The 288,358-nt window shown below is 37.5% G+C and overlaps 1 protein-coding gene across 1 annotated transcript; it reads left to right on the forward strand.

The window, feature by feature from the left end:
* Positions 1-115,785: 115,785 nt before the first annotated feature.
* On the forward strand, positions 115,786-116,169 carry LOC101614120 (iron-sulfur cluster assembly 1 homolog, mitochondrial-like). Its single transcript, XM_045146257.1, is given in 1 exon segment — positions 115,786-116,169. A coding segment is annotated over 1 exon segment (384 nt).
* Positions 116,170-288,358: the final 172,189 nt, after the last annotated feature.

A 288,358-nucleotide genomic window follows, 5' to 3' on the forward strand; every position in this document is an offset into this window, starting at 1 on the left:
ATACTTGTCAAAAGCAATTCTGATGTCAACTAAAAACACTGGGAAAAAATAGACTAATATAACACTAAATGATTGACAGGAAGACCCAAAGTAGGCAAATAGTTTGCAAAAGAAGGTGGAATCTTATCACTATAGTGATTATACCATGTCTGAGCATTCCATAAAACAAAATTTTCAAACATTAAGAAATCAATAAGAAAAATTATTGTCAAGGTAAAGAGAAAAAAAAAGTACTAGCACATAGAATATGAGGAAGAACTATTGTACTACAAATGTCTTAACAACCAGAATAGAGTCTACTGGAAAAGGGATTTTAATAACATCATCAAAAAATATTATTCCTCTCCTTACTTTAGGAGAATTTTATCAGCTGTTCACTGTAATAGACAGAGAGGACACGCACCATTTCCCCACCTTCTCCAGAACATTTACCATGCATACTTCTCCCCTGCAGGAAAGAGTACTGGAGGTGGAGGGCACCATATACGTACGGGAGGATAACCCCTCTCCAACACCAAGGACAAGCTTGGGCTTCATCACCTACATCACCTCAATCCATGTCCTTCCACTACCACAATTTCACTTAAAACTTTTTGGAGAGAGTTGCTATGAATTATAATTCACCTGGGCCCATTAATACATAAAGAGCAAATGTCCAATTACTGAAAAGCCTCCAGCAGACTTATAAGGCCCTCACCTGCAGCATTCTAGGTCACTCCCTATAAAAGATTTTACCCTACAAAATCATTTTCCTTCACTATAGGAGGTGCAGTTTGAATAACGTTCATCCTCCTGTTGTCCACGCCTTTGATAAGTTGTTGTTCAGGCTTGAGAGCATTTCAGACACTTGAAAACACAGCATTTGACATTTTGTCATTTTTACCCCTAGGAACTGCAGCTGACACAACTCTTGCCACATTTGCTTTGGAAGTGATCCAGACATAACTCCTTTTCAGTTTTCCTTTACAAGTGATGGACATAAGAAATGGCAAGTCAGGGGCACTGGCAAGATAGCTCAGTGGTGAAAAGAAATAGATTGTAAGGCCTGGGTACATTTCCCCAACAATCAGGTGAAGCTGTCCATAATGTAATGCATGTGTTTGTGATTCCAGCAACCTATGCCAGTGAAAGCTACAGTCAGGAGAATGTAAAATTTAGAGCCAGAATTATTTGTAAAAGCAAGAGATTCTATCTCAATGAAATGTGATGTGAAAATAACTCCTCTAACCACCCATGCATGATGTGCCACATTTGTGCCCACACACACACACACACACAGGGAGAGAGAGGGAGAGTGTCAGAAACAAATAAAATTTATATACAAAGAAATGACAAGTAAGTACCCCCATTTCATTATCTGTCTTATCTTTTTCTAACCAATGTAAAGATTAACATGGAGGATACTATTTGCCTGCCCTTTTTCCATTGAATTTCAGTTAAGTAGAAGCTTTCCTTCTGGATAGACACCTTTGCCCCAGCATCACATATCACATTAAGAAGACAGTCATCCAGGGATTTCTGTGTGGTCAACTCACCTCCACTCATCTTTGATTTTAAGGTCCCTGTTTATGTGACGAGTACTATCATGTTTCTTGGGGAAATATAATGAAACATCTATTCACTCAAGATGTGAAGGGCATTACAGAGTCAAAGGAAGGATTGTGCCCACATTAAGCTTGGTGAATTAGTGAGTTTACTGGTATTACTTATAGAAACATGGGTGTCTCAAAGGCATCAACATTATCAGGAAGTCTCCTAGACAAAGTATGAATTGTTCACAAAAAAAAATCTTCACCACTAATCAGTGTCCCATTAAGTGGTATGGGGACCACTATGAGATATTGAATAATACTTTTGGGAAAGAATTGGCCTCCACAAGGAAATTTGTAAGAGGCTCATTCTCACAGAGGTCTGGTATAGTTGATCACTGCTGCTTTTTCAAAGCAGTGAGGATGCTCATATATACCCTGAGAGAATTCAAAACACCGCATCATTATAAAGACAGGACATTCCACATATAGAAAGCAAGAGAAACTTTGGCTATTATCAGTAAAGTTTAGCATAGTCTTCTAAAATGTGATTGACTGTGGGGTGGATATCTGACCACTGTCACTGATGAGGTCCATTGTATCTTTAATGAACTCTAGATGCATGATTTATGAGTGAATGAATAGGCTAAAAGTGATCAACTAGCTGTCTAATTTCATTCATTTATTAAATGACAGAGCTAGACTCTGTGCCTCTTATTTCCTCTATTTCAAAAATACTTAGAAGTTACCTGGTTCCTTTCATCAACTTCACCTACTGATTCCATTTCCTTATTATTTATAATGTTATAGTGGATTTAAGAAGAAACTTATCAGTTTATGTGAAAATGTGACTACATTCAGCTTTTTAACTTCAATAGTTTTACTTCAACAAAACTATATATTATAAACATATAATGTCACAACTGTAAACTTCTCCAAAGTTATCTTATTCTGCTAAAGTCTTAACCATGGCCTACCTTCTGTGCAAAGATAGTGAGATAGACTCTTGATATTATATTATGTGGAAGCTGTAACTTGTATGCTCCATGTTGTATTATGGAAAAGGAGAGTCTTACCAATAGATAGTCACAACTTCCATCCATTTTCATACCTTCTTCAGAGGAGAGGAAAAAACATGGCCATTTATTAGCTCATGATGGCCTCCATTTTTAAGAAGTCAAACTTAAAATGATGCAGGAAGTCTTTAAAACTTTTTAAATCTGTAATTTTAAGTTGTTGAATTAATTTGTATCACTTTTTATATAGAATCATCAATTCTGAATGATTAGCTGGCTGTTCTGAGAAATGTAGGTAGTAGAGCTTCAGATACAATTATCTCATTTTCAATATTTGCACCATGTAATATTTAGCCTTTGTTTTCCATTTTAAATTGGAATAATCGAGTAAAACAACAATTTCTCAAGGGCATGTTATCCATGTAGAATATTTATTTAGACCTTTTATAATTTCATCAAGTAGAGTATGGTCTTAATTAAATGTCATATGTGGGGGAAGTATTTCAGATGCAGCAAACCTTCACAATTTACATGAGATACAAGCTTCACCGTTAATTCATTATGAAGACAAAATCATTCTGTTAAGAATAAGATAATTTTGGTAAATTATGGTAACTTCACATACCCAGCTGTTTGATGATTTAGTATACCAAATAAAAGGTAGTGGATTTTGGTTCATTATCTCTTGGATTTCATATTATTTTCCCAATCTTTATCAAATGTAAATATCACCACATAAAGACTCTTAACCACACAAAATGTTAATATGAAAATGACAGGTAATTATTGCCTTAATTTATGTGCTCACGCGCTAATGGATTATTGACAGTTACTGATATCTTTATAATAGACCACCAGGAAAAATGATTCATAAGTGCTGTATTTGGCTGTGCTGAGATATGCAATTTCCTCTCAGGATGAAATATATCATTGTCATGATAGCCTTTCAGAATTTGTAGCCAGGGACTGGAACATATTAAGAGGAAGTTGAGGAATAACACCTCCATTTGGAATTAGTATACTGTCTCTATATGCTGAGAGAATCAAACTAGGAAGTTTATTGATGAAATATTATCATCTATGTGTCCACATCTACTTAAGCTATGACTCTCTTCATAGTTACTGATCCATGCTCTTATATTTACTTTATGTCATATGATGTTGGTGAATGCAAATTCAACAGACATGAATCTGCATACATCCATAAAGGAAGTAGAAGTAAATGTAAAAATATTCACTCACCATTCTGCAGTTTGCTGAGTTACCCTCTATTAATCTTTTCTATACTTTGTTCATACCAGCTTCAAGTACTCAATCCTAAATTCATAATTTTTAGGGTCAGTTGGTAGGAGTCACTTAATAATTTTCTGTCTCATTTGTAATAAGTAGATATTTCTTATTTTTTTTTTCTTTCATGACTGGATTTTTTTTTCTAATTTTCCTTTCCAATTAGTTCTTCCTTAAGGAAAAGTATTACACATAAGAAAGCAGAGACTTGGCTGAGCAATAGTGACGTATGCTTGACATCCAACTGCCAGCCTGGCACTGCACTTTGTTCAGAGCCACTGCAGGTAGGTAGACTTAATTAGAGGAGATTTGGAGTAGGCATTATTAAATAGGGGTTTGGCCAAAGATGCTAATTACATATCTGATGAGTGAGCACATGTGTTCCAAGAGAAGAAATCTAGAAAGATATTTAGCCAAAATTAAAAATCCACAGATAAAACTGATAGTAATATCCTATTACACTATAACATGACCTCAGAACCTCATGGATTTAAACAATTTCATGGTATTCAGTGTTTATGTTAATTATCAATTTGACAAGGTATAGTGCACCAACTTTTCTCTGTTTCAAAAGCTTTTCAAAGGGATAGAGAGACATATCAGTAGGTAAGAGAGCTTGCTGTACAAGCATGAATATCTTAATACCAAAGTCAAATGCCAGACGTGATTGTGCACATCTTGTACCCAGAATGTTGAGTGGGGCAGAAACAGGATGATCATTGGGACTTCCTAGTTAGCTGATTTAACAATAACAAAATGGAAAGAATTCATAGTCATCCTCAGTCCTTGAGACACCCACACCATGGTGTATAGTTTGACTGTAGGCTCCCTGGCTGGAAGAGTTGTCACTGAGATGGACACTGGTTTCTAGCCCTAAGGTTGTTTGGACACAGATCTAATTTCCATCCTAAAGGTATATAGACAGGTTTGAGGTCTGCATGGACTCCTAGTTACTCCAGGCTCATGCATGCTGGTTTTGCTGTGTGGGTGCTGGTGCTGGTATTTTGCCTGCTATAGATTTTCCTCTCTGCTTAGATGTATGGATACAGAAGCCTCAGCCACTGATGAAATGGATGCCACTGGTGGATTTGTAAGCTTTTAGTAAACCCCTTCCTTGAATAAACTGTGTCTGGTTTGGACGTTTGTCCAAAATCATGAAGCTGCCTATAGCCCATGCCCCTTACCTCTCTTTCTTCATTATGATCATGGATTCCTTTTTAAATCTGTACAGTGCAAACTACTGAAAGAAAATAACAAGTATGATATCAGCATTTTGAATATTATACTTCCTGCTAAAGTGATAGGATAGGCTCCCAATAATTAGTTATAAAAGGAGAAAATATTTTTTGCCTAATATATAGAAAATCAAGAAATGGTTTGTAAACTGTCCTGAGTTTTTTTTTTTTTTTTTTTTTTTGATTTTCGAGGTAGAGTCTCACTCTAGTCCAGGCTGACCTGGAATTAACTATGTAGTCTCAGGGTGGCCTCGAACTCTCGGCAATCCTCCTACCTCTGCCTCCCGAGTGCTGGGATTAAAGGCGTGTGCCACCACGCCTGGCTATCCTGAGTATTTTAAGAGGTCTCTCCAATAACTCTTTATCTTGAAAACCAGTATCATACATATCCCAAATACACATTGTAATCACAGTGATCATAAATAAATGGGAATTAGAAAGGCTGAATATAATTCTCTGCCAGATATTCCTCTAACAAGTTCATTTTTTATTAAGAATGATGTTTCTTACTTATTCCTTGAAGTGGTGGGATAACCATTACTTTACCAGGACTTATTATTTCAAAGACTTACTACTCAGTTTAAAGGCATGATATCAAGAAAACTCAGACTCTCAAAGGTTAGATTTTCTTTACTTTACTGTGTTATTAATCTAGACAGCAAATAAAGTCTAATTCTTAAATATTGGGTTTTGGCTTAGAGTAATATTCTATGAACTTTATCTTACCTTAATATAATTAGTTCATTTAATCAATGCTTTATTAACCTGTGCACATCAGGAAAAAGCAAACAAAAAAAACTTTATGAGACATAATTTAGCCAAATAAAAATCATTGGATATATGTATTTGTCCTGGATCATTAGATAAAATGATATAAATTAGGATTGGGCATATTTTCACTACTCCATTTTACAAAAATGGGACACATTACTTATGTGCTTCAATATAGCATTTATTCACTCTGATATGAAAGCATCTTCCTTATAACAGCTAGCAACTTAATTCTGGTCATTCAATCACCACTGGTAATTGCAATGGACAGATTAACATGTCTTTTGAAAGAAATGTATATGGAATTTTAACACCAGTTGCAATTGTCAAAGGAACATTATAATTTTAAAAAACAGAAAGGACATATACTCCCATGAGCAGTAGAAAAAGCATGTAACATTACATATTCAGAAAGAAGGACTACCCAGACAGAAGGATGAATCCATTACTGCTGCACTGTCAAGGCCAGTTTAGAAGTAACACTTGGATGAGCACTTGCATAAACAGGAGAAGACAGCATCAAAGGATAAGAAGCCACACAATGACCCAGGTCCATCATGAATTCTACTGAGACTGCAAATGGTTATGAAGGAAAAAGAGTCTAGTTGAGATTTCTGGAAGCAAGGTGCGAGGCCTGACTCTATTCACCCCCCAAGTTCATGAGTTATTAAATGTTGGCCAACCTGAATAGTGGTTAAGAAAGACCATTAGTGCAATGGACTTGATCAGATGAATCAATTTGAGAAGGGGACTAAATATCTGAAGGTTGTCTCCTGGCAACATTGCCAGCATGTAGTCAGAATTTATTTCTTCTGGAGTGTTCTTGGATGTGTGCTATGTACACCAGTATCAACCACACCTAATGAACAGCATGGAGGAATTCCATCACTATATCCCTGACAATACAGTCTCAGGCACAAATAAAAATTACTATGTTTTCATTTACATGATATATAGATAATAATCACCAGTACTAGGTATTTAAGAAGGTTTTACTGCTGAAGTTGGGCACACAGACTATATTATAGATAACATACTCTTTTCTAGTCCAGAGGCTAGATGCATGGGTATATTCTAGTTAGTATGAAAACAATATGTCAGATATATATCAAAAATGAGTGAAACTTTCTAAAGAAAATTAAGGAGCCCATTCAATAAGGAAACAAGATAGTATACATTTAAAAAAAAAACAAAAAACTGAAGGTTGATCAAGGCATAAACTAATAATTGGCTGTCTGTCGACTATGTGTGTGGGAGTATGCATTCAAGGTGAGAAGTATATTTCTTGTATCTTCATTTTTCATTGACAGCATATTTTATTTTATTTTTTAATTTTTTATTTATTTATTTGAGAGCAACAAACACAGAGAGAAAGACAGATAGAGGGAGAGAGAGAGAATGGGCGCACCAGGGCTTCCAGCCTCTGCAAACGAACTCCAGACGCATGCGCCCCCTTGTGCATCTGGCTAACGTGGGACCTGGGGAACCGAGCCTTGAACCGGTCCTTAGGCTTCATAGGGAAGCGCTTAACCGCTAAGCCATCTCTCCAGCCCGACAGCATATTTTAAATTAATACTTCCTGCATTTTCCTTGCTTACATGCAGCCACAGCAGGTTGCTTTGTCATGAAAATTTGGTTGCTTTCTAAAGTAGGCCAATATCATAACTCTTAAAAGATGCAAATTATGATGAGATCTGTTTCTAATTGAAAATGCTATCTCCAAACTTTTGAAATCATTCATCATTTAAATCCCACCTAGAAGTAGATATGTAAATGAGGGACTCTTTTACTTTGAGCTGTAAATACAATTCCATATTTACTTTCATGCAGTGAAGAAATCCTGCGTTTGTCTAATTTTACATGTATGTATATGTGTGTGTGTGTGTGTGTGTGTATCATAGTGTATATATACTAGAGGGATAAACATGAATTTGTTTAGAATTTCTGAAGTAGAGAAGCTCTTATTTCAAAAATACTAGTAGATAGCTTAAGAGATAATTAACATACCATCAAAAATTTTAAACTGAGGTTCACTGACCCTTAAAAGAAAAAGGAGGGCCTGGACAGATGGCTTAGCAGTTAAGGCATGTGCCTGCAAAGCAAAAGGACCTCGGTTCAATTCTCCAGGACCCATATAAGCTAGATGCATAAGGTGGTGCATGTGTCTCTGTGTCTCAAACAAAATAAAATATTTTTCAAAAAGGAAAATAAGGTCATTAGGCTATCTGTGTTTAGATCAAAATATACATTAACGCTGTAGAGTTTGTGACTTTATACAAACACTTCAGCAATCCAGGTTATGTGCTTTTTTTTTTTTTTTTTTTTTTTTTTTTTTTGCTTTTTTTCTCAGCTGAAACAGCCACATGTGCAAAACAATTAAATACACTGAAGAAAATTTGATCAAGTAGAAGTTTTATAAAGCCACAGTAGGTCCACATCTTAAATCATACTATTGGTATATTTTTTTTTTGTCTGCCACTTATCTAATTCCAAAATGGTCACCCCAGATGCTACTGTTTAGATATGTCTGCAACCCAGTCATGCTTACATTTCATATCTTGTTCACTTTCAACTAATATAAATCCTGTTGACTCACCAGTCTGTCACAAACACCCACAGTGATGGTTTCAAATGAAAGTAAATTCTTAGTTCCCACAAAGAAACTTTCAAAATCTTTCCAAATTCCATACTGTAGGTAGACACAGTTATTTCATTGATGTCAGCTCATAGTATGTCACATTTCAGCCAACATTACCTTCAGGAATTGAGTATATATTTGATAAGTGTCATGTTAGAGAACAACTATTTTCTTCCCAATGTAAAAGTAGAATGTGTTTTTCTTTTTCCTCAATTTTGTGTGTGTGTGTGTGTGTGTGTGTACACACACACACATGCAGGTGTATGAGTGCCACCGCACTGGTGCTGAGGTGAGAAAGCGACTTTCTGTTCAGTTGTCATTCTCCACTTCATTTAAGGCAGAGTCTCTTATTAGTCTTGTTTTTCAAGAGCTTCTGAGAGAGTCTCCTGTCTACTTCCAAGCCACACTGTGGATACCTTGGAATTGTACCAGCCTATTCCATCTTTTACAGGATCAGCTGTTTTAGGGCATCTGATCCAGATACTCAGAATTGTCTTGCAGGTACTTTATCCACAGAGCCATTTCCCAAGCCATTAAATGTGACATAGTGTGAGCAGGGATGTTTGGATACATTTTTATCTTAGGGTAATGTATTTTATGACTATTTGCTAATTATATTTTTACTGCTTTTAAAACTCTCACTGTGTGTCCCACATTGTGTGGTTCTTGGATCAATGAAGAGGAATAAGGACTTGCTTGTCAACTTGAAAAAATACCTTACACATGTGACAAAGAAAAAGGTGAGGGCTAATGATCTGCTTTTGGTAAGCATCGGTAGGTTTGTGGTATTTGGTAGTGGTCATTGACAAGTAAAGCTATGATAAAGTTGTGAGTTCACTGAAATCATTATAAGATACAGTATGGAAGTGTCTCCAAAACAATAATTATTTTTTTTTAAAAAAATGAGTGTTAAAAAAGAACAAAGGAAAGAGAGAGAGAGATAGGCTGGACTTGGAGAGAAAATGAGAGTGAGGGAAGTCACAATAAAGGGAAACCATGATGCAAAATATTTGTTTTCATTCAGCATTTTCCTTAAGAAAAGTTGTCTAACTTACAATATTGGCTCCGTGTCAAAATATCATTCTAAATTCCTTCTCTTGAATAAGTTGTATTTCTTCCAGTTGCTGGAAAATTACATTCTTCAGCTTTCTTTCTCTGGTATTGACAAATGGTTAAATGGAAAGGGAGGTCAGAAAAAAAAATCAATGTGATTGTACGATCCTCATTACTAGGTCAGCCATGTCTTGGCCGTGCATACTCAAGCTACTTTGCTGCTCTGGGTAAGACTTTGAAAAGGTTGCTTGCTGGCTAAACTGTCAGCTTTAGGGAAGAAAAATTAGTTTTCAAAATTTATCTACACTACAAAAAAAAAAAAAAAAACTAAAGGAAAAACTGTGCATCACATCTATAATTCTACTGTTGATTATTATTCTAGAAATAAACAAAGCAGAGGTTATTTGTCAGCAATTTCACTTATAATAAAACTACATTTGTATGCATAATTTTTGCCCAGATCTTTGGGGGATCATCTATGTTACATATCATTTCATATTTTACTTTATAAAAATGAAAATTTTGCAATGAGGAGTCAACTTGTTTTCAATTTAAGCTGAAGGACTGAGCCTCAGTATGGTCCCAGTAGCAAGTGTTCAGGATGTAAGGCATTTGAATCTTTAGAGCAAGGGTACATCTTTTAGTATGGAATATAATTTATTCTAACTTTGAAACAAGTCTTTCTGTCTTAAAGTTTCCATATGACTATATCATTAAATTTATCGATTTGTGGATACCTCTATAGTTAGATGTGTATTTGGGAGATAGTTTCTGTTTTTAATCTAAAATTTATATTACGTAGTAGGCATAGCAGATTGTTTTCAGCCAAAACCACTAGTTCATTTGAAAGAAAAAAAAAAAAGGAGCTGGGGAGAAGGCTTAGCTATTAATGGTCCTTGCATGCAAGCCTGCCACCAGAATTTGATTCACCAGCACTCATGTAAAGCCAAGCAGATACACATTGGTATATGCATCTGTAATGCCAGTGTTTCTAAGGCAATGGAGACACAGTCAGGAGAATCTTGATGTTCATAGGCCAGGTAGGCATGTACACATATATAAGCAAAATAAAAAGAAAGACTCTGACTCCAGCAAGGTGGAAAGAGGATACAAAACCCTCAGGTTGTCCTCAGACCTCTACATATATACTGTAGCATGCATGTGCCCATATACACACATCATATATACATACATACATACACACACACACACACACACACACACACACACAATGTATACATTAAAAATATCAACGCCCTTCTCCTCAGTGGTTTTAACTTAATTCATTTGGGATGACCATGTTGCATCTACAAATTTAGAATTATTTTGGAAATTTTCATGTCAAATCAGGGTGAAGTATTCCTACTCTGCCAGGATCATACTCAGAATTTACTTTCTCTTTAAGATTTTCATCTATGATATAGTTTTACTACTAATATCATATAATTTGATTGTATAGATAAGTATTCACAACCTCATGTGGAATACCAGCAACCCTACCAAGAATGGCCCTCAGTTGAATGGGGACAGGAAGAAGGGAAATGATGGTAACTACACATGATGTGCCCATAGAACGTATATCAACAATAAAAATGATAAAATATAAAAGAAAGTTAAAAAGAAGAAATAAATGTTATTTTATTATGATTAAATAATAAACACTTGCTAAGAAAAAAAAAAAATAAATGTGACAGGAAAACAACATTAATCAAATTTTGGAATTGAGACCATTGTTTATATTAAAGTCTTATCCTGAAGTCAGCTTTAGTGCTATATTTATAGATAAGCACATGCCAGCAATAGGCTAAGTGCCGTCACATGATCCCAAGCTGTTGTTCCTCATAACACAAAGAAGAGGACTGACTAATCAGCTGGAAGGACACAGTTTTGTAAAAATGTAAGCCTCTTACAGATTATATATATACACATATATGCATATATATATATATATATCACTTACCACCAGTGGCAAAAGGATCATAGTAAAAGTCAGGCTTCAACCTCGAGGAGGAAACAGATTTAGGATTTGATTTGGAGTCTGCAAGAATACCAAGGCATTGACCTTGGGTCTTGGCCTTCATTGTTGCCCTCAGTAGTGCTGTAGTTCAACTTCTACTGCACATCTTAGTGACTTCTCCTTTAGATCTGACTCCTGAGGTTGGTTGCTTCTCCTTTTGTGAGGAACCCATGACAAATATAGGACACAGCATATCTATTCTTCTTGCTCTTTGATTCCTTTAGCTCCCAAAATATAACCAATTAGTCTAGTCATGTATATGTAAGTTGAGTATATATGAATAATTGTAGGCAGGATTTGAACCTAAGAAATGAGGTCAGATGACTGAAACATTTCAATAAACTAGAGCATGAGTAAGAATACATTTCACTGGAGGTTTATGTATATCTTAAAAGGGAACCTAATAAATCTATCAAAATGTTTCAAAGTGGGAAATGGCAAATTGGTTTAACCAAGTCAAGTCAGCCACAACAGAGAGGTGCATGTTTTATACACACACACACACACACACACACACACACACACACACTCACCCCCACATCACATTATTGTTCTTTAGTGAAATGTTGTGTTTGGAGAGCTTCCACCAGTCTTATTGTGTCCAAATCTGTCTTCTTGGGGTGGTGAGCAATGAGCTTTGGAGGCACATCAACTCACATTTTTGGTTGTCTGTTTTTGTTTATGCTTTCTTTTTTTTTTCTGCTAATTTTCCCTTCATTTCTCACTCTACTCTATTCTGAACTTTTGTTCCATTAGTTTTTTAGATTTTCTCTCCTGTTCAATAAATAATAATTTATGACTTTCTATTTATATTTGAGAAGACATTTTTAGTGTCAACTCCAAACCCTCTGTTTATCTTCTATTTAAACTACCAAGTTCACACCCTTTAAGTCCTTTCCCCACTGTCCTGTTGGGAGATCCGTCTCATCTCAGGTTCTGTTCTAACAGTCAGAAAGTTGCCTATGTGTATAAGACTTATTTTTACCCTTTAGAAAATGACAGCTAAAGAACATTTGAGGAAAACTCTTACTTAGAATGGTGGCTATATGACTGCATTGACTTTATTACCTTTTCATACATCTTATCAGAATGAATCCAGCAGATTCCTCTATTCAACATACTTAGATTAACATACCTCACAAGGACACACATGTAAATCAATTTTAAGGAAAGGTTTATTCTCATAGTTAGCAAGGGATTGATCTGCTCCTTGGAGCTCTGACTTTCATCCTTAGTTGTGTATTCTCACCAAATGAATGTACTGCGTAATCCTGCTCTCTCTCTCTCTCTCTCTCTCTCTCTCTCTCTCTCTCCTCTCTCTCTCTCTCTCTCTCTCTCTCTCTCTCTCTCTCTCACACACACACACACACACACACACACACCTATCTATCTCTGCCTGTCATAATGTTTTTGGCACTATATATTATCATCCTAAGAATAAATTAAAATTTTAAGTTATTAGGAAAAAATAAGCAACACTGTCAAGAGTTTATAAACAATTATATCCCATGATACATGTATATTCTGCATCCTGGAAGTATTTTGTACCTATTATTATTTACAAAGGAGTTTGTCATTCTTCGTTTTTTCTTTCCAGCACTTGAAAGTAATGCATGGATTGTTCTTTGCATAACCTGTGATATTGTTATAGAATCTTAAGGAAGTTTGGATGCATTAGGCACAAATAACATTTTCTGTGAATGTTGAAATTCTATGATCTAGTTCGATCATTCCTCCTTTCTTCAGGGGCTGCTAGTAATTAGTCCTTTGCCTGCTTTGCAAAACAGCAAAACTTCATTTAGTTCTAATGAATTTTCCCTTGTTGTCCAATAGTCCTGAATGAACATATCATCTTATCACCCCAAAACACACATCCTGATTGAAACCCAGACATACTCAATATTTGATAATTCATTCTTCAAGCCTCAATTTAAATATTTCTTGGAGAGCCAGGACAATAACCCTTTTTCTCAATCAGAAAAAAATAATCAGAATAGTAGCTTAATATGAGGGAATATCAGTCTCTGTCAGTGTCATAACATCTTCTGAAGAAGTGGTGTTTTAAATATATTTTGGAAGTGTGGAAAACTAAGCATATTGCGAAAAAATGTCCACTCTACCAAAGTAGCACATCATATTATACTATAAAGTCTATAATGTTTTCTTAAAACACACATGCACATGGATACATTAAAAAAACAGGCTTTTCTCACCACCAAGTCAACTATACTCAGAACAGAATATGACTTAGGGAGACAAAGCATGTCTTTATAAGTATCCACAGTCCCATATTTCCAAAATGTAAAAATCAAGTCCTTTCAATGCTTATATGGTAGGTAAAATTGTTTTCAATTATATTAGGTGTTTTACATGGGTATGATCATTTAATAATTAATGGACATATATATGTATATATCTGCATATATATATATATATATATATATATATATATATGTATATATAATATATACTTATGTACATACATGAATACATATATTACATACATATATATTACTTTATTACAAACCATTCATGATAACAAACCATTTGAGAAATTTTGCTAACAGTAGCCCCCTCTATAAGGTTGGGGAGATGATTCGGCAAATAAAGATGCCTTGCTGCAAAGTCTGATGGTCATGGTTCAATTTCCAGTACCTATGTAACGCCAGACACACAAAATGCTGCATGTGTCTTAAGTTTTTTTTTTGTGTGTGTGTGATGGCAGGAGGCCCAGATATGTCTATACTTCCTCTTTATCTCTATGTTTCTCAAGAATAAATAATTTTTTAAAGGAATGAGTATACAGTAGCTGTGATATAATTTAGTTGCATCTTCTAGGCCTTCATTTCATCTGAGGGTAGAGGGTAGCATGTTTGAAGTGATTCTGGCAATCATGTATTAAAGGGAAGACCATGGTTAGTACCTGAATTTCCTCAGATTATATGGTGGTTTGAATCACATGTTCCCCATAAATTCATATGTTTTGAATGCTTGGTCCCCAACTGGTGGCATTTTTGGAGGTAGAGCTTTGCTGAAGGAGGTGTGTTGCTGGGGAAAGACTTAAGGCTGTTACAGTCAGCCCTGCCTTGCCAGAATGTAGCTGATTCTTTCCTTGCCACTATCTGCAGCATAGAGTTGATGCCCAGCCTCTAGTTATGTCATCATGAAGCTTCCCATCAAGACTGTAAACCAAAATATAACTGTTTCTTTTCATCAGTTGGTTTTGGTCAGGTGTTTTATCCCAGCAATGTGAAGGTACTACAATAGACTACTTCAGGTGATAAATTCTGTTTCTTGTGTCTGGGAAAAAAAAAAGGAAATAGACATATTCACTACTAAAATAAGAAAAAGAAAAAAAAAAAACAAACAGTGAAAGCACTTGAAAATATTTTTTTTACATATAAAGGAAAGAAAAGCACAGGAGCTATCTGAAAAGGATGTGATGATGCTCTTTGCATAAAATACAGTGTTGCAATTATGTAAAAGTATTTTCACTAGGAGAAAGGTTTATGACATGCAGCAAAACAGTTCTATTTTTTGTTTGTTTCTTTTAAAGAAATTGAACCATTAATGCTGTGTCCTCTTTCTCCTTGCCGTCTGCTTCTGAGTCCCCTTTATCCTCTCCTGATAGACAGACATAAATTCAATTACCAAACCAAAAAATGTTTTTTTTTTTTTCCACCTAGACCCCAATATACTCTCCTCAAACACTGCTTCTCTACTGCCATCTTGTGGGCAGGATGCCATCATGCAGTTCCTTTTTCTGACCAGTATTAGGTATAAAGCTGGTATCTTCCCAGAAGTCAAAATTAGAAATTGTATCAACAGATACTCAAAAGAAACTCCACAGCTCACAGCTTCTTACATTCTATGTAGTTACATCCTGTGATCTATACATAAACATTTTATTTTTATAAACAAGTATTTACTGTTATTACGAAATAGCATTTGCAGTAAGTTCCCATGTATAGCATAGCTATTATATGCACCCTGATATACTACGAAGTTAAATAGTATGATACATTTAATAATCTAGAGACCACATTCTCAAATATCACTGGTGATGGCAATAAGATTAACAACATTGGGTATTTTTCATCCTATATCTTATTGACCCTTTCTCCTATTCACCTTCTCTGTATTTGTTTACTTCTCCTTCAGTCCCTATTCATTATGAGTATAAATCAGGCAATTTAAACTTAACTACCAATTTCACATGTAATTCTTGTTGTATTTTTTTTTAATATGGTGTGTGTGGGGAGAGGTGTTTAATGTGGTGGCTTGCATCTATGATGGGGATGTGTGTGTGTGTGAGAGAGAGAGAGGGAGGGAGAGAAAGACCATGGTTAAGTCAAGGCAAGTATGTGGAAGTCAGAAGACAACCTTAAGTTTCTGGTTTTCTCCTTCCACTTTGTTTGAGATAGGATCCATCTTGTCAATTGTTGTCTTGCCGAGAAGGACAGAATAGCTGGTTCCCAAAATGGGGATCCCCCCCTTACTGTAAATACATGGGAATTACATGCACTTGTGACATTTTTATATCTAGACACATATGAGTCCAAAGTATAGTTCGCAGACTTGTGGCACACATGCCTTTGACCACTGAGTCAGCTTCCCATTCCCAGCTGAAGGTGCTTTTGGGAGGAAGAGGCAATTTGGGAGGTTGGGCCTAGTTGAAGGAAAATTCTCTCGTAGTATTTTCATGAGGCATATGCAGGGAACCTGGGCTGTCCTCTACTGCTTTCTTTCTTTTTTCTTTTATTTATTTATTCATTTATTTATTTTTCTTTATGGACATGTGAGGATCAGTTTCCCTCTACCAGGTTATTGAACAAGGATGAACTACCTCATAGGAGGCTGGAAAGCAACTAGGAACCAAACAGTGTGAAAATCTGAGCTGAAATAAATATTTCCTTTGGTTTATTGAAAAAATAAATAAATGAATGAATGAAAAAATATGAGGTATGATATCTTAGAACTTTAAATACTGCAGATTTTCCTTCTGACTATTATACCTGGGATGCCCATCACTCATGTTATACACTAGAGTCAAGTTTTTCTGCAACACTATAGGGAAGTAAGTATTTGTTAAGATTGCCTAAGAATAACTGGGGAAACAATCAAAAGTGCTGTTTTCTTGGTAAACTTGGTACCAGCACAGCAGTGAAGGAGAAAGAATAATCAACTTCTTCCAAACCAGATATCCAGAGACATAGAGGCTCCCAAGGCCTCATCACTGAAGTAGACCTAAAATGAATCCAATATAGCTCAGGGAAATTTGCAGAAGAAGGGGCGGAAAGAATGTCAGAGCCACACGTTGGGTCAGGATACACAGAGACATTGCCTCCTGTTCATAACTAAGGGCTAACACCACAAAGCATGACACATTTTCTACAACAAGGAGAGTCCTTGCAGAGGGGGCGGTCGGGGAGGAGGCTAACAATACCAACTTGACTACATTCACTGAGTACAAAACTATTTTTTAAAAATAAATCACAAAATAAAATTAAAAAAAAGATTGGCATGATATGACCTTTGCACCAGAAGGTGTTAAAGAACACCCTCTGCTTCTACCCAGTGGGTCCCATTCACACTCCCCCCACCCCCTTAGTAAGGCAACAGAAATGTCACCATGCCTTGCCATATGCCTTAGGGGATGTGGTGTTGTGGGGCAGTGTTTTGCTGCTCTTTCACCAGAATTATGTTTGTAATATGTCCTGTTCTGTACTTATTTTCCCAAATTGTCCTTGATTCTATTCACCTTTTTCCCTCACCTTCATTGCACAGACACTTCAAAAATGAGGAGATTCATAAATAGCACTCTTTTGTTTAACATACTGAAATTTGTATTTATATATTAGACAATAACTTTCTAATGACTCCATTCCACAAAACAATGCTTTTCTTCCAAAACATAATTTCCCAGGGTATATTCTGTGGAGTACTGACATGATTTGAAATTTGTAAATTTAAATTGTATATCTGTGTTTACCAGTACATGTATGTATGATTTTTTTTTTTTTATAGTCAAGGATGGAAAAGTGGCAAGCCATATGCCAAGGAGGAACCAGTACAAGGTATATTTACATACCAGACACTGAAGAAACTTTTAATAATTAACAGGTATTTTGCTTTTCTGAAATATATTTGATTTTTACTATGAATAAAATGATTAAACAACTCTGTTACATTAATGTGTACTTGCTTTCCATTTTTTAGGATTTTTAAAAGTCAGAAGGGCATTTCACTGGGCTGAGGAACTCCTGTGGGGTGAATGCAATGTGCTACTGCTCAAAGGGACATCTACATCTCAGTTGGTCACTGACTGTACAATGAGCATTGAGCTGTGACCCCAGTAAGGGATTCCAGAGTGAGCAGTGAAGTGAAGAAAGTGAAGATGTGAAAATGAAATGAAAGAAGCACCTGGCTTTAACCACACTGTGAAAAAGATGAAATATCAATTTGACATCATAGTGTGGGATTGGATGTTCAGATAGATTGTACACCCCTGGCTAAAGTGAGTTTGCTTTGGGGAGAAATATTATTCTTTGGAAGAATGGCATGAAGAGATGGAATGGTTAAGCCAAAGTTTTCAGAATTTTTACATTGCTTGAAAACAGATTGAATGATGTCAACTTAGAGATGGGAAAACAGTCTACTCGTTTTTTTTTTCATATTTTCTGAATTTGTGAAGACCTGCATGTGTCTTATTGATGCTTTTTAAGAGGTAACTAAATTAAATTAAGTCAATGGCTCTTGTGTGTACATGTTAGAGACATATTATAGTTTGCGGATACAGGGAACATAGAGAGGTGTAGAATTTACAGATACTGAATTAATTGTGAATTTGAACAAACCCATAAGGTAGATACTATTATCTTCCATGATTCTGAATCTCCACTTCTTACAAAAAATTAATAGATATATTTGGCAAATACTAAAGGTACTGTAAAAGGTGACATCTTAAGGCAAGATTTATGCTGGAAGTTTTAAGCTTTGAGAGAGTATCATTTTTCATGGACTCTCAGAGTAAAGCAGAAAACATTTTTTGATGTAGGAGAATTCTGTTTACCTGCTCAGATCAGGAGTTCCAGCACAAGTATGGAACTTGTGTGTTTGCTCCACTTGTTTAGAATGCAATGCTTATTGCTATTTCTACCCAGAGATTTAAAAAAGTAGGACACAATCCATCTATGGTGTCACATGCAATTATTACACTGGTGAATTGCTAATGAGGCAAATCTAAGTCCAAAGTGGTATTTTAAATAAAGCCCAGGAATACATGCATGCACAAGCAAACATAGATGGCAAGGCATTCTATTAAAGCACTGAGCAGCCATGCTCTACAAGCTAGCATGGGTGCCAAGGATGAGAGGCAAGCAGGAAGTCCCATGATTCTTGTAGTCACAGGAACTATTAGTGTCTGGGAAGAAGATATTGAGAAAGGAGAAAACATACTGCATGATAGAAAGACAATCCTAGATTGGGTCATAAAGATAGAATTGTGGGTAATCAATTTTCACCAGCTACCTTTCTGTTGAAGGATAACCAGGATTTTTCAGAGAACAAAGAACAGGGATATCTCAGGGAGGAAAGGAGCTGGAATTAAAGTGCATGGAAAGAAGATAGAGGGAAGGAGGGCTGCTCTCAATGTTCAGAAGCTGGCAGAAGGCATTTTATAGAACGAGGGGACAGTTAGTTTTCCCATACTATTTGTGTTACTTCTGCATCATCATTGTGGACAAATAGCTGGCAGAAATAACTCAGTGAGAAACTATTTACTTTGCCTCATAGTTTCAAGGAGATTTCAGTTGGTCCCAGCAGCGAAAGTATGTTGACACGAGTGGCTCTGGCCCTGCAGTGTAGAGTGTATGGCCAGATAGGGTGGCTTCTACCATGCAGACTAGACAGCAGAGCAATCAGGTGGGAAGGAGGAGTAAGTAACTATCAATGTAAAAGTTCCTTGCAACCTACTTCTCCCTACCAGGCCCCCTTCTTAAAGACTCTATAGCCTTCTACATAGTAAGGGGACATTTCACCTTCAAACCACAACAAAAGTATTTGACACAATGCTTGTAAATGAATAAAAGTGAAGTCCATGGACATTGATAAACAATTATAAATAGAGATCTGTTATTGAACCAGCTAATGAGCAGGTGAGGAAATCCATATTTCATACTAATGTTGAGAATATCTTTCAATTGTGTTTTGTTTTGTAACTACAACAAATTCCGTGGCTAAGGAACATTCAGACCAGTGCAATACATAGAATAAACTCGGGAGGAAGATTCTAGAAGACTATTCACAGTAGGAATATAATTCAGAAAAAAAAATGGTGCCATATACATAATTTATAATTTTATAGTAGCTGTATTATAATAATTAATATTTTGACAGGAGAAATAAAATTAAAAATATGCTTGTCTCAATAAACAAACCACATCTTTATCCATTAAAATATAGTTGTTGAGATTCTTTAGTCCTTTGTCCACAGTATGTTATTACATACAGTGTGCTTTTTTTTTTTTTTTTTTTTTTACTAATACTAGGCCAGATGTGAAGTACTTACGTTTCAAACAATCATCTTTTGTAACCCATTGGTGTCTTCCAAAATCCATAGGTGCTCAAGTCTCTTGTATAAAATAGCATATTTTATTTGCATATAGCTTATGTACATGCTCCCAAATTCTTTAATTTTTCCTTATGTGATTTAAAATACCTAGTATAATGCAACTGTAATTCAAATATTATGTAGTAATGACATAAAGTCAGTACATGCTCAGTAGAGACAGGATTCTTTTTATTACTAATCTTCTATTATTATTATTGTTTTAATTTAGAGAAAGAGAGAGAAATAGAATTGGTGTGCCAGATGCTTGTGGCTAGCTAGTGAGCTTGCCTCACCTTTGTGTGTTTGTCTTATGTGGGATATGGAGAGTTGAACATGGGTTTTAGGCTTCACAGGCAAGGGTCTTATTTGCTAGGCAATCTCTCTAGTCCTTTCTGACTCTTTAAAAAAAAAAAAACAAAACACATGAATGTATTCTCTTACAAGTCTAGAAATAACTTATTGTCTAACCTAATTAGCAACAAATAATCTGACTCTTTTTGATTAGAGATTGGTATATTCCAAAGATGTGTGACCTGCAAATAAATAAAGCCAATGGCCCTCAGTAGGTGCATATGGTTATTGATTACCACTCATCCCTAAATTCCAGATTCTCAGGTTTTGGTCTCAGAAATTATTGTGGGAAGACCTGTCAGATTGTAAAAATCTTGGGTCATATCTCAATACTACTGAATTATAAATATACCGTTGGGATAAGGAAGCCTAGCAATTTTACTTTAACCAGAGATCCTGATCATGCTGACACATGTTAAATTTTGGGGCACATTACTGGAGAGACCTGTTATAGGAAGTGCAGCCACAGACTGTCAAAGTCAGCATCATGTACTAACATTGCAGAAGTGAAATTTTAAAACCTAAATCAAGAAATTACAATGCATATTCTCTAATAATTGTAGGAGAGTTATGTATACACAGAGATTTAAGTCAAGTCTCTAATCCAGTAAAGAATTTTTATAATCTGAGAAACATTAAAAGTATAACACAACCTGATCAGAGGGGGCATGGGACAGTTTTCCATTTCTGTTATAGTGTTTACTATTTTAGTTATTCTATCAGTTTATAACTCACAAAATGCATGATGATTTGTAACTTATAAATTCTGTTGATGAATATTAAAAATTTAGAAACTTTTTCTTCTACAATTACTATTGGCCCCAAATTAAAAATATCAAGTAACCAGTCTTAAGAAAACTTTCAGGCTGGAGAGATGGCTTAGTGGTTAAGCTCTTGCCTGTGAAGCCTAAGGACCCCGGTTCAAGGCTCGGTTCCCCAGGTCCCACGTTAGCCAGATGCACAAGGGGGCGCACACGTCTGGAGTTCGTTTGCAGAGGCTGGAAGCCCTGGCATGCCCATTCTCTCTCTCTCCCTCTATCTGTCTTTCTGTCTGTGTCTGTCGCTCTCAAATAAATAAATAAAAAATGAACAAAAAAAATATTAAAAGAAAACTTTCAAGTATGTGGAAAAGTTAGAAAACTTTCAGTGAGAACTTGTGCACTTATCATTTATATTCTATGAAAATTATTCTTGCATTATCATATGCTAACTGCTATTCTTCACATATATTCACAAATTTTGCTTGTAATCCTTTTACAATTAAATTAAATGTCTGTATACTTATCAGTGAATTATGAAAGAAATTTATCACACTCTATCGAAATCCATTTCACTTTTTTTTTTTTTTATTCAGGAGGAATTTTGTATGAGTATATCATGGGTTGGTGCCATCATTATCCTCCTCTCTGCCCTAATTCCATTGAAAGCCTTCCTCAAGGGAATTGTTGATATTCACCATGGGGTTGTGGATTATGAGAGGTGAGCACAACAGTCAGTCATTTTGATAGGGAGGTAATACCTGTGAACATTCCCTTCTATACTGCACCTCCTACAATCTTTCTGCACCCTCTAGACAAAATTCACTGAGCTGTTATGCATGTGTTTTAAGTCTAATTTAGCGTTAATGTCTCAGAAGTTTCTGGATTTCTGCTTTGTTATGTTTTGAGTATCCTCAGTATTTGTATCCATGACCCTGGATCAGTTTGTCAGGCTTACCATGGAAGCAGTGCTCTTGCTCATCTAAGCAGTGCCTCTGTGGTTTCAAGTGAGCCCTAGCTGATAAGTGAGGGGTAATTCAAAGTCTTTCAATTCATTTTCTGATACATTTTCTGAAGAAACTATTGACTTAGATGAAGTCATAGTTTTCATTGAAAACACCATGATCAGAGCAATTTGGGCCCAAAAGAAAAAAGTGGCATGTCTCTAAAGGTGAAAATGCATTATAATTCATGTTCTACAAAAATTTTATTTATATAATGTAGTCACTCAAATAAGATTTTATATGAGGTGAAATTTACTTTTCCATAGTTTGTCTTTATCTTCCATATTGTAATTCACTGGATAAACAGAAACATTTCTTTTGAATTACTTAAATGCCTTCATGAAACAGTAATTAACTATGGTTGGCATATTTCTAGACATTATCTTATGGCTGTGATTTGAATTGTCTTGTGAAAATAATATCACATGTTGATTATACAAAAACATTTTATTTTAGTCATGAGATGATAAATTTAAATAATATTACTTCAATCATTTAAAAACATTTTTGCTAATCTAGATTTTTTAAATTTCTATGTAAATTGTTTCACAAAACAAATTTGTGGAACATTTATTGTGACTGTGTTTATTATCTCACATATAAGTAAGGAAGTTTGATATCTTAATAATACTGAGTCTTTTAAACCTGGATAATGGCATGTAACAATTTATTTTAAGTTCTGTAATTTTTTTTATGACTAAGAGAGAGGGAGAGAAAGAGTGACAGAGAGAGAGAGAGAGAGAGAGAGAGAAAGAGAGAGAGAGAGAGAGATCATTGGTGTGCTAGGGTCTCCAGCCACACTGCAATCAAACTCCACACATGTGTGCCACCTTGTTTGCATGTGAGACCTTATATGCTTCTGTCACCTTGTGTCTGGCTTTCCTGGGATCTGGAGAGTAAAACATGGTTCCTTAGGCTTTACAGGCAAATGCCTTAATCCCTGAACCATTTCTCCAACCCAATTTCTTCAAAGTTTTAATTACTAAGTTCCTGTTTTGTGTATAGCTATCTAGTGTTATGTGATTGTTTGTATGTACCTATGTATTTTTATGATGTAGTGTTGTAGGTTTATATGTAAATTAAATTTTATCATGATCCTGCATTGTGAAGCCTTGCCAAACACATTTTAATATTCATTTTGCATTGTATTAGATATTTAGGATCATAGACACATGCTGTAGATAAATGAGTTAGTTTTGTTCCTTTCAAAGTCTTTCCTTTTGCATTATTGGAATGGCAAATTTTCAGTACAATGCTAACCAGTAATGTGGAAAAATAGCCTTACCTTGATCCAACCAGAGACAATGTACAGTCAGCAATGAAGAGAAAGTAATCAAATTCCACTGTTCCTCATGATATTGGCTATATTAGCTGTTTCTCTTTGTATGTTTTGAAATGGAAAAAAAAAACAGTCCTCTATTATTCTACTCTACTTCACTCCATCCCATTTTTAGTTTGCAAGAAGTTTTATCAGTGAGTTTTGCTTTTCTTCTATACAATGTGTTCCCTCCTTCATTGTCTCCTCACAAAACTTCACTGAGACCACATCTAAATGACATATTGATCTTTGAAATCAGTGTCTAGACATTTGGTAGAACTATTTGAAATGTAGGATTCTATGTTTGCACAAATAAACTTATTTACTTAAAATCAGTTACAGGACTGCAAAGATGGCAAAGATGGCTTGTCAGTTAAGTCCTTGCCTTTGAAGCCTAAAGACCCCAGTTTGAGGCTTGATTCCCCAGGACCCACATTAGCCAGATGCATAAGGGGGCACACACATTTGGACTTCATTTGCAGTGGCTGGAGGCCCTGGTGCACCCATTCTCTCCCTCCCTCTCCCTCCCTCTCTCTCTCTCTCTCTCTCTCTCTCTCTCTCTCTCTCTCTCTCTTTCTCTCTCTCTCTCTCTTTCTCTCTCTCTCTCTTCCTCATTCTCTCTCTGTCTGTCTCTCTCAAATAAATAAATAAAAATGAACAAAAAATTAAAAACAAATTCAGAACAAGGAGATAGTTCATGTGCAAAATTCTTGCCATGAAAGATTTAGAATCTGAGGTTAAGATACAGTATCATTCCTAAAAGCTGGGTCATGTCGGGGCATATGGTTATAATCCAAGTACAAAGAATATGGAGATAGATAGTTCTGTGGGGCTCACTGGCACCCCATTTGGTGGATGCTAGGCCACAGTAACCCACTGTCTCAAATTGATAGTGGTCAAAGAACAATTCCTGAGAAGACCCTCTGCCTTCCACATAGACCCACTCTCAGGTCTGCACCTGAACAGACACATAAACACACACACACATACACGCGCGCTCGCACACACACACACACACACACACACACACACACACGAGAGAGAGAGAGAGAGAGAGAGAGAGAGAGAGAGAGAGAGAAATAGATCATTTAGTCAAAATAATTACTAGTTGTAGAACGAGGCTATTAAGATGATCATTTTGTATTGGCATGTTAGATCAAAGTACTATCATATTTATGGTACTCTTGTGCCATTCTTTTGAAGGCCTTTCATTTGGAGATTTTACTCTACAAAACATAGCCATAGCAGGGACATCATATTCTCACTTTAATTCTCATAGAAAGCAACCTTTTTTGAGATTATCCACCAGTATCCATGGCCTTCATCACCTTGGATCAGGCCCATCAAGGGCTATATTGCAATGACACTAAAACCAATCACTATCTAATTAATCTGTCTTTGTGAGGCATCAAAGCAACACACACACACACACACACACACACACACACACACACACACACACACCATCTTAATTGCAACCACTTAACACCCACTGGGGAACACAAGCAGAGAATAAGCAGACACTCATGCCCCCTGCAACTCCTGTGTTAGCATCATTTACCGAAAGATTAATGAAAGAAGCTGAGGCAGCCAGAAGTGGAGCAGAAAACTATAGGTCTGGGTGTTAGCAAACTTTCCAGGCCACTTAAATAGAACAGATTTTTTTAAACTATTATTATCAGCATCTTTTGGATAATATTGTTTTATTTATCGTTAATTTATTTCTTTAGACATAATGCTGACTTTCAAAAAGCTTTTGTAAGTTTGAAATATGCTATAAATAAAGTTTAATGAGAAACTTGAAACTATATTTTTACAACACAATGTTATGAAATGCAATAAAATAAATCATATTATTTTATTTAGGATATAATTTATTAATTTTAGAGTATCAGATGTAGTGATTCTTAAATACAGGTTGATATTTTACATATATCAACAGTTATTAATAAAAATGGCACTGCAAAGAATAAAAATTCAAAAATAATAAAAATGGTTATGTAAGTAATTAAGTATCAAAAAGTTTTTTAAAAACAGCAAAATCCATGAGTATTTTATTTTGAATTCATGATTCTTGAATTTGAAGTGGTATCATGTTAACATTCCAGTTTTAAGATGTATGTATAGTATCGTATATCCAAAAAAAAATCAAATTTAAATGTTTCTTTTATTATAATTATCAAAAAAGAGATGTGTGTACTACTGCCAAAAGATTTAACAGCCTGTAGTGGGAAACGGTTTGCCTGGGGAGATGTAAACACAAGTCTGTTCATCCTAAATTGAGCTCAGATGATATATCAAAATACACTTGCACCAAAACCAGGTTTGAAGCTGGAGAGGTGGCTTAGTGGTTAATGCCCTTGCCTGTGAAGCCTAAGGACCCAGGTTTAGTTTTCCAGAACCCACATAAGCCTGATGTAGTTGGTGGCAAATGCATCTGGAGTTTTCAGTGGTTGGAGGCCCTGGTTTGCCCATTCTCATTATATTCTCTCTCTCTCTCTCTCTCTCTCTCTTTACAAATAAATAAATAGTTCTTTTACTATAGCAAGTTGTAATTTTGGGCCCCTAAGTGTAGTCATCTGTACTGGAGTTCCATTCATCATGTTGAAACATTGGGTACAGAAGAACCAATCCATTCTATTTCCATCCCTTTTGCTCTTGGGAGTTACATAACCGGGCTGGTTTTAAGTGGCGGAGCTTTCCTAACCTATAGATGGATTTAGTTTATTAATCAAAGTACAGGTCAGTAAAACTCCCCAAGCCAGGGCATCTCTAGATTTTCTTACCATCCACAATTCTTTTTTTTTAATTTTTTGTTTTTTATCTATTTATTTGAGAGCGACAGACACAGAGAGAAAAAGGCACATAGATAGATAGAGAATGGGCACTCCAGGGTTTCTAGCCACTGCAAAGGACCTCTAGACACATGCACCCCCTTGTGCATCTGGCTAACGTGGGTCCTGGGGAATCAAGCCTCGAACTGGGGTCCTTAGACTTGACAGGCAAGCACTTAACCACCAAGCCATCTCTCCAGCCCTCACAATTCTTACTATCTGTCCACAAAATGGGGCTGTTTTACTCTTAAACCCTATCATTAGGACTAAATGACAAAGTAATTTCACACCACTGGGCTACTCACACAGGTCCTGATGCATTATTGAAAAAAAGAGACTAACAAGGATTGAATAATCTTAGTTTATAAATTAGCTGAAATGTTTGTAGCAATAAATTTTAAGATGCTTATCATTTTATTATACACTCATAATTATTTCATTTCTCTCTCTCTAAGGAATATAAATGATTTGCATCTCATATCATAAGAGCAAGACAGCCAGCAATCAGATGCAATGGAGTGTAAAAACTTTGGTGATGAAGTACAAACTGGAAATGAATGGAAACTCTGATAAAGAAAATGATATCCTATTAGGAAAAAGTTTACATTATTTGACATATATGTATACACACGCCCCCCCCACACACACACATCAGCAAACCCTCATATACCCAAACAGAATTTATAGTGAACAAAACAAAGTTGAACATTATGTAAAATATGATACTAATAAAGAACACAAAAGATGGTCTAAAATAATAACAGAAAAACTAAAGTCCACTGAGTTTTAATGGTTCTAACAGAGAAGCACTAAGGAAAGAAAGACCAAGTTTTAATGGATAAATGTTAATGATGAAGATTGAAAACTGATGGTATGTTTTAGAAAGGATGATGGAAATGATATGTCAGGAATGAAGGGATGGAAAATACAGGACTGGTAGTTTCAGTATAAAGATGGAAAAGATCTTTTATGATAGTATAAATGATTGTTATTCAACTTAGCAATCAAAATAAGGCATTAAAGATTTCATTCCAAGTATTGGCTTTCTAATATCATATTATTAATTCTTTACTTGCTGCTAGAACTAAACCCCTTCCAATAAACAACTCATGCGAGAAATGGCTAATTGTGACTATTTGATGGTACAGTCCACTCTGGCAGGAAAGAAAGAGTGGCAGAAGCTTTGCTTATCTTTGGTGGCTGGGACATGAGTATGCTTTATCAAGTCCACATGTATCATGAAGCAGAGACAGCACAGGATGTGAGGCCAAGCTATACACTCCACCAGTCACACCCACACTCATTTCTTCCTGCTAAATAAACTACCACCTAAATGTTCTATAACCTTATAAACAATGTCCCCATGTGTGCTTTGTGAGACATTTCACATTTAAAATATGACACCCCAAAAGCCAAATACCTTTAGTCTAAATCCAAAAGGTCTTACAGTCTTACAATTACAACAGAAAAAAAAAAAGTTTCTTCCAAGGAATATTTTTGCTGTGGGCTCTTGTATAATCACAATCAAGTAAGATACTTACAACATGAAATGGCACAGAAGAGACATTCCTATTACAAAAATAGAAGGATGAAACATAGCAAGAAACTATCAGAGCAAACAACATTGAAAACCAGTGTGACAAATACCAAGGACTGCATCTTCCTATCTGGAGAATCAGCAGCATTTTGGCATCTTGGTGGCATTACCTGAGCTCCAGTGGGTTTGGGTAATGCTACCCCTCCAGCCCTGTTGCCTGTAGGACAAGTGGGTTCTCAGTACCTTCTGTCTTCCTGGGTGAACAGCCAACATTTAGAGCATCTTCAATTCATGGAATCGCCATGTTAACTTAGGGATCACCTTTAGACAGCATATGCAGGAGTTTCATATGATACATTCATATGCCATTACCCATTTCCTGGCCTTAAAACTTTCAGGAATGTTCATGCAAACCTCTATAACACCCTCATAACTGAATTCTGCATGCCTGTTAAAGTAGCATCACATGCTTGATGCCAGTTTCTTCTACAAGCTTGAGATATAGCCTACCCCTAGAATCAGAGCTGAGGTGACCTCTGTGTGCCTTCTTAGATGAACCAGGAAAACACTTAGCTAAGAAGCTGCTTTGCAGTGGAGTACTTTGAAGTCTGTATGCTCTCAAGCACTCTCCTATCAAATGAATTTATACCGTCATTCTCAAAAACTCTAAATGGATGGGGCTTTGCCTTCAAACCACCCTAGTGAAAAGTTGGAGATGGTTCTTAAATAATTTCAGGCAATGTCCTCAACTTCTTCACAGTTCTCAATTTTAACCTCATTTCTTCATCAAATTATATGCTGGGCTACCTTTCTGCTCCCCTTCATTATAAATTTGACTAATAGCCATGTGCCATAACAATGTACAACAAGTTATAGTGTCTTAATTTTTTCTCTACTGAAGAACTCAATCCATTACTTTTGAGTTCAGACTCATTCAAAAGTAAAACACACATACAACAGATAGAATCCATGATGTTATGAACAGAGGCTTTATACTCTGCTTTTCTATTGGCCATTAACCTCCCAGCTCCCATCAGAGTTGCTCATTTAGCTCTGTTTACAGCATCTTAAGCTTTCTCTAGGAATCACCTCCAAACTTCCCCTTGTCAATGCCTCAAACTAGCTCCAAGGTTTATAAACCACCTCAAAACTTTGTACCAAGTGTCCATGTTACTTTCTTCATAGCTGTGACCAATGACCTGACAATAAGCAACAAAATGAGGAAGGACTTATTTTAGATTACAGGTCACATCTATCGTGGTGGGGAAGGTATGGTGGCATGAGCAAATCTTGGCTGCAGACTTAGATAAATGGAGCTACTTGCCTACGTCCATGCAGGCTGCTGCAGTATCTGGAACATAGAGCTGCTTGCCCACATCTAGACAGGTCAGAAGGTGAGATGGGACAGGATGCAGGGACAAGCCTTCAAACTTGAGGACTTCGCTCCTATATACCATTTCTCTCAGGTAGATTTCACTTCCTATAAGGTCTGTAGCTCCCCAAACCAGTGCATTCAATGGGGACCATGGAGTCTATTTGAGACATCTCACATTCAATCCACAATAATCATTTTCACCAGAAATGTGAAGAATAACAGGTGCTCATAGGAGGAAGGTGTGCATTTCAATTATTTAAGTAAGTAATGATGTTTCTTAAACCAAATTCATATAGCTGGATTGGGGGTAAAAAGCATTACATAAAAATGACTCAGAAAAAAAAAAAAACTAATACACAATGATACCACATTTGATTGTAGATATATAATGTATTTTGAGAATCCCTGATTAAAAATTTCTTCAAAACATACATGTTCTCTGTGAATCACACAACAGATTTCATAAAAATCCTGAACACAAGTGTATTATTGCCCAGGGTGGTAGTTCACACCTTTAATCCCAGCACTCTGGAGGCAGAGGCAGGAAGATCTCTGTAAGTTTGAGGCCAACCTGGAACTTCTGAATGAGTTCCAAGTCAGCCTGGGCTAGAGGGAGACCCTACTTCAAACAAACAAACAAATAAACAAACAGAAATATAGTATCAGCTTGCCCAGGAGGGGGATTCCCAATATTATAATTATAGCCTTCAAGGCTGTTTGTTTGAAAATTACTATTACCCTCTAAAAAATAATCAGTAAATGATGACCAATCTGCAAAGAAAGAATTGGGTTTCTTATTTTTCTTTTATTTGTAACAAATACACCATATTCTAAGCATCATCATCAACAACAAAAATGTATGCCCCACATAAAGTGGGTGTTCTGAGAATATAGTCATGTTAGAGTAATTGTAATAAAAAAAAATTGTCACTAAAGTTCTCAACTTATGCCTCTAATATTGTGTGAATACATTTTATTTCCTAACATTATGAAACAGCCAAGAGTATAATAAATTACTTACCTAAGCCCTTTGAGGATTTTTGCATAATTTACCAAAACAAATTGATTTTAGCGGAAAAGCTGCTAATTTACATGGGTAGGAAGTGTTTTCCTTGGTGTGATGAATTTAATTTCAATTTCCCTGTTTACATGAATTCACTCCAGCAATTCATCACCGTTAGATTAAACTACAACTATGTTTTACTTGAGTAGGCCCTAACATTCAATATATATGAATGAAAACAAATTACCTTCATGGTATGGCTGTATATTATATACAATACATGATTGTGAAGGTATCCTTAATAGAGTAAATTATTTTTAAAATGGAAAAAAATACAATGGAATATGAGAATTTAAAATATGAACAAAGTGGTTTCCTGCTCTTATTCAATTAATTTGTGAGAGTTTTGATTCTTTCCTTATGATTTTTAAAAGAAAGAGAAATCTATTTATAGGGCACTGAATTTGTAACAGTGCAGGCCTGTGTGCCTATGTTACTTTACATGTATTTTCCTAGTTTGCCTTTGCATAACTTTTCTCATATTTATTGCTACAGAAAAGTAAATACCGCAATGCTAGGAATTTGAAACAACTGCGGTCCATCTCATACATAATGTGAGGCTTGGAATATAAACATAGCTCTTTGAGTTTCTCTCATACAGGGTCTCCCCAGACGTCATAGTGGGGCTGTTGCCTAGAGCAGAACCATCACAGGGCCTTCGGGAACTGGAGAATCAGCTGACAAGCTCACTCCCGTGACATGAGTAAGTCCCCATTCTTTGGTGGCTTTTGGCTGCAGAGGTGTGTCCCTTGCTTTGCAAGCATCCCCCAAAGCAGTGTCCTCATACACAGCAATTTGGATAGGTAATAGATACAGAGAGAAAGAAAACAAAGAGAATAGGCTATCAAGGAAAGAATCAGACAAGAAGAAACTGTAGGCTTTCATACACTAGCCTCAGAAGTATCCAGATATCACTTCTGCTTTTTGTTACAGTTCACACTACTCAACATGGTATCCTGTGGGAGGAAGCTGCATAGGTATGAATCATGGAAGGCAGAGAGACTGACAACAATTTCTAGGTACATTCATTTCTACAGCAATAGTACAATGCCAAAGATGCTTAAAGAACAGATTTTATAAGGAAAACCTGTCCTTCCAAAATGCTCAATATATCCAGTATGCCACAAGTCTAGCATGGTTCTGAGTCCATCAATATTGTGACAAGGAGGATGGAGGAGGACAAAAAATGATAAAAATATGACAATGGAGGGAATATCTTGAAAAAGGAGGGTGCTTGAGGGCTGAGGGGTAAAGAAAGGGGACCACAATGCATAAACGGATGGGAACACTATATATATTATATTATATATATATTATATATAGTGTGTGTATCAAGAAAGGAATAAAGAATTTATTAATGTCTACAACTGAAAGTTAATAGTTTAAATAAGTGTTTGGATGAAAAGGAAATAAGTATTTTGAAGCACTAAGAAAATATAACAGACAAGATACAAATTTATTTTCACAATTTTTTAGATCAGGACAGTAACCAAAATGCCCTAACCTAAACTTGTGATGATACATTATGTTAACATATTGTCAAATGTATGACACGGTGTTATTTGATAAAGTCCCTCACACTAAAAGTTTTTAGTCTTCCATAGCATATGTTTGAAACTTTTATGAAATGTGGTAAAAAATTTGGTGAATAGAGAACATTTTATATAATTCTCTTTGTAAAAGGACTTAGCTATTGGATCAGTTCTACCAGTCCACAGGTAAGAATGCATTGGATTTCAGCTAACATAAACATTGATTGTAACAGTTTCTAGATAAAGGGAAAAGAGATGATGATGATTAGTATTCAGCAGAAACCCTATGTCAAATTCTGAGAATACTGAATTTCGCTAGTTTCGTACTTTTATGGCCATTCTGTGTTCTATCAACAGAGATAATTTCCAGGCTCACTGTATCTATAAAATGCCACAAAGTGCCAGTCACAAATTATTTTATTACTAATAATATATTTCTTAAATATATAGTTGACATTTGATTCTGTCTCCTCTGCTACTATTCACAACAAACGTGGAAAGAGTGGCTTATTATATGCTGGGTATTAGCTAAAGTACTTTGGATAAAATATAGCATTTGATTATATAGCTTAATGTGACCATACATCTTAGATATTTGTGTTATCACTATTCAACAGCAAGAACTGATACCCAGTGAACTTTTTTTTTTTTTTTTTTTTTGGCCCGGAATCATAGAGGTAGTGAGTGGAAGAAATAAAATTTAAATTTAAAACTTGGGGTGCAAAGATGGCTTAGTTATTAAGATGCATGCCTTCAAAGCAAAATTACCCTGGTTTGATTCCCTAATACCCACATAAAGCCAGATACACAAGGTAGCACAAATGTCTGGAGTTCATTTACTGTGGCTGGAGGTCCGGTGTGTCCATTCTTTCTCTATCTGCCTCTTCCTCTCTCAATAAATAAATAAAAATATTTGAAAATCAAGGTCTTTCCCCTGCAAAGACTATAAGAATCTATAGTCATAGAAGGTGCATCTCAACCATTCTGGCTAAAAGAAGTCTGTATGTGTGTGAATCCTTTAGGCAGGCATAATAACATGCATGGCGGGGTGGCCGTACTGTAAAGCACACTACTCCTTTAAGGGGAAGAAACACAGGTGTATTGAAGACTGTAAATTAAGTTTTCTAAACAATATTGTCTGCCACACTAGATTGCCTGCAATATTGGCCCTGTTCTCATATAATAACCTAAATATATAAACTTGTAAATAATACTTTAAGTTATGAAGAAGGTCATCCTTAACTTGTTTTCATCATATTATTATTTTTATTTTATTTTCAGTTAGCCAAAGGCCACACAATCATATTTTAATTACATTAATGAACACAATGTATTCTAAGGTGATATTACTTTAAAAAATAGTATATGAGTATAATTTCTTAATCACTTGGCAAAACGAATGCACTTAGGATTATATTTATTTTACTTTTATGGTTCTTTTTGAGTGAGGTAAGGTCTAGCTGTAGCCCAGGTTGACCTAGAATTCACTATGTAGTCACATCTGGCTTCAAACTCATAGCAGTCTTCCTATAGCTGCCTCTCACGAGCTGAGATCAAAAGCATGCATCACCATGCCCAGCTGTATTTTACTTTTATATCCACTAAAATTATATGTTTCCTTTAATGTTTCTCTGAATGTCTCTCCTCTCTAGAATCAAGCATGTTGGTGTCCACCTGAAAGTCGACGTACATATTAGCTTGTCAAAATTATTTCTCTCCAAAAGACTATTATGTCAGATGACCACAACTGCCCAACTACTTGCTTGCTGAGTTGTCATTATTCCCAGTAGAAGAAAGCCATCCCCTAAGCTTACAAAGCAAGGCCAACCTCATTACTTCTCCTTAAGGATTCACTTGGAGGCATTTTCATTGCCCTCCAAATACTGAATGGAAGGCTTTTGTTCATCACACTATTGTTATTGAGTAAAACATAAATTGTATGGGTGAGTGTTTATAACAGAAACTACTATAGTGGTTTGAATGCCAAAAGTCCTTAATAGACTTATGTGTTTGAAGTAAATGGACTCTTTAGGAAGTGGAGCCTTGCTGGAAGAAGTGGGCCACTTGGGGTTCATCTTCAGTATTTATTGTCTAGGTGCACTGAGTGCTCTTGAGATTTTTACTTACTGCATGCTAATGTGAAAACACTATTTCTGCTTTCTGCTGCTGCCATGCCTTCACTGCATGGGAGAAACTTCCCTTCAGAACCCTCAGTGAATGTAGACTCTTTCCTTCTGTAAACTGATTCTGTCCAAGAATACTGCCCCAAGAACAAGAAAGTAACTGCTATAACTACACTTTGAGAGATGTAGTTGTATATGGTTCCATGGGCACCACACTTTTTATAACATTTAGCACTGATGATGAACAGAGCTGATGTATTCAGTTTCAGTAGTGATCATACAAAGAGATTCATTCATACATAAAAACAATGGCACATGTCTACTTCACCAGCTGTTCCTCTCATGTGTATACATTGTGGCACACAGACATACTCATAGTGTCCTTCAAATAATCATAGGGCATAGAGATATCTAATTTAAGGCAGGATGCAGATTCGAGATAAAATAGAAAATCTGTTTCTAATTTTAAACAGACTAATATTTGAAGAATTGTAAATGACACTAATATAAAATTTCTTTGGTGATCTACCCAGTATGTAGTACATTCCCCAGGTCTAGAAGAACAAATTACAAGAAAATACAATTCCTTTTCTGTAAAAAAAAAAAAAAGAAAGAAAGAAAGAAAGAAAGAAAGAAAGAAAAGTGTTCTGACTCTAATACACACACATGCAGCACGAATCAGTCCTTCCTGAACTCACCCTTGACATCTCGTGCAGCATCTTGACTGACTCCTCATGGTCATGCACCACACAAGTCAGAGAGCAGATATAAAATGATAGAAAATATGCCATTAGAATCAGCCTGTTTGTTCCACAGAGTATTGTATCTTAGGCTGAAGAGATGGCTTGGCAGTTAAGCTCTGGCCTGTGAAGCCTAAGGACACCAGTTGAAGGCTCAATTCCCCAGGACTCACCAAAGCCATATGCACAAGGTGGCACACGTACCTGGAGTTTGTTTGCAGTGGCTGGAGTCCCTGGAGCACCCATTCTCTCTCTCTCTTTCTCTATCTGCCTCTTTCTCTCTCTCTGTCTGTTGCTCTCAAATAAGTCAAAATTAAAATAAAGAATTGTGTCTTGATATAGAAAATAATCTAGTATGTTTTGATACACAGCTTTCATATGAAAATGGAGGAACCAACATTTTAGGCAAAAATACTCACCTAACATTCCTTAATCTAACTAACACTTCTGCATGGATATATGGGATGTATACTTGTAGAATGCTATGTTTATTTAGCTTTGACCATATAAAGAAACAATCATTTGCATATTTCCCACAATTAAGTATTATACTGACATACTTAATTAAAACTATAAAGGGCACTGAAAATATTTCATTCTCTTAATCAATGAGGGAACATATCATATGTTTCAGAATGTCTCCATTTAATTTTTGTGACTTTTTCACTGCTTAAACTCTGCTCCTTCTATGAATGCTGTCAATTAGGATGAAAAGATAGAAAATTAAATTTGCTCTTGAAAATGCACTTGTGTTCGTTTGTAGAATCTACACACATTCATAATGTTGTAATGTGCATATTTTATGTGTAATTAAACCAGGAAAAGTGAACAATAGAAAAGCTAGGACACTCTTCCCCTCTTGCTAGCATCTTTTCTTTCATTATTGGAGATTACTATCTAAAGACAGGGTCTCTTCAAAAATGCTAGAACATTTGTTCTCATAAAGACACTGTAGGGATTATTTTAATTTTTATGAGTACACATTTAAATATAACTAAGGGCACAAATAATGTGACAGTGCTGGAATATGAGTATTGATATAAGCATGGTGCAACCAAATACATTTATAACTTGGACTCTGGAAATATTAGTTTACATAACAGCTCTTCCATTATATTCACAAAAAGTTTCTATGAGACACTGTTACACAATCAATAAATTTAAATAATGTCACATATTCCATTGACTGTAACAGCAAATAAAAACCGTCAAACACTTGTACATGAGAGTACTTTGTAAACTATGATATGTCTAGAAAAGATAATCGTATTTTATGAGATTGTAATATCCTTAAAGGCAAGAAGAAAAAAACTAATGACCATTGTCCAAAAAGCTCATACAAATCTATTAAAAGAGACAAATGCATAAGCCACTATATTTCAAATAGAATGGGATATGTAATCTGTTGGAGACATAAAGCTAGTGCATAAATATAACAAATCTACAAATGGTTCATTTTGTCTCTTTGAGTGGACTTCTTGAAATGAGGCTATTGGGAACAGATTAAGGCCAGAGGAAATAAAAATTCATTTCTAGCCTCTGAACTGGCTTTCTTTTATGGAGTTAACATTTCAATCCAACAGTAAATGGAAATTTAAAATTTAATATTTCAAGAAAAAAACCACATTTCTGAGATATATTACTAGATTTTACATGCAGCAAGTTTGTCCATAACTTGCTTCTGGTTTTATTTCAACTCCTTTCTAAATGAGAATATATGTTCAACCACAAATGTTCAATGAGCTCTACCAGGAAGGCCATACTTAGGGATCTATATCTTTTTCTTCCTCCTCAACCTCTAAACTTCTGCTAGTTTATTTGTATGTGTTAAACACACATGTACACCATCTAAAAACTATATTTTATAGCTTAAGAGATAGGTTAATCAGAAAAGTGCTTGACTTACAAGCATGACGGCCCGAGTTTTTCCCTAATACACATGATAGCAGACATGGCAGTTCACATCTGTAATAGAATGTATAAAAACAAAATGATCTCCTCATGCCAGTTGGACTGGTCTAATTTGTTATATCATTGTTTCAAAAAATGTTGGATGGGCCAGGTGTGGTGGCACACACCTTTAATTAATTGAAGCACTCAGAAAGCAGAGGTAGGAAGATCTCTGTGAGTTTGAGGCCACCATGAGACTACATAGTGAATTCCAGGTCAGCCTGAGCTAGATTGAAACTGTACCTCAAAAATCCAAATATACATACACACACACACACACACACACACACACACACACACAAATATATATATATATGTTGGACAGCATTTCTATGGATTTGACCAAAGGTTGTTTTCTGAACTTGGTGTGTGTGCATGTGCCTGCACATATGCAAACACACATACACACATACTTTATATCTTTATATTCCATAGCATATTAAAGTTTACAACTCAATTAAGAAGATAGATTTAGTGGGAACACCTGAGTCACCAGGCACTAGAGAGGGTATGATGAAGACTGACCTTAATCTCCTACAACCCCTCTCTCTCTCTCTCTCTCTTTCTTCTTCTTCTTCTTCTTCTTATCTCTGACTCTATTATTACTTATCTTTTTCTTCCTTCTCTTTATGGGCATTGACCTGTAACTCCTAGTACCAGCAGGTGGCTATCATCCACAATGAGCTTTTGATTAGAGAGACCTACAAGGTTTTCTAAAAGAATGACAAATTTCTGTCAGAGTACTTGATGACCCACCAAAGGTTAGTGGTAAAACCCTATTGCAGAAGACACCATATGTGGTATAACATGGAGTAACATGTCTGGAAGCTGGAAGAAATTCAGTCCCCAGAGAGTCAACACATCTAATGCCAGAAGGTGCTACCTGGGTGACTGGGGAAAATGACCAATATCTGTCCAAGCAACTCATGGTCTAACGTACTTAGCAGCAAATAACCTGTTGTGGTGCTCACACAAGTGCAATAGCGGCACATAGTCATGGTGGGAAACCAACTGCTCTTGATTTGGCTAAATGATCCACTCAGTGGTATGGGACCCATAGCTGGAGCTGAAAACAAGTCACAACCATATCCAAACATGAGCCCACTCTCCATTATCAAGCTACCACCAATTGTGGGCTACAAGAGTGCTTACATCTATTAAATTCTTTAAAAAAATATATAGGGTTATCTCATTTTTTTCTGGTGCTAACTTTAGTCTCCATTTGAGGATCTACTTCTCTTTTTCAGATAAACACAGATCCTAAGGAAGGAACCACCACATCATACCTCAAATGGACCCCAGCTGAAACTAAGAATAATGGTGAAACAAGCAAGGATGCTGTTTTCTTGGTGAACCTGGTACCAGCACAAGGGTGAAGGAGATTGACACAGAGAACAATCAACTCCTACCAAATCAGATATCCAGAGACACAGAGGCTCCCAAGACCTCATCACTGATGCATACCTAACATGAACCCAACATGGCTCAGGAAAATTTTGCAGAAGTATGGAAAGAATGTCAGAGCCACATGTTGGGTCATGATATGCAGAGACATTTCCTCCTACCCATAACTGAGGGCTAACTCCACAATGCATGACCCATTATACCTCAACAAGGAGGGGCCAAGAGGAGTGGGGAGGACAGGGAGGTAGCTAACAATGGTACCAACTTGACTATAGTCACTGAGTACAAAACTAATTAATAAAAAAATAAAAAGATTATAGATTTGTCTAGCCTGATACATATTAAGTCTTCTCCATTATCAATGCCACTCACACATTTGGTATATTTTTGATAATTGTTGGTCCTATACTGATACATCATTTTTATCAAGCCCACTATTTACAATAGAATTTACTCTTGGTGGTGTATGTTTACTGGGTTTGATCAAATGTATAATGGCATAGTCTCATCATTTGTATTATCAAACAGAACAGTTTTACTATCCTAAAATCAAATCATCCACACTCTTCTACACATTCCATACTCTCTCATGGTGCCAGAAAAAAAAAAAAAAACTTATCTTTTTATTATTGCCATGATTTTATCTTTTTCTTTTTTTTTTTTTTTTTTTTATTTTTTGAATATTTTTTTGAATGATGCTTTGACCACATATCAACAACAGACATCAACAATATCAGACTCACACATTTTCTCCTGCACTACTACCATTTTCACAGTTCTGTGTTTCATAGTTTGGTTTGTGATCGATGTTGAGTAAATGTATGTGAAAGGTACATGTGCATTACCTAGATTTGGTTTATAAACTTCGACTAAGTATCCCAGCACCATTTGTTTATAAGTTATTCTTTCTCTGTCGTTCCATGGTGTTACTATTGTTGCCTTGTGAAATACTAGTTGACTTACTTCCAGGTTCTGTTATGCTTGCTCCTCATCTCCATGTCTATACTTTCACCAATGTTACATATTATGGTTTAAATATGAACTGTTCTCCATAACCACTTGTGTTGAACATTTGTTCTTCAGCCTCTAATACTATTTGGAGAAGTTTTGGAAACTTTGGGAAGTAGGGCATAGCTGGAGGAAGTGGACCAGTAGTGGGAGACCTTCAAGAACATATCTTAACCAGGTCCCATTCTGTTGTCTTGGGCTCAGTGCCTGTAATTAAGCAACCAACCTCTTTCTCTACATTCCCCCAGTGTCATCCCCTCACCCAAAAAGTAACTCATAACCCTGGAAATTTAAGAGATAAGTGACCATAGGGTGGTTCCTTCCTCTAAATCTGTGAGGCAAAATAAATTATTCCCCCTTATAAAGTGTTTTTATTCAAGTATTTTTCACACCTATGCAAACATCACTAACATATCACACTATGTCAACTACTGCTGTTCTGTAGAAAGTCTTCAAATGTGTACTGTCGGCCCTATCACTTTGTCACACTCATTGACTGTCTTGGTTGCTCCTCTGCATCTTTTGACCTACCATATAATCCTAGAGTCAATATCCACAGAAAAACTGCTAAAATATTGATTTAGAATCCATAGATTCTGTAGATCTAGTCTGTCCAGGAACTCAGTGACAAGGTCATTATTAAGAACAAGTATTTAAAAATCAATGTGAGCTACCAAATCTTGTCTCTCAAACCTGGTAGGTATGTTTCATAAGGTTGCGAAATTTTTGGTAGTTTGCAACTACATGAAGTTAACCAAGTGAGAGGTTTATTAAGCCTCATTCTATTCTGCTTAACATTGCCTCTTCTACATCACTGAGTTAGCATAATTTAAAAGTTTATTTTGAACCAATCTTAAAATATTTTATTTTCCAATTCTGTGACCAAGCTATTCTAGATTTGGAACCAGCCTAATCTAAGCACCAAGAATATGTATGCCACTTCTGACCTGTAACAACTTCCCCTTTATTTTTTATTTAAGAGTAATACAAAATCAGAGGACAAGCCTAAAACATGATGACATTATTGGATAAACTGTAAATTGAATTGAACTTCTCATAGCCTCATGATCTCATTTTCAACAACAGCAGTCTAAAAGCCACTAAGCAATGATTATGAGACAAGGACTATGAAAAGTGAAAAATATTCTAAGTGAATTTCTCACTAAATATTCTCTGGAAATATACAAATGAGAATATAATACTCTCACTGTATACACAAGCAAATTCAGACTTTGAAATATCCTCCTACTCTCAAATAACTAAGTCCTCATTCAAAATGTTATGATCTACAGAAGAGTCTTCAGTCTCAATTTTATTTAGTTAATAATTTATTTGTTATTTCCATAAGGAAGAAAGGATTTAACCCCAAAATATGGATGTGCTCTGTTAGGACACAGTCTTTGCAATTGCTTCATATTTTCTATCTCAATCATTAATTAGTTGAACTTTATTAATTTGGTAAGCTGTCACCTCCCTCATTTGGCTACAATGTCACCCAAGGCTTACATAACAAAGCATACCTGGGCATGTAATTGTACTTTCACAGTTTCATGTAAAACAACAACATGTTTAAAAGACATTGCTGAAATCATGAACCTTAAATTCACAGATTTTCATAAATAATCCTATATTGATTTGATGTAATCTCTACCCAAAAGGTCTTGTCAATCATTTCCAAATAGGAAATGAGAAAGGTGAAACTCAGTTGAGCTTCAAAGTTCGTAAATTATACTTTGCGTAAGAGCTACCTATAACTCACTAGCAACTGTGTTTAGTTAAAGATGAAGCCAAATGTTATATTTTCCTTCAAATTATATGCATTAAAATTACTAGTACAAATTTGTACACAAGTATTTCTTAGTTATTTGAATTGATTCTTACAAGGATTTGAACTTTGTCTTATTCTTTTTTGGTTTTTGGTCTTTCAAGGTAGGGTCTCACTCTGGCTCAGGCTGACCTGGAATTCACTATGTAGTCTCAAGGTAGCCTCGAACTCTTGACGATCCTCCTACCTCTGCCTCCCGTGTGCTGAGATTAAAGGTGTGTGCCACCATGCTCAGCTTGTCTTATTCTTTTGTCACAAAGAATCTGTGAAAAAAATTCTGAGTGAAGAGACCTGAAACAGACAAAGTTTGGGATCATGCAAATGACCTGATTTCTAAGATTTCTGGGCTTTATTTGTAAAGCTGTAACCATGTACATTTGTCATAGTGACTTTAGACTCAAATACAAGTGACAAGATAATCAAACAGGATGTGGCACACCTCCTAAGTAGAGTGTTGCATAAGCTTGGGCCAGAAGTAAGTAGGGCAGGACCACTACCAAATTTCTATTTGTGCTCACTTTCTTTTATATTCATTTATTTTATTATTATTATTATTAAGCACTGAAGTTTATGAACTCAGTTTCAGTTTCCATATACTCAAACATATGAAACTGTTAAAGAAGAATGAGTGTATTTATGCTTTACCCAAACTGGTGGAAGAGAAAAAAATATGAATTCATCCCCACTTTGCTTGTGGCTATTAATATTTATAGGAAGCTATGAGAGAAAGACTAGAACATATGCAGATGGTCTCAGAATATGTTTAGTTTATATTTATGTCCTGGTTTCAGTATCATTGTGTGTGTGTGTGTGTGTGTGTGTGTGTGTGTGTTTGTGTGTGTGTGCGTGTTTAGTCCTTTCAAATAAAGTAGTTGTTTTAGTCACTTAAGCACACACCTTGAAAGTATTCTCAAAGAAGAACCTAAAGTAGAGATGCATGACTCTACAGGGCTTCAAACCCTTCCCTGTTTGTTGGACTGGACTTACCTATCTCACCATTACCCCAATCCTTGTGATCTCTGTTGAAAGAATTCAGAAGAAACACAGCATATATGCAGACTAGAATACCAGTAGAATTTATTCCAGAGCACAGCACAATCTTGCGGGTACGAATTAATCACTGGCCCGAAGTACATTTTAGCCAGACTTTATATTCATTTTAAATTCTCTCACACAAGTAAATTTTCCTGAGGAACTTTGTTCTGGTCCAAGCAGTTAATGGATGTATTTGGATTGATTCTTCTTTTCTGATATATTTTTTTTATTAAGTATACATTTTGTATGGGCATATGATGTTTTGGTAATATCATTTCCCTACTCCCTGCCCCCTTTCCAAAAGAGGCTTCCTCAGTGGAATTCATGCTATTCTCCACGGTATTGTGAGTTATGAGTTGTGAGAGGATCAATCAGTCATTTTTTGAGTGGGGGAGGGGAAATACCTGTAGATATTTCCTCCCAAGCTATTGTTCTTACATTTTTTTTTCTACCCCCACTTACACAAAATTCCCTGAGCTATGGTAGATGTGTTTAAAGTTTACTTCAATGTTGAGCTCTCAGGAGCTTCTGGGTGTCTGCTTTATGTGTGGAGTATCCTTAGTGTCTGTTGCCCTCTCTCTGACACAGCTTGTCAGGCTCTCCATGGAAACGGCGCTCTTGCTCATCTCTCCACTTCCTGTGCTGTCACATGAGCCATGGCTGGTGTGTTAGGGGTGTTTATGTGTCAGATTTTCATTGCCTTCAGAAAACAAAACAAAACAACAACAACAAAAGATTCTCCAAGGTGAATGAGGTCTGCAGAGGCTAAATGGGATAAGTATTGTTAATTTAGAGAGATTTTAATGGATGTAGCCCCACTTTTGGCCAGTGACTAGTGGGAACTTGTCATTGATGACCATATTCTTTGTCTCCATAGAATTCTGACCTGCTTCCCAATTCCAACTATGGGTTCCTTTCCATTGAGCAGATCTCGAAGTTAATCAGAAAGCCACTGGTTACCTACCAAGGTTGGGTTGCCACCATGGCACAGGTGTGTATGTATTATCAGACTGGCTGCTTTTGAACAGCAGTGTCCCTTGCTTGCTCACAACCTTGTTGGGCAATTTTCCCCAACAGCTTATGTAGCACTTTTCAGCACTAAACAGACTAACCATCTTGGAACAGCTCCTTTCAGGTTTTCAGCTTGATTTCCTGATGTCTGTATCTTCCACAGTGAGGTCTTATCTTTTACCTCAGGCAGGTAATCAAGTGTTTTGACAGAAGCCTGTCTTGTTTTGGGGATCTTGTAAGTCTCTCTGATCAACAGCTTAATGTGTGTAGCAACTGACTTCTGGTACTGGGATTTCCAGGCCAGAGCCAAATATTTTAAGGTTAGGCTTTATCTCTTCTTACCAGAAGGTCCTCCCATACTCCTATTAAGAGTTATATATTTTAGTCTACTTTGCAGGGGAAAGATTTCTATTGTACCAATTCATTTTGGGTTTAGTTTACTGTGTATCTTCTGCCAACCTCCCATACCTCTCCCCTACCCCTCAAACTCTTCCATCCCTATTGTCTGGCCCTCAAGTTGCCCATCAGGTTTGCCTGCAACTCATATCATTCCAGGTTATGAACCACAGATGGAGGAGAACATGTGCCATTTGTCTTTAAGTGTTTGTGTGAGTTCACTGAGTATTATCATTTCCATATCTTCCTATTTAGCTACAAATTATATCGTTTTTTTCCTTACTGCTGAGTAGAATTCCACTGTGTACATGTATAAGGGGATAATCACATTATAGTTAATTTTTAATCAGAAAGCTCTTTGCTGCATAATAGTCTTCTAAGGTGGTTTAGGGCTCTTGATTCTAGATGTAGTTATCAATTTAGTGGGCTTTTCAGCATCAGAGTCTGTCATCTCTTTCCAGGACTATCAATATTACATACTTCCTATATTTTTGACCAGTAAACAGAGTTCTACACTTTTAATGATTGGTTTTATATATCATGAGAGAGAGACCCATCTTAAATGTCTTCCAAGTCTCTATAATATCTAACAAGCTACCTAACAATTTTGGCTTTCAATTATCATTACTGTCCCAGTTTTAAAACTTGCAAAGTTATATGTATTATCTCTGTCACATTTTTTTCCAGTTACAATTATTAGATAACTCAAGCTAAGGCCATGTCACTGCCTACTTGATTCAACAAAGGAATTCAATCATCAAGTCATTAAAATTGATAGTCATTAAACTATAGAGCCTGAAAGTATTAGAGAAGCAAAAGATTTTATATATTTAAAGATGCACTGTTTTATCAGACCTTGAGATCTTTTCTAAAGCATCCACAGTCTTTTGGACATATTGACAAATTTCAGTAATACCAAACTGACTGCATTTCTCAGATAACTCCTTTTCAGTTTGTTTACAATATTTACAATGCAGTTGCTATTTGATTACTTGGTTTTAAATTAGTAAATTCGACATTCAAGTAAATGTTTCCTCATATTATTCTTTGCTCTTTTAGCTTTGCCAGTATAAGAATCAGAACAAGAAAACACCTGGGCATTTGGAGTTATGGTTTCACATCAAATTCCACTGTAAGAAATCTAAGTATGCTGTTGTATCTGATGCTCATGTCTGTCTTACAAAATAAATGTGACTATTCCTATTTTACGAAATTCAATACTGAGACTAGAGTTGATAAATGTGTGGTGTTTCATAAGGGGAACATTTACAATTTGTATTTATATCTGATTTCTACTGATTATTTGAAAATGGGCATAAAATGTGAGCCTTTTGGAGAGTCATTACAAAGTTACATGTTGCAGCAATAATAAAATGCTTATACAGGATTTCTAATAATCAGCTCCATATGATAAATTAGCTCATTCATTAACAGGGTTTGGTCTGTTACTCAGGGCAAAGGAAAGAGACTGTGCTCCTCATCCATCTCTCCCACTGAGCACCTGCTCACAGAGCCATCCCACTGACTTCTGAGCCTGGAACACACAGAGCATTAAAAGACAACCATCTGATCTTGTTTTACCCCCTGTTGTGCTAATCTGAACTCCCTGGAAGCTCCTGTGAATTCACTATGAGCTCAGAGCTCAGTGCACTGCTCTAAGAGAAAGAATGTATTGAGAATTCAGATCCCTATCAGTGGTGCTCTCTGTGTGTCTTTCCAGCACAGTTCATCCACTTAAAAGTTCCAAGTCTATGTTTTTGAGGTTGAACTCCTCACTCATCAGTCAATATCTCTCTTCTCCTTTCAATAAAACACCCTTCTGTACTAGTCTGCTATGACCATAACATTTCCCCCATTTTTTTTCATAACTCTGTTTAATGATCTTGGCTTAAAAATAAGCACTAGGGCTAGAGAGATGGCTTAGCTGATAAGAAGCTTACATACAAAGCCTAAGGACCCAGGTTGGATTTCCTAGTACCCATGCAAGCCTGTTGCACAAGTTGGCGCATGCATCTGAGGTTCTTTTGTACTAGCTAGAGGCCCAGACATGCCCATTCTTTCCATCTCTCTAATCAATAAATTCAACTTATAAAAGATTTAAAAAAAATAAGTTCTGATGACAACCAATGGTATTTTACTTTTGACATTTTAGTATCATTATCATAGTATCATAGCATCAGACATCTCAACTGTGTCCCATCTCCCAAATGATAATGACAGTTCTTACTACAGACTCAATTGTCATTTTATATTTTTTGAGCTGATTTCTTGTGAGCTGTCACCAATACATTCAGTGTTGAAAGTTCATTCTTTCTATTGTTCATTCCATTGTCATTTTTGCGTAAACTTGATGCTTTAGTAAGTATTCAAAAGACACACACAATCTTAGTGATCATTTAAAAGACAATTGATCTTTCTTTTTGATGGCATGTCTCTGACAGTGTTTCTCTCTCAGATTGTACTTTAAAAAAAATACTTTTTCTACTTGGTTTGGATTCTGAAGGACAATAAGAAAAATAAGGCTAGTTTATTCCAAGATTAGCACATGCTTATCACATGAGGTGTCCGCTTTATATACATGCACATGTCATGATTCATGTAATGCTGACTACTGTTTATTTGAATCACAAATCTACTCTTCCCCAAACATAGTAGGTACACTGCTTTAAATTAATCACCAAGTGAAATGAAATGTTATTATTGCACAAATGCCAAGGAGGACAAAATAGCCTTAATTTTAAACAAAAAGTCTCGAACTTCCTACCTCAACATTAAAAAATTATATATGCAAAAATTATCAATAGGATTTTGAAGAAAATAATTCTATCAAAATTATTATTATGTATTAGGCTTTTTAAAAGATATTTTTATTCAGATTTGTTCAATGAGACTACTAGTTCATTGTGAAAGTAAGGGAATCATAAAGAAAATAATCATAGAATATGGACTTGTGGAGACAATATGAATCCATTTTCAATTGCCATAAGAAAATACTTGAGACTTGTAATTGGAAAGAAAGAGAGAGAGAGAGAAAGGAAGGAAGGAAGGAAGGAAGGAAGGAAGGAAGGAAGGAAGGAAGGAAGGAAGGAAGGAAGGAAGGAAAGAAAGAAGGAAGAAAGAAAGAAAGAAAGAAAGAAAGAAAGAAAGAAAGAAAGAAAGAAAGAAAAAGAGAGAGGGAGGGAAAAGGAAGAGAAGGGAGAGGAAAGGAAAAGAAAGGAAAGGAGAGGGGAGGGGAAGGGAGAGGAAGGAAGGAAGGAAGGAAGGAAGGAAGGAAGGAAGGAAGGAAGGAAGGAAGGAAGGAAGGAAGGAAGGAAGGAAGGAAGAAAGGAAGGGGAAGGGAAGGGAAGGGAGGGGAGGGGAGGGGAGGGGAGGGAAAGAAAAGAAAAAGGGAAGGAGGATATTTGCCTTCTAATAGTGGACATTGAATAGTGCTAGTTATTGCTTGGTTCTGGTGGGGACTTCATGTAAGGCACTGGAAGATGGTTCATATGATTAAACAGGAAGTCAGAGTGATATCAGAAATTAGGGACATACTTTGAAAACCAATTGAGTCTTTGAGGGAGGCTTGAACTCAGTTTGTGAAATTGAAGATGTGGTGGCTTGATTCAGGTGTTCCCCATAAACTTAGGTGTTTGGAATGCTAGGTTCCTGGATGATGGAGATTTGGGAATTAATGCCTAATGGAGGCAGCTTATTGTTGGGGGAGGGCTTATGAGCATTATAGCCAATTTCCCCATGTCCGTGTTTGGCACACTCTCCTGTTACTATTGTCCACCTTATGTTGGCCAGAGGATGATGTCCATCCTTTGCTTATGCCATCATTTTTCCTTGCAATCATGGAACTTCTCCTCAAGTCTATAAGCCAAAATAAACCTCTTTTTACCACAAGCTGCTCTTGGTTTTGTGATTTCTACCAGCAGTGCGAACCTCACTGCAACAGAAGGCTATCTAATTTTTTCAGGCCCAGGCTGGAACTGACACTGTAGACTAGGCTGACCTATAGCTCATAGTAATTCTCCTACCTCAGCTTCCCAAGTGCTGGGATTAAAAGCATGTGCCACTATGCCTAGCTTTGGTTAATGTTATTTAAAATGACACCATCTAGTTATTTCCATACAATTGAAATGATAGGATTGCATTCTTTGTATGGCAAAACAATATTCATTGATACATGTTTATGTATCACATCGTCTTGATCCCTTATCTTTCAATGATAATGGGTTGGTTACATAATTGGCACAATACAGTCACAACATTAATGATAGTTTAACTATACCTATATTTGATATTTAATGATTTTTAGGCTATTGTTTGTTGTTTGTCTTTAAATGATGGACCATTTAGAATCCAAGAAATACATTAATAGACAAGCATCACATACTAGATTAGAAGCTTATCATTGCCATATGACATGAGTGACTTGGTTTCTTTACATCCTCAGCTTGTATTGTTTCTCTTCATATAATAATTTTTGATAACAATGTTAGGTGAAAATTGGGAATGAAAAATGGGAGATGTGTATTTCATAATCAAGGCATCAAAAAGTTTATGGTGAACTCAGACAGTATTAATTTACTGTAACTTGTTTTGAGAAATAAGGGGGATCCTAGTAGATGATGGATCAGACATAGTGTTGATGAAGTAGTATAAATTTAGTGTCTTGAAGTTCATGTGTATTTGGTTGACAAAACCAAATAATGTTACTAATTACTTTAAGGGTATGTAAGTAATTCAAATGTTTTTAATACTTCAAAATTTTTCATACATAGTAAGAGGAGGGAGGCTGGTAATGAAGATAATTTTTTTTCCATTATGTAAAAAGTAAAGAAATAAAAAGCCAGATGTGGTTGTGTACACCTTTTATCCCAGCACTCGGGAGGCAGAGACAGGAGGTTCACTGTGAGTTCAAGGACACCTTGAGACTCCATAAATGATTCCAGGTCAGCCTGGGATAGAGTGAGACTATACCTCGAAAAAAAAATTAAAAAAGGACAGACCTAGAAGCTAGGTCAACCTCTATTGCCTACAAAGCCTTAGAACCCAGGTTTGGTTCTCCACTACCCACGTGCACAGTAGCACATACATTTGGAGTTTGTCTGTAGTGTCTAGAGGTCTTGGTGTACCCACTCTTCCATTTCTCTCTCTTCTCTCTCACACACACCTACTCTCTTTCTTTACTGATAAATAAATCAATAAATAGCATTTTTTAAATTACAGAAATATAATGAAATAAAGAGTAGAGAATATTGTGCCCTGACATAAGTGATTTTACCATTGATTCTCAGAATGGTCCCAACCTGCTAGTACATTCAATTATTTTAAATCTTTTCAATCATAATAGTTTCCAGCAGGTTCAACATCCGGACCCAAACGGCAATGGTACCATAAAATTCTACTTCCTAAAAGACAGACCAAATGGCTGAACCTTCACTAGACACCTACAGGAAACACCTGAACCACAAGACACTGGAGAGGGTAGGATCAAAACTGACCTAAATCTCCTACATTTTCCCTCCCTCCCTCTCCCCCTCTCCCCTCTATCTCTCTCCTCTATAACTCTTGTATATTAGTTATCTTTTTCCTCAATTTCTTAGTGGACACTGACCTGTAACCCCCACTTCCAGCTTGGGCCTACCATCCACAATGAGCTTTTGATCAGAGAAACCTACAAGGTTTCCCAAAACAATGACAGACTTCTGTCAGAGTACTTGATGGCCCACCAAAGGCCAGTGGTAAGACCCTATTGCTGAAGACTCCATACGCAGCTGACGCATAAAATGGAATGACATGGCTGGAAGCCAGGAGAGAGTCAGTCCCCAGACAGTCAGTGTGTCTAGTGCCAGAAGGTGCTACATAGGCGACTGGGGGAAATGACCAAGATCTGTCCAAGCAACACATTGTTTAACCTTATTAGCAACAAATAACCGATGTGATGCCCACACAAGTACAATAGTGGTACACAGCCATGGTGAGGAATCAATTGCTCTTGATTTGGCTAACTGATCCACTCAGTGGTACTAGACCCATAACTGGAGCTGGGAAACAAGTCAGAATCATACCCAAACACAAGCCCACTCTACAATATCAAGCTACCATCAATCACGGGGTATAAGAGGGCCTAAACCTATCATACTGTCTATCAAAAAAGTAAGTGTTATCTCAATTTTCCAGGTGCTAACTTACTCTCCGTTGGAGAATCTGCTTCTCTTTTCCAGATACATGCAGATCCTAAGAAGAGAGCTGCCCCAACATACCTCAAAAGGGGCCCAACTGAAACTAAGGACATCTGGCGAAATAAGCAAGGGTGATGTTTTCCTGTGAACCGGATACCAGCACAAAGGGGAAGGAGATCAACGCAGAGAAAAATAAACTCCTACCAAATCAGAGAGCCAGAACCTCAGAGGCCCCCAACACCTCAGCACTGAAGCAGACCAAAAGTGAACCCAACATGGCTCAGGGAAATTTTGCGGAAGAGAGGGCGGAAAGAATGTCAGAGTCACATGTTGGGTCATGATTTGCAGAGACATTTATCATACCAATAACTGGGGGCTAACTCCACAATACACGACCCATTTTCATTAACAAGGAGGGTCTAATAGGAGGGGGTAGATCACAGATGAGCCTAAATAATGGTACAAACTGCCTGTATTTACTGAAAAGAAAACTAATAAATTAAATTTAAAAAAAGAAAATTCTATACTTGTATTTTTTTTGTTATTGTTGTTCATTTTAATTTATTTATTTGAGAGCAACAGAGAGATAAAGAGGCAGATAAAGACAGAGAGAATGGGCGCGCCAGGGCCTCCAGCCACTGCAGATGAAGTCCAGATGTGTGCGCCCCCCTGTGCATCTGGCTAATGTGGGTCTTGGGGAATCGAGCCTCTAACTGGGGTCCTTAGGCTTCACAGACAAGCACTTAAACCACTAAGCCATCTCTCCGGCCCTATATTTGTTTTTATATGTCATTAGTTTTCTATCAGCCTCATACTTTTCCTTACCTAAATCCAATCAGAATACCATAAAGCAATTACTGAGATATTAAATACCAACAATATATCAATGGAATGTGAAATTAATGCATTGGCCCTTATTCAACATGATAACTTACTTTAAATCACAACAACTAAGATTTTAGTTCCAAATTATTTGTAAAAGTTATAAGCAAATACATATGAATTTTAGATAATACCAAATAGTTTAAATGTATATTTATTAATAACTGGTGTGAACAATTAAAGTTTGTTCTTCAGTAGAAATACTTCTTTGAACAGTCAATCTCACAGTGCCCAGAATGAAGTGATATAAGACACCAGTTCCACAAACTTTACTCATGATACAATCCCCACAAATCAGAGCTTAACATGGGGTTGGGTTTAAATTTGTGGCTATTAAGGCATATCTCTATATGAGGGTTTTAATTTAGTATTACCACTGAGGAAAACTGATTTGCATTTTAATGGGAAAATCACTATGCAAACTTGTGAAACATTTCACTTATAAATTGAAGCAAAGTCAAAGAAGTGAGTTCATAACTTTAATTTTTTTGTTCATTTTTATTTATTTATTTGAGAGTAAAAGAGATAGAGAAAGAGGCAGAGAGAGAGAGAAAGAAAAAGAGAGAAAATGGGTGTGCCAGGGCCTCCAGCCACTGCGAATAAACTCTAGATGCATGTGCCGCCTTGTGCATCTGGCTAATGTGGTCCTGGGGAACCGAGCCTCGAACTGGGGTCCTTAGGCTTCAGAGGCAAGCGCTTAACTGCTAAGCCATCTCTCCATCCTGAGTACATAACTTTAAAATAAAGTTAAAGCTGTATAAACTGGCACTATATTCACTTCCAAATAAGATATGCTACTCTGAAAAGAAAAAAAAACAAAACCTCTATTTTCTAAGTTCTCGAAGTGTAGTTAGTAATAAATATAGTACACTTGCTTTTCAAAATATGGTGGATGGTCATGTTTTTACTCAAATCAAGATTCATGCATTTGCCATATATGAAACAAGAATCTCATAGATGGTCTTTGTTAATATTGCAAACTGCCAATAACTCATTTTGTCTCTTATCACTATAAATGTGTTTTTAAATAAGTTGTTCTAAGTAGTTACACATGTGTCTAGTTTCTAACCTATATGTAATACATAGAGTTTTGATTGTGAAGTAAACATTTAGCTAGAGAAGTCATTTTCATTATATATAAGAGTATAACATTTAGAAAAAAATAAGAAACATAATAAAGGATTTACAAAGGAGCTAAATACAATACTGTAAGCCAAATTTCTAACACTACATGAAAAATATGTTTTATTATTTATTAGAAGACCAATAGTCACCAACTTGTGCCTATTAGATAAAAATTCATTTAAATACCTAAAGTAACAAAATTTCAACCAACTTTAGGTGCTGGGGTCCGTGTTTATATTTTCTGAGTGGAGATATATTTTCAACATCTGCATGTTAGTTATAAATGTCATTTAGACAAAGATGTGTAAGGTCACTAATGTCCTTGTCACTTCCCATTTGACTAAGTTCACATTTCCCTCCTAGTATGCCTGTTTCTTATGAGATTTTTGTACATACTGCATGATGTCTTGATCCTCTCTCTGCTTCATAACTGTGGACAGGAAGTGACCTGCTATTTTGTGATCCTGCTGTCATGATCTTTCCTGTCATGGTGGACTGTATCCCTTCATATTGCAAGAAAAAAAATCAACTCTTCTTCTGTAGGTTTACTTGTCAGCCATTTTGTCACAGTAATGTGAAGTAACTACCGGAAAATTGGTACTAAGAAGAGTGGTCATTGCTATGATAAACCCGAGGGTGTGTTTTGTAGGTTTTTGTAACTAGTTTGTGCTAGGACTGTGAAAGTTTGAAACTTTGGTCCAGAAGGTGAAGGGGTGCATATGGGGAGAGTGGGGGGAGGACATAGTTTGGGGAAATGAGGGAAGATGTGAATCAACTAAAATATGTGGCATCTGAAAATAATAGAATATGCATAGATCTGTCTGCTAACCAAAATATAGTCCTAGAAAGCTGTAACGGGAGCTAAATGGATTCCTCTGGTGAAGTTTGGGGGCCCTGAATGAAACAGAAATCAAAGACAGTGGAGAAGGGGCTCATGTTGTTACAGAGAGAAACAGCAATCTATTTGGAAGAGAGCTTTGAGGTCATTCTTGTGATAGTATGACAAAGAATATGGGCATTTTATGCTTATGTCCTGAGAACTTGAGAGAGGTTAAACTTAAAGGTATTTTGTTTGACAGAGGAAATTACCAAGCAGAGTAATATTCCAGCTCTGTCATGTCTCTTGCTCTCCATTCTATCCCAGGTCACAATGAAACAGGGCAACAGGTGGAAATAGGCAAAAAATGCATATTGCCAAAGAAAAGAGTTAAGCAAATTTAAGGTTGCAGCCAAGTCCTGTGCTAAAACATAATTTTGAATTATTAAAGATGAACCTCTTATCTTCATGTATAAAACTGTCCTGATGAGAAGACCCCACCAACTACAGGCTTTAAAATGTGAGAATGCAAGTATTTTTGGAAATATTTTGTTTTTATGTATTTAGTTATTTGCAAACAGAGAGAGATAGAGAGAAGAGAAAGAAAACAGGCATGTCAGGCCTCCAGCTTCTATAAACAAACTCCAGATGCATGCACTATTTTGGCTTCCTGTGGGTACTGGGGAATCAAACCTGGGTCCTAGGCTTTACAAGAAAGTGCCTTAACCACTGAATCATCTCTCCAGCCCCAGGAATATAAGTATTTTTGAAAGGAGAGAGCCTGAGTATAAGAGTGTGGCACAAGAGGGGATCTTTGCTCAGAAACAATTATCTAGGAAAGAATTTTCAAAGACTCAGCAACTTGGTCTGTCAGGCATATAACAGTGAGAAAGTCTGTAGTGTGTGTATGTGTGTGTGTGTGTGTGTGTGTGTGTGTGTGTGTACCAAAAGACAACTATGGTATCCACCTGAGGAATGCTGTCAAAATGCTCTGCAGCAGAGTCATTCATGTGCCAGGAGCTCATGAATTAGGCTAGCTCACCCTGTGCTTAGATTATAGCATGTGCCATCATGCCAAGCATTTGTATATGAGTTCTGGAAGTCGAAGTCAGGTCCGCATGCTCAAGAGGCAAAAGACTTTATCAATGTAAATGTCTTCCCAGCCATACTTTATCAATGTTGGTGGTGAATTAATCCACATGCCATAAAAGCTCCTATCAGTTGTTCTTGTGTTTTTGTCATTCTAATGTTCATTTCATGTCATATGTTTCTGGGGGGTGGGCAATATTAAGTATCCTAAGCTCACTTTGCATTTTACTTACCCTATGAATTTAATTAGCTATGTCACTAGGATTTCTGGGTCATTCTATCCATGAGAGAATTTTAGAAGTCAAGCTCTCAATACTGCATAGGTTTACTATTGCTAGAATCAATATGACTTTATGGGCTATTTCAATGGAAAGAAAAATAAATAAATGCATGCTTGCATACATACATAAGGCAAACAGTTCTATATAATACAAACATATACAGAATTTGTGACTATGTTGAGCTTTCAGCAACAGAACATCTACTCCATATAAACTTCATTTAAATAAATTTAAGAAATTTTATTCCCATAATACTAAAAATATTTAGTATACAAGGAAATGGTTCCCTTTCAATGATTTCATTTCTACTGAGTAAATAATTTTAGCCTTTTTTCTCTTATCTTACAAATAAATTAACATATATATGATATACTCTTCTGATCACTTTGTTTTCTTAACTTGAATTGTTTTAGAAATTTCAGATTAACTAATAGGCAGCCTTATTTTCAAAGGAGTACTCTGTATAAACTTATTTGTACAAGGGATTTTTCTAGATTGGGAATTTAGGTAATTTTTTATAGGCTGCATTTCCTTGTGATGTTGCAAAGAATGCCCTTTTCCTATTTCTGTTTTTGTTGACCAGGTAACTTCCGGAAAAATTCCTAGTTATCTGATTGTTTTATGAAAAGATAGATAGATACACATGGGCTTTGTTAGACAATGAATGGTTCTGCCTATTGGGTTTTATTCATCTGACATGTAGACTTCTAGCTGTAGTGTTTCTCTGTTGGGATAAACATTAACAGGTAATGAAAGAATTCACCCATCACACCAGAGTCAGATGCTTTACTGAGTACAGTGTGTCAGAGTAGTGGGAAAAGTACTATTGAAGAAGGGCTCGCAGTGCATGATGGGTTGTGATTGTTAATATTTCAGGGCTTTCCATTTTGATCTCTGTTCCCATCATTCAATTCTTGCTATCCAAATGAGGGCAGTCCTGAATGGTTGATAAGGACACTTGGCCCTAGGCCTAGTTTCCATGGAGACAGCTCTGTGGTGTCCCAGGGTGGTTAGTTTTCACTGCCCATGCTCAGTCACACTGCATTTGTAGTGCCCTACAGTCTTGGAGGGACTTGAAGCTTTAGTTAGTCTGGAAACTTCTCATGTATTAGACTGAAAGGAATGTACTTTAGTTGTTTGTTTTTCTTTTTTGATTGTATAGAGCAGTAGTTTCAAAACTTTTGATGTTTCTGAGCCACAATGGGTGAAGAAGTTTTGTGGACAACACATTAAATGTTCAAACACTAAGGAAAATTGATGAGAAAACAAAACAAAAACTGTTCATACTTTTTGCAATAAGGACTATAGATAAGCACAATAAACCTATGAAATAATCCTAATTATGTGATACCCCATCCTTTCTGAGTCTTCTATAATTGTCACTCTTCATGCATTCCTCAATATATATATGATTCCAATAAGTGGTTTTGACATTTTTTCTATTAAAAATGCTACCACATAACTAGCTTTTACAAAATCATAAAGAATAATTGTTGACAACATAAGCATTTTTTCAGTCTTACTAGTTTGTCTATAAGACACAACCCTTGGTAGTATATATTTGCATGTAATGCCTTCTCATATTACAATGTTTGGAAGCTTGGGCACAAATTAAGTAGAGTGTTTTACTGCTTGCCTGAACAAAAATGTAGCCATCGGAACACTTTTTACTGAACAATCTTCCTTCAATGACATTTTTACTTTCAGAGGACATTCTATTTACTTTTGAAATGTAATAGAAGCCATGCTGAGATTATGATAATAATAATAGTTAAGGAGATATACATATACATTTTTTTAAACTTTTTATTGAAAACTCCCCTGATTATAGAGACAACCATGATCATAATCTCACTCCATGGCTCCAATTCCCCCTCCCAAGCCCCTCCTCCACTGAACCCCTTCTTCTTTACAATTTGACTGTAGTCTATTTTGACATCATTGTTATGCCTGTCTCATGTACATAGCTTCAGCTAATATGAGGTCATGAATATCAAGACCACTTTTGGTCTGAATATATTTAGTTGCATTATGTAAATTAATTTTCAGTAAAAAAGGAAGCAAGGTATGGGTCCTGTCACATCTCAGCTACTCATACTGTAAGAATAAGAGGCTGGTTTGAAAGCATGGAAGGCAATATATGAGATGTGTTTGAAATATGACAGTGTTCTTGGTAATCAAATAAGAATCCTTACCTATCTTTCACATATCATTACTTATCATAGTCTTCAAAGGCAGGCTAGTACCATATTGATAACCAGGGGGTTTTGCTTGCACATTTTATCATGCACACTTGCAATACCTGATGAGGTCAGTTTCACCCTATGTACTTAGATGCTAACACCCTGGAAGCTGTATGCCATTGTGAAATTGAAGCCATGCGTGTGAAGAAATACAGAAAGCTTATGTCCACTTAACATTGCACTGCCATGGCACTCCCATTTATAAGCTCATACTCAAAATACGCAAACAAGCTATGAAGAAAAGTGCAAAACAAAAGTCATGTTTTAACTGATTTCATGATTCTGCATTAGACTTCATTCACTGCTGTCTTGGGCTTCATGTTCCTGTGGGCCATGGGTTGTCACTTGTTTTATTTTTTTGTTTGTTTGTTTGTTTTATTTATTTGAGAGCAATAGACAGAGAGAGAGAAAGAGGCACACAGAGAGAGAGAATGAGCGTGCCAGGGCTTCCAGCCTCTGCAAACGAACTCTAGACGCATGCGCCCCCTTGTGCATCTGGCTAACGTGGGACCTGGGGAAGCGAGCCTCGAACCGGGGTCCTTAGGCTTCACAGGCAAACACTTAACCGCTAAGCCATCTCTCCAGCCCTCACTTGTATTTTTAATGTACTTATCTATTTATTTTAAAGACAGACAGACAGAGAGTAAGAATTGGTATACCAGGGCCTCAGCCAGATCAAATGCCAGATGCTTGCACCATCTAGTGAGCATGTGTGACCTTGTGCTTGCCTCACCTTGGTGCATCTGGCTTATGTGGGATCTGGTGAGTTGAACATGTGTCCTTAGGCTTCGCAGGCAAGCACCTTAAGAGTAAAGCCATCTCTCCAGCCCTGTCCCTTGTTTTGATAGGAGATAGAAATTGGCTATACAATTTAGAGACAGGACCCCAAAGTGAATATTTTTCTCTTGGCTAAGTGCAATAATTGTAATTGGGCTTGTAGGGGAAAATATAGGTCATTTCACTTTACTATGTGTCAGAGTGATCTGGCCTATCTTTATTCCTGCCCTGTTAAGGTGTCCTTTCACTCGCTTCTGAGGAGGTCCTTCCTAAAGGAACTACGATTCTGAGAAGATTGTTCATTCTAGAGACCCTGACTTCATACAAATATCATAAGGAATAAACTGACTAAACCAGCTTCCCATCCACAGGGCTGGCATAAAAATTCCAACTGCATCTAGAGGTGAGCTTCTCAATTCCCTATTGCCTCCCAAGGAAAGAGCTATTTCTTCTTGTCATATATGCTGGGCTTCTGAAACCACTTCTTGCCTCCCTGGGCAAGGGTTCCACCATGTTTCCTTCTCTCATGTTCTGGTCTTAAGACCTTTCTGTTCTTCTTCCTAAAGTTTTAAGCTAAAATAAAACCTTTCTGGACCTTATTCTCTGCTCAGTGAATTTCATTCTTCAAATTCATACAACAAACATCCAAGAACACCCCCCAAAATTTGATGCATTGCAATATATTGATACATTGGCAGAGGAATTTCAAAACTCTTGTATCAGTTTTGGACAGTATTTTTTCTATGTAGCCCCAGTGGGAACAGAACTCTTTCTGTAGACTAGGTTGGCCTACGAACTGGAACAATCCTCTTGTCTCTAATTCCAGTTTCTAGGATGACAGTTGCTAAAAGTCCTGTGTATGTGGTAATGTTAGGAAAGTGTCCCTAGTCAGGCTTGCATTGTGGAATGGCCCTATAGGGACCTGTCCCTATTTTGCTTTCTTGGTGGTGCCCTTCTTTTCACATGTAGAGGGCCATAACCTAACCAATCAGATGAGCAAGATAGAGAATATCAGCTTTTCTTTTACTGCTTTATTTCCAATTATATGCAGCATTTTATCATCTTTTTATATGCTCAATATCCACTCAAACAGTTTCTTTTTTTTAATCTATTTTGATGCTTCTTTGAATTAACTCATGAGTGCATTTTTTTTTTTAAACTTGGCAAGTGTCTTCCTTTTACTTCACTAACTTTCTTCATCTTTTTATGGGTTGAAAAGGAAGTTCTATCTTACTCCTCTACCCCTTCATTCCTTTCCTTCTCCAAGATGCCCAATTCAGTTAAACTTTATCACTGTGTGTGGTGTGAGCAGATCAAATGTAGCAACTGTGATCACTCTTGTGTAGCTTGTATAGTGCCACTCAGTTTTGAAAGTCTGAATCTGTTGCAATGTTTTGATAAATTTAATGTATGCTAAATATTGAAGACAATTATAGATTCTTTTGAAGTCTATTCTACTTAACTTGATAAGGGGAAAATCTGAGCTGTCTCAAATTTAATTACAGAGATGAAGGAAGATATGAGTTAATAAACTACCAGCCAAAAGAACTGTGTGTGTTAGAATGCATGCTAAGGCATTAACTCAACTCTTATCATAGCCTTCTGGACCACTGTATCCTCCTTACTACCCCAACCATTCCCACAAAAAAGAAAATTACTCATTTCTCTATATGCATGTCCTACTAGCCCAAAACCAACCTCACTCACTCCATTTAATCCTCTCTTTCACATCAAAAGCGAATATAGGTTCAATGAAAACAACCCACATTTTCAGCCTAAAAATATTCAGTAGAAAACAGTCCTTTTAGGACTTGTTAGGAAAAGCAGCGTATTTTTATCTGCTATGTTGTTTTGATTCTCAGGGCTTTAGAAAATTGTTCTATCCCAGTTTGTTGTTGTTGTTGTTGCTATTGTTGTTTGCAAGTTATCATTTATAATGTCACCATAGCTCTTTTATTTAAGTGATCTTTCAATTTTAATGGCTTTATTTTAGTCATTCTATTTCCTTACATGATAATGCACTTTATTTTTTCCCATTGCTTTGAACAAACTATAGGGCGTGTATAACACGTGATATGATATTCCACCCACATATTATTTTATATAGCATTCTTAGCCATGATTTTTTTCATTCTTTTGATATTTTATGTTTTTGTATGTGATGTGCATGTGTGCATATGCATTTCACATGCATGTAGTTTCACAGGTATATGCAGGTACACATGCACATGTAGGCTAGAAGTCAATAGCAGGTGATTTCTACCTAGTTTTATATTTTGAGATAGGGTCTCTCAAGAAACTAAGACCTCACTGACTTACCTAGACTAGAGATCAACCCCTAGGGAACCTCCTGCCTCTGGTTTCCCAGCTCTGGGACTGAAGGCGTGCATTCAGCTGTTTGGCATTTTACAAGAGTGCTAGGGCTCAAACTCATTCCCTCATGTTCGAAAGGCAAGAGCTTTACGCATTTAGCCAGCTCCTCAGCCATTGCTTATTTCTATAAGTGTTTTTAATATCATCTTTCCCAGCTCTAAAGAATTTTCTTAAATCTTTTGACTTTTTTTTAAAGTTGTGCTCATAAACCCACTCCTCCTGTCCCAGTTCTGCTGAAGGTCTCGGGTGGGGTTATTGGTGTTCCTTGGGGGAACCAAGAGGCCTCAGTCTGTCTCTGCAGGGATGGGGAAAACATGGTTTCTCAGGCTCTTACTTACATCCCACCCCCACTTCTGTGATTTTCCCTGAGCATTGGTAGGCAAGATAAGATCTAATCTAGTGTTGCTTTCTATGTAGACTCTGGATCTCTGTTTTATGAGGAAACTGGTTTTCAGGGTAGCAATGACAAAAGTATTTGTGTCACAACTTCTCCTGTAAAGACTTCTGAGCCAGGGCAGATGAGGTGGAAGAGACCCATCTGGTGGACAGCCCACTTTCTCCTGTATTGATTTCTCCTATATGATCTCATTGTATTGATATATCTTATTTGTATTTTTTGGAATAAAAAATAAATTTACAAATTGAAGTAAGTTAGTGAGAAATAAAATTGTAATACTTTAGATACTGTAGTTCAAGCAAGGGACATGCATTTCAACTTTCTTGAGTCTATTTTTGCATCCTTGGAGATGGTGTAATACTCTATGTAAACACCCATTGTGTATTCATACACAACTACGTGCACATGCATACTATGTAGCTGGAATTTATGCACAAAATTCCTTCACCTTTCTCTTACCTACAGCATGTAGGTATTTCCATTTCATGCATTTTTTTTCTAATGAATAGCACATAGACTGAGTCTCTTGAAAGTGTATGATGTTGACACTATATCTAACTCCATTTTGTATGATATAGACAATATATCTAACTCCATTCAATTGTGATCAGCCTAAAGGCCACAGGTGTCCTAATATAGCTCTAAATGTAGCCATACACACTTTCAGATCACAATGTGATAACTCAATGCCTACAATTTGTTCTTCTCCTCTATTCTACAACATAAAAAAAAAAAGATGTTGTTGCATCTTTTAAATCTTTTAAATTATCTTTTAAATTATCTTTTAAATTATCCCAGCTATACTTCTCTGTATGCTTTGAGATAAATCATTTCTAGAATTAAGCTATGGTATTGGGTAATCTGAGAGATGATTTTGAGACAGAGGTCAGTGAACTGTTCTCTGATTTAAAAAAAAAAAAAAAGTTCTTTAGCATTATGATTACAAGTCACATTCCCTTCAGTTTTTCATTAGCTTAATTTCTTAGACTCTTGACTGACAGGCATACAATGTTTGGATGATAATTTATATAAATGTTGACAATTATGCTATTGAAGTTAGTGCTTAGCATTGGAAGTGTATGTTTTTGTTTAATTTACTAAGATGAATGGTAATTTTCTCAATTTTATTAAGATAGCCTGTGGGGAAAGAGCTAATTACCCTAAATTTATTTAAAATCTCCCAAAAGGAAATATAGGAAACTCTATTTCAATTGAGTCTGTAAGAACAGCTTAAAAGTCCTTTGATAAACTCTGGGTATATCACAATGGTGGGATTTATTAGGACCTTTTATGTTTGTGCTTCACAATGAAGGAGCAGTATTAGCCCATGCGGAAGCCTGTAACTGCAAGGGGGAGAGACCATTTAAATGCAAATCTTCTAATCCACAGATTCACTCTCTAAATAGAAGTGAGTTTTCAGGGTGACTCATGAAATTAGCAGTATATGACCATTCTTCTGGGGCTACTTATTTTAGGAAATCTAATAACCTGCTTTATTATGTGTGCATGCTACATCCTATACGTATCCCTAGACTTTTAACAGTTACTATTTCTTATAAACTTGTGGGCTTCTTGGTTATTAAAGGTTTCAGTGGCTCCTTCAGTTATAAATCAGGTGCCAGAAGCCCTCCAATTCAAGCTATTGGGTTAAATTTTCGATAGTAATTGTATAGTATGTTTTCTCCAGTTGCAATTATTGGGAAAGTAAAGATTATTATGGTAAAAAGATAAACTGATATAAACAGTTGGTGGGATATAAGCATGCATAAGAACAGTACTAAAATATCCACATCTTTGAGCTCTCTTTCCATAATTTACATTTGAATATATATTTAGTCCTTACCTGTAATTTATGAAGTTAACTGTTTGTAAACTATGCACATTTATTGCCATTCAGTTGTTGTGACAACAAACAAAAAAGTCACCTTAAAACAGAAAAAGGTTTATAGGTGCTTATACTTTTAAAGATTTTTTTTTAATTTATTTATTTATTTATTTATTTATTTATTTATTTATTTATTTATTTATTTTGTCCAGGATCTCTTGGCTCCATTGCTTCCAGGCCCATGATAATGCAGAATATAACATGAAAAGAAGCAAACCATTTCACACATGGGGGACAAAAAAGAAAGAAAGAACAAGAAAAACCACAATCAACTTCCAATACTCTGCTAGAGCCTACCTCCCGTTTCTGTTACCTCCAAATAGCCCATTCAATTATTAACTTTTCACTGGATCAGTACATTAATAATGTCAAAGTCCTCATGAATCAGTTACTTTCCAAAACTGTATTACATTGAGATTCTAGTCCTCAGATCACTGGACTTTGTGGGACATTCCACACCAATAGGTTGCTAAGGCTGATATACAAAGGCAGTGTTCCAGTGACCATGAAATAGGAATTTGGGGTTCTTTGCCAATACGTCAATCTGGCAGTGCAACAATAATTTGGGGGTGTCCCCAGATTCTTGTTTTATGAATTTGATGAATAAAATCCACAGAACATGGGATAAGGTTCTGATAGATTTTAAAACAGCTTAAAGTTTCTAAGATCTCACCAGTTGTCATTGAGCTTTTGTTTCCTCCTATATTTATTTATTTTATGTGTGTGTGTGAGAGAGAGAGAGAGAAAAAAAAAAGAGAGAGAGAGAGAGAATTGATGTGCCAGGACCTCCAGCCACTGAAATCAAACTCCAAATGAGTGAGTCTTTGTGTGTATGTGTGACCTTGCACATTTGTACATATATCTTAAATGGGACCAGGAGAATTATACATGATTCCTTAGGCTTCACAGACAAATGCCATAACTGCTGAGCCATCTCTCCAGCCTCATTTGAACTTGTTTGTGATTAATATGAACTTCTAAGTTTCATCTTTTCTTGAATATCCATAGTAAAGTTGACCAGAGTGTTGTACATTCACCAGAAAATGTAGGCCTATTTGATTTCATCTTATGTAGAATACTATTGTGACTCATGCATGTTCTCTCAAAAATTTTAATTAGTCTCACAAAACTCAGTTTGGTTATTTGACTTAACTGAAAGGGAAACAAAGTATTACAAATCTGGCTATAAAGCAATAGGATATCATTTCGACCTAAACAACTTATCTAATACAAATCTAAACTACTTTTTCTAACAAGAATTAGCTACTTTTAGAAAATAAATATTTACAATATAGTCAATAAAGGCTCTATTTCCAGTGCTATTTCAACTACTTAAATATTTTTTACCACAGATTTTTGACTATACTTAATATGTACATATTTACTTATTGACCTAAGAAATTGTATAATTATCTTATTCAAGCAAGAGGAGGTAAGAATATAGGGTCGTCAGTATAGACTCTAGAATCAAATTCATTAAATCCAAATCTGAGCACTCCTTACTGTGCTATATTATCATGGACACATTCTGTCAGCACTAATCTAATGTACATATGAACGCATATGTGGATGCATGCTGTGTTAATGTATAGATTAAACAATGCTCTGCAGATGAACAATGTAGAAATAGTGATTAACACAATAAGCCATCATTATAACTATCATAGAAATGAGTAGTCCTTTTGGATTGTTTTTCCATCTAAGTATGGCCAAAAATATTTGTACTGAGCTTCTGAGATGGAAGAAGTTCACATAAGTTCTGAATGGTATGCCTGTGAGTTTTGCTGTTGTCTGTTTTTAGTTATTTTTAGGTTCTTTTAAAATCTTAAATTCTGGAATTTCTGTGAGATGTTACATGTTTAGTATTCTATCCTTGCTCCTAGAACACAAAATGTTCCAGCATTTCAGTTCTAGATTTGGTATTTATTTGTGACAAAAATCACAAATATTTCTTTGTCTATTTACTGAGGGTTTTAGACTAAGTCGTATAAGGAATCTGATCCTAAAGGGTGATGTGAGTCTTCGAAGCTCCCTCATTGTATTCCATAGATCTTGTGCTGCTGAAAATTACAATAATAATGTCACACTTCCCTAATTCAATCATATTTTTAATCAGCAATATTTTGTAGCTAATCATAAAAAATGAAGACTTAAAATGTTAAATTTTAAATTAACTCATATTAATTTGATGTAATTGGTTTAATAAAGTTTAGGAAATATTAACAAGGAAGGATGAAAAATGATAGTGGTGGGGACAGGAAGGAGGCAGAGAAAATGTGAAAAAGATTAGAATAGAAAGACTATGCATGAGCATATGTAGACATGCCATGACATAGTAGAGGGTATATTTGTATTAAATACAATGCTAAAGCATTAAATCTACTTATACTATATTGTAATATATTTCTAAACTTAGAAAAAAGCAGAATAAAACTTATTCTCCATAGTGTATAAAATGACTAGATGGTATATATGTAATCAGAACATGATATTTGGAAAACATAATGAACAATCACAATTTAACAATGATAAAACCAATTTAATTAAAATGAGAGTAAAGGACTTGGATATTTCACTCATGAATATTTGCATATGGAAAACAATAATTTGAAAATATGTTCAGCTTCATTAAATCACAAGAGCAACAACAATCATGCAAATAAAACCACAGAAAGCTATCAGTTCGTAGCTGTTAGGATGTCTACTATAAAATACCAAATGTGACAAGAAGAGCAAACAGAACATGACAAGTATTGTATGAATGGAGAGAAATTGTCAGTAATGTAATGAAGGTAGGGATGTAAAAGGGATATCCCTTACTGAAAACAATGTGGCCTGCATGATAGGGGATGTCCAACCATGGCTGACTGCATGTTGTAGAGCTGAGACTGGGAAGCTGCACCGTCCGTGAAGGTGGATGTTTCAACAGTCTCAATCTGCTGCTGGAAACTTCGGTAGTTCATGGAGAGAAGCTGGTATTAGTCAATGTTGGAAAGCCAAAGAACCTGGGTTTCAAGGTCAGCAAAGTGTAACACTATTGGCAGTAGTCACCATGAGATGGAGATACCCACCAGCATGACCGAAAAGTGTGCCAGCAAGAGGAAGCTCTGCTTTTTCTTCAGGCTTCTGTACATCTCAGGAATGCCAGGAAGATGCTGCTCACAATGAGGAGAGGCCTCCCTCCTTTCTCAGTGAGCCCTTCATGGACATGCTCTCACAGCCCTGCTCAGAGGTGTTTTAGTTGATTCCAGATCCAATCAAGGTCAGAACTAAATTTCATCATCCCAGTAAATCATCCCAAAGGTTCATGTTTGTGTATCTATCAAAAGACTTGAAAACAGAATTTCATTTGTGTTCCCAGAGTCACTCCAGTGTCACTAATAATAGGTAATAGAGAGAAGAAATCTAAATAACAAAATAATAAGGAAAACGTTATATATATTATATGAAACAAAACTTAGCATTAGGAAGAAATAAATATTGATGAATTTGGAGAAAATTATTTAAAAAATAGGGCAGTCATTTGTGTGAATCTTCTGGCATGTGATATTTAAAGTAGGCAGACTCTGAGAAACAGCAATCATGTTTCAATTTTCAAGGTAAAAATGTTCCCAATCTCTATGGTAAATAAATGCATATATTGACTACATCAATCTGTATAGTTTAAAATGATCAATGTGGTAAAATAAATATTATCACAAACATAAAAAATAAAATTTATAAGTATTGCTAAAATTGATTCTTAGATAAACATTCATTTATCAACCAGTGTATAAGACTAAAAATACATATTTCAACCAAGTAATACACAAATATATTAAAATAAATATACATAATTCATAATGCAATTTGTATGTATGATTTATAAATTCACTAAATCATAATGGAACATAGATACAACAATAAAGTATTCCAAAGCAAACCATACTTTTCAATATTTCAGGCTTCACAATCCATGTTTTGCAGCCTCTCCAATATGTAGATATAATACATAGTAAGGAGAACAGATAAGAATACCCTTTTATTCATAAGAAACACAATTTGAATTATTTTTTTTTTATCTTTTCCCCACTACTTATGGATGTTCAGAAGTCCAAACTGCCTACATTTGTCTGAAAAGCCAAATACAAGACTGTTACAGTAATATATCTTTTACTCTATACACTTTTATAGAAGTCTTGGTAATCTAGTTATTTTTTGTTGATCATTATTTCCATCAGGAAAGTGTGTAAACAGAAGTAGTGCACACATATTGTCTTCTGGGTGGATTGCTTAATTGTCTTTAGAGCAGAAGACTTACCTTCTGAAGCCCCAAAGCAAGTTGTGGGGTTTTATGATAAAACAAATGAGGTAGAAAAGACCACTTGCTAAGTGCTGATACTGATTGTTGCCAGACCCATTCTTTTCTTGTTCAATAGAGTGAAAACTCCTAAGCATGCTACTCCCTCAGAGGAGGAATTAGGCGAGAAGGTGCTACATGGGCGACTGGGGGAAAATGACCAATATCTGTCCAAGCAACTCATGGTCTAACCTACTTAGCAGCAAATAACCAGTTGTGATGCCCACACAAGTGCAATAGTGGCACACAGCCATGGTGGGAAACCAACTGCTCTTGATTTGGCTAACTGATCCCCTCAATGGTACGGGACCCATAGCTGGAGCTGAGAAACAAGTCAGAACCATATACAAACATAAGCCCACTTTCCATTATCAAGCTACCATCAATTGTGGGCTACAAGAGGGGCTATTCCTATTAAACTCTCTATAAAAAAAAGTAAGGGTTATCTCATTTGTGCTGGTGCTAACTTACTCTCCGTTGGGGAATCTGCTTCTCTTTTTCAGATAGATGTTAATCCTAAGGAGAGAGCCACCCTATCATACCTCAAAAGGACCCTGGCTGAAACTAACAACAATTGGCAAAACAAGCAAGGGTGCTGTTTTCCTGGTGAACTGGGTACCAGCGCAAGGGTGAAGGAGATCAGCACAGGAAAAATCAACTCCTACCAAATCAGAAAGCCAGAGGTGCAGAGTTCCCCAGCACCTCATCACTGAAGCAGACCAAAACTGAACCCAACATGGCTCAGGGGAATTTTGTGGAAGAGGGGCGGAAAGAATGTCAGGGCCACATGTTGGGTCATGATATGCAGAGACATTTATTGTACCAATCACTGTGAGCTAGCTCCACAGTGCCAGACCCATATACCTCAACAAGTGGGGGTCAAGGCAAGGGGGTAGGTCATGGATGAGCCTAATAATGGTACCAAACTGACTGTATTTGCTGAATACAAAACTAATTAATAAAAAATTTTAAAAAATTTTAAAAAAGAGATAAAGTAGAGGCTGCCCTTGGAAACCTTACCACATAGCTGAATTCAATGAAACTGCATAAATAATGGCTTTTGCAACACTCCCTCCACTTGTCTGCTCTCCCTGCCTTGCTAGTATGGGATCCACCTTGCTGCTATGGAATCCACCTTGCTGCTGGATTATAAAATGAAAATGTAAATTGAGGTCAGGATCAACTTTCTTTGGGAATGATCATGGCTTCAGTCCCCACATAAATAAATTCCTCTCTTCCTCACTATGAAGGAGTAAATCATTCCAGAGAAATTCCCACTACATCTCTGGAGGGTTCAGTGATATTGTCCTTTGCCATGACCTTCATTGGTCAGGGGTGTGTTTCCACTCTCAAGTCTCTCAACCAACCAAATGTCCCAGGAACTGGGAAGTGCAAGCCTCTCATGTGAGTCCAGGGTGCCTTTTCAGTTAGCCAATAGGACTGTGAAACCCAGAACTGGAGTCCCTGAGTGGAAGATAAGACCAGGATAGATGTCCAGACCCCTCCCCCGAGGGGAATTAAACAGATGGAGTTAGTGCAGGCTTGATCACCCTGCTGGAAATTGCATCTGAAAGCTTATTGTGATTCTTAGGGGATACTAGTCTCCTGGAGATTGCATTTGAAGCTTTGACGTCATTCCGAGGTGGCACTAATCTCTAGGGGAAAAGTAGATTGTAGATTGGTCTCTGGTGTAGTAGATAGGATAGAAATTGAAAATGGGAATGCATAACTTTGAATGAATGGTGAATGAATGTGTGAATAATTGTAATGGTCCCTCAATCCTGTGGCTATGAGATCTGATTGGGCTCTAAACTATAATTTTGCTGGAAGCCATTTTCACTTAGTGGGCACTGGCCCCTCAATTAAAGAGGGGATGATCAGGTGCAGGGTATATACATGTGGCCCTAGGACAAGGCTTCCTTAAATCCTCTTTAGGGGACTGGACAGGTAAGCACCTGCTTGAGGAAGAAACTGAGCTTCTCCACCACTCTCTATGCATCACACAGGATTAGGCACACATATACTCCCCAAACTCCTGGATAGGGAACCCCTTCCATTATGGGGTTTACACAGTCCTGGTATAAGATCTGCACAGTCCTGCAAACCTTGCTTAATAACTTCAGATGAGGATTCAATGCTAACTGCAGAATAAAGATGAAGCCCTCCTAAATAAGCAACATCTGTGAAATTGATCATCCCTCCTTTGATATTGGCTTCGTACCTGAAGGGACCCTAGATTTGACTTTGATAACCAGGGTCGGAGAGGTATGCATGGGAATGTCTGGCTAACAGATCAGTTTTTATGTATTGACTCATGGCCCACAACCTCACAAGATGGTTTTGCTGCCAGATACCTGGACCTTTGCAGCCCCAGACCATATTGGCTGTCAAGCCCAAAAAACACCAAGGAGACACCCTCATTAACTTCCCCAGAGGATGAAATTTTGTCAATGATACTGCCTCCCTACTGGCCCCAATTGCCAGTGCCACAGGTGTCCAGGCTGCTGTCAATCCATGTAATCCAGTTCCTCCAGTGGCACCCACTCCAACACAGCACTCACTAACCTCATCAGGCCATCCAGCTCTGCCATACTGAATAACTATATGGGGATGCTTGCCACTGGCCAGCTGCTGTCTAGAAATTAGGCCATTCCAATATGTCTACTGAGCAATGCCAGGTCCTACCTTTCACCAAGCAGAGGGTGGATATGGCAACAGGTCACCAACTCTCATCTATGAGCCCTTAATTGCTACTGATCTTTTGAAATGATGACAGCACACCCCACCTTATTCTGAGAAAGCCTAGGCCATGATAGACTTGTTGTCTTCCATCATGGAGATCCACAGGCTAGCGGGAGATGAGTGATGTCAACTCCTTGTCATGATCTTTAACTATGAATAAAGTCAATAAGTCCTCCAGGCAGTGAAAACATGTCTAACTATGCAGGCTTCAGATAGAACAATGAACAAGGAGGACTTTGCAGACAGCATCCTGCCTAATGCCTGGCTTAACTGGGAGGGACCCAAATGCAGATTTGCAGGCCCAATTTCTCAACCAAATGAGACAAGTCATCCTTCATGGAGCGAAGGCAGGATCCAGAAGAGCCACCAATTTGGCACTTGTAAGTGAGGTGGTTCAAGATGAAAAGGAGTCCCCAAGCCACTTTTATGAGAGACTAGTGATGACTATCACAGATATACTCCATTTAACCCCGAGGGACCCACAGATTTATAAGTGGTCAACACACCTTTTGTTACCCAGTTGACCTATGAAATACATCACAAGTTACAATGTTTAGAAGGTTTTACTGGGAAGAACATGAGTGAGGTTTTTGAAATATCATCCAAGATAGTTTCCAACCAAAGAGTCACTGCAGAGAAAGAAAAGGATATACATGGTGAGAGAAAAGCCCACATGCTAATAGTTGCCATGAATGAGGGCACAAAACCAGTTCTGCCTAGATTCAGAGGAAGAGAAAGAGGGATAAAAATGCCCTGGGTAAAGATCAATGTGCTTATTGACAAATCACACACACACACACACACACACACACACACACACACACACACACAAGTACATTGGGTACTGGAAGAATGAATTTCCAGAGCTGAGAAAAGAAACAGGTGCACCCATGTTGAAGCCCAAGAAATGGGAAGAATTCAATTGTTGCAGCCTCTAAGCAGAAGGAAAAGATACACTCAGGTTTTAATGTTGGGGATTCTCATTGGGGTTCTGAATCAGATTGAGGATGAATTGTACCAGGGACGGCAAGCAGGCCACTTCAGGATCACGAGGCATCGAGCGCTGAAGAGCTGCATGACACAGTTCCAGCCCAGCTGTCTCTTCCTTAAAGTCCAGTGTGGCCCCTCTACAGAAACATCTTTGGCTCTCTGTACTACAGATATCTATGGTTTTCTGTATAATGTTTGTCTTTTTCTGTCTTTCACTTGGTGCACCAATCTGTAAGTTTACTGTTCCAGCAAAAATTGGTGTTAGTGAAGTGTTGGTCAATGTATCTGAAAGAAGCTCTGGCACAGAATGGGAAAAATAAGAAAATGGGCCAGAAATAATTGTTTGCCTTAAGGCCTCAAAGAAAGTCAGGCATGGAGTACAGTACTGAGGAGGAAACAATGAACCTCCTGGAACAATGTACAAATTGTTCTATGACTAATTTTTCTGATTGGTGGCAATTGCAGCTATGACTCTTTACCAAGAATCCTTACAGGAAAAACAACCAAGGTCAGAAAGAGTTCAATTGGGGAGACCAAAGTTTAAGTATTGGAAAGGCATGAAAAGGAAAATTCAAATGAAATGGTTGGGGGATAAATGGGTTTATTGGGTCCATGGTGGGAACCCCCATTTTTGTGGTTGTTCTGTCTCCCACTTTTAATATAGTAATTGGAAGTAGGAGCTCAGGAAACTGCAAGTGCTTGACGACACATACATGGGGAAAATGTGAAAATAGTTAATCATTATAGAGGCCTGATGACTGTACTTGAGGTAAATAATTATGGGATTCTTTGATGTAAAAAAAATAGCAAAAAGTTCCTATGAATTGTGTGGAACTCTTCCTTTCTTGAAGTTTGTTCTTGCATGACATGATCAGAAAATAAAAGACTGAGATTAAGAGCTGTGGCAACAGAGAAAAGCAGAGAAGCAGAAAAGCAGAGAAAAAGAGAAAAAGAAAAAAAAAAGAGATAAAGGGAAAAGCAGAGCAGAGAGAAAGAGATGGAGAAACTAAGCTGCCTTCAGCATTAGCCTGTCAGCTTGCACCAGAACTTTGACTTTGAGTCGTTATTGCAGCACTCCCTTTCACACCTCTCTTCGGACACCTTCCTTCAAGCTAGGGCTGGACCCTGGCAGACTAGATTCAATTAGAACAGACCCCCAGGAACCCACAGCCCAAGTTGATCTAGGGTGGAAACAAACATGGGCTTCATATTAAATGCCAGGGCAGCCATTTCATCAGTAACAACCCCAACTGGAAGACTTACTCCAAACTCTGTCACTAAAATAGGGGCAATAGGCTACAGTAGAAAATACCAATTCCGTGAGACAAGAGACTGGGAGATAGGAGACCACTGAGTTTGCTATCTATTTCTGTATGTGCCTCTAGCCCCAAGCCCCTTTTAGGAAGAGACTTGTCTATTAGTCAGAATTCTCTAGAGCAGCACAACTAATAGAATAAATTGTATTAAAAGGGAATTTATTGGATTAGCTTAGGATAGTCCAACAATAGCAGACTGCAGGCCTGAGAGTGAAGGAACCTGGTAGCTGCTCAGTCTGCAAGGCTGGATGCCTCAGCAGTCCCAATCTGGCACTGAAGACCTGGAGGTGTCCTGGAGAGATGCTGCTCTTCAGTCCACACTGTTCTTCAGTCCATATGGGAAAGCACCAAGCAGCAAGTAACACTGGCAGCAGGTGGGAGGAGGGGATACTTTACTTCTCAGAGCTTCTTTAAATAAAGACCCACCCCCTCTGAGAGGCACCACCCACTATGGGAGAAGAGCTCACACTGGGGGAAGGATTCTCCTTTAGTTAATCCTTCCTGGAAGCAACCTCAACGACCCACTTATGAGGAATGTCTGTGGATTCCTAAACAGATCAAGTAGACACAAATCATCACAACTTGTGAGCCACTTTGGGCGCTACACAAACCATAGACACAGATCCTACAGATTCTGAAAGGTGCTCAGACTCCCTGCAGATATTGCCAGTAACGGTCCACCCATAACTAGAACGGCAACCCCAATGAAAGGGAGAAACTCAAGTCATCACCCATATTGGCAAATACCTAGAAATGTTCCTTGGGTCTGGGATGCCCAGGGAGAAATTGGACTTGCTCACCCATCAATGGTGGTGACATTAAAAGCTGGTACTATTCTATTAAGACAGCGACAATATCTGATTTCCCTAGAAGCTAAATTTACCCTCCCTTCTCATGCTTCAGGGCCCCATACATCCCTGGCACCCAGAAGAGGGTTTGAGTAAAAGTCCCAGTAAGCGGGAGCCTAGACTCAAAATCAGAAGTACTTTATCATGTTATCCTTTCCCACTCCCTCAGCTCTTAAAGGTTGCATGTGATAAGCCATGCATTTCTCTTTTCCACACGAAGGCTGCCTCCTGTCTGGACCAGTCCTAGACATAGATAGAAAATACCTTAAGTATTCTTTGCAACTAAGAACCTCCAGAAGGAAAAGTCAAGATAAGGAGCAGGCTCCATTCCCTTATGACCACAATGCTGGGCTTGGTGATGATGGTGTTCCCAGAGACAACTAACACATGCATGGTCTTCAAGGCTACACTTACTGAAGATTTTGGGGGAGGGGCTCTCTGGTTCAGTCAACTTTTTTTGAAGACCCAAAGGACAAATGTCACACTTTCCCTTTTAGATAGTGTATGAATTATGGTTCTCCACTTGCAGTGGATCCAAACAAAAGGTGAAAAAAAGGAACACGGCTCCTGGAAGGACTTTTATAGGTGCTCATATGTTGTCAGTCATGGGCATGTGGCCCACCAAGAATTTTGGAGTGGATTATTGGGCCCATCTAAAGTTATGGTCCTGTGTTAATTTTGCTAGCAGCTCTATCACTAGGACATTCTGCTGTGCATGGGGTAAACAGGATAAGAAGCCTTCTCAGGGATTACAAAGAAGACAAATACAGCTGTTTGAATGCTTCAATTACATGGGTCAATCACATTCTTCTTGCACTGGGAATGTATACCAGACATGTAGCACAATCTCCAACCATGAACCTCCAGCTATAAGTCACCAAACAGGTTTATAATTTTTTTCCTTCCAGTGAGCAAAGTTAACATATTAGACAGCCTCTAAGCACCTGAACCAGTCCCTGATTAAGACAAAGCCAACAAATTTGTTTCCAGTGTTCCCCTCCTCAAAATGTGGGATTTGGTAAACGCTAGCCATGATATTCTTAATCTAACAGAGCTATCCCTGGTAAAAGATTGCTGGATATGTTTACATGTCAGGTCACCCATTCAGGAATCAGAATGACTAATCAAAGCTTAACTAACAACATTATAGAGACTTGGGTAACTGGACCACCTGTTCAGGTCATAGGAAAAGCCCAATATGTGGGAAGTGAAAAGGGTTGTTCTACGGTAATTGAAAGGGCTATGGCACATACTTTGCCTGCCCTAAAGGTATTTATATCTGCTACACAGGAGAAAATTACAGACTAGTCTTCCTGGCTTATGATTTAGATGTACTTTCTGGAGACGAGGTCCAATAATACTTGCACACCCCAAGAGGTCAAGGAGAAAAAGGACTCCTCTACTGTTACCAGGCATGCTAGGAGTAGCCCTGACAGGAATGGTCCAAAAAGTTCAGCATAACCAGTTCTCTACACAGATCAAGAAATAATTTTAAACTATTGTTCAAGAGAGTATGGTTAATCTTCAGGATCAGGTAGACTCATCAGAGGCAATGGACCTCCAAAACCATAGGGGATTGGAATTGATTAGTGCTGAAAAGGGGGGGGGGGCATTATGTATGTTTCTAAACGATGAATGCTGCTTTTGTGCTAATCAATCAGAGGTGGTGTAAGGAAATGCTAAAAGGTTGTTAGAAAGAATTAAGCAGGGAAGTACAATTGAGGCAAATTGAGTACAATGTGGACTACATGGGACCCTAATGGCTCTTTTAGTGGGGCCCCTTATAATGATAATGTTGGGGGTTCTATTAGGACCATGAAACCTAAATATCCTATCCAGGTTCATCCATACTAGGATGGAAGCAATAGAGGTACAGGTGATACACCAGGAATACCAAACAATCTCTCCAAGATAAGATGCTGAGGTATTATGAAAGTGAAGAGGAGGGAATGAGGTAGAAAAGACCACTTGCTAACTGCTGAATTGTAGTAGATACTATTGTTGCCAGCCCCAACTTCTTGCTCAATGGAGTGAAAAGTCCTAGACAAGCCCTCCCCCAAGTGGTCAGAAGGAGGAACTGGAAAAGACAAAAGGGAAGGTATCCTTGTCAAGCTTACCACACAGCTGACTGTCACAGAAACACGTAGTTAAATGCCATGTATGTTTTTGGAAAACCCCTGCTGGCTTGCTTGTCCCACCTTGCTGCTAGAGTATGAAATGAATGTCCAGGTTGACCTCAGGACACAAAACTCTTTATGAGTGATGCTGGCTTCAGTCTTTGGGTAAATACACTCCTCTCTTCCACTCCCATTGGTGCTGGAGTAATAATTCCAGAGGAAATTCCTACTACCCAATCCTGCTCATTCCTCACCTGACCATGCCTCTCTTAGATTTCCCATTTATCTAACTGACACAATACTTCCTGATTTTATCACATAGTGGTTAACTTGGGATTATGGTTCAGGGTGCACAGTCAGGAATTTCAACAGGATGTTGTAATAATTTCATAAGTGCTTTTTAGCAATGAATGATAAGTTACTGCAAAAGAGGTTGTCCAAATATCTTACATGTCCAGGTAAGATGTAAAGAGACCTGTTAAAGAAGGCAAAATGCTTGGAAAACTATTTCCTCTCACCTTTCATACTATACTTCATAGCTTACCTTACCTTTGGTAAGAACAAGTTTTTTTTTCACAGAAGATCAAATGACTTCTTTATAAAAAGAAACAAGAGGAAAAAAAGCAGACATAAAATTGTAATGTAATATGCCCTAATTGAAAAGTATTTTTTCTTATGTACACATGTCCTATATCTCACCATTAATATCTTAACTTCACTGTAATTAGGTAGACTTTGTATTTGTTTGATGAGTATGTTTGAGTATGTGCAGATATTTCTTAATGTGTATGCATGCAAATGTGGAAGGCAGAGGAAGACTATGGATATCATCCTCAGAAACCAAATCCATCTTTACTATTTTTCTCCTCCTGGAGCTCACCAAGTAGCATAGCCTGGCTGGCAAGTGACACAAGGGACCTACCTGACTCTATCTATTTCCAGTGGAGATTGCAGGTATCCACCACCACACCCAGGTTTTTATGTCCATTCTGAGGACTGAACTCAGGTTCTCTTGTTTACAAGGCAAGCACTTTAAATCCTCAGCCATCTCTCCAGGCCTGTGTGTCCTACAATTACTTAATTTTATTCAATCATTTTAATCCTACCACGTGCTTATTATTGACTCTACCAACACCATCCATATTTCATTATGTGAACTTGATCAAACTTTCAAATTGCTTCACAAAGAGGTGGAGCTTGAACTTCCTTAAGATTACCTTATAAACTTCACTCACATACCAACACCAAGTCAATGACTTAAAATGCAAATTTAAATTGCAGGAAATTGTACATACAATAGGAATCATACATCTGCCCCTGATGCAGAGAATGCAGACAATTATCTTGTCTTTACAAACTGGTGTCATGCATTACACTCAAACACCTAAAGGTCTACACTAGTTAGTTTTTGTTGCAATGGCAAACCACTCAACCAAAAGCAGCTTACTAAGAGGACAGAGTTTATTTTAATTATATGTATTCAAAGGGGAGTTTCAGCATACCTGTGTTGGCAGTTGGGACGTCCTGTTCCATGCATTAGTGGCAGGGTGAGAGAGTAGACAGTATGCTAGCCTCAAGGTCTGTCCAGTGACACTTGTCTTTCAGCAAGACTCTGCCTCCAAAAGCTTCCGCCAGCTGGATTCTAGTAGAAAGCCCAACCACAAACATGTGTGAGCCTGTGGGAAACAATATATTTAAACCACCACAAGGTCATTTCACAAAAATATCCTCTAATGGAAGTACTAACAATTCTGTTCTGTCTATATCTCAAACAGCAAACTTCTCAGATTTTCTACAGTAAATGTGGTTAGAGTTAGTCTATGTTTTGCATATATATTTCATGATATGGCGCTCATGAATGTTTTTTTTTTTTTATTTTCCTCCGTTTAAGCAGGATGGACTCTTTAGCAGGCTCTTTTATTCTGCTTGTCCAGCCAAGCCTTCTCTCAGCATCTGTGATTATTTCAACATCTGGAAGAGCAGATGATCTGCTGCAGTTGAAACATGGCAGTCAGCAACTTTTTCCAGGAAACTCCACTTGTCACTTCTGCAAAGCATCCATCTTCTGCCAGCTTTTGACTTCCTTTCCCCAGGCCAAACGTGAACACTAGGCCTCTACGCTTGTAAGGCGGCAGTGGCATACTAATGTAGCTACAGAAGTAAAAAAAAAAAAAAAAAAAAAAAAAAGCATGGCACAGGGTGGAAAGATCATGATTAATTCAGATTAATTTCTAGAACAGCAGGACCTCATCTAGATATGATCTAAAGATTTAATCTTCATTTGACATCATCATACCCATTACACATGACTCCCTTCTTAAAGAAACATTGAACACAGCTTCCTCTTTTCCCTTGGCAATTGCTGATACAGTTATTGTCCTTTTTTTGAGTTGAAGGCAAGGTCATATTTTGTAGATTAACCAGAAAACTTATAGTTGCTAATTTGTAGTATGATATGAAATAAATTCACAGGGAAATCCTTGGAGGGCCATAAATATGTCTGTTACACATGCTGTGAAGGGAAATAGCCCTATGTCAAGCAGAGATGTTCTGATTCTATTCATTCTTATGAGAATTTTCAGAGAGAAATAGACTGGATACAACTAGCCTAGAAACCTGGAAATATTTCATCATGATGAGTAGCTTACCTTTGAACTTCATTACCACCTCATAATTATTAAGGTGCCAGAATGAATGCCAATTACTGAAAATTGAAGACATTTTCTATGTATCTCAGAAAAATATAATAGTCACTGTGTTGTCTAAGCTGGTGTAAAATGTGCAGTTCTCGGGCTGGGGAGATGGTTTGTCCCGTCCCGCGGGACCTAGTTACTCATGGGGGCGAGGAGGACCCTAGCCTGAAATAAGATGGGCGAGAGAGAGGAAAAGACTCAAGCAAATGTACACTTGTCAAGAGTCCCATTTTATTGAGCCACAGTGGCCTTTTTAAGGGTCAGGGTTAGGGTTAGGGTTTTGGGTGAGGCGGGGGGGGGGGCTGGAGGAGGCAGGTGGTGGAAAGTTACAGAATCTTCTTGGCCTTTGGCCTAGGACAGTTTGCGGTTATTCCAAAAATTCACGGTACAGTTCTCACGTCTCTGCAGTTGCCAGGCAGGGTGTTAATTAGTTAGGTGTGGTGGAGTGGGGGGATGGAATCAGTTAGGTGTGGCAGGGTGGGGGGGGGATGAGGAAAGGTCAGAAGTTGCTCAGGGCAGAAATTGCTCAGGACAGAGGTTATCTCAGGGCAAAGGTCTGTTCAGGGCTCATCTCGTCTCCAACATCTCCCCGTCTTCTGTATACAAGGACCAGGATAGGGAGGTTACCGCGACCCCTTAATGATGTCCCAAAGAAGGGCTTGTTTTGGTGGCCGATTATTTTTCAGAGTAGAAATGGATCCAGAGGAGCAACCTGACAGCAACCTGACATCAGAGAGGCGAGCGAGCATTCCCCAAGGTAGGTTGAGCGCTGGTACTCATAGGTCATTGATTTCGATAAAATCATTTGGATTGACTTTAGAACAAGGGGCACAAATGGGGTCTGAGCCTGTTAGAAGAGCAGTGCTGGACCCTTACCCGTCATTGGATCGGCCTCCTCTCGGCAAGATCATCCTGTCTTAGTCGGGTCGAGACTTAGCCACCCGTTCTGTCGCTGACTTACCAGACCACTCACTTTGTGGAAATGTAATGCATTTTGCTCTCAACAAGACCGTCAAAGCCCCATAAGGATCCTGGAGGAAATATGTTTGGTAGCCAATTAGTATGAGGGGTCGCGGAGACCTGAGTTATTATTCAGAGGGGCAGGACCAAAATTTCCACCCCAGGGTGGATCTTTGCAGGGAGGTAAAGTCTAAGGGTCGAGATGGGGGGTTGCCTTGTTCTTTTGGCGGGTCAGCGGCAGATGTTTCTTCTGTGGTGAGGCGATGGTAGTGGACTTCCACCGGCTTGATTGTAGAATCTACCTGACTCTTAACAAAACTTGTTAATTGTTTAAAGGCCCAGGGACCAAAAGAGAGAAGTAAAAGGAAACCTACAAAAGGTCCTAGCAGACTGGGAAGCAGAGTGGTTAGCCATGGAGATGTGGAAAACCAATTTTTGTACCATGACTCTTGTTGTTCTCGAGTCCTTTTTCTATCCTCTAGATTTCTTTTAACTTTATCAAGGCTATTTTGTACTAGCCCAGTCTTATCTGAGTAGAAACAGCATTCTTCTTTGAGGGCTACCCAGAGTCCCCCTTCTTTAAGGAAGACTAGATCTAATCCTCTCCAATTTTGAAGAACTACCTCAGAAAGGGAAGCTAATGAATCCTTAAGATCTTGTATTCCCTCCTGTATGAGGCTGAGATCTCTATCCACTAAGGCACTGAGATGTGAAAAATGTTGTTGGGAGGTAACCATTGAGGCAATACCTGTCCCGGCCCCTGCAGCACTAAGCCCCAGGAGCACAGTCAGGGTAATAGCAGTTAAAGGCTCTCTTTTTTGTCTGATGGAGATACCCTGATCCAGAGTGGATAAAAATTCTTCTGGATTATGGACAAGGAATCACGGTAGCACAATAACTACAACACAGTAATCTTTATTATTAATAAAATCCTTATTGACTATAAAAGGAGTCAGACCCGAGGAGCAAGCAAAGTAGGTATTATTAGGGGCTTTAGTATAGGTGGAAGTTTCATTGACAATAGCAATCTGATTACAGACCGATATGAGTGAATGGGGGGGGCAACATTTTAGGGCCAACAAGACAGAGTCCAATACCTGAAATGGAACTAAGAGTAAGGCCTCCATCTGGGGCAGCATGCCAGGATAGGCCATCTGTATCATTGGTGAATATAGGGGCCATAAGCATCGCAACACCCTCATAAAAGGGAGGTGTAGGAGAAAAGCAAATCCAGCATTCCTGATAATCGGGATTGCTAGTATTATGAATAGCTTCTAGGGAGGCGTTTACTAAAGAAACAATGAGATCAGCCGAACTTGGGGGTCCCTCAGGGATGGTGGGTTGGAAAAAGGTATATTTTTGAGATAACTGAGTGACAATAGGGGGTGTGGTAGACCCAATAGTTAATTTGGGTCTGGCTGGCTTAAGTAAGATGGGGTTTGGTCCCATGGCTGCAGAATTTTTATTGGGAATAGACTTAAGTAATCTGATTCTAAAAGTAAGTCCAATATCTTTTCCTTCTTGAATAGACTCTGAGCCCCCATTCAAATCCCTGACCGGTCCAATCTTGTTGTTTGGCCTGAGGGGTGAATTGAATTAACAGGGGGTTGCATCATCCACCTGTAGAGGAGTGGGCAGTATTACAGAGTCATCTTACATCCTGGGGGGAATGGTTAGGTGTCGCCTGAGGATGTTTCCACTTTCGTTTGACAGTAATGTAGTCCCAGGAGGAAGAAGGCTTCCAATAGGCGTCTCCAGTAGTTTCGCAACCCCAGGAGGCACAAAAATAGTCATTAGCCCACCCGCACTTATAATTGAGGGATTTATCTCGGTGGGCTCCCGGGCAGACATAAAAACCCTGCAGGCCGTGAAGGAGACTTTTTTCGACATCATTTCTACAGCCTACAGCCAGCGAAACTGGGGTTGCGTGCAGGAAGTTCAGGTGCTAAACCTTTGGGCCGAGGCCAGAATACTTCCTCAAGACCCCAATCAGGGTGTGCTCCAAGGGCAAGGGCACAGAGATCTATTTCTAGATCAGGCCATTGGGGCTGGGGTCCGACCAAAGAGCTAGAGTTAACAATATCTCCGGCCTGGTTTTCAATGATCCAAGTGTAGTTATAAATTTGATAAGGGGAGGGGGCACTTACCACCAGCCGGGTTACAAGTAGAAATGAGAGAATGGCAAGGCCAAGCATCTTTCTGTAATTAAGCACAATTAAACTCTTTCTCAGGGATTTCCCTGGGAGAATTAATCAATTTTATTAGCCTCTCTGGGAGCCATATAGCATTTTGTTCTTTAGAGTCATATATGCAAGCATGTCCTTTCCCCCAGATTAACACAGGATCTGGGCCAGACCAGTTGTGAGTTATTGGGTCCTTCCATAGAGCTTGAGCATAATTATTTGATGTAGAGGGGTGCCAGAACCTATCTGCTGCTGCTTTGCCTTCTTTATCTAAAGTTAAGAAATTTAAGACAAGCAGGGCATGGTTTAATAATGTTTTCGGGTTTCTTGCTGGGCAGTATAATATTCCCCCAGAATGTTGCAACTTAAAGAGCATGTTTTTAAGAGTTTGATGTGCTCTTTCTACTATACCTTGTCCCTGTGGATTATAGGGAATACCAGTAAGATGTTTTATTTTTAATTGAGCACAGAATTGTTTAAAGCTAGTGCTGGTATACACAGGGCCATTGTCTGTTTTGATGACTTTTGGCAATGACATAAAGGCAGAGCAAGCAAATATATGATTAATAACATTTTTAGTAGCTTCTCCCGTCTGAAGGGAAGCACAAATAAATCCACTAAAGGTATCTATAGACACATGAATATATTTTAATTTGCCAAAAGGCAAATAATGGGTAACATCCATTTGCCATAATTCCCCTGGTGTAAGACCACGAGGATTAACTCCCAAGTGTGGCTCAGGCAAAAATATTATACAGCCCTGGCACTGGCGGACTATCTGTCGGGCCTGTTCTCGGGTGATAGAAAACATCTGTCAGAGAGTTTGGGCATTAAGATGGTGTAAACGATGTGTCTCTTGTGCCTGGGATATGGGGTCAGGTGGGGCGACCATGTCAGTTAGGACAACAGAACTATCTTGAGTTGCCTGATCCACAAGGTTATTTCCTTTACTTAAGGGTCCAGGAAGACCAGAATGTGCTCGAATATGTCTTACAAAGAAGGAATGAGTTCTGGCCAGGATTAGTTGTTGAAGTTTAGCAAAAAGAGAGGAAGCATTGGTAGGGGGACGGATGTAAGGGACCATCTCAAGCAAAGGGACTGAGCTGGCTACATAGGCACTGTCAGTATAAAGGTTAAATGGGTGATTGGAGAGAGTCTCAAACACCTGTATAACAGCAACCAATTCCACAAGCTGTGCCGAAGAAAGTTTAGTTTGGACTTTGGAGATTTTTCCATTGATGTTAAAGGCTGCAATTCCAGATGCAGAACCATCAGTAAAAACTAACATGGCTCCAGGAATGGGAGAGCTTTTAGTCTGTTTTGGGAAAACAATGGACTGTCTATAAAGGGTTTAAGTTCTCCAGTAGTTAATTTTAAATAAGGTCGTAACCAATTAATGTCCCCCAAGAGCCGCTGGAAATTGTTAAGTGTTTTTAAAGAATCTTTTCTTAACTGGATTTTTTGAGATAGGATTTTATTGGAGTGTAATTCAAATCCAAGGAAAAGGTAGGGAGGATGGATTTGAATCTTCTCTGGGGCTATTTGTAGTCCAAATTTTTGGAGTATAAGGATTAATTCTTGTCCCACCTCATGTAATTTTGTTGTCTCTGGTCCTGCTAATAAAATATCATCCATGTAATGAATGATATATAAATTAGGATATTTAAGCCGAAAGGGATCTACTGCTTGGGTGACAAATTTTTGACAGAGGGTAGGGCTATTGGCAATCCCCTGCGGCAAAACTTTCCATTGGAAGCGGGGAGATGGACCGATGCAATTAACAATAGGGAGGCTGAAGGCAAAACGTTTGCAATCCTCTGGGTGGAGGGGAATGTATAAGAAGCAATCTTTAAGATCTATGACTAATTTAGTATAGCCCTTAGGAATGGATACTGGTGATGGGAGGCCAGGCTGAAGGGCCCCCATTGGAACCATGGTCTTGTTAATTTCTCTTAGATCTTGGAGTAATCTCCATTTTCCCCCCTTTTTTTGTATAACAAAGATGGGTGTATTCCAGGGGGAGGTGGAGGGTTCAATATGACCAGCCACTAATTGTTCCTGCACCAACTGTATGGCTGCTGTTAATTTATGTTGAGGAAGGGGCCATTGATCTACCCAGACAGGGGAATTATTTTTCCAGGTTATTTTATCTGCCTGTTGTGCAGGAGTTGCAATGGCCCTTAGGAAAAATGTGAGTCATAGCCAAGACCTGTCCGTGTTGTTTTTGGAGTAACTGAGACAGGGTCTGGTATTCCTTGGTTGTTTTTTCCAAGGCCTCTGCCTGGGATAAAACCCTGGGTAAGCATTTGTTGAGTAACTGCCTCAGAAGGGCTGAACATAAGGACTCCCATCTGGGATAAGATGTCTCTTCCCCAGAGGTTGACCGGAAGGCCAGGGACTACAAATGGCCGGACATGTCCAGTATTTCTCTTAGGGTCCTCCCAAGTCAGGAGCTGGGAGCTCTGAAGGGTGTTAGTAGATTGGCCAATACCTTGAAGATGAGTCAATGAGGGCTGGAGGGCCCAGGAGGGGGGCCAAGCATTTTGTGAAATTATGGTGGAATCCGCCCCTGAGTCTAAGATGCCCTCAAAAATTTTACCATTGATTTTAAGTTTTAGGCTAGGACGTTCTTGGGTCATTTTTTGAATCCAATAAATGTCTGAAGACCCAGGCCTGGAGGCTCCTCTATGGGGACCTATTGAAGGAGCCGTTGAATCCAAGGGCAGGGGGAGGGCCTGTGCTAAACGTTGTCCTTGTATGATAGGAAGAGGCCCTTGTGTACTGGTGGCCAAAATTTTTATTTCTCCTGTATAGTCATTATCAACTACTGAGGGAAAAATGGTGATGCCCTTTAAAGTACTAGATGCCCTTCCCAGAATTAGATAATAGGTTTGTGGCGGGGGTGGGCCAAAAACTCCTGTAGGAATTATTTGGACTCCCTCTTCAGGTTTTAATATTGAGTCGGTGGAGGCACACAGGTCCACCCCTGCACTTCCAGGAGTGGCTCTGTGGAGGCAGGCAGTTGATTGGGTGTCTGGCTGTTGTCTGTCTGGCTGTTTCCCGAGGCCGGCAGGAAGGCTATCGGTTGAGGGGCCCGGGGCTGGCCCCTCATTCCGTTTCCCAGTAGGGGAGGGAGAGGATTGCCAGAAATGTCTGTTTTAGACCAGCAAGTATTAGCCCAATGTTTACCACGATGGCAGCGAGGGCAGACTGTGGTAGGTGGGGGGCGAGCCCCTCCAAGTTGACCAGGAAGTTGTGGCTGACCAATGGACTGTTCCACAGTTCCTTGGGGGCATTGCCGTGCAAAATGGCCTGTTTTTCCTCATTTGAAGCAAGTATGTTTAGAACCGTTGGGTTGAACAACTGCTCCAATGGCCAGATTGATTGCCTGAGAAACCTTATGGGTAAACAGATCTACGTCTTTGCATATGCGCATCATGTCATGAAGATCCTGTCTCTATATTTGCCGCATAGGGCGGCTCTGCAGGCCGAATTGGCGTTTTCATAGGCAAGTTGTTTAAGAAGTTTATTTTTGTTTTGACCAGGTCCCAGAGACCTTTCGGCAGCCTCTAAGAGATGACTGACAAAGTCACTAAATTCTTCATGATTGCCCTGGATGATTCTTGTCAAGGGCGAGAGAACAGATCCCTTAGAGGGAATTGCACGCCAAGCTGCCATAGCGGCATTAGCAGTCTGCGCCAACAGGCCTAGAGGAAAGTTTTGTTGTCGTTGGTTAGAGGAATATTTTCTTTGTCCTGTAAGTTTTTTAAGTGTCCAGTCAGCAGAGGGCGTTCTAGGTTTTTTAGCGTTATTGTTAGCCAGAGTTCTACAGTAATCGACCCAATCAGCCTGCCATGAAAGGAATTGTCCTCTAGTTAAGACCGACTGTACAACGGTGAGCCACTCATTAGGAGTCAGATAACCTCCCCCGCCAAGGCTTTCTAATAGGGAAAGGGTAAAAGGGGCATTAGGTCCATAGTCTCTAACTGCTGAGTTAAGCTTTTCTAGGTTTTTAAAGCGGAGTCGGCGATAAACAGTCTCCTCACCTTGACTATCTTGGGCTGTGGTGGGCATATTGTGGCGTGGTATACTCTGACTTTCTTCCTACTCATTTTCATTTTCACTTTGAGAATCATCCTCATCAGAGGAAGGCAAGGGAACAGAGACTGCGGGGAGATGGCATGAAGAGGATGGGGCATCACGATTAAGGACAGAGGAGGAAGGCCCGAGGGGGTCAGACCCAGATCTCCGATCGGGAGCATGTCTAGTTTGTGAGCGGAGAACAGGAAAAGCCAAACAAGGAGAAGACGAGGGGTGAAGGGGCTGGGGTAGGGGAGGGGGGAGTTCGGCAGAACAGCGAGCAGAGAGACGAGAAAGTTGTTGTTGAAGTTGGAGAATTTCAGTGAGATCTCGATCTTGAGATGAGAGGCGAACCTTGGTCTTATTAAGGGAATTAGGTGGAACAATAGGAAAAGAGGGCAAGATCAAAAGAGGAGCAGAGGGGAGAGTTTGGGGGGAAAGAGTTGGGGCAGCGGGGGCGAGGGGTGGCCGATCAAGATTGTGACAATGGGCGGCCTCACCTTCTAAGGTGGTTGCATCGCCAGGATCGAGAGGGTTATCTTGAGGGGAGGAAGAGGATGAGGGACCAGTAGTAGGAGGTTGAGGTTTAGTGGTAGGTTGCTTCTTTAGAACAGGATTGATTAGGTGAGGCGATCGGTTATGGGGGGGGTTTAGAAATGTCAATTGGGGGTAGTGGAGGGTAAAGTTGGGGAAGATTCGAAGGATCAGAAGTATGAGAGTGAGAAACATCAATGAGAGAAAAGGAGTCTGAAACTCGAGAGGGGGGACACGAAGGGCAGCGGGCGCCAGGCTGTGAAGACGAGAGACAATATTCGGCCACAGAGAGAAGGTGGCGTTTACCAGAGTCATTATTTGCTTCCTCGACAATGTCTCGAATTAAGCCCCAGAAAGAGAAAATAGTTGGGGACAGTGAGTCATTGCCTTCCTCAGTGAGCTTCTGATTTAATTCTCTACCTACTCTTTGCCACTTTTTGGGATGAATATTAGGTCCATCAATCATAAACCATGGACATGTCTTATCAACAAAATAAAAAACTGTATAAGATCCTTTTTCTTTACCCATATTCCTCGCTCTCTGAGAGAGGCTTTTAAATCCTTTATGAAAGAAGCCTCTTTAGACAATGAATGGCCCATCTCGATGGGACGGAATGAAGAGGGAAAACTTACCAGGTCTTACCATCCTCTTGGGCAGAGAAGTGGTGACCACTTAACAAATCCTCCGGAGGTCACTGAATTAGGGGTCTCCGTCCGGTAGGGGTCCGTGCCTCGAGCCCCCACGTTGGGGCCACGTGTCCCATCCCACGGGACCTAGTTATTCATGGGGGCGAGGAGGACCCTAACCTGAAATAAGATGGTCGAGAGAGAGGAAGAGACTCAAGCAAATGTACACTTGTCAAGAGTCCCATTTTACTGAGCCACAGCGGCCTTTTTAAGGGTCAGGGTTAGGGTTAGGGTTTTGGGTGAGGCAGGGGGGCTGGAGGAGGCAGGTGGTGGAAAGTTACAGAATCTTCTTGGCCTTTGGCCTAGGACAGTTTGCAGTTATTCCAAAAATTCACGGTACAGTTCTCACGTCTCTGCAGTTGCCAATCAGGGTGTTAATTAGTTAGGTGTGGTGGAGTGGGGGGATGGAATCAGTTAGGTGTGGCAGGGTGGGGGGGGATGAGGAAAGGTCAGAAGTTGCTCAGGGCAGAAATTGCTCAGGACAGAGGTTATCTCAGGGCAAAGGTCTGTTCAGGGCTCATCTCCTCGTCTCCAACAATGGTTCAGTGGACAAGTGTGCTTGGTACAGAGCATGATGTCTGAGAAGGCCCAAGGTGCTCTGTAATATCCAAGTTCAACCCTTACCATGTAAAACCCATGGAAAAATACCAGGAGCCCAAAACAGCCCCAGATGCAGACAGCCTTGTGACCCCCAGATGCAGACAGGCATGACCATAAACTCCGCCTAATGTACTATAGATAACCCTGTCAGGATGCTTCCGAGAAGAGAAAAAAAAAAAAAGAGGATCCCCACCGACTCCAAGTCTATTAATAAGTAACCAGTAACCAGTGCTGGGACTGAAATCATGCTTCTGCTTCTGTAAACCTGCTTCTGCTCTCCCTAACTCTATAAAAAGGGACCCTTCCCCTTGCCCGGCGCGCTCAGCCTCTCGAAGGACTGGAGTGCCCGCAGGCGCCTGTGTAAACAATAAAGCTGCCTCTTGCCTTTGCATCCAGTGGCTCGGTCTTGGTTCTTGGGCGCGGGTCTCCCACCACGGAAGATTCCCCCTCCCCCGGGAATCTTACTACCACTCACATATTAAGAACCTATGCTTGGCCATACCTGCCTGTGACCCCAGTCATGTGTAGAGCAGAGACAAAAGAATCACTGGGGCATGTTAACCAGTCACTGTGATGAAAACAGCAGTTCCAGGCTCAGTGACAGACCTTGTCTGAAGGAAACAGGCAGAAGGGCAGTAGAGGAGGACACCTGGCATTCTGTGCCTATGTGTGCATGGGGGACATCTCTAAGCACCTGTGTGTACAATAGGCACACACACACACAATAAATAAGTAAAATCTGTAATCCTACTGCCTCCAAATTATGAGTATTGAGTGTATATCATGCCTGATGAGGTATTTTATCCTATGTGAAAATAACGTATTAGAATCAGTTTTGATATATCATTACTATTGAAAAAGGATTGAAACTGTTAAATTAGTTCTTTTATCTGTTTCTTCTAAACCCATCCTTTCTAAGTTGTATTAAAATGCTTTATATCAAAGTTTTGAGTATAGTAATTTACTATTGTAGTGTAAATGACTTGTGTACTCCCCAAACCAATGAATGGCAAATATTTACCTCATTAGATAGAGGAGCATACATATATTTGTTTGTTTGGTTGGTTTCATTTAACTCAAAGTTATCTCTCAGAATTAAAAAAAAAAGTTTAATGAGGAATACATTTAAGAGGCTGGAATTTTTCTGTGATAATTACTGAATCATAGTATATTTCTATGTCAGAAATATTTTAATTGAAAAATCAACAATGAAACTGCTCTTGCTGTCTCCCTATCTTTATTGCTGGGTAAGGATCTGGTTTCTTCATATCTACTTCTTAATATTGGTTCATTCACATACAAGAGTTGTAAAAAATGGAAAAGAAATTGTGGATTGTTCAGTTAGAAAGATCAGTGGATACAACTTAACTCTACCAATTACTGGTGAGGGACAATTAGTGAACCTGTCTGAGCCAATGCTATCATCTCCAAGTTCAGGCCAAGACAGAACTGTTGGAGTTGGCGATAACAGAGGATAAGAGATCTAGATTATAAAAAGAAGTCAGTAATAACCTGAGGTTGATATGTTATTTTAAACTCTAAAATATCATATTCCATACTTTATACTTTCCATTTCCTGACTTCTACAAAGGATACTGAGGATTTCTTTACTAGTTCTTGCTGCTTTGGTATTGTTATAATATTATTTCACTAAGAGCATACTTCCTAAGGACTGTGTGTCTAACTGATTTACAAATTTTACTCATAGTGTACTTAGAATTATATTAGCCAGGTATTGAAATTGTCAGCTATAAATGTTATAGATGAGCACATTCAAAGGCAGTGAAATGAACAGACATGTTTCAGGGTAGGAAAGACAGCTCTGAGAAAGCAGGGCCTGAGCTGCAATTGTAACTCACTAAGAAGTTCTCTGTGGAACACACTCCTGTGGTGCATTTCAGAAACAGTTTTAATAAAGAAATAGTTACCACATTTTAATGTGGTGTATTTGATGATTGATGTGTGTTATGTTCTATGCAAGATAATATATACTGTGTGTTGCATATGTGTATAAATACACATATATGAAGCCAATCCTGCAGCACATATATACAAAATAACAATTTTGTTAATAGTCACATTTTAAAATTTATCTTGCTATTCTTAAAACAAAAAAAACATCAAAGTTTGATAAACTGAACAGCACATTTTGTAATATGTTTTTATTAATTTTTAAACACAAAGTCGTCCATGCTTTCTTAGTTTGCATGAAACAGGTGTTTTACTTGCAACAGTCCTGCAAACAACACCTAAAAGAATTTCCTTAAAATCAGGGCCCATGAAGAAACTGAAATTAATGAACATGTGAGGTATAGGTTGTAGTTGAAATAGATTCTAGATTAAAAGAGCTAAATGAGTACCTGAAAAAAATCTCACATTTTAGAGATCCTAACTAAAATAAAGACTAAGCCTTTCCAGTATCTAAAAAAAAAAAGAGTATTTATAATAGTGGCATTAATTATAATACCTTATATGTGTCATCTTATAATATGATATATAATGATGGTACTGACATTAACAATGATCATTGAAACTGTTAGGTCAGGACAGGATCCCCAAAATGGAGTCACTGAGGACAGCAGATGGTAACAGAGGACAGAGACTTGTCCACATTCCTCCAGAAACTGCCCAGCCATTATCTACTCCTTGCTTAATAATGTCCCCTCCCCCGCCAGGTCATGATTTCCTGCCCCCTTATCTCCTAAGTTGCTTGCACAGTGTTCTGGATGCACACCCTAGCTATGTGAAATGGCTAGTGTAAAGAACAAAGCTTTCCCTTCCATACCTCCCCCCAACTGAAGAGCCCTGTGAAGCACACTACCTGGAATCTCAGGTTGGCTGTGCTCCGCTTTTGAGAGTCAGTCCTGGCAGCTTGTGCTTTTCCCAAATAAAAGTTTCCATCTTTGCCTCAGAGTGGCTTTTTGTGGTCTTGAACACTACTGATCCTCACAGAAACCACCTATAATATTTAATTCCTATGTAATAATCACACAGCTAAAATAATATTATAAATTTTCATTTTTTACACATACCTTTTAACTTTGATGATATTATGATTTACATTTCATAAATATAGACAAACACCATGAAGGAAAGAGAATGCATTGGGAAAATTGTTGAATACATACATACATACATATATATATGTATAATTTATTTATTTATTTATTTATTTATTTATTTATTTATTTATTTATTTATTTATTGAGGTAGGGTTTCACTCTACCCCAAGCTGAAACTCACCGTGATCCACCTACCTCTGCCTCCCAAGTGCTGAGATTAAAGACGTATGCCACCTTGTCTGGAATGTTGAATATTTTTAAGTCCAAGAGATCACACATTGTAAGCATTTTCACATTTATTTAATATGATGTATGGAAATAAAAAGAATCTTACACTTTATAGTGAATGATTGAAATACATTCTTCCCATTATATTCAGTGAGGAGCACAAAGGCTTTCACTTTGGTGATGTACAATAGTCCTGTCAGTTTAGGAACATTGAATCAAATATCTACATATATCTTTTTTTCTGATAAGTATCTGGGTAATAAAAATGAATGTGTTCCAGTTCATATTTACTTGAGAAAGTATCACCTATGTATTTGATAAACATTTACTGGCTTTAAAGATATACATATGTATGTATGGGTTTATAACTGTCTACATGGTCATTTATAAGCATTTTCTCCTTAAACATTTTGAAATGAATATAAATCTTTATCACTTGACAACATTTTTAGAATGAATCTTCCAGAAATTGCCATTTAAATGATTTTATTTCCAACTTCCATGCTGTTATTAATAGGATAATCCTATGTGAAAATATTCAAAGAACTTTTATTTAAAAATAAATTATTATTCTCTTTTTTCCATGTATATGTTTTAGTTTGTCCAAAGAAATTAAGGACACATTTCTACAAAATGTATGTCATGTATAAACTGAAGAATTTAGTGAAACTATAATATCTACATTTTAAGACTTTTGCCACATGATGAAGTAGAAAGCTCAGAAAGACAAGTGCCCACTGCACTTGGCCGAGTACACACCGGCTGCAGCATAACAAAAACTCTGAAACCCTGTCAGGATAAGCTATTCACTTTGAACATTTCCTCTTTACAGAACCACAGGTAAAGGTGAAAAATGAAATAAAATATAATTTCCAAAAGGCAAGGCCCAAAGCAGACCACAACTTCCTGAAGTCAACAGGCCTCTTAGCCACTCTCCAAATGGTCTACTTTCTCTATACTGCATTTTAAACCAGCAAAATGATCGGTAAAAGATCTCTGGAACTGAGAGCAAGTTGTACTAATGAGTCTCCAGACGCTGCCCCAGTGATGGGTACAGGCACATCCCATCAATAAAACATTAAGTCAAAGTAAGCACGGCCCTTAAGGTAGAAACCAAATCTCATTCCAGGGAGTTGCATTTTGTGTCAATTAAAGAATACACTTCAAGAGATGAAATTCACTTTGCTCAGCCTTGTCGGACACCTCTGGCAAGCACTCGCACAACAATCACATATTTTCTCTACCTCTTAGGCCCATGTGCTCAGAGCATCTCTTTCCCTTCTTGGTGTACTGTTGTTCTAATTTACACACCCTCACTTGCTTTGAAGTCCCAACTGAGTGTATTGGACACTGAAATGTTATAACAATCACAAGCCATTTTCAAATCCGTATTTTTGATATAAATAGGTCTCTTTTTTCTCTCTTTCTTCCTCTTCACCTTATTTTTATTACCCCCATCAGAGAAGGTTTAAGAAAAATTCTGTAAAATAAGAAAAATAGGTTTTATTATTATTATTACTTATTAAACTAGTGCTTCTAGAAATAGGTCAGAATTCTCAGTGTGCCTGCTAGGGCATATTTTTTCCTAGATCTGGTTTTGAATTCTAGAATAAAACAGTGTGAGAGAAGTCATATTCATGTCAACTCATTCTTTCTTTATTTGTTACAGCAGCATAATGTAAATATTAAGATGCAATTTGCAATGAGCAACCTCTCCATTTTATCACATGTCAATTAACTGAAGGCTTTTGCTAGAAGGATGCTTTCTGTTGATTATAAAGTAGTTAGTATCATAAAATCCTGTGGATTTACATTTGGAAATCTCATTCACTTAATTTGCATTAAATTGTCATTTTTATGTCTTCAAAGAATAAACAAATTTACATTTCCCCATGTAACTTGCCTCATCTGAAAGATATTTGGGTATTCAGGTATATACAATTTGTCTTTGCTGTCACAGTATTGGATGCAATTTCCTCACCTTTTCTATAATATCTAAACTATACCCTGATTAAAGAATCATGAAGGTAGACAAATTGAACATTTTAGTCTTTCCAAGAGAACAGGCACACAAATGTTAGGAAATGTTTCTCTCCTACCCACCCTGCAGTGTGGCAGCCGACATAGCATCGGTGATGAGATCCCCCTCAGGCCTCCCCCCCAGAGCCCTGACTCTGCCCTGAGCAACCTCAGGAGCAGGAGGTCCTTCACCCCCACGCTTCCCCAGGCCCTGCCACCACCACCATGCCTGTGCTCTTGCCCTCCTGCTGGATTGTACTAGTGACAAAGCAATTCAAATCCTGGCAACTCTAGAAAAATAAATCAGAATCAGTTGCTTTATCACCACACCTCATTTTATGTTTGACAGAACTCAATTTTACCTAGGCATTAAAATGCAGCATAATGTACCAGAATTAAATCATCATTTGAGAGCAGAACTGGGTTTAGAAAACATTTTTCTAATTTGCTGTTTAGAGTGACTTTCAATATATAGTTTGACTGTTTTTGAAATTTGAAAGGAAAAGATCAGGTTGATGATATTTTTCTTAGCATATCTGAAGCACAAACAAGATGTGAATGGGTAATCATGAAGGAATATGAAGCATTTCAGAGCGAAGCTACTTCTTCATATATCAGATCAGACCCCCTAAAATGTCTGATAAAGTATGAGGAATCTCTCCCCTCTACACTCTCTACAGATAGCAGAATATATATGTATGTGTATATATATATACACACACACACACACACACACACACACACACATATATATATATACACACACACACACACATATATATATATGTATGTATGTATGTATATGTAATGTTGTCACCCTTTTTTTTTTATTGATTACCAAGGCTGAGCATGCATGTGACATACCATCTGTGGCAGACAGCTTCAGGTTTGCTGAGATACACTTCCAAACCAGACAAAGTTATGGAGGAAGGGATATTTATTGAAGCTTACACATCTAGGGGAAGTTCCATAATGGCAACAGCAGTTGGCCTGCTTTCACAGGACCAAACACAGTTAACAAAAGCCACAAGCCCAAAGCCACACGGCACAGCCCACTTCAGGAACTCCAGCTGGGCACACTTTGCATAACTTTACATTGGAGTATCAAGCCCACCACTACACCATAGGGCTGGACCCTAAGATCCACCCCTGACACCACCTCCAGCCAGGTGGCTCCATATGCAAACTACAAACTAATAAAACACTGAATATCTTGGGGGCCATCGATTCAAACTACCACATTATCAGAGGTATTCATGCCTACTTTGTGCTTTGCTGTAATATGCTGTGACATAAAGAAATAATTTGTCTACTCAAACTAGTTCTTGTATAGTAGAGATAAAGACTAAAGTTCTATGTATGTGTAAACGTGTAATTATAAATTATAGATATGATAAGCTTTATGGATTTCCATTTATTTATTTATTTATTTTCTGTGTGAGAGGAATTATCACCATTTGAAATGAGATAAATAGGATGCTACAGCAGATCCATGATCAAGGAATGCTCATTCTTGCCTAGCTGGGGGTTACAGGTATGTAATCCTTACATTCTGCAGTTGGAGTATAGAGGGTACCAAGTCTGAGGCCAGACTGGGCTACAAAATGAGTTTTTTTTCTCTCAAAAAGTCAGTGAATAGAAGCAGAAAAGTAATGAGAAATTAATTCAAGCTGAGAGAACTGCCAGTATAAAACTTGAAAGGTCACAGGGAGAGGACATAGCATCATGGAAGAATTATAAGGACTCAGAGATAAACTGAGAATTCCACGGGAGTAAATCATATCAGAAAATAGTGGTCATAATTGCAAAGGCTTGTCTGCCTAAATTCTTATTTCCATATGATGTTATTTTGGTCCTATGTTATAGAGAGGGCTTTAAATCAATATATCCCTTTTTTTTTATTATGGAACATGTCATAGAGGAAATTTTTATCTCAGAGGCACTTCACATATCCATGTGCCTCATATGCCAATCTGCTGCATTTCTTAAAAACTTTCATTCTGATTGTGTAATCAGAGCCATTGGTATATCAGCCAAGTAAGTAGAGTTGAGCAAATTAAACCACATTTCATCAGAATGTAATGTTCTCAGCCAACATACAATCCCTCATCATCAAACAGTTTGCAGTAAGCATATATTTTGCAAGTTTCACTATCTCAATCTGTATTTGCCCTGAATCCTTCCCCAGGCCTTGTCTCCATTGTCAAATAGGGGAGTTGAGCGATAACTCCAGGAAGGGCATTGATGGAGACAGTCCAGGTCAAATAAGTCCCTTTTTTCCCAGCTTCTACTGTATAATAACCTCATGTCTCCTCTTCAATTTGCCTGCATAAACAGAGCCTGAGGGCAATTGTGAGCTGAGCAGGTACACCAAATGTGCCTTAAATAATATTACAGAATTTAAGGTCTTGTCTACAAAGCATATTTGACCTGTAACATTTCAGAGCTCAAGGAGACTGAGAACAATTCTAGTCTAACTTCTTATAATTAAGGAAACTGAGGCTTAACATCAGTGCTCTTATGTGGTATAACAGAGACACTCTTTGGTGGAAGTTTAACTGCACACAAATATCCTCATCACTACAGCAGAATGACTCTGTTGATCTGAACACAATTATTGGGATCCATTTATTCCATTTTTTAGCAATGGCTTAATATTCATCTATCCTTGGAGGACTCATATGAGACAAATAACCATTGCTACCTGCAGCTAGCCTAGGATTTCCAAGCCCAGTAAACTATGCATGCAAATAGCATATACATATTTCTCTCTTGTTGCCTTTTGAAAACTTCCTCTTGCCCCAGATTCACTGAGCAACTCCATGGTTTGCTGCAAAATGTGTGTTTCCATTGCAGTGTTATTCCCAAATAAATTCTTTGGAGAACAACTTCCAGATGACTGTTTTGATTGACAGTGAGAACTAAGTACTGTGAGATCTTATTCAAGAACTGGCATAACTTTTAATTGCACTTTAAGTACAATTAAGTACTCGAGATTAACGGAAGGCATATAAAGTAGTGCTGCAGCTCATGCAATGATGCTTCGGGAAAGTTATCAAGATAACACTTGAAGAAAGAACTGACATCAAGCCTCAGTCTACTTCTGTTAGTACAACAAAATTAATGAGGATGCATGTTGTATACAGAGCAGAAATTGTCTTGTACGGTTGGGAATGTGGCTCAGTTTTTAGGGGACTTGCCACTTAAACATAAGGTCCTTTCTGGGATAAAGATCACCAAGATCAACTCCTCAGAGCCCACATAAATCCTTGGGGTGTGGAGCTATGGTTCATCACTTAAAGCAATTGCCTTCAAAACCTAGACCCATATTTGATTTCCCCAGTACCCATTGTAAAGCCATAGGTACAAAGTGGCACTTGCCACTCGGAAGGCAGAGGTAGGAGAATTGCTACAAATTGAATGCCACCCTGAGACTACATAGTGAATTCCAGGTCAGCATGAGCCAGAGTGAAACCCTTCCTCAAAAAACAAATTGGGACATGCATCTGGAGTTCAATTGCAACAGCTAAAGGAGTGCTCTGGTGGGACAATTCTCTCTTTCTCTCTCTCCCATGTCAATAAATAAATGAATAATTTAAAGGAAAAATATACCCGGGAAGTATAGAGACTTGATTATTGTCAGGGCTAATTGACAGATGGCACTTCTGTTTAGAGGGAAAGACAACCATATCTAATAAGGGAATGCACACATGAATGATATGTAAAGGCCACCCATCCTTCTTGTATGGCCTTTGCTAGCTGCCACATTGGATGCACATTCACACACACACATGTGCATAAACCACACATTACACATATGATGCACATATAAAAACTATTCTACACACACACACACACACACACACACACACACACACACACACCTCTTTCTTTATAATAATGGAAGTTGATAAGTGTAAGATCAAACCCAAGGTATGATTTCTGATGAGATCTCCATTTCCTGCTCTCTAAAAAGACACTTTACTGCTCTGTCCTCCAGAGTAACCTCAAACTATGCCCTTACACAGTAGAAGGGAAGACCGAGCACAAAGTACATCCATACAGTTTCTTAAGTCACTAACCAATTTATGAGAATACAGGACTCTTGACTTAATGAAATGGAAAAAGGCCACCTGGTAGTGGCAACACAGAGGGAAATAAGCTTCAGCATGAATTGTGAATGGGTCACATTCAAACCATGACTTGCACACATGTACTCTTCCCACACAAATACAAGAGAAGATTAGAAGAAGAAAAGTGGGTAAGAGATGATGGTTTGGAAAGAACTTAATGTGTATGAGGCATCAGCATGGTAAGATGAGCAATAAACCAAAATAACAAATGTTGAGAGGTGGGGCAGAAGAGAAACATAAAGTGTGGTAAAAACATTCAGGTCCCTTCAGACTGCTAAGGAGTTTTGTTTCTTCTGAAAAGTGCTGTGGGTTTATTGAAAGTTTCAGAAGGGAATTATCATGGCAGGACTTTTACAGTAATAAGAATATCCCGAACCAAGCATGATTATGATGATACCTGTCAGTAATCCCAGCACGGGGCTGGTTGAGACAAAAAGATCTTAAGTTCCAGGTGCATTTGGAATATATGGTTAAAAATGCTGTACAATACACCTAGGTTTCAGTGTAGCAATGAGATTAAAGATGAACAAGACTGAAAAATTCAAATGTTGTATTACAAACTTGGTAACAATTAAAGGAGGGCAAGTGGCTTTGCAGAAATTATCTTCCTTTAAATGTGGTAGAAAAAATGAGTCATACTCACTCTTGACACTGAAAAGAAGGAGAATTGAACCATTTTTCAAAATGTGTTGAAATAGAGAGAATTTGGTGAATTTCCAAGGAGACATATTTCAGTTCCACATAGGAAGTCATTATTATGATCATATAGTCAATGATATAGTAATCTTTTTTCCCAGGAGACATTATGCATTTCTACTTCATAGATATTATAAACTCTATGTCACAAAGGGACTTTGAGACTACATGTCTCCCTCCAAAGTTGCTTTGAATTCAAGATAACTTTGCACATCTGAATGGCAAACAGTAACTTGATGGTAGAGACAAAGTCATATAATATGTTTTTACCTTTAGTTTATATAAAATGGCCATATCTTAGTTACAAAATGAGGATCGCCTTACCCTCATGGATTTTCCACACAAAGGTTACAAATGCTTTGAATCAGCTGAGTCTATGGCTAGAGCTGGTAACCAACCCTAGACTTGCAAAAGAGCTTCCCCTTAAGAAATACATTTATTTCTGAGCCGGGCGTGGTGGCGCACACCTTTAATCCCAGCACTCGGGAGGCAGAGGTAGGAGGATTGCCATGAGTTCAAGGTCACCCTGAGATGACAGAGTTAATTCCAGGTCAGCCTGGACCAGAGTGAGACCTTACCTCGAAAAACCAAAAAAAAAAAAAAAAAAAAAAGAAAAAAAAGAAATACATTTATTTCTTATGTTCTGTCCCACCACTGATTATACAAATATAATGATCAAGAATATATTTTTGTTATTAAGTTAAAAGAACATTGTGCTAAAACAAATCCCATGTACTTCCCCTCCTATTTTGGCTGCAGTTTTCATGGCTTCCTAATTTTCTATCACAGATTTATCTGTTTTCTTTCTTTCTTTCTTTTTTTTTCTTCTTCAAAGTCTATATTTGTCTTTCAGGCACATGATTGTAAAGGTGATAGTTTTTGTTTTTTTTCTGTTTAACACATGAATGTTTTGTACATTCACATGCTCAGGATACACATTCATAATAAATTTAGTTCCATGAGGCATCAGTTATTTTCTCCTGGTTGGGACAAAGTACACAAACAGCTTCTGCTTAGGGATATAAAAAGCTATTTTAGCTTATATTTGGAAGCAAAATTTCACCATGGCGTGGAAGGCATGAAAAGCTAGATAGAAGCCAGCCTCTCACTGACATATTGGCAGACAGGAAGCAGGAAAATAATTCAACCTAAGGAGGTGAGCTGTAACACCTCTAGTACTCTTCCCAATGAGCCACTTCCTCCAGCAAGCCTCCACCTCCTAAAATCTACACAGCCTTCCCAAGTAGCACCAACAGCTGGAGAACAAGTATTAAAATACATGAACCTATAAGAGATCATTTTATACCAAAATCAGGACATTATACCCATGCCTCCTTTAGGCTCCGAGGCCATCTTATGCTGCAAAATGCATTCAGAACAACCTTAAAAGTCCTCATGGTCATTAACCAGTCCCAACATTTCAAAATTCCAAAGTCTCCTCTGAGAGTCAAAGCAGTCTCATTACTGTAAGCTCTGTAAAACCAAAATATTTACTCCATTCTTCTATCAAAGATGACACATAATAAACCTTCCCATTCCAAAAGGAAAAAGTGGGGGAAGAACAAGGAAAGATTGTACCAAAGAAAAACTGTAACTCAGCAAAGCAAAGGCCAAATTTTGCAGTTCTATGTTTAGAACCTGAAGCTACTAATGAAATCATATGGGCTCTGCAGGCTTAGGTGTAACTCCCATCCCTCAAGTTTTACTGTCTGCAGCCTTTATACTGGGCAGATCTGCCCTGAACAATTAGCTTGTCTTGGCCCACATCCATGATCCTAGCATCTCCAATATCCTGGAGTCCCCATAGCAATTTTCAATCCACCTTCACTGCATCATGACACTCAGGGCTTCCAGTGAGACCCTTGTTCACACTGTTTACCCCCAGTGGTTCTCTGGAATTGGGGTAAAATACTCCATGAATCCCCCCATCTCACATGTTTCATGCCTCCAAACCAGTATGTGTACAGCACCAAGTTCTGTTGTCAGATCAAAATGCAGCTGGACTCAGACTATAGCCAGTTCTGTTTGTTAACATGTAAGAACAGAGAATTATTCATTCTCCTTTCAGGCCTTTTCCTTTTAAAATAATTCACATTCTTACTACCTTGAGCTTTGAAATGATTGAAGCAAAAGTTCCTGACATACCCATATACATATGCACACATTCCTTCCCCCCTTTGTACATGTCTCTCTAACATGAAAATAAATAAAAATAAATTTAGAAATGTGAGCAGAATGCATCCAATATAACATGAATTATCAAGTTCCAAATGAATCCTTGTTCCCCTATGAAATTTCACAGTCCATGTTTCTCTCAACCATCTCTTGTCTTGCAAACTTCAACAGAAATGTCCCATTAAACTCTGCTTATAGTATTCTAAGCTTTCTCTATGCCAAAGATTAAAATGTTTCCATAGTCCTCCTACAAAATAAATTCCCCAAACCTACACATCACGTGGTCAAGATTGCAAAGTAATGGCTTCACTTCTTAGTACCAATTCCAGTCTCAGTTACTTTCCCACTGCTGGGACAAAATAATCCTCTGGATGCCACTTAGAAAAGGAAAGGGGTTAATTCAGGTAATATTCCAGAGGGTCAAGTCCATCATGGCAGAAGTGGCATGGCAGACTAGTATGGGAAACCAGAATGTTATATCACATCAAAGGATAGGAAGAAGAGAGAGTGACACACACACACACACACACACACACAGGCAACAGTATTTGGGTCCTAGATGGAATACCTAAAGGCCCATCCCCCAGTGGCACAAATCCTGAAGCAAGGAGCCAACTCCTAAAGTTTTTACAACTTCTCCATCATCACTACATGCTAGGAATCAAGAATTTAAGCACATGAGCCTGAGGCGAACACTTTACATTCAAACCACCACACATAGCTAACAATGTATTAGTGCATTTTAATATAAATTGCTATTTACAATTTTTCTCTAAAGTACCTGATCTGACATATATTCCTCCTTGGTCCTTATTAGATACTGGGAACTGCTTCTCTTTAAATTTTCAAACAAATGTAGCAATCATAAGTAGAAAGAGCTCAAGTAAGAAAGGCAGTAATTATTACTCACTAAATATGTATTTTAGATTAAACAGACAATCTCACTATGGTAGTTAGAATGGATCTCCCCTAATAGATTCGGGAGTTTACTAAAGCTTGTAACAGATTTCCAGCCCTGGCTGGAAGAGGTGTCATTGTGGTAGATCTTAGAGTCTAGTATTTGGGGGCAGATCTGGAATTCTATCATACAGAGTACTTGAGTCTCTGCCTGGCGGGGGGGGGGGGGGGGTCCTTGAATGTGCTTTTTTGTGGTGGTATTTCTCTCTGCATGGATCATTGAAATGGATCCAGCTTCTTCCACCATTATGGAAATTTCCCTGGGTCTGAAATCTTCAATAAATCCTGCACCTCCCATAAATTGTATTTGGTGGAAGTTCATCCCAGCAATGAGAAGTTGACTAGTACACTCCGTATCCATATTGTTGTTTTTTTTTATTATTATAGTCTTAGTTACAGTAAAAGCAATGCTTGTTGCTTGATGATTTCACACAAAATAAGTTAAATTATATCTCTGAATTTTCAGGTTTTTATTCATTTATTTAACACTTATCCAGTTATACTGATAATGAAAGGAAGAAGGGTGCAGTCCAAAACCAACCAACACAAAACAACATAAGCCAATAAAAATAAAACAAACTAGAAATCAAGAAAAAAGTAATGTCTCATTTTACATACATTTCTTTCAGTGATTCTTATTATAAAAACTTACAAAGGTATTATTCCATTGTATTCCTCTACCTTTCCCATTTTCCTTCCTCTTCTACAGACACAACAAATATAATTTACCATGGAAACATGATTAAACAAATTTCATCCATGTATGCCCCAAATGAACATTCAAATCTTCAGAGGTGCCAAACATTAATATGTCTGTTAAGGATGGTTGTAGCCTCCAGAATAGAAACGTGGAGCTTTAGTCCTGTTTTGATTCAGTCATTTATATTGTCAAGGCACTATAGCAGTTGGATTCAGTCTTTGAAGCATAGCCTCTGCCATCTGTATTCATTTTAATGTCATGCCATCGATGTGTCTCTTCACATGGAGAGCATTTCATTCTTAATATAGTCAGGTAGCCAAGAGTGCTTTTCACTCTGGGAAATGCAAGAAGTACAGAACTGGGAACCTTCTGAGTTGAGGAACAAAGTCCAAAGAAAACCCCTGGTGAGATTTTCAAAAGCAGAATGTTAGGAGATGTGAGAAGGTGCCACATATTATCCAAAAGAAGGAAGCATGATTGGCAAGGTCAGGCTATTTGTAGCGATAGCATTTGAGCCCAGTTCGATTGAAACTTGAAAGCTTACATAAGTCAAAGGGCAGTGAGAGAGGGAAAAGAAGAACAGGGGGAAAAAATCATGCTTTTCCTTATGGACAACTTAGAAAAACCTGCTTTATAGGAATTACATTAAATAGAAAGAGAATTGCAAACAGAATCTAGTGTATAGCTTATACAATATGATAAAAACACATGCAGCTTTATTAGGTCAACTAACAAACTAGGTGTGATTATGTGAGGGGCTTGGAAGAGAAGGGGAGATATTTTCAAAGTAACCCAAATGTATATAAGCCACTAATATTAACAGTTGTTTTTTTAAAGATCATAACAGGTGGCTCCTTCCTAACTGACAGCCTTGTACAGTTTTAATGAGGATAATCTGGGAAATTACCCCGGACATTTTTCTAGTGCAGCCAGCTTAGTTCTGGTAGGGTATGGCACTGTAGTGAAGCTTTATAGAAGGTGTTCAGGGGCATGGGCTATGCTTTCTTCCTTTGATTCAAGAGGAGATGTGTCTGACAAGCGATGACGTCTTCAGTGTGTCATGTGACTGCGCTCCTTTCTGCTGCAGCCTCAGGCTGACCTGCCCTGGCCGGTCACTGACAGACCTTCAGGACCTCACATGCCTTCCTCTCCCGCAATGTCGCACTTTGTTCTGTGACTGCAGTGCCTTCCAAACCTCCTTTCTCCCTTTACCTGACTGATTTGTGTTTTTGTGTAATTTTAGAGCCATTTTTTCAGAAATGTCTCTTAAAATATGTGTACCAGGAACAGTGAGGGCAGATTTCCCAACTGTTTGCACAGCAAATAATACGATGTAGTCTTCAGAAGCTGGCAAGAGCTCAGCATAGCCTGGGCTCCACTAACACATTTACACATGGTTCTCTCATGTGGGAAAGTGTGTGAGCGATATACTTGCTAGATAGCACATAATGACAGTATGCAGTTCCTAGAGAGGGAGCAAAAAAGAAAGCAGTTACATTAGAAGGGAACCCTCACATTGGGTGGTAAAGGCAGGATCTCTGCCAACAATGCTCCAAACAAATGGACGTCTATGCTGCGGAGTCAAGACCTAAATGTGCCTGCTGTCTGGCAGATGCCATTAGTTGGCTTCCTGTTATTCTATCTTTACATTCAATCATTTTAAAATTATATTTTATTTATTTATTTGAAAGCAGGGAGAGAGAGAATGATAATTGTCATTCATGCATCACTTTGTACAACTAGTTTTAAGTGGGTTCTGGGGAATCAAACCTGAGTTATTAGGCTTTCAATACCTTAGCTACTGAGCCATCTCTTTAGCCCTTTACATTCAGTCTTAATCTATCATGTTTCCACAGCACCAATAAATCTGCAGTCATTTGTAGAGCAATCTTTCCCAGTTGAGGAAATTTTAGCAGTCATTTTCTTTCCCTTTCTTTCTTTCTTTCTTTCTTTCTTTCTTTCTTTCTTTCTTTCTTTCTTTCTTTCTTTCTTTTTCCTTTCTTTCTTTTGGATATGTGTTTTGATTAACACTGGAGAAAATAGTCATTTGGCCCTTGATTTTCAGGCTAATTATATATATTAAGCTAATTAGTTATCTACTTAATGACACAGATTATAAAAGTCTGTCAAACTTTCATATGGATTGTAAACATCTCATGTTCCTATTATACTTTCCAGTAAGCATCCATCTCCATTTGCATGTGAGGAAATGCAATTTCCAGTAAGTAAAACTATTTTCCATAGACATATAAGTAATGTAGATATAAGACAGTCAAACTCACAGAGGCAGAAACTAAAATAGCAATTGGAGGCTTTGTAGGGGAGGGATGGAAATAAAATGGGAAGATAAAATGGGCAAAGGGTACAAAATTTCATTTACACAAAATGAATGAATTATTGAAAGCTGTTGGCTGCCTATAGTCAATTATCATGTATCTTGCTTTTAAAGATTGCTAAGAGTAGATTTTAAATAATCTTGCCACAAGAATAAGGATATAAGACAATGAGTACCATCCATGTGGTAATGCTTGTTAATCTATCTATCTATCTGTCTGTCTGTCTGTCTATATATCTATGTATCTATCTAAAACTGTTGATGATATCTTAATGTAACTGAGAAATATATAACCCCTTGATTTCACATCTATATAAGGTGATGCAAGGGGACACACTAATACCTATTATGAAATCTTTTTAGTTTTATTTTTCCAATAGTAGGGGTCGAAGCAGGGCCTCATATATATTTGACAAGGATTCTGCTACTGAGTATAACCTCAGTGTTTTTGTGTATTTATTTATGAGTCAGTTGCTTGATAAATTCAGCACAGAAACCTTGATTTCAATCTGTAATGTATGTACACCTTGAAATTGAGATCCTTTTGCCTTGGCTTCCAAAATGGCAGAAAATACAGGCCCATACCACCAGGCCCACTCAGCATATGGAATAAGTTTTAAGTTCCTTTCACCTTCAGACAAAGGGGAAGAAAAGAAGTTTCAGACTAGGAAATAATTGATGAATATAGATTTCTAGATGTCTGTATGGTTGTCTAAACAGAATTATATAAAATCTTGAAATCTATATATATATATTGATTTGACACATAAACATGCTATCCCTACAAGCTGTGAACATATTTCAGTTATTATCCTGGTTTCATTAACTTGGAATGGGGAAGAAAGTCACTAAAGATGTTCTGGGTAAATGATGCTTGTTTAATAGGTTTGGACAAACATTCCTTAAGTAATTAACATGGTGATCTGCAGAGTTGATAGGAAACAGTCTCATCCACAGAAAATGGCAAGGAGTGTGATACAGACTGAAGGCAGAGATGCCAAGTGTTTAACCTGTTGTCAAGATTCAATGGATGCTTGCACATGTTTAAGTGTTGGTGTTTTTAACAAAATGGCCTTTAAGTGCCTGAAGAGTAACCTAGAAATCTATTATCATAACAAAAATGAATGATATTCTCTTTAGCAAAGTCAGTGGAGAGTAGTAACATCGGTCTCATCAATGTGACCTCTAAGTTAGTAAGTTTATGGAATCTTCTTTGTAAAAATATATTGTTGGCACACAGATAATGGGTTCCATTATGGCATTTTTGATCATAGACATCATTGTAATCATTGTATGTACTCAAGTTCCTGTCCTCTCTTTCCCATGCCTCCAGTTCTCTCCTCCCAAGTAGCTATCCGTAAGCTTTCAGGTAAAACCCATTCATTAACTATAGCTTCCTCATACAAGAGAGCATAAGAAATCAGCTTCTGTATTTCATTACTCTGTTCTGTTTGCCATTTTTCCCACCCTTTAGACCTCTTAGCATTCCTTATGCTTTCATATCCCGCGCACGCGCGTGTGTGTGTGTGTGTGTGTGTGTGTGTGTGTGTGTGTATTTAGTCATTCTGCATGAGAGAAGATATGATGTGAGTCTGGCTTACTTCATTTAATATATTGATATCTGGTTTCATATATTTTCCTACAAATAATATAAAGCCAACAAAAGTACATTTCACTAAACTGAGGTGAAATTAGAGTGTTCATTCAAGTTTTGCTTCAGTATTAATAGCTCAATACTGAGCCGATGATATTTCAGTATCATATCCATGGACATACAAAACTGCATACTGAAGGATCCTTATCTATAGAAAGCAAATAGCATTACGTATTTTGGCATAACAACAGGAAAGTGACTGATACAAGCTATGCATATCAAGGCTTGACAGTGATTCAGTTTATCCTGACCATCTATTTTTTTTGTAAGTAAATTAGAATGTTATGTATTTTAATTTGTCATAACTACTACTCAAAGATTTTTTTTTTTTTTTTATGTTGAATGATGGTTTTCTTACTGTCAATTTGACAGGTCCTAAAATTAACTGTGGAGGATTATCTATACTAGGTTTGCCTCTAGGCATGTCTGTAAAGGATTATCTTAATTAGGTTAATGGAAGTAAGGAAAAGAGATGATCATGATAAAATTATCTGTATTTATGGAGTCTGTCAATAAAATGCTTTTTTAAAGAGCAAAGAAAGAAAATTACAAGTCAAATGATACAATAAAGTAACAGTATATAAAAAATCATTTTGGGGGCTGAAGAGATTGCTTCGTAGTTAAGGCACTTGCCTGTGAAGCCTAAGGACTCATGTTCAACTCTCCAGGTCCTACATAACCCAGACATACAAAGGTGATGCAAGCACACAAGGTGGCACATGCATCTGGAGTTTGAGTACAGTGGCTGGGGGCCTTAACATGCCAGTTCTCTCTCATTCTCTCAATCTATTGATCGATCTATGACTCTTGCTCTCACTCTGTCCCATGAGGGCTTGCCAAGCAAACAAACAAACAAACAAAAAAAAAAAAAAAAAAAAAAAAAGAAGAATGTCTTGTGGTTTGGGATATGGTTGAGTGGTAGAAAGCCTTCCTGAAATGTATAAGACCTAAGTCCAATTCTCAGCATTTCACATAACAATAATCTAACAAACATTATCTCAGTTACTTGAGAATTATTACTGCTCAGGTAAATAAAGTCAAACTGGAGCTTGCTAACCATATTTAAAAAGTAATTACTACATTTTTACTTGGAGGTATAAAGTTAAGTGCACTGTTTGCTTTTAGGAATTACATTTTAATGGTAGTATAGGACAGAATCATAAATTCTGTGGTTTGTAAGACTAGCAAAGCTAAAAATAATTTCTTATTTTTCATGTGATGTTGCATGCTGAAATGATGGTAGGGTTACAGTATTCTAAAACTCCTAGAGATGGACCCTATTACCCAGCTTTGGGAGTTAAGAATGCTGTTCCAGAGATCAGGTAGTGGCTGAGCCAAATTCCCTAGGCAGTGAGCACAAACCACATTCCAGTGGAATAAAGTTGTTACATCATGGAAGTGTCCAGGAGGTATTAGTTTTAGGAAATATGAAACTCAAGTAAAAGTGAGATTGTTGAATGAGGCATGAAGCTAAATCAAAGATGAAGGCTCTGGGTTTTGACTCTGTTCTTAAGTGGATGCAGATTTTGGGAGAGTTTATGCAAATTAAACCATCAAGCGATCAGTTTAGAAAGATCTTCCAGGTAGAGTATTGAAAGCAAATTTGGAGAATTTTTGAAAACAAAGACTATTAGGGTAATTCATGACTAAATAAGCTTGATTATACAACTGGATAGAAGGAAGATGTTTGCCATGAGAATGAAAGAAAGAAAGAAGAGGCTACATGAAGAATATACATTGTCAAGCATGTTTTACAATGGTTTGTTTCAAAAGGCTCATTTTTTTTTTTTTCCAGTTCCACTGATTTAGAGCTGGACATCTTTTAAAACAGAGACTGCTGAAAAGAGAGAGTGAAAGGTAAATTGCTTTAAATTTCGAAGGGAGAAAAATTAATGCCAATTTGCTCAAGTATAGTATGGAATTAAGTATTGAAATCCACTCAGGTTTCAAATTTTCATACTTCTTGTACCTTCACAGACCGATGGGTATGAATATGCTAACATGGCAGGTTCCTAGTTCAGTTAGTTAGCAAGGCAAGGTGTGCTCAAAAATAAAATGTAGGTGTATGTATTTGTAAACTGAAGGTTCTACATTTTAACTGAATTATAATTACAATTGTGTTTTGGGACTCTCTCTGTGTGTGTGTGTGTGTGTGTGTGTGTGTGTGTGTTATTGTGGTCTATGATGTTTGTACTGGGTATGTTGTGAAGTGTGTATACGTTGTGTTCTCTGTGTAAGTCGGGTGGTATGTGTATGGACATGTGTGTGTGGATTCATGTGAGGCACCTGGAAGAACGGAGGAGAAAGTCAGTGTCCTGTATTGGTAAAGTTTCCTAGAGCCCTTCTGCTTGTGTCCTTGAGACAGTCATTGAAGGTGGAGCTGCTCCTTTTGGTCTGCTGGGCTGATTAATGACTCTCCAGGAATTTTTTGCTCTCTGCCTCCCACAGAAATTCAGTTACCAGCATGTGTGACATGGGTGACAGTACCTAGCTATTGGCATTGGTGTTGGGGAATCACAATTCAGGTGATCAAGCCCTCCGAGGGCCTCATACTTGCGTTGCAAGCACTCTTACCTGTTGAGCCATCTCTTTGGCCCTTACGACTACTGAGTTAATTTTTTATTAGGTTGGGCCATTTATGACACCTAATGCATACCATGAATGTGGCTCTAAACATGACCTACTCTACAAATTGCACAGATGCAGACAAACAACTGGGGAAGTGTTCAAAACCAGATATTTCTAACTGGCAATCCAGGAATTATTATTTTGACTCAAAATTAGAATTGTTATTTCTCTCAAACATTTTTTTTCTTCAATTATGTAAGCCAGATAAATACATTTAAATATAGTGCTTTTTCTGGGCCATGCAACATATATTTAGGCTCACACCCTGGGACTCAGTATTATTGTCAAAATATACGAAGGAAATAATCTACACCAGAGTTTGATGACTCGTAGAACTCCTGTGACTCTCAGTTTACTGGAATCAATGATTTCATTCAATACATCCTGACGGTTCTCCACAGAACAAGTGTGTTTTGAAATGTATCAGCTTCTTTGAAACATTTCTCTTCTCACCACCGAGAAAATGCTTAAAAGGATAAGACACACTAAAAGTTCTGCATGTGGTTAGGTGAGGCTACCTGGGCTGGGGTACAGAGGGGAAGTCAGTAATATATTCTTGCCTGTGTCCCTAGAACGTGGCACAAAGGCTGAGGCATGGCAGGAATCCAGCACAAGGTGTGGAATGAATTAACTGATTTGAAAGTCAGCGAGTCTCCTCTCAGTAGGGAAGTAGGGAGGGAAGTTTCGGCTTCTTAAGTGAAGCCTTGAGAGCGCCCAGTAATGAACTCGGCAGTCGTCACTAAATGGGAATGGGTAGCAATTCCTTCACAGGCATTCTGTAAGGGGTTAGAGACTGAAAAACTGCTTTGCAATTGCTGAAATAGGCAGGCTTCCTTATTATTTTATTTTATTTTTTTCCTGGAAGCAGGACTGCCACGCACCTCTAGATGGTGCTGCTGGCTCACAGCAAAGCAGCCTAAAGCTCAAGTCCACAGCCAGGAAAAAAGACCCTTCTGAGTTACCCTTCCTATGGCTCTGCTTCTGACAAGTTGCTGGAAGCTGGATTTAAAAGCATCCGTTTGGCCAACTCTGACCGCCTTTCCTAACTACTCTCCTTCCATTATCATTGTTTTCAAACTAAGGATTCTGTACAAGAAATGCTTAATAGCATTTCTAATTATGTTTATGCTCTGTTTTATTTGTGGCGCACATGGCAGAAAGGTAGACAAAACTAATTCATATTAGTAACGCATACCTGTTTCCACCTAGAAATGTTCCATAAGGGACGCCATACATGAGGAGTTCAAAATGTATGTATTGCACATATGCCTTTGTTTAGGGTATTTGATCTTCTGAGTTAACTTTAGATATCTTTAAAAAAAAAAGCATCACACTAGTAATACAGCATTATGAAAATAGAAACACTGCAGAATGTAAACTCTGGTTTACGTACATTGACGTTCTGTTTGTTCATCTCGCAGAAGGCACACTTATTTTCTCATGGTTCTTTTCTAGTCAGCAAAATATGCAGTTAAAATCATTGGCTAGGTATGGTGGAATACACATTTTATCCCAGCACTTGGGAGGCTGAAGTAGGAGGATTGCTATAAGTTTGAGGCTGTGTCTGAGTCTGAGACATCAGCGTGAATTCCAGCCTCGGCTAGAGTGAGACCTAACCCTGAAAAAACTCAAAAATAAAAATAAAATTAAAAAGTCATTCCCAGCACAGAAATGATGGTGGATGAGTTGCATGCATATGCTTGAGACTTCATGAATCCAGTACTATGGTTTAGATGTCTTTGCAGTGTATTCTCCAAAGTTTCATGTGTTGGAAGGTTGGTTTTCAATGGTGTCATATCAAAAGGTATTTGAGCAAGCTCTGGTGGTGCATGCCTTTAATCCCAGCTCTTGGCTGGCAGATGTAGGAGGATCGCTCTGAGTTTGAGGCCACCTTGAGACTACATAGTGAATTCCAAGTCAGCCTAAGCTAAAGTGAGACCCTAACTAGAAAAAAATAAACAAACAACAACAACAAAAATATATGAACCTGAGAGGAGGTTATTAGGTCATGGAAACTACCCACAGAAGATATTAATTATCACTTTGGGGAACCCAGTTAGTTCTTGATAGAGAAATATGAATAGTGACAACAAGTCCCTCTTAAAATTATTGTGTGGCTCCCTGTTTTGTCATGTGATCTTGTACTCACACTCCAACCATTGTAATACAAGAGCTCCTATGAGATTCTCACCGGAGTGCAGCCATGTGAGCTTCCACAACTAGGACCTAAAAGATCAAGACTGGGGCATTGCATTCCAGCACCAAAATGCCCTACAATAATTCTGCCACTTCATGTTAATGTTTTGTGTCTAAAGAAGCTAGACGACTTGCCCATACATCCTCCTGGAGTGAGCAGCAAAAAGAAAAAGACAACCAACATGTTCTTAACTCATAAATACATATCCACTATGCCCATTAGGTATGTTTGATTTCTTTTATTCAAAGCCAAATTCCCAGAATCATCGCTACATGTGCTCATTCCACAGTTTCAATAAGATCAAAGTGATGCCAGATATTGTGGTGAAGGGATAAAAGCAACAGCCTTACCTTTAAATGATACCATTATTGCAGGAAGGAATAAGTCTACAAAGTGTTACTTCTTGAAATTGGGTCTCTCCTGTTAAAATTTTGATCAGGTTCAGAGGTATGGGTAAACTAGGAATATGCATCAGGAGCTCAATTAATACATTCATGGGAAACAAGCATACAACAAGCTCAGGTCATGATCGTGGCAGTTATAATATATGTTCTTGATCTCCAAGAATGAGTTGGAAGTTAGAAGAACTGGAGACTGATCAAGATGTGTAATTATGTGTTACAAACCATAAACAGAATAACAATAGCAGTGCACTTGTTTGGTTGTTACCATGCTATAAGTTTCTTGTTTAACTCTTTTACATTGCTAAGACAGCTCATGTGCACAACCGCTTTCCATTTCAATCATCAGAAAACTGACACTCAGAGACTTTTTTTAAAAAAAGTTTTTATTTACTTATTTGCAAGAGCAATGCTTAAGGGAGAGAGAGAGAATATGAATGTGTCAAGGCCTCTTGAAGCTACAGGATAAACCACACACACACACACAACTTTTACATCTGGCCTTATGTGAGGACTGGAGAATTGAGTCTGCACTAACAGGCTTTGGAAGTAAATGCCTTTAACCATGAACCATTTCCCCAGCCCCTTGGAGGCACTTGAGGAACTGAAGAGGTAATTTCAAAGTTCATGCCTAAAACTTCTATGTTCAATGGTCTTTCTGATTACATTTTGATGAGAATCAAATATAGGCTGGCAATATATAGCTTAGCATTATGACATGCCTGTACCAGTCAATAACTAATGTTCTATTTTAGTTTCATGATGCTGTTCTGCATCAAAGAACAGACAAAACTTTAGCTTGATAGAGGTAAAGAAGCCACAGGGCTTACAGTGACATTGACCTGTTTGGCACAGCAAGACTGGCATCCTCTAAAGTTTGAAAAGCAGATGATAGTTGGACATTGAAGTAAACCCACAGAGTCAGAACTAAGGCTCAGGTCCTAAAGCAAAATGATAAAAACAAAGTTGTGACTTGGTTGTGGGAAAGTCTGGAGCCTCAAACAGATGGGGACCCAGGTATGAAATGTTGAAATTTCTTAGAACCAATATTTTAAATCACTTTTATAATTTTGGGAAAAAATACTTGCACTTCTGCAACAGAATTGGCTTGAGTTGTATCTCAAGTAAGCAAACTATCAAATCACTGAAAACCTGTATGCTAGTCTGTGATCCTCTTGCATGAGGCAGCCAAGGAAAGTGAACTCGGAGGTGTTGAAAAATGGCCAAACTAAGGATGCTCTGTAGAAGTTTGGAGTATTCTGCGAGTGTTCTGAAGTCAGGCCAAAGTATTTCTTAACATATTTTAAACTTCTCATTTGGTACATGCCTGTGGAATTTAAAACTTTGCCTAAAACAATAAAAGGGTTTACTAAGGCAGCACTGAATATAATCCTCGCCACTGTGCACCGTTTTGTTCAGTAAACATGTGGTGTCTACCATTAGTGGGTAGCATACTTTGCAAGTCATCAGGCTTCATTAGGCTAAAGTATATATGAATGTATTCATAAAAAGACTAATCCACATGTAATAAATACTAAGTCAAAAACAATAGAGGGCTGGAGGGATAGCTTAGCAGTTAAAGCACTTACCTGCAAAAGCAAAGGACCCAGGTTTGATTCCTCAGGAACCACTGAAGCCAGATACACAAAATGGTGCATGAGTCTAGACTCCATTAGCAGTGGCTGAAGGCCCTGGTGTGCCTGTTCTCTCTCTCGCTCTCTCTCTCTTTCTTTCTGCCAAATAAATATATATTTTTTACATGAGTAGGAAGTCAAGTATGGAATGGATAACTAAGCACTGAACCATTTTCTTGAGCAATATTATTCACAGATTCCATGATTCCAAAAGAGTATAAAGGTCAAATGATTTGATTCACAATATTCTTTCACAGTAATTTTGCATTGCTCTGCCCCTCTTTAAGTTTGGCACTAAAGAATAAAAGAGTGCATTTACGCATGAATCTAAGTGTCTGCATGCTAAAGCACATAAACAAAAAACTGCCTCGCTGGCTAGAATGATGGGCCATCACTGCAATCAGTCCCTTCGCACCCAGCCACTCCATCTGTGTCGTGCCCCAAGGGATTCAGTAATATCACTGATGATTCATTCACAGACCTGCTCATCCCATCACCACCATAAGCTAGGCACAATTTTTCATTGTGCTTCGCTGATTAGAATGCCTTGATTTATAAATGGATGATGCAAAAGAGAAATAGACCAAGGCCATTACTTGTAGGCGGATTTTCTAGTTTCTAGATTCTGGGGTAATCAATCTTCCATGGACTATTTCCAGACCTCTTGCTGCTGGATTTTTAAGTGACACTCTGTCCTGGCAACTGTACCTAACTCCACATATGTCTAATTATTAAAGGCATCCTAAATATTACATTTTTCATGACAGTAAAAGTATCTAATTTACTCTAATACTATCTTTTATGTAAAAGCCAGCATGCTTGAGGCAAGGCTCTGAATTGACAGACTAAAAGGGCTGAGTAGGAAGCATGGGCATTAATATATCAAAATTGTCATTGTTAAAGTACTCATGATGGCATCCATCCCTTAATTGATGATGGGCAAAAGTTTAGGCAATTTAAGTACTATTGCATTTTATTATGTATGTGTACACTAGCTTCAAGAATTAAAACTACGTTTAATTATTTCCTGATGGAAGCATTTTCTGATGGAAGAGATAAAGGAAATGGATCAAAAGGAATAATGTGATACATGGCAAAAAAAAAAAAATTAAGAAAAGGAAGAAAAAAGATAACTAGTATGAAAGAGTTAGAGGGAAGAGAGACTGAAAGAGAAAGGGAGAGAAGCTGTAGAAGATTAAGGTCAGTCTTCCTCATACCCACCTGGTATCTTGTGGCTCAGGTGTTCTCTCTAAAGGGCCTGGTGAAGGTTCAACCATTTGTTCTGCCTTTTAGGATGTAGAATTTTATAGTACCATTGCCATTTGGGTCTAGATTTGTGTAACTCTTGTATATTAGTTATCTTTTTCTTCCTTTTCTTAGTGGGCACTGACCTATAACTCCCAGTATCAGTATGTGGCTATCATCAACAACAAGCTTTTGATCAGAGAGACCTACAAGGTTTCCTGAAAGAAAGACAGATTTGTGTCAGAGTACTTGATGTCCCACCAAAGGTTAGTGGTAAGACCCTATTGCTGAAGACACCATATGCGGTTGACATGTAAAATGGAGTGGCATGGCTGGAAGCTGGAAGCAAATCAGTCCCCAGATAGTCAGCGCATCTAGTGCCAGAAGGTGCTACATGGGCAGCTGGGGGAAAATGACCAATATCTTTCCAAGCAACTCATGGTCTAACCTACTTAGCAGCAAATAACCTGTTGTGATGCTCACACAAGTGCAATAGTGGTGCAAAGCCATGGTAGGAAACCAACTGCTCTTGATTTGGCTAACTGATCCCCTCAGTGGGACCCATAGCTGGAGCTGAGAAACAAGTCAAAACCATATCCAAACATGAGCTAACTCTCCATTATCAAACTATCACCAATCGTGGGCTACAAGCAGGCCTACACCTATTAAATTCTCTATAAAAGAAAATAAGGATTATCCCATTTGGCTAGTGCTAACTTTACTCTCCATTGGACAATCTGCTTCTCTTTTTCAGATAGACGCAGATCCTAAGGACAGAACCATCCCATCATAGCTGAAAAGGGCCCTGGCTGAAACTAAGAATAATTGTTGAAACAAGCAAGGGTGCTGTTCTCTTGGTGAACTGGGTACCAGCACAAGGGTAAAGGGGATTGACACAGAGAACAATCAAATCCTACCATATCAGAGATCCAGAGACTCAGAGGCCCCCAACACCTCAGCACTGAAGCAGACCAAAAATGAATCAACATAGGTCAGGGAAATTTTGTGGAACAGGGGGTGGAAAAAATGTCAGAGCCATATTTTGGGTCATGATATGGAGAGACATTAATGCTACCCATTACTATGGGCTAACTCCACATTGCACGGCTCATATACCTCAACTAGGAGGGGCCAGAGGGAGGGGGGTAGTACATGGATGATCCAAACAATGGTACCAACTTGACTGTATTCACTGAGTACAAAACTAATTAGTAAAATAATAATAATAATAATAATAATAATAATAATAAATTAAATTAAAAAAAATCGTGCACCACCACACGTGGCATATATATAGTGATATATTGCTTTTTTTGAGGTAGAGTCTCACTTGAGCCCAGGCTAGCCTGGAATTCACTATGTAATCTCAGGGTGGCCTCAAAGTCACAGTGAGTCTCCTACCTCTGTTTCCCAAGTGCTGCAATTAAAAGCATGCACCACCAAAAATATTTATTTTTATTTATTTATTAAAGATAGAAATATGGGGATAGAAAAAGAGTAAGAATGGGTGTGCCAGGGCCTCTAGCCACTGCAAACAAACTCCAGACCCATGCAACACCATGTGCATCTGCCTCACGTTGGACCTGGAGAATCAAACCTGGATTCTTAGGCTTCTCAGGCAAGTGCCTTAACCACTAAGCCATTTCTCCAGCCCAAACACAAAATGTGTTTATCTTCTCATCTACTCTGCGTTTTCCTCAAGCAATGTTCATGGGCTCCTTAATGGTGGCATTCTTCCTTCTTGACTCCTTGAAGTTATATAGTATGCAACATATTCTGCTGCAGGTACTCAAAAAAGCATTGGTAAATGTTTAAAACTGTTGTACGCTTCTGAAGGTTTAAGAATACATGGATGAATTTGACAAAGGCTATATAGATGTGAGAACGCAAGAGAAGCAAAAAGTTGCATTGATGATTATGAGTTTCTAATAACTAATTGTTCAAATTATGTGATATTAACAGCCCAACATTTATCCATGACTTGGGAGACAGATCTTGCTCAGTATATATGAACAACCATGGTCCTTATTTTCCTGTTCAGTGACAAAAAGGATTTTTTTTTTAATTGAAGATCATTTAAATTTTAAGGTGTGGGGGCTGGAGAGATGGCACAGCCATTCAAGTGCTTTCCTGGAAAACTCAAAGACCATAATTTGCACATGCATCTGGAGTTTATTTGAGGTGGCCAGAGACCTGGGCATGACCATTCTCTCTCTCCCTCTATTCATCTCCCTTTATCTCTCTCTGCTTGCAAATAAATAAATAAATAAATAAATAAATAAATAAATAAATAAATTCAATGATTTTTGAAATAAAAATAAATAAAAGCTATGTTGTGAAAACCTTTGTTTTAAATTTTTTATAATAATTAATATTCATTTTCTTCCATTTAAAAAATTAGAGCACATTTTCCTGTAATGCAAAGAGAGATTTGTGATATACACCTATATATCAACCTTGCTTGTAGTTATCAATACCTTCTTAGTTTTAAAAATCTGTTATGTTTACTTAATTTGCCTTTCACATTTTATTTAAAAATAAAAGGTAGAATGCAATTTTCCTCTATTACAGATCCATTGCTCAGGATCACAAACTGCACTGACTAGAGAGACCCCAAGTTAGAGACAGGAGCTACATATTGGGTTCTAGATCTCTTGGTCAACCTAATGACCACTACTGCCTGAAACAGGATTGGTCCTGGAAAAGACAATTAATGATTTGTTTGCAAACATACTGTAAAACAGAACCTGAAGAAAAATGGACTAAAGAGACTAGTAGGTTGTTGTAGGTTCTCTTTATACATCACTACTCTCAATTATACGTGGTTGATTTAAAATTAAAAGTTCACATTTAAAGATCAAAGAGCACTGTAAATTATCCTTAATATTAAAAAAATCTCTTTATTTTTAAGAGCAAAAGACAAAATGACAGGAAAAGCGACTATGGAAAAAGCAATCATTCTTTCAAATAATAACAGAGAAAGAAAAAATATCCAACTATTAACCTAAGTTTCAGATTACTTTCCTATATGCTAATCACTGATATTCATCATAATGACTTCAAGGCTAGCAAAAGCCCTAAGGATCACAGAGAGATTAAATTTCACTCATTACATGGTTGCTAACTAGGCAGAAGAATGTCTTGATGTATGTAACAATGATTTCCAATAACTTGCTCTGTGACCTTGGAAAACTCACTTAACTGTTCTGAACTTCAGTTTTGACATTTATCAAATGAAATGACTAAGGGGGAAAACCTTCAGTCTCTTGAATAATTAAAAGTCAATGATTTTCAGCATGTATTCAAAAAAATATCTTCAGTGCAAAATGTTCTTCCATCCAGAAAATTAAATTACTGAAGTACTTTTATTAGAAGCATTAATGGTTCCCTAAAGCCTGTTCAGATAGCCCCAAAGTATGGCTAGATGTATATATCATAACACCTATAGTAGCTTGAGGGAAGAATTCCCTGGAAGTTGGCCACGTAGACACCAGTAAAAATTTCCAAAATTTCCTACCCATCAGTCCTCTGCCCACTCAAATTACAGGTTAAACACTCCATTGAAAATTTTGATCTGGGTAATATAGAAAATGCATTAAGAACTATCATTAATAATCAATTGACAGGGCTGGGGAGATGGCTTAGCAGTTAAGCGCTTGCCTATGAAGCCTAAGGACCCCGGTTCGAGGCTCGTTCCCCAGGTCCCACGTTAGCCAGATGCACAAGGGGGCGCACGTGTCTGGAGTTCGTTTGCAGAGGCTGGAAGCCCTGGCACGCCCATTCTCTCTTTCTCCCTCTATCTGTCTTTCTCTCTGTGTCTGTCGCTCTCAAATAAATAAATAAATAAATAAATTAAAAAATAATAATAATCAATTGACAACCAGGAGTGGAAGGAGCTATCAAAAGGGAGGGGGCAGAACCACGCATGTAGTTTTATAAATTAATGAAAACATAATCTCCTGTTCACGGTGTTTCCTAAAAAGTTGCCAGCAAAAGAACAGTCCACAGTTTATCATTCATTTACTTGCTTGTTTATTTAAATAGCGTTTCATTGGGGGCCTGAGCACAGTGCACTAGAGCTTGTGGTGTCGAAGCGCCCGCAATGTCCACAGGGAGCAGTTGAGGGCTTGGAGCTCGGGCCTGGGCTCCAAGGGGCCGGGACCACAGAGATGTAGGCTTTGTTGGTTCGGGCCACTTGAACTGTGAGCAAGAGGAAACTGCAGCCCACCTGGGCGGCTCTCACCCTGACACCCTCAGCAGGAAACAAGATAAAACAACTTCTTATGGATAAGCCTGGACATGTAGGTGTCAAAGTGGGTGTTCAGACCAGAGGCTGTAATGGCCTTTCCTACACTCTGGACTATGCAAAGACAAAAGGAGATTCTGATGAAGGAGTTCAAGAGGGAGTCAGAGTGCTCATCGAGAAGAACGCAGAACCAACACTTTCAGGATCCGAAATGAACTATATTGAAAACACACTATCCAGTGCGTTTGTCTTCATCAACCCAAACATCAAAGGAACGTGTGGCTGTGGAGAAAGCTTTAACGTGTGAAACGTCAGGACCCTGCCTCCAAGCTGCAAGCTGCCCGCAGAGAGCTGAAGAGATCATGTGACTGCCTGTGCTCCAGGTTATGACCTGTGACCGCCTTATGGGGAAAATAAGGTGACTCCAGCAGATGTGATCTTTGTTTTCTCTGTGAGGAACAGATGAGAAGCCATTGCTCTCTCTGAATCGTTTTTTCTGTCCTGTACCAAGGTGGAAAAGGTCATCCACTCTGCACTTAACTTGCTGTGGCATCCTTTGTATTTAAACCAGATCATGGCCAGTGCTCTTCTGGGAGGAGGTCAAGGTAGGTTGACGGGTGAGCTCACAATCGATCCCTAGTGAACAGCTTCAGTGTGCCTCTCCCCAGGCATTTTTCTTGCCCATTTTTCTGGTTCCAAATTCCATATCAAGAAGTCCTTACTGTGGGTGACATGGAGTTGCCTTGTTTTACTGCCCAAACATACAATGGTCTTTTACATTTTATCAAAAAATGTGACTGTCAAGAATCCTCATTTGGGAATATGTCAACAATACCAGATGAATTATGTCCTTGAACTGTTGGTTACATGAGATCTGAGTATCAGAATGTGAGAGCCACCAGGCCCAGTTTAACTCCACTTCCTTTGGCCCTCTGTCTGCTTCAAGATGGAAGCTCAAGGTTTTCCCGGACCTTTCTTTATTGGATGCTTAACAGCCATCAAGCTTGGCTTCCTCATTTCTGTATGTGAAGAGACACAGACGCATGGAGGCCAAAGGACTTTGTCCACATAAGCCCCTGTGTGAGCTAGCGGGAGAGCGAGGACAAGCCACCCTTTCTCCTCACTTACAAGGGGCATAGCTGCTCAGCACTGATGCATAGTGGAGAAGGTAAATGGGAGGCTTCCTTACATATTGAAAAGTTTGTAATTTTTTAGGGAGTTTGCAGTATTTTATTTTGAATGGAAAATAAAATCTTATTTAAAACCTTTTTTGTAGCAATTGGCATCTTGTTCCTGGAGAACTTTGAAACAGTGGTTTGTATTTATAGGGAGATAAGCATCCCACAATCACTCTTGGAGCATGGTAGTATTTGTGGAACAGAACATGGAGTTCTTTGTGCAAAATGCTGAGTATGTATATCCTTTCTCATTCCTAAGTGTATAGTTAAATATTTTAACCTAAAACTCTATCACTGGCTTTTCTTTTGAGATTGGGACTTGTGGTGGTTTGATTCAGGTGTCCCCCATAAACTTAGGTGTTCTGAATGCTAGGTTTCCAGCTGATGGATATTTGGGAATTAATGCCTCCTGGAGGGAGTGTATTGTTGGAGGTGGGCTTATGGGCTTTATAGCCAGTTTCCCCATGCCAGTGTTTGGCACACCCTCCTGTTGATATGTTCCACCTTCTGTTGGCCAGGGGGTGATGTCCACCCTCTGCTCATGCCATCATCTTCCCCTGCCATCGTGGAGCTTCCCCCCGAGCCTGTAAGCCAAAATAAATCTCTTTTTCCCAGAAGCTGCTTTTGGTTGGGTGATTTCTAACAGCAATGCGAAACAGACTGCAACAATAAAGTGGTACCAAGGAGTGGGATTGCTGCTAGACATCTAACTATGTGGTTTCAGCCTTTTGGAGCTGACTTTCAAGAGGAATGTGGAAGGAGTTGAAACCTTGGCCTAAGAGATGCCTTGCAGTGCTGTAAGTACAGCTTGATGGACTATTCTGGTCTGAGCTGCAAGAACTGAATGCAGTAAGAACTATGGACTGTGAGGTTTGGTTTATGAGGGTGAGAAAGAGCTTTGCTTAGACTGGGCTAGCAGTTTGTGTGAGAAGCTTGTGTAATGCCTGTGTCCTGAGAAGTTGTGCAGGGTTGCTTTGAGTAGAAATGAACTGGTGTGTGCAGAGGGATATGGCACAGAAAGAAAAATCTTTGGGTGAACTGTTGCCCATTCAGCTGCAACTGAGAGATTACAACCTTTAAGACTGGGCTAGCTGACCTGCTCTGGAGCCATCAAGAAGAATGTAGACTCTTTTGAAAGGGCCTGAGTGCTCCAGGAGTGTCTTGTTCTTCAAAGTCTGCTTTATTCCCCTCCTGGATTAACAAGTTGGCACCCTACCTGGTATCATGGAGTATAAGAAATGCTGGAAAGAGGGTCATTGAGTTTGCAACACGGTCTTGTGTTTTGGAAATGGCCATGGGCAGTGTGAAGTGGGTTTGCTGGTTGCCTGCATGGAGACCCCATGGGGACATGAGGATGAACCGTGGCTTGCAGTGGAGACCCAGTGGAGATGCCGGGACCATAAGATGGCTGCCAAGGAGCTCCGGCCCCGATGAAGTTTCCCAGGACTGTGAGTAGCCTAACTGGAGGGGCGGAATTGGAATGCCAGAGACTTGTTGCTGGTTAGAATTATCAGACTTGAAGATTTGTCACTGGCTGGAGTTGCTGGACTTGAAGCTACAGAGTTTGATATTTGCCCTGGTTGTTTTAAATCTTGTATTGGTTGAATGTTTTTATGCTATGCCCAATGCCATCTATTGCAGTGTGAGTATTTATTCTGTGCCATTATGGGTTATTTTGAGGTTATATTTTGGTATTATGGCTCAGTTCAAAGATCTTGAACTATGGGGATGTATGAACATCATTGGAATTCATAAATACTATGTATGGATATCAGTTTATGGGGGCCAGGGGCGGAATGTGGTGGTTTGATTCAGGTGTCTCCCATAAACTTAGGTGTTCTGAATGCTAGCTCCCCAGCTGATGGATATTTGGGAATTAATGCCTCCTGGAGGGAGTGTATTGTTGGGGGTGGGCTTATGGGCTTTATAGCCAGTTTCCCCATGCCAGTTTTCGACACGCCCTCCTGTTTCTGTGTTCCACCTTCTGTTGACCAGGGGGTGATGTCCACCCTCTGCTCATGCCATCGTCTTCCCCTGCCATCGTGGAGCTTCCCCTCGAGCCTGTAAGCCCAAATAAATCTCTTTTTCCCAAAAGCTGCTTTTGGTTGGGTGATTTCTAACAGCAATGCAAACCAGACTGCAACAGGACTTGAGTAGCCTAAACTTAAATGTAGATTATGGGGTACAAGAGGGCCTACACCTATCAATCTGTCTACCAAAAAAGTAAGTGTTATTTCAATTTTCTGGGTGCTAACTTACTCTCCGGTGGAGAATCTGCTTCTCTTTTTCAGATAGATGCAGATCCTATGGAGAGAGCTGCCCCAACATACCTCAAAAGGGGCCCAACTGAAACTAAGGACAATTGGTGAAACAAGCAAGGGTGACGTTTTCCTGTGAACCAGATACCAGCACAAAGGGGAAGGAGACCAACACAGAGAAAAATCAACTCCTACCAAATCAGAGAGCCAGAGCCTCAGAGGCCCCCAACACCTCAGCACTGAAGCAGACCAAAAATGAACCCAACATGGCTCAGGGAAATTTTGCAGAAGAGGGGGTGGAAAGAATGTCAGAGTCACATGTTGGGTCATGATTTGCAGAGACATTTAGCATACCAATAACTGGGGACTTACTCCACAATGCACGACCCATTTACATCAACAAGGAGGGTCTAATAGGAGGGGGTAGATCATAGATGAGCCTAAACAATGGTACCAAACTGCCTGTATTTGATGAAAAGAAAACTAATAAGTCAAATTAAAAAAAAAAATGTAGGATCCCCATGTCTCAGCTTCCTGAGGACTGAAATTAGAGAGAAATGTGTGCTACCACCCTGGTTCCCTGTTATTCTGGTAAGGTAGTCCTTGTTTCGTTGATTCATGCCCCTTGGTTTTACGTTAGGTGATCTATGATGAGACAGACTGTTTCTGAAAGCTGATTCTCATGGAGTAGATAAGTGTTTAATAGTTGTGCTATTTACTAACGTACCTATCACAAAATTCACTAAAACCTAGATGAGTTTCATTCCAGTGGTGATGACCTGTATCATAAATAGAATTGTTGATATATTCTGAATTTGTGCAATGTTGTGTGTAGAAATTGCATTATCAATTAAAAACTATGGCCTCTTTGTGATCCCCAAAAACTAAATAGAGTTTTATGTAGACAAGACTGGCCTTCAACCCTTGATCCTCTTGTCTCCACCTTAACATAGAGATTGGTTAGTTGGTGTGAACAAGAAGTGAGAAGAGAATTTGGGTCTGAACTAATGTGTCCCTCTAACACTCAAAGTTGCCCCTTGTGGCCATCTGTCTCCTAGATAAGCACATGGCCAAAGGTTTCTCCAACAGAAGATGAAGTGTTCAGACAGATGAACTTCGAGGGACATCACACATTCATAACATAACAGCATGTCTTGAAAGATGCAAATAATTCATAATATACACTGAAATCTAAGTACTTAATCTTCTGTACTTCACATACTGGGCCCATTCTACTGATCAAACGTATAGGGTACTGTCAAGAAAATATCTTTACACATTTAGATACACACACAAATATATATCTATCTATACCTATGTACCTATATTTATGCACACACACTATTATAAACACCAAAGCACATGCAAAAATACAGAACTAATACGATAAGGTACCATTCTAAATGTATGACTTACTTAGCTATATATGATCTTCATACTCAAATTCATTAAAATCTATATTCATCTCTTCTTGACAGCTTTTATTGCATCACTTATGTAACCCTTGTACAGTGTAATGTTTTGATTAATGAATATATTGGGTAGTTATCATATAGGCTACTCAGCATACTCATCACCATAAATGTTAATTATTTCTTTATGATATGCATATTCAAAATTATCTGTTCTATTTGATAATAATCATTGTTTCATTGTTAATTATATACACTCTGTTGTGCCACAGAATATTAGGATTATATTTATAACTGTGACTGACATGATACCTAGTAACTAATCTCTTCCTATTCCTTTTGTATCCCAACACATCACATTGCAGTCTATGAATGCACTTTGGAGAATGATGCCTCTAAAATTTCATCAAATAAAAAAGCTTTGAAATGATTGTTATTTCTTATAATCAATATTCTTATTTTCTTCATAACTTAGAAAAATGTTCTGATAAGTTTGTAGCAAGATAAAGAGTAACACTTGAGTAAAAAAATCTAACATATCCTCCCTGGATAATGGGAGAGGAAAGAGTTACTCTTATTCTCAGACTAAAAGGTGTTAGTCTTAGATTGTCTCTTGTTTCATTTTTTAATGACTGTGCCACATTGCAGAATTAATTTCTGTCAAAACATATTCCCTCATCTGCAAAATAGTTTGATAAATTTCTACGCATTAAATAACAAAGGAATATATTAATAAACCGCCCCAAAGTAGCAAATGTGTGATGCAAGAATTACTGCATAAGTGTAGAAGCTGGCAGACTCTTCCCATTGGCATTGCTTCACTGGTTACCAGTGTCTGCTGAGCAAACATGCCTGCTGGAGTCCAAGGGAGTGTACACAGCATAACACTACCATATTTACACAGTCTGGGCGTTCTTTGTACTCATAAGAAACGTTCATAGCCCATTGCAAGACTCTCCAGAGGAGACAGGCTGAGGTAGACCATCAGGACATCTCAGTTCAGAAGGATGTCAGGGCATATCAGAAGCAGTAAGTGGGCCAATAAGTGTATTATGCACTACTAGCAAAAGTGTTTCAAAGATTGTGTTTTCCCAAATCAGTCTTAAAACACTTTGCTACACATCTTCAAATTAGTAAGAGTCGTTATAGAACAGATTGGGCAAAAAGGTTTCCAATATTTGAAAATTTACTTATTTCAAATGTGGCAGAATGTATCCAAAAATATTTATATCAGAAATGATTATTGTAGTAATATATTAAAATGGTTCTTGATATAAATTATTTCCTTATGATTTAGAAAATGACAACACATAATAAAAATAATAAAGTGAATCTATGCTTATGGAAAATGTTTAAAATGTTTTCATTAGATATTCTGAGGTAATTTTTGATGTGTAGATTTATCTACTTGCATATACATTTTGCAATATACATATATCAGATCAAGAGTTATTATATGGGCTGGAGAAATGGCTTACTGGTTAAGTGCTTGCCTGTGAAGCCTGAGGACCCTGGTTCAAGGCTGCATTCCCCAGGACCCACGTTAGCCAGATGCACAAGGGGGTACACACGTCTGGAGTTCGTTCCCAGTGGCTGGAGGCCTTGGTACGCCCATTCTTTCTCTCTATCTGCCTCTTTCTCTCTCTGTCTGTTGCTGTCAAATAAATAAATAAATAAAAGAGTTATTATATAAGAATACAAATGTTTATGTTCATAAACATACATGTGATAGTAATAGAAAGTATCCTTGTGAGCACAGCAATGTAAGTTTGAGGAATATATTAAAATCCTAAATTATATCTCCTTAAATTTGTTCAAATTTTACTGATATTAGTAAATTTCTTCTCAGACTATCATAGATAAATCTATCTTCTGCCACCCTGAATTTTTGTACTAAATTAAACTCATATGTCATGTGTGTGTGTGTGTGTGTGTGTGTGTGTGCATGTGTGTGTGTTTGTGTGTGTGTGTGCTATAAATGCTAAAATTCTATTACTCTTTTGTTCTCATAGAAACTTGGAAATCACACAATCTACTTTAGTATTCGTTAGTTTTTAACAAGTAACACTGGGAATTAAGGAATAATCAGTAATGGTTATCTGCCTTTTCCTATTTAAGAACAATAATGGTGCTCACTCATCCTGAACAAGGCTGTTAATTAATCATTGTAGCTATGCAGGTTAAAGTCCCAACATTATCACCATCGAAGCATAACAGTAATATCAATTTCTGCTTAAGTGCTTTTGTTCTGTGAAATAAATCTTTGCATTAGAACCATTCCTAATCATTTATTAAAAGTATAACAGTTAGCTCTTTGCATATTTGATTGTGGTGTTTTAAAGCCATTTTTTATTTGAAAACACAAATTTTATTTGCTGGGGGTTTAAAACATACATTGGGTTTCAGAGAAGGAAGCAAGGAAGTTCTGTAAAAAAATATTGTCTCCAAAATAAAAGTAACAATGGAAACCATAGATATAAAAAAATTAGCTACATGTCCAAAAATTGGTATCATAAAGGACATGTTGGATAGAATAAATGATACTGATGAACCATACCATAAAGAACTAAAAATACCAAAATCAACAGATTACTTCAAATAACACATCTTATTGAATTGAAAGGAATTTTTTTTACTCTAATTTGGAAATTGAGGTAATAGCCTAATTTGCTTAAAGGCTAGTTAATTAGTATCTGTGAATAATTCAAGAGAAATTACATTATAGTCTCATGAGAATTGGATTCCCTCAGGAAACAACTTTGTAAAGAGTTTAACCAGATATGAGCTTTTCTTTAACATTTATTTGAAACTCACAAAATCTAAATGAATAGGTTTGTTAGTACTTATAGGAAAATTTATTACTCAATATATGTGAGGAAAGAGACCTCCTGTCCTGTCCCCAAAGCAGCCTGAGAACAGAACATAATCAGTAAACCCTTCTCTAAGCATACATTAATTCCATGTCCTAATGAAGTGAAATATAGTTTATTAGGAAACATCCTCTTGTTAATTGCTAACTAAGATGACCAAAATTTAATATAGCCAAATGAGTATTTCTCAATACAAGCACCTGGAGAGGTTGAAAACTCAATATATTCCCAGATTATCCAAACCTTTCTTGATTTTCTTACTACCCTATTTCAGTAGTCCAACCATCAATCAGATCACAAAATTCTCTTTAGATATGGTAGAGACTTTTCAGAATCAGTGTTAGTTTGAGCTTTATTCAAGACTACATTCTGAAATCAGGCTGAATTGCTAACCAAACTTGCAGTAGATCAGCAATTCTGTCAGCTACATGGTGGAATGTATACTGGATTAAATTCGTGCATGGAAATTTTATCCTTAAACCAGAAAGTCTTCCCATGGCATTATCAATCTCCAATGTTAATATACTGAGGAAAATAAGAATGGATAATATCTTAAAAGAATAAATATATGAAGGTAATTCTACCACCAAATCCTTGTATTCTTTCCAGTATTAAAGCATATAATGATTACTTACTAACTGGCACTGTGTTATGCTGACTACAGACATTCCAATCTTCTCAAAATTCATGTTATAATAGAGAAGACAAACATGTGACCAGATTAGGTTGATTTGACTAGAGCAGTAAGACTGAAAAGCAAAAGATTTGTGTGAGTAGGTAGAAGTTAAGTTGGTGAAAGTCTCAAATGTTACGTAGAGATTTGTTTAAAATGGGGACCCGGGCTGCCTTTGAGATTCTGCCCTCATCTCCCACAGTGCTAAGATTATAAGCATGAGCCTTCATGCTCAGCAGCAGAGAACTATTTTCTTCTAAGTACCAACAAGACAGTAGTGTTTTAACAGATATGAACATAAAAATGGGCCTTCATCCTCATCCTCTTCTAATTAGGGCTTTTGTGTAACTCCATAAATCTATCAGTGAGATTTCTGACCCTAAAGAGTCTATGCATTAGTGCCAGCTACTGCATAATGGTAGTTTTGTCAAGTTTTCTAGTTGATACAAATGCTCAATAAATTTTATCTAACTTTAAAATTATAAATTTGCCTTTCATTACATTGGTCCTCCACTAAATATTCTGGAACTTGGCTTCCTGGTGAGAGTTTTGATGCCTCTTTTCTATTCATTTCATATTTCATTCCAGTGCTCTTAGGAATTATTAACAATTAAGATGGCTGTTGAATAGGAAAGCACCCAGAAGCATCCACTCGATTCTTTAGTGGTATTTGACTTCTAGCCAATGCTGAGAACTACTGACAAGAGCAAAGCAGCCTCTTGAAAAGCACAATTCCTCCTGATGTCAGCCCTCTGCATTGTGTGCCTCAAGGAATAAGCATGTTACTGCAATGATGACTGACCCATGGATGGAAGTAGAAGAGCAGTAAATTAACAAACTAACATTCCAAAGCATCATTGTGTTGAATCTCAAGAACAAGAGATGAACAACAAATCACTGCCTGTTAGCAAAGCAGTTCAGTTGCATCATCTGAACTCCAAAATGAGTGTAATTCTACCTATTTTCCTATGACAGACCTCAATAATCCAGAGTAAAATATATTTTTTTTATATTTTTTTTTGTTTATTTATTTGAGAGTGACAGACAGAGAGAGAAAGTCTGGGTGGGGGGAGAGAGAGAGAGAGAGAGAATGGGCGTGCCAAGGCTTCCAGCCACTGCAAACAAACTCCAGACACGTGCACCCACTTGTGCATCTGGCTAACATGGGTCCTGGGGAATTGAGCCTTGAACCAGGGTCCTTAGGCTTCACAGATAAGTGCTTAACCGCTAAGCAATCTCTCCAGCCCCAGGTTAAAATATTTTTATTATTAGATATGGACATATTTTGTATGTAAACATCACACGTTGGTACCATCCTTTCCCTCCTCCCTTCCCCTTTTCTGAAGAGGTCTTTCTCATTGGGGATACAAGTCAACCCCATAGGGATTGTGAGCCATGCATTTTGGGGGCAGCAATCAGTTATGGGAGAGATAATGTTTCTTTTCAAAATGTCCCAAGTTGTGGCTCTAACAATCTTTCCATCCCCTCTTCTGCAAAATCCCTGAGCAATGCTGGGAGCATTTTAAGTCTACTTCAGTAATGCATCTAGAAGCATCTAGATGTCTGGTTTCATTGGTGTTGAGTGTCCTCAGTATCTTTCTCTATCACCCTTGTGTTGATATCAGCTTAACTAAAAGAGCAGCATTCTTGCTCATTCCCCAGTTCCTCTGTGTTTTCAGTTGGGTCCATGGGTGGGAGATGTGCTCTGGGTCACTTACCTCCTCAAGTCCAGTTCCGTTCTGAAAAAGAGAAGTAGAGTTCTTTGTACAGATATTGGCCACATAGCACCTTCCAGCACTAAATGGGCTAATTATCTGAGGACTGGCTTTCCTCCAGATTCCAACCAGGTCTCCATGGTCTATGCCATGGTCTATACCTCTGGTGGGTAATCAAGTGTCTTATTTCTTTTGGGAGATCTACTAGGTCTCGCTGATCAACAGGTCATGTTAGATAACCACATCCTGGTGCAGGGAATTACAGGCCAGCACCAAGGGAAAAGAAAAAAGCCAAAAAAGAAAGAGAAACAGGTGAAATCTGAGGTTAGGTTTCATCTCAGTCTCTACAGGGCCCTTTGGTTCAGATGCTCCCCTTAAGGTCAATTTGGGGGTTCCATCTTTTAATAGGATTTCCAGGATATAGGATTCTGTCATACCAGTTTGATTTGGGTTCAGATCTAGATGAAATAATTTCAACTTGTTCTCATTCAACTGGTCTTTTTACAACATAGTGATTTAAGACATATTAATTAATTTAAATGCCCCTGTCTTTTGTTTTGCAAGATAGCATTTCTACTCAATGTATATAAATTGTATAGTCATATAATTTCCCAGATTCTTTTCACTTTCTCGATAAACTTCCCTTACTCTCAATCCTCATGAAATTCTCAATTGTAGTTGAAAAGTATGCTATTTGAAGGATTGGAAAAGTACAAAAAAAAGTTCATACCAGGGAACCAAATCTCAAACTTTTGCCTTTCACTTCCTTCAGAATCTTTTATCACCCTCATGGCTTAGGTAGAATTAGGTAATTAACTCTTGAATAACAAAAGACTACAATTTCTTTTATTTCTTAGAAGTTTTAAAAATATATACTTTCAACTCATTTTTTAGCAGGGTATTATATGTTTTAAGTATACACAAAATAAGTGTTAAATAAATGAGAGACAACAAAAGAAGATTAATACTGTATGGTAAATGATAGAATATCTTTACACATCCAGGAACTCTGTGGCTGTTTGTTTGGATACACCCACATACAGAGAGACAGAGACAGAGAGAGAGAGAGAGAGAGAGAGAGAGAGGGAGAAAGGCAATGATGTTAGAGAATTGTCTAACTATACATATAAGGTGTTTACTTATCTTATTAAAATTTAACTTTAAGATTGGTTTTTGTAACACAAAAGTATCCCTATTGAAAATTAGAACCATTTAATATTTTCTTTCATTCTGCAATGACTACAGACTGTAATGAGCAAATAACTCTTCTGTGATACTGCTTTTGAAAGTAAGTCACAAAATGAGTTAGGTATTCTGAACAGGTGGGTATCAAAGGCAGACTTCCCCCTGTTGCCATTAACCACATGAAAGCTTCTGGGAGTTATTCCTTTGCTCATTTTAGTGGTTTGTATAATGCGATCAGAAGACAGAAATTCTGGTAATTCTTGGGTCCATTTGTAGTTGCTAGACAAAGAGAGACACTCTGCAGAGGAATGATGATTGTATTTGAAACATCAAATGTCCAGATACCAGAAGTGGCTGATGATCACTGTATCTGCCATGGTTTGTCTAGTTATGATTCAGTGCTTTAATGCACAGGCAGGCTTTACTTTCACTATTTTTCCTTTTCAGTTTTATGACTAAAAAGTAGTCATCTCTATTTGCTTATTTGGGCCTGCTTGTAAACATTCTTGAAAGAAAAAAAATATATTTATGGACCTTAAAAAAGAGTGTAAGAAAAAAAAATACTAATCATATATATATATACCCACACACATACTCTAGCTACACAGAATGTAAGCAACTTCCAAACATTAAAAAGAATTCATGATAAATATCTGTGAGTTTCTGAGTGATTCCCAAGAGCTGACTTCTTCCATTCAGCTCCATCCTTACATTTTTTTCAGTTCCTCTTACCTGGTGTGTGTGTGTGTGTGTGTGTGTGTGTGTGTGTGTGTGTGTGATGGGACATAGGTGGAAGTTAGTGGACATCTATGGGTGTTGGTCCTCATCTCCCATCTTGTTTGAGGAAAGACTCTTTGGTAGTTTACCAATGTTTGTACCAGGCTAGCTAGCTCACAGATTCCAGAATTATTCTGCCTTCTCCCATCTCACCTTACACAGGCTATCATTATAAATATTCAATATTTTGTCTTACTCTTTTTTAAAATTATTTTTTAATTAGTTTTCTATTCAGCAAATCCAGGCAGTTTGGTAGCATTATTAGGTTCATCCGTGACCTATCCCTACCCGTTGGCCCCTCCTTGTTGAGGTGTATGGGTCATGCATTGTGGAGTTAGCCCACAGTTATTGGTATGATAAATGACTCTGCATATCTTGATCCAACATGTGGATCTGACATTCTTTCTGCCCCCTCTTCAGCAAAATTTCCCTGAGCCAAGTTGGGTTCATATTTGGCCTGCTTCAGTGATGAGGTGTTGGGGGCCTCTGAGGCTCTGGTTCTCGGATTTTGTAGGAGTTGACTTTTCTCTGTGTTGTTCTCCTTCCCCCTTGTGCTGGTATCTGGTTCATCAGGAAAACAGCACCCTTGCTTGTTTCGCCAATTTTCATTAATTTGAGCCAGGGCCCTTGAATGACTGTTTAAGATCATGAGCTACTGGGGTTTTGTTCAGGAAGTCTTTTTCCATTCCTATATCATGAAAAGTACTTCCTAAATTTACTTCCAGTAGTATTCGAGTTTCTGGTCTTATATTGACGTCTTTGATCCATTTGGATTTGAATGTAGTGCATGGTGAAATGTGTGGATCAAGTTTCAGTCTCCTGCATGTGGTTATCCAGTTTGTCTAGCACTATTTATTAAAGATGCTGTCTTTTTTCCAGCCTGTATTGTTGGGGCATTTGTCGAATATCAAGTAGCTATAGTTGCTTGACCCAAAGTGCAGGTCCTCAAGTCTATTCCATTGGTCTGTACTCCTGTTCTTATGCCAGTACCATGCTGTTTTTATTACTATGGATTTGTAATACAGCTTTAGATCAGGTATGGTGATGCCACCAGAGGTATTTCTTTTGCTGAGGATATGTTTGGATATGAAAGGCCTCCTGCCTTTCCATATGAACTTTGAAATCATTTTTTTCTATCTCTGTGAATAACACAGTAGGGATTTTAATTGGAATTGCATTAAATCTATATATTGCCTTTGGTAGGATTGTCATCTTCACAATGCTAATTCTGCCTATCCAGGAGCCTGGGAGGTCTTTCCATTTTCCCAAGTCCTCCTCAATTTCTTTTTTGAGTGTTTTTATGTTTTTGTTGTATAGATCTTTCATTTCCTTGGTTAATGTTATTCCAAGGTATTTTATTTATTTATTTATTTATTTTTTGTTGCTATTGAAAATGGGACTATGTCCCTTATTTCTTTCTCTGTATCGTTGTTATTTGCATATATAAATGCTACTGATATTTATGCATTGATTTTGTATCCTGCTACTTTGCTATAGGAGTTAATCACCTTCAGGAGTTTTGGATGGAGTCTCTCGGGTCTCTTACATATACAATCATGTCATCACTGAATAGAGCTAACTTAACTTCTTCCTTTCCAAATTGTATCCCTTTTATTTCTTTCTCCTGTCTTATTGCTTGAGCTAGGACTTCCAGTACTGTATTGAAAAGCAGAGTTGAGAGAGGTCAGCCCTGTCTTGTTCCTAATCTTAATGGAATTCCTCCTGTCTCTCTCCATTAAGTATTATTTGGGCTTCAGAGCTTTGTAAATTGCCCTTATTATGCTAAGATATGAACCAACCATGCCATTTCTCTCGAATGTTTTGATTATGAAGTGATGTTGTATCTTGTCAAAGGCCTTTGCTACATCTATCAAAATGATCATGTGACTTTTTTGCTTAATCTTGTTTATGTGGTGTATTACATTAACAGATTTCTGTATGTTGAACCACCCTTGTGTTCCTGGGATGAATCCCACTTGGTCAAGGTGGATAATGCTTTTGATGTGTTGTTGGATTCGGTTTGTAAGGATTTTGTTCAGATCTTTACATCTAAGTTCATTAGGGAAATAGGCCGGTAGTTTTCTTTTCTTGTTGCATCTCTGCCTGGTTTTGGAATTACGGTGATAATAGCTTCATAAAAGGAGTTGGGTAGCTTTCCCTGTTCTTCAATTGTGTGGCATAGTTTTAGGAAGATTAGTTTGAGTTCTTCCATGAATGTTTGATAAAATTCAGCTGAGAAGCCATCTGGTCCTGGACTCTTCTTTTTGGGGAGGTGTTTTATTGCTCTTTCAATCTCCATGAGTGTGTTGGGTTCATTGATGTGATTAATCTGCTCTGAGTTTAGCTTTGATAGGTGGTATGCATCCAGGAATTTATCCATCTCCTCCACATTATCCAGTTTTGTGGAGTAGAGGTTTTTGAAATAAGTCCTGATGATTCTCCTAATTTCACTTATGTCTGTTGTGATCTCTCCTTTTTCATTTTAAATTTTGTTAATTTGGAGCTTCCCCTTTTTTGCTTGATCAAATTGGCCAGGGGTTTGTCAATCTTGTTTATTTTTTCAAAGAACCAGCTCTTTGTTTTCTCAATTGTCTTAATTATTTCCTTGGCTTCCAATTCATTAATTTCTGCTCTAATTTCAATTATTTCTTTCCTTCTGGAGCTCTTTAGGTTGGATTTTTCTTGTTTTTCCAGTGCCTTTAGGTGGATGGTTAGGTTATTGATTTGGGATCTTTCTGTCATTTTTTATGAAGGCATTGAGTGCTATGAATTTTCCCCTGAGGACCGCCTTCATTGTGTCCCATAATTTTTGGTATGATGTGTTCTCATTGTCATTCAATTTCAGAAATTTTGCAATTTCATTTTTTATTTCATCCACTATCCATTTGTTGTTTAAAAGTGTGCTGTTCAGTTTCCAAGTGCCGTTTGGATTCTTGGTGGGTCTTTTGTTGTTGATTTTTAGTAATATAGCATTGTGATCTGATATCATGCAGGGAATTATGTCAATTTTCCTAAATATGTGGAGGCAGTCTTTGTGACCCAGTATATGGTCTATTTTAGAGAATGTTCCATGGGCTGCTGAGAAGAATGTGTAGTCTGTGGATTTGGGATGGAAAGTTCTGTAGATGTCCGTTAGGTCTAAGTGCTCTATGTTTTGTTGAGCTCTCTTACTTCCCTGTTGAGTTTCTTTTTGGATTATCTGTCTATTAGTAATAATGGTGTATTGAAGTCCCCAGCTATGATAGTGTTGGTGGTTATTTCTGTTTTATTGTCTAGTAGGTTTTGTTTTATGAACTGTGGTGCCCCTGTGTTTGGTGCATACAAATTTATAATTGTAATGTCCTCTTGGTGGATCCTTCCCTTGATGAGTAGGAAGTAGCCTTCTTTGTCTTTTTTGACTATTTTTGATTTGAAGTCTACTTTATCCGATATTAATATAGCTACATCTGCTTGTTTCTTATTCCCATTTGCTTGGAATATTGTCTTCCACCCCTTTACCCTGAGGAGGTGTCTGTCTTTAGTGGTGAGGTGGGTTTCTTGAAGGCAACAGATTGGGGGGGATCTAATTTTTTGATCCATCCTGTTAGCTTGTGTCTCTTGGTGGGTGAATTAAGGCCATTAATATTTAGGGTAATGACTGTGAGATTTGATTTGATCCCTGCCATATTGTGGTGATAGATATGTGTTGGTGTTTTCATGGGCTTTGAAGTTTTTTGTGCCTACTCTGGGTTTGGTTGTTGTGATCTGCTTCTTGTAGGCATTTGAGTTTGGTTATTTGTTTCTTCTTTGTGGAGAATTTCCTGAAATACTCTCTGTAGGTTTGGTTTTGTGTTCATATAATTGTAAAGCTGAGTTTTGTCATGGAAAGTTTTTCTTTCACCATCTATTATGAGGGATACTTTTGCTGGGTAGAGTAGTTTGGGTTGGAATCCATAGGTTCGTATACTTTGTAGAGTTTCACTGCAGGCCCTTCTAGCTTTCAGGGTTTCCACTGAGAAGTCTGAAGTAATTCTGATGGTGTTACCTTTGAAAGTGGTGTGCTGTTTTTCCCTAGCTGCTTTTAGGATTTTCTCTTTAGTGTCAATGTTTAAAGTCTTAATGATAATATGTCTTGGAGAGTTTCTCCTTTGGCCCAGTCTGTTTGGAATTCTGTTGGTTTCTTTTATCTTGATGGGCCTTTCTTTTAAGAGACTGGGGAAGTTTTCTTCAGTTATTTTTTTAAATAAGTTCTCCATGCCTTTGGTCTGAAATTCTTCTCCTTCTGGTATTCCGGTGATTTTGATATTAGGATGTTTAAGTGTATCCCACAATTCCCTCATGTTGTGTTCGCAGGAACTTTTGAACTCTTTGAAATTTTTGAACTCTTGAACTGTTTCTTCCATCTTGTCTTACAGATCAGAGTTTCTATCCTCCACTTCACTGACTCTATTCTTGAGAGCCTCTAGAGAGTTTTGGACTTGTTCGATTAAGTTTGCATTTTCTACTACTTTTCTATGCATCATTTCCATCGCTTTGTCAAGCTCCCTTTTCATATCATTTTCTGATTTTCTTGATGATTCTTGGAATTCATCCTTGCATTTCTTTATGTCTTCATTTAGTATGGCCAGCTGATTATTAAGGTACTCTTTTTTTTTCACTCTCCCTCAAAATTAGTAACTCTCTTTGAACTCCTTCCCATCTCTTATCAAATTATTCTAGCTTAGTGATGGTAGCATCCACACGATTATCGGTCCTTTGTTGTTTTCCTGCAATTTCTACCAGTAGGTTGGTCAGGGTTGCATTGCTCATAGCTTCAATTTGATGGTCTGATCCTAATACCTCTTCTGTGTTTTTGTTCAATGCATTCATTGTAGGACTGGGTGGTCTAACTGGGTTTTCTTGCATTTGATTTTTCATGTTATTTCTTTTGCGCTGTGGTCTGCCCATGACAGTGTATGGGCAGGTAGGTGGGTGGATCAGCCTGGGCTCTAAGTGCAATGGGAATCTGAGGCAGCCTGGGGCAGTTGCCAAGCAGTCTGGGCTTTGGCTCCCACTTGCCAAAGCTACCTGTCTGTTGCCTGACAGGGGTGCCAAAGTTGCCTGAATTCTCAAGCAGTAATGCACCAAAGCAGCCTGTGTTTGAGCTTAGAGGGGGCCTGAAGCAGCCCAAACTCTGGCTGGGAACAGTGGGATCTGTAAACAGTCTGTGCTCCCCCACCACAGGAGAATGGTGGGTGTGGCAGACAAGTAAGGGAGGGCAACTGTGCTGGCACAAGCAAGAGACACAGTCTGGGCTTGTGTGGCAGTTGCTGTGGGGCTGGGCTCGCTAAACAGTAATGTGGGCAAGTGTGCAGAGCAGTTTAAGCTTCTTCACACAGGGATCAGCGTGCAATTGGAGTGCAGAGGCGGGCACCGCAGAGACAGGCATGGCGGCGGAGCGTGGGTCCACGTCTTCAGGGTGTGGGTCCGCAGTGGCGGGGCACGGGTCGCAGGGTACTGGTGGCGGGCCATGACGGCTATTTGGTGTTAGGGGTGGTCTATCCGCCTATGAAGGGATCCACAATCCCCTGTTTTCCCCCTCTCTGTGCCCTCCCACTGATAAGAAGAGCCAGAAAATCCTTAATGTCTTGCCTTTCTTTCCCTGGACTTCCAGCACAGCTAGGCGGTAGCCATCTTGGCTGGAAGTCCCTTTTTCTTACTCTTAATGCGGGCTCTGGGCATCTACACTCCCATTATCACTCTCGCACCTGAAGCACTTTCACCTATGGAGCCATCTCTCTACTCTATCCCTCTTGGATTTTGTCTTGCCATTAAAAACTATCAGTAAGCCAGGCAATATAGAACCTTCCCTTAATCCAAGCACTAGGGAGGCAGAGGTAGGAGGATCTGTGAGTTTGAGGCCATTTTGAGACTACATAATGAATTCCAAGTCAGCCTGAACTACAGTGAGAACCTACCTCAAAAAAATAAATAAATAAATAAATAAAAACAAAAAAAAAACACACTAAACTAAAAGGAAAGAAAAAAATTACTAGTTGTTAACTTAACATGTAATAAGTATTTCTTCATGGTCTGGATGCCTTATCTAAACAGTATGAATGTGGTCTTTAGGTCCACATCTAAATAATATGAATGGTCAATGAATTAATTTAACAAATGTCAATAAATTCCTATGGCAATCTAATTTTTGAGCAAGTGGATTTTGAAGATTGTTAGAAAACAACAGTTATAACTAGACAGATGATGCTTAATGCATGGGGGGTGTGAAAAGACAGAAAAATTCTAGAATTTGGCAATGGATTCTGCAGTGGAATATGTCCTGAGAGTGTCCTACATCCATTATTTCAGTGTCTGTTAAAGAAATCATTTTCCAGGTATGTTGAGTAAGATTCTGGAAGGACTGAACTATATGGGAGGAATTTTAAAAATAATCTTGCATGTCTAATTGAAATTTGGAATAAAATATTTCTAATATGTGTTTGTGTGTTCATTATGGGTTGAATTTCCTGAGATAAGTTTTTCCTTACACAATATCTTTAATGAATTATAATAGAAGACATGGGTTTCTTTCCTTGTGTCAAAATGAGGTTTGAATAACTTTTCCAGCTTACTAGCTTCTAAAAAGCCTAGTGGATAAAAAAGTCAAATATATGATATATAACCATGTCCTAGGAATGATGTAAAGAGCTGCATGTAGTCTGTGGCCTTCATGAACTTCCATGCTGCCAATTTTAAAGTCCATTAGGTATATTGATTACTCCCCTTCTGATGAATACGATCCAGGGTTATGTCTACTTTATTAATAAGCTTATCAGTAATATACCAATTTTATCTGAAAATTGTCATTGTATCAACAGTTTGTTGTGTGGGTACCCTGACCATGCCATACGTGAGCCCGTAGCACCACAGCTCCTAAAGGATACTTCACATATTAACTTCATTTCCATGGTCTGCAAGGTAGTTATAATGAGAAACCTGAAACTCAGTCTCAAAGATCCATTTTTTTGTGGCAAGGTCATGGTCATTTGGCATTCATTCATTTAACATATAACCAGGTGTTCTTTTCAGCATGAAATTCAGCACAGCAGTCTATTATTCATTATTCTATTATTCAACAGTCAAGCATTCTTGTCAGTAAAAGTAGATTTTATTAAATATTTTTAATAAAAATTATATATATATATATATATATATATATATATATATATATATATATATATATATATATATTTATCGTTGCAGTCCGGTTCGCATTGCTGGTAGAAATCACCCAACAAGAGTAGCTTCTGGGAAAAAAGAGATTTATTTTGGCTTACAGGCTTGAGGGGAAGCTCCACGATGGCAGGGGAAAACGATGGCATGAGCAGAGGGTGGACATCACCCCCTGGCTAACAGAAGGTGGACCACAGCAACAGGAGGGTGTGCCAAACACTGGCAAGGGGAAATTGGCTATAAAGCCCATAAGTCCGCCCCCAACAATATACTCCCTCCAGGAGGCATTAATTCCCAAATATCCATCAGCTGGGGAGCTAGCATTCACAACACCTACGTTTATGGGGGACACCTGAATCAAACCACCATATATATATATACAGGTTATATATTATTATCTCCTCACCCCAAGATATTTTTTTAATTGGATAGTATTGGATATATGTAAGTAGAAGAAAAGATTAATGGGGATGAAAAGGCCTAAATGAGGTCAGGGGAAGAGATTGAGGACTGAGTAAAGGAAAGATGGAGGGAGGGCTAATCGAAATCTAAGAGGATATAAATAAATCATATGGAAACTAGTTTTTTGGACAATGGGACACTCAGGAGCCATAGAGTGTTACTAGAAAATTTTCAGTGCCAGGGATGGGAGACCTTCCAGTGAGTTTTTGGCCAGGGAGGTCCCTGATGCTCCCAAGACATAACAGGGCATTGCTGAGGACCTCAGTTCCCCATCAGGAAGAGATGGTAAAGACCTTATTGCTGAAGACTTCATATATTTGGGCTGCAGGGTTGCTGAGAAATCCTAGTGGAACTGAGCTGAAAACCTCCTCCATGTAGACAAGCTAACAGAGATCTGGAAAAAGCACACTTCCTGCAGCTCAATGGGAGAGAAATCACCAGTGAAGATACTCCACAGTGGACACTGCACACCTTATATTTGGCCAACCAGGCAAAATGATCCAGCCAGTGCAACAGTGGCACATCTGTTATGGGGAAAACCAACTGCCTTATAATTTGACTAGAGGCCCACTCCATGGGAGGGAATACATCCCTGATACTGAAAACCTACAACAGTGTAATCATGAGCCCTAGGGGTATAATATGTGCTGCTGTCTGGCTAAATATACACACTATGCTCACCAAACTGCCCAGTAAGTACTTCTCTTAATTTTTCTACCCATATATTAATGCTACTCTCACTTTTTCATTAGAGAACTTTCTCTTTGCAGATAGCAGTGACCTTGGGATTACTCAGAAGGCATCACAGTGCTGAGGAAAAGTGACAGAGCACTGTTCAGCACTGCAATATCCCTATCACAACTTTAAAGGCTCAGGGTCCATTAGGAAAAGGTGGTGGAAAGAATGTAAGAGCCAAAGGAAAGATAGGACTCCTTACAATGTGCTCTTCCAGGCACAAAATGGCCTGTATATCTATGATCTCAAAGTGCCTGACCCTATCTACACAAGACCATCATAATAGGAGGAAAAGATCATGACATCAAAATAAAAGAGAGACTGATTGAGAGGTGGAGGGGTTATGATGCAATGGAGTTTCACAGGGAAAGTAGGGGGAGGGAGGAATTACCATGGGATATTGTTTACAGTCATGGAAGTTATTAATTATAAAAAATAAAAAAGCAATCCAATTATACAAAAAGATATTGTTTAAGTCTAATGAAAAAAAAATAATGACATATCATATGCCAGTTAAAAAATACTCTTTCATGTGATTTTACATAGTTTTCTCATACTTGAGATAAAATAGTACTGAAATATAATTATAATTCTGGGTATGAAGGAACATGTATTTAATCCAGTACTCAAGAGGCCAAAGTAGTAAGATCACCATGAGTATGAAGCCAGTCTTGTCTAGAGTGAGTTCTCAGTCATCCTAGGCAAGAGTGAGACACTACCTCAAAAATAATAATAAAATGAAATAAAATAAAAAGCCTCAACATTAGTTAGTCACTAATGGCTAATACTGTAATTACTCCACTGTTCTAGGCACCTCCCTAACTATTTTCATCCACTTTTGCTTTCTACTTATTAAAATGAAGAACTTAACATGAACAATCTTCATTTTGTAAATGGGTAAATTGACATCAGAAATATTAACACATTTCTTCAAGGTAATGGGAAGAATGAATAAAAGGAGGAGGTAGTGTTTTACTCAGCCTAACACAGAATACATATTCTTAAATGCATAATTCTATTTTTCTCACTTATCCTCATCACTCAGTGAGCAATTCCAGGGACTTTCTTTCCTATCTGGTATGATCTCATGTGTAACAGCATTAAAGTTATCACTTTCTCTTATGCCACTAAACTTCTTTATTCTTCCACAGAAAGAATACATTCCAATACCTGCAGCAGCAACACTTAACAAATTTATTTAAATCCATCTCATAATCTATTGATATCCAATGTAATTGCTTGTTATAGTAGACTTGAAAAACATATCTATTTTATGAAAAAAATATATAAGTGCAAAGGAAGATGCATTGGCAGCAAATGTTAGTCAACACTAAATGCTTTATCTCCCTTGGGACAGCAAAAACTGTCCAAGCCCTTAAAGAAGGAGCTGTTGAACATGCTGTCAAAATACAGGTGATTCTTAGTTTCAGGCTGATTGTATCTTTAGATTTGTTAGTTCCATGTGGTAGTAGTTTTGTATTATAAAACCATTTTGCCAAGCATATAAGATGCATTTGGATTAGGTGATTTTAAAGAATTTTTGATGGCAATGTTTCCCATCTTTATTAATTTTTGGTACTATTAAAGGGTGCTAAATATGATTGTTCAGATACAGTGTCTACTTCCACTGTTTTTCAGAAAAGCTTATTTTTTATTAATTTTTATTTTATTTTATTCATTAGAGAGAGAGAGAGAGAGAGAGAGAGAGAGAGAGAGAGAGAGAGAGAAATATATATAGAGAGAATGGGCACACCAGGGTCTTCAGCTACCGCAAATAAACTTCAGACACATGCACCACCTTGTGCATATGCTTTATGTGGACACTAAGGAATGAAATGTGGATCCTTTGGCTTTGTAAGCAAATGCCTTAACAACTAAGCCTCTCTCCAGCCCCAACAAAGCTTTTGATTCTGAAATTGAATCTAAATTTTGCTAATCTTTGTTTAACTGTATGCAAGATACTTATTCTGAGTTCAACTTTCTCATTTGTAAAATGAGAATAGTCATCTTGCAACTGCATAGACATTACAGAAATTAAGTGTTGTGTATGTTTAGCAGAGCCAGACAAATAATGTGTGTTCAATACTAACTAACTAGAATTGTCAACAACATATATGTATATAATATTTGCATATATAGGTATATGTGTATGCAAATATGTATATTTATATATGTATTTACTTTCATAATACACACTATTAGTGTGTTCATTAATCATCAAAATACTGACATGTTGAGTTACAGTTGGATTTGCATTGGAAAGAGCTTTACATAGATTTAGCTGCTTAGTATTATATCTGCATAATGCTTTTATTGTAATTGTGTATTGGTGATTAACTGCTGTATAGTCAAAAGTGATATGGGAGGCATAAAGCTACACATACTGCAAGACAAGAGGAGTTAATGAGCATTGCTGAGGAAACAATAGAATCCCAAGCAACTAATCTGCTGAAGAGAGAAAGAATAACTGATAAATGAAAAAGAAACAAAAATTATTATCACCTGTTCAGTTTTCTTAAATTACCTGAGGTATTTATGAGTTAAGTATGTAAAATATACCCAAACTTGTTTGCACTTTATTTACAAAAGCAAGTGTTCAAAAGCACATTTTCAAAATGAAGAAATGTTCTTTAAATAGCTAGAAATACTTAAAACAATAATAAAGAATGACTGCTCTATTACTCAAAGAAATAATAGATAATAAATTTGTCTTTCTTTGTTATCTGTTTATACTCCCAAGCTGATGTCAGACTTACTGTGTATGTTTTCACTGCATATTGTGAAAGGTTTTTGTTGGTATTGTACTGAATTTGATTCTACATTCAAATAATCTAAAACACATGTGGCTAATTCACATGGCATTCACAAATACAGAAAGGAAATGGAGTTGCTAGGCTTTCAACCTAGCAAAACTCAATCTAATGTCTTTGTTTGTAATATGTTTGATTACCTACTGATAATTTTTCACATGGCACAGAGCATAACTACTAAATTCATGCAGATTTCAATGCAATTATTTTGCACCATTCTGTTTTCTCTACAGCAGGCCTTCTTAATCCCAACACTCCTGCCATTTGGGACCAGATAATTCTTTTGTGTGTGCGTGGGTTGAAGGGAAGTTCTTTGTCTTGAGAGGTGTTTAGCAGCCTCTCCTGCCTCAACCTGCTGACTGCTATTACTGAGCACACACCCCTGTCAGTTCAAGTTGTGGCAAGCAAAGATGGCATACAAATTACCAAAGGAAGCATGAGGGGTAAAATTTTCCTTGTTGTACACAACTGTTCAGCATTACTGGCATAGTACATTTCCTACCCATAATCCATGTCTTGATGAAAGCAATCATATCCCCATCGCATATGTTCACTACTACTATAGATAACTGTTGTCTACCATAATGCTTTTCAATATAGTGAAGGTCAGAGGATGCCTGGTTCCCACTTGCTTTTCCAGTGGCCAGGATTTAATAGCTCTACACATGGACAGCACATGCTCTCACTGAAGGAGTAGAAGGGCATTGGGATACTTGTGCTGGGATTATGAACCTTGCTCTCACTACACCTGTGATCACCACATGACTATTCAAGCAAGGATAATAGAAGCCCATCCCATAGATTCTGATGGTCTCAGAAACAGAAATGTGTTTTACGTAATTTTGGGATGAGGAAGTTCTCTAAGCAAAGGTGGGAAAGGCCTTTTTTTTTTTTTTTTTTTTTTCCTGGAGAATTCTATCTTTGGCCTGTAGATTTTCACTTTCCTGTCTTAACCTCACAGGGACTTTCGTCTGTGCAGACATGTCTGTTGTGTCTTTTGTGTGAACAAATGTCTTTTTTTTGTTTTTTAGAGTATCAGCCACGCTGAGTGAAGACTCATCCATATGACCTCACTTCATTTCAATTTTGTCAAAAGTCTGCATATATAAGACTCCTCAAATTGTGAAGTACCAGGAGCTAAAGCTCCAATTTACAAAGTGTTGTGGAGAGGAGACACCATTCAATATAAAACAATTTATTTCATTTTCATTCTACTAAGAGTAAACTACCCATGTTGTAGTAGGTCCACATTGTATAGTCTTTAAGGATTTGGGTTGCTATTATAATTTGTACTATTTTCAAGCACTTTATTTGATGATTTTAAACATTGCACATAGTTGTTTATAAGTTATCATAAAGACATTTAACAAGAAACATTTTATCATGATAGTAGGCAGAAAGCAGTTACACTTACTAATATTAAATCTAAGATGCCAAAATTAAAAACCACTATGTATTTTTTAAGTGGCTATAGTACAGGCTTTGAACTCATGGGCCATCCATGTTTCCTAAAATGGGAAGTGCTGAAGATGTGTTACAGGCACATTAGCAACACACTTATTCGATGCTCTTTGAAATATCCAGAGGGAATAAAAGAAAGTTGAGATTGGTATGACTTTCTTGCTATGAGATCCATGGTTAATTATTACCTTTCCAAGATAATGTCTAAAATCTTCTAGCATTACAATAAAAATCAAAATGATTTACTTAGTATATCCCCCACTCAGGCAAACCTGGAAGTTGTTGATTTCAAATTTCATTTCCAAGATCCAGACAATCTTTTTAAGATGTGGAAGTAGAAATGAAAGTTAATAGTAAAAGTTGTGGGGTTAACTGTAAGTCAAATGGATTGAGAGGAGCCATTGAATAATGTCTTTATAATTGACATGAGAGTACTGTACAGTTCAGCCCTAATGTGATTGTCTTCAAAAGTTCAAAGACAAGAGACTACTTTTCCCTTTTTCATACTCATATCAAACAGTTTTGTAATAATTCATTTGATGATGGACTGAGATTGTTCCATGATTGAGAAACCCAAGGGATGTAATGTATCATTTTTTGAAGTAGGTGTTACGGTGATTGGTTTAATAATGATATGAGGTGTCAAAGATTAAAAATACCAAGGGAAATGTCTATATAATATGCAAATGACTGTTAAGTGCAAGCATTTTTAACTAGATGAAGACAGAAATCACATACACCAGAAAGAGTTGAACATCATTCTGTCTGAAGCCCTCTGTCTCACACAGACATTTGGAGTACTTTTAAGTTCATTGTTAGAGTCAGCTTATAAATCTCAGGAAGCACTTTCCCCTTTCAGTGTTCAGGGATGTGGATATCACATTATTAAGTTGAAAATCATATGAAAAAGTAATGATAACAAGGTTATAACATATATCAAGGAGAATTCTTAATTAATGTGAATAAAGATAGATCATCTAAATGTATTTTATTTCAACCCCTTATTTTTACTTTTCAATGGTTAAGTATAATAGCCAGTTTCAGAAAGATATTTGGGTATACATAATAAAGATATGTTGCCATTTGTGGGTATTCATATCCATGAAAGATCATGCCTGACCATGAATCTCTGAAATCTCACAGGCCCAGCAAACTGGCATTCACCTGGTACCCTACTTCTCCATTCCTTACCCTCAGTGCTACCTTGTACTGCTAATCTGAGCCTGAGCAAATTATTTTATTATATTTGGCTTTCATAGAATATGTACATTAATATTTCATAAATAAAATCTATATTCTTAATATAAGGAAAAGTATGAAAAATCTGTCTTGCTTGGTTTATGAGGCATAATATGATTTCCTGTTTTATATATTTACTGCAAGTATGCTAATTCCAGTCCTTTTTATGACTGAATGAATCTAAAAGTATATATTTATATATAATTTTCTTTATTTATGCATGTGTTGCTACACTTCTGGGGTGATCCTGTAGGCTTCCTGTTCTAATTGCTGCTATAAGAATAAACACAGATATACAGGGATCTACTGTGAGAACTGTTGCAATAATAAACAGGGATATGTGGGGATATATTTTTCAACTACAGAAATAAAAATAAATATACAGGCATCTATTGTAAGTACTGATGTAATAATAGTGATCACCATACAGGCTGCTTTGGTTTCATTTGGGGAAAGAGAAGAGACGAATAGAAGGGGAGGGAGATAAGAGAAGATCATGGGTGTGAATGTGAGCAAGGCTCATGGTATGCGTGTGTGTATGAAAAGTCATGGTGCAATCCATCATTGGGTGCAATGAATAAATGCTCATTTACAAAAAATTAAAATGTTGAAACTTCCTATCTATACAAAAATTCAATGGGGTATCTACACTTACAGCCACTAGATTGTGGGAAAATTCTTCTTAGTGTTACAAGTGAAGTCCACTCCCTGGGAAAGATGATAGCTACAAACTTTATGTGCTTTTATTTAGGGGAAGAGTACAGCTCTGGCCACTGTATGAACCTTTGCTTATGAATCTCTCATCAATTTATTTTAGAAAGACAGTACTTTCTCTTTGCTTCTTCCTGATCCACAGAATGCAAGAACCTTACTTTTCATAGAAAAATCATGACCTACACAGATGTATTAAAGGCCAAAATGTTCAAAACCATAAAGTTACTTTAAAGTAGCTCCCTCCATCTACATGGCTATTTAAATTAGCCTGTCACGCCTCTTCTCTCTGAATGTCTTAAATCAAAGTTGGCATATTCACATACTCTTAGCATAATTTTGCATCCTGAAGGGAACTGTAGGTATGGGTCCTCTTCATTCTATATTCACAGTGTGACACATATAGTCTCACAAGAATCGTATCAGATACTGAAGCCAGCTTGGGGAGCTGGCCAGATATTCCAGGTGTACTTAGTGACAAGGTATTGTGTTCCATGCTTTTATTGTGTTTACAACAATACCTAAAACATGATAAGAGCTAAGGGATTGAATGTCTGAACCAATAAAAGGAAGGATAAATAACTGAAGGGTAACCAAGCAGAACTACATTTTTTTTTTTTTTTGCTTAGGTTTCCCTAGGAACCATAGTGCATGCATCTTTAACACATCTCAATTGTCTTCAATTTTAGTGGCATAATGAGACAAAATATCTGTAAATGCAGATATAAAGGATACCAATACGCAGCCTAAGTCATTCCAGAGTCATTGTGACCACCAGTGCTAGCATCTCTATCATGGGCAGAGCTACTACAGGGGTGCACGGAGCCAGTGGTTATAAAAGGTTCCTCATAGAAAACTCATACTGACTGCTAAAGAATAGAAATAGGCAAATTTCAACCCAAGGATTTTTCAAGCTTGGAGGTAGAGAACAACATAATGCCCTAGAGATCATGATGAAACCCAGATTGCTGGTCTCTAACTATGTAATGAGTCTCTAAACTTTCTAGTATGTCAGGCCTGGCGCGGGTTCCAGGGAGCTGATGTTATAACGAGTTTCCAGGTGATGATGTTCACATTGGTTTTGGGTCAAACACTTTCAAAGCAAATATTTTCACACTATGATTTTTTAATAATTTATGCAATCATAATGTTTCAAGTAGCATTTGGAAAAGAGAGAAATGGGGAAAGGAGAGAATAGGCAATATCAGGCATTGAATTTTGGGGGAGAATTACAGTAAATTTTAGAGGGCTGAGCCTTTGTAGCCAACAGTAATGGCAAAATGGATCCTCACATATGTTAAAGCTCATCGCTGTGTTCATCAAAGGTCAGTTTTAATATGTCCTGTAAAACATGTTGCCTAATGAATTCTCAAGTAATTAATTATTTTCTTGTGTTGTTTCTGGTGTTGATCCCAGGACCTTGTAGATGATGGCAAGAATGCTACCTTTGTGTCATATCCAAAATACCCAAGTTCTCCAAATATATTTTTTGTACTTTTATAATATTTACTCAATACTTGGAACTTGATTGGGATAGAATATTATAACATTTAACTTCTTTACTTTATATGTGGTTTCCTGAAGAAATGTCAGTTAATTGTCTTCTTTGACTCATTACATAGATAGAGTTCAAAAAATTTTATAAATGTGTGATGATATATTTCTCTTAAGGCTCCTTTATGGTGTTTGGAACAAGGCTATAGTTACATTAAAATCTTCTGTTATAGTTATTTACTTGTTTGTTGCTCTGACAAAGCACCTGACCAGAAGTAGCTGATGGGAGGAAAGGGTTCAAGGAGAATAATGGCATGAGCAGAAGCTGGAGATCACCCACTGTTAGCAGATGGACAATAGCAGCAAGAAAGTAATCCCTGCCCTAGTTAGAGGGGATTGGATCAAACACCCCAAAGCCCACCCCCAGGACACACCTATTTCAGTAAAGCTCCACCTGTCAAATTGCCACAATCCGGAGACCAAGCATTCAAAGCACATGAGTTTATGGGGATGTCTGAATCAAATCACCACATCTCCCAACATTCTCAATACTCAACACGGATTAAAAAAAAAAAATCACTTTTGTGAACCACCCTTAGGCATTGGCTGTAATGCTCTTAGAAGCAGTAGGTAGCATCATAATCCTCAACACCTTTATGTATGGGAAGACAAATTTCAAACTTAATGTTATAAAATAACCATCATATCATTCTCACATCACAAAGAAGAAAATATTTATTGAATGTGATAATAAATCCTTTTTGACATATAAAGAAATCTTTCTTTATATATAAACAAGTCCAAAATACATTGATTTGAGGAAACTGTGTGAGATAACACTTGTATTATTTCCCACAAAGAAATGGACTTCTACATACTTAGATCCCAAATTCTGTTAGTTTCTCAGCTAAGATAATGAAAATTCATAGTATTTTACTGTTTATCAGATATTATATATAATTGTTTCATTAAAATTATTTATTGGGCTGGAGAGATGGCTTAGCGGTTAAGCGCTTGCCTGTGAAGCCTAAGGACCCCGGTTCGAGGCTCGGTTCCCCAGGTCCCACGTTAGCCAGATGCACAAGGGGGCGCACGCGTCTGGAGTTCGTTTGCAGAGGCTGGAAGCCCTGGCGCGCCCATTCTCTCTCTCTCCCTCTATCTGTCTTTCTCTCTGTGTCTGTCGCTCTCAAATAAATAAATAAAATTAAAAAAAATTATTTATTTTACAATTTAGGACAGCCTATGAAAGTTGCCTCCAAAACACAAACCAAAACCAGCTGCCTTTGGCTGGAGAGACAGCTTAGTGGGTAAGGTATTTGCTTGCAAAGCCTAATGACCCAGCTTTGATTCCTGAGTACCCACAAGGTGGCATATGCATCTGGAGTTTGTTTGCAGTAGCTTGAAGCCCTGGAACCCCATTCTCTTTATCTTCTTCTTTTTCTCTTTCTCTCTCTTTCCCTCTCTCTTTCTCTTTCAAAATAAATAAATAAGTAAATTACTGATAAAAGCTACTTTAACTCATTCTGAAAGTTGTATAATTTGCTGGGTTGCCTGCACAGACAGTGTGTCAGCCGGATGCCAATCTGGAGTGAGTTGGTCAGACCCCTGTCTTTGGCTCCACCCACCTCCTTGATCTCATCTCCCTGAGCTGGTCTGTGGGCTGGAGAGCTCTGTAGGAAGTAGGCCAGATCCCAGATCTCTTGTTCCTCCCAGTCCACTGGTCCTGGTAGGTCCCATAGTACCTTGCTTAGGGAGACCTGGTCCCTATGTGAGCTGTGGAATCAGGCCTTTGGCTCTAGTATCCTGACTGGCCACTGGGTACAAACATCCTTGTTTATCTGAGTCAGAGGATGCATGGGCCTAAGGACACAAACTTGCTTCCTCCTCAATAAAATAAAGAGTATCCTAAAATTGGTAGACAACAACACATAAAAGCCAATGAAAGTCAAAAAACTGAGAAATCACCAAGTATGCTTAATCCTACAATGGAACATTCCAAGAAATCCAAAGAAATTTATTCTCAAAATGAAAACACAGCAACCAATAGATACTGTTCAAAAAAATCACCGAACTAGAAGCAAACTATCAAAGAACCAACAATTTTATCAATGAAATTGAACAGAAATATCTCCTAGAGCATTCAGCTTTTGACAGTAGGCTTAACTTGATGGAAGAAACAATACAACCCTCTGAAGAGATATGAATAAACTGAAGGTAACTCATGGAATGAAAGATCTCAACAACTGGTTTATTAACCTTAATTAAGACTTGATCAAATGCAAGAATGAACTCCAGGAAGCATCAAGAAAATAAAAAATCAAATTAGAATCATACCACAAAAAAGAGATGGACACGATGCAAAATAACACAACAGAAAACAAAAGTTAAATAAATTGTGAAAACCTCTCTCGAACCTCTTAACAACAGAGTCATTCATGTGGAAGACAGAACCTCTGACCTGGCAGATAAGACAGAAGAAATTCATTGAGAGTACAAAAACTTTGCTATGTTCAAAAAAATCAAGCGAACAGAATTAGAGGGAACTGTCATATACCCTAAGACAACCAAACATCCAGCTAATGGGTATACCAGAAGGAGAGGAACTCTAGGCCAGAGGCATAGAAACCGTATTCAAAAAAAATTATTGAAGAAAATTAATTGAATCTCTCAGAAGAGAGGCCTATCCAGATATAAGAAGTACACAGAACACCAAACAAACAGGACAAAAGAAGAAACTCTTCAAGACACATCATAGTTAAAAGTCTTAACAATGAAAACAAAGAGAGAACATTAAAAGAAGCAAAAGAGAAACAATTCACAACATACAAATTCAGTCCCATCAGAATTACATCAGATTTCTCAGAGGAAACACTGAAAGCCAGAAAGGCCTGGACACTTCAAAGTCTGAAAAACTATGGCTTCCAACCCAGGCTACTCTACCCAGGAAAAGTATTCCTCATAATAGATGGTAAACAAAAAAGAAAAAGAAAAAAACTTTCCATGAAAAAAATCAACTCTATGATTATTTGAACACAAAGCCAAACCTACAGAGATTATACTTGAGGGAATGCTCCATTCAGGACAGTCAAATAATCTCAGGAACCAACAAGAAGAAGATCACAATAACCAAAATAAACAAGTCTCAAAACAGTACATCCTCATCATGGCAGGGATAAAAAATCAATGCACAAAATCAGTAGTTTTTCTATATGCAAAGGAAAAATATACAGAGAAAGAAGTCAGTGATACTGTCCCATTTTCAATAGCATTAAGAACAAAAATTTAACACCTTGGAATAACACTAAGCAAGGATGTGAAAGACCTATAATATGAAAACATAAAAACACTCAAGAAATAAATAAAGGAGGACTTGAGAAGATGGAAAGACATCTTGTGCTCCTGGATAGGTAGAATTAATATTGTGAAAATGGCAATTCTACTGAAAGCAATATACAGATTCAACGCAATACCAATGAAAAATACCAGCATCATTCTTCACAGAGACTGAAAAAATGACCTCAAAACTCATATGGAATGGTAGAAGGCCTCAGATACACAAATATAACCTCATATATATATATATGATCTAACAGCAGCACCATGCCCAATCTAAAGCTATATTACAAAGCCATAGTGACAAAACCAGCATGATACTAGAATAAAACCAGAAAAATAGTCAAACAGAACTGAAGTCCCAGACTTTAGGTCAAGTAACTACAGTTGCTTGATCTTTGACAAAGGTGCTGATAATGTAAAATGGAGAAAAGAATCCATTTTCAACAAATGGTGTTGGGAGAAATTGGATGAACATATATAGGGAAATGTAATTGGATCCATTCATTTCACCATACACAAAAATCAAGTCAAATTGGATTAAAGACCTAAATATAAGCCTGAAACACTTCAACTACAGGAATAAAAAGTAGGAGACACTCTCCATGATATAGAACTAAGAAAATACTGCTGAACAAAACCCCAGTAGCCCAGGAAATTAAACAAGCACTCAACCAATGGGATCTCATGAAGCTAAAAAGCTTTTGCACAGACTGACATATCATAATTAGAGCCAGTAGATTACCCACTTAATGGAAGAAAATCCTTGTCAGCTATACCATTGACAGAGGCCAAATATCTAGAATTTATTAAAAACTTCAAAAACTAAACAATGAAACAATCAAACAACTCACTCAAATGTGGGGCAGAGAACTAAATAGGGAATTCTCAGAGGAAGAATTACAAATGGCTAGCACACTTAAGAAAATGTTCAATATCCCTAATAATTAGGGAAATGCAAATTAAGACAACTATGAGATTCCAACTTTATCCCAGTAAGGATATCAAACTGCTGATGCTTGATGTTTGCTTGATGGTTATTGAGTTTATATAATTCCAGTCTCTCTATTCCTTATAGCAGTTGGAAATGTTTACTCTGTGCCTTTATATGGTAAGAATATATGAAGTGTTTTAATATTACAGGACTCACAGCTAAGAGAATCTTTAACCTCAGATGAGGCTTGGGACTTTAGAACTACCTTGAGTTTACTGTGGAAACCTTTAAATTTGGACTAAACACAATTTACAGTGTGAGATGGTTATGACTCTATTTGGGGCTGGGGGCAGAATGTGGTAGTTTGAATGGATGTCCCCCAATATATTCAGATTTTATTGAAGTTTGTAATTTAGATCTGCAGCTACTTGGCTGGAGAAGGTGTCACTGGATGGATCCTAGAGTCCAGCCTTAAGGTGTGTGGGGTGGATTTGGAATTCCAGGCTAAGGATACCCAGTATCCTAGTTCGGCCTGGCGTTACTTACTGTGTGCTTGTGTGATGATGGTGTGGCTTTTGGATTTTGGCTTGTGACGTTTTCTTTCTGCTTGGACCTGTGAAAGCAGGCCTGATTCTTTTGCTATTATGGAACTTCCCCTGGATCTGTAAGCTTCAAATAAAATTCCTTCCTCTCAAAAATATATTTCTTTGTGAGAACTAGTATTGATGTACCAACACACTAACTTAGACATAGGAAAAATACCAAATTAATTTATTATATTGCAGTATAAAGTATCAAAATGAAGACCTCATATAGGGAAATTATGCCATGAATAACATATTTCTCAGACTTGATTTGTGGTTTTCTACTATTTGCTCCAGTCTGTAATCTTACCTTTTCTCATTTACAAAATGAGAGTAAAATGAATATTTTTATGCTACATCAAATGAAGCACTATATTTTATTCAATGGAGGACATCAAAGTAGAATAATTATATTGAGATCATAGAAGAATGCGTTGTTACTAATGTATACTTTAATTTACTTTATTCCAGCTCTCTAACTTGTTGTAAGAAAAGAAAATTATGTGAATTACAGTGATAACTGAAGAAACTAAATTTCAGTATCTGCAGATGTCACGATAATCTTCCTGGATGATGTAACTGCACCTATTGGAAACCTATTATATTAATCAAATGAAAATCAGAGAATTTTCAGGATATACTTGGCCTACATAAAGCAATTGTTTCCCTATACATCCGCAAGAACTGCTTCATCATAAATCAAAAAACAAAAAGTATTTTCTGGAGTCTGGAGAGATGGCTCAGCACTTAAAGCCAGTATCTTACAAAAGCCTGATGACCTGAGGTCAATTCCCCAGTGCCCACATGAAGCCAGATGCACAAAGTGACACGTACATCTAGAGTATGTTTGCAATGGAAGAAAGTCCTGATACTCCCATACTCACTTCTCTGCCTTTATAATGAGAAATATGTGGAACACATAAAGAACACACAAAATTTGCTGAGTGATCTTAAAAAGATTGTTAAAAATGCATGCAAGCTATTTCTTCTGAGCATCTGGGGATAATTAATAGGAATAAAATTTTCATTCTTCATAAATTGATTTATGTATTTAATATAATTCTGATTAAAATCGCAGTAATGATTATGAGATTTAGAAGGCACTTGAATAAATACTTTACATTTCACATAGTATAAAAAGTAAACAGACAGCTCAATATTGTTCTGATGTAGTGTGATTGTGGGAAAAAGAAGCTTACCTTAAAATATCAGATATAACATAGTCATAGATAATGTCACTCATCATTCCCTGTATAGATGAATCTCTTCAAAAACTCTATGTAGGCTAACACATTTGTTCTTTACCTAGGCCACAAAACATGGGAAAGAGGGTTTATAAATTAAACTAAATGGAACAAGAGAATACATATAAGACACTGGCACATGTAACCAATAACAGGTACCAAGGAACAGGAATGAGACGTGCTACATGAGATCCTGCTCCACAAAGCTCCATGGTACACAAGAAATGGAAGTAGGATGGAGAAGATTGATGGACCCACAGAGGGCATGGTTCATGGTACAAGTATAATTACTCAAAAGAGTACATTTAAAACAAGTATCAACCAGTGAGTATTAGCATATGTGAAAGTTAAATACAGCTCTCAGACTCGTCATGAACTAGAAATATTGATCAGGAACCTTAATAACATATCCTGCTGGCATCCTTTGACTTAACTCCCTCAAGTATTGCTGCTTTCACCACAAGAATATAATTTACTTTGCTTTATTTTCTTCATATGATTTTAAATTTTATTGAAAGAGAAGTGAAGACTATAGCTTTCTGCCTTCTTTATATTGTAAGTTTACTCATAGGATCTTAGTTTGATATTATATTTGTCATAACTGTTCATGAATGAGCAAGCTTGAAGTTGCCATGAATAAATAGTTTTAAATTTTATACATCTGGCAAAACTAAAAGCAGAATCCATCCCTCTAGGAATAAAGATGTGTATACCAAGTGCTTATTACAAGTTGAAAATATAGTATATTTCATTTATGTATTTTTACTATGCTATAGTATTTGCCAAAATTTATAATGGGTCACTTCTTCCTCAAGTCTCACAAGTATCTATGATAAAAGAGTATTATTAGCGCTATGGTTTTTCATTAATTATCTGTTAAGCAGATAGGTTACATATCCAATTAAAATTAGCTAGATACTTTATTGAAAACAAGGTTGCCCAAATAGAATGTGAGGTTTGATAATTAAATTTAAAAAAAAAAACAAAAACTATGTTTTAAACATCGCATGTTAGCATTAGGAAGAAAAAAAAAATCTCTTTAAAAATCCAAGTCAAACAATGCTATGTATGTCAACTGCATTAGGAACAGACTATTTAGAAATGTACTAGTGAAGTGACTAAAACTTAAGGAACAATTGATCAGACCATACAGTGTTGTCTTATGTGGCAGAAGTTCTTGTTGAAAGTAAACTTTTCAGCATAGTTGACCAAGTACAAATTTCTTTTCATATAATATTTTTTGCCTAACAAGATTTGGTCACCTTGAATGGAACTGAAGAAACAGAACTGGATAAGAGGAGTCGGAATCAATTGTTACAAGTGCGTTTGTGTTAAGGATTGAGTCCGAAATGCCCTCTACCTTCTTATCTTTATGAATACTTGGCCTTCAGTTTGTCACACTATTTTGGTAGGTTTGGACCCTTTTGGACATGGGTTGAGCCTTATATTATGTTGTTTGATCCCAATCTACATGGTAAGCTTGTTTCCTGATTGCAAACCAGATACTTCATATCCTTGTTACCCTAGTGCTCAACCATTCCAGCTATGCCTTCCTCACCACAGACAACTGGTACCTTCTCAAACCAAACAAAATGAGCTAATATAAGTCTTCCCTCTATTAAATTGCTTTTTGCTGGTATTTGATCATAGTGACGAGAAAAATAACATAGTTTGGATAGGAAGTAGCAGTCAGTGATGAGGGCTTCAGGAGAAAATGTGAGCATCAACCACACACATGGAAATGACTTGCCTCCTGAGTAGATCAAAGATACAGGCAGACACTGTGCATATGACCATACCTATCCCCAAAACTAAGACAAAGTTATTCAGAGTATATCTGCTTTAATAATATCTTTTTTTTTTTCTGACAGAAAAGTTAAAAGAGGCAAGAAATCAAAGAAAGGCATCTTTCACTTCTAATGCAATATTGTTCTTTATGGCAAAGATTTTGAATTTACCAACAGCAGTCATTTGTTTTTATGCACTGAGCAGACACTTGTTCAATGACTGCTATGTCCACTGAACTATGGCAAATGTTTAAGTTTACCAGGAAAACATGAAGACAAAAGTCATTTTACTTTCAGCTTAAAGTCTAATGTGCATGTGGATGGTGGGGGTCAACCATATCTATTAAATATGTAACTATGCACTAACCTTTCCTAGAATTGACTAATGCTGTGCTAGAAAAAACATAGAGAAATAGAATAGACTAATAGATCTCTTCAGGTGAGGAGAGAGGCAATGAAATGTAGAGAAAACAAGCATTGGGAAGAGAAAATAGAAGTTAAAGAATGCTAACTAGACAAATGGATACATGCTGAATTACATTTTTTCAGATTATAAAGAAAATAAATAATATTTTACCCTAAATTTATTTTGGTGATTTTTGATTTTTTTTTTTTCATCTTTTGAGGTAGGGTCTGGCTCTAGCCCAGTCAGACATGGAATTCTTTATGTAGTTTCAAGGTAGGCTCAAACTCACAGTGATCCTCCTACCTCTGCTTCCAGAGTGCTGGGATTAAAGGCGTACACCATCGTGCCCAGCTTTAGTGGAGGTGAGTCATTTGAGATATTATGCTCCCCTAACATAACAAGATAGTAAAAGTTTGCACAATGGAAATTTTATGCTTGCTAGTGTTTTTTTTTTTTTAAATGTTTTATGGTTTTCCATTGTTTTATAGTGGAAATTAGAGGAGTACCATTCACTAAAGTCTGAAATGGAGACAAAGGGATAGCCTCCAAATGCAAAGCCAATCATAACAATTCAGCTAAGTAAGGAAATAAGGTTTCATTGGCTGGGTGTGGTGGTGCACACCTTTTATCCGGGATTTTGGGAGGGAGAGGTAATAGAGTCTCCATGAGTTCAAAGTCACCTTGAGACTACATAGTGAATTACAGGTCAGTCTGGGCTAGAGTGAGACCCTACCTCGGAAAACAAAAATAAGCAAATAAATAAATAAATAAAACAAAGCAAAGAAAAAAAAAAAAGAAAACCTTTAAAAAGAAATGAGTTTTTCCTACTTAGGAGAATGAAAAGTTCCATAAGAAATCATCAGAATCTCTGGCATAGGGTTAATGGTATTAGGATTTAGGAACACTCTATTGGTATTTTCAAGGGAGAAGTGGGGATGAGTAACTAAGGTACAAAGGGGGAAAAAAAACATATTAGTCATGTCATTAGACATTGACTTCCTAAATTAATAAAATCTAAAATTTAGTTTACCTGTGCACAGCACTATTTCCTTTCTCCTCCTTCTTGAAACCCTTGTCATACTCCTCCTCATCTTACTCAAGTTTGAAGGGACTTTGTATCTGTTTATAAAATGCAAGCTCTTTGTCATGATAAAAATGTGCTGAAAAAATTATTCTAGGTAGGCGGGAGAAGGTAACGTACTAAATACCAGAGCTGGAAGCAACAAGGATAAATGTTGCTCCCGACCAAAATATGCTCACCATTTTGCATCTGTGTGTAATCTTTAGTGAGTAATTTATATTAAATGTAATAAAAAGAATGTCAGGAAGTTTATGATCAAATGTACCACAAATCATGAATGAGTACTGCACTGAGTATGACTGAGTTATTTCTGCTGTCAGGGTTCTACAGGAGAAGGCAATAAGACACTTTTAGACCCATGAAAGTTTCAAACTATGACTCCAAAAAGTTCTTGCTAAAGGACATGCATTTTCCCTGAGGCTGCATATGTTTGCCTGACAAAATCATGGTTGGATGATGAGTCCCAAGGTGTTAGCATTAAATTCTCACTCACATAGGAAGTTCTTGAGTTCCTGCTGCTGATCAAACAGCACTGCAGACTGCCTTTCCACAGACACAACCAATCCAGAGCTTGTTTTTCCTTTTGTTTTAGAAGATAATTATAATACTGGAGAATACTCTGAAATATAAGAAAGAAGCAATGGAAAATCCCCAATGAAATAGTATCCCCAGTCATAAAGAAATGTTTCTGTATAATATCCTATTGCTTAAAATTACAATACAAATGCCCCTTCTTTCATAATAAGTGCTTGATCCTTTATAAATGCCCCTTCATCGCACAGTTACTATAGAGAAAGGAAAGTGTGCTTGCTTATTCTTGTTTAATAATGCTGTGTGGTGCTCAGGCATGGAAGCTCAGGAGTTCACAGACCTGTTTAAATCTCAGATGGAGCAAGTGAAATTGGTTACTTTCATGAAAATTACTTGAGCAAAATTTTTTAATCTATAAGCTAATAGTTATATTTGCATAGAATTGTGGAATGCTTGATAATTTGAATAAAGGCATTTTGTGCAATAGATTTACCACAGGTTTGCCATATAAAATTCTAAAACCTGGTATGGTAGCAAAAACCTATCAGCCTTCTTGGGGCAGAGGCAGGAGCATAGTCAGTTGGAGGCCAGCCTAGGCTACACAAAGAGTTCAATACTAGTTTCAGCTGCATAGTGAGGAAAAAAAAACAAAAACTGCTCAAACATACTAACCCTTATATAAATGTATCATCACTGAGAACAAGTAAGTCCAAATTACAGTAATTAGGGATAACACCAGTGTTGGAATGAATAAAACATGAATTAGTATGTGTGATAATCATGTCAACATTAATGTAGGAAAGGCCTTTACCCCGATAGTAAGTGGCAGTATAGTGATAATTTATATTAAGAATAATCCTCGAGTATACTTCTGGTTAAAATGGCAGTATATGAACCTTGCCAAAGCAGCCTAGGGGAGAAAAAGAAAGAAATACCCATCAAAATACACTCATCTACTAAAAAGTGAAAGTGCATAAGAAAATATCAACCACAGCAGAGAAGTAAGAGAGACCCAGTGTGTCTAGAGACCACAGAAGCAGGCAGAAGCAGCTCCAGCAGCTGTGGCACCAGGTTCACGCAGCTGCAGTTACCAGACTCTGCCTGAGCCTCAGGAAAAGCCAGGTGAAGGTATTTTCCATGCACAACAGCCTCCTTGCAAAAGAAACCTGAAGGGGAAGACATCAGGGGCCAGCTGAGCAGTTACTAAGAAAGAGGATCATGGGGACCTGTGGAACTTTAGCCAACATGCACAGCCTCCTCTCTCCCTAGCCCCACTTCCAGCACCAGCAAGCACCAGAGACCTAAAAAGGGAACTCACCTATTCAGCACCCAGTCCAGGCTATCAGTGCAATGATCCACTGATCCAGCCAACTTACCTGATCCTATAGTACAACAAAGAACTATCCAAGCAGGCATGAAGCATAGCTGAGAACAAAGCCATCCCCAAAGGTGACTGGGCTTACACCAAGTCAGTACCTATCAAGAAAGCTTGGTATATAGGCTTGCATTGGAAGTGCTAATCATATCCTTCACGCCAGCGTAAATTATATGTTAAATCTGATGGATGGTTGGATTTGCCATTCTTAAAATGTTATATTCTGGTGTTGTCATTTGTTGCTCCCGGATTTATAGTACGTTTGTCTTCTCTTCTGTCATTAGTTGGGGCAGGATCTTACTTGGTAACAAGTTGACCATGGAACCCTCTACAGACCAGAAATTTCAGCCACCCAGTAGAGAGGATTAAGGGTCTGGGGCAACACACATCCATAGTGGTTGTGGTGGTTTAGTTTAGGTGTCCCCCATAAACTTAGATGTTCTGAATGCTAGGTTCCCAGCTGATGGAGATTTTGGGAATTAGTGCCTCCTGGAGGGAGTGTACTGTTGGGGGTGGGCTTATATGTGTTATAGCCAGTTTCCCCTTGCCAGTGTTTGGCATACTCTCCTCTTGCTGTTGTCCACCTTATGTTGGCCAGGGGGTGATGTTCACCCTCTGCTCATGCCATTGTTTTCCCTGCCATCATGGACCTTTCCCATCGAGCTGTAAGCCAAAATAAACCTCCTTTTTCCTACAAGCTGCTCTTGGCCAGGTGATTTCTACCAGCAATGTGAACCTGACTGCAACAGTGATTTTACTTTGTTAGAGGATCTGGTTGTTTTAGTACCTAGTTTTTTCTTAATTAATTAATTAATTAATTAATTTGAGAGTGACAGACAGAGAGAGAGAGAGAGATGCAGAGAGAGAGAGAGAATGGGCGCGCCAGGGCCTCCAGCCACTGCAAACGAACTCCAGACACATGCGCCCCCTTGTGCATCTGGCTAACGTGGGTCCTGGGGAATCAAGCTCCAAACCGGGGTCCTTCGGCTTCACAGGCAAGCACTTAACCGCTAAACCATCTCTGCAGCCCTAGTACCTACTTTTGTATAAATACTTTGTGTTGGTTTTCATTGAATGTGTATATTGTTCAGTTAAATTTTAAAATTTGTTTGTATTTTGTTCCACCCAGCCTACTAGAATACTAGCATAGCAGGCAAACCAAACACCTAGAGCTACTTTTGTGGTTTCTCTGAGAGTCTAAGAGCCATACCTAGCACCTTCTACCTCTGCCTCCCAAGTGCTGGGATTAAAGGCATGTGCCACCACGCCTGGCTTCAATGATTTTTTATTAAAATCTTCCATGATTATAAAAAATATCCCATGATAATGTCCTCCCTCCCCCACTTTCCCCTTTGAAATTCAATTCTCCATTATATCCCCTCCCCATATCAATCAGTCTCTCTTTAATTTTGATGTCATCATCTTTTCCTTCTATTATGATGGTCTTGTGTAGGGTGTCGGGCACTGTGAGGTCATGGATATCCAGGCCATTTTGTGCCTGGAGGGAGCACATTGTAAGGAGTCCTACCATTCCCTTGGCTCTTACATTCTTTCTGCAACCTCTTCCTTTGTAGACCCCGAACCTTGGAACGTGTGATAAAGATATTTCAGTACTGACAACTCCTGTCACTTCTTTCCAGCACCATGATGACCTCTGAGTCATCCCAAGATCACTGCCACCTGAAAAGAGGATTCTCTACCAAAAGTGAGAGTACCATTAATATAAGGGTATGAACATTAAGAGAAGTGCTTACTGGGCAGTTTGATAAGCATAGTATATACATTTAACCATACAGCATCAGACATTACACCCCTAGGGCTCATGACTACACCTGTCTTAAGTTTTCAGTATCAGGGGTGTATTCCCTCCCATGGATTGGACCTCCAGTCCAATTAGAGGACAATTGGTTTCCACCCAGATAGACGTGCCACTATTTCACCCATTGGCTCATTTGGCCTAGCTGGCCAAATATAAGGCTTGCAGTGCCCACTGTTGAGTATCTTCACTGGTGATTTCTCTTTCTCCTATTGAACTGCATGCAGCATAGCTTTTTTCCAGCTTTCTGTCAGCTGGTCTACATGGAGGAGGTTATCAGCTCAGTTGCAGCAGGATTTCTCAGTGGCCTTGCAGCCCAAGTATGTGGAGTCGTCAGTAATAGGGTTTTACCATCTATTACAGGCCCAGATGAATTCACTGGTGAATTTTACCAGACTTTCATAGAAGAACTAACTCCAATGCTTCTCAAACGTTTCCATAAAATAGAAAGAAAAAAAGGGAATATTACCAAACTCCTTCTAGGAAGCTAGCATCACCCTGAAACCAATACTAGGCAAAAAGAGGAAAAAAATGAAAATTACAAACTAAACTTTCTCCTGAACATAAATATAAAACTTCTGAACAAATTATTGGCACACAGAATATAAGAATATATCAGCAAAGATCATTCACCCTACCAATAGGCTTTATCCCAGAGAGTCAGGGATGGTTCAACATATGCAAATCAAAAATATAATACAGTATATAAATGGACTGAAGGACAAAAATAAATTCTAAAGGGTATATTTTTAGTATTTTAAATGTGAAGCTTACAATTATAAAGGCTATAGAGGAAATGATAGAATACAGTCATTTCTGGAGACAGAGCTTCCTACATGAGTTCTTAGAAAATAAAACTACATAAAGTAAAGTAATTGATGGATTAGACTTCACTGAATTCAGAATTTATATTCACAAACCAAAAACATCGACAAATATAACAGACAAGTGACAAGTCAGGACAAGTTATTTGAAAAATTTAAAACTGAAAAATGATTAATATCTTGAAGACTGCAAAGGTGGGCTGCACATCATGAAAAATGACAGAAAATCAAGAAAAATAGGTATATTAAATGAATAGGCAAGTCACATGAGGGAATATAAATGTATGACAGGGGTATGAGAAATAATTACAGTCAAAGAAATAAAAAATACAGAACAAAAAGGGATTATATTGTGCTATCATTTTGGTCGAATAGAAAGCTGTTCAACACGGTGACTGGAAGCCTTTGAGAGTGGCTCAGTTTGTATGCACTGCAAAGGGCAAAAGTCACCAGCACAAATATGACCAGGTTATAAGAATCTAACCATCCTACACATCAGCCTGAGAAAAATATTGTCATAAGTACTAATAAACATTTAGACATGAAGCTTCTCCAAAATGTGTTTTTTACAGATTATATGGAAATTACTTCAAAGTAGCTATAACTTGCACAATGTAACAGTTCCCTTTTACTATGTATCTTATTATTATCTTATTTGTCCTGTAATAAACTACATAATTGTAGTAGAAAACAGTTGGGTATGACTTCTGTCATTATAATCCTTAAGTGATCTAGCGTGTGTCTTCAGCTAGTCACGCAGGGTTATGTCAGCCTTGTCAGGCTGGACTGAGGCAGTACTCTAATGACGCCAGGTGATTACCAAAAGACAAGGCAATGGCTAGGGAGATGGCTTAATTGACAAGTACTTGCCACATAAGCTTGAAGACCTTACTTGAAATCCCCAGGATCTATGTAAAATGTCCTGTGTGTTGACGAAGGCCTGTAATACAGACACTGGGAAGGTGCAAACAAGTGAAACCTGATGTCTTATTGGCTATCTGGTACAAGAGAATCAGTTGAGGTCTCAGTTTAATGAAAAAAAAAAAAAAAAAACTGTCTTAGGAAAAACAAAGGTGGAAAGCTAGTGAGGAGAATTTCCAATGTTGATCTCTGGCATTTGTATGCACTCAAACACACATGCCTGATCACCTGCACAGACGTGCACCCACAAACAAATGAAGGCATAAACACCCTTAAATAGCATAGCAATATATGTGCATAAAGGCCAGACCACGTAATTATCAAAATTTAAGCTATAAGATACCTTTTTTTTAGTGTAATTAAGATGATACAGGGGTGGAAAGATGGCTTAATTGTTAAGGTGTTTGCCTGTGAAAACTAAGGACCCAGTTTCACAAGGTGGCACTTGAATATGCAGCTTGTTTGCTATGATTAGAGGATTTTGCATGCCCAGTTTTTCTCTCTTATAAAAAAAGTAAACAAATTATTTAAAAACTATACAAAGTATTAATCCATCTTACCTGAAGACAATCTCTTATACAGAATGAAATCCAATGTTAAAAGACTATGTGTAAATAATTCTCAACAGCCGGGCGTGGTGGTGCACGCCTTTAATCCCAGCACTCGGGAGGCAGAGGAAGGAGGATAACCATGAGTTCAAGGCCACCCTGAGATGACAGAGTTGATTCCAGGTCAGCCTGCCTGGACCAGAGTGAGACCCTACCTCGAAAAACCAAAAAAAAAAAAAAAAAAAAAAAAAATTCTCAACAGATTATAGAGAAAAAAACATTGAAAGCAATACTTACGTATCATCTATCTACCTATAATTTATCTATCTATCAATTTAACATATTAAATAGAAAAAAAATACAAGGTTTAAACACAAGTAAATTACAGAGAATGTGTAAGTATGTATTTTTGCACATGTGTATATAAATAACAAGGATCAATAACAAGTTAGTATTAATAAGCAGGTCTAATATCTAGATGCTGGTATTTAAATAATGGTTTCCAGATAAAGAAACCAAAATATGTGAATTATATTCCAAAACAAAGAATGGAGAGTCATGTAAAAGCTGTCAAAATATGCAATTCCTTAACAAAATTCTTTGTATTTTGTACATACCTTTGATAGTTTTAAAGGTTATTTAGGATCACAGTATATGGGAATAAACCATGTAGCTCAATAGAAGAGCTCTTTCTTAGCATGTGCTAGACCTTGGCTGTAGTCCCTTGAACCATAACAAAAATAGCATCAAAAAATAGGGATAACATATATGTAGGACTTCTCTGTCATATATCTACTATTTTTCCTGTGAAATTCAAAATGTTTCAAACATCCAAGCAAGGTGGCACATTCATGAGACTGAAATAGAAACTCGTATAAATTTGAAAACAACCCAAGTTATATGGAAAGTAACAAGCCAGCCAGGACTACATAACATGTTGTCTCAGAAAAAAAAGAACAAAAAAAAAAAAAACCCATGTTTTAAACAAATAACTTAAAACATGCAGGCTAATTTCCCATTACAGTTTTTCAAGGAACAGTGATTGGATTTGAAAGAAGAGGATAAGTAAGAATATATATGTTCATAATTGTGTGACAGCTTCAGATTGAAGAATATGATTAGTCTAATCTTATACAGCTGATTCCAATAAGACGAAATGAAACTAATTATTCAAGCTTCATTCAGAGCTACATGCTTGAATATGGGCTGAATCTAACAAATCAAGTGTGGAAAGTGTATTCTGCTCACCGATAACTCCAAAAGCCTCAAAACTGTTGGCTACTTCTAATGGGGCTAGTAAATGTACTTAACTTTTGTTGGGTCCTCACTTTGAGTGAAGACATTTTCTCTTTTATTTCTCATTAGTCAGAGAAATATAATTGAACAAATGAAAGCATCATAAACATGTCCAAGCACCCAGGAGGAAGAAGCCGTGTTCTGATTTACTGCAATATGGAATAAGGATCATAGACTCTGCACATTAATAGTAAGAACTAGGTCTGCAACTTAGTAATCACACCATCTTATATCTGCTTATAGAAAGACATGACCATTGTTCTGTTAACCCATACATCCCAATGCATAAAAATGTGAAGATTACTAAAATTATCCTAAGTGAAAGATGTCATAGTGGGTATTTGGCTTATAGGGGGCTTCAGTGGCTGTGGTTACCAACTTTTAACTATGAACTGTGAATGAGTGTAACTAAGATATGATTTTTTGATTGCAATAAAAATTACAAGGCCTTTAGCACAGACCCAGGTCATCAAGTGAGTGTCTTATCAAAATTAGCAAATAATGGCTGGTTCTACTTGAGCTTCCCAAAATACGTAAGTAAAATCATAGCATTCAACTTTTAGTGATGTGCATATATACAGTCTTATAAAAATAAACTATTCACATTGTTCAAACTATTTAATATCTGCTCTAGTCAGAATCTCAACATTTAACCTTGTGCTTCTTGGACCACAGACTTGAGAAGATTCGTTTTCCCTAAGCATTGAATATCTGTATATGCTTCATAATATCACTTAAAGTTTTCACTGCTATCTGTTTTGTGATATTCTCTGGTTTATATAAGAGCATGGAGAAATAATATCCAAAGTTGTAACTTTGCACAACAAATTCCAATCATTCCCATGTCACTTCACAGAATCAGGCGTTGACTTTTAGAAGGCACTCCTTGTGGTGATGCATTTATGGATTTATCTTCAGAAAATGCTTCTCGCAGCCAGGAGTCCCTGAACAGATAGTGAGACGGTTCACGCTACCTGATGTATGCAGTGACTCCTGAGCTGTATCCTCATAAATCTCTTTCATTCCTTCCACCAAAAGAAACTCAGGTGGAAATGACTCAACCCATTTGAGAGAACATCCTTGAAAAACTATCATTTAAGACAAGAAAAAATGACTTTATTTACTATTAGTCCTTATTCTACTCATCTCAAAAATAGAGCCAGTTTAAAATTTTTCAGAAGTTGTTTTTTTTTTAATATGAATCAACTACTTTACTTTAAATTTAATGTTCTTATAATGAGTGCTTTAAAAAAAAACTGGAGTTCATGTGCTATGGCAACAGAACTGGATTCAGAGAAATGACAACCAGGTTACAAATAAAAATTTCATTACATTTAATTATTTTAGGTTTTTTTTGTAATTTATCCATTCATATAAATGTTTTGTTCTATATGTGAAAATTCTTAATTGTTTTATAGAGTCACTTGGAAGATTAAATATAGGCATGTTTTTAAATGCCTTGCTTTGTCACTTAGGACACATTGCCCTAATGGTGGTTGACTTTCTTTTGGAAAAATTCTGCATCTGAGCAAGTTAGCTTTCAAATCTCTTTTGTACAATGAAACAGAGAAATAATGTATCCTGGGAATCCAGAAATAAACAAAATCCAACCCCCCTTTTCCATTATATTTCTCACTACACATATAAACTTTAGAGTAGAATAGTTATAATGAACCAAATAGTTTAGGGATATTCATAGTAAATGACAAGGCAAGAATAGCAAAAAATATGAGTCTGGATTCTGAAAGCATTACTCTGAGTCAAGTTTGCTAAGAGAAATGGACATCATCCTTTGTTACTTAAAATATTACACTTTTTTTGTATGTGTCTATGATTTTTCTGTTTTATTAGACCTCATCTCTCCTTTGCTTATCTTAGAATTCATCATATTTCACTTAAACTATCTCAAAACATGATCTTACCTGATACAGATCCCTCAAGTCAGAATTCTCTTCCTGAAGCCTATTGTGGTAGCTCATAGCCGCGAACTTAAGCCCAGCCTGGGTTATAGGGTGAGTCGTACCAGTTAACTGGGCTATGGTGAGAATCTCCCTCAAAAAGAAAAAAAAAAAAGGAATTTTCTTTCCAATATAAAAAATATGGTTAAGTTGCTTCTCCACTTCAAAATCTTTTACAATTTTTCATTATGCTAAATGTAAAGTCTTAAATGGGGTATAACTCACCAAATAATGTCCCCTTGTATGAATAGACTAGTATTTTTGCCATACCATGCCCCCATTACATTACAGGTCTCACAAATATTTACAGTTTGTAAGATTTATTTTTATATATTGCATTTATTTATTTGCAAGGAGAGACACATGTGCCTCTTTGTGCATCTGGCTTTGTGTGGGTACTGGGGACATGAAGCTGGTTGACAGGCTTTGCAAACAAGTGTTTCAACTGCTAAGCTAAGCCATCTCTCTAGCCCCAAGAAGATATCAAAATGTATCTGAACAGCCATGTGTGGAAGAACATACCTTTAATCCCAGAACTTGGGATTCAGAAGTAGGATGATTGTCATGAGTTTAATTGCAGATCATTCTGGGTTTGAGTGAAATCTATGTCAAAACAAACAAACAAAAAGATGAATAGACTCACTCATCTACAGCACCTAACCTAAATCTACCCAAGATGCCTTACATTCCCAGCAAGCAGCTCGTGGACTAGACAATAGGATGGGTGGGGAGGGAGGGGAGGGCAAGGGAGGGTGTGGGAAACACAAATCTAGATCCAAACAGCAATGGTACCATAAGATTCTACATCCTAAAGAGCAGACCAAATGGCTGAACCTTCACCAGGCCCTTAGAGGGAACACCAGAGACACATGTTTGATGAAGATTGACTTTAAACTTCTACAGTTCCCCCCACCTCTTCTCTCCAACTCTTTTTCTTCTTTTTATTAGTGGGCACTGACCTGTAACTCTCAGTACCAACATGTGGCTTTTATCCACAATGAGCTTTTGATCAGAGAAACCTACAAGGTTTCCTAAAAGAAAGACAGTTTTCTGTCAGAGTCCTTGATGACCCACCACAGGTTAGTGGTAAGACCCTACTGCTGAAGACACCTTATGCAGTTGACACGTAAAATGGAATGGCATGGCTGGAAGCTGGAAGAGAGTCAGTCCCAAGACAGTCAGTGCATCTAGAGCCCGAAGGTGCTACATGGGTGGCAGGGGGAAAATGACCAATCTCTCCAAGCAACTCATGGTCTAATCTACTTAGTAGCAAATAAGCTGTCTTGATGCTCACACAAGTGCAATAGCAGCACACAGCCATGTTAGGAAACCAACTACTCTTGATTTGGCTAATGGATCCCCTCAGTGGTACAGGACCCATAGCTGGATCTGGGAAACAAGTCAGAACCATATCCAAACATAAGCCCGCTCTCCATTATCAAGTTACCACCAATCTTGGGATATAAGAAGGCCTACACCTGTTAAATTCTTTATAAAAAAGTAAGGGTTATCTTATTTGCCAGGTGCTAACTTACTCTCCGTTGGAGAATCTGCTTCTCTTTTTCAGATAGATGTAGATCCTAAGGAAAAAGGGCCCTGGCTGAAACTAAAGAACAATTGGTGAAACAAGCAAGGGTGCTGTTTTCTTGGAGAACTGGGTACCAGCACAAGGGTGAAGGAGACCAACACAGAGAAATCAACTCCTACCAAATCAGATTTCCAGAAACCCAGAGTCCCCCAACACCTCAACACTGAAGCAGACCAAAAATGAACCCAACATGGCTTAGGGAAATTTTGTGGAAGAGGGGGCGGAAAGAATGTCAGAGCCACACGTTGGGTCATGATATGCAGACATTTATCCTACCCATAACTGTGAGCTAACTCCAGAATGCATGACCCATATACCTCAACAAGGAGGGGCCAAGGGGAGGGGGTAGGACATGGATGAGCCTAACAATGGAACCAAATTGACTGTATTCTCAGAATACAAAACTAATTAATAATAAAACTAAGTGCCTGACATATACAATAAAAATCAACCATGTTATAATGCTCAAAAAAGATTAATAAAATATTTGTACACTTTTTTAAAATAATTGTTTTGTACATTCACTCATACTTATCTCTGTTGACATGTTCATTGATGGATAAAAAGGCAATAGGTAAAATTTGCAAGTATTATAAGTATATGAAATTGTTGTGATGATATTAAATCATTGTGATGATAATAGTCTGTACCTCATGACTTTTCTTATTTTTAAAATATTATTTTACTACATGGTGTATTGGTCAACACAATGAATTAATATTTATACATTATTATCAATAGAGGTACTATTAGTTTTTTTTTTTTATTTTTTCCAGATTCTCATTTTATACTTCTAAAGTGCATTGAGAATGTCACATTACATAACAGTCATTTCCTCTCCTCAGCCAACTGTTACTTCAGAAACCTTCTCAAGTGTTCCTACTTTTTAAAGATACTGATGCTTTCTTAAAGAGTAGTCAGGCAGGCAAATTGTAAAGACCTTTCTCATGATTTCTCCAGTTGGGAAGTTCAGATTTTGGAAGCGGACTTATATCAGACCAGCAGTGAATAGGTATTTTTCTTTCCCCACACCTACCATTTGTTGTTAGCTTCTTTTTCTTTCTTTGTTTTTTGAATGGGAATGAGATGGCATTCCCCTAATGGGTAGGAATGTAAAACACTTTTGAAATCACTTTGGTCATTTGATTTTCTTCTTTTAGTAGCCCAATCAATAACTGGCAAAGGGCTTTGTATATGTGTATTTATATGGTATGTGTGAAACTTTTTGTAGCTTTTGATAATTTCTGGTTCTTAGACCCTCTCTAAAGTATAACTGGCAAAGATTTTATCTCACTCAACAGGTTGTTTGTTCACTTTGCTGAAGATTTCTTTAGCTGTGGAGAAACATTTTATTTTGATGTGGTCCTCTTGTGGCTATTTCCTGTGACATTGGAGTTCTGTGGAGAGGGTTCTTGCCTATGTCTATTAAAGCATGTTCCTATTTTTTTTTTTTCGAGGTAGGGTCTCACTTTGGCTCAGGCTGACCTGGAATTCACTATGTAGTCTCAGGGTGGCCTCAAACTCTCGGCGATCCTCCTACCTCTACCTCCCTAGTGCTGGGATTAAAGGCGTGTGCCACCATGCCCAGCTCTCCTATTTTTTCTTTATGAATTCCAATATTTAATTTTTTAGATTAATGTCTTAGATTCAGTTTGAACAGGGTAAGAGATATGGTTTTAATTCTTCTCAGGTGGATACCCAATTTTTCTAGCTCCAGTTTTTGAATAAGCTGTCTTTTTTACATTGGATAGTTTTGATATTTTGCTATATATTGGGTGGACAAAGCAATGTTTGCTTATTTCTGTGCCCTCTATTCTGTTAGATTCATCTGTATGCCTGTTTTGGTGCCAACACAAAGCTGCCTTTGTCACTATTGCTCTGCAGTATAATTAGATATTAGATATGATGATTACCTCCATCTATGTCCCTTCTACTTACGATTGCTCTGGCTATTTTTGGTCTTTTCTGTTTCTATGTAAATTCTTGGATTGATTTTCAATGTTTTTGAGGATCACTGGAATTTTGAGAAACAAGGTTGTATTGTCATTATATTGATTCTACCAATAAGGAGTACGACAGGTCTTTATATCATCCATTGTCCTCCCTGGTTTCTTTTTTTGCATCCTGAAGTCTTCATTGCACAGATCTTCCACATTTTTTTGTTAGGATTAATTTTTAACTCTTTCAATTATTGAAGCACTTGTGAAACAAAATTGAAATACACAATGAGAAAATCACCCATCATGACCAAGTGAGCTTAATATCAGTGATGCAAGTTTGATGTAGCATATGCACATATCTAAATACCATATACCATTTAAATGAACCTAAGAACAAAAATTACATGATAATTTTACTGGATGAAGAAAAGGTACTCAACAAAATCAAATATGCCTTTCTAATGAAAGTCCTGTACAATACTGGAATATATGAAGCATACCTCAAAATAATAAAAGCCATGAATGATAAGACTACTATCAATCTTATACTAGATAGAGAAAAACTGAGACCATTTCCTCTAAAATAAGTAATGACACAAGAAATCCCACCCACTCTATCAATTATGTTCAATATAGTGCTCAAAGTTCTAGCTAAAGCAATAAGACAATTCAAAAATATACAAGTTAAATTAGCCATACTTGCAGATGAGACAATTCTATACTTAAAGATCCAATAGGATCTAGTATAAAAACTCCTAGAGCTCAGAAACTTGAGAAAAGTTGTTGTAGGATACAAAATAAATGCCCTAAAGTAAATACTTTCATATTTTTTTCTTCATTAGTTTGTTGATCTGTCAAAGTATTTCAATAAAACTTACATTTAAAACATACTTTCATTTATTTGTGAAGAAACAGAAAGAGGTGGAGTGAGAGAGAGAGAAAGAGAGAGAATATAGGCACACAAGAGCCTCTTGACACTGCAAATGGACTCCAGATGCATGCACCACTTTGTGGATCTGGCTTTGTATGGGTATTGACAAATTGAGCCCAGACTGACAAGTAAATATCCATACCGCTGAGCCATCTTCCCAGGCCAAAACAATATATTTTATTCATTTCATTGAATATTTCATTACAAGTAAGAGAAATCCAAACAAATTAATAATAAGAGAAAATTCATTAATTCACAACACCTTGAAGGCTACCTTGAAGGAAATTTGGCTATATTCAAATGGAACAATTGAATTTGAACTTCGGAGTGCCCTTCATCTCTGTCAGTATTGTTTCTAATTCGTCCCTCAATCTTCTTGGTTTCCTTGATCTTCTTTTTTAACATCACCTGGTTTCTTATGTTTAATGAAAAACTTGATATCAAAATGGTCCTTACATGTAAATTATTTTCCACAAAGGGGAATATGTATATTTAATCTTACTATTCTTTGAAAAGAGTGTTTGGGCCAGTACCATGTGGTATTCAGTAACAAAAGCATTTTGATAGATAATTTCATCAGAATATGAGAGAAAGAGGAGTAGCTTCCAAATGGAGAGATGAGTGCTGACTGTATGTAACTTTTATTGTATGTACATGTTTTACTGACTTGTAATATAAGCATAATGCCCCACAATAGGAGTGCTAACATTTGGTGTAGTTCTGCATAAACTGTGGGGTATGACATTTTAAATTATCTCAGAATTAAGTTTACTTTCTTAATTTTTAAAGATCTTTTTTGATAGGGTGTAGTATTTAACCTTTTAAAATATGAATCAATGTCATCACAAGAAAACTGGTTTCCCATATAGCATTGAATGAAAGAAATTTACTGACCTTGAAAATGCAGTGAACTAATGATCATGTGATCGCATTCATCTAAAATTTAGAATCCTTCAGATTATCAACAATTACTGAGGGATTATTTTACTTCTGCCTTGACATATTATACTACTAATATACATTTCTGCTAATATTCTTCCCCAAATCTCTTTTTTTTTAAAACTTTAAAAATTTTTTTGTTCATTTTTTATTAATTTATTTGAGAGTGATAGAGAGAGAGAGAAAGAGACAGAGAGAGAGAGAGATTGAGAATGGGTGCACCAGGGCTTCCAGCCACTGCAAACGAACTCCAGACGTGTGCGCCCCCTTGTGCATCTGGCTAACGTGGGTCCTGGGGAACCAAGCCTCAAACCGGGTCCTTAGGCTTCACAGGCAAGCGCTTAACCACTAAGCCATCTCTCCAGACCCCCAAATCTCTTTGATGGTGAACTCTTGAACATTAAAAGTTCAAGTTTCATAGGCTCAGTACGTCTTCTGAAGTGGAACTGCAAATGTTATGTAATCCCAGACACACAAATCTGGTCAGAATTGCAAGATGTAGAAGAAACTGGGTAATCATGAGTACAAAGCTGAAAGCATCCTAGACATGGGTGATTTTGCACATTGTTAAATAACTTAAGGTGATTGTCAGTCAGACCATCTACAAGACATATCAGGTGGTACATGAGGCACTTTAGTGAGGCAAATAATGCTCCATGCAGCCAATCAACCAGTTAGTCATCTAGAAAGTTAACAAGCCAGTCTGCTAGTCAATGAATCAACCATCTGGTTAACCTCTTCCCTAGAGAGAGGTTGATTAAACTAGTGAGTCTTTTACACCAGGTCAATGATCAGGTACCCAGGCTTTTTGCCTGTCAATAATACATCCTGACAGCCACTAAAGGAACATTTCTAAGTAAGAATTTTTTTTTTGAAAGTTTCTAGGGTTTACTGCTTACTATTTTCAATGTTTCATCATTATTGTGAATAATAAAATGATTCTATTATGGATTTTCTAACTCTATAGGAATAGTTAAGTTAGTCCAATATTGTAAATTCTAATAAATGGAACATATTGTTCTGCTTAACATTCACAGAACCAAAATATTTTTAGAAATCATTTTACAATGCTAAGAAGAACTTATTTTTGGAAGATTTATACACTGAGAAAATAAAGGAGTATTATTTTAAAATATCCGTTTAATACAATAAGTCTCTGAGGTAAGTAATTAGTACTTCTTAGATAACTTTAATATTTCAAAAATAAAACAAAATCACTTTTGTATCATTATAAAGTTAAATATTTAGGCAAATTAAAGCATTTATGTCATAGTTACTCCTAATAAATGAGCTTTCTCTATGAAAAAGAAAAGCAAATTAGCTGCTTATTCTCAAATTCTTTCATCTTCTAATCCATGTATTCCATGATTCCATGTATTTAAAATCTCGGGTTATAACTAGGAAAGTGGCATTGTTCATAAAGAGTACAAAGATGGATATCCATGATCTCACAGTGCCTGACACTACCTACACAAGACCATCATAATAGGAGGAAAAGATAATGACATCAAAATAAAATAGAGACTGATTGGTGGTGGGGGGGGGTATGATGGAAAATGGAGTTTCAAAGAAGAAAATGAGGGAAGGAAAGGAGTTACCATTGTTTATAATTGTTACAATTGTTTACAATTATGGTAGTTGTCAATAATAAAAAAAAGAGTACATAGACTTTGATATTGGTGATGGTGTTTGAATTAAAATTCAAACATGTTCTTATCCTGACAGAAATATAAGACTTCATTTTTGGGAGTACTTCTGGAAGAGCCAATACTGACCTGAGATATGAAAAGTGGTGACTGTTAGCCTGTTCATTTAGCATGGGGAGAAAATTCAAGGCAAAGGTAATATGCCCTTTAGGAAACATTCAGGGGAGATTTAGAAGGAACGTTTGCTCTGTTTGTGTGGATCATATACATTGACTTGAAAAATAACACTCAGCAGGTAAAGCTATAGAAGGAAAGACACACTGTTCTTGTATGAACTTTCCCTGCCCTTTTCAGAGGATATCTGCAAGGAACAGAGGATAGTAGGGATTCTGTGTTCATCTACATAATGTCATGTCTACATGACTACTTTTATGTGAAAGTACTTGTCACTAATATTATTCCATGTACAATTTCCATAGTGAAGTATAAATAAAACTTTTTGATTATCTGGTATAATATTAGATTGACTGTGTAATAGAGCACTTAGATGAATCATGAGCATGATTGCCAAGCCACATTGGGCTATAGCAAGACACTATAGAAAAATACTACTCATAACAATAAAACATTTAGGCTATCCTAATAAAATATGCTCAGTAAAATAGAAACCCAGTAACACTTCACAAACACTATATATATCTACAAGAAATTTTCTGTTTAACAGAAAGTTTACTTCAGATATTTATTTCCTTTTTTTTTTTTTTTTAATTTTGAGGTAGGTTTTCACTCTAGCCCAGGCTGACCTGGAATTCATTATGTAGTCTCAGGACAGCCTTGAACTCACAGTGATCCTCTTACCTCTGCCTCCCAAGTGCTGGGATTAAAGGCATGTGCCACCACACCCGGCTTTTTATTTTCCTTTATTGCCATCAAAAAGTTTATCTTGGGATGGAGATAATGGGGCTCAGTGGTTCAATGCACTTCCTACACAAGCATGAGTGTCTGACACTGTCCCCATCCAAATATCTGGACCCCACATAAATCAGCTGGATGTGGCCCTCACATGCCTGTAACCCCAGCCTGGCAGAAAAGCAGAGGGCAGTGTCTTCCGGGGAGACTTCCTACCCCATAAAGCTGTAAAATTAGTATAAAAGGAGATTTAGACCCAAAACAAGGACACATGAGAGAGTAATGAATTAATCCACCACTCCAGTCTCTGCAAGAGAGTATATGGGACACTGAAAAGGCACATACACACGCAAACAACACAACACACACACACACACACACACACACACACACACACACACACACACACCACTGCATTACGAATATACACATAGAGAAGCAAAAAAGTTATCACAAGTATTTTAAAAATATTTCTTTTTCTCCTTATCATAATACTTTATGATAAAATTTATAGATATTTTTATAAATTGTACACAAAAATTAAGGCTCATAGATTATGACATCCTGTGGCCAAAAAAACACTCAGCAGTTAGAGTAATTTGAGTAGTATTGTAATTCATATTGTTATATTTTTGGTAACTTTTCTAATCACATAAGATACATTTTAACTATATATCTTGCTAATCTGATATATACATATATACCTATATACATACATATATAATTAGATCATGTATCCATAGAATAGTTTTTATTCATGGAGGGAGATAGAAGAAAAAAAAAACACCAGGTATATCTTCTTAAAGTAACAGATAAATGTTGCATACCTAGGTTCACAATGGTGTAAGTCATTTCTAATTACAATGCAAAAAAGGAAAAGAAAAGAACAGAAAGCACTGGAGGCTTGATGTAACTTAAGGTGCGTGCCTGCAAAGCCAAAAAACACAGGTTTGACTCCCTAGGACCCATGTAAACCAGATGCACAAAGTGGAACATGTGTCTGGAGTTTATTTGCAGTAGTTAGACGCCCTGGTGCACCCATTTTCAGAAAGAAAGAAAGAGAGAGAGAAAGAAAGAGAGAGAGAAATGGAAGGAAGGAAGGAAGGAAGGAAGGAAGGAAGGAAGGAAGGAAGGAAGGAAGGGGAAGAAAGAAAGAATTGCCTTTAAAAAAAGAAAAGAAGGGACTGTTATGGTCATGTGTCATCAATTTTTTTCACTTATTTTCTTAATAGATATATTCATTACATGCCAGTACAATTTTAATTGAGAAAAATACTGAAAACTCTTTAATTTCCATTTATACTACTTCAGTCAATGGATCATTACTTTCATCCATGTCTGGAAAGTGCACAATAATGTTTTGGATAAGTCTTAACAAATTGTCATTAACTTATCCTGCTTTTCACTTACAGCTTACTTGTACATCTTTATATGTCCCAACAGAGTTGAACAGCATGAAATATTAACTGAAAAAATATATTCTAACTATATGAATAATAATATATAATTAGTTTTATATTAAAATATATCTCCCATGCAATTAGGTGCTTATATATTTAGTTTATGGTTTACTGGGCTTTACAGAGGTACATAAAGTCATATATTTATCTGAGAACTAGATAGATAAATCACTACCCGAATGGGTTGGCCTTCTTCAACATTTTCTGAAATTAACACAGGAATGCAATGAAGGGAAGCCTATTCCATAAAAAATATGGGACCAATTGATTGGATAATCAGATGCAAATGAATAGTATTTTAACCCATACTATGCACCATAAGTAATGAAATTGGCTATGTTGTAGAGCCAACAACTAGCAAGAAAATAATGAAGCTTGGAGGAATCATAAAAAAAATATCATACATTCTGGAGAAGACAAATTTTTTCTAAATTTCACAATGTCATCCTAAGCATGAATAAAACAAAATATGTGTATAAAATTTATAACTTCAGATTTTAAGGCTCTATTAATTGAGTGGATAATTCTGTGACTGAGAGAAGATAGTCACACTATATATCCACATTCTGAATCCATAAAAATATTCCTACAGATAAATAAGGAAAGACAGTGCCATATAAAAGCCAGTATAATACATGAAGGTATTTCACACAAATGGGGGTTTAAATGGATCATGAGCCAATGAGGTGTGGTCAACTCCATTTTTCATTAAGAAAATATGTATCACATTATCCCTAACAGAAAGGCACTGATGAATTAAGTGGACAGTTTCACTGTACAATTGCCAGATGTTGGTGATAAGGCAGGAGGGTATCAGTAGAGCTCCTGATACAACTTAAAAAAATGTTTTGATAATTTCTTAAAATGTAGGCATCCTGGTGCTAACTTACTCTCCATTGGAGAATCTGCTTTTCTTTTTCAGATAGATGAAGATCCTAAGGAGAGAGCCATCCCATCATACCTTAAAAGGGCCCTGACTGAAACTAAGAAAAATTGGGGAAACAAGCAAGGGTGCTGTTTTCCTGGTGAACCGGATACCACCACAAGGGGGGAAGAAGTGAATACAGAGAAAAATCAGCTCCTACCAGAGAGCCAGAGCCTCAGAGGTCCCCAACACATCACTGAAGCAGACCAAAAATGAACCCAACATGGCTCAGGGAAATTTTGCGAAAGAGGGGCAGAAAGAATGTCAGAGCCACATGTTGGGTCATGATATGCAGAGACATTTATCCTACCAATAACTGTGGGCTAGCTCCACAATGCACGACCCATATACCTCAACAAGGGCTGGGGGGGGGGGCAAGTCAAGGGGTTAGGTCACGGATGAGCCTAATAATGATACCAAACTGACTGTATTTGCTGAATACAAAACTAATAATAAAAACAAAACAAACAACAAAAATCTTAGGCATCCACAGTGACCTAGAAATTCTACTGGTAGTTAAATATCCAACAGTGCACCAGCATCATTGGTTGATAATAGATTCTCTCTTCTAATTTTTTAAAATATTTGATATTATTATTTTTATTAAAAATAATTATTATCAACATATTTCATATGGATACATCACGTATTGGTACCCATTTTTCCCTCCTCCCTGCCCCCTTTCCACTGGGGACTCTCCTCAGTAGGGTTTCAGGTATTCTCTATGGGGTTGTGTGTTATGCGTTGTGGGAACACCAACCAGTTATTTTTTAGGGGGAAGAATGACTCTGGGCATGATGTCTCAACCTATTGCTCTTATAGTCTTTCTGTCCACTCTTCTGCAAAATTCCCTGAGTTGTGGTGGGTGACTTTTAAGTCTACTTCAGTGGTAAGCTCTTAGGAACCTCTTGATCTCTGCTTTGGTAAGTGTTGAGTACCTTCAAGGTCTGTCTCCTACATTCTGGCCCTGATTGTCAGGTTCATCATGGAAGCAACATTCTTGCTTAGTCTCCCCAATTCTTCTGTGGTTTTAGCTGTGGCTTAGCTGAAAAGCAACATGTATATTATCTCCTCCGGTCCTGTTACCTTCTGAAAACAAACAGATTCTCCAATGGACAGTGAAGTCAGCATAGTTCAAATTAGATAAGTATTATTAATTTAGGGAGTATTTGATGTATGCAGCCCTTTAGCCAAGGACTAGTGAAAGTTTGGTGTCTCTCTTCTTTTGATTGCTTTTTAAGATATTTTGTAAGTCAATGACTATATATATTTGGGTCTTCTCTGAAATTCCTTGATCTATCTTATATTTCCTAAGTTAGTGCCATATTTTCTTAACTATTCTATTTTTATATTAGATTTGAAATTAAGTTTTATAAAATCTTGATAATTTTCTTCTTCAGAACTTCTTTTATTGTCCTTTGCATGTCCAAATAAATTTTAAATCCTTTCTGTCAGTTTCTATAAATTAACCAACATTATAACTATTATTCTCTTAACTGCAATGAAAATGTATACATGACTATGGGGAGAACTGAAATCATGGGTTTGAATATCTCAATGAAATTGGTATGCACTATCTAATTTTAAAAATAGAGTGATGAGGTTTTGGGCATCATTTCTTAAATCTATTTTAGTAAGTGTTTTTTTTTAAGTTATTTTTATTTATTTAGCAGAGACAGAGAGAGGGAGAGAGAGTGAGAATGGGCATGCCAAGGCTTCTAGCCACTGCGAAGGAACTCCAGACACATGTACCACCATGCGCATCTAGCTTACATGGGACCTGGAGAATCATACCCGCATCCTTGGGCTTCACAGGCATGGGCCTTAACCTCTAACTTATCTGTCCAGCCCACTGATAATATTTTTAATGGCTGCTTATGATGTTTGTGAATATAAATTAATCATTAGCCAAAGGCAGCTGAAGCTTGTTTTTAGTTTTTTTTTTTTTTTTTGGGGGGGGGGTCTTTCTGGTACATTACATCTCACCATCTAAATGTCCTAACTGTTTTCATACAAAGTAATAAAGAACTAAGACTGGCCATTAGCATTCTTCTCAGTGCTAAGAAACAAGATGTGTTTGTGTTTGCAGTTGAGAGCTATAAATTACAATGAAATATCATTCAGTTAGAGTCATTCTCCAAGACTGTAAAGAGATGGATGGTCTCCAGGGGAGGGTTGTCATAAAAAAGGAAAATCAAAGCAGCTGAATAATACAATAAGTCTCTCTATAAAGCCAGCTCAGTCAAGCAGGAATACGCGAGGTGGCAGCCTTTGAGGAGATGTCTGACAGATTTCATTTGTCCAGGATCAGACCTTGCCCTGGTGCCACTTGTCATATTTTTCCACCACCCCTCCAGTGTTCTACAGGTACCCTGTCCAGGCCTGTCGAGGGACTGAAAGTTAAAGGCCAAGCATGGTAAAATAAAGTGTATGAAAGCAGACATTGTTTCCTGCTGCTGGGTTCATAGTCTCTCCATGTGATTTACTAACCATGCAGGATAGAATGAGTCTGAAATAAATGATGAACTTCCCTTTCCTCTTTTTTTGAGGTAAGGCCTCACTCTAGTCCAGACTGACCTGGAATTTACCATGTAGTCTCAGGGCAGCCTCAAACTCATGGCGATTCTCCTACCTCTGCCTCCTGAATCCTAAGATTCAAGGCATGTGCCATCATCTTGTTTGTTTTCTTTGATGCTTTATTTTTAGTATTTTGTTAGCCCTTACTTTATTTTATGTAATTTGCATTTCCTCTTGTCTTTATTTTCTGTTCTTCATTACAAATATCACATAATATATAGTAATACTTAATCTGTACATATTATATGAGTGTGATGATCATGTTTGAATTCAAGATTTTGAAATCCATGCAAAAGTATTAAGTATATATTTTTTGTGCAGTATCTTTAACCTTACAAAGAATTTCTTTATTTTCCTTATCCAGCCTTTCCCTTCTTATTTTCTCCATTTTTAATCTCTCTCTCTCTCTCTCTCTCTCTCTCTCTCTCTGTGTGTGTGTGTGTGTGTGTGTGTGTGTGTATGCATGCATGCCTTTACTATGTTAAAACACGTTTTTTGGTCATATGAACTAGAAAAGGGTAGGTTTTAATGTTTTGCATAGAACATTTTACTAACTGATGCCTTAAGTTTCCTTTAGTCTTGACAATTAAAATAATCTGAAGAGTCCAAGACTTTCACAATAAGCTATTAAGCACCAAGCATATTCACAAGCTTGATGAATGACATTCAGACAGTTACAAGTACATATATGAACTTGTCATATGAATAGTATACATTCAATAGTAAGTTTTCAAGGGCACTGTAATAATAGTATTATTTAATAAATACTTAAGAAAACAATTGTTAACATGCTATTGAAAATAGTCACTCTAAATAAATAATACCAAAATAAACATTCTTTTTCTCAGATCTGATATTTAATTATTTTCTGTTTGTAATCTGATAAATTAATCCTGGTATGAGTCACGCATGGTGATAGAAGAACTGAGTCACCCAGGTTAAAGGAATGGAGTTTTGTTTCTCATAGAAAAGCAGGTTGATCTCAACCCTTAATTTCATGCTCATAAGCAACCTACAACTATGAGACAAGGTCCCATAAAGAAGATCAGGGCATGAAATTGTAGCCCTCAGCAACAGATGTAGGAACATCAGAAAAGCGTGGGAAGTGTCCTCTAATGTTATTTTTTCTCATATACTTTTTATATTTCTTTTTAAGGAAAAGTAATGCTGGTCTCTGAGATACTTGTTATCTTCCATGATTAGTAATTTTTGTAGTTTATTTATTATAAAATGAATTTTTCCTTATTATGATGCTTTTTAACCAATAATTGTTGCTTCACTTATATCCTTTTCTCCTCTTCATTCTCCTCTCCTTTGCCCTTCCCAAACTATCTTTCTTTCTGATTTCATACTATATGTTTCTTCTTGTCTTTCCCCACTTCTTACAACTTTTTACTCCTCTCAAATAATTGGTAATTTTGCCCTTCAGGCTTTAGACCTAAAATAAACATAAATTTCTTTATTAAATAAAAATCATAGTCCATAGATGGACCACCACCTATCAACAGTTTTTCAGGGAGGCCCATGACACCACCAAATAATGCAAGCAATTATCACATTATTACCATTGTTGTTGACCGCCCTTCTGCATGCAAAACCCTGTTGCTGAGACATCACACTTTTTGTTTACAGAGCATAGTAAAATCAGGCAGTTTCCTTGTCCCATTGCACCAGCTGGCTTTGTGTAGGCTTCGAGGAAAGTATACTTCAAAATTCCAACTTAGTTGTGGGCCCTGTGTGTTTCACTGCCAACCAGCCAAGCAGGAAGGGCCCAACGATGCAATGGTGGCAAGTCAGTAATGGTGTAACCACCACTTTCTGATTGGATGTTTGGTCCTGCTCCACAGGAGGGACTTCAAATCTGGTACTCTAACCCTTGCTAAATGCCTAGGCCTCTGGATATCATAAGCCCAAGAAGGGAAGCAATTGGTATTGTTCTGCTAAATGGACATGATCTGCCCATCACATTGCCTTCCAAATATTTATGTCTATGTCCATAGATTAGTGCTGCCATCAAGTTTGTCTAGATAAGCTTCTTTGTACAGTGTACAGTGGCAAATGTACAGACGCTCATAAATAGTCAAATTTCTGAGAATAAGGGATTGTTACAGTTGTGGGACATGTCAGTCATTCCATACAAGGCTCAGGAAGCAACTGGAAATAGGTGGAAGAAAGAATGTAAGAGACGGACAGAAGAGTAAAGTAGGTAGAATACTATCTTGAGAACATTGCATCATGATTGTTCTCTTAATCTCACAGCATTTGTGATGAACTGCATAAGACTTGCATGATAATTAGCCTGTCAATGTTTTTTCATGATGTGGGCCATGGATCCCTAAGTATCGATAGGCAGTTAATAGTCATGGAGGGAGGGCTAGATATTTTCTTCAGAGCTATAGCCACTGGTAAATTTACCATATTCCCATAAGTATTTACTCAGGATACTGTGATAAAACCTAATAAAACACAATTGATCATAAATATAACAAACTATTAAAGGAGACTAGTTAAGAACAGTGAGGAAATCAGTGGAAGTGGCAAGCAGACAAGAAAGAGTAATGGGGGTTAATATGATAATCATGCATTATGTACATGTAAGATGTCATTGTGAAACTCATTATTATGATAGTGCAATGACTATGAGCTAGTACAATTGTTTACAGCACAGTAGATTCAGACTCCACTGTTATTCATCTGATACCTACTATGTGACTGTAAGTGAGCTGGGTATCTTATTATACAAAGAACCATTCAGCACTTACAAAAAATACTCAAATAAGCAAACAATTTAATACTGTACCTATTGCAGTCATGTTCGCATTGCTGATAGAAATCACCCAACCAAGAACAGGTTGTGGGGCAAAAAAGAGGTTTATTTTGGCTTACAGGGTCAAGGAGTAAGCTCCATGATGGCAGGGAAAATGACAATATGAGCAGAGGGTGGGCATCACACCCTCGCCAGCATCAGGTGGATAAGAGGAACAGGAGAGTGTGCTAAACAATGGCATGGGGAAACTGGCTATAACACCCATAAGCCCACCACCAACAATACACTGCATCTAGGAGGCTTTAATTTCCAATTACCATCTGCTGGGGAGACTAGCAGTCAGAATACTTAAGTTTATGGGGGATACCCGAAACAAGCCACCACAGTACCTTAAGCAGATTTTTTTTTTTTTTTGAGTACATGCAAACTGTTATTTTCAGTGTTCAACTTCAGACTTTCTTAAAGTGCCCCTAGTGAGGTCATTCTTAATACCACATATTTTTTTGCATGTTGTTAGGAAGAAAGCATTAAATCATCTGATCAAAGAGCTGTTCTGCCCTGAATGACTCTTAAAATTCCACTGTCCACAGGCAACAGTAATTGAATCACTCTAATTTTATCCTCATAGATAAAGCTTTCTTTATAGTTATATTAGAGTATTAAAAATATGTTCATCTACATAGTGCAAAAATGCCAAAAATGCATGCCATGTATTTTAATTAACTCAAGGACATGCAAACACATTTGCTTGCACAACCATGCCTCCATACAAACACACAAAATTGTATACATGTACACACAGTTACGCAAGCATGAAAAGTTGTACAAATATGCACAAACCTGGTCACTTATGCAGTGTTTTATTTTTATTTTTCTTTCTCTGCCATCTTTCTAACCATCATATTCCTGGACAAATTTTGTTAAGAGTGTTAATTTCAGTTTATGATATTGCATTTTACATTTGACAAAGTTCTCTGTAAAGTTCATCTTCATAGTGCAAATACAGCTATTTATTTCTATGCCCAATCCATACGTTAATTAAGTAATCTGTATTTATTTATGTGCTATTAGTGGAAATTTGTACTATAATACAAATTTGAGTGGTTTCAATATAAACTTTGGGACCTGAAATTATGTTTTAAAACTTACATTTCCTTATTTGTTTTCTTTTACAGAATCACTAATAACTAACAACAACAGCAAAACCTGCCAAGAATTACTGAGTCCCAGTCTCTGAGAGTCAATAGTTTGTTCAGTGTGACTCTATTCCTCTGGATGAAACATGACTAAATTCAAGATATTCAACTATAGTATCTTATTATTTCAGACTCAGGGTCTCCAACTGCTTGTTTTAAGAAAAGATTGCTTATTTTCACTTGTAAGATTTTGTTGCAGTTCAAATGTGAATGTATATCCCCTATAACCTGAGGTAATTTTTGATTAAACTTGCAACTTAAGTCCCCAGCAGCCTGCTTGGGTGTGCATCACTAGGGGCTGATCTCAAGTCCAGCCTTAAGGTGGGGTGTTGGCTGGCTGTTGGTGCTTGCTGGTTTGGGTTTTTCTCTCTGTGTTGTGGATGCATCTGTGGAAATGAGTCAGCTTCTTCCACCATAGTGAAACTTCCTCTGGATTCTATAACTCTTTATATTTAAAAAATATATTGGAAAAACCTCAGCTTATTTATCTTGTAACTAAAATCTCTGAGTTCCCCTCTTTCTTTCCCAGAAAGCTAAAGTTGAATGCTGTTTAGGATAACTAGCCATCTACCCACTACAGACTCCACGCACAAAGGTCATCACATTAAAGGATAGGATTCTAACCCATGAATTTATAGGGCTGGGGACAGATCATGAATTTTTGATGTCACAAACACTTAGTACATGAATCTAAATTATCTCTAAATACCTTGTCTTATATACTGTGGGGGGAAAATACCTGCCTCAAATGAGCATAAGTCTGTAGTAGGCCTTTGAAATACCAGTTACTTAATCTTTAAATGCAACCATCTTTCTCCCTGTTACGATGTTTGTTATTTCTTTGTGTAAATTTCAGGTAGGACTCCTAGTCATATAATAATGATACCTGAGGATGCTATAGAATTGTTTGAGAGGAGGACACCTAGAAGCAACTTATGCCCTGCAAACAGCTCGTTAATGAAAGCTTTAAAATCACTAACTAAACAGGGTGTGGTGGAGTATGCCTTTAGTCCCAGTACACAGGAGGCAGAGGTAGGTGAGTATGCAGCCACCTAAGACTACATAGTCAATTCCAGGTCAGCCTGGGCTACAGTGAGACCTTACCTCAAAACAAAAAAATACTACTACTAATAATCACTAGCTAAAGTATATTTAGTATGCATAATTTGTATGTCATCCAACCTTGAGGTATTTTTTTTAATTTTTTGTTTGTCTTGAATCTCAGTGTTTCTTCAAGCATGTAATAATTTCTCACTCCATGTCTTCTATATCTGAACTTGTGAGGATATTAATAATCTTAGATTCTTTTTTCCAAAAGACAAAATAGAATATTCATAACAACTTTGGTGAGAATTATTTCCTCTGAAATTCACACAGAAAGTATATATTAGGAGTAGAAAAAGAAAAGAAATCAGGAGATATAAATAAATAGGGAGGCTGTTCCAACGTGCTTGACATTAGTGCTTGACATTTCTGAGCAGCGTGAAGAGGCTGTGTACAACACAGCACTGCGTACAGGAAGAGCCAGACCTTTCTCTGATGGCTGCTGAAATCCATCAGTGAAAATTCCCTTTCAGTAATTTCTACCACTTGCTGAACTCCTTACAACATTGTGAGCTAGGGAGGAAGCTACCCTAGTGTGGTTCTAAATAAAATTCCAACATGAACACAAACATAGCACATAGAGAAGAATATGAAATTAGAGGATTTATATCCTCACTGGCCCAGAAGAGGGAATCATACTTGTTATTCAAGGGCCCATATGGAAGGATCTCCTTAGAATAGGTTTAACCAAAGAGGTGAAAAGCTCAAGGCAGAGGAGGTGATAGGATGGGGGAAAGGAGAAGAGGAAAGATCATTAGGACTTTAAGTTACTGCAGTCTTGGAGAGTGCAAGATGGAAGGTTGTGGACTCATCACACTAGTGCATGCTCACAACGTGTTTTCAGGGATAGTGAGGCAAAAGAAAACTGTGAAGCTTTAAAATCTTATGCTATAAGAATACCCAGTGTTCTTGCCAAAAGAAGTGGCACTTTAATATAGTAAAGTGATATCAACATAAGTGTGTTTACATAGTTGTTGAAAGATGTAGCATAAATCATAGACATTGAGTCACGTAATGAGATACAATCAAATATCGGATTATTGAAAAGGAGCAGATGATGGTCCACAATATTTGGATAAATTTCAAGGCCATTATGATGAGTAAAATTTACCAAACTCCAAAGCATGTAAATAACATATTTGAATTTACATAACGTTCTCAAATGATGAATTTATAGTGATAAGGACAGGTCAGTTGTTCTTTGGGGTTAAGGAAGAAAAGAAAGGGTCTGACTAACAGTAGTAATATGAAGTCTGATGCATCATTTTGAGAGAACAGTTCTTTGTTTACATTATGGTAATGACTGTATAACTCTTAAAAATGAGATATATTTTGGAACAATAAGTAAGACCTGTTATCTCATAAACTGCTTTGGGCCAACAATGCCAACATTCATTTTGATGACATATCACTCACTATCATTTTGATGTTGAGGTAAGCTTAGCTACCAGCACAGAGGACAATTACATAATGTTTATTTATTTGCTTATTTAACAGAGAAATATTTGTTTATTTAAGAGAAAATGAGGTAGATAGAGAGTGACAGAATGGGCATACCAGGGCCTCCAGAGACTGCAAACAATCTCCAGATGCATCAGTCATCTTGTGCATCTGGCTTTATGTAGGTATTGTGGTTGTTAGGCTTTGCAGGCAAAGTGCCATAACTGCTGAGTAGTTGATATTTATACTACTTGAATTTTTGGAAATAAAGTTTCCAGTGAATTCACTTATTTATATGTAATTAGTCTCATAGGTCAGACCTGAAAATACAGCAATAAAGGACTGCGAATTGATATAAATATATAAGATTAGATCCACTAAAAAATATACTTCTGCAAGCTGAAGCTGGATTTATTATATTATAAAGAAAAATGGTGTATGCATTTGAAGAGAAATGGTTTTGTGGGTTGTATGTTTGAAGACCTGTAACTAACAATAATCATAAAAATGATATATCAATTATAATGTCCATATAAGTAATTGTACAATTAGGACATAATTTCATGATTTGGCCTATTTATTATATATTTGACATGATCCAAATGAAAATTTGCTGTATTCCCAATATCTACCCTGAAAAGTCTATTCTATTGTGAGAAACTAGATTTGACAGATGAGGAGAGAGAAGCTCACAGAGGTAAAGACAGTCCAAAATACAAAGAGATGGGCATAATTCCAGCACTGCTGGAACCAATGTCTGATGTTACCCAGGAATGATTAGATGGGAACTCCTGTCATGGGCATCTGCATTTGTGAAGGCATCTTGTCACCAGATGAGATGTGAACAGCTCCTCCTCATCAAAGCTGTGTGGAAGCTCCCAAATAGCAATATGACTGGGCTTTAGAATGGCTATATAAATAATTTCATACTTCTCTAGACCTTGATAGGTAGGTATGAACAACATGTGAGGATGTGAAAATGATGAATTCACTTAGGCAGCATTCTATCGCTAACACAGAAAGACCTGGGAATTGCCAGAATAAATGCCATAATTCCCACCTACTGACCTTCCTTGTGTGTCTGATGACTGTTTGCTAGATGACTATTATTGTGCCTTGAAGTCTGGATTCATGGATTAGTGTTGCCATAGAGATAGAAAGAATTTACCACCCTGGGGAAACCTCCAGTGTTCAGAGTTCCACAATTCCTCACTCTGTAGGGTGAGTTTAGCACCTCCTTAACAGAACTTCTTGCCTGTTTCATTCCATGGATGGAATACAGCTATGCCATGGGTGCACTATAAAGCAGAGCTCATATATAACACAGGACTTTGTCCTTTCTGTGCACCCAAAGACCACTGGAATTTAGTAGGAGGGCTTTTAGTTAATTCTCCAGAAGCAGAAATTTAAAAGATAAAGAATCCATTTTGAAAGATAATTTGACAGAGCTGAGAAAAACATAAGCTGTGCTATTAGAATATATTTTGCATGACCTTGGCCAAATAATTTAGCCACAATGAGACTCTATTTCCTCATTTGAAAGATTGTTAGAATAATGTTAACCATCTTACTGCATTTTTGCAGAGGCTTAATGATATATCACATGCAAAGCTTTGAGCACTGTTAGACAAAGTTAAATGAATACTTGTGGTCTCCCTCTTCTGTTTCATGTATTGAAATGACTAAAGCAAGGGATGTGATTTGCCCAGGAAATGCAGTAGCATTAGAGCAGAGATGTTAAGGTAGAAACAGTCTTTGATCATCCTCTACCTTGTCCCTTGATGTCTGCTTCCGGGAATCATAACTTTTTGTACTCTCTAATGCCTTGCATTAAAGAAATGCTTCATCTACTTGAACAGCTGAACATCTATTCAAAACTCTACTACTTATACTAAAACTGCACAGTATATCAAACACAAAATAATTTGTTTTCTGGAGAGTCATGACCTAGATTATGTTCACTTCCAGAGTGCTGTATCTGTTCCCCTTTACAGAATGTCAATTTGGAGTACAACATTGACTTAAATAAATTTCTGAATTCTCCTTTTAAGGATTAGATAGATAAATGTCAAAGGATATTACATCTTCTTAGGATTTTTTACTTATTTAGCTTGGATGAGAAAACCATTACCTATTTTGGTACTATAGATCATTATCTAAATTTACTCTGAATAAATGATGAATTAAAAAATGAGGCACAGATAGTGTGCTTAAAAAATAAAACTCTATTTTACTTTTTAATATGGTATTGGTTGGCAGAAACTCTATTTTAGAACTTAAAAAAAAAAAATGAAGGCGCATGGATAGTTTCTGTCAGGACAGTTTGCTAGGTGGTTTGGAAGAACAACTTCCATATCTGCCTGCTCAGCAAACCACCAGGGTAGTGTATGTGGGGAGGATGTTCATATGCAGCCTTCAGAGCTTTACCTCTAGCAAATCTGATTCAAAAGGTCTGAGTACAGAAACTTCATACTTATTTTATAAAAAAGTCCAAAACAATTTCAGTACATAGGTTGTGTTTTTTATGGTCTGAAATAATCACTCCAACAATAAAAATAATAATGTTACCTGCTACTATTACTATCCCAGCTATTACTACAATAAAACGAACAGTGAAACAATGTCCTCTGTGTTCAGTCATTTCATTACACTCATACATCTTGCTTGGGAAAAAAAAAATATGATTGGCATGTTTTCAGGCAAAGGGATTTCTCATTTGGAATCTCCTTAACTGTGGACATATATTTTCTACTTTTGGCCAAGAGGAGCCTGAAGAAAGGGAACCCTATTGTGGCCTCACCTTTTTCCCTTTATGGTGAAGTCACCCTCCCAAGAATGGAATGAATCCACTCACCTGTGAGGTTTTCCTGGGTTTGCTGACTTCACGTGGGTGTTACACTAACTTCCTAATATTTGCTGCTCTCTCTCTCTCACATCTTGCTCCTCCGTCACTATCATGATCTTGTAAAATAGATATCATCCATCCCAGCTTAACATTCTAAGGAAGATTATTGACCAGGAACACAATGCAAAATCCTTCCTGTACTCCTTCCCAGTAGGATCCAAAGCATGACATGGCCATCTTCATTTTTATCATTACGTTTTCTTTTTGTTTCTGAATTATGTTGAGTTTTTTTTTTCCACTCTGAGGCTAATGCTTGCTGTTTTTTTTTTTTTTCCTTTGTTAGCATTTTTTATATGGCTTTGTAATTTAATTTCCTAGGTCAAAAGTTGACTTTTCTCTTGATGGCCTCCTTAGTTTATACTGGATGCTCTTGAAGCTCTGTTCTCCCTCAAGGAACCTACTACAGGCTATACTTCTCATGTGTATGTTAACTTGTTCTTCACCTCTCTTCCCTTCCAAAATGCAAATTTTATGATCTCCAAGGGAGGTTTCTCTAGTGACCACTTTGGTATACCAAAAGGCTCAGGGCTCCATGACTATAGTGGTTGTAGTTCAAATAATCCATGGCATTCTTAACTGCCTTCTCAGACAAAGAAGAAATTCATTTAACAGTATGAATGAGTACATGAATGAATAACTTAAAACTGAAAAAAAGTGGTATTTTCATTGTTTTTAATAAATGTTAAGCTGCTACAATCAATGCAATATGACCCGTTATATATACTTTAGAAAATGAGGGCAGGTTAAAAAAATTAACAGCATTTTTTTTACCTTATTAGTTAAAATCCTGTGGAAACCAGTTACCCAATTTGTTGTTTCTTTATAGGAGTCATCAATCTATTCAACTGTATTTACATGTCATTTTCATTTGCCTTGATACTCACAAAATACTTGTATTTATGCCAGCATATGAGTGCTTCTGAACTGTATTTAATCAGCAGAATTGATCCCAGTATTTTTTATTATAAAACATGTCACACCTCCTACCTTGTATATGATTCTTGATGCATTTCTTTGATTGTGAAACTTTTTGATTGTCACAACACTTCTTTTGGTTTTTTTGTTGTTGCTTTTATTAACTTAGGCTATCTTATTTTTAATTTCTCTGAATTCCTTTTTGGCTACTATAGGGTATTGTCACACATTTGAGTCAAGAATCTTACAACTAAGCTATATCCTCAGATCATATCACACAACTCTTTTTTACATTGTCCTTTTTAAAAGTAGTATCTTATTTTTTTCATAGAATATCTTTCTTCTTTCTAAAATATTACATATTTCTGTTGATGTAATATCTTATTATTTTCTCTAAATCATTTCTCAACTTCTCTAATCCCTTTATTTTCTTATTTATTTGTCTCAGGTTCCAGCTGTATAACAGAGACCCTCTTTAAATGACAGGATAAATTTGTACATTTATTCATATTTCAAAAAATATTACTAGATGTTTTGTGGAGAACTCATTTGGCAATTTGTAGGTGAAAGAAGAACAAAAAATAGTTCCCTGAGGGCTGGAGAGATGGCTTAGTAGTTTAGTGCTTGCCTGTGAAGCCTAAGGACCCCGGTTCGAGGCTCGGTTCCCCAGGTCCCACATAAGCCAGATGCACAAGGGGGCAAATGCATCTAGTGTCTGTTTGCAGTGGCTGGAGGCTCTGGCATCCCCATTTTCTATCTATCTCCCTCTTTCTTTCTCTGTCTTTTGCTCTCAAATAAATAAAAATAAGCAAAAAAAGAAAAGGGGAGAATATATTTTGGTGAAGATAATTTGCACATTTCAGTAAGTATAAATGCATTTAAAGACTTCTCCCTATGTCAATACATCTCCAAAATATATGCATATAGACTGGGTTTTATTTAATTTAGTTTTGTGGGAAAAAATAGTCTGGGTTTTCATGGTCAGCAGATTATTTTCCACTGAGCAACATCCATCCTTGCCCTTCTTTCCTATTATTTATCTACTTAGGTATATCTTTCTGAGATAAGTAAGGTTAAATTGCTTAGGAAGAACATGAACTTAGTGTCTAACACAGGCAGGCTTCAAACTGGCTGTCTTCCTGGGTCAGCCTCCTGAGTACAAGCTTGCAGCCCCACCTCCTCACAATGTAACACATATACCTATTCCAACTATGTGTAGCTTGTGCCTATGTACACATACTTTTTCTTCTTTCTTCCACTTTCTTTTTGTTTAACTTTTTTTTTTTAATTTAATTTATTTATTTATTTGAGAGCGAGAGACACAGAGAGAAAGACAGATAGAGGGAGAGAGAGAGAATGGGCGCGCCAGGGCTTCCAGCCTCTGCAAACGAACTCCAGACGCGTGCGCCCCCTTGTGCATCTGGCTAACGTGGGACCTGGGGAACCGAGCCTCGAACCGGGGTCCTTAGGCTTCACAGGCAAGCGCTTAACCGCTAAGCCATCTCTCCAGCCCATTGTTTAACTTTTTATTGACAACAACCATCAACATATAAAGTATACCATAATTATTTTTTTCTCTTTAATGAGGTTAAGTTTTTTTCCTGTGATTGCTGTTGATTTATTTTGTTGTTTGTACATGTATATGTATGTGTGTGTTATGTGTAAGAGAATGTATATTATAGTCAGAAAACAAGTATTTCTCCTGTCATTAAAATTCTTTTGAGAAAAAATAAGTGTCTCTTGTTTTGCTGCTGGGTGCCAGTTCTAGATTATTCTGACCCCTGCCCCACCCCACCCCTGCCATTGCATCAAGACTGGCTTTATATGGGCACTGATGAAACCTGAACTCAGGATGTCAGGCTACAATTGAGTGATGAGTCACTCATTCAGTCCCTCAAGTGAAGATCAATTTGGGGCTGTAGAGATGACTTAGTGGTTAAGACACGTTCTTAAAGAGCCTAATGGCCCAAATTCAATTCCCCAGTGTGGTGGTTGGAGTCAGATGTCCCCCATAAAATTACATGTTCTGGATGCTAGGTTCTTCAGTTGATGGCAATTGTAAATTAATGTTTCCTGGAGTCAGTGTATTGTTGGGGGAGGGCTTATGGGTGTTATAGCCAGTTTCCTCAAGCCAGTGTTTGGCATACTCTTCTGCTGCTATTGTCCACCTTATGTGGGCAGGGGGTGATGTCCACCCGCTGCTCATGCCATCATTTTCTCTGCCATCATGGAGCTTCCCCATTGATACTGTAAACCAAAATAAACCTCTTTTTTTCCCCACAAGCTGATCTTGGTTGGGTAATTTCTACCACCAATGTGAACCAGACTGCAACAGCCAGTTCACACATAAAGCCACATATGCAAAGTAGCACATGCATCTGGAGATCATTTGAGTGGCTGGAGGCCTTCAAATGCCTAGACTGTTTTTCTCTTTTCTCTCTGCTTGAAAATACATAAATTAAAAAATTAGAAAAAATTAAAAATTTACTAGATATTTGAGCAGTGAATATATATATATATATATGCATATATTTTATAAACTATAATAAACTTTTCTTTTATTCTCTGACAATAGACTTTAATTGGATATGTATTCAACCACTTAAAGTTTACATTCTAGGCTAAATAAAAACTCTTTGAGATGAGCTCCATGTTGTATTTTATAATTTCCCATTTTAAATTGCAATGAAACAAAGGTTCATTTCTGTTCAGAGATTTATAGTTTAACAGATGCCTGAACTATTATATCTCTCAGGCTTCCACTCTGTATTAATTAAAAGTCTTAAAAGTCTCATTTCTTCTGTCCTTGGCAATAGACCACTGATCTGAGCAATTACTCCAGGCAGAATCTGCTATTAGTGCCAGCTCAGGTGAATACTAATAGAGAAATATGATGCAGTTAATTTTTTAGCCTGTCAATGTCATATACATATGTGTGTGTGTGTGTGTATGTGTGTATTTCACTTAACTTTTTTAGAATATATTTTATTTATTTATTTATTTATTTGAGAGAGAGAGAAAGAGGGAACTAGAAAGAGAGAGAGAGAAAGAGAGAATGGGTATGCCAGGGCCACCAGCCACTGCAAACAAACTCCAAAGACATGTGCTCCCTTGTGCATCTGGCTTATGTGGGTCCTGGAGAGTCGAACTGGAATTCTTTGGCTTTGCAGGCAAATGCCTTATTGGCTAAGCAATCTCTCCAGCCTTCACTTCACTTTTTGCTTAAATAAAATATTTGCTATTAAAGTTATCTTTATGCTATACACTGGGATAAGATATTCATATTTCTGTCATTACCATCACAATAAAATTTCAAGGATATCAATATTATATTGAATTTATTCTTAGATCCATTAGTAGGTAAAGATTTTGATGTTTAGAAAATTTTAGAACTTGATTTAGTAGACACAGATTTGTTTGTACCATAATAATTGAACTATCCTAAATGTTCAACCTTTGCCAGTCATGGCAATAATTGCTTTTTAAATTTATGAATACATTAATCTCTACAAAATTTATTAGCATAAATTAGGATTGCACCCACTTCAATACATTTAAGAAACCATAATGTGGGCTGGAGAGATGGCTTAGTGGTTAAGTGCTTGCCTGTGAAGCCTAAGGACCCCAGTTCAAGGCTCGATTCCCCAGGACCCACATTAGCCAGATGCACAAGGGGACGCATGCATCTGTAGTTCATTTGCAGTGGCTGGAAGCCTTGGTGTGCCCATCAACCCCACCCCCCTTTCTCTGTCACTCTCAAATAAATAAATAATAAACAACAACAAAAAAAAGAAACCATAATGTCACAGATTGAGATCAACCATAAGGTATATTGAATACTTTGAAACAGCTGGTGTTAGAGATGAGAAGAGTTCAATTCCCAAGCATATACTTTTCCTTCAGTAATTACACAGCATTTCATAGGTATATGTTGACCCAGTGTATGGACTTTTGTGTTAATCTTATTATGAATTCAAATCATCAGTGATTAGACTGTGTATTTCTTAAACCACTAGAAATTTTGCTCATTTTTAGTTGTATGTGTGTGTGTGTGTGGGGGGGGGTGTGAATGGATGCTTCTTCTGTTGTTTTTTTTTTTTTTATGGCATCCTTTTTTTATTTTGTTAATATTTTATTTGTATTTATTTATTTAAGAGAAAGATAGTGAGACACTGCGTGCAACAGGGTCTCTAGCCACTGCAGATGAACTTCAGATGCATGCAACACTATGTGCATCTGGCTTACGTGAGTCCTGAAGAATCAAACCATGGTCTTTTGGCTTTGCAGGCAAGCACTTTAACAGCTAAGGCATCTCTCCAGCACATATGGCATTATTTTTTATGGTAAATCAGTGATAAAAATTGAAATAAATAGAGCTGGAGAGATGGCTTAGCAGTTAAGGTATTTTCCTGTAAAGCCTAAGGACCCAGGTTCGATTCCCTACTACCCATGCAAGCCAGATGCAAAAGGCTGCACATGGGTCTGGAATGCATTTGCAGTGGCTAGAGGCCCTAGCATACCCATTCTCCTTCAGCCTCTTTCTCACTCTCTTAACTAACTAAAGTAATTAATTAAAAAAATTGAAATAAAGAAGCTGACTTAGAAATGCACATATGCCATCTAAGATCTTATCTGGCAGAAGGCACCTAAACAGAAGCTAATTCCCCCACCCCTAGTATTCTATTCCCCACACTTTAGTATACTTCAGTATCTTTCCATGTTGACACCATTCACAATTATGCAAATGGTATTATCAGACTATCAGGTATATTGAAGCAATTATCTTATGAGTCTTAATAAATGCATACATTGACATACATTTGCATTTTCTTAAGGAAAAAATATATTTCATTTGAAAAAACATTCTATCATTGAAAGAATGTTTCTTAGATATTTATTTCATTTCTTGGTAAATAAAAACTCTGGCCAAAACAGTGATATTGTTTTACTTAAGGTGAGTTTTAGGATCAGAAGTTTGTGCTGGCATTGGCTGTTGGGCATATATTAGCATATAAAAACACTCAGCATACATCTCTTGAGAGAAGCAGTAATTAATCATACACAAACAAATTGTAATTTGTATTATACAAAACTATGAAGAAATAGTATCTTATCTTTACACTGGCTGGGTTTCAATGAAGCTAAGGAGCTAGGAACTGCACAGTGGGAAGCCTTGTAAGTGTCTGAACATTAAGATCATAGTGTGATGCATTTCTCTGACAGAGAACAAAGCAAAACAAACCATGGTGGTATAAATAATCATAATTAACAGTCTAAGATTTTTTTTTTATTTTTTGTACTGTGAAGAGTGCTCCTTTAATGCCAATTTCCTTTTAATTCATGTTTTAAAATTTTTTGCATGGTTTAAGGACAAGTCTTGTGATTGTCAAGTTTAGCATATTAAATGAAGAAGTCAAGCAACAAAGTTTTATGTATGACAATCCTGGATTCAGCCAGTGCTACACTCCCAGGTTTCCTTTGTTTTCGGTGGCTAGTACGAACATAGAACAAGAACATCTCTAACATTACTAGGTAGGATCACAAGGCACCCATTTGTTCAAGTATTTGTTCTGATCCATGAAGTTTGCTCAGATGTTGAGCATGTGCTTTGAATCAGATGATAAAAAAAGAATAGAAGGGGGCTGAAGATTGCTCAGTGGTCAAGCTTATTGCCTGCAAAGCCTAGTGACAAAGGATCAATACTCTATATCCACTTAAATCCAGATGCATAAAGTGGTGCATGCATCTGGCTAGTTTGCACAGGCTATAGGCCCTGATGTGTCCATTCTTTCTGTCTGTCTCTTCTATCTCCCTTTCCTTGCAAATAAATAATTTAACAACAACAACAAAAAAGACAGTGCTGAATGTTCAGTCATAATGGTGCTTGTGGCACAAGCTTGAAAAACTCAGATTAGAAACTCAGAATCCATGTTAAACCAGTAATGCCAGCACTGGGGAGATGAGTGAATCTCTGGGACATACTGAAAAGCTACTCTAGGGAAACATGTAAGCTCTAGGTTCAATGAGAAAGCCTACTTCAAAAAACAAGATTAATTTTAGGGTGCAATTAGGAGCCATGGTATATGAAGTGGGTTACATGAAATGAGTTATGCTTTTAATTCAGTGAGCTAGTTCAGATAAATAATAAAGAACACATTACATTCAAAAAAGAAAAAAAAAGCAAACAGAAACTACTTCTTGCTGCTCTTACTATCTTTAGGTAGATGTGAATTTATGATGTATTTTATTGCCCTTCACTCTCAAGGACATCCATTAATATTTACTTCCATTAACTTTTATTTCAAGGCAGGTGTAATGGTAGCAAACTTCCTCCAGACTTTTTTTTTTTTTTTTTTTTACAAAAACATCTTATTTCTCCTTCCCTTTAGAAAGACAATTTTACAGATCAGAGAGTTGTAGGTTCATCATTCTTTGTTTCTGCTTTCTCTCAAAGCAATTCATATTTTCCTTTTCCAGCTTTATAAGATGTTAATGAACTTCTATTATATTCCTTTATAATTTAGGTTTCATTTCTTTTCATTAGGAACATTTTCTCTAATAGTCAATTTTGTACTTCAAAAATTACGATCCTAGGTTTAGTTTGGGGACACTCACAAAATGCGATGTTCCCTTTATTTCTGGATATGTGTTTGATATCAGAAAAATTAGACAACTTCTCTGGAATATTGCTTCATTTATTACCTTGTTCCTTTCTCTCTTTTATTCTCCTTCTGATATCCCAACTAAAAGTATATTATCCCATTTCTAGCTACATAACAATACTTGTATATTTTTGACTTGATTTTTCCCTCTTCACCTTATCTTCCAGTCTGGAATATCTCCTCTGAGATAGGTTTATGCTCTGAGATTCTTTCCAGTCTAGTTACAGGCACACCAGTGGCATTGCTCATTTCTGTTACATGCTTTGGTCTTGACCAATTTGAGTTCATCTTAGGATTTCCTTATCTTTTTGTTGTTGTTGTTGTTTACATTATCCATTTATTCTTGCTTACAGTCCACTTAACATATCATTGAATAATATTGCATTAACTTCAAAATCCAATAACAATGATAGTTTAAAAAATCATTATATTTTGTATGTGTATTTATGTTTATGTGTGTCAGGGGTCAAAGGATTATTTTCAGGTTGGTCTTCAGTTTTTCATCTCCTTTGAGTCAGGGTTTCTCACTCTGTATTTTCACTCGGTTGTTCTATGAGTGGGAAATTCTACTGTATGTCTCTTCCATCTCCTGTATCCACCTCCTATGACAATGTAAGTCTCCACATAACTAGGATTACACAATCCCTCCGTGGTTTACTGTTTTGTAAGGATACCATAGTGTGAGCAGTGAGTTTGTTTTCCACTGAACTATCTCCCCAACCCCTAATTTTAGTGTTTCTGCTACATTTGGTTTTGATGTTGACTCTGTGTCTTCAAGTTTCTTTCCTCTATTTCATATGCCTGTTGTTTGCTTAATAGCTGGGAATGGCATACCAGGTAAAATAAATACTATAGATAGGCTTTTAACAATATGAGAACACTGTATCTGAGAGGAAGTGGTCTATAGTCCTCTGATTAGGTCTAAAAATTTAGTGAACTTAAGCTTGTAGGTTAAGAACTTCACACTTGTTTCTGACTTTTTTCTCTGTGACTATTTAGGCATGACGGATGACAGGAGTAGCTCGAAGTTATTAGTTCTATTCCCCCATAGGTGTGCAAGGATCTGGTACTAACCAGCCAGTTTAAAGAACTCTGCCTTATGTGAAATAATGTGTCTTTCCTCTCCACCTCCCAGGTTTACAGGAGGGAGCTCTGATGTTTACTGTGAACATGTGGTTATACACCTAAAGGTAAGCCTAATAAAAGTGTAAGTCCCACCTGCAGGCTTGAAATATTTAACTTTTGAAATTGCCTGGGTTTAACCTTCAATTCATACGAGGTATAATTCAGATTTGTTTTCTAACCCAATCCAAGATTCAATTGTGGTTTTTGATGCTATCCTAGAGCTTTCATGGACAGCTCTTGGACCTTCATCTCTAGTAGTTTTTGAAGCATACACTCTTCTTATGTCCTTACTTATATTACAGATTCTAAAATGTTGTGTTAAACTATTTAGTATTTTACCTGCTTTGGATGGAGTAGCATCCCAGGCCATTTAATTGTAGAACGAGAAATAAGATGTCTCCAAACAATTTTTTTTTTAATGTTCATGTGTAAAAACCTCAACTATATATCTTGAATACAGTAAACAAGTCAGTTTAAACCCTGTGTGAACAGTTGCAGGGTGAATGGTGAATAATCATCTTCCATAGAGGTTGTAATATTGCATACAATGCTACAAGTGGGAGATTTCTCCTTATAATATTTTCATCTTTGAAGTTTGATCTTGTGGAATTGAGTGAACATGGGAGACAGTGACTTTTTATGTTTCTTTATAGATATGCATAAAATGCAGAAAAAAATATTAACCAAATCACAGAATTTGGTCATTTTCCAATACATTACTGTCATAGTATGATAGAGTTCATTCATCCAACTTAAGTTCTATTCTTAGTATTGTCACTGATTATCCATAATTGTGCAGAATACATTTCAAGTACTTGGATCTAAAAATGATATAGTTGGATTATGTAAATCACACGCTCACTTTTAAGAACTTGTTCCATCCTATTTAATATACTATTACTTTATTATTTGCTCATTCTCATTCAATTTTCTTGTCACAAAAAAATTGTCTGACATGATATGCTCTTTTGTATCTTGTTTTAGTAAGAAAATAAAAAGAGAAATGACTCAAAGAGAGCAAATAATACAAATATCAATAATACAAGATGCAATATAACTTTATTGCATCTGATATGACTTTTTAGACCTAAGCTAAAGCTAACAGAAAATTCTTTTTCTGGTCATTAGTTTGTTGTTCCATGAAACAAAGTATTTAAACAGATAAAAAATTGGGCTGAACCTTCACTAGTCCCTTACAGGAAACACCTGAACCACAAGACACTGGAGAGGGTAGGATCAAGACTGACCTAAATCTCCTACATCTTCCTTCCCTCCCTCTCCCCCTCTCCCCTCTATCTCTCTCCTCTCTAACTCTTGTATATTAGTTATCTTTTTCCTCAATTTCTTAGTGGACACTGACCTGTAACCCCCACTTCCAGCTTGGGCCTACAATCCACAATGAGCTTTTGATCAGAGAAACCTACAAGGTTTCCCAAAACAATGACAGACTTCTGTCAGAGTAATTGATGACCCACCAAAGGCCAGTGGTAAGACCCTATTGCTGAAGACTCCATACGCAGCTGACACGTAAAATGGAATGACATGGCTGGAAGCCAGGAGAGAGTCAGTCCCCAGACAGTCAGCGTGTCTAGTGCCAGAAGGCGCTACATAGGCGACTGGGGGAAGTGACCAAGATCTGTCCAAGCAACACATTGTTTAACCTAAGTAGCAACAATTAACCGGATGTGATACCCACACAAGTGCAATAGTGGTACACAGCCATGGTGAGGAATCAATTGCTCTTGATTTGGCTAACTGATCCACTCAGTGGTACTAGACCCTTAGCTGGAGCTGGGAAACAAGTCAGAACCATACCCAAACACAATCCCACTCTACAATATCAAGCTACCATCAATCACGGGGTATAAGAGGGCCTACACCTATCAAACTGTCTATCAAAAAAGTAAGTGTTATCTCAATTTTCTGGGTGCTAACTTACTCTCCGTTGGAGAATCTGCTTCTCTTTTCCAGATAGATGCAGATCCTAAGAAGAGAGCTGCCCCAACATACCTCAGAAGGGGCCCAACTGAAACTAAGGACAACTGGCGAAATAAGCAAGGGTGATGTTTTCCTGTGAACTGGATACCAGCACAAAGGGGAAGGAGATCAATGCAGAGAAAAATCAACTCCTACCAAATCAGAGAGCCAGAGCCTCAGAGGCCCCCAACACCTCAGCACTGAAGCAGACCAAAAATGAACCCAACATGGCTCAGGGAAATCTTGCGGAAGAGGGGGCGGAAAGAATGTCAGAGTTACATGTTGGGTCATGATTTTCAGAGACATTTATCATACTAATAACTGGGGGCTAACTCCACAATGCACGACCCATTTTCAATAATAAGGAGGGTCTAATGGGAGGGGGTAGATCACAGATGAGCCTAAATAATGGTACCAAACTGCCTGTATTTACTGAAAAGAAAACTAATAAATTAAATTAAAAAAAAAAATTGGGCTGTATCATTTGATTTGGGGGAACTCAATAGGAACTAACAAACGTATATTATTCATATGAATTTTCTTTTACATCTATCTCTATGCCTTGAATAATTTGGGATAAGAAAATTAAAGTTAATATTCTATTTGTGCAGATTGTGTTTGTTTTAAAATTGACTCTTGGGCTGGAGAGCTTACCAGTTAAGATACTTGCTTGCAAAGCCTAAGGAACCAGGTAACCACATAAGCCAGATGCACGAGGTGCCACATGCATCTGGAGTTCATTTACAGTGGCTAGAGGGACTGGGGTAAACATTCTCTTTCTCTCTCTCTCTCAAATTAATTAATTAATTTATTTTAATATTTTTAAAATTTACTCTTTTAAGAAATATTCACAATCAATTCACCAGCTAATAGTCAAAATTTCTGGACTTGTTAATTTCCCACTTTTCTATCAATTATGTCCTCATACTCATTTATCACCAAAATATCTCTTAAATGCTCATTTTCTCTAAATAAATGAAACACACATGTATGCACACACCCACACACACAAACACACAATATATATTCACCCCATGACACTACTGAGCTGGGATTTTAGGACTCTAGAGCTTGTTTTTTTTATTTATTTTGTTTTTTATTAGTTTTCTATTCAGCAAATACAGGCAGTTTTGTACCATTACTAGGCTCATCTGTGACCTACCCCCTCCCATTGGCCCCTCCTTGTTGAGGTATATGGGTCGTGCATTGTGGAGTTAGCCCGCAGTTATTGGTATGATAAATGTCTTTGCATATCCTGACCCAACATGTGGCTCTGACATTCTTTCCACACCCTCTTCCGCAAAATTTTCCTGAGCCATGATGGGTTCTTTTTTGGTCTGCTTCAGTGATGAGAGAGCTTGATTTTTTTAATATTTTGTTGTTGCTGTTGTTCATTTTGATTTATTTATTTGAAATAAAATAAAATAAATAAAAACAGAGAGAGAAATAGGCAGAGAGAGAGAGAGAGAATGGGCGCGCCAGGGCTTCCAGCCGCTGCAAACGAACTCCAGACACATGCACCCGCTTGTGCGTCTGGCTAACGTGGGACCTGGGGAACCAAGCCTCCAACCAGGGTCCTTAGGCTTCACAGGCAAGCGCTTAAACTCTAAGCCATCTCTCCAGCCCGAGCTTGATTTTTAATGTGATTCCTAGCACTCATTTTTTTTTTTTTTTCTTTTCTTAGGTCGTTCAATGTCCCTGAAAAGGTAATCTTTTAAGCAAAACGCTACCAGAAAGTTCCTATAGTTTGGAACAAAAACTTCTCAGACTCTCCAAGACACATGTATTAAAGTTCTGGTTTTCAGCTTGTAAATATTGGGATATTTGGAACTTTGAAAAAAGCTGGAAGGCTTACATTACTGGTGCTATTTCTTTGAAGAGGGTTATACGATCCTGGTTTCTTCCTTCATTCCTTGTATGTCAAGGCTTATCATGAGCCAAGAGATTTTGCTCTGCCACAGGCTATATTTCTCATGTGCTTTTTGCCTTGCCATAGGCATAAAAGCAAGAGTTGAATATCGATGGAACTTTTGTAATGAGTAGAAATGAATGTTTTCTCTGTATAAATAGACCTTCTTTGGTATTGTTTCAGTTGTAGAAAACAGCCTACACACATGTTATTTCTCTCACAAGTACACAGCCCTTCAAATTGTCTTTATCATTTAACATCAGTACAATAGTCTGGTTCATGATCATGACTGATAATTAAAGAAACATGTAAAGATATGTGTGTAGGGGATTGTTTTCGATCTGCATAGACACAAAGTTAGTTAATAATAGAATTATTGAGACAACATTGACAGGATGATGTGAGCATAGGAAGGTGGTAGAGAAAACAAGTAAAAACATGTTTTTATCTTCCTTCTATACACTGAAAGAGTTCACTTCTCACTAATATCAACCAGCACAATTCTGTATGAAAGCAATTGTATTTCCTTTTGAAGATAACAGAAATGAGTCTTTGTTGCAGTCCGGTTCGCATTGCTGGTAGAAATCACCCAACCAAAAGTAGCTTCTGGGAAAAAGAGGTTTATTTTGGCTCACAGGCTTGAGGGGAAGCTTCATGATGGCAGGGGAAAACGATGGCATGAGGAGAGGGTGGACATCACCCCCTGGCTAACATAAGGTGGGACACAGCAACAGAAGGGTGTGCCCAAACACTGGCAAGGGGAAACTGGCTTTAACACCCATAAGCCCACCCCCAACAATACACTCCCTCCAGGAGGCATTAATTCCCAAATATCCATCAGCTGGGAACCCAGCATTCAGAACACTTAAGTTTATGGGGGACACCTGAATCAAACCACTACATTCCGCCCCTGGCCCCCATAAACTGATATCCATACATGATGTAAAATACAATGCTTTCATCTCATTTTAAAAGTCCCCATAGTTTTTACCAATCCCAAAGATGTTCATACATCCCCATAGTCCAAGATCTTTTAACTGAGCCATAATGCCAAAAAAATAACCTTAAAAAAGCAGAATGGCACAGAATAAATACTCACACTGTAATAGTTGGCATTGGGCATAGAAAAGAAACATTCAACCAATACAAGATTTAAAACGACCAGGGCAAATATCAAATTCTGTAGCTTCAAGTCCAGCAACTCTAGCCAGTGACAAATCTTCAAGTCCGATAATTCTAACCAGCAACAAGTCTCTGGCATTCCAATTCCGCCCCTCCAGCTAGGCTACTCACAGTCCTGGGAAACTTCATCGGGGCCGGCAGCTGCTCGGCAGCCATCTTATGGTCCCCGTATCTCCACTGGTCTCCACTGCAAGCCACGGTTCATCCTCATGGCCCCATGGGGTCTCCATGCAGGCAACCAGCAAACCCACTTCACACTGCCCATGGCCATTTCCAAAACACAAGACCATGTTGCAAACTCAATGACCCTCTTTCCAGCATTTCTTATACTCCACGATACCAGGTAGGTGCCAATTTGTTAATCCAGGGGGGAATAAAGCGGACTTTGAAGAACAGGACACTCCTTGAGCACTCAGGCCCTTTCAAAAGAGTCGACATTCTTCTTGTTGCCCTAGCGCAGGTCAGCTAGCCCAGTCTCAAAAGTTGTAATTTCTCAGTTGCAGCTGAATGGGCAACAGTTCACCCAAAGATTTTTCTTTCTGTGCCATATCCCTCTGCACACACCAGTTCATTTCTATGCAAAGCAACCCTGCACAACTTCTTAGGACATGGGCACAAGAGCAAGCTTCTCACACAAACTGCTAGCCCAGTCCAAGCAAAGCTCTTTCTCACCCTCATAAGCGAAACCTCACAGTCCATAGTTCTTACTGCCTTCAGGTCTTTCAGCTCTGACCAGGATAGACCATCAAGCTGTACTTACAGCACTGCAAGGCATCTCTTAGGCCAAGGTTTCAATGCCTTCCACACTCCTCTTGAAAATCAGCTACAAAAGGCTGAAGCCACATAGTCAGGTGTCTAGCAGCAACCCCACTCCTCGGTACCACTTTACTGTTGCAGTCCGGTTCGCATTGCTGGTAGAAATCACCCAACCAAGAGTAGCTTCTGGGAAAAGGAGGTTTATTTTGGCTCACAGGCTTGAGGGGAAGCTTCACGATGGCAGGGGAAAACGATGGCATGAGCAGAGGGTGGACATCACCCCCTGGCAAACATAAGATGGACCACAGCAACAGAAGGGTGTGCCCAAACACTGGCAAGGGGAAACTGGCTTTAACACCCATAAGCCCGCCCCCAACAATACACTCCCTCCAGGAGGCATTAATTCCCAAATATCCATCATCTGGGAACCTAGCATTCAGAACACTTAAGTTTATGGGGAACACTTGAATCAAACCACCACAGTCTTTAAGACTGAATAACTAGTCATGTTTATTATAGCTTTACTTGTCAGCATTGCTAGTTTTTAAGCCAATATTTAAATCAAAAGTTATTTTTTGTTCCATCTGTATATTCCTACTCAAACCATGCAAATGATAATCGAGAATTTAGGACTTGAGTCAGAAAATAAGAAATATCTACATAAACAAATTTTATAGTCTATTTGACTATATAAATAAATAATATAATAAAGCATGTGAGATAGACATGAAGATATTGATGAGATGAACATTCTAGAAAACAAGGTAGGCAAGAACAAATTGCACATATAGTTAGTGTGTTCCACATATTTCAGTGATTTTTAGAGCTATAAAGAGGCCAAGGAAAGAAGAACACCCAGGATGAGCTGAGTGGTAGCACAGCACCAATAGCATTCTCATATTTAAAGATATACAATCAACTCTTTTTAGAGATTTTATTTTCTATAATATCATCACTAATACTGCTAGCTAGTTGAAGTACTGCTCCTGGAGGAAAAACAGTTAAACTTAGGTCATAAGATATTTGTGAGACAAAGTATATGTGCTATATGGGTTCATTTGCTAACACCAGTGTGGCATTTTGTTTCATCAACATTGAAACCTCTTCTACGACACAGCTATTTTTCCATGTACCATTAAGACAGTTCTTAAGTGTTTTCTTTTATAATCACAAAGCACTCTGATTTGAAGAGCTGGTCACATCTATTTGTGTAACATGTTTCATGTCATATTACCTTTTGTGTGTTCAAGCAAACTACCACCATTAGGACAAAAGGGGTCATCATTTCCCTTAGTAACATGAATGAGAGTCTCTCTCTCTCTATCTATTTCTCTCTCTCTCTCTCTCTCTCTCTCTCTCTCTCTCTCTCTCTCTCTTTTTTTTGTCTGTTTGTTTTTGAGGTAGGATCTCACTCTAGCTCAGACTGACCTGGAATTCACTGTGTAGTCTCAGGGTGGCTTCGAACTTATGGTGATCCTCCTACCTCTTCTTCCCGAGAGCTAGGATTAAAGCTGTGAGCAACCACGCCTGGCCCAACTAAGAGTCTCTTTTATCATCAGCTTTACAACATTGCTGCACACTATACATAATTTATCCACTGTCATAAATTAATTTACAAATGTAACTATTCTATGTTTTACATAGCTTAAGTGTATATTCAACACATGTTAACACTTCTGGAGTGTCCTTAATAGCATATTTGGAGATTCATATTTCTGTAGATGGACATATTATCTATTATCATTGACTTTATGCTCAACAGCATTATGACTTTTACTGGAAAGCATCTCATTAAGGTATATTTTCTATATCCTTTTCTTCTTGTACTTTAGCACTATGCTTAAGGATAGCTTAAAAGTTGTGATTACCAGTAGAAATGGACAAAATTGCCAAAATGGGTCCCTTAATGAGCCACAGAAAAGATATGCAGTCACTGTATGATATCTGAAACAAGGAAGACGAGTGACACTTGACTCACCCTCACTGACATGCAACTCAAGACTTTCACATTCTTCATTGCTCTGTGAAGTGCTTACATAACAGAGAGTACACACTGAGTATTGAATTGGAGTTACAATAAACTTAATGAGTAGATAAATTTGAAGTACAGAATTCATAACAAATGGGGATGAGATGAAGCTTGGGTCAGTGAGTGAAATGAGAATGTTTGCAAGTTTCTGATCAGACAAAAGATTCAACTTGATCTGCATTTTATTTGGTTTGGGACAGTGATCAATGGGAGTTCAAAATATCTCAGAGAGCAAGGGAGAGATAGGTTAGTTGCTAAAAGCACTTGCTTCCAAAGACTAAAGACCTGGACTTGATTATTGAGTACCCACATAAAGCTAGATGCACAAAGTGTCAACGTGTCTTATACTCAGATACAGTGCCATAAGTCTTTGTTTTACCCATTCCCACTCTTTCTTTCTTCATCTTAAATAAATAAATATTCCAGAATAAATATTTTCTGATTGTTCTTTAATAAAAGCTCTTCATTTTTTTGCTGACAATCTGATTATTACTTTAGGCCATTTTTCTTCCTTATCACTATATAATGTATACATTTCTCTAATGTTCATACATACCAACTCTTTAAACAGCCTGGACATTATGGATTTTTTTTGTTGTTCAATATATAACAAAACCAGTTTCTAATCTTAACTCTACAAGTCATAGGCTGTTTGTATTACATTTACTCCAACCAGTTGATCCTATTTATGTAAAAGGAATAGTTTGCATAAAGTAAAGTTATTAAATAATTCTGTGCCTATCAGTTCTGGGTTTATTAATTTGTTTTAACGATATTGGTGTATGTGTCTTCATTTACTTTTTTTTTTAAGGAAGCACTTATTTACCTAAAGGTTTAAGGAACAAATTCAAAGTTTACCCTTGCCATGTGAACTTTATGGCAACTAGACTAGCAATCACACGTTAGAGTTGAAAGTATTCAGCCAAACTCTCATAGACTTGCCCAACTGCTCCACTGGAATGTGTAAACTGTTCAATGCATATGCTATCCACCTCCATGAACCAGGCTATGCTGTAATGCACTTGTGCTTCCATATGAAATAATCTTACTGACATAATTCACTCCTTGTCAATTTCTCCAGTTATATGTTTCACTGTTCTCCCCCACCCCATAAGAGAAAAGTCCCCGTGATAGACAACTTCTTTGAACTTTGTTCTCATTATTTTGATTTAAGCACAATTTCAAAAAATAATAGCCAAATCCTGGTAATATAAGGATGGACACAAACAAAGTGGTATCTGTTTGTTAATGCCTGCATCTCATTGGGACATAGACCTTGAGTTAAGTACATTTACAAATTGTTATTCATTAACATATTCATTAAATATGTGTGCATTTTATGTTCAATTATAAACTGCTTTGCAAGACTATAGATGAAAATGGTATATATGAAAAATGAATGAAGCTGATGCTAGACTTATTCATAATTGAGTTGCATGCAAATATGGAAACTGGTCATTTAACTGTCACCCTTGACGACATGTCTGTGAAAAAAGACCCTTCATTTACATAGACCTGCTAGGAGTCACAGACAATCCTACAAAGTAAGGTATACCACCCTCTACTAGCCTCACTGCTCTATTAGCTCCAACTTAGTGGAATGAACATGCTATAGCTGTGACCACACTATGAATATATAATGATAGGTTTTTGCATGTAACATGTGACCAACTATTAGTTTATGATACTGGAGTGTTAGCATGTTTGAAGAATATGTAGGCCTGTATGTCGTACTGTTCTAGTGTTTCCCTGGTTAAAGTGAAATTGATAATTGTTCTTTCTAATTTTGCTAAGCGGTCTGTTGTGGTATACTTTTTAAGAATGGAAAACTCTCCAAGGACACATAGCACTGGGATATTTGCAGTGTACAACTACCTTGAATTCTCTGCCCCATTAGAGCCTTTTATTCTGTGAAAATTGGTTACAAAGACATCAGTTTGGGCACACATTTATAGTGGGAACCTTATATCCAAATATACTGTAATTTTACACAAGTACTCACTAAGTTGACTCTCACTGAGGAATGTGATATGAACACATAATTTTTTCCATAATTTCCTTTGCTAATGCTATGCCTGGAAGGGTAGGAAAGTAAGAAACCAAATGATAGAGAGTCTATCTGTACTGGCTATGTCATTTTGTTGAACAAGGGAGGGATTAGCCTGATCACGTATTCTATTAGAAGTTCCTAGTGCAGCAGAAGAAATGGGTTTATAAAATGGAATGTTATCAAAGGAGATGGTCTAGTTTTGCAGTTTTCATAAAATGCTATATTACTCCTCATAAAATCCACAAAGAAGAGCATGAAAGAGTCATTTGAACCCTCTCCATATTCTGTCTCATTCCTTTTTCATTGCCCAAACTTGAGCTGGGATCCCCAAAGATTATCTGATCTCCGATTTTGATGATCATGTCACATTCTAAATGTGACATATGCTTGGAATTTACAGGTGACTGCAGTTCAATACTCTGCTTGTGGCCTCTCAGAGGAACCATGTTGTCTCATGGCTTGTGTGAGTACAGGTATCTAAATGCATTCCAGGTTCTTATCTGCCATGCAAATGATATTACAAGCCTTGTAACTCTGAGTCTGCAAACCACCAAAGATCCAGCATAAGAGTTTAATATTGAGGCTTTAATACATTTGTAGATATGCTTTCCTCCTTACTCTACTGGTATCATTCCTGCATTAATTAATCATATAATTTCCCAACTCATCTATGTTGGTTAATATAGAAATAGAAAATATAGTCATATATACATAAATGGTATGTGGTTCATTAATTTATAGAAATGAATTAAATTTGTCCTGGCCTTTACCTATTATATGAAAAGTTCTGAGAGTTTATACTTTAAAATAAAAATGTTTAAAATTAAGATGTTTAAAAATTATATTTCATATTGCATGTCCTTTTTTCCAAAGTAAATATATCAAAATTTAGTTGACATATCATTGATATGGATTTAAACACCAAGCAGAGGCAATGTTCAAAGCATACAGTTCTTATAGTTATGAACTCATGTACAAACAGTTTATTATATTGTCGCTACTCTAAAACATACAAAAAAGAATTGAACATATCATATATAAAATAGATTACTGTAGTAATTTCAAGTATTAGGTATAATTAACTATATTTTAAATCTAATTAAGGAAATTTAAGATTTTACCTGATTTTATTTTATTTTTCTCTTAGAGAAGCAAGGGTATTGAAGCCCTTTGAAGGCCTGCTTACTCAGTGACTAGTCAGGCTGCATCATCAAGTATCAGCCTAGCTTCTCTGCAGACACTTGTCAAGTTGTATAAAGAAGATGTTTTCAAGCATCCATTATTAGTTCTTTTATGTGTGCATTCTAAGTATACTAATTTGCCAAAGCAGATGATCTCAATAACTCACCTTTGAAAATATTTACAGTTTTTTAACCAAGAAAAGCACTTTATTTCAGTGAATTAAATGGTATGAGAATAAGAATACATGAATTCAGCTGTTCTAGAAGTTTAAACCACTTTTTTATTTTTCATTTTCATTTATTTTTAAAAGTTTTCTCTTCTTTTTATACTTTTAATATATTTAATTAATTTATTTTTATTACTTAGTTTTGTACTCAGTGAATACAGTCAAGTTGGTACCATTCTTAGGCCCATCTATGTCCTCCCCCCTCCTCCTGTCCCCTCCTTGTTGAGTTGTATGGGTCATGCATTCTGGAGTTAGCCCACAGTTATGGGTATGACTCAACGTGTAGCTCTTCTACAAAATTTCCCTGAGCCATGTTGGGTTTATTCTGGGTCTGTTTCAGTGATGAGGTGTTGGGAGCCTCTGTGTCTCTGGTTATCTGATTTGGTAGGAGTTGATTGTGTTAAAACTGGTAAGGGTTAGGTGCTAAGTAAATCATTATAAAGGTTATAATAATTGCATTCAATTCATAAGTCCAAAGATCTATTGAATATTTGCAGTATGCCCAATATTATTAATGATGCTTTACATGTGTTTGACAATAAGCCAGGCAAAACTTGACTGGTGGAGATTCAGCTGCATTGGAAATTACAAATAATATTAATAACTAATATTCATAAATAGGGCATTGGCAGATATAATGAATTTTAAGAGTTGGCATGGTAGAGAGAGATAGAGAGGGTGGTGACTAGTCTAGGTCACACTGTGGTTTTAGAAAATGCCCAGATGAAAGCTACCCTTTGGTCAGGTGTATGAAAAATAAGCAGATATATGAATTCATCTACATAGTTTATATTGCTGACAGATGGATCTTGCTTCTGTGAGAGAGAAGTACATTAGGAGTACAGGCTATTGACACTTATATTTCCAACAATTATGTATTCGAACATCCACGGGTACACCTCAGAAGCCAACACCAGCACTTATAGAACAACCACTTGGGTAGACAATAGGGTAAGTGGCAGTCATGATGGTATCAACAAGGAATTCTGCTTCTTCAGAACGGTTCCCTCAAATATTTTGAGTGAATCCAACAATTATTTTTGTGAGGTTCTAAAGTGTATCTATATCTCTAAGAAGCAATGCAGACAAAATCCATTCATATTATGGGAAGATTTCCATGGAAAATCCTATAAATAATTACTAATATGTTGACTATTCCAAACAAACAGCAAATATAAGGTGAAGAATAATTGGCAAGGACATCCAAGGTTATATCACTATCTTGAGATTAAGCTTTTATATTTAAGAGACAAACACCATGCAGCAGGGGAAAGAAAGCACATTTGGAAGTATAGAAAGCAGAGATTTTGGCTCTTTCTTAATTAGCCGTGCCAGCCTCTGATCTTCTATTTGTGTCCATGTATCTGTGTGTCTATGTACCTCTTATCACAAGCATATATGGCACATGGATGAATGTGTATGTATTTAGTACAGTACAGTGTATGGAAATTATATTTGGATGTTGATGGATAGAATTGCTCATTTTTCATAAAATGGGTTTGTTTCAAAATCACTGTGGAGACAGAAAGATTGTTGCAGAGTAACCAAAGATGCCACTGTGGTGCTCCATCAGTGATTTACCTATATATGAGCCATGTTGGGTTCTGACTTATAGTTGTTTTCCTTCTGGTTGTAAAAAGGAAGAGGTTTTCTTTCTAAAAATACTCAACTCTGGCTTCCTCTTTCAATACTCTGTGACATACTGCTCCATTCCACAGTAGACATTGGTTCCACTCTTCCATGGGAAAATACTATTCTTTTTCTTTTTTTTCAAGAGTAATAACTACTTTGAGATATACAGAAAACAAATTCTATCTGGAGAAAGTATTTTATTTTTAAAAAAATATGTATTAGAATCACAATAAATTCATCCCAAAAACATACAAGGTATCCATCTTGAAATCAAAAAAATTGGATTCTATTCCAATGACACCCTATTAGTTTGCATAATAGTTTGTGTAGGCTTTCTTTGATATACTTGTTGCATTGCTTACTTCTTTCTGAGAGTTTAGAACTCAAGGAGTCTTAAAGCTCAAGGCATCTTTCTTCTTAGGAACTCAACTTCTCAATTTTCAGAGAAATGTGATTTAAGGAAAAAAAAATCAATAACTCAGCTCCTTTCTGAAGACTCTGTTTTAGCCCTTTAGTTCTTTGCCTCCATGGCATGCTGTGACATTTTCTGCTCTCTGCAAGACACTGAATAAGATATCTGTCAGAATGACATGTGCTGAAAAGGACTAGTTTATCCCTAGACCAGTGCTCCTCCTTGGCCGATTCAATAATGTTTTACCTTCCTCCAGTGACTTCCTGTTACTATTTTTTTGTTTATTCAGATAAATAAGGATAAGCTGTAAGAAAAAGTGAGCAGCTGAGTATTACAACAATCACAACACTGGTGGTATCAACTCACTTAAATTTGTGTGTGTGTGTGTGTGTGTGTGTGTGTGTGTGTGTGTGTGTGTTCACACAACTGGAAAACCTACATTTGTTAATTTTAAGTACTGATACTTGATACTTGTACTAGTTCCTTTGGGTTTCATAAGCAGGCTGGGTCTCTTTGTTTTTTAATTTTATATTTCTGACTCTGTTTCATCTAGGGATTTCAATGTTCACAAGTGCTTGCTTATAGAAGGCTATGGTAACATAGAACATTCTATATTTCCAGAGACTAGCCACATTCTGCTCCTTGAACCATCAAGTAGAGCAAAAGACCAACAGAAGTCTCCATAACTGAATAACTGAACAGTAGCTGTAGGAAAGAATGGCCCCATCCTTTGTTTTCATAAATGTTTCACCCTCCCACTTCCCATTTATAGTCAGGGGGATCGAATTTGGAGCCAGGATCTAATTTCCTTTATGATTTCCCACTGAGTCCAGTGCATAGTATTCCCATGAATATTTGTAAAAGTCTTCTAAGAGCAAGGATATGGAGATAGGAGCAGAAGTACAGTCTTTAAACAGTGAAACAGCAAATTAGAAACAGTATGTAAGCAGTGCTACCTTGAGTCCAAGCTAGCTTTAAAAGCTTTAAATCTAAAGGAAATTGAGATTTTCAAAAATATTTTATATGTTTATTTCTAAGCAGAGAGATTGAGAGAAGAGTGACAGAGATAATGGGTGTGCCAGGGTCTCTAGCCACTGCAAATGAACTCCATATGCATGTGTCCCTTCCTGCATCTGGTTTTACATGGATACTGGGGAATTGAACCTGGGTTACTAGGCTTTGCAGAAAAGTGCCTTAACTTCAGAGCCATCTTTCCAGCCTCAAGTTCTTTTTTCTTTTTTTTTTTTCTTTTTTTTTTCTTTTTTTTTAATGGAATGGTCAGATCTAAAACATTCTATCTGTCTTCCTTGACTATCCAAATTATTTTTACTGTGAAAATATTAAGACACTTGAGCAGACATTTATTATTCACTTTACTTACTTTTGTGAGTGCATAATATGTTTGGTTTGATATGATCAGAGTATTGGGGGTGTTATATTCACATGTGTGCATGTGTTGATGTGGCTCCCCATGTTCTTCTTTCCACTGATGCTCGTGGAGATTGGAGGAGAACATTGGGTTCCCTCCTCCATAGATGTCCTCAAGATGGAGTCTCTTACTGATTTCTGGGTCTGCTGCTCACTATCTCCAGTGATTCTCCTATCTCCACACCCCACAGAATTGAGGGTACAGATGTGTGTAGCTATGCCCATGGGCTCTGATGATATACTCTTTGGTGGTCTCATGCCTTTTGGACCCTTAAGCTTTCATGAGAAGTGCAAATAACCACTAAGGCATCTCCTTAGTCCAGGCATTTTATATTAGTAGATCAACAGTAGTAGTAAGTAATAGTAGTAAGTTTTAATGTTTTTCACAATATAATTATAATCCACAGGTCACCTGTAAGAATAGTGTTTGGAAGTTAATTAAAGGTCCAAATTATTAAACTTCAAATAAAATTGAGGGAGGTATACCAGGCTTTTCTGTGTGTGTATGAGAAGCCATGTACTAACTTATTTATTATAAAATAATAAATCATAGTGATGAAAATACATGACTTTGGAACAGATTTTTCTGTCCCAAACATCCATATAGGACTCATTTCTTCTAATTACATTTTATTATTTTTCATAAACATAAGTATATAAAGGGCAATTTGATGGACACAACATCATTTAGGCCATAACTATAGAAGTAGCTTCCCTTCTAAGATCTACAACAACCCCAGCCATAAGATTTTAAGTAGGTTATCAGAACCAAGTATGAATTCTCTCCTATAGAGTGACCTTAAATCTAATCAGAGAGCAGATGGCTAATTCTATAACAGACATACCACTATTGCACCAATATTCATCTCTTTACTTGGCAGTCTGTTGTGTAGCTTACAGTATCCACTGCTGATTAAGATGACTGTTGAATTTTTTCTTTCCCAGAAACCTGTATAACACTTTCTAGCAGTATTATAGCTAGCAGAGGCTTCCAGTTCAGCTCAGCTTGATTTCTTAGTGCCTTCAAACCAAAACATGTGATATCTTTGGCAATATAATCTCATGACCTGCTTTGAAGAGCAAACAATAGCATTTGAAATAGGCTGCATTGGTTATGGGGCCTTATGGGCCTCCTTGACCAAAAACTCATTGGGAGATATCATACCCCCAACACTAGGATTTTTCTGTAACAACTGTGAGTAGACCAAGACTCACATTTCTCTTAATAGCAATGTGATAATAGTTGGAATGGCTCAGTTTTCTGTGGCTGAACTGTTTCCAGCTTTTTCTGAGACTATGTACTTGAAAATAGACAAGGACATTCATCATCACTGCTGGAGAATGGGAAGTTTAATTCCTAGAGTTGTCACAATTCACTGTGTAAACTAGTTCTAATTCCTGATATGTTTTCTTATCTGTGTAAATATATTGAGTATTTGGAAAATATTAATTATGACAATCTTTGTAAAAACACACATTCTCTCTCTCTCTCTCTCTCTCTCTCTCTCTCTCTCTCTCTCTCACACACACACACACACACACACACACACACACACACACACACAATTTTCCTATCAGGCTTTTCAAAAGCAACATTCTTGCATGTTAAGTAGCTTCGATCACCTACTCTACCTTTTCCTTAGAGCAGTGAATCACAAGTCAACCACAAAATGTAACGTGGAAAATGGTAATAATATAATGATGTCTTTATCCAGTGAGGAATTTGAAGAACTCTCATCCCTTTAGTGTTCAGCAAAATACTGGGTTATGGGAGTAATTCAATTTTGAAGAATTGTCCCTTTTTTCTTTTTCTTTCTTTAACATTGATAATGAAGTTGGGTTTGATGGTACATGCCTCTAATCCCAGCACTTGAGGATGCAGAGGTAGGGGGATTGCCATGAATTTAAGGCCACCCTGAGACTACACAGTGAATTCCAGTGACAACCTATCTCAAAACAAAAAGAAAGAAACAAAAGAGAACAAAAACAACAACAATTGATATTGAGTATCTGAGTAGCAAACTATTATAAATTACCAGAAACATAAAGCAGAGTAAGATATTTGCTTTATTTAATTGTCTATATTCCTAAACACAGTTGATTTTACTTTTTATTTTCAACTTGCTTACATATCAAGGACTTGTTATTCTGGTGAAAACACTTTAGTCAGTGCTGCTTACTCTGTCCTTTGGGGAAAATATACTCTCTCTCTACGTTCCCCTAGCTACTTACAGGCCCTTCCTTAAAAGCTCATTTAAACAGCCATTTGAGCCATCGTTGAAAGTCAAGTTTCAAGTAATAAGGAAATCACTTCCTTCTCTCCCCTCTGTGTCATGATGTTGGCTCAATTTTTAGTGATAAAACCCCAAGAGCAAAACATCAGGTTTCAAATTGTCTCATAATAGGTGATGCTACCTGGTTACTGCTGAAAATCGCTACATCAACATATAATTTTGTTTTTTCCTAAACTCATTCAGGAATGGAAAAGTCTCTGTTCCAATATCTAACCTGCACTATTCAGCCTGTGTTAATTGTTCTTTGTATGACACAAAAGGTCTAAAGCAGAGGCACCCAGGGAAGAAAACATTATGAGAACAGTCAGATTAGATTTGTGAAGATAATTAAGCTGAATTCTTTATGGCTTCTTCTTATTCTGTGCTTTGAAATATTTCTTACTGTTGAGTCATTTGGGCTCCTGGTAGCATTGCTGGAGAAAAAAAAGATATTTATTAAATAAACAAACAAGAACAAAGTAATAAATCTAGTTATATTCATCCTATGTGAAAACAAATTGAAGAACTAAAAAAAACTTTGTTTCTTTGGGTTGTGCTTTCTTTAGAAATTATGTTTAACTTGTTTTTTTTTTCCTGCAAGCTTGTCTTTGCTAGGTGTTGTCAATTTTTAATTATCCCTGAAGGACAGGTGTCATGTGATTAAATTAGCTCCCTTTAGCAAAGAATGAGTTAGAACCCTTTGGGAATTTGCTACCCACATTTCCATTGAGATATAATATTTTGCTTTTATATAGGATAGAAATGTTATTCAAAATAAGGTTTAATTATTACAGATTTATGTTCCAGGTAGATGTAGATGTTCTTCTATGTTTTATTTTAACAAAAGTACCTGGTGACATAATTTGTAACATTAGCTGAGAAGACAATTATAGCTCACCTTACTCTCATAGTTTTATTAGTATCTTGCTTATGGGTTGGAATGAGAGCACGGTAAGATTTATAGTATTCAGGCTGGACTCTGAACTGAACAATGGAAAGAGAATCTGAACATAGGAAAACAATCTAGCTAGAAAAATCCCGGTCCAATGTCATTAAACTTCCTGTCTCCAGATTCGTATAAGAAAAAAAAAAAAAAAAAAGACTTTTAGAATCTTGTTTTGACACTTTAGTCATTCAAATTCAATGATTCAACATTATTCACTGAAAACTCGTAAGATATATGTTTACAGTAAAACATACTGAGTATAGCTTATTTATTATAAAGGACATTGGCTGCAGAATTTAGCATGTTATTTCACTGAAAAAAAATTAGTGGCTTCTTCTCTTCCATGCCTCCAATGTATGATTTTATCAGTCTGATTTCACAAATTGACGAAAACAATGAATGAAAACACAGAGCTAAGGTTATTTGTCTCCAGGGAGGATAGTGTCATTAGTGTCATTTGTTACAGCATATAGAACTTTCCAAAGTTAAGACATGATGGGTTCAAGGGAGAAGAAGAAAAATAGAGATGATAGATAGATGATACATATTTATATATATATATACATATATATAGATTGATAGATAGATCATAGGTAGATTGTAGATAGATAAATGGATGATAGATAGATAGGTAGTAGATAGGCAGACAGATAGATAGATACATGATAAGCAGATGATAAGTACATAAATAGAAGTTGATAGATGATAAATAGAAAGGTAATGACTTGTCATTGAAACTAAGTGAAAAGGAGATAAGGAAGTAAGGACAAGAATGTATAACTGTCCTTATATAATTTAGACTGTTGTATCTCAAATGCCCAAGAGAAAAATTTTAAAAGGAAGAAATTTTGATTTTATTCACAATTTCATAGGATTTAGTCCTTTTGACATTGGGCTCCATCACAAAACATGGCAACATTGTAGGTATAATTGAGATGTTTGCAATACTCTCCTGTTGCTATTGTTCATTTCATAGAGGCTGGGAAACAGAGAGACGGGCAATAAGATCCCGGAGACAATATATTCTTCAAGGCAGATATCCAATGACCCTCTTTCTATAGCCAGGTCAGACCTCTTAGGTCTCCCCCAACTTCCAATAAAACCATCAAATGATGACTTCATTAGTATATTAGTCTATTGATGGATTCAGAGTTCTCATGGCCTAATCATTTCCAAAAGCTGCATCACTTGATATTTGAAATTATAACCTATGAACCTTTGGAGGATATTTTGTATTCAAACTACATGGATTCTTTTGTCTTGGTTCTCATGAATTTCCAGATAAAATGGTGGCTCATTTAGAAACAAAACCTTCTATTTTGAGGTTGAATTTCTATCCATTAGTCTTAAAGAGTCCTTATTAAATCACAGTTACCCTGAAAGAAGAATGGAGAATGGAGAAAGAGAAGGTGTAAAAGTAATTCATTCTTAAATAATAAGGGGAACACTGGAAATGTTGCTAAATAGTGGTATGGATAGATAACTAATTGATTAATGATTGTGTCAGTTATAGTCATGTCAACAAAATAACTTTTTTCTAGTGAACTCTTCTGTATACATTTGTCTACCTATATAAGTAGATTAAAATAGAATTGAATATAAGTTTAATTTTAAATTTGCAGATGCAATAAATAGGTATTATATTGCAGTTGATTGATTTATGATTGTGTGACTTTTGGCATCTAACATGAGCAACCATCAGTACACATGACACAGATTACTTCCTGTTGCAGTGAGGTTTGCATTGCTGGTAGAAATCACCTTGCAACTATAGGAAAAAAGAGGTTTATTTTGGCTTACATGCTTGAGGGGGCTCCATGACGGCAGGGAAAATGATAGCACGTGCAGAGAGTGGACCCCTGGCCAACAGCAGGTCGACAATAGCAACAGGAGAGTATTGCAAACGTAGGCATGGGGAACCTGGCTATAACACCCATAAGCCCGCCCACAACAACAACTGCCTCCAGGAGGCATTAATTCCCACATCTCCATCAGCTGGGAACCTAGCATTCAGAACACCTAAGTTTATGGGGGACACCTGAATCACAGCATCATAGTTCCTAAATTCCCGAATGCCTTTTGAGCTCTTCAACAAGAGTCAAATCTCTCCCCAAAAGCTAGCTCTAGGCAACCAGTGATCAATTCTCTATAAATGCAATTTTATAATTTTACAAATTTGGTGACCAGGGCAACTCTGCTTTGAAGACCAACAGACATAATTCTTTGAGAATATACCAAACCATTGTTTCATGGTAAATTTCTGGAGATGGAAGTTCTGGGGTCTTTCCTGGTTATATAAGCATTTAATTTCACAAGAAAACACAGCACTATTTGTATATTTCGTTAGCCACTCCAATATTGTATATGTCTGTACAATTCCAGTCTTAGTTAGCATTTCCTCACACTGTAGTTCACATGGAACCTTCTTTCAGATGAAAAAAAAGGCACAATGAAGTGTCTGTCACACATTTAGCCTGCTTATATTGATGGATATTTTGTTTTGTTTTGTTTTGTGTTGTGTTGTGTCTTTCTCCTACATAAGTTTTTTATTAGATGTATAATTTGAAAGCTTATTGTTGTTGTTCTAGTTTGTGGTCTTTTTCATGTTCTTAATAGTTTCTTCATAAAGCATTTTTTAAAATTTCTTTACATATGTTTGTATATGTCAATCCATTTGCGCATGCCACAGTACATGTGTCAAGGTTCTCTTCTTTTACCTTGCTGTGAGACAAGGTCTTTCTTGGTTGTTGTCATTGCATTTGGCCACTGGGAAGGATAGACCAGCTGGCTCATGAGCTCCAGGACTCTACTGACCCAGTCTGTCATTGCTAAAGGCACACTGGGATTTCAGCCACTTTGCATGAATCCTATAGAACCAAACTCTAGCCAGCAGATTTGCAGAGCAAGTGCTTTAAGCTGCTGAACCATCTGTACTATACTTCTAAGCATTTATGATGTACACTTGATCATTATTTTTAATTTCTTTCATAAATATTAACATTCTACCTAATTTACACAAAGATTATTTTTCTTACATTTTCTGCTGAAACCTGAAGATAATGTACGACAGATTTAAACAGTATGGAACTTAAGTTAAATCTCTTGCTGGGCACCAGCTATTCCTAAAAATAAAAATAAAAAAATAAAAACAAACTAGTAGAGAGGATTTATGCTTCACCATTGAAATTTTAAAATATTTTATATATTTATTTTTTAGAGAGAGAGAGAGAAAATAAAATAAAAAGGAGATAGAGAAAGAGTATGGGTTGGCCAGTGCCCCTAGCCACTACAAACAAGCTCCATATGTATGTACCTTCTAAGATGTTCATCTGATCTACATGAAAATTGGACCTGGGTCCTTGGGCTTTGCAGGCAAGTGCCTTAACCATTAAGCCATCCCTTAAGCCCTGAATTGATTTTTAAACTAAATTTAAAAAGCTCCAGATGGCACTCATTTCTATGTTTGCAAATTTGTGTCTGCTCCCACACAATGTCTATATTATCATCAATACCACACAGGCATCAGAAAACTTAAGCCTAAGTATGTTGTAAGTTGTAAGTGCTAGTTTTTCAACGTATTTTTTTTTTCAAAATCATTTTGGCTTTTCAATTTCACATATCTTTACATGCACATTTTATAGTAAATCTGCTTGTATTTCCCAAAATACATTTGAGACTCTGACAAACAACAGAGCTACAGGTAAGTTTGAGAACAATTGTATTATATTGAACATTCCTATACAAAAATGAAGTCTTTAAGTTCTGCAATGAAACACAAAGATGGTTCTTTGTAAGGACACTCTAAATAAAATATAAAGAGTAAGATTGTCCAGATCTCTTGCTCTATATGCCTATATCCTTGTAAAAATCCACCAGAGAATGTCATTAGTTTTGCCTCCAATAGTCATGAGTAGTTTAAAGATGTCATAAGGGGTAATACATTTGCATTGGTTTTCTTTACCTAATTTAAAATGTTTATTTGTGTTTGTTTAGAACTTTGGCTATGGGTAACCAACTGCTTTTGATTTTTCTAATTTATCTGCTTAGTGGAAAAGAACCCATAGATAGAGCTGGGAAACAAGTCAGAGCCATATCCAAAAAACCAGCCTGCTCTCCATTATCAAGCTCCCACCAATCGTGGGCTACAAGAGGGCCTACACCTATCAACTTCTCTCTGAAATAATGATGATAATCCCATTTATCTGGTGCTGACTTCACTATCTGTTGGATAATTTGTTTCTCTTTTTCATGTGGATGCAGATTTTGAGGAGAGGATCACCCCATCACATCTCACCAGGGCTGTCGTTGAAGCCATAGAGTAGCTGGAGAAATGAGCAAGAGTGCTCCTTTCTTAGTGAATCTGGTACCAGCACAAGGGTGGAGGAGATAGACACAGAGAACACTCTATTCCTATCAAACCAAATATCCAGAAACACAGAGGCTCCCAAGACCTCATCACTGAAGTAGACCTAAAATGAATGCAACATGGCTCAGGGAAATTTGTGGAAGAATGGGAGAAAAGATTGTTAGAGCCACTTGTTGGGCCAGTATGCACAGAGGCATTGCCTCTTACCTATAACTGATGGCTAACCGTACATTGCACGACCCATATTCCCCAATAAGGATTGTCCCTGTGGAGGGAGGAGACTAATGATGATAGCAACATTACTGTATACACACTGTATACATAAAAAATGATTTTTTTACTAGGCAGAGAGAAAGAGAGAGAGAGAAGAAAAGAAAGAATGAAGGAAAGAGAAAAGAAGGAAGGAAGGAAGGAAAGAAGGGAAGAAAGAAAAAAATGGGGCATGCCCATTCCAAGACCTCCAGCCATTGCAAGCAAACTCCAGACTCATGTACCACCTTGTGCTTTTGGCTTATATGGGTACTGGGGATTTGAGCCTGAGTCGTTTGCCTGTGCATGGAAGTGCCTTAACCACTTAGCCACCTCTACAGGCCTCCCTCATCTCTATTTTTAAGATTTTCTTGTGACTTTTTACATTTGTTATTGCTTTTTAACTTGCAAAGTTTCAGTTTTAAAAGATTGGCTAAATATTCTTTATTTCCCTTTACTTGAACAGTATTAATGGTTACTTCATGGATTAGTGATACATACTTAAAAGTTGTGATTAGATTTTTGGTCCTATCAATGTCCCTTGGAGGATTGTATATGTGTGTCATGAGGTGGGGTGGGGGGCATCCAGGATTAAACTCAGGGCTTTGTACTGGTTAGGCATGTGCGACCTTTTCATTGTAAGGCAATCAATGAAACTGACTTGATTCTTGTCACAAATCTTGAGTCAACTTTGTTGAAAAGTCATGAAAGATAGTTTTCATAGTGTTTCATATATGTTTCTACTAGATCCACTATGTGAGTCATCTACTGTTCGCTCTGAACTTGGAATGATCTGGATATTTTTCTACTTTAAATAAACAGGGCTGGAGAGATGGCTTAGGGGTTAAGCGCTTGCCTGTGAAGCCTAAGGACCCCGGTTCGAGGCTCGGTTCCCCAGGTCCCACGTTAGCTAGATACAGAAGGGGGCGCATGCGTCTGGAGTTCGTTTGCAGAGGCTGGAAGCCCTGGCGCACCCATTCTCTCTGTCTCCCTCTATCTGCCTTTCTCTCTGTGTCTGCCGCTCTCAAATAAATAAATTAAAAAAATTAAAAATTAAAAAATATATTTAAATATATATATATATATAATTTAAATACACACACACACACACACACACATATATATATATATATATATATTTTTTTTTTTACTTTAAATTATGGCTAATTCCACACATGATCAATTTAGGGTAGAATATAAGGCTTCAGAGAGACTCCAGGATTTCTCTTCTCCATACTTTGAATTTTTCCAGTAACCTAAAATCTCCTCTCAGATACTAAACCTGAGAATTCACTGAACTCACTATACTGCACACATCCACAGTGGAGGAGCTTTCTCTCCTCCACCTGTGGCCTCTTGCTGTCAACAAAGACATTCAGTGACTATGATTTAGCAGAATGCTGCTGGAAGTCTTGAATTTTTTGTACTATTACCTACTATACTACCATTTCTATCCATCCTTTAAGGAAATAGAAAATGATTTATTAGTGATGGGAGATGGGGTGGTACAGAGACAAAAATTAAGATGAGCACAAGTCATGGAATTTAAACACATGGCAAAAAATAACAATTGTGGTAAAAAGCACAAATAGAAAATTTACCCCCATATGGTTATTTTTCTTTTGAATTTCAACTTCTCTTTTCTGTGAGCCAGCTCATATCTGCTTCTCACCCTCCTTTGGTCAGTGATTTTCTTGATTTTGGGAGCAATCAGTTTGTGAAAAGAGCTGGATGCACATATTCTTTCTTAACTGAATGTGAAAACTTCCCACACAGATGATTTTTAAGGTAGTTGGGATCCCTTGGACCATGATCAATTACATAAGAAAGATAAGTTGGGCTGGAGAGATGGCTTAGCAGATAAGCGCTTGCCTGTGAAGCCTAAGGACCCCGGTTCGAGGCTCGGTTTCCCAGGTCCCACGTTAGCCAGATGCACAAGGGGGCACACACGGCTGGAGTTCCTTTGCAGTGGCTGGAAGCCCTGGCTTGCCCATTCTCTCTCTCTCCCTCTATCTGTCTTTCTCTCTGTGTCTGTCACTCTCAAATAAATAAATAAAAAATGAACAAAAAAAAAAAAAAAAGGAAAGACATATTTATGAGAGGTAAGGGGAAATCTTTTTTATTTTCAGTGGGGAAGGAACATTCTGTATATCTAATTAGAGTCCATAATTTGATTACTGAAAAAAATAGAAACTCATTTACTTAGAAATGGCATTGAGTCCACATTGAAAATTGAGAGTACAAAATATACAGAGAAAGAGAAGAAGAAAGAGGAGAGAGAGAGAAAGACTATAAAATGAAAGAGTGTACAGTAAGCACTTAAACATTTTCCTCATAGTTTTTTGTATTTATTTTTTATTGTATTATTTGTCTTTTTTGTGTCTTCTGTGTAACAAATGGATATGAATCTCTAAACATATGTGTAGATTTATTTCTTGTTTATATTTGTAGTCTACATGTATAACAATAACATGCAGATATAAATATACAAGTCAGTAACTAATAATATAATAATTAAATACCTGGTACAAATTATGGGTGCATGACTAAAATTAAAATAAGTAGGATATGATGTTTATTGCAACAAGTGCTGACTCAGAAGATGGTAAAATGAGTGCTAGTAAATGTTGCCATAGGCATGCCAAGGGAAAAAAAGGAGGTAATATGTCTCTATTCAAGGAGAAAGTTATTCTCATGTTCATTAAGTATGAAAATCTCTATGAGTCATGATATTCTAGGAATCCCACACCCAAGACCAGCTAACAAGCAGTGGTCACAATTACCTGAATTATCTGTGTAAGAGCAGAATCTTAGCAATGAGAAGAAATTAATTGGATGAAAGACTAAGTACACTGTCAATTCATTCATTCCATGTTAGCAAGATTGTGCAAATAAATTGAGTTGGAAGTACAGGACTTGAAAGAATAATGAGTATTTGGGTGTATGAAATAATCCTATATAAGGAAAAATAACAGACGAAATGGAGAAGATCAATTTTTCTGAAGCACTTAATGTGATTTAAAAAGTTGAACAAAATTTTTAAAGATGCATGCACATTTTTAAAATGATTAGGACATATTTCTTTGTTATACATAGATAGTTGGATAATTAAGGTTGGATAAAAGGGAAAAATGAATTTACAGAAAGCCAATCTATAAAACTAGCAAATAGTGGAAGATGATATCGACTCAACATTTCACCATGGATTTGTGGATAGAGGAAAAGTTTATATCACAACAATGCTGAGCAATAGCAGATAAAGTGAAAAAAAAAATTAAAGAATGACAATGCAATTTTTTTCATAGATTTTTCAAGGTGATTGTTGGCCACAGACATTTTGGTGAACACTAACCTGTTGTGATGATAGTGGTAGCTCGAATAAGTGACTACATAGATGAGGTCTGGAATAAAGAACCACCTAGTAACAGAAAATGATGCCTCTGTGAGACAGCAGGTTTGGTGAGTCCTGGAAGTCTTCATTTTTAAGTATGAGAGAAGGGCGCATGGGAGGGGGTACTATGAGTATCATTATTTTGATAGTAATTATAGCAAATTATTTAATTTTGTTTATAATTCAAAGATTACATACCTATTTCAAATGGTGGAAATGTGTCAAACCATTTTGAATTATTTCTGATGAGTAAATTGACAAAATCATCTTTTATTATGTGGAGGTAAAGGAGTAAGAAGAAGTATCTTGCCAATTTTTCCTTTAAAAAAAAAAAAGCATTTCATAAACATGGAGACATGGGAGAACTTCTTAAACCCTTAATATGACAATATTTTGTTTAAAATAACTTAAGTATTACTTTTATCTTTTTTCAAAAAGCACAGGATTTGAGTTCCTTTTTGGGCAAATCAGAAATACTGTTAACATTTTGAACCATGTATATAGAACGAGTTATTTTTTGACAAAAAATGCAGCTACTCAATTAGTTTTAATTCAGTATAATTTATGACTTTCATTCAGGTCTAATATGGATTTTCACCAAAATATATATTCACCACTGAATCAGATTTCTGTTCTATTTTGGAAATGATGCTGGTTAGAGAAAAGAAAATTGTCTTCAGATCAGTCTATTCTTGACACACAACTAATGAAAGATTGTGAGATCACTCTTTATACCTGAACTTAATATAGTATATAAATTCTGAGCCAATTATTTCTTCTAGAGAATTTGTCAACAAAATAGCTGAGCAGGAAGCAATGAAACAATTGCTACTACAAGCTTGAGGAATTGATGAGTAATTTAAGGCATGAAATTATTTTATAACAGAAGATACATGAACTTGGAATCCTTTACTTAAAGCACTGAACAGTATGTAGAAATGACTAATGTCATCCACTGGCACTTAGGGCTATACATGGCAAGAACCCATTTTTGCAAGAATCAAAATGTAATCTATTATCCTTATTAACAAAAGGGAAGTGAACACAGTAGTTTTATTTCAGACACATAAGTATTTTCCCTCCTTTAGAGCAAACAAATTTGCTATCATCTATGTATTCATGTATTATCTAAGGAGAGAAAGAAAAGAGAGATACAGAAATAAAACAGGATTACACATTTGTGTAACACTTGTCTGATAGGTGCTGTATTCCACATTAAAAAAAATTAAACTTATGGAATGAGGAATTAATCACACACACACACACACAGCAAAAGCATCTGCATACGCATTCATAAATTATGGAACAAGGGTAAAGAGAATAAGACTTAAGAAATTTAGAATCTTGGATTTATGACAACCATGTGTCATTTTGTGTCAGAACTTTTCTACTCTGAGCTACATACAATTATTTTTCAGAAGAGTATAATAATCTATCAAATGATGCCATGAAAAACAAATGAAATGAAATTTAAAATATTTACCAGAAGTCCAGGTGCACAATCAGTTCCAATACATTGCTTTCCTGTCACTAACTGGTTTGTTTGGTTGTTATTATACACAATAGATATGTCTTAATATCTGTACTGTCTGTTGTATAATGCATCTGAAGACTTAACCAGTACAGCAGAGTGGCTAATAATCTTTCCAATGCAATGACAATCGTGCTATTCACATCCAATCTGATATAAAAACTGTCACATACTTAGTGTATAACCAGGTTGCAACCAGGTCATGACCCCTACTGAGATTTTTCGATATTATCAAGTGGAACGTGGCAAGTTTGATATACCAACTGGACATTCTGTCTTCCTTTAGCACCCCTCCTATTGCTATTATATTGCATTATGCAGAAAAATACAGTTCTTCAGTTATGAGAGGTTTTTGATTTAGGAAGAGGGAACATAAAAGGAGGTACCCTATTGCAGCTTTGAATAAGCCAAAGTTTGAAGCTACCTGAAGAATCTCATGATCTGTTGCTTTTGCCATACCTCCATCAGTGCTTTCTTCCCCCTTTGTACACTTGAAATGAACGTTGACTGCAGCAGTAAGGAAGATGTGAGTGGAAACCTTGTATTTGATAATGGCAAAGAGACTGTACCCAGGAAACAGAAAGACAAAGGCATAGTCTCAGAGCACAGTATTTTATATTTAGCATGAATGGCTATGTCGAAACCTCTGCACTGCTGGACAACCAATTTTTAATTTGCCTTCTTGCTGCATTAAAACATCTCCTAGGACTAAAACCACCCTAATGGTTTATGCCTTAGGAGACTCAACAGTAAAACATCACAATTCTGAACTCCTCCTTTGAAATTTGAGACAGATATATTTCTCCTACAACTCAGATGTTTATCATTTTTTTTAAATTTAGCATTTATTTGCAAGGAAAGAGAGAGAGAGAGAGAACGGGCATATCAAGGCTTCTTGTCATTGCAACCAAATCCTAGATGCATGCAACAGTTTGCATAAATGGCTACACATGGATACTGGACAATTAAACCCTGGCCACCAGGTTTTGCAAGCAATTGTCTCTCTCCAGCCTAGAAGTTTTGTTTTTTTTTTTCAACAATCCTTTGAAATATAATCATTGTAATATAAATAGCCTTTATATTGTGCTTGCTGTGGGTGAACCAATTCTAACATTGAGAGTTTCAAAGTATGGAACATAGCTGGTGTAATGAAATTAATAGTGCCCACCTGTGGTAGTTTGAATTTATGCCCCCCCCCCCATAGACTCAAGTGTTTTTTTAACGTTTGTGAATTGAATCTCTGTCTTCTTGCCTGCAGGAGGTGTCGCTAGTGGAGAATGCTGGAGTCCAACCCTAAGATATGTTTGGGAGCAAATATGATTTCAACTGAAAGTATCCAGAGAGGTCTGAGCTCTGAGGGGTCAGAGTGCTGCTGTTTCCCATTTGTGCTTCCTCCTTTTTTTGTTTTTTTTTTTTTGTTTTTTTTTTTTTTTTTGCTGGCTAGTCTGGTTGTTTCTCTCTGCTTAGATGTAAGGAAGCAGCTTCTTCTACCACTCTGGAGCATCCCCTGAATCTGTAAGCTTGAAATAAATCCCTTCCTCTACTAAACTGCACCTAGTTTGATGTTCATCCCAGCATCATGAAGCTGTCTACAACAGCAGCCTTTCATAACTTTCCATTTGTGTTCCACCCTGTCCTACTCCTTCCTTGATCCTATTAAAAGGCTTGTTCCCGTGAGAGGGGGCTTCTTCCTTTTCTGACTTAGATCTGCCTTCACTGCTTGATCTAATGCTTACCTGTATTTTTCTTTGAAAAATCTTATAACTGTATTTCATTCCATTTATCCTAAACTCCTTCTTCAATTCAATTCCAAGCCTACTTCTAATTATTCAGGTAGGCATTGGCTTTCACATCCTTAAGGAGTCATTATAACATTATATGCTACTCTAAGATATTTGAAATCCACAAAGGTCTGAGCCTATGAAAAGATATCCCATCTAGTTTAATGCCTGAGATTAGCATTCTAACAGTATTTTGGCAAATAGGAATGGAGTTTACAAAGAAAAATCTAAGCCCTATCTATTGACAATAAGCTAGGACCTGCCTTTTTGTGTAATGTTTTAAGAATAATTTGGTCAGAAGTTCCTGGGACATAAGAGACAGGAACTAGTTCATTAAAAATACACTTCAAAAATACTTGTTACCAGGAAGAGAAAATAACATCTTAGGTCATGTTTTCTACATATACAATTATACCGAAAAATTATTTTGTAAACGTCTTGTGATCATTTATGGAAGGAATGTGCTCAGTTTAATGTATATGGTACACTAAAAGTCAAAGAACTATATACATCTGATATTTATACCATGGCAAATTCTGATGGGTGACTATTCTATGATCAATAAAACAGTATGTTAACTTACGCTAAAGCAAGTGCAAACTATATGTACATACATAGTCTCAAAAAAGAAGCATGAGATTTTTAAATCAAGTAAATCATTTCTGAATGAACTCTTGCTCCATATCCTTTTCTTTCTCATATCTTATCCATATAGCTAATTTCATTTAGCCAGCATATCTTACTTTTTCACTAGAGTGAAAGCATATGCATTTAAATAATGTATAGTATCATAAGACATCATGAAGTGTTTAATAAATATTTAAAATTATAAAACACCCTAAAATGAAGCACTATGCTCAAAAAAAATCTCTAAAATTACTTTGCTATATTGAATTTCTTTAAAGTACAAGTGCTCTAATTTAAATTTTCTGGCACTTCAATCAGCCTTGTTAAATATGTCATGAATAATCAGATATGGATGAATTTTCAAGCAAATTTTATGTCTAGATTAATTAGAAAAGCTTACTACATATTTTATGAAATTTTAAATATTTTTAAATTTTCTGTCACTTTGCACAGAAACATAGTGACAACGACAACTTTTTTAAAAGAATTTACTTTTGTGTAGGTATTTATAGGTGTGTGTATGGTGATAATATGTTTGTACGTGTACACATATCAGAAGACAATACCAAGATGGTGAGTTTTTTTCTTAAAATATTTCTTATTTTGCCTTTGGGAAAACCAGAATAATTAGACCTCAAGCGTTGGGATTCTCCAGGCTCTTCTTCCCATTACTGAGGATGCTTTGATATTATAGGAGCATTTGGCATTTTTGTGTCTGGTTTTTAAGTTGATGTTAGTGATCCAAACTCTGGTTAGTGGGCTTGTAAAGCAGGCATCTACGATCATTGATCTATATCCCCGGTCTCTGCAATCAGTATTTCGAACTTCAAATCTAGCCATGTTTCTGCTTCTCTGAAACAATTCTCCTAATTAATATGTATCCCATGTAGCAGTTAGCCTCTTGTTGCTGTGACCATACACCTGACCAGAAGTAGCTTATAGAAAAACAAGGTGTATTTTGTCTAACAATCTCAAAGGGATGTTTTATCATGACATGGAAGAGAAGAGGCTAGACACCGCATTTTTGCTGGGAAGTAGTGGTCCCCATAGAGGTCAGATCTGTGTTCTGAAGACAAACTGCACACACTAAGGTGATGAAACAAACCCATACGAGGGATCTATCCTTCTCCTAGGTAGTATTTGTTTTCAGCAACTGTTTGATGCAATTTTCTTTTAATCCTCTATTGCATTGTTGTGACCTGTTAGCCATTACTTGATTTTTGTATGAAAAAAGCTTTGTTACAGAAAATCAGCATAATATTCTTTAAATATTATGGAGAGAAAATATTATGGTGGCTGAAAATATGGTCAGGTGTCAAATATAAATGTATAAACACTTTCTGTCCTGGCAGATGTGTATATATATATATATATATATATATATATATATATATATATATATATATATATATATATATGTGTGTGTGTGTGTGTGTGTGTGTGTGTGTGTATAAATTTTGTATTTGCTGGCAATACTGAAGGTTTCTTTTTTTGTTTGTGTAAACTCTAATTTCTATCAAGATGTCATGGGTTTTTTAAATTAGTATTTCATTACAAATGTCTCAACATTGGTTAATTTTTTCCAGGACCATTATTGATCAAGCAAATAAATTCAACAGCCATTTGGGTGAGGGGGGAAGAGTGAACTTCTATGGAAAGGTGGTCTATCTTGGTCTATGACAACCTGAAGTCCATCCTAAGGGATACACATCTCCCAACAAGACCCTACCTCCCAAATTTCTACTAGCTAGGGATTCTGAAGCTCATTAGCAAACACATGAGACAATAGAGAGCACTTCACATTCCAACTACAAACTACCACATCAGGGCTCGAGAGATGGCTTAGCCATTAAATTGCTTGCCTGTGAAGCCTAAGGACCAAGGCTCAACTCCCCAGAACCCAGGTAATCCCAATGGCACAAGTGTCTAGAGTTCATTTTCTTTTTTTTTTATTTTTTTTGTTTATTATTTATTTATTTGAGAGTGACAGACAGTGAAAGAGGAAGAGAGAGAGAGGGAGAGAGGGAAGGAGAATGGGTGCTCCAGGGCTTCCAGCCACTGCAAATGAACTCCAGATGCGTGCGCCCCCTTGTACAGCTGGCTAATGTGGGTCCTGGGGAATTGCGTCTCAAACCGGGGTCCTTAGGCTTCATAGGCAAGTGCTTAACAGCTAAGCCATCTCTCCAGCCCCTAGAGTTCATTTTCATTGCAAGGAATCTCTGTCATGACAATTCTATCTCTTTCTCTCTCCTTTACACAAATAAATAGTTGCTTGTTTCTCTCTCAAATAAGTAAATAAAAATAAACCACTGCATCCACTAAGAATCTGATCTATGCAAAATACTATCTGAGATTTCAGTGATAGTCAAAATGTGTCTTACACATGAGACTTTCTTACAAAGTTTAACATTAGTGTTGGGTAGAAAAACAGACCAGCAGGAGAGAGAAGCTAAGAATATGTCAGGAAAAAACAAAGCAGCTTACTCATTTGGCCAGCTTGAGCCAAGATGGAGGGAACAGGATCCACATGACTCTCATGCTTCTCATAATAGTGGCTGCATTTTGAGAAAAAAATATTATACTAATTTTTTAACCAAATATGAAGTATTGTTAAGGATTTTGAAATCGTTCTTTTGAATTCTCTTTCTGCCATTTCATCTCATCCAGTCTCACTGGAGGCGCTTACTGTTGGATTTGGGATTTTTGGAGGACTTAAATGCACCTGATTATTTTTAGTGTGTCTTACATTACTACATAGAGTTGTTTACATCTGGAGTTATTTCAGGGCTTTGTAGTTATCAGCTATATTCTTAGACAAGTAGATCAGAAGCCATGCTTTCAGAGTAGGAGATCAAGGCACCGGATGTGTCTTCTGTGTTATTCTCAGAGTAATGGCAGGAGTGTCCAAAGCTATTAAATATGCCGGCTATGCAAACACCCTTAGCAAACTAACAACAGTATTCTTTTTTAACTTTAGCAATTGATGGTGGGTATACACAGAAGGCTTGTAAAGTGTGTTAGGATTTTCGTTACTTACAAGTGGGGACAGGATAAGGTGAGTTAGTATGAGGTCTAGTGTTTACTTTGAAAAAGTTGGAAGTGGCTTAAAAATCTGGGAGAGGGAAGTTGGGTTACTGTTAGATTCCACAATTTCAGAAGTTGTTGGGACTATGCAAGTTTATAATTATGACAAATAACAGGGAAGAAATAAGATGGAAAGGATGTTTTAAAGAGGTTAGAAATACAGAAAGTAAACAAGTTGTGCTTGAAACGAGTAGTGGAGAGATTCCAAAACTAGTGAGTTAGTAGGAGGAAAATATATAACAAACTTAAAATTAAATTGAACAATATGCAAGGACAAACAAAACTAACTTGGAGCACTTTTGTATGATGAGGATAATACAAGCCAACAAAATAACAATAAAAATACAATGGCCCTAAATTGGGTAGGTGTCATTACTCATGCCATTAATCTCATCATTTGGGAGGCTGATTCCTGGGATATATTGGGTCCAGGTCAGGCTGAGCCAAAGTAAAACCCTGGCCCAAAAAATGAGAGAAAGAGAAAAAAAGGAAGAGCGATGGACAAATATCAAAAGTGAAAAATAATTTAACACTAACATACAATCCAAGGACAAAGTAGACTAAAGTACACCAGTCTAATCATGCACGCCTGTACTTTTGTCTTAGTGAGCAAGGTTTTGGCTTCCTTCCCTCTTTGAACTTCTTTTCTTTAACACCCTTTCCTGATGTGGAAGGTGCAATTAGAACTTCCAGTAAAGGCCCACATGCCTGGCTTTTACGTATGTATTGCCTTACTGTGTAATAGCCCTCTTCATCTGGGTTTGGCTTTCTGTCTCACCTATATTGAGCTGTGGGCTTAGTTCATAGGCCCAATATGAGTATATTGAGCATGGTGTACTGTGGGCTTATCTCATATGGTCAGGTGGAGAGATCTGCTCTTCATGCCATCTATGCTGGATGTTGTGTGGGGAACGGGTGCTACCTACCAGTCCCCTGGCACACTGAGATCTCCAGCGGTTCTCAGTGCTGCTTAAGGGGGAGGAGAGTATCTATAGAGGGCTGTCTGAAGTTGCTCTGTAGCTGCTCAGCTGGTCCCTGTTGTCTTATTCTTTAGTATTTTTGATTTTGCAAGGCTGGTTTGAGTGGGTCAATCCCTTCCCAGAGTTCTGCTCTTGCTGGCTTAGTCAAGCCCCGGCAAGGAGTTCTTCCCAGGAGCTGTAGGCTGGAGCCTGATCCTTGCTGGTTGTGTGATTTATGGAAGCTCCATCTCTCCTTTTCTCTTCTAGGGTCAATAAATCCCTATCTGGGCTGGAGATGACTTAGAGGTTAAGGTACTTGCCTGCAAAGCCAAAACCCAGGTTTGATCCTCCAGGACCTGTGTAAAGGCAGATGCACAAGGTGGCATATGCATCTGAAGTTCGTGTGCAGTGGCATTCCATCTGACTTTCTCCCAAACAAATGATTAGAATAGATAAATAAACAATTATCCACATTCACTTTTTTGATAGTTTTTAATTTATTTATTTATTTATTTATTTGAGAGCGAAAGACACAGAGAGAAAGAGAGATAGAGGGAGAGAGAGAGAATGAGCTCACCAGGGCTTCCAGCCTCTGCAAATGAACTCCAGACGCATGCGCCCTCTTGTGCATCTGGCTAACGTGGGACCTGGGGAACCGAGCCTCGAACCGGAGTCCTTAGGCTTCACAGGCAAGCGCTTAACCGCTAAGCCATCTCTCCAGCCCAATATTTTAATTTTATTTATTTATTTGTGAGAGAGAGGAAGAGAGATAGGGTGGGAGGGAGGGAAGGAGGCAAGGAGAGAAAGAAAGAGAGAGAGGAGAGAGAGGAAGAGAATGGTGTGTCAAGGCCTCCAGCTACTGCAAACAAACTCCAGATGCATGCACCACCTTGTGCATTTGGCTTATGTGGTCCTGGATAACTTTGAGTTATCTGTTAAAGATAATTAATGGTCAATTTCTCATACATTCATCCCACAAATATTTGAGAACAACTTACATATCAAACATTTTACTAGATATTTTTAGTGACTATACTTAATAAAAATTGGAATATTAATGAGTATTTTAAGTCACAAATCTAGTTTTGGATTGAGATATATTGCTTACCTGCTTTGGTTACTGGAGTAAAAATACGGATTAAGAAGATATAACAGGTTGATTTGAATGTTAATATTACATTGTGAAATAACACTACATAGCTGAATTCTCATCTACTTCTTACACCAGCAGGTAATTTCCACATAAACTGCACAATTCTTAGACTGGGCAGGGAAGGGGCAGTCTTTCATTAAGGTTTGTGTTCCTTAGGGGTCATTATACTTCCTGGTCATCTGTGGCTCGAATTCAAAATACATTTTTAAAACTATGTTTATTGTTTATTAGTAAAGCTATTGCTACTTTTCTTTTTAATATTTATCTTATTAACTTGTATTTATATATTTGTTTTTTATTTGAGAGGCAGAGAGAGAGGGAAAGAGAGGGAAAGAATGGGTGCACCATGGCCTTCCACTACTGCAAATGAACTCCTGATACGTGTGCCACCTTATGCATGTGGTTAACGTGGGTAATGGGGAATTGAACTGAGGTCCTTAGGCTTTGCAGGCAAGTGCCTTAACTGCTTAGTCATCTCTCCAGCCCTCAAAAATATTTCTTTTTTTCACATAGGGAATCAGTGTATGTGGCATCTGGTTTGGATAATTTTTAATTAAAATAGTTTGTGGGGTTGACTTCCTCCCAGACTTTCATAACTATGCCTTATGTTGTCCAAATATTTGATATCAATATTAGAGAATTCACTCCTGAGATTGTTTTATTTATACCTCCACTCATTTCTTTAGGAAAAAAATATATCTTCAATGGAAATCTAAACTCCCTGTTACTAACTAGGTAATCACATCAGTGCACTCTGAAGCTATGCAAGGTGGTCTTCTAGTAAATTATATAGACAGCTATATCTTTCATTTTCTTTGGATGGTTAATTTATGCTTACTATAAACATAAATCTTCCTCAGATGCAACTGCTTTGAGTCAAGGCTATATGGAATATTTATTATGCCAATAAAGTTCAGTTTGTCAGTTTGTCCCTCTTCCTGATATCAGCACTGAGCTGACAGGTTAATAAATGGTGATGACCAGTAAACATGCTAAGAATTTTTTGTCTACCATAATATGCACCAGGCAGGAGGGCCATTTCAGAATATGGTGTTTCAGGAAACAGGACACTCGTCTTCTGTTATGTCTAGTGATTGTGCCAAGGATGACAAGTGTTTCCAATGGACACTCAGAGGAGAGAGCTGTCAAAAGTGAATGATTCACAGCTGTCCCCAAAGGATAGATTATAGTACAAGACATGATGCGGCTGGAAAAATGGACATGAGGTGTTAGAGAAAAACAATAGAAGGATAGCAAACATAATAGAAAGGGATCAAAGTGACCCAAAGTATATCTCGATATGCCAAAAGCCAGAATAAGAACCTTCAATTTTCAAGACACAGAAACTGATTTTTAGGAGAAAATGCATACCACCAAATAACATAGATGTGCCTTGGACACATGGATGCCAAGCCAGCATCAGCCATAGCTCAGAAAGATCTGCACAGACAAGGAAGTCACAAAATGCCTGGAAAGTGAAACAAATCAATCATCCAGACATGAGGAGGAGGAGTTGCCATGGGAACTGTTCCTCCAATTCTCTTAATAATAAGGACATGATCTCTGACATGGGGAGAGGCTAGGCATATCAGATACCTTTTTGATTGCCTCCTTGGTCCTAATTTCAAAAGATTATTGCCCCAGAGCCCCTTAGTTCACATATGCTAATCAGTGGACTGCTGGAGGTTTTTATTGAAAGAGAACTCTATACCTGTTGGAACCAAGAATACTGGCTTGTGGTAACACTGGTTTAACTTTGCTTGGGTTCCCTTTTATCTAGCAGATTCTTCTCTATTTTGCTGGTTTGGGGAACAGACCGCCACTGTGATTTCAGACCCTGTCTGTCTTCTCCTACCTTGGGGATGGGGATCTGAGGGTAGTAATGAACTCCCTGAGCAGCCACAGCCTGACGCAATCGGTAGGAAAACTTAGTAGGAAAGAAGGGGAGCCCGGTATCTGCCATGAGAACCCTTTCATGGGAAGACAAGCCAAGGCTCCTTTTTCTTTTGCTAGAAGTTTTCTTTCTTCATACAACTTGGTCCTGTCTACTGAGATGGCCAGCTCTTCTTGCTGGTTAGCTTGCCAGAGCCTATCCCTCAGTCAGGGTGGGTTCTATGCCAAATGCAGAACTCTTGTGGCTGGGTGAGGTGGTCCCCTGCAGTCCCAGTTCCCTGCCTGCCCAGTGTGTCCTTGTCTTCTCCCAGACTGATATACCAGGAATGAATAAAGAGTCCTCAACAAGCTGTTCCCTTGGAAATCCATGGAATCCCTCAACCTTCTTCCCCACCACAGAAAATGAGGTTGGCAGCTGATCAGGCCTCAATAATTTTATACTGCAATAAGATCTTTGAATGTGTATATTCTTATTTTTTACAATCATTTCATTTTGTATTTAACATCAATGGACTGAGTCAGATTCAGAAAATAATTGTAATGTTCATATTCAATATCTTACAGTGATACACTTTTGTATTTACATATAAATATACCGACATGATCAAAAAAAAAAAAAAGAAAGAAAGAAAGAAAGAGAACTCTAGTCCTATATCCTGAGTCAAATGGACTAGAATTAGAAACCTAATTTAAACTGACCCAGCCACCATTCTTTCATTGGAAAATTGGCAGTCGGATATGAGGGAGGTTATTTTCTCTCATCAAGTGACTTATCTTAATGTGTAAATGAGGGATCACATGTAAATATACCGGATTTGTATGGCTATTGCAGGAAACATGAGACAAAGTGGCAGCCTGGACAAAAAGGGATGAATCAGCTACACAGTGGGAAAAGATTCCTATGGTATAATGAACCCTGATTCTGGCTTATGTCTTACAGAGAAGTCTGAATTCTACAAAATACCATGGATTCTTAGAGTACATTTTTTTTCTGTATTTTCCTGTGAGATAAATCTTCAGATTTTCAGAATGTGAGTCTTAGATAAAATACAAAGGAAAAAAGTTATTTGAGAACCATAATAGCTCTTACCTCATTATGTTGTTCAAACGGAATTGAGATTGTTCTTGCGTAACCTCCAAGTAAATAGCAAGATGTGTATGTATAACCTTAGTTTGGTGAAACTAACTATTGGTTCACAACACATTTTTAATTGTGATACCTATTCAGGATTTATTTTTTGAAAACTCTATATATCATTAGAACCACAAATCAGCAATATGAGGAAGGGATGTATGGTAGTTTGCATGTGGTGTGTTCACAATCCTCATGTGTTTTGCTTGAGTCTGGTGCTCAGTCCCCAGCTGGTGGAGCTTTTGGGAGGTAGAACCTTGCAGAATGAGGTTTCCTGGGGTTGGAACCCCGGGTTTATTAGACAAACTTCAAAGCCAGTATTTAGAATACTTCCACTCATAGATGTGACAAAATGTGAGGCACAGCCTCTGGTCTGTCTTGTCTTGACATTTCCCCTGAGACTTTAAGCCAAAATAAACACTTTCATTGCATATGCTGCCTATTTTGGTCCTGGCAGCAAGAAAGTAATAGCTATAAGATGTTTATGAAACCATATCTTAAAGAATGTAACATGAAAATTGTGTGTAGATATGTAATTCTCTAACTATTCTCTGTATTATATATTATCAAATTAATACATGATGAGTTTATATTCCTTTCTGAGTTCATATAACTTATGGTAGTATATTCATAAATGTAATGCTCCAGTTGTGTGCGATCATCCTACTTACGGAGATCAAAAAACAAGGCAAACTGTAGCAAGTCATCTTTCCATGGTCACATTCCAAGGACTGAAACATCTGTGACCGTATATCACAGATAAAACATTGGCAGTATGTTGTCATTTGCCAATAGCAATCATGTGTTGATATTTTCTATATGTTGGCACTATAAAATATTTTACCTATATTATCTCTATGATTATCCTGAGGCCAAATAGTAAGGTGTTGAATACTATAGAGCTTTTTGTACGCAGAAATCTTCATCTCTGGAGTATACTGTAAGTACAACATTGGTATTTTAAAGAATTAAATATATTTCTATATTTGATTCTCTTCTAGATGCTAAAGAAAAAAATAATCTTCTGGGCTGGAAATATTTCTCAGGGTTAAAGGTGCATACTTGCAAAGTCTGCTGGCCTAGGTTCAATTCCTCAGTACCCATGTAAATCTAGAGGCGCAAAGTGGTGCATACATGTATCTGGAATTTGTTTCCAGTGACAGGATGCCATAGCATACTCATACTCACCCTCTTTTTGCCTGCCTCTCTTTATCTTTCTCAAAATTAAATTAAATTAATAAAAATTGATCTGGAGAGATAGCTTAACAGTTCAGGCACTTGCCTGAAAAGCCAAATGTCCCAGGTTCAATTCCCCAGTACACATGTAATCCAGATACACAAGGGTGCACACACATCTGGAATTTGTTTGCCATGGCTGGAGGACCTGGCCTGCCCATTCTAACTCTCTCTATTTCTTTCTATGTCTATTTCTCTCTCTATCTCAAATAAATAAATAAAAATATTTTTTTAATTTAATAATTTTTTTAAAAAGTAATTTTCTAATTTCTATACAGATCACATACTTATGAAACATGATATGAGAGAGGTTACAACATTTATAATGGAAAGCAATGCATTTTGTTGTGAAATGTACATCAGTATTCTCAGGTATATGGAAATAAAACAGTTCCTATTAAAGCTGAGCTCCTGGAGGTGGCCTTTCTTTTTGACCTCAGCATAGAATGTGGGATTCAGACACACTAGCACTGTCATTGGCAGCTTCCTTCAGAGTGGAGGTTCTGGGTGTGCTGGTTCACTGGAGTGTTCTTTCCATAAATCCCACTAACTGGGGAGCTTAACAAACTGAAACATATTGTTAGTTTTGGAAGTTAGATTTCTAAGATCTAAACTGGTTCTTTCTGGGAGCTGGGATTGACAATCTGTTGATGCCTTTCATCTGCTATCTGTTAACGTGTTCAGTCGTGCATGATGCATGACATCTCTCCAGCCTGCTCCTTCTTCCTAAAATCTCTATAACTATATCTACCTATCTATCAACAGATCATCTATCTATCTATCATCTATGTATCTATCATCATCTATCATCTATCTATCTAGCCATAATCTATCTATCATCTATCCATTTTTTAATGAAAATATAATTCATACTAAATTAGAGCTGACCTTAATGATCTTAACTGAACTGATTATATCAGCACAGTTTAGATCTTAAATATGTGACCTGGAGGGAGTGACATCATTTAAGTCATTAGAGGGCATTGCTGTAAAAAGGTAGTCTTTAACCTTAGGTTTCTTCTTGAAAGTTGATTTCATATTTGAAAAACTTCCTTGAGTTTATAGGCACGAAGCATATAAAAGCCACACCTTGCCATCTCCACTCTACTCCTACTATCCATTCCTTTGTAGTTGCCTGCTCTTTTTCTTTCTTCCCTTGCCCCAAAGTCTAAGCAGGTGTCTCTTACAGTGATGTCTTTGTGGTGGGATGGCTTCTACCTTTGTACTCAGGAGACGTTTTGCTGACTACATCCTTCTACCTATTCTGGATTATTACATTTCTCTATATTATGACCAGAACATAAATCAAAACTTTATTTTCAGGCAATAGCAAATTTGTGCTGTTCACAGCTTTTGTCAAAGTATAAAACAATTAGTAAATTTTACTCTGAAGAGTCTGTCTCATAAATTTCTTTGAGAAACCATAAACAGTCAGGCTTGGAAAGAACCAGGTTTTATCCTGTGTCACTCTTTTTTTTTTTTTTTTTTTTTTTTTTAGGAAGGCACTTAATGTTCTGTTCTGGCTAACTTCCACATTTAATACAGAAGTGCCTGGGCTGCTGGCTCAGCAGAGGGCCAATTAATACTTACCAGTATTAGTTTCCTTTACAAAGGTCATCTAGGTTGAAGTATGCTGATGACTATTTTTGCAGTTGTCAAGAGATACAAACCCTTTCAGATATATATATATATATATATATATATATATATATATATATATATGACATATATATATATATATGACATACATATATGACATATGTGTATATATAATGACATTGAGGCCTTAGACACTGATAAAGACAGAGACAGCTAATAAAACCATCTTAGTCGATATTCAAAGCCAATTCCTCTTTACCATTACAGTCCTCAGCAACTTCCTGTCTTTCCCAAAAACTTCTAGATATGCCTAATACATTTGTGATCTTTAAAACTATATATAATGTTGAGATTAATAGCATGTATTTGCATTTATACCTTTGATTATAGCATTGACCTTAAAAGTCATTTCCAGTCTCCACTGGTCTCCTATGACTACTTTCTAATCAGCCCATATATAAATGCTTTATATCAACTAACTCCTTAGCTATGTGACATGGACTTGGGATTATAAATAAATTTAAAGTCATGGTTACTCATTAATAAAAGAAAATTCTTTTCACAACCATATGCAATAATTAAGAATACATTAGTTAAGTAGCTCTATTACTGCCTAACAGAAGCAATCATATTTCATTTTTATAATGCCATAGAAATTTTAATGGGAACTTTATCTGCTATGTTTCAATTTCTAGGAGGAAAATGTCCTTAATTTTCTCTACTACATAGCAAATAATGTCTCAGTTTACTTTAGTCATGTGAATAATAAAAGCAATTCACCTTAAGCCCTAATCCCATTTGTAATTTGGATTGAATGTTCAAAACTAAATACGTACATCTATATGTTATTATATTGTCATTATGGATTATTGAACTAAAATAAATTTCACTAAAATCACTCTCTGGACTTAAATGATAACTTTGGCCAAAACTAGCCTCTTCTCACTATGAATTTATTACAACTTGATGTATAGTACAAATAAATTGTCACCTAACATGAACTCATGTAATCAAACAGGTGTGTTGTGTGACAACCAATCAGAACAATCAAACTTCAGTCAATCCCATGCTACCACCCATACTAAGATAAAATTAAAATATAGCAGTCATATAGTCACTGGCACATCCTCAATGCTGCCTAGTGCACATGGTTGTGAGGCAATTTTGACCCCTCTTGTTTGTGGAATGTTCCTGGATTCAGAAACACTTTTTGTTGTTGTTATTTTGGCTTTAAAAAAAAAAAAAAACACAATAAAACTTTGTTAAATTTGTGTCAGTTCTTCTTTCATCGAAACATTCATTGTTATTTGGTTTATGAATTGGAGGGACAGGAGAGCAGAAAAATACCAAGTACATAGAAATGACAGTTAAGAAGTAGGAAATACTGCTTTTAATCTTTCCTACATCACCAGGTTTCCATTTGATCAGAGTTTTAGAGTAACCATGATGGAAACTTGAACTGTAGAGGACAAATAAGCTGGGTTTTTTTTTTTTTTTTCTTTTTGAGTTTTTCAAGATAGTGTCTTACTATAGTCCAGGCTGACCTAGAATAGTCTCAGACTGGCCTAGAACTCTTGGTGATCATCTTACCTCTGCTTTCCCGAATGCTGAGATTAAAGGCATGCACCACTACACCCCACGAAAAATATGTTTTGATGTAGGTTCTTGTTTGTTTGTTTGTTTCAGACCTGCCTCAAACTCACTATGCATTGAAGGACAACCTTGAACTTCTGGTCTTCCTGCCTCTACTTCCTCAGTGCTGGGCTTACTCAACCATGTGTGGCTTTAAATGGAGCTGATGATCAAACCCAGGATTTCATAGATGCTAGGTCAGAACACTACCAACTGAGTTAGGCTGTTTTGTTGTAGAAATCGTACTACTATGGTAGAAAGTGTGCAAGAAAATGAGTTTATTCACATATAGAAGCAAGAGCTATATGGGTATCTGTGATTTATCCTTTTATGTTGTTGCCATTTTAAAACTGATCTACAGGGCTGGAGAGATGGCTTAGGGGTTAAGTGCTTGCCTGTGAAGCCTAACAACCCTGGATCAAGGCTCGATTCTCCAGGATTTACGTTAGCCAGATGTACAAGGGGGCACACATGCCTGGGGTTCGTTTGCACTGGCTGGAAGCCCTGGAGCACCCATTCTCTATCTATCTGCCTCTTTCTGTCTCTGTCACTCTCAAATAAATAAAAATGAACAACAACAACAAAAACAAACTGCTCTACAAATTCAAGTCTACTGAAAAGGAAAGCTAGTGGGAAATGGCTCAGTGAATAAAGGTGCTTGCTTGCTAGTGTTCTGTAAAGTGAGCAAAATGTTGTATTTCCCTATATTTCTTTATACCTAGCCTAAAGAAATAGAAAAGTCACTTCCTTGTAGGAGGCTCTGTTGGTGGTAAACAAACAAGAGGCTCTGCCGGGATGAATAGCATTTCCTGGGGCTTTCCTGCATTGTTGAGCAAACTCCTTAAGATACACAGGACTCCTGGTCTCAGGCCTATCTCACTCCCCCCCAGGTGGCGCTTTCTGTAATTGACCAACAGATCTGTTTACAAGTTCCTTTTTTTTTTTTTTCTTTTATGGTTGTAACTGTCACATATAAACTGTGATTTAGGTTTTAACTCCCATTCTATTTTTTTTTTTTAATAACATCATGTGGTTATTTCCAATAAAAGTTGACATTCAGAACAGTTCAGGGCTGCCCCGCTGAGATTCCCTCTGGGGAGCAAACCTGATATACCAGATTTTCTTTTTCTTTCTCTTCTACCCAGTAAACTTTTGCCTCACATTGCATGAGTTGATGATCTCACTTACTCGACACCGGACCACATAGTAGTTCAGTTCCCCAGTACCCACCTACAGCTAGGATGCAGAGTGGTATATGTATCTTGAGTTAGTTTTCAGTGACAACAGACCGTGATGTACAAACTCACCTTATGTCCTCTCTCCCATTATGTAAAAAAATAAATATTAAAAAATATATAAAAGGGGGCTACAGAGATGGCTTAGCGGTTAAGCGCTTGCCTGTGAAGCTTGAGGACCCCGGTTCAAAGATCAATTACCCAGGACCCAAGTTAGCCAGGTACACAAGAGGGTGCATGCGTCTGGAGTTCATTTGCAGTGGCTGGAGATCCTAGTACACCCATTCTTTCTCTCTCTCTTTCTGCCTTTTTCACTCTCTGTCTCTCTCAAATGAATAAATAAAAATTGAGTAAAATTTATATATATATATATATATATATATATATAGAGAGAGAGAGAGAGAGAGAGAGAGAGAGAGAGAGAGAGAGAGAGAATGAAGTAGGGTGTGATGTTACATGCCTTCAATCCTATCACCTGGGAGGCTGAGGTAGGAAGATCACTATGAGTTTGAGGAGGATCACTATGAATTTGAGGCTAGCCTAAGACTACCTAATGAATTCCAGGTTTGCTTAGACTAGTGTGTAACTCTGCCTCAAATAAATAAATAAAAAGGAAAATAACTAAATAAATTATATGCTTGCTATTTTGTAACTATAAAAATATTAAAATGCCATTGAAACAAACAAAATAAATGGGTGTGGTAGTGTACACCTTTATTCCCAGCACTCGTGAGACAGAGATAGGAGGATTTTTATGTGTTTGAGGCCAGCCTGGAACTACAGAGTGAGTTCCAGGTCAGCCTGGGCTAGAGCAAGACCCTACCTTGAAAAACTAAAAAAAAAAAAAAAAAAAAAAAATAGAAAAATAAAGAAAGAAAGAGAAAAGTTTAATTGATTTTTTTTTTTTTTTTGATTTTTCGAGGTAGGGTCTCACTCTAGCCTAGGCTGACCTGGAATTAACTATGTAGTCGCAGGGTGGCCTCGAACTCATTGAGATCCTCCTACCTCTGCCTCCCGAATGCTGGGATTAAAGGTGTGCACCTTCATGCCCGCTAAATTGAATTTTTTTTTAAAGATTTGAGGTTATTTAACTAAAAGGTGTTTTCAGGTTGATCGACTCCATCATGGAATCTTCACAAGTGTGTCACTATACTTTATGCTCATTTTTCCCCTTCCTCACTTCCCCTTCCAGAAGGTTCATTTTCTTTCCCTAGTTCATTTCCCCTTCTGCTTTCCTATCACATGTGTTCCATTGCCGTACTTCCAACTGTTGTGCCAAGACCCCTGACCAGGAGCCAAGTCCCCCAGTCACCCAGGAGTCACCCAGAGAACTGCCACAGAAGCCAAGACACTTCAATGTAAAAACAACAGGTTTCTTTATTGCAAGCCTAGGCCTGGGCTCCATCCCCATGTAAGACCCCCAAAACGAGGACCCCACACTCTGCCCGGATATGGCGACACCCCAAATCACTCACGAGAAGCAGTCTTGATGCAAACTGCAAGAGGATTTTATTCCAAGCGCGCTGGGGCCCACAGTCGCACACCGCACAGGGGTAGAGGACTGCAGAGCCCCGAATGCAGGAACGGGACAGTTTTTATAGGGTTTCTAACAAAGCCTGTGCATTAGACCAATCATTTTTTTAATATCAGGAGCCCACGGGGTGCGAGCCAGTCAGTTTGTGCCACTCCATAGTTTCTAAGCCAATTAGTTTAATTTATTCAAGCCCCTCGTGGACCAATCAGTCTCTTATGACCTTGGTGGTCAGCATTTGCGCAGGTCCTTGGGTGGGAGTAGCAGAGTGTGGTATCAGTCTCCTATGACTTTGGAGGTCAGCATTTGCGCAGGTCCTTGGGTGGGGGTAGCAGAGTGTGGTATCAGTCTCCTATGACCTTGGTGGTCTGAGGCAGGCTGCTACAGCTTATGGTGCAGGCTACTAAGGCTTACAGTGTGGGCTATTAAGGCTTATGGTGCAGGCTATTTACAGAAACCAAATAAGTGGTTTACTTCATTACTCATTTCCCATCCTTGAGGGCTATCTCATGCCCTTTTTACCTAGTTTTATATTAGGAGCGGGCTCTGATATAATGAGAAGAGGGATTCTTTACTTGCTTTCAACAGAGAGTAAAGCCTGGAGTTTGAGGTATGCAGGGGCCCGCTTAAGCTCCCTTTGGAGCGTGATAGTATTTCTGGGCTTCTTAATTCTTGGGCCTTTCACCCACAGTCTGGCACAGTGGTAGTAAGGGAGAGAGCCCCTTTCTTTTGGGGGAAGGGGATTCATATAGGAATTCGAACAAAGAAGTAGGGGATAGATACATGATTGTTTGATTTAAACAGTTCTGATTGGCTTGGGGTTTCAGCGGGCAAAGTTGGGGGCAGGAGTTAGGGGCACTCCAGGCAGATGAAGTCATCTCCATTGCCCTTGAAGTGAAGATTCCTCAGTTTCTTACCTAAGCAGGTGGTAGGAGGCCAGAGGCCCCCTGCAGTGGAGTGTTTCTAAAATGTCCTTAAAGTGAAGATTCCTCAGAAACTTTAGGGGGAAAGGCAGCAATTAAGTAAGCAAAGTTTACGGAAGCAAAAGATCAGCACATTGGCCAGCTAGTTCTCTATCTAAGTCAGGCCTGGGCCTTTTTTTTTTAAATGATGATATTTGGTCTCTCAACATTTTGTCCTCCCTTCTCATGATCCCCTTTCCAGTTTTTTGATCTACACACACATGCACACGCACATACACACATACCCTCTCCCAGTCTTTTCAGGCTGCTATAACAAAGCAACAAAGTATCTTAGACTAGTTGGCTTGGGATGAAATGTGGTACTTCTTTCTTACAATCATAGAGTATATATATATATATATATATATATATATATATATATATATATATGCACACACACACACATTATATAAACACACAGAAATATATAGTGTGTTTATATGCATATGTGTATATACGTATATACATATATATATATATACACACATACACATACATACATATATATGTCTATATATATAATATATATGTTTATATGTATATATGATTTTAAATCCAGGGTCCATATATGAGAGGAAACATATTTGTTTTTCTGAGTCTGTCTTCTTTAACTTAACATTATTTCCAATTGCAACCGTTATCCTCTAAGTGTCATGATTTTGTTATACTTTTTGGTCAGTGTTGCCTCCATAACTCTACCAAGTATTACATCTCTGTCTGGGCCACAAGCTGTTGCTCCACTCTCTGGGTCCAGGTAGAACTTGAAAAGCATGCCTGACCCATCAATGCTGAAAGCTGAGCTGCCAGAGACAGGACTGTACAGAGAAGACCAAGGTTTTCCCTCATGGCCACACCCACGCAGGCCTCACTAGAACTTGTGTGTGTGTGTGTGTGTGTGTGTGTGTGTGTGTGTGTGTGTGTTTGCGTACATAAAAGTATGCATGTGGTGTGGTATACAAATGTTTGTTGGCAGATGCATACACCATTTGCGACAGAGTTTCTTCTTCCACATAGGGTCCCCATTAATCAGTGATTCCCTGCGATTCTTCAGTCTTTCTCTCTGCCCACTGAGGATTCAGACATACTGCTATGCCCAGCTTATTTGTAAAATGTGAATTCTAACATGGAAGCCTCTATCTAAGTCTGGGTCCTTTTGTTAAAGTGGCACGTGCTCTTAACTGCTGAGCCATCTCCACACCAGACCTGAATCTTAGGCTAATAAAAGATGATTCATCTTGTAGTTTTATGATTTGTTATAGTTGATTTGGATCATGTGTCTTTAAATTTTATGGCAAACTATAAAACAAATGAAGAAAAATAATGAATAAGTGAATTTTTTAAAAAATTATTCAGTTCTTTTCCATTTTATAGTCATCAAAATGGCTAGTTTATTTCCTTTGAAATCTTTTATCACAACACAGATTGACTGATTGTATTAGCCTCAAGTTTTCAATCACAACTGAGGCTATAAGTTATATTTGGTCAGTATAGAATAGCCTCAATTCAACATACTATATAGATAGCCTAAGGATAAATAGCATTTCTTGAAAATTGTAGCATTTGTACATACATTTTTAAGTACTAGGAAAGTCGATCCTAATGTCTTTATCCAGGAGACACATTGATAAATGTATTGCAATTGTCCCAATTTCAGAATAATTTATGAAGATTTCTCAAGTTGTTAAACTGTGGCAGGCAAGCAATATTAAAATAAAGAAATAAGTTTCAAATACAGTTTTACAAACAACAAATTTAGCTGCTGGGTAAAGAAAAATCTATAAATACTTAAACATGAAAGATGTCTTGTTATTCAAAATGCAATGTTATGTAAGGTTTTACCTGCTTTGTAGTGCAGGTTCATTTCAGCAGATGTTGCATAAGCCTTTGAAGAATGTAACAACCTTAATTATTTCATTTCTCAGAAATGTTCCAGATGCTTGACTGTAAACAGTTAGATTTGTACATAAGTCTAATGTATACTAGACATATATATGTACATTCTTACTAAAACATGGATTGGAAATTTAAGGAATTGATATAACTACTACAAAAAGTGTAGTAGACTCATATATTATTTTTTTTTCCTTACTCAAGTATTGTGAGGGTTTTCATACCCATTTCAAGGTGTCATGTGTCCCACCACATGATAAGCATTAGGGTTTGAAGAATAAATAATGCATGATTTTTCTATAAAGTAATTTTCAAATGATAGAGATAAATGCAGTCTTTGATGCATAATTTGTAATGTATTGAGATAAGAGAAAACTATAAGATATCTTATAGAGAAATAATATTTATAATGCAATGGCCATGAAAATACAATATTTAATGAGCTGATACTCTACATTAGTCAGTGTTTTGTACCTTAACTCACCTATTATGAATTAAATCACTCTGAAAAGTATGTTATTTAAATGACCATGATTGAAGTCAAGGCATGTCATGGGTGTTTGTGTGCATGTCACTTGTGTGTGTACAGGGTTCATACACATGTGTGTACAAGTATATGACTGCCAATGAAGAGCACAGAGGGTTGTCCCCAAAGCACCATCTGCATTTTCTGAGTCACTGTGTCTTATCGGCCTGTAGCTCACCAATTATTTTCGATTGTTGGGCCCATGAGGCCCAGGCATCATCGTGTTTCCTCCTCCCCGGCAGGTAGTGCGGGGGGAGGACCAGGCCGGCTGGTTCCTCCCAAGGGGTTGAGGAGGAGGGTGGGTGTCGATGGCCAGGAACAAAACACTGAGCCGGGAGTCTTGTCAAAGCAGGAACTCACTTTATTGTTACAAGCAGTTACTTATATAATGCTGAAAACGAGGGTGGAGATTTTAGGACAAGGGGAGAGGTAAAGGCCAATATAAACCATGACTATTGAGATGATTGGTAATTCTAACTCCTGTGAGGAAGTAGCAGGCCAGAAGCCATTCGACGTCTTGCTGAATCATAGCTGGCCAGAGGCAGATCGCCAAACTTTAGTTAGGCTCAGGAAGTTCCACTAGGCCTAATGCCCAGGCATTTCAAGGTCCAATATCTTCCCCTTTTGTTTTTGTAAGAGCATTAGTCACCATGGCCCCTATCTTAGGTTGTCCCCCTCTGGGGATCTTACCTGTCACTGGGTACTGGGTGTTTAGTTTGCTGAGAACCCACTCCATGGCCTGTCTTAGGTTGTCTCAGTCAGTCTGAGATCTACCCATCATTGTTCACATGGAGGGCAGAGGAAGTGGCAGTGGGTCATATGAGGAACTTAATTCCTGAGTTGCCAGCCTGTGATAATGTACCTCAACCTGATAGGTTTTTATTGCCTCTAGCTGCTGGTGAATGAATTGTATAATTTTGTTAATTACACAAGGCCCAACAGTGAGGAGAAGGAGAAGGAGGTAGGGTAAGAAGCCATGTAGGCCCATCCACAGTGGGTTGTCCTGGAGGTCCCGCTGTCTCTTCTCCAGGACTTCTTGAAGTTTCTAGATCTTGTCCTGAACAATTCCTGATCTATTGGTGTAGAAACATAATTTTTCCTGTAAAAACAAACATATGCCTCCCCTTTTGGCAGTTAATAGGTCTAGTCCCCTCCTGTTTTGCAGGACTACCTTAGCCAGGGAATCCAGCTGTTGTTGGAGACCACGTATAGTACTGGACACGGCTTTTTATATCACTGATGAGCTGGAGAGAAAGCTTTTTGTAGAGATGGGCTGCCATACCCATCCTGGCTGTCCCGGTGGCCATGCCTGTGGTTACTCCCAACCCAACAAGTAAAGGTATCATTTGTATAGCTCTCTTGTGTCTCCCTCCGATATAATCAAAAGAAGCTGTGGGGAGCGCTTCATCTCCAGGAATGATTGATATGTCTAGGATTAAGGTGGCTGGGACACAAAGCCCGTCCAATTGGCTGGCAGAAAGTCATAGGCCATCCCACCCCCACAGACAAAGAACATCTCAGGAGGTGGGCAAAGCTGAGCATAGGGTTTAGTTATATTTGATTTGCAGAAGGAATAATCAATATGGCCCACATCCACACTGGAATGGCCAGGGGCAGGTGAGGCCCAAATACAGGTTTTAGAAGTAGACATTGGAAGGAGCTGGACAGGAATAGGGAGTGTGGCTGAGCAAATGTTTTGAGTAGTGGAGTTATAATCAGTAACCACTGCTAGTGGCCTGGGTGATCCTGCTCAGAGGCAGAGCCAGCAGTCTTTTGCAAGAGAAGGATTTGTTTGATTAAGTAAAGTAAAAACTGTCTGTAAAAGGGTCTCCATAAGGGGGTCGAGTTTGAGGTCTCCTTGATTCTCAGGGGGAGCTATAGGGTGATAGTTAATCTCTGGGTACTGAGTTAAAATAATATGTTCGATTTTTTTATTGACCGGTTGTTCTCTAACTTTATCTTGACCCAACCCCCCCTACCCAAATCACCGATGGGGGGTTGAAAATTCCAGCAAATTGTGTGGCCTGTCTCACTGGAGCAAGGTACAGAGGTATATCCCATGTCATTTATTATCTACCCGCTAGCACCTCCACAGCTTTCTCTGGTCCTAATACCAGTCCAGTAGGGTTTCCCATTGAAGGTGCATTGTTGTGCAATGGTATAGCAAGCAGAATGCATTGTCTCATAAAAGGTGCTGCAAGGGCAGGGTCTTGGCTTGCCATCCACTTGAGGTATAATTTTAGGTTTCTCTATACATACCCACTATTAGAATGGGAGTGTAGGGGGAGATGTTGGTTCTCAGAGAGATCAATAAAATTACATGTTATTATTATTATTTTAACCACAGTCTACCCTTTGGATTTGTTTGCCATTAAAAAGAAGTGTTTTATGTGTTCCTCCCTGACATTCACAAGGTTTTCCCATCTGTTTGGCCAAGATGGCTCTGGCGTCATGTGGGTTTCCAAACCTTTCATCACTGGGAGAAGTGAGCATCATCAGCATCAGGAAGAGCAGTAGCATCCACATCTCCAATCATTCCTGGAGGAAAAATAAAATAAAAATAAAAAGAGGAACAATCCTCATGGGTGAACCAATCCCTGGAGGGGTGATTATCAGTGTCCCCTTGTTGGGACTAATATTTTAGGTCTCTTGCTGGTATCCAAATGGGTCTTTTTTTCATCTTGAGGGAAGACACATCCAAACCCTCTCCCTTCTGTGAGGAATGGGTCTGGTCCTCTCCAGGCCCCAGTCAATGTGTCTTTCCATCTGACTTTAAGCAAGCTGTATGTTACAGAGGTTGACCAATGCTTTTAGAATGGAGACATTTTTAGAAAAATTTAATATATTTAAGGTGAATAATGCTTTCTTTAGCTGATCATGTGGTGGTAGTGATTTCCCCTTTTGTTTTTGTAATTGTTATTTAGGTGTTTGGTTATATCTTTCCACAGTGGCTTGGCCTCGAGGGTTATATGGAATGTGTGAGGCATGTGTAATTTGCCACGTCTGCAGGAAACTTGTAAAGTTTTTATTTACAAAGCAGGGGCCATTATCTGTTTTTTCTTGATCAGGCAGCCTGAGAGTGGCAAAACATTGAAGCATATGACTGATGGCATGCTTAGATTTCTTCCCGGCACATGCTGACGCCCAACAGGCACGGGAGAAAGTATCAACTGATAAGAAGATATATTTAACTTTTCCAAAAGGTGAATAATGAGTAACATACGTCAGCCAAAGATGGTTGGGGCAAAGGCCCCGAGGGATACTCCCAGATGTTTGGAGGAGGGGAACCTGGAGGAAGGGTTGGCAAGACTTGCACGCTCTAATAATCTTTTTAAGATTTTTATTTGGTATTTGGGGGAATTTTTATGGCCTCTCCAGTTGGCATGGGTTAGTGAATGAAATTGGATAGCCTCTGAGACAGTATGACAGTGAGCCACAGAGGCCAATTGATTGGCCAAGCTGTTTCCTTCAGACAGGAAACCTGGTAAATTTTGATGGCCTCTAAGATGTTGTATGAAGATGGGATGTACTCTCTGTTTTCAGTAGGGTGTGGGCCTGGATCATTAAGGGGGATATAGGGTTGGAGTCAAGTCTAATGTGAGCTTCAATAAGGTTTGGCAATAAATTTACCATGTAGAGGCTGTCAGAAAATAAGTTGAACAGTTCCTGAATAGTATGTAGAGCCAGAACAATTGTGAAAAGTTCTTTGTACTTTGCTGATCCCTCTATTTCCTGAGAGAATGACTTGATGGCCTCAGGTTGGACCCCCAGGTTAAAGGGGGGGATATACAACCAGGGAAGCCCCCAAGCGTCCCCCATCTGTAAAGGCAATAAGGAAGTCAGGGCTGGGTTGAGGTAGAAAAAGTGTGGTGGGTTTCCACTCCAACTTGGAGAAGGATCTCATCCACTTATGAGGGCCATAATGACAGTCAATGGTACCCAGGAACCCCTCAAGCACCATAGTGACTGACCCTTACATTATTTCTTTGGAGCCAAGTGAAATCAGTTATCCTGTATGGAGTAATGATTGAGTGAGCCTCAATACCAAAGAGTCTAGTAGCAATTTCCCTTCCTTTGATGATACAATTAGCTATTTTGTTACTTAAAGAATAGATTCTAGGGGCCCCATCGATCAAGAGGTGAATCCACTGAATAGGCTCACCCTTATGAGCCAACAGGGCAGTGGTCAGGGTCTCCCCAGGGAAAAGATAGAGGGAGAGAGAGAGAGATCAGGGTTGAATCGTTTGAGATTAGATTTATCTATGGCCTCCTGGACTCTATGGAGGACTTGTTTCTGCTTAGGTGTTAGGGTTACTTGAGAGGAGAGATTAAGGTCCCTTAGTAGGTCCAACAAGGGGGATAATTCCTCAGCGGCTATAGGTATCCAGGGCTTCATCCAGTTAGTTTCTCCTAAGAGTTTTTGGAGCTGAGGCAAGGTATAGGAATCCTGAATATAAAGTTGTAGTTCAATAGGAGAAACAGTTTCTAGGGTAAGGATTGAGCTCAAGATCTTAAAGGGAGGCACAGTCTGAACCTTTTCAGGAGTTACTTTAAAGCTATGAGAATGAAGGATAGTTAAACATTGGTGAGTAAGGTCCTGGAGTGTGGAGGAATCTAAGCACCCAAGAATAATATCATCCATGTAAATATAAAATAAAGTATTGGGGAGATTGGTAAGGGAAGATAAAATGGATGACAGATATTTACAAATGGGTGGGCTATCAGCCATGCCCTGAGGTAAGACAGTCCACTCAAACCTCCTGTCTGGGCCACAAAAATTAACAGCGGGAACAGAGAATGTAAATTTCTCCATGTCTCCTGGATGGAGAGGGATAGAGAAAAAGCAATCTTTAATGCCAACGATAGTGAGATGGTATATACTGGGAATAGCTGGGATCCATAGGAGTTCCCTCTGAGGGGTTCTGAAAGGGATCATGCATTCATTGATCCTCCTTAAATCATGTAAAAATCTCCAGGATCCATTAGGCTTTTTTTATGACCAAGACAGGAGAGTTCCAGGGACTAGTGGAGGGACAATATGTCCAGCCTCCAACTGCTGATTAATAAGTATGTGGAGTTGGTGTAGCTTAAGATAGGGGAGATGCCACTGCTCAACCCATCTAGGATCACCCAGTCTCCACTGGATTTTAAGTGGGGGTGGGGTGGGGTAGGCTGTGCAGTGGCCCCTAGAATTGGGGTTGTTCATTGGAATACTTCTGCCTGAGTTGCTTAAAGTAAGGGTAACCTCTATAATTGAGATGACATTCCCTCCGTTCCTCACACTGTTGTTGATATTCCTCTTCATCTAACAAATCATTATAAAAGGCCTTATGGTCAGTAGTAATAAAAGCCTTACCATGTCCAAGGATATCTGCCCTAGTAAGTTAGCAGTGAGCCCAGTCACCATAAGAAGGAGGACTTCTCCCCTGCCTCCATCTGGGTCAGTCCAAGGGAACCATGTGGCAGTCTCCCAGGAGGTGGACTGCCCGCCAACTCCCAGTAGGGGAGGGCCGGGCACAAGCTGCCAGGAGAGGGGCACTTCCTCCTTTCTCAGGACTGTTTGGTCTGCTCCAATGTCGACGAGAAGTTTGAATCTTTTATTGCCAATATTTAAAATAATTTTGGGTCTAAGACTGAGGACCAGAGGGACAGTCCAATGGGCCTTAATGATCTCTTTCCCCTTATTTAATGGGGCTGGGGGGAGCCCTGGGAGGAGTTTAAAGGCTTTCCCTGTATATCAAACTTTGATAGACACTCCCTAGCCTAATGAAACCCTTTTTTGCATTTAGGACAGTGGGTGCAAGGGGCATTGGTCATCCCCCCAGAGGGAGGGGAAGGCTTTGCTTTGTTGGGGCACTCCTTTTTAAAATGGCCCTCACTCCTGCACCCGAAACATGTTGATTTTTTAGGATTTAATTGTAATGTGCAGACCATAGTAGCCAAGTCTCTTTGTCTATTTTCCTGAAGGGCAGCAGCCATGGCCCTGATGGGAGATAGTGCCAACGTCCTTAGTGGCTACAATCCATCTACTCATGGGGCTGTCCCTGAGACCCGCACAAGCAAGGCAGTGATCGGCCATCATCCCTTTCCAGACCAAAATTTTAGTAAACTGATCCCATAACGCCCCTGAGGGAAATTTTCTTTGGAGACTTTTTTCCACCCTATCTATAAATGTGTCCAAGTCCTCAGATGGTTTCTGAGTAATACCAATAAGGGGGGATTCAGAAGGTCCCTCATCAAGTCTTTTCCATGCTGCCAAGCCCAGTGTCCTGACCTGGTCCCTGTATGGGTCAGGTATAGCTGCCTGGGGAATGCCTGTAGCACATTGATCATAGGTACAGGACAGCATTCCAAAAGTTATTGGCACAGGGGGCTGCTGGCTTTGGTTTCTCTCTGCTTGTGTTTGGCACTCATCTTTAAAAAAGGCACACCACTTAATGTATAGGGGACCCAACAGGACAGCCCTGACTAGATTTTTCCAATGTTGGGTTGTACAAGGTTGGTGGGCAAGTCCCTGTAACAAAATCTTGGCCCAAGGAGAGTTAGGTCCATCCTGAAAGACTGCCTTTTTAAGCTCCTTGAGGTCCTGAGCTTCCCATGGATACCAGGCAGCAGGATGACTGCCCCAAGGATTTAGATTGACGGGAAGGAAAAAAACAGTAGCTTTATTTTCTGGCGGCTTGGCAGCTGAATATGAAGGGTGGCGTTGAGGGGGTCCAGAAAGGATTAGTCGATGGAGGAGGTGGAGGAGGACCCCTGGAAGGTCAGGGAACACTCTCAAAGGGATTGAGTGAGGGGTATAAAAACATTACCTTTTTTGAGGTTTTTAAAGCTGTATCTCCAGGAAGTGTAGCCAGATCAGGCTGTATACTATTTTTTTTTTTTTCCTGTCTTTTGTTTTTGTTTGGTTGGTCTTGGAGGGAAGCAGCCCTTAAGGGCCAAGATTGTAGGGAGGACACCCAAGTGGGTTATCTGACCCTTCTTCACATGTGCCCGATCTACCCTACCCCATGTGTCCCAACCAAAGAGATTTCCTTCTGGCAGCCATAGCTTAAGCCATAGCTTAAGAAGGCAATCCAGGTCTGTTGAGCCTGATTATCAGTCAATTCAAGCCCCCTACTCTGTAGGAGTGCCCTGAGAGATTCTAAAGCAGGATTGGATTTAGAGGTAGACTGTCCCATATTATAAAGTCAAGAGAGGAATATCTGCAAAATTAGGGTAACAGCAACCCACAGACACACGAGTATAACACCACATTTGCTTTTTGTCGCATTTTTCTATCAACAAATAAAACAAAGTAACTCAAAAGTAAGTGGTAAATTTTAAGCTTACAATGTGTAAATTGTATGCCTTTGATTATTGAAACATGAGATTCATACTTATTATGGCATTTAAAAACAACCTCAACTATAACAATATAAGACTGTGATGTACATAAAAGACTTATAGAATGTGTTTTATTTAAAAGTATTTTACTGTATAAGAATCATTAGATGAAAAGAAGAGAGGAGTGAACCAGATGAAGGAATGAAAGAAAAGTAGAAAAATGGGAAAAGAAAGGAGAGAAGAGTAAAAGAAAATGTTATTCAGCCCCTACAACATGCCTAATGACATTTTTGTCATAAAATCACGTATTGAAAATGACTCAAAAAATTGACCATCCTATCTTTGTTCCACATTACAGAAACAATCCAGTTCTTCTTAACTAAGAAAGCAACAATTTAAAAAAGAATAAAATCATTTTTTTCCTAAAAATCTACACTTTGTTTTAATTCAGAAATTCTTAACTTATCTAACATTGTACTCATTTTCAAATTTAATAATGCCACAGATTGATAGTCTCTTCAGTGTTTGTTATGAGATGCTCAGAAAGAGTTTCAAAGAATGCTGTGATTTGTTATTAATCAGTGTTTTACTTGATTTTAATTATTAAAAGAGTGGTTGTATTAAATATCACACTTATTACTGCACTTGTGTGTCTGTGTGTGTAGTGGATATATGTGTGTGTATGTTTTTGCTTCTGTGGGTGAGTGGATGGGTACACATGTTCATGTACACTTGTGTAGCATGTACATGTGGAGAGCGGGGTTTGATATTGGTGTCTTCTTAGTTTAAACTTCTTGCACTTGGTTCCCAGGATTTATAGGAATGTTGGAGATTTAAATTCAGGTCCTCACACTCCAGTGGCAAGTACTTTGTCCTCTAAGCCATGTCCACAGTTCTGGCATTTATGTTTCATTATTGAGAACTTACTGTAAGGGCATATTAAAACTGGTCATATATCTACTGGATTATTGTTATGTCCTCTCTCCCGCATCACCCTTATTCTGAAGTTCCTCTACAATGGTGGTATGTGTAGTCACAGTAGGGTCACGAATGCCCCTGTCAGTCCCTGGTGAGGAGCAATGGCTCAGAGTACAATTTTCCACCATGTGGCTCTTACCCTCTTTTTGCCCATACTCCCTCAATGCTCATGAGCCTTACAAAGTGTGTTATAATATAAGTCTCCTTCAGTTTTGAGCCATTGGAAGCCTCTAGTTTGCAGATTTAATGAATTCAGAATCTCCTTAGTGTCTACCACTTGTTAGGTCAGGACAAAATGGAGTTTGTGTGTGTGTGGGGGGGATGTCAACAGAGATAAGGAAGTGGGTCATCCATATTCCTTAAGAAATTGCCCAGTCATTAACCCTTCCCTGCCTAACAACTCCCCAGATCTAGATTTACTGGCCAGCCTTTATCTCACTCCTATTTAACAATGTCTCAGATCCACATTTACTGCCCCCTTATCTTTCACTGGGTCACTTTTGGTCTCACTTTATGACTAAGGTAAAGAACAGAGATTTACTGTCCCAACAAAGAAAGCCCTTCCCTTCCTCACCCTCCTGCAACTGAAGAGCCTATAAAACCCACTATCTGTAATCCCATGCTGACTAGTCTGCTCTTGAGAGTCAGTCCTTGCAGCTTGTGTTTCCCTCCTCCCGCCTCCAACGAAAATTTCCATATTTGCCTCAGAGTGGTCTCTGTTGTCCTTGGTCACTCCTGAATCTTACACCACCCACTCCATGAAGGAAGTTCTCAGGCTAGTCCTCAGGGCAACACTTACATATAATCCACCACTTCCTCTGTAGTGTTTCCTGAGCCTTGACAGGTGTGAAAGAGATGACTCACCTCCTGCTAGGTAGTCAGCCCTTCTTTCTTATCATTCAAATGGGTTTTGGTTCTTCTGGGTATGGACTCTGACATCCATAAAAAGCAGATTCTGTAGCCAAAAGTGACAGTAGCATGGATCAAAGGGGACAAACACAGACATTTAGAAGACTTTTGATGGGCATTTACTCACTTTTTAGCGAAAGAATAGAGGAAGCTTCCCTCTATGCTTCCAAGCAATGGATTTCTAGAATATGTTTTAGGTCCCACACATGAATTCCCTCCTACTGTATGGGTTTCAGCCAGCAAGAAAGTAGTTGGTTACCCACATAACATGTATCACTGTTACACCAGTGAGTACATCTTGCTTGCAGGATCTACTGCTTATTTAGACTTTTGGTAATTTTTATCCCCCAGTACCTACTTACTAGACTATGATGGCTTGCCATCAGGGAGCAGCTTTCATGTCAGTTCTAGCATGATCTCTCGATGTCCTGCTACTGCAACCTTTGGTATTTTCAGCAATAAAGACTTATCACATAGTTCTGATGAGTAGCTGAATGATTTGGCAATGGCTGCACTGATTTTGGGACCTCATGATACATGCTCTTTGACCAACAGCTCACTGTAGGTAGAACCAAATTCTGCCACTGGATTTTACCACCTAACACCTATGGATTTAGTGTAAAGTTTACTCCACCCATGCAGCATGGTTCTGCCCCATTTTTTTTTTTCTCTCTCCAACTCTCTTTTAACTAGATAATAATGAGGAAGGTTCCTATGGTAGTTATTCATGCCATTATTTGTTTTGTGTTTCCCCCACTTTCCTGCATCCCATGTCCCTGTACCCCAGGCCTTTCCATCCCTATATTATATGCCCCACTTGCCTGCCTTCAGAACCCTCCCTGCTTCTCTTCCAAAGCCTCATTTGAGCTTCCTAAGCAGTACTACTGAGAGTTACTACAATCCGGAAACAAATGAACTATCCCATGTTAGGAATCACATATGAGAGAATACACGTTTGTCTTATTGAGCATGGACAACTGTACTTAGTCTACTTTTTCCACATAAATCCATTTTCCTGGAAATTTTTCCATACCACTGAACATAATTCCATTGTGTACACATACAAATCATGTATGTTGATAGCAACAGTATTTTTACCCCAACTGAGGACACTTTCATGACTTTTGTGCTCATGTATGAATTGTTTTGTTTTGTTTTGGTTTGGTTTTTGAAGTAGGGTCTCACTCTAGTTCAAACTGACCTGGAATTCACTATGTAGTCTGAGGATGACCTCGAACTCATGTTGATCCTCCTACGACTGCCTCCTCAGGGCTGAGATTAAAGGCATGTGCCACCCCCACCACCCCCAGGCTCACATATGAATTTTGAAACTCTTTTTTTCTATTTCTGTGAAGAATGATGCTGGAATTGCTTTTTGTCATTTTCATGCTATTATTTCTTTCAATATTTAAGCATAGGAGATCTTTCCATTATCTATTGTCTTCCTTAATTTCTTTTTTTTTTCAGTGTTTTAATTTTTTTTTTTTTAGACATCTTTCACTTCTTTGGCTAAAGGTATTCCAAGATGTTTAAATTTTTATGGCTATTTTAAATGGGACTACTTCCCTGATATCTTTCTCAGCATATTTGCTTTTGCTATATAAGTGAGTGTGTGTGTGTGTGTGTGTGTGTGTGTTGATTTTTTATATATCCTACTACTTTGTCAAAAGAGTGTATAAATTCTAGCAACTTTTGGATGGATTATTTCAGGTCTCTTAAGTACAGAATCATGTATTATCATGTATTTGCAAATAAGGAAAGTTTTGCTTTCCAATTATTATCCCTTATATTCCTCCCTCTCCCTCTCTCTCTCTCTCTCTCTCTCTCTCTCTCTCTCTCTCTCTCTCTCTCTTTTAATCACCCAAACTACAACTTAATTTAATGTGTTAAACAGCAGTGGGGAAAGTGGACAACCCTGTCTTGTTACATGCCTTAGTGGTAATGCTTCAAATTTTCCCCCTTTTAGCAGATGGACTAAAATCTGTTTTATAATATCCTTTATTATATTGAGATATGATCCCTCCACCCCTATCCTCTCCATGTTTTACTCATAAAGAGATGTTGTGTTTTGTTATTGAAGGCTTTTTCTGCATAAATTGAAATAATCATGTGATTTCCCTCCATGAAACTATTTATAAGATGTATTTCATTTCTCCATTTTCATTATGTTGAAACATCTATGCATCCCTGGGATCAAACTTACTTGATCAAGATTGATGATACCTTTGATGTGTTGTTGGATTTGAATTTCAGCAATTTTGTTGAGAATGTTTTGTGTCTCAATATATCAGGTATAATGTTCTTTTCTTGTTGGGTATCTGTCTGGTTTTGTATTAATTTGAAGATGGCTTCATGTAAGAAATTAAGGTGCATTCTCTCCTTTTCAATGTTAGAAATAAATTGAGAAGATGTGGTTTAAGTTATTCTCCGAATGTTTGGTAAAATGCAGCCTGGGCCTGAGCTTTTATTGGTTGGTTGGTGTGGTGGTTTGATTCAGGTATCCTCCATAAACTTAGGTGTTCTGAATGCTAGGTTCCCAGCTGATGGAAATTTTGGGAATTAATGCCTCCTAGAGGGAGTGCATTGTTGGGGGTGGGCTAATGGGTGTTATAGCCAATTTCTCCAAGCCAGTGTTTGGCACACTCTCCCATTGCTATGGTCCACCTGATGTTGGCCAGAGCGTGATTTCCACCCTCTGCTCATGTCATTGTTTTCACTGCCACCATGGTGCTTCTCCCTCAAGCCTGTAAGACAAAATAAACCTATTTTTCCCACAGGCTGCTCTTGGTTGGGTGATTTCTACCTGACTGTAACAGGTGGATTCTCATTACTTCATTAATACTGTTATACCTGTTGTTACAGTTAAGCCGATGTTATAGCTCTGTTAAGGTTAATTGTTGTTGCTGGGGCAGGTTTTGGTAGTTCACAGGAGTACAAAAAGTCATTCATTTCTCCAGGTTTTTCAAGTGTGTGAAATATATGTTTTTGAAATAAGAACTTACGATTTCCCCAATTTCATTGACATCTATTATAACATCGCTTTTTCATCTTGAAGCTTATTAATTATAGTCTTCTCTTTCTTTTGATCAATTTGCCTAGGGTTTACAAATCTTTTTATTATTATTTTTTTCCAAAGAATTAGCTTTGGTTCATCAGTTTAAAAAAAATGTCTGGGCTGGAGTAGCAGTTAAGGCAATTGCTTGCAAAGCCTAAGGACCTGGGTTTGATTCCCCATTTAAGCAAGATACATAAGATGGCAAATGCATGTGGAGTTCATTTGCAGTGGCTAGAGGTCCTGCTGTGCATATATTCTCACTGTTTCTCTCTTTCTCTGCCTCACACACTCAAATCAATAAATTAGTAAAATATTTTAAAAATAATTTCTAATTAATTGATTTCTGCCTGACCTTGATTATCTCTTTCATGTGGTGCATTGTTCCTCTTCTTGCAAAGCCTTGAAATGGAAAATTATGTTATTTACTTGAAATATATTTTTTTAAAATGTAGGCATTTAGAGATGTAAACTTCCTTCTTACATTTGCTTTCATTGTGTCTCACAGTAATAGGCTTTCTTATGTTATGATTACATTATCATTCAGTTATGGGATTTTTAAATTTCATCTGTGATATCTGCAGTGACCTACTCATTATTCACTAGTGTGTTATTCAATCTCCAGGAATTTGTGTATTTTCTTTTACTGTTTTGTTATTGACTTCTACTTTGTACTGAATTGTGTTCAGATGTAATAAAAGGAGTCATGAAAAATTTCCTACATTTGTGAAAACTTGCTTTATGTCCTTAATATAAGAACTAATGTATGGAAGTTTCATTAGCTGCTGAGAAGAATATATGTTCTGTTGAATTTGGATAGGATGTTCTGTAGATATTTGTTAAGTCCATTTGATCAATGATATTGTTTAACTCCATTCTTTATTTTCTGTTTAGATGCTGTCTCTTAATAATAAATATGTATTAAAGTCACCTACTACTGTTGTGTTGGGGTTTATTTTTTATTTAACATTTACTAAATTTTGCTTTATAAAATTGGTGCACCTGTGATTTTTACATGTATGCCTACGATTATAAGAGTATCTTGTTGAATTGTTCCACTGATGTACATAAAGTGGCTTCCTTTATTTCTTTTGATTACTTTTGGTTTACATTCTATTCTATAAATTATTAGTATAGCTACACTTGCTTGTTTCCAATTTCCATTTGCTTGAAATATCTATTCTCCATACTTTATCTTAATCTAGTATTCTATCTTTAATGATAATTTGGCTTTCTCAAGGCAGCAAATGGATGGATCAAGTTTACTGTTCCAGTCTATCAACTAGTGTCTATTGACTGATGATTTGAGTCCATGAATATTTAAGTTTATCATTAAGATGCTTGAGCTAATCCCATCAAGTTGAAGATTTCATGGAGTTTAAAGTTTTCTTGGTTTTTATTTACTTGAATAATTGTTCTACTATAGATTATTGGACTTTTCCCTACTGTAGCCTTTAAAAATATTTCATTTATTTATTTTCAAGCAAAGAGCTATAGAGTGAATTTCTGTTCATGAACTAGATACATGTGCCACTTTGTATTTCTGACTTTTTATGGGTACTGAGGAATTCAACTGGCTCATTAGACTTCACAAGCAAGCACTTTGACCAGAGGCAACACTCCAATCCCTCCTGTTGTTTATTCTTTTCTTCAGTATAGAGCACTCCCTCCAGTATTATCTGTAGAGACAGATAAGCACACATGTATTCATAAAGCCAGCTTTGACTGTGGAAATGTTTTCTTTCAAGTTCTATCATAAGGGATAATTTTCTGCATATAGTAGTTTGGGACATCATCTGTGGTTTTTCAAAATTTGTAATACTTCTTTACAAGTACTCCTGACTTTTATTTTCCATTGAAAAATCAAATGTAATTAAGATGGACTTAGTTTTGTGACAGATTGTTCTTTTACTGCTTTCAGTACTATGTTGTGTGTGTGTGTATGTGTTTAGTGTTTTAACATAATGTGGCATGGCCAATATCTTCTCTAGTCCTATATGGTGTTCTGTGTGACTCTTGTATGTGAATGGACCTCACTTTTGTAAAGTTCAGGAATTTTTCTTCCATAATTTTACTGAAGATGTTTTCTTTTTTTTAATATTTATTTTTTACTGGCAACTTCTATACTTACAGACAATAAGCTATGATACTTCCCTCCCCTCCACCACTTTGCCCTTCACAACTCTGCTCTCTATCATATCCCCTCTGTCTCTCTATTAGTCTTTCTTTAATTTGATATCATCTTTTTCTACTATTATAAGGGTCTTGTGTAGGCATTGCTAGGCATTGCAAGGTCATGGATATTGAGGCCAATTTCTGTAAGGAATGGTACCCTTCCTTTGACACTTACATTCTTTCCACTACATCACAAACAAGGCCATACATTTGTAGCTAGGATCCACGTATGACATAGAACATGCAACATTTGGCTTTCTGGCCTGGGTTACCTCAGTTAGTATAATCCTTTTGAGATATATCCATTTACTTACAAATTTCATTTTTCTTTACCATTGAATAGAACTCCATTGCATAAATGTACCACATCTTTATTATCCATATATCTGTGGAGGGAATCTAGGTTAGTTCTATTTGCTCGCTATTGTGAATAGAGTAGCAATAAAGATGGTTGTCATTAGGATATATGCCTAGGAGGTGCTATGGCTGGATCATACGGCAAATCTATTTTTAGCTATCTTAAGAACCTCCACACTGATTTCCACAATGGCTGTACCAGATTACATTCCCACCAACAGTGTACAATGGTTCACTTTTCCTGTACCCTCGCCAACCTTTATTGCCATTTGTTTTCTTGTTGGTAGCTGTTCTGACAGGAGTGAAATGAAATCTAAAAGTAGTTTTAATTTGCATTTCCATGATGGCTAAGGATGTAAAACACTTGTTTAGATGTTTATATGCCATCTGTATGCCTTCCAATGAGAAGTCTCTATTTAGTTCCATAGTCCTTTTTTTCTTTTTTAATTGGGATGTTTGATTTCTTATTGTTCTGTTTTTTGAGTTCTTTGTATGTTCTGGATATTAATCCTCTGTCAGATGTGTAGCTGGCAAAGATTTTCTCCCATTCTGTAGGTTGTCTCTTTGCTGTTTAGTATCCTTTGCTGTACAAAGCTTTGTAATTTCAAGAGATTCCAGTGGTTGATTAGTAGTTTTATTTCCTGAGCAATTAGGGTTATATTTATACTGATAGTCCCTCCCTATGTCAATATGTCAATATGTTGAAAGGGTTCCCCTACCTTTTCCTTTAGCAGTTTCAGAGTTTCAGGTCCAATATTAAGGTCCCTGATCCACTTGGACTTGATTCTTGTGCATGGAGAAAGACAAGGACTTATTTTCATCCTCCTACATATAGATATCCTGTTTTCCCAGCACCACTTGTTGAAGAAGGTATATTTTCTCCAGTGAATATTTTGGCATTTTTGTCAAAAATCAGATGGCTTTAGCTGCCTGGATTAACATATGGTCCTCTATTTTGTTCCATTGATCTACATGTCTGTTTTTATAGCTCTGGCCAGAAAATCTTCTCATTCTACTAGACCGTGAATTCTTATGTTTGGTCTTTTCACAGTGTCCTGAATATCTTGAAATTCCAATTAATACCTTCCTAATAGCTTGACTTTCTCTTTGTTGGTCTGTATTAGAACTGACACCTGGTCTTCTACTTTAGGTATTCTGTTCTCTCTTTCATCCATTTCACTGGTGAGATTTTCCACAGAGGTTTTCTTTTTCTTTTTTTCTGACTGTGTCCTTCAGAGGTGGGATTTCAGCCTGATTTTTCTTCAGTATCTGTATTTCCTTACTCATGTCCTGTAACGACCTCCTTATTTCGTTAAGCTGGTTTCCTGTGTTCTCTTTCAGTTTGTTTTTTTTAATTCTTCTATTTTCCCCTTTGATTCCTTTGCTCTCTTCTTTGATTTCTTTTAGTGTATTTTGCTGTGGTTTTGCTTAAGTCCCTCCCTATGCTGGCTTGGCGTGTCTCCTATGCTACCATTTTACCTGGAATTTTTCTTGAAGATATTTTCTATGCCATGGCCTGTAGTTCTTCTCCTTTTTTGTATAACCATAAATCAAATGTTTTATCTTTTTAAGATTTCACACATTTTCCTCTTGTTCTGTTTGTATATTATGTTGAACTTGTCATTGATTTTGGCCTCCTGATCTATTTCCACTGTTTTTTTCCTCAAGCACTGATAGTCTATCCTTCACATGATCAATTCTGTTGCTGAGGCTGTCTTGAGGGGCTTTTAACTGAGCTATTTCATTCTTTATCTCTACATGGAATTCAATTTTCAATTGTTGAATTGATTTGCTTACTGAATTTAGTTAATTGTGATGTTTTGTAATCCGCTGAGGAATTTGCCATTGTCTTCTTTGAATTTATTCCATTGCCTATTGAGTCATTTTTGTTGATTCTCTTACAGTTCATTCAGCTGTTTGTTCATTAACTCATTAAGTTTGTTGAATTTACTTTTCATCATTGCATTTAGAATTCTTTGCTAGAATTTCCTATAGGTAATGTTACTGGAAGCTTCAACTACAGTAGTAAGCATTCTGCTTGATGGTGTCTTGCCTTAGTTTCTCATGTTATTTGTTTTGTGTTTGTGTTGCCCATCTGAAAACAATTGCTGCATTGTTGAGAATGTGGTTCTAGTGGACCTTGTGTTGAGTGACCTGCTCAGCTATGAACCAGACTGTTGTGAAGTGTTGGTCTATCTAAGGGTCTATTCTTATAACATTGGAAGCTGAGCAGTCTGCTCTGTCCATGGAAGTTTCCACAAGTTCTAGGCTGGACACTCTGGGAAGTGTCACTAGTGTAACCAGTGGGGAGGTCATCTAGTGTAGTTGTCTCTACTAAGAGAGGGTACACACAAGTGGGTTGGGAATTAGGATAGGAACAAATGGGCTTGATTCCTAATGTTTTTTTCTTTCTTTTTTTTTTCTTTTTTTAGTATTTTGAGGATCTCTCAATAGCTTAGGCTGACCTAGAATTCACTATGTAGTCTAAGAGTGGCTTAAAATACATGAGAATGCTTTTACCTCTGTCTCCCAGGTGAGTGATAGGATTAAAGGCATGCACCACCATGCCAGCTTGATCACCAATGTTCATATGCACTGGGGCTGTACCTACATGACTAAAAGGACACAGAGAAAACACTCAACTTGAAGTGCAGGGGCCTGCACAATGTCTTGACATTTATTTCTTATTGAATCTTGAGCTCAGTGATTCTAAATTTAACCACTAAAGTTTGGAATATAAAAATGACACACAACTTTAGTAATTAATAACACCTTTGTAGTTAATATCATTTTATATTGGTTATATGTCAGGTCAACTTAGTTATATAAGTTATGCTTTTATAATTAATTACTACTGATACTTGAATGATTATGTCTCTAAAACCAGGGGTTAAATTTCAACCCCAGTGTGGTTGTCTTAAGAACTGGTGCTTTCAGAAGGTACTTAGAACTCAGCAAGAGAATAGTATCCTCATACAAATTTTCCAAGTAAGCTTATATTTGATGCATGCAAATGTATACAAGTTGTCATCTAAGGCTTAAATCTTTTGGTTTAGTTTAGACTAGTTTGATTTAATTTCATTTAGATTTTAGTTTTGAAAGAGGTCTTTACTATATGCAGCCCAGGTTGGCTTTGATCTCAAAATTCCGTGCTCCTGGAATTACAGGTATGAATATATCACATTCAGAAATTCTAGTCTTCAGAGGTGTGAGCAATGCCTGTCTGCAGTTTTGAAAGGACCCATTCACTGATATTTTGATGTAATAGACTAAAAGAACTGAGCAAAATATAGCAATAATCAATATATGAGTAGAGATTGGTATGGACTTCTGAGATCAGTGGAACACTGTGATATAAATAAAATAACAATAAAGAAATCAATAGAAAACTGTGCAGAAAAGTATGATTGTAAATAAGTCAAACTAGCAACAAAAATACACTTGAGAAATACTGCTCACCTGCCATTTGAGAGCCATTTTGCTGACCTTGCAAAATTGAATCAAACTATGGGAATATATGTTAACTTATATATAAACAAATAAATAAATTTCCTTACCAATGGGTTGTTTTCCATAAGCAATTATGAATGAGGTAGGGATTGGGAAAGAGAATTGTCTGGCATGGGCTGAAAAAAAGTGAAGCATGAAATGACAACATTTAATTTAAATAGAATGCAAACCAAAATAATATAACATTGATAACAAAATTAAAAGCAAACAAATATATAACATGCATGTAATAAAGTGACAGTAAACACACATAAACAATGATAAAATAATTAAAGCAACTAGCATTTTTCCCTTGTTCACATTACATTTGTACAATTCTTTCAAAGATGTGATAATAATTATATCGCATTATAACTCAGACCATGTTGTTTTTAATGTGGATTCAAGGTATAAACAAAGCCAAATTAATTACAGATCAACAGTGTAATATAACTATCATTAAATGCATCAGCACTCATGGGAGAGAAATGGTTGTAAAACACAACACTGGAGGTGATCATCTGCTACATAAGTACAGGGACTCATAGTCACGTCATGAGCAGAATTTTCTAATTGGACATTGTTATAAAAGGTATTGACACCTCATTTATTAATAAGATATGAACCATAGAAGGGCAAAGAATTTGGATTAAGGGGAATGAGGTGAGTTCTTTTACATGGTAGAAGGAGAAGGGAAGAAATTTATATACACACAGTAGTCTTAATTTGAATTCTTTTAGCATAGTTACTCCTTATGGAAACACAGACGTTTTACTGGGAAAAGTAGAATGTAAATTTTGAATGTAGTTAGAGTACTAAGATTTAATATGTAATTAGCATTTTAGCACAATTAATAACCAGAAGAGTTGGAAGAGTATACTTTTAAAAACAAATTTATCTTTTATTTGAGAGACAGTAACAGAGAGAGAGAGAGAGAGAGAGAGAGAGAGGGAAAGAGAGAGAATGAGGAGAATGAGTGTTTCATGGCCTTCAGCCACTGCAAATGAACTCCAGACACATGTGCCATTTGTGCATCTGACTTAAGTGGGTACTGGGGGATTGAATCTGTGTTATTTGGCTTTGCAGAGAAGCACCTTAACTACTAAGCCATCTTCCACCCCTTTATTTTTTAATTTTTTTTTTTAAATTTTTATGTATTTGAGAGAGAGAAAGATGGAGATAGAGACAGAGAAAATGAGGAGTTTAAGTATTGACTGACATTTCCCACTATGGAATCTTTCAGAGACCTGAGGTTTTTCAGTCCCCAATTCTAAATTAATGACAATTTGTACTGAGAAGAAATCCTATTATTAAAAGACAAGACAACCTGAAAAAAAATATTACTTAAAAGTGTAGACAAAGGAGTAAAATGTTTAAGTAACAGCCTATAAGTAAGGACATGTAGAGGAACTATGGCTAAATCATTAGTAAGAACCAATCACTTGATTTTAACATAAATTCTAATTGCATTCATATTCTCACAAAGACACTATGAAAACTATGAATAGGTCTATTCATTGGTATAAAATGTTAGGACTCAAAATAACTTGTATAAGTTAACATATCAGAGCAGTGTGGGGCCCTGACCACTTTGGAGTTCTGTCTTGTTCTCTAGGCAGCCATCCTGAGGAACTGCTAGATATTGGACTAAGCGAACACTTAATAATTGGCCCCATCATGAATAATATAGCAATATGTTTTTATGCTATGATTTAAATTAAGTAAAGAGCTTATTCTAACAAAGCATAGAATATTCTTCACAATCTAATAGCTTACATGAGCCTTAATTACCAGAACACATGCATATGATTTAGTATTCATCACTTAATATTTTCTATTCTTACTCTAGCTTGTCAATATTTTGGCCATAATGTTTGAATAGTCTCCAGATTGGCCCTGGAAGAATTCTAGAAAAAGCTATGGCTACAATATCCATCTTAACATTTACTCCCTTATGGAAATCCAGACTCTTGTGCAGCAATCTAATTAAGGTCCCTACCCAACACAATATACAAACGACACATAAATATTTGATGGCCTAGTTTAGCATTTTTATTAGGTTCTATGATACATCAAACTATACACTGTTTAGAGCTGAATCTAAATGATATAGTGCTTTCAAAAATCCCATCATGCATGATGTATTTTACCAATAAAATTTAAAGAAAACATTGAGACTGTACTGAGAATAAACTATTATTCTTTACTTATTCTCTGACTTAAACTTGGACACTCACCAATAACTCTTTGCACTTTTATTTGTTCTAAGTCATTATGTATGACCCATAGAAGATATAAGACTTCTTAAGGGTTATCCTATTATATAATATGCCTGTTTTACCTCTTGCCTACAGTGTTAAATATTTTTGACACTATGTCTTTGAAAAGTCTTTCTGGACTGAGGAGGCTGCCCAGTGGGTAAAGCATTTGCCACATAAATATTTGGACCTGAGTTTACATCCCCTGAACCTTCATAAAGTATTGTTCACAGTGGTGGGTGCTTATCATTCAAGTGAAAGGGAGCAGAGGCAGAGTCCCAGGGCCTCCCTGGCTAGCTGGTCTATCCAGTTTGGTGAGCACTAGGCTCAATGAAAGAGGGTCTCACAAAAAGAACTTGAAAATTAAAGTTCTGTATCTCAATTATCTCCAACTATTGATCATACTATTATCTATTCTTCCTTGATATACAGTTTATTACATTTGTAATTTTTCCCTTTGAGTAATGCAATTTTGGATCTTGAGGATTTCCAAATATTTTTTGTTGATATACACCTTTGACTGACAAATTCTCAGAAATCTCTCTCTCTCCTATTATCATAGATTTATTATATTGCTGCTCATCCTTCAGAAAAAGCAAGGCATTTTTTCTTTGATATTTCTGTACAATCTCTATTATCCTTGCAGTTTGAATACCTGTAAAGCCACCAAGGTCAGCCCTCAGCAAGAACATGAAGGGAACCTCTTGGACCATGGCCATAGTGGCTTGGAGTACCTTCATTGTTGAGCATGAAAAATTGAATTTTGGGGGAATAATTCCATAAGTATCACTATGGAATCAGAGCACCCTATATTTTATTCATTTTAAAGTCCTTGAAATGAGTTTACACAATTATACTATTATTTTGGTTTAGATATTCAATGCCCTTCAATTGCCTATATTCTAATACCATAGTTGCCAGATGTGGTAATATTGGTAGGTAGCAGAATGTTGAGGATATAGGACCTGGAATGAAGGAAGTAGAAACTGATATTTGTAGAACATTTTTCTTCCCACTGTCTATTTCTTGGTGAGCAATTGTCCTGTGTCATTCAGTCCCTGCCACATGTCCCAAACAAATAGTTCCATATGACCATGAACAGGAATTTCTGAAATCATAAACAAAATAAACACATACACACACATACTCATGCACCTTTCATCTTTATAATAGATAGTACCCAGCATAATTTTTTGATTATTGAAAGCTGATGAAACAAAACTTTTGAGACTGGAGTTGCTGAAGCCTTTGTGACTTCTGAGCTGTCCTCACAATATTATTCCTAGTGTCCTCATGCACAGCATTTCTGTTCATTCCCTTGATAATAGTATTAATATACACTACCTATGAATATATTAGTTTTTCTGGCCAAATTTTAGAAAGTTTTTTTCACTCTGGTTTCTTTTGCTCCTGACACTCCACAGAAAATTTGGCTCTGAACCTTCAGGAACATCCAGGACACTGCCCACTATGGCTTAACTTCCACCTACAAGATGACATCTCAAAGATTTCCTCAACACCCAGTACTACCATGGGTTGTGAACTAAGCCTTCAACCATATGGACCTTTGGAAAAAAGTTATCCATATGATAGACAATGTCTATTATTAGATTGAAGAAACTTCTTTCTACTTTCATCTTAGAGATGCTTTATAGCAAGGGTTATTATATGTTTTCAAATGCCTGTTTTGTTTCTTAAACATTTGTTATTTTGTATTACTTGGTACTGTGTATTAGTAAACATTCATTGATTTAAAAACATTGAGCTCACTTGTAATTGCTGATAAACCTTATTGATTATAGTACACCACTGTCCTTTTAAGAGTTCTCTGTTTCATATGATAATATTTGTTAAGGAATTGTCTCTGCTTACAAATAAAAGCAGTTGATAATTTGATATTCTTCTTTTATCATTGAGGTATATCCACATCAGGATCATGTTAATCTCATGAGTCACTAAAAGTTATACTACATTTTCTGAAAAAATATTTTAACTGAATGATCAAAATTAGTCTTCATTAAAATTTTAGGGCTAAGAGTTTTTTTCACTGAACAGCAAAGATCCATATTGAGTTTCTTTAGGAAAATGAAAAGGTACTAACTTTCATGTGTTTTTTATTAGATTATGTTTTTAGGAGCTTATCATAGTAAAGATGCTTTGTGTTAGTTATTATTATAATTTAATATCTATAGAATCTACTTCACAATCATTACTTCATCATCCTGCTATAATGCATGCCATTTTTATTTGCATTTGATGAGGATTCCTAGTGAATTAATCAATTTATCATTGAAAATGTCTCGAATTTGCTTATGTTAATTTTATCTATCATTTATTGTCCATTAATTTCAGCCCTTATGGACTGAGAAGCTACTGCATTCTGCAAATTTCCAGCATGCATACAGCTAAGGTTGTATTGCCCAGCATGCTTATATAACACCAGGTAGCCAAGAATAACAGAAGCTTGTTTAACTGGCTGGATGAGAGATAAAATTGGATGAGACATGTCACAGTAAATATGAGGTGAGTGCGGATATGGAGGTGCTGTTAGGTAAAGTTCTGATGAGGGTACTGGAAGTGATGGGGATAAGAGATAGGGCTAGTGCTTTGGGGGCTGTAATTTATTCTTTTTTTTTTTTTTTTTTTTTTTTTTTACAACAGATCTGAAAAGAAAAATAAATGACAGAAGTTTTCCAATTTTTTTTGAGAAATACGTAAGTTTTCTGTGTCTGATATTCTAAGAGAGAAAAACTAGGCAAAGTCACAAGATAAAATTAGTCTAATTTGTGCTTCATTAGTATCCATAGTAGAAGACGCTGGCTTGTAGGTAAAGAAGAGTTGCTCAGAGCTAGGTATCAGGGCTGCCTTGAAACTTAAATGTCAGAACTTAACAACATTGGGTGAGATTGAAAGATGATTTTACTTAAGCCTGACATTATCTCAGAAATAACTTTATCATAACATAAAGCAGATAAGAAAGAATTTGCTCTCTCTACTTACTGAGATTGAAGCTCTGTGTATCCATAAAGAGACAGAGCAATTGTGTAGAGATGATCATTACCCTGGTCCCCAGATGCATCTGAAAACTGAAAACCAAAGAGAAGGCTAATGAAAAGATCTCCTGTGGTTACAGAAATTACATGCTTTGGTCTTTTCAGAAATTTCATTTGTTAGTTTCTTTGAAAGGTCTGGCTAAAGCACATTGATTAAACTGACTCAATTTCCCTAATGTGGTTTATCTTTCAGAGCCAAGAATAGAATTATCAAAAAAAATACTGCGTTTAAATAGCTGTAATTTTTTTTATGTATGCATGCAAGTAAAGATTTTAGCTATACTTCCAAGACATTCTAAGTACACACATTCATACAAACACATACACAAGCATACACACACTCACACACACAAAACACACCACCACCACCAACACTGTATTGGTAAATTATATTGCATCCAATACCAAGGTTTTGTGAAAGTAACAAATTCTTCAATGAGTGGATATCTTTGTATTGGAAGTATTCCATGGTTCTAAGTTTTCTCTAAGATGATGCTGTATGGAAATTGAACTTATGGAAACTGAATCTAAGTGAAAATTTTTGTGTTATCCTCTATAAATATAGATTATAGGACAAGAATTGCCATTTGCGCATATAAGAACTCTTCATCTTTGGGGAAAATAAAAATTAAGCATTCCAATGAATTACACTTAATCTCTTGAATGTGAATCAAAGTATGTGCAGCTAACATGGTGTTTGGACAAGATTCTTTATCTTTAGGGATGGTTTTGAAAAAAAAATCTAAGTAGCAAAAGTTGGATATCTTGGAAAGAGAGGATAAACATGTTTTTATTTTCTCTAGTACCTTCAACTAATAAGCAAAGGAAATATGGTTTCTCTCTATTTCCTTTCTGCATGTATCTATGTGAATGTGCATGTATGTATGAGTAGGCACATTGAAGGGGTATACTTATATATATTATTATGATCATGATGAATAACTTATCGGCTTTATTATGGTAAAGAAAGCATGTAAAATATTTTTTCTTATTTCAGATTATATAGTGATTCTGATGTGTTAGCATTTATCAAGATGTATTTTAGAGACTGGGAAAAATACCTAGCTAAATAATGGTCCTTGATTTCTGAGCCAGACAGTCCATGTTCATTTCTGAATCCAGTCATGTTAGCAACCCACAGAAAGTGGTATAAGCATCTGACTTTCATTTTCAGCAACAAAAGGTCCTAGTGTATACACACACAAAAAAAATTAAATAATATAAAATTTGATGTACTTTATCCTGATAATCAGCACCAAGGTATAGGAGACAGACCATGAGGATTCTCAACACCTACCCAAGCAGAGATCCAGAGGCTCCTAAGAGCACAACACTGAAGAAGACTTAAAACTCACCCACCATGGCTCAGGGAATTTTGTAAAAGAGGGGTTAGAAAAGATTGTAAGAGCCATATGTTAAGACATAATGCCCAGCGGCATCCCCTCACTGCCAAAATACCTGACTGCTGCTCCTACAGCGCATAAACCACAGTTCCATAGGGAATACCTGCAACACTATTGAGAAGCGTCCCCAACGAAAGGGGGCAAAGACAAAGGAAAAGAGGGGACTAACACATGGTGTATCCAAAAGAAATATGTTGTTAAGAATAATAATAAAAAAATTTAAAAATGATGCATTTATATTTTTTGAAAGTAAGAGTCAATGTTTTCTAGCTGGTTAGGGTCATGATAAGAAATGGGTGTGTTGTATATTTTATAAGAAATTACTCCAGGGCTGGAGAGTTGGTTCAGCAGTTAAGATGTTTGCCTGTGTTGCAGTAAGGTTTGCGTTGCTTGTAGAAACCACTCAATCAAGAGCAGCTTGTGGGGGGAAAAAAAAAAAGAGGTTTATTTTGGCTTACAGGCTTGAGGAAGAAACTTCATGATGGCAGGAAAATAATTGCATGAGAAGAGGGTGGACGTCACCCCCTGGTCAACATCAGGTGTACAACAGGAATAAAAGAGCTTGCCAAACACTGTCAAATGGAGACTGGTTCTAACACCCATAAGCCTGCCCCCAACAATACACTGCCTCCAGGAGGTACTAATCCCCAAATCTCTATCTGCTGGGAACCTAGCATTCAGAACATCTAAGTTTATGGAGGAAACCTGAATCAAACCACCACAGCCTGCAAAGCCTAATGACCCAAGTTTGAATTCCCAGTATCCACAGAAAGCAAGATGCACAAAGTAGAAAATATATCTAGTTTGTTTGCAGGAGCTGAAGGCCCTTACATTACATACCCATTCTCTCTCTCTCTCTTCCTCCCTCTCCCTCTCCTTGAAAATAAATAAAAATACATGAACATTAAAATAAATTATATGTATGTGTGTATTGATTTGTCATTGTGTGTTTGTGTAAACGTGCATTTATCTTAGGTTATTTACATAGTCTGTTCAAGTTGCTGTGACAAATATTTGAGGCTGTATAAATTATACTATAAATTTATTGGTCTCAGTTCAATATAACAGAAAGTCCAACATGAAGGTACCAATACATCTGGGAAGAAGTGAGAGTCCCTTCCTCATAGATGATACCTTCTATCTGGCCTCAAAAGAGTGAATAGTGAAATGGTTCCTTGAACTCCTTCTGTTTGGCCAAATTTCCCAGCTTTGATACTCTACCCCTATTATTTCAACAGTGCCCAAAATCCAATCATTTAATCCTACTGCACAAGTATTTAGAGTTCAACATATTTACTATGGAGGGATTACAAACATCCATGTGATAACAGTTACAGATCAACAAAGCCATCTAACAGGCAAAAAGCAGCTTCCTTCTGATGGCAATATCAAACTGTGTTTCTCAAGGAACACTAATTTGAACATGATAAAAGCATTGTTGAATTAAATAAGCATTCATAATTTTCCAGAAAGTTTGCTGCCTTACCAAGTACTATAACTTTGCTAAGAGAGGACCATGACTTCCTTGGCTTTGCCAGCTAGTATATTTGGAATATATTCCACTCTTAGGAAGAGAATATAAAAATGTAATTAACAACTAGATTGAATTAGAGAGAAGAGAACTAGTCACCATGCAAAATAGAATGTTGAGTTAACATGCTAAACAATAATCTCAGGTAAATATCAAGTGTTAATGATAAAGTGAGGGAGGAGTGAAGCCATAGCTGAGGTAGTTAGGAAGGTGTATAGGTTAAGAATTGAAGTGAAAATTAATTGGTCCAGCCAGGTGATGTCATAGCTAAGGGGATACAGTTCTTTGGATGTCAGAGATGTCAGTGGCCAGAGTATATCTGATGATTCAATGACATACATTGGATGAATATGGACAATGTATTGATAGCCAAGAACGAAAAGCAGAGTGGGGGAAGAGTCATATAGAAAGGAGGAAAGAAAAGGAGAAAGGGCAAAAAGGAGAAATAGGAAGAAAATAAGAAGGAAGAGTGAATAAGGAAAGAAGAAGTTATGGAGGTGAGAAAATGAGGGAGAGAATGTAAGGGAGAAATAAAAAGACAGACAAAGATGTAAAGAATTGAATGACACACAACTTACAAAGAATGTGTCATTATAGTAAAACAAGAAAACTCTACAACTGGATAATAATCAAAACCCAACATACCTAAACTTATGAGAACAATGAAAGCAGTACTAAGAGGCAATTTTATATACCTCTTAAAACCTACAATAGTAACACAGAGAGAAACAAAATAAATTTAGGATCCACCTGTAGGCTTTGGAAAAACAAGAAACTCAAACAAAAAAGTACCATGCAAAAAGACACAAGAAAGACATAATCAAGATCAAGGCAGAAATCAATAAATTCAAAACAAAGAAAATAATTTTTTTTCTTTTTTAATCTATTTACATTTTATTAAGTAGAAGCTTTGTATGGACAAATCATATGATGGTACAATCATTTTCCTCCTCCTTGTCCCCACTCCACTGAGGGCTTTCCTTAGTGGGATTTCAGGTATTAACCATGGAATTGTAGGATATGAGTTGTGAGATCAGCAATCTGTAATTGTGGGGTAGGCTATGTTCAAAAGCCCCTATTAACAAATGATCCTTCTATGTTTCTATTGAGGGTTATATCTTTTATTCCACTCTCCAGGAGGAAAGTTTCTATGGTACAAATTCATTTTGGATTTTATTTTGTGTATCTTTCTCCCTTCCCTCAACTTCCCCAACCCACAAACCCTTTCATTCCTTTTGTAGGTCCCGTGAATTGCCTGTCAGGTATGTTTAAAACACAAGCTGATGCAGTTTAGGAACCACAGATGAAGGAGAACATGCAGTGTTTCTATCTATGCTTGTGTTAGTTTGCTCAGTATGATCTGTTCCAACTCTGTCCATTTTACTACAGATTTCATTATATTATTTTTCTTTATTAATGTGTATAATTCTATTGTGTATATGTACCACATCTTCATTATCCATTCATCAAACGATGGACATCTGGGATGATTCCAGTTATTAGCTATTGTGAATTGGTCATCTATACACATCATTGAACAAATATCTTTGCAATGAAGAATGGAGCCTTTAGGGCAAATGTTCAGTAGAGGAATGGCTGTGTCAGTTGGTAGTTCTATTTTAATCTTTTGTCATAAGTCTACATATTGATTTCCATAACGGCTGTGAAAGTTTGCACTCCCACCAGCAGAGAATGAGGGAAGAAAACAATTTTAAAAATTGATAAAACAGGGTTGGAGAGATGGCTTAGTGGCTGTATGTATGTGTATGAGTGTATATATATATATATATATATATGAGTAATATATCATATATATATATATGAGTAATATATCAAATATATTCTACTTATATTATATATATAATGTATCATATATATATATATATATATATATATATATATATATATATATATATATATGGTAGTCTCGTAGTCTTTAGGACAGAAATCACATCACCTGATAATTTCAATAGACTCAAGAAAGGACTTCAGTAAAACACAATATACTGTCATTAATAAAACATTGGATGACTAGGTATGGAAGGATCAAACCTTAACATTAAGAAAGTTTGCATATAATAGACCTAAAATGTTTATTATAGTAAATGGGGAAAAACTTGAAGCATTATCTAAAAGGTCTGGAAGAAGATAGAGGAGCCCTTCTTCCGACAACTATTTAACATGGTATTTGAAATCTTAGCTTAAGCAAGAAGACAGAAGAAAAAAATCAAATGGATACAAACTGGAAAGAAAGAAGTTAAGCTAGTCTCATTTGCAGATGATATGGATTATATGTTAAATCACCTGAAAGACTCCACCAAAAAACTTCTTGAGCTTATAAAGTCTTTCAACAAAGTGGCAGGATATAAAATTAGCACACAAGAAAATCAGTAGCATTTGTATATAGCAATAATAAAAAAAAAATACAGAAAAAGAAATCAGGAAGTGTCCCTTTTATGGTAGCCATATATACCAAAACAACTTCACGTTGCTGATATGTGCTTCCAAACCAGGCACAGTTATGGAAGAAGGGACATTTACAGAAGGTTACAAATCTAAGTGAAGTTCCATAATGGCAGAAGACATCGGCCCCCTCTTAAAGGATCAAGGAGAGAAGGAGAGAGAATGAGAGAGAGATAGTGATAGATAGATAGATAGATAGATAGATAGAGAGATAGATAGATAGATAGATAGATGATAGATAGATAGATAGATAGATAGATAGATAGATGATAGATAGATAGATAGATAGATAGATAGATAGACAGATAGATAGATAGGGAAAACCTCATGCCAAAAAACCCAAAAGTCAAACCACACACAAGCACCCTTAGGAATTCAAAGCAGAACTCAGGCACTTTGCATGTCTTTACACTGGAACTAAAAATCCACCATGGGCTGGAGTGAAGTGCTTGCCTGTGAAGCCTAAGGACCTCGGTTCAAGGCTCAATTCCCCAGTACCCATGTAAGCCAGATGCACAGGTGATGCATGCATCTGGAGTTTGTTTGCAGTGGCTGGAGACCCTGGCACACCCATTCTCTCTCCCTCCCTACCTCCTTCCCCCTCTCTCTCTTTCTCTGTTTGTCCCTCACAAATAAATAAATAAAAATAAATAAAAAAAACTTAAAAAAATTCACCACTACACTTTAGGGCTGAATCCTAAGGTCCACCCAGTGACACCTTTTCTAGCCAGGTTGCTGGAAATCTAAGAAGCTTTAGTAAAACTCCTGAATCTATTGAGGGACATTTATTCAAACCATCACACAAACAAAGTGAAGACCTCTACAATGAAAATGTTAAAGCACCGAAGAAAGAAATTGAAGACAAGAGGAGAAGATGGAAATATCTTTCATGCTCTTGGATCAGAAGAATTAATATTGTGAAAAACGGCTATACCACTAAAGGCACTATACATATTCAATGCAATTCCAATTAAAAAATGGCACCATTCTTCACAGAAATAGAAAAAGTAGTTTCAAAATTTATATGGAAGCACAAAAGGCTTTAGTAAAACATAAGTGTCTTCAGCAAACATAATTCTATTTGTGCTATCACCATGCATGATTTCAAAGAATACTGCACAGCCATACAATAAAAACATCATGATACTAGCACAAAACAGATACATAGATGAGCTGAATTGAATAGATGTTCGAATATATTATGTAGTAACTACACCCAACCGAGCTTTGACCGAGGCCAAAAAATAAAAAATAAAATAACAACTTAAAACAGCATTTTCAACATATGGTGCTGGAGATACTATATAATCACACAAAAAGTCGACTCCAAATGGATCATTAACCTCAATATAAGGAATGAATCCATAAAATGCCAAGAAGAAAAGGTAGTGAGAACACTCTTTCCTATAGGCATAAAGAATTGGTGAGTACCCTTCCTATAGCCCAGAAAATAAAACAGGCACTCCACCATTGAGATCTTTTCAAACTATAAAGTTATTGTACAGACAAGCAAACCATCAATATACAAGCTACATAGTGGGAGAAAAACTTCACCAGCTGAATCAACCTATGAACAGACTGAAGGAAGGCCATCTTAGGCCACTCAGTCAGTCTTGACATTCCCAAAGAGCCGTAAGAGATTCCAGATTAGCACAGGGCATCAATTAAAGAATTGAAATGTAGTTCCAGTACAGGCATCTGGTATTTGTTCTTGTCGTGAGGTTAAAATGCCCTGATATTTGTTATCTGCTGTATGCCTGGTGCTAACTGCAAAAATTTTGCGTTTGTAATCACACTTGTTTGCTCTTGCTAAAGATAATTATGGAGAAGGGGGTATAGCTGTTTTGTTTGTTTGTTTTTCTTTCAGATCATTGTGAAGGAATGTGGTTTTTGCCTTTAGGAAATCACTATAAAAGTAGGACAGGGTTGCTTTCCTCCTTGCTGTGAGGGACAAATGCCAGGTGGCTTAGTAAGGATTCTTCTTTTAAATTTTTACTTGGGTGGTCTTCTGTTCATTTCTGGTCTGGGACTCACTACATTTGGAGGCCCCAGTGAGATATTATATTCTTCTTGCTAAGTCGATCCCTGAATCTGTTCTTACAGAATCTTGATTTCTTGGGACTATACTCTGACTGTAGGGTGGAAACCCCAGGGGTAGCCACTGAGAGAGGTTCCTCTGCCCCAGGGACATTCTCTAGGCCTTGGACAAAAGCACTGGCAGTCAGAGGACATCAACACCATGAGTATGGAGAGTCATCCGGTCTGAAAACCTCCGGAAGTAAAGGGGATTCAGTAGAAGGCTGGTCGCAGCACTACTTCCTGAATCCCAGGTGATAGCGAAATATTGCTCCAACCCCTGGTCTGTCTCTTGCAGATCTGTGTGTTCACATGTCCTTCTCTTTCTGTTTAGTGTTGGTTTGTTTGTCTTGTCCTTTTGTGCTTAACATTTTTGGATCTTCTTGGGAAACCAGCTGCAGAGTCTGAAAACTCCACCATGGAACAGACAAGCTCCACATCAGGCACATCTAGTCCATTGCGAGGTGTCCTTACTACCTTTTCACTCTTCCAACAGTGGGCATCTGACTTAGGCACCACATGTGATGTCTTTACCTTAAGAAATTTCTGTGAATTAGACTGGCCATCCTTTGATGTCAGATGACTGCCAGAAGTAACCTTTGACCTCCCAACTGAGTATCGAGTTGAATGGGTCATCCTTTGGCAACCTGGATATCCTGAGTATGTTCCTTACGTTTTGACTTGGACTGAGATAGTTACTTAAAAACCCACTTGGTTTTGGAAATGTGCTAAGACATGTCTTAAACCCACCTCAAAGATACTTCTTTCCATTAAATCTAAGAAACAGAACCCCCCTCCCCACAAGAACCCCCAGTCAGTCCTACAGGAGAATTCCCCTGACAATGAACCCCTCTCCTATCCTCTGTATTAGCAGAATCATCCCCCTTCAGACCGAGATTCACTTGGTGCCTACCACTCAGTGCTGCTTGCAAGCCCAGCAAATACCAGAAACTGTCCCCTTGTCAGCCCCCAAGACACCCTCAGCCCCACTTGTACCCTTGCTTGGGACACCTGGGAGTGGAGCCTGTTTCATGATATATGTCCTGTTTTCTACTAGTGATCTTTACAATTGGAAACAGCAGAACTATTTTTCTGAAAAGCCCCAAGGTCCTATTTCCCTCCTTGAGACCACGTTTTACATTCATCAGCCGACTTGGAATGACTGTCAGTAGCTTTTGCAGGCAATCTTCATAACAGAAGAAGGGGATAGAATCTAGAAGGGAGCTGGGGTCATGGGACCAGACAGAACCCCCATTGAGGACCCCATCTGTCAGGAAAGGGCATTATGCCTCACCTGCCCAAACTGGAACCACAATACAAATCCAGGTAAGAAAGCTCTTGACAATTGCCACCAGCTACTGTTGATGGGAGTTCAAGGTGTGGCACCAAAACCTACAAATTTATCCAAGGTGAGTAAGGATATTCAGGGACCTGATTAATCCCCTGTGGCATACCTAGAAGGACTTTTGGAGGCCTACAGGACATATACTCCTACAGACCCTGAAGCTCCTGAAAGTAGGAGAGCTGTGAATATTGCTTTTGTTTCTCAGCCAGCCCCAGACATCAGGAAGAAATTCCAAGAGCAAGAAGGATTGGAGGGAAAGTTATTTTCAGAATTACAGAGATAGCCATGTGGCTCTTTAGTAATAGGTACACACCTGAAGATAAACAGGCTAAGAAAATTTCCAGGATCATGGTTGTGGCTATTCAGGAACTATCCTACAGACCAATAACAGACCAGATAGAACAAATTCAGAAGTGCACTCTGACAAGTAGAAGGCTGCACTTAGACAAAGATTAATGTGCTTACTGTAAGGAAAAGGGTCACTGGAAAACTGAAGGCCCAGAGCAGCCAGAGAGAACTCTTGAGGTGTTACAGCTGAGTGAACAGGACTGATGGAGCTAGGGCTCCTTATCCCCAGCACCTCTGGAGCTCATGGTCACATTAAAAGTGGTGGGAAAACCAGTTAAATTCCTATGTGATATAGGCATGCCCCACTCTGTTATAAAGAAGCCAGAAGAACCCCTGTCAAGAGATAAAATGTTTATACAGGGGTCCACAGGTTCCCAGTAAGCCTACTACTGGTGATAAGTCTGATTCATGGACTTATAAGGAAAAACTATTACCCACTCCTTCCTAGTGATTCCAGACTGCCAATACTCTTTAATGGGTAAGACTTATTACACAAACTACAGACAACCAACTCCTTCTAAGAAGAGCACACCCAGCTAAGCATTAGCCCCCTGTCAGGCTGATGCTGACATGCCCCCTCAGCAAGGAATACCTCCAAACTACATCTAGCATGGCAGCCCAGAAGAGTTATTATTTAACAGACCTCCAGGGTCACATCCCCAGGTTGTGGGCAGAAAACAACCTACTTGGGCTAGCTGATCACCATGCACTGGTGGTAGTCCAATTGACTAGTCACACCTCTCCAATACAGTCAAACAGTATTCTATCAACATGGAGGCAAGAAGGGGTATTGCAGTCCACATCACACTACTGAGGGAAGCAGGGATCCTGGCCCCATGTCACTCACCATGGTATATCCCCATTATGCCAGTTCACAATCCAGGGACAAATGATTTCAGACTAGTTCAGGATCTGAGAGAAGTGAACAAAATAGTTGAAACTATACATCCAACAGTTTTCCACCCTTACACCCTCCTCAGCCTCTTGCTTCCTAGCCATCAAGTGTACACTGTGTTTGACTTGAAGGACACCTTCTTCAGCACCCCACTAGATGCAGTGAATCAGCCATATTTGCCTTTGAGTTCAATGACCTCAGGGTAACTGACCTGGACTAGACTACCAGAAGGGTTTAAGAATTCTCTCACACTGTTTTATGTGGCTCTTAGTCAAGACCTCTTAGAATTTAGGACCACTCTTCCAAAAATAGTTCTACTGCAATATGTAGATGATCTCTTACTAGCTAACAAAGGAGAAGAAGGACTGTAAATGGTCCACTGAAGATCTATCAGAGGACTTGGGGAAAAAAGGCTGCCAGGTCTTAGCTGAAAAGGTCCAACTTTGTACTTCATCAGCTGGATACCTGGGTTCTAACTTAAACCAAGGAAAAGGGATACTCTCACAGGGACAATTTTAAAGCCATCCTCAGAATTCCTCCCCCAATGATTAAAGACAAGCAAGTGAATGGTGGGGGCGGGGGCAGCTGAGGATTGCCAGCTTTGGATCCTAAGTTTTGCATAAATTGCAAAGCCCCTCTGTTCCAGCACATGGGGAGAAAGTGCCCCTTAAATTGGACTGAGACTGAAGAGAAGGCTTTTGTACAACTGAAACAAGCCTTAATATCAGCCCTGGCACTTGCGCTGGCTGGCCTCCCAAGCCTTTCCAGTTACATGTTGCTGAAAGGCGAGGTATAGCAAAAGGGTTGCTTACTCAAACTCTAGGTCTTTGAAAGTAGCCAGTAGCATACCTCTCCAAGTGATTGGACCCTGTGGCTGTTGGCTGGCCATTGTGCCTCAGAGCTATCCCTGTAAGTGCAGTATTAGTGGAAGTAACTGACATGCTAACACTGGGACAGGATCTCCACCCTGTGGCACCACACTCGGTGGAAGCCCTCTTGAGAAGCACCCCTGACATGTGGACGATTAATGCACAGATAACTCAGTATCAGATACTACTTTTAGACCAACTGAGGATCAGATTCTCAAAGATGACTGCCCACAACCCAGCCACCCTCCTTCCTGATGATAATCCTGAGGAACTGATTCATGACTGCCTTGGAAGCATTGAATCTATCCAGCGTCTCTGACCTAGTCTCAGACATTTCATGGGGTGATCCTGATGAGGTGCTATTCACTGATGGTTCCAGTTTCGTTTCTAATGGAGTCAGGCAAGCAGGGTGGCAGTGGTAACATTGGAAAAGATATTGTGGGCTCAAGCTCTAGGGCGTGGGACATCTGCTCAAAAAGCTGAAATGACAGCATTGACACAGGCTTTGAGGTGTGGAAAAGACAAATCATAAATGTATCCACTGATAGTCGTCATGCCTTTGCCACGAGGACTCCTCTATTGAGAACAGGGACTGCTCACCTCTGAGGGAAAACAAATTAAAAATACTCAAGAGACATTGGCCCTGCTTGAGGCTATTTGGCTTCCTAAACAAGAGGCTATTATCTATTTCTGGGGCCACAAAAGACAGAGACATCGGGAGGTACCAGGGAAATAGGTAGTTGACCAAGTGGCAAGAGAAGCCACCTTAAAACCACTGGGGCCCCTTGAGGTTCTGGTGATATCTCATCCGCTTGAACTGACCAACCAACCGAATTATATGGCCTGGATATATGGAGGAGGACATGAAATTGGGAGCTCCACACCAGGTCAAGACAGCATGCTTTCAATGGAAAAAGTTGCCAAATGGAAAAGTTCTCCTTCATGCACTATGATGCACATTGCAAGAATCTTCATAAAAGCACCCAGTTGGGCCCCACAAAACTGACTGAATTACTTAGACAGTGCTTCTACATCCCTGATCTTGGTCCAATAGCCAAGAATCTACTGACCAGGTGTGTCACCTGTCAACAAGGGAATTAACATGGGCCTATACTGGTGGAACCTGGGGTAAGATACAGAGGAACCTTCCCAGGTGAGCATTGGGGAATTGATTTTTACTCAAGTTAAGCTGGACTTTATGGGTATATGTATCTACCGGTAATTGTGGACACTTTTTCAGGGTGAACAGAAGTATTTCCTACAGGAACTGAGACTGCTTAGATAACCATAAAAAGAAGTTACAGGAAATAGTTCCCAGTTTGGCCTTCCCTTAGCCCTGAGATCTGACAATGGCCAGCTTTCATAGCCGAAACATTGAACTTAATGGGGAAAACTCTAGAAATAAAGTGGCACCTCCATTGTACCTATAGGCTACAGAGCTTAGGGCAGATAGAAAGGATGAACAGAATTCTTTTTCTTTTTTTTTTTTTTTAATTTAATTTATTAGTTTTCATTTCAGTGAATACAGGCAGTTTGGTACCATTATTTAGGCTCATCTTTGATCTACCCCCTCCCATTAGACCCTCCTCATTAATGAAAATGGGTCGTGCATTGTGGAGTTAGCCCCCAGTTATTAGTATGATAAATGTCTCTGCAAATCATGACCCAACATGTAACTCTGACATTCTTTCTGCCTCCTCTTCCGTAAGATTTCCCTGAGCCATGTTGGGTTCATTTTTGGTCTGCTTCAGTGATGAGGTGTTGGGAGCCTCTGAGGCTCTGCTCTCTGATTTGGTAGGAGTTGATTTTTCTCTGCGTTGATCTCCTTCCCCTTTGTGCTGGTATCCGGTTCACAGGAAAATATCACCCTTGCTTATTTCGCCAGTTGTCCTTAGTTTCAGTTGGGCCCCTTTTGAGGTATGTTGGGGCAGCTCTCTTCTTAGGATCTGCATCTATCTGGAAAAGAGAAGCAGATTCTCCAATGGAGAGTAAGTTAGCACCCGGAAAATTGAGATAACACTTACTTTTTTGATAGACAGTTTGATAGGTGTAGGCCCTCTTATACCCCGTGATTGATGGTAGCTTGATATTGTAGAGTGGGCTTGTGTTTGGGTATGGTTCTGACTTGTTTCCCAGCTCCAGCTAAGGGTCTAGTACCACTAAGTGGATCAGTTAGCCAAATCAAGAGCAACTGATTCCTCACTATGGCTGTGTACCACTATTGCACTTGTGTGGGCATCACATCCGGATATTTGTTGCTAATTAGGTTAAACAATGTGTTGCTTGGACAGATCTTGGTCATTTCCCCCAGTCGCCTATGTAGCGCCTTCTGGCACTAGACACGCTGTCTGTCTGGGGACTGACTCTCTCCTGGCTTCCAGCCATGTTGAACCTGGAACAGATCATTCTCAGCGAACTTACCCAATCACAGAAAAAAAATCGACACATAGTCTCACTCATCTGCAACACCTAACCTGAATCTGCCCAAGATGCCTTACATACCCACCAAGCACCTCATGGACTAGACAATAAGGTGGATGGGAGGGCAGGGAGGGAATCAAAGGGTGGAAAACAGTAATCCGGACACAAACAGCAATGGTACCATAAAATTCTACTTCCTAAAAGACAGACCAAATGGCTGAACCTTCACTAGACCCTTACAGGAAACAACTGATCCACAAGACACTGGAGAGGGTAGGATCAAGACTGACCTAAATCTCCTACATCTTCCCTCCCTCCCTCTCCCCCTCTCCCCTCTATCTCTCTCCTCTCTAACTCTTGTATATTAGTTATCTTTTTCCTCAATTTCTTAGTGGACACTGACCTGTAACCCCCACTTCCAGCTTGGGCCTACCATCTACAATGAGCTTTTGATCAGAGAAACCTACAAGGTTTCCCAAAACAATGACAGACTTCTGTCAGAGTACTTGATGACCCACCAAAGGCCAGTGATAAGACCCTATTGCTGAAGGTTCCATACACAGCTGACGCGTAAAATGGAAGGATGAACAGAATTCTTAAGGAAATATTAACCAAATTAATTTCAGAAACCAGTAGGAATTACGTGAGTTTTCTTCCTGCTGCCCTATTAAGGGTAAGATTCACTCCTCATAAAAGGGGATTTACTTCCTTTGAAATTCTGTATGGTAGACCTCACCCTTTACTCCCTAAGCTAGGAGAAGAACATCTGTCTGAAACTACTAATCATGACCATGTCCAGTCCCTTCAGGCTCTCCAGAAGCTGCTCTAGCAGATAAACCCCTTAGTCTGAGAGGCCCACAAGAGATCTGACTTAAAACTGCTAACATCTTCATTTGAGCCCAGAGATCTGGTGTGGGTAAAGATACAGATTCCTGGCAACCTTTAGCCTCACTGGCAAGGGCCCTTCACTGTCTGTCATCCTGAAAACCCCCACTGTAGTAAAAGTAGGTGGGAAGAGTCCATGGATACACACCTAACTAAAGAAGGCTTCCTCCGGGGATCCATATGACCATTTGATCATCCAAAAACCTGAGGCTCACCAGGATCCCCTCAAGATAAGACATGTACCACCTGAATGTGATATTATATTGCTATTGCTTCTTTTCACTTGTGCAATGTTTAAGTTAATATTCTTATGCTTAGCTTCGTTGGTTCTAGTGGTTTTAGCTGACAACTACAACATAAGTCCTCACCAGCTCCATCATCTTACCTAGGAGCTTAGGGATACTGCTACTATACAGACAATCAAATGGTTAGTTACCGTTGGCTAAGCTGTCTTTTAAGTAGACATGTGTGATCTATTTGGGAGGAACTGGAATAAGGTTTTCACAGAAACATGTATGGATCAGGGGTGAGGATTTCCCACTTACAGGTGTGGAATGTGTAGCCTTGAAAAGGCTATACAATAACCCAACTATTATAATTTGTCCAGAAAATGGAGGGCCAAGCTGTGAAGGAGATGATCAATATCATTGTACAAAATGGAGTTGTGAGACTGAGGCCTCTTGGCCCTACCACGATTCTTTGACCTCTGTAGAAAGACAAAGTTCATCAGAGACTCGTGGCAAGGGAAAGTGCAGCCTCCTTAAGATTTCAAGATTCTAGAAGCCAGTTGGCTCAGGAGCTTGGGAAATAGGACAAACATGCAGAATAAAATTACAAGTATGTGGGAGACATCCAGGAAGAAAATTTACAATTCAAAGAATGAGAGGGGTAAAAATAACCAACCCCATTGGGTCTAATGCTCCTTCATTGGTAGTTCCTACAATCGGCCACATGCCCACTGGAGAGCCAAGGGAACTCCTGCAGTCTACTGCTCCACCTATGTGGACACATCCAACCTCAACAGTTTCCTGCCAAAGGTTGATCACAACTTTGGATACAATCTTCACAGTAATTAATAACACTAACCTTAATAATAACTAAGCCAGCCAGGACCACTGGCTTTGTTTAAACCCTGAGCCCCCATACTATGTGGGTATTGGTATAAACATGTCTAGGATCTCCCAAATAATGCTGACCTGAGGATTGGTGCTCTGACTCTCCGTAAATAAGAAACGGAACTCTAAATCCACCAAAAGGTGGCACCTGCCTGGGAGGGAGGGAGAAAGGTGGGAGGGAGGAAAGGACATAGGCAGGGAGGGAGGGAGGAAGGGTGGGTAGGGGTGTGTGTATGTGTGTGTGTGTGTGTGTGTGTGTGTGTGTGTGTGTGTGTGTGTGCGTTTGGGGGTGTGTGTCAGCTCAGGGCAGCCAGGTTCCTTCCATGGGAAATGGGCAGGAGGCTGTCTTTGTAGCAATGTCCCTCAGAGCCAGCAAGACCCCCACACAGTTCACCCCAAGTGGAGCTGGCTTGCTCCTCTCGCCTAGGGAACTCTGGGCAGAGCCCCATTCTGGCTCTGAGAGACTGTCTCCACTGTCCTTAGCCTGACTCAACAACAGGCTGAACAAACAAGTCTCTGCCAACGGGGAATGAAGCCTAAGCTTACTTAGGGGGACCTCTAAGGACCAGGGCTTTGTATAAAAATAATTGATTATAAGATAGAACAATCCCCTTATCAGAATTCATGCTCCCAAGTCCTTACCCTTAAAATGACTACTAATGGAGATAGTTACTTCTTAATACACCCCCCACCCCCGCTTCTTGGTTTGCATGGGTATCTGAAATTACTCCCTACCTCAACTCCTACCTTTTTGTTGACAATGGATGGAAGGAATTTTGTGTATTGATCCACATAGCTTCCCAGGTCTATCTATATGATTGAAATACAGGTAGGAAACACATCCATTAAGTTAGTTAGAAAACAGCTAAAAGATGAATTTTCTCCACATCCATTAAGTTAGTTAGAAAACAGCTAAAAGATGGGGAGAAATTTAGTAAGAATTCAGGCAATTGGTATGCAAATTTGTTTTCTGGGTCACCCTGGCTCACTACACTGATTACTGCCATTTCAGGGCCCCTAATTCTGTTACTTTTAGGATTAATGGCAGGCCCTGCATTTTGAATGTTCCAATAAAGTTTGTCCAACAGAAAATTTCCACGGTAAAATTAATGGTTCTCAGGACCAAGTATGAGCCTGAGGTAAGTGATGAGTGTAAGATTTGACTCAGTTACTATAACCAGTGGGGAATGAAACAACCGCTGGTGAACTAAGAGAAGCCATATTAGGCCATCTTGACGTCCTCAAGGAGCTGAGGAGATTAAACATTAGCACAGAGCAGGAATTACAAGAATGAAGATGTGTTTCCACTAAAGGCATCTGGTCTTTACTCCTGAGGTCAAGATGGTCTTATATTTGGTATCTGCTTCATGCCTGGTGCTAACTGCAAAAAAATCTGCTTTTGTAAGCATACTTGCTTGCTCTTGCTAAAGACAATTATGGGGGAAAGGGGGCAGCTGTTTTGTTTTTTGTTTTTTTTTTTTCATATTATTGTAAAGGAATGTGGTTTGTGCTTTAAAAATTCAATGTAAAAGTAGGTCAGGGCTGCTCTCCTCCTTGCTGTGAGGGGACAGATCCCAGCCAGCTTAATAAAGACTCTCCTTTTTAATTTTTATTTGGGTCCTCTTCTGATCATTTCTGGTCTGGGACTCACTACACAGTTATACATCTGATTGAGGTTTAAGAGCTAGAATATACAAATAATTCAAAATTTAAGCAATAAAACCATTCACTCAAAAACAAAATGCTAGGGAACTGAACAAAGAGTTCACAAAAGAAGAAATATAATTGGCCAGTAAACATATAAAAAGATTTCTAAGATTTTTTAGTGTGGAAATTTTGACATTTCATCTAAGTGCAGTCATAATAGTTATTAGTTATCATAAAAAAATCACAGTAAATAAAAAAAAATGCTGGTGAGGGTGTGGGGAAAGAGAAACTCCCATCCTCTGCTGGTGAGAGTGAAGATTGCACTGCTACTTTTGTTGTCAGTGTGAAGGGACTCCAGCAATCTAAAAGTAGAACTAACATCGCATCTGGTTAAGCCACTTTTGTTCCTATACACTAAACTGTTACTCTTTAGAGATTCTTGCTCACCCTGTAAGGAAGTCTTCATCCATACTCCTTCAAATAATCCCAAGTCAGGGTTGTTTTATGAAAGCTGGTAAACAGTATTTCCCTTGTGACGTGTCACCTTTACTGTAACCTTTTCTGTTCAGAGCATCAGACGAAGACTACATTGGGTTGTACAGTGGTTTCTGATTTGGGTTCAAGAAGGGATATTGAAAGTTTTTATTTACTGTTAATGGTTGTTTGTCCATGCCCTGGCTGGAATGCCCTGGATATTTATGAGAAGTATCTTTAATAAAGCTAATTCCAGTTTTGCCTGGAACCAAGAAAGAAAAAAAAAAAAAAAATGAGCTCAGGCAGGTGAACTCACTCACTGACTTAACAAGGAAATGCTGCTTATTTCTGGAAATCATGTCCACTTTTCTATTTCATATGATGTTACTTTATATTTTGCTACATAAAAGGTTTTAAAATATTGCATTTTTATTGATTTATTTGAAAGAGATAAAGAGACAGAAAAAAAGAGAGAATGGGCACACCAGGACCTCCAGCTGCTTCAAACAAACACCAGAAACATGCACCACATTGTGCATCTGGCTTATGTGGGTCCTGGGGAAATCACACCTAGGTCGTTTGGCTTTACAGGCAAGCACCTTAACCACTAGGCTACCTCTCTGGGTCACACACAAAGGATTTTGAAAGAACAGAGTACACCTGCCTTAGCAAGCAATAAAATTAGCATATTCTCTTGCAAAATCTGAAAATGCTACAGAAGAAATATAAACAATTGCTATTTAAAAAAAAAAGAGAGTTAGTGGCATACTAGAAACTGTCTCAATTGAAGCACCTTCTACCATCTGCTCCAGAGAAGCCACGTAGACATTTGATCTGTAAGTGGTTCATCATCTCAGTAGCTGCAGGGACATCAATAAAAATTCCTATAGCAAATAGATTATCTGTCAGGAAATTCCATGTGTTAACTATTTTTCACTATCACATTTTCAGAACTAATTAAATACTTAGACTAGTCAGATGTTAGGAAATTTTTATGTGATTTGTGAGATATATACCACAATATTCACTGGCCAGTTTTATAGCCTCTGTGTGTTCACTGTCTGAACATGAAGTTTAGGTTTTTGAAGGATAGCATTCAAAAAGATAGCTGAGAGGTACACATGGCTCACCATGCATGTGAACTATTTTACATATATATATATATATATATATATATATATATATATATATATATATATATATATATATATATTTCCTGTAGCATCTGGAAAAGCTAATGGGGGCTACAAATAACAAACAAAAATAAATGAAAGACCCTGGGGGAGAGCAATGTTCTTATTCTGAGCAATAAATCTAGATACAATTTTACTGTAGTTATTCAGGAATAGGAGCATAGAGGTGATGGCCACAGTGCCAAGATGCCCATCACCCTACTTCCTGTCCCAGATTAGTTGCCAATACTGTTGCATGAAATTGGAGAAAGGAAAGTCAAAGGAGCTAGGAAAAGTAAATAAGAAATATACCTGCAATGTGACCTTAGAAAAGTCACTTTCCTTCCGGGGAAGTTAGTTTTACCTCAGTAGAAATAGCACCTCATTGTAGATCAGTTGTTCTCCATGTATATTTATCATTACTTCTCTAATAATTCGTTCACAGACACACCATGCTGCTCAGCATTACACAGTGCTTGAAATGCCAAGATGGTGTGACTTAAAATTCTGCTTCTCTACTGCATAGGAAGAAATCTGGAGAATGAAATGGGAAACAAACACAAAAATAACACACCCATGATGATCTGTTAAAATGAATGACAAAATATATCATATAAAATCATGTTAAATATAATTAGCCAAAAACAATCCAAATGATAAAGTTCCATTACCTTATTTACTTCTGGCCTATAAGACCATTCAGCTTAGTTAAGCTGTAATTCTTATGATGTCTATGTCTCTCTCTGTTTCTATTTCTCTGCTCTCTCTCTGTTTCTCTGTCTGTGATTGTTCATTATTATCCATCACTTATTACCACATTACAAAAGTTGCACAGCCTTCTGAATATCCTAGCATAATAGCCATTGTTGGTGTTGTGACTGAACTCAGAAAAGATAACCACAGAATTTTGCATTTACAGGCATGCTGACCAATTTGAACTAAAGGAATGGATAATAATGAACAAGAGTTAAGAGTCATCTCAGAGTTAACAATATTTTGTTATAAAATTTCCTAAGTGTGTATATAACTGTGACCCATGTATCAAATTTTATTTTCTGCTGTCACTTTTTAATAATATAGATGTTATGTTAATTCATATATTTCATAATTTCTGATTAAATTAGTTGTATTAGTACTTCATCATTTTGATTAAAAATTAACCTATTTGACAACTAATATTTTCCAGATGATGACTTAAAAATAAACATTTTATGCTTTCAGATTATTTCAGTTTTAGTTAATAGATTTAGTTGAGACAAACTCAAATAATTAAATCAATTAGAAATTAATTTAGAAATCTTTTTATTGTTAAGCTCTATTGTAAAATATACACAATTTCTAATATAAAGTCCAGTTGAGGTATATGATATGTGGAAACGAGAACATTTATTTTATCTACTTTTCATTATATGTATGAGGGTATATGCATATACAATATGAGAGCCCCATGTAGAGGTCAGAAAACGATTTCAGGCAGGAAATAATGATTTTTCACAAGTTGGACAAAATTATGACCATTTTCACTTGAAATATATTTTCTGCTCCATTCCCTCTCCTCTTGAAACTCCATATATGTCATTTACAAAATGCCATCTTGTAGCTCAATGAGCTTCTGTTCACTTTTTTTTCTCATTTTATTTGAATTGTTCCTATTTTAATAGCATCTAGTCCTCTAAATTTTGTTCTAAAATATCAAATTTGTTGTTTACCTCATAGAATACCTTTTTCATTTTACATAATGTTTTCCACTTGTAGAAATTACATTTGTATTGTTGTATGTATTTTGTGAATTTTAATATCCAGAACATATTTACAGTGAGTACCTTGAATTGTAGCTGTCTTACCACTGTCACATTAAATCTATCATTTCCCTTAAGTGTGAGTGGTATTATCTTCCCTTATACATTTGTTTTTCTAAAGTTTGTTATATTTTTTCACATTTTGCTAGGCTTTGTTCCAGAATGTGTTTATAGTTTGAGTTCAGGTAGTTCTTTTGAGGCATTTTTATTTCATCTTTTTTTCACATTTTTATTTTATATTGTTCAGTTGTCTAGATGAGCCAACGTGAATCTCTGCTGAGCCTTTTAGTGCTCATTCACAAAACTTAAATTCTTTTATTTTGTACTGGTACATACATTTTTCTATCAAGTATTTTCTGTAGAGCTGGTTTTGTCTTTAAATACTCCTTTAACCTGCTTTTGTCGTGGAATGTCCTTATTTCTCCGTCTATTTGAATGGATAACTTTGCAGGATAAAGTAACCTTGGTTGACAGTTGTTATCCATCTTTCAGAACTTGGAATATATCACTCCAAACCCTTCTGGCTTTAAAAGTTTGTGTTGAATAATCTGCTGTAATCCTGATGGGCTTACTTTTGTAGGTAACTTGATTTTTCTCTCTAACTGCTTTCAATATTTTTTCTTTGGTGTGTGTGTTTGGAAGTTTGATTATAATATGGCGAGGAGAGGTTCTTTCCAGGTTTTATCTGGCTGGGGTTCTAAAAGCTTCCTGTATCTGTATTGGCAACTCTTTCCCAATTTGGGGGAAATTTTCTTCTATGATTTTGTTGAAGACACCTACTATGCCTTTTGAGTGAAATTCTTCTCCTTCTACTATGCCCTGAATTCTAATATTTGATCTTTTCAGTGTCCTGAATATCTTGAAATTCCCACTCATACTTTTCTATAAGTTTGTCTTTCTCTTTGTTGGCCTGTATTAGATCTGCCACCTGGTCATCTAGCTTAGATATTCTGTCCTCTCCTTCATCAATTCTACTGGTGAGATTTTCTACAGAGTTTTTTATTTCATTAACTGTGTTCTTCATTGCTAGTAATTTTGACTGGTTTTTCTTTATTATTTCTATTTCCTTATTTATGTCTTGTATTGCCTTCTTTATTTCATGAGATTGGTGTCCTGCATCTTCTTTGATTCCTTTGATTTCATCTTTAAGTTCCTCTTTGACTCCTTTGATTTGTTCTCTGACTTCTTTGAACATATTTACAATCATTCTTTTGAAATCTTTTTCAGGCATTTCCTCTAACTCATTCTCACTGGAGGTCATTTCTGATGCATTAATATTTTTAGGTGGATTTATATCGTCTTGCTTTTTAGTGTTTCTTGTGTTATAATGTATATATTTTTGCATCTTGGATTAAGTTAATGCTTGGATTTTCTAGCTAGCTGGGTATTCTTAGCTGTATCAGTTGATTTGATGTTATATATTTTCAGGGTAGGAGCTTAAGGTGTTAGATGTGGCTCTTAAGACTCTGAGAGTATCTACAAAGGTGCTCCTAGGGGTTGAGTTTCCCAGCTATGGGAGTATTCAAGTAGGCTGAGTGGAATAAAACACCGGTAGATTCTAAAAGTTAACTAAACACTGTACCCATTCAGTCAAAAACAGCCCCAAGTATATATGCCAGAGTAGTTATTATAACAACCAGATCCTCTATCAACACAGAGGTTAAGATTGCTGGTCTATTGAGGGATCCCAGTCAGCTTGTGACCAAGTGAGACCCTTCCTGGTGCAAACCCAATTACCTTGGATGAGTTTGTTCTCAGTCAAGTTGCTGCCTGGGTCGTCGGGCTGCTGTTCTGATTTCTGGAGCTGGGCACTGGCTTTTCCTGCGGGGCAAACCAAGC

The sequence above is a fragment of the Jaculus jaculus genome, chromosome 1 (assembly GCF_020740685.1).
Source record: "Jaculus jaculus isolate mJacJac1 chromosome 1, mJacJac1.mat.Y.cur, whole genome shotgun sequence".
NCBI classification, from domain to species: domain Eukaryota; kingdom Metazoa; phylum Chordata; class Mammalia; order Rodentia; family Dipodidae; genus Jaculus; species Jaculus jaculus.